Consider the following 288,358-nt stretch of genomic DNA (forward strand, 5'->3'; position numbering starts at 1 on the left):
ATAACCTGACCACAATAAGGACATCATGGCTGGTTATCAGGAGGGCACTACATGTATGAGAAGATAACCCGACCACAATAAGGACATCATGGCTGGTTATCAGGAGGACACTACATGTATGAGAAGATAACCTGACCACAATAAGGACATCATGGCTGGTTATCAAGAGGACACTACATGTATGAGAAGATAACCCGACCACAATAAGGACATCATGGCTGGTTATCAGGAGGACACTACATGTATGAGAAGATAACCCGACCACAATAAGGACATCGTGGCTGGTTATCAGGAGGACACTACATGTATGAGAAGATAACCTGACCACAATAAGGACATCATGGCTGGTTATCAGGAGAACATTACATGTATGAGAAGATAACCCGACCACAATAAGGACATCATAGTTGGATGCCTAACCATAGAAAGTTCCTACATTCATGGTCGTACCTATTGGCAATCCATCAAGACAACAGAGGTCACCACTAAAATGGTTAGAGAAAATACTTAAAACTGCGTATATTTTTAATTGAATATAATTGCAAAAATGTTTATCTTTTAATTGCCTATATATTTACATATGATAATGTTCATGGGAAAAGCTTTTACAGGGTTGTTCAATTTTTTTTTTTTTTTTAAAAAGCATGGATTTTCTACCACATATGTGTCACTCGTCTTTCACATAAAACTGGGTTTAAAAATAGGCTATTGGTGACACACTCCCCTTAAATACTAAAGTTATTGGCTAGGTCTATGGTGAGGGGCTCTCTGTGTCTATCGATCTGTATTACTGCACTGGCTGTCTGTCCTAAGCCTGTTCTCTAGGACTAACAAATATTGATAAATATTTAGATATATTTCTTTAATCCGACTATGAGGCGTTGCGTATGATGGATTCCTTGGACTTGTATCTTATACTGTTGAAGACACATCGGGCGCAGTCTATATGCAACATATGATCGGTTGTCATGGGGGGAATTATATTATTCTAGGGACTGGACCGCCATTGTCCTATTTGTCAAAAAAAATTGTACATAAGAATCATGGCAGAGTTGACCAGAGGAGTTTTTTTTTCTGTATATTGTTTCTATGAATGTATCTGTAAAGTCGCTCTTATGGAACATCATTCATTTTCGTATGATAGTAATTGTTTCAGCCTCTTTGTCCTCGGTGGTTTTATCGTACTTCTTTTGATCTATTATCCCCCGCTCCAGTTGTCTCCACTAATAATTCTTGTAAGTGTAGCACTGGTGTCAGCGACGTAGCAGTTCAGCATATATTCTTACTGCTGACAATTACGGCAATGGCAATGATTTGCTTGTTCCCCTCACCTACCCCTTTATTCATAACTGTCCACACTGGCTGGTTATCTTTACTTACAACTGGAAACTCCATCCCGTATCTACAACTATTATTTCACCGCAGAACCCACTACGACTGAAACAGAACGGTTTATTAGATATGTTTTCTATTTTAGCTGTGATCTACGTCCCCAAAGAAGTCCATGCCAAGAGTTTAGGTAATCCGTCTCCAAGTACCCTGTAGTGAAGGGTTAATGGAGGATTAACATTCATTTATATAAAGCTACTTCGGTTGGAATGATCTAACACATCTATTTTAGAGATGGGTGAACCAGTTTGGAACAAATTGGATTCATTCAAAATTTTCCAAAAAGTTGCACTGTACCTGAAATGTTTGGGTTTCGCCACCCACCAATCACTATTATACTCTGGGGTCTCTTCGAACCACAGACTATGATATGCAGAGTTTTTAAGGAGGTAATAATACATATTATAGTCTTCCCGAACCTCTTCTGGTTCCTTCAGGTCCTCTTTGGTGGTCTTCCAGCCTCTTCTGGCCTCCTGGGTGATGTCACATGTGGAGGGGCTGCACCAGTCTCAACATCATGATGCCCATGTGTCTTTTTACCTTGCCATATGGTTTCAGACAGGGGACTAAGATCCAGTTGGTAGATTCTTTTTACAGCAAAGTGAAAACACCTAAGATGAATGTGAGGAGTATTAGAATAAAACGATCTATCCTCTTCAGCAAAATAGCAAAAATAAACATAAGGATCTTAATATAGATTTTGATAAATGTGTATTTTGGACCCATTCTTCCAACTTTGGGCCAATCTCAAAGGGGTTATTTAAGCATCTTCAGCAGTTTTTACCTATTACCCCATATGGGGTTCTGGTCTTTGTTGTTGGAGAGACCCCCAGGTCGCTACTGCTCGGATTGGTTCTGATGTAGGTGGCAGCTGGTCAAAGGAATCTGATGATGTTGAAGTAAAGTTGGATTAATGAAGCTGCAAGCAGAACCTGAGTCCAGGAAAGTATAACAAGAAAAGTTCCAACAGCTCACCACTATGTAGCCATGGATGAATGCAACAAAAAGTGAACTAGATTCACCGAAAAAAACCTGGTGGGCGCACAAAACCTGGTGAAAATCACAAAATCTAGTTCACTTTTTGTTGGTCCACTTACAGCTTGTCCCCAGGAGGCAGCTGTTGTTCCCGGAGAAGGCAAACCCCATACACGACCTCAGAGCCGTAACTATATTTCTATTTCTATCAAAAAAACAGAAAGGTTCCATTGAGAGCATCTGGTTCTTTAGAGGAGAACAACCAGCCGTTACTCTCCAAATACTAGTGCTTTATTCCACTACAAAGGAAGCGCGATTGCCTTCTCTTTTTTATCCTCCTGGTTTCCAATGGATGAATGCAGGTGCATGGAGACTAAGCCATGGACCAAGGCTTGAGAGTGGCAGACATGAAGAAAACGATGGTTCCAGCCCCAAATCAAGATGAGAATCTCCTTAGAAATGAAGACATAACTTTTAATAGTGAATTAAAAACACATCATGTGTCCACAAAAAAAAGAGAAAGACAGTCTACATGTTTCGGGAGTAACCCTCCCTTACTCATGGTATATGTCTTAAAAGTTAGGTCTTAATTTATAAGAAGATTCTCATCTTGATTTGGGGCTGGAACCATTGTTTCTTCATGCCTGAGTCCAGTAAAGTTTTTCTTAGAACATGGGTTTGTCTAGTAATCGGGGTCATATGGACAGATACACTACCAGGTGCTACTTCTCAGAATGGCCTCAGAAACGTGGCGCAAAGCATTGGAAGGTTGGGCACAAATCTGGTCATATCCAGGCTGAATTTTAGGGGCAGGCAGCAAACATGCAAAGTTAAAACAATCTAGAAGGCAGCTCAGGGTCAACAGGTCAAGGACAAACAGAGGTCATGCTCAAAAAGGTCAGATCAGACTCAGAGACAAAGTGAGAGACAGAGTCAGAGACAAAGTCAACAAACAGGTGAAGGTCAATACAGGGGGAATGAAACAGGAATACAGAATCAGGAAAACTAGAAGTAATCCTTACAGGAAATGGTAGACTAATAACTAGGGTTCAGTGATCGGGATCGGAAAAGATCCTGATCGGTGATCGAGCAAATTTCATGATCGTGATCGGGATTGGCTAGAAAATGATCGGATTTTGAAATCTCAAGATTGGTTCAACCCCAAAAGTGACTTTTCCCATAGAGAAACATTGACTAAGGTTGACCAATCGTGATCGGAAAAGATCGGATTCCGATCAGCCATCAAGCAAATTTCACGATTGGGATCGGCTGGAAAATGATCGGAAATTGGATTTTTAAATCGATCCTGAAATCTCAAGATCGATTCAACCCTACTAATAACTTATGTTACTTTGATACAGTACAGAGAAATGAGCGGGTGACTGGAGGGTACTGTTATGTCAGTCCAGGTAGCTGCAACGGGGCTAAGGAATGGCAGTAGGAAATCTCGCCCTGCACTACTCCCACTAGCTATCCCGGTCCCTGCCTCACGGGTGTGGGTCGGCTGTACTCAGGCTAAGCCTGACCCCGACAGCTCCTCTCTCACTGATACCGTAGGCCTAGAGGGAAGTTTGAGAAGGAATGCCCTATAAGATCTCTGGGGACTGGAGACTAAAAGGGGGTCACCCCTAACGAACAAGTGAAGCTGCTACTGACAGGGACTGACAAGGGTGTGCGCTGACTAACAACACAAGCAGCACACAGGAAAAATGTGGGTAAGGATTCCCCCAAACCAATATGGGAAGGAACCATACACTAGGAAACAAACACAGGGAAACTGAGTAGAAATCAAAAGGATAAGACAATTCACTCACACAGTCAATAACACACTGAGGTAGGATTGGTGAACACAGAAGGGAAAACACACACACCAACTTGTTCACCCAAACCTCCCAAAAACCAACCACAGAACTTCCTACTCCTCCTGCTAAGGCCTAGCTCTGTAAAAGCGACACTCAGCAAAGAACCAAGGGAGGCATGGGTTTAAATACAGAGTAGAGACCACTCCTCCCAGGTGCAAATGGGAGGACAGCCTAATCAACCAGGAAATCAAGCTGCCTACCAGCAGTGCGCGTGTGCAAGTCAGAAGGTGTGCACCAATACCCACGACACAAAATACTCCTAACAGGATCCTCCCCTCAAGGAGAAGACTCCGGATTCTCTAGGAGCATCCTTCTTCGGGAACTCCTTGTGGAATTTCTCCACGAGTCTGGGGGCTGACATATCCGACTCCAGAACCCAAGAATTATCCTCAGGACCGTATCCCTTCCATGCCACCAGATACCGTAGCTTCCCCCGAACATATTTGCTATCCAGATCTCGGGATATCTCATACTCCCCGGACTCAGAAACTGGTGGAACCTTAACTGGAGACGTTCCCTTCTTGGCCTTCTTTAACAAGGAGACATGGAACACCCGGTTTATCTTCCACCTTTTAGGTAGTTGCAGCTGCGCCGCCACTTCATTTACCATCTTGATGATCTTAAAAGGACCCACAAACCTGGGACCCAGCTTCTTGCTAGGCACCTTCAACCTGATATTCTTGGTGGACAACCAAACCATCTCACCAGGGAAGAACTGCAACTCTCCTCTCTTCCTATCCGCCTGGACCTTAGCCTGGTGCGACGCCCGCACCAGATTCTCTCGGATACGGGACCATACCCCTTGCAGCTTTTTAGAAAATAGCTCCTCCTCCGGAACTGGGGAAGAAATGGAAGAAAATACTCCGAAAACAGGATGTCTACCACCGGAGCAAAAAAAAGGTGTGGTACCTGTGGCGTTGGAATCATGGTTGTTTAGGGAAAATTCTGCCAGGGGAAGAAAGTCAGCCCAATTATTCTGATTCTCTCGAACAAAACACCTCAAAAACTGTTCCACATCCTGATTCTTCCTCTCTGTTTGTCCGTTAGACTCTGGGTGAAACCCGGAGGAAAACGACAGTGTAACTCCCAACCTGCTGCAAAAAGCCCGCCAGAATTTAGCCACAAATTGCGGACCCCTGTCCGAAACGATCTCCTCAGGAAGACCATGCAACCTTACAATTTCTTTAATAAATGCCTCTGATAGTGTCTTGGCACATGGCAGCCTGGAAAACGGGATCAAATGGCACATTTTCGTGAAGCGGTCCACGACTACCCAAATGACCGTGAAACCCTTAGACACCGGAAGGCCCGTGATGAAATCCATAGACAGATGAGTCCAAGGTGCCTTAGGAGGTTCCAATGGATGTAGAAGACCGTGGGGACGGGTATGCGACGCCTTGGCTCTTGCACAGACCGAACAATTTTGAACAAACTGCAAGACATCCTTACTCCACCCTGGCCACCAAAAATTCCTAGACACCAATCTCATGGTCTCTGAAACCCCCGTGTGACCAGCAAGAACCGACTCGTGACACTCCCTCAGGAGACTTTGTCGGAGAGTAGTTGGGACAAACAGCTTGTTTCTAGGTATCTTGGAAGGTGCAGCGTGTTGCGCTTCGATCAAGGCCTTCTCCAATTTCGCGCCCAATACTGCTACCACCACTCCATCCCCAAGAATAGTGGCAGGCGCCTCTCGTTCCTCCTCGGTCGACATATACCGGGATAAAGCATCAGCCTTAACATTCTTCGAACCCGGCACATAAGTCACGGTAAAGTGGAACCGCGCAAAAAATAGAGCCCATCTGGCCTGCCGTGCATTTAATCTCTTCGCCGACCCAAGATAAACCAAATTCTTGTGATCAGTAAATACCTGGACTGGCCTTCTGGCCCCCTCCAGGAAATGACGCCAATGTTCGAACGCTAGTTTTATTGCCAGTAGTTCCCTATCTCCGATGTCATAATTCCGTTCAGAGGCAGAGAATTTCTTAGAAAAGAAGGCACAGGGATGCGTACCCTCCTCGAACTCCTGAGAAAGTATTGCTCCCACCCCCACCGAGGAGGCATCCACCTCCACTCGGAAGGCCAACCTCTCATCCGGCTGTCTCAAAATGGGAGCGGACGAGAATCGCTTCTTCAATTCTTCAAACGCGGCTAGCGCCTCTGGCGACCACTTAGCACAGTCAGCCCCCTTCTTAGTCAAGTCCGAGATGGGTTTCACAACCTCAGAAAATCCCTTAATAAACTGGCGATAATAGTTGGAGAATCCCAAGAACCGTTGGACCGCCTTTAGGTTCTCAGGTCGCGGCCACTCCAAGACTGCCCTGACCTTCTCAGGGTCCATCTCGAACCCCTTGTCCGATAGGATATAGCCAAGGAAACATAATTTATTGACCGCGAACACACATTTCTCCAGCTTAGCACTTAGTTGGTTAACCCTCAGGAGATCTAAAACCTCTCTCACTCTCTCCCAATGAGTCTCCAAATCCGGGGTGTAAATGAGTATATCATCCAGATAGACCACAACCCCCCTCCCTATGACGGCACTTAGTACATCATTAATAAAATTCTGAAAAAATGCGGGCGCATTGGTTAGACCAAAAGGCATCACCAGACTCTCAAAGTGTCCTAGGGGTGTGTTAAACGCTGTTTTCCACTCATCCCCCTTCTTGATTCTCAGCAAGTTATACGCCCCACGTAAATCTATTTTACTAAACCAGCGGGCTCCCGTAATCTGGCTGAATAGATCCGAGATCAACGGGATGGGATAGGGATTCCGCACCGTGATTTTATTAATCTCCCTAAAATCCAAACAAGGGCGCAACCCTCCATCTTTCTTCTTTACAAAGAAAAACCCCACTGCTACTGGGGACTTAGATGGGCGAATATGCCCCACCTCTAGACTCTCCTCAATATAATCCTTGAGCGCCTCCCTCTCCGGAATAGTGAGATTGTACAACCTTGTCTTGGGTAACACTGCATTTGGTATAAATTTAATTGAGCAATCATAGGTGCGATGTGGTGGTAATGTCTTGGCTGCCCTTTCCTCAAAGACCTCCCTGAACTCACATATCTCTTGAGGCAAATTGTCTATAGACAAAGACATAACGGATATGGGCAGACATCGACCATTACACCCCTGCCCCCAAGAAACTACTGACTCGGTCTCCCAGTTGATAATAGGGTTATGCTGCTTCAGCCAGGGCCACCCCAAAACTACTTGTGCTGGTAACTTAGACAACAAGAACAAGTCAATCTCTTCCCTGTGGCCACCCACAATAAACTCCAGACCCTCCACCTGTTTGGAGATGACAGCTTGCTGTAGAGGGGTCTTATCAATAGCCCACACCGGTATCTGAGACTCCAAGACCAAAGGACTCACCCTTAATTGCTCACAAAACTCTGAGTCAATAAGGTTGACTGCCGAACCACAATCAACCAAAATCCGGCACTTCTGCCCATTTACCCATCCTTCAAGGGTCAACCCGGCAGTCTGAGTACAGGAAATATGCACACCTCCCTCCTTAGTAGGTTTTCTCCCTTTACCCTCAATAGACCTGGGGTTATTACCCTCCTTGGCGAACCATTCTCTGGAGGGGCATACCCTTGCTACATGTCCCATCCCTCCACACACAAAACAGCGTACTGTGCGGGACCCTTCACTCTTGGGTCTAGCACTTTGCACAGTGGCCCCAATCTGCATGGGTTGGTCCCCCGGGTCCTCTCTAAAAACAGAGAATTGAGGAGGGCTAACCCCCCCAGGACTCTTGTCTCCACGCTCCCGGAGGCGCCGTCCAACTCTAATTGCCAGCTGCATGGCCTCATCTAGATCTCCCGGAACAGGGTGAGAAACTAGATGGTCTTTAACCTGGTCTGAGAGCCCTGTCTCAAACTGACTAAGTAGAGCGGGGTCATTCCAGTGTACTTCTGCTGCCCACCTACGAAACTCTGTGCAATATTTCTCTATAGCGTGATCCCCTTGCACCACACGTCGTAGGTTATACTCAGCCGTGCGTACCCTGTCTGGGTCGTCATACAGTAACCCCATTGTGGAGAAAAACGCCTCTACAGTTAGTAAGCAAGCTGAGTCGGCTGGTAACGAATGTGCCCAGATGAGGGGATCATCTCTCAATAAAGTAATAATAATCCCAACTCTCTGTACCTCAGAACCGGAGGAAAAAGGCCGTAGCCGGAAATACAAAAGACAGTCCTTTTGAAATCGGAAAAAATCTGACCTCTTACCTCGGAAGGGTTCAGGTAAGCTGACTTTTGGCTCCAGAGGATGACCCACAGGGGCGCTACTCACCTGCCTCAGTATGCCCTCCACCTGAGAGGCTGTGTGTTGAGCCAACTGCTGTAACTGAGATACGTCAGAAGCTTGGATGGCATCCATTCGTAGCTTGATCCCCTCCATCTCAGTGGAGATCTGCTGCACCGCCTGGTACAACTGTTTCAGGTCCGTCATAATGCAAACGAACCTTTCCTTTTTTTTTTTTTTTTTTTTTTTTTCCGGCTGAGTGTACTGTTATGTCAGTCCAGGTAGCTGCAACGGGGCTAAGGAATGGCAGTAGGAAATCTCGCCCTGCACTACTCCCACTAGCTATCCCGGTCCCTGCCTCACGGGTGTGGGTCGGCTGTTCTCAGGCTAAACCTGACCCCGACAGCTCCTCTCTCACTGACACCGTAGGCCTAGAGGGAAGTGGGAGAAGGAATGCCCTATAAGATCTCTGGGGACTGGAGACTAAAAGGGGGTCACCCCTAACGAACAAGTGAAGCTGCTACTGACAGGGACTGACAAGGGTGTGCGCTGACTAACAACACAAGCAGCACACAGGAAAAATGTGGGAAAGGATTCCCCCAAACCAATATGGGAAGGAACCTTACACTAGGAAACAAACACAGGGAAACTGAGTAGAAATCAAAAGGATAAGGCAATTCACTCACACAGTCAATTATACACAGAGGGAGGATTGGTGAACACAGAAGGGAAAACACACACACCAACTTGTTCACCCAAAACCTCCCAAAAACCAACCACAGAACTTCCTACTCCTCCTGCTAAGGCCTAGCTCTGTAAAAGCGACACTCAGCACAGAACCATGGGAGGCATGGGTTTAAATACAGAGTAGAGACCACTCCTCCCAGGTACAAATGGGAGGACAGCCTAATCAACCAGGAAATCAAGCTGCCTACCAGCAGTGCGCGCGTGCAAGTCAGAAGGTGTGCACCAATACCCACGACACAAAATACTCCTAACAGGTACATAGGTGGATCTAATAACGCTCAAGTTACTGAAAAATGGAGCATGTCCAACCTTTGGACTGGACCAGGATCTACTGTAGGAGCAACTACACAACAGTCAGGAACTTAATAGTATGAACTACAGGTAGGCTGGGAGAGATGGTACACTCTGTCGTCACTGGCGTTACATGGATAAGCCCAGTAGTCATGGTGGCCTCTATTTGTATAGTCTAAGAGTCTTTCTCTAACGTTTCCTCCATATAACAAGACTGCACGTTGCAATAGGGATGAAGTGTAACCAGGTCTAGGTAACCTTGACTCAATCCCAACATGCACTTATAGTGGTATTTATAGTAATGTGTTCTATAGGGACATCTCGCTACTCCGGGTAGGTTTTTCTAGTATTATTCTTCCTGTAGGTACGCCTTTCCTTGACTTCTCAGGATTTTATCTCTTCATTTTATAGCAACTTTACCTTGAATTTCCATCGATTCTGTGATTCTCAGTAAAGTAATAATGCACTTGGGATTGTTGAGTTGAACAGTGCTTAGAATAAAATGGAAAAATATAATTATTGTTGACTTAGAACGGGTCTGCCAGAGTTTTATAATGATGCAGGTAATGAAAACCAGTTACTTAGCAAACTTAAGGAGACTGAATGTGGAAGCAGAATATTTTAGAAATCTGTACATTTCCCGCAGCGTTTCCTGTGCAATTAAAGGTTTATATCAAAATATCAAAAATTGTAGATTCTTTACTTTCTTCGAGGCTCTTCATTAATACATCGTAATGTCCATATTCATAGAAGCTTGTCTATAAATATATAAGCTATAGACACCAGACTGAATATATAGAGAGCATACTAAAGCCTATAAAACTAATGAGTTATTTGCAGCTCCCGCTCCTATACAGGGCCGGTTATGGCTGAACCTCTATGAGAAAATACACGACAAATCCAATATGCAAATACTAGTTTATCAGGTAGCTGTAGCCCCAGGGGAAAGCGTTGCAAGGCTCATAAATGAATAGATCGGCTCCTAGTAGAATGTGAGTTTTGCAAACAATTTATAAAAGATGTGATACAATGTTACAATTGTCAGATCTGAAAAGACTAAAAATTGTACAATTCGTAGATCGGATTATTGGCTGACATTGGTCAGTCTGTTGTTGGATACAGTTCTAGTCGTGATGACTTTGTCTTTTAAAGGAATGATCTGCTTTTGGATGCTTCTTTTTTGGTTTGCAGGTCCACGTGAGAACAATGTTTTTGGCTTCTTCACCATTTGGAAGGACTTCCTTGGGTGACTAATTCGTGATCCAGAGGGGTACTCTGTCTCCTTAACGCCCTGAAGGCTCTGCTAGGAATTTTGGAATATGTAAATCCACCATCTGGAAAGGCAGCTCCCTATAGATCAACGTCTGGCTTTCAACGCGTCTTTGGTATATTGTGAAATTAAGATAAGATAAGATAATCCTTTAATAGTCCCACAATGGGGAAATTTCAGTGATACAGTTTCATAGATGGTACAGTAGTATATAACAGGAGAGAAAAACACATACAAGCTCATGGCAGATAGAGAAATCCTAGGAATCATAGCAACTAAAAAGAAAGAAACACAGACATACTGCAGGATCATTTAGTTCTCTGTGTGAAGTGATGTTAATTGTTAAAGGGATTGTCTGGGATAACTATAAAACCCTACAATAATCTAAACACCCCGCTCCTACTTTCTAAATGACATTGTTAATCAAAAATTTATATTTACAAATATCCATTCCCGGATACAGATCATCACTACTACTCCCCCCCCATCCACTTCATCATACTTACCTATCTTCTTCCTGTCTGGGCTTCCTTCTACAGGAAATGGCTTTTCCTCCTTCCTTGACGTTGGCATGTGCATGAGCGACAGAGCCAGAGTCCCAGAGTCCTAGCTTAGAGCTGACACCAGGAGTGCATGTCTATTGTGCAAGCTACGGGCCTGTGTATTGAAGACTATGGTACAGTGTGGTGTGTTCCCCATGGAAGGAAGGCAAGAAGAAGACAGGTAAAGTATAATAAGGTGTGGGTGGGGTGAGGGAGTTGGGAAGGGCTAGCAGTGGGAGGAGTAGCTAGAGAGACAGGGAGGGGGTATTAGAGAGGGGAATGGAGTGAGAGAGAGAGTGCGAGAGCCTACAAATACCAAAATGCATTGCAGCAGGAAACTACACCATGTAAACAAAAGCAGAAGATGCCAGAGAAACCCAGAAATCACTCAAAAACAAATAACCTCAACACCAAATCCCTCCATCCCTCCATTCCTGGCCTTGGCAATCCTAGCAGGAATGTAGGTCTTTGGTGTGATGAGAGCAATGGTGACACCCTCATTGCACCAAACAGCTCATTAGCATATGATAAAAAATGCTAATATTTCACCAATGGAGCAGATAAAAGTGAACCCCAAATATCTGACGGTGCTTATAGTCCAGCAGGGACTATTCTGGTGACTGAGCCCTATTGGCTCCCCTACATCTCTATGTACAGATACTACATCACTGTTATTTATGATGATAATTATTACAGTTAATGAGTTAATAAGGACTTTTGCAGAAATTGCTCTGTCTATTGAGTTGTGTGTGTTACATATTGAGTAGAGATGATTGAACTAATTCATCTTTAATTAACTTTATAACTCACAAATCAAACTGTTCCATCGCAGCCATTGCCGTGTTTAGAGAACTTTTTTGTTTTTAATGCGCTAAAGCAAATTAAAAGAAATTTTCAAAATTGTCAAATTGTTTCACTTTATTTGGTAATTAACTTGACATATTGTATAAAGGCAAACACGCTGGGAACAAAAGCACAGAAAAGAAACGCAATATTACATAAATTCATTAAGTGAGAAGATATTGTTCAGAGAACCTTGTAACACCCAGCGATTGTTCAGGCAGACAGCCCTATGTGGGAGCAAGTAATCCCTACTGTGTGTATCCATTACATCGAGATCATCGAGTGCTAGGAAGACGGGGAAGTAGAGGAGATCTCCTCCTGTCTTCTGCTTTCCCTGACAACCTGAAAGTCTTCTGCTAGATTGTAAAAGCTGTAAGGCCCCACGTTGCGGAAATGCAGCTTCTTGTGTTGCAGATTTTGCTGCAGTTTTTTGAGCCAAAGCCAAGAATGGCTACAAAAGGGAAATCTATAGGACGTTCTTACACTGCTCCCTTCTGCCGAATCCAATCCTGGCTTTGGCTCAAAAAAATGTTAACCCTTGCTAGATTTTACTTCCTTTTCCCGGCCCAGTCTGTATACAGCTACAGCAGTGTGATGCATAGTTGATAATGGGACATCTAAGTCCCTGAAACGCGTTGTGTGTTCGATTGGTGAAATAAAGAATTTGTGATAAATCATTCCTGGATCTGTGTAGTCCTTGTCAATTGGTCCAAGTACTTACACTATCCTTTGATACTGACTCTTGGCCATGTGACCGACCCCACTCTACTCTACGTACAAGTGGCAGTACAAGTAGCAGGAGTCAAACAAAGTTGGTCACATGATCAAAGTCACAAGGGCAGCAGGGGAGGCAGCAGAATTTTGACCTCCACCACTTCCATCCCCCCCATTCTCATGTCAGTAAGTCCCCCCTCCTCCCCCCCCCCCTCCCCCGCTGGTGGTCCCATGTCTGACTCCACTCTGTGTACAAGGAACCGGAATAGAGCAGGGTTGGTCACTTGGCCAAGCGTCAGCGCAGCAACAAGAAAGATAGAGGAACAAGACTTCTGTCTCCACTGCGCTCTGCAAACCTAAGAGTGGGGGCGAAGGGGGTTGTTATATATGTTAGTAAGTAAGTAGGCTTATCTAATGTACCGAATGCACTTAGAAAATTTTTATTTCCCCACAAAGGGGCTCTCTCATTGCCAAAACATGATTTTAGCTACTCATATGCCTGAATTGTCTTTAAAATGGCAATTCAAGTGATGTCCCCAGTTTTTCCAAAGACCCCTCCATTTTTCTTAAAAATCGGTAAAACCAATAAGCTAATGATGCTCACTAAGCACCCTGGGCATTCCCCAGCACCACCGAGCACCCCCTGCGTCATACCTCTTTCACGCCCCTCTGTGGCTTATGCCCTGTATTCCCTCCTCCATACTTGCTGTAACTGCCCCCATGCTCCATCCAGTCTCGCTCCTGCGTTTCAAAACATGTGCATGCACAGTAATGCTCCATTCTGAATGCAACTGCCCATGCCCGAGCGCCATTTTCTTGTAGCTACCTACTGCTCAGTATGCTGTTCTACAGCGAACTAAACCAAAATGGTGCTTGGGCATGTGCAGTAGCACTCAGAACGGAGCATTACTGCGCCTGTCTAGGATTTGAAGTGCAGGAGCGAGACTGGATGGAGGATGGAGGAGGTTACCGCAAGTGTGGAGGAGGGAATACAGAGCATAAGTCACAGAGGGGCGTGAAAGAGGTATGACGCAGGGGGGTGCTCGCTGGGGAACGCCCAGGGTGCTCGGTGAGCATCATTAGCATATTGGTTTTACTGATTTTTAAGAAAAATGGGAGGGTCTTTGTAAAACTGGGGGCAGCACCTGAATTTCCTTTTTAAAGGCGATTTAGGCATATGAGTAGCTCAAAACACGTTCTGGCAATGAAACCCACTCTTATTTTGTCAGTGCCGCATATTTAAAGCCTAGGACCCCGCACCATCCACTTACATTACAGTGCTTGGTCTTAAGTAATTTAATAAATCAATATTACTCTTGCCTTACGTAGCACTATTCTAATAAGTTAAATTCAATTGACGAAGATTCCTTTCCATTCGCAGCACTTAATTCCAGATCCATGTAGACTCCTCTCTATCTGTACTCAATGTATTTCCCTGGTGCCTGCAAGCAATTAAATGGTAAAATAGCTGAATATATTAATGTAGAAATGTTAGGTTTATGACAACATTGTGTAACAATTAAAAAAGTCAAAACTTGTCACGCTTGATTTCACTTCTGCAAATGTTACACCAGGCAGCGCTGGGAATTTTTAACAATTTTTTTTTTTTTTCTATTTTTCCATCAACTGTAAAGTAAAATTAAAAATCACTGTTGGTAGGAAAAGGTTCTACAGTGTAATGTTATATAGAATTGGCTTCTACAAATGGGTCTCCATTGCCTGCACCGTGGACTGGAGATACTACCGGCCCTCCAAGCTCCAGAACCTCAAACCAATGTCCACTTCTTGGGCTATAAATTGCGGTTAGGGTTGAGCCGATCTTGAGATTTCAGGATCGTTTTTAAAATCTGATTTGCAATCACTTTCCAGCCAATCCCGATCGTGCAATTTGCTCAATCGCCGAGCGGTATCCGATCTTTTCCGATCCCGATCGCTCAACCCTAATGTTAGCTTTTCCCACAATGATTGGCCAGTAGCCAATCATTGTGGGAACTAACGTGAGACCTCGATCCTGCCTAAAAAGATCGGGATCGGAATTGCAATCGTAAAATTTGCTAAATTGCCAATCGGAATCTTTTCCGATCCCGATCTCTCAAACCTAATTGCAGTGTATATAATAGTAAATATACTGTTCCCCTGCCACGCCTACATTTTGGGAAAGTAGGATTTGGGTTTTATATTACCCTTCACTTCTGGCAAATGGTGGGGGTTTCAGTGATTAGACCCCATCCAGGAACATGGTTTGATGCCCAGGTGCCTTGGGGGGCTATCAAATGCCTCTTCCCAATATGTGGAGACCATCACTGCAAACCATAAATCTAAAGTACAGATATTGCATTTGGCCCAGAAGTTTCATGTTACACCCCAATGGACCTAGTATTTATCATTTCTATCTATCCAGTGGATATTTTTGTGTACTTCTTTATAGGATCAACCTCCCCATCTTATAGACACTGTACCACCTCCCTACGGCTCAAGCATACAGTGAAATCCTGAAAGTGACACAAAGACCAAACAGTACGAGTCTCCCAAAACACGAGAGATCTCAAAGTTTTTACAAGAGCAGGGAAAGGTTAAAGACTGCTGACAGCTGCAGAAAGGGAGAGCCAAAAACAGGGTTTAAAAGGACCTTAAAAGGTTGTCCAGGAATTGGACAAATCAGAAAGAAGGTTAGGGAAAGGAAAACATAAAAAAATCATACACTGTCCACCAATTAGTGGCCTCACCGGCCGCAGATGAGGCTGTGACATCAATGGGTCCTCCCCAGCCAATGCCACTACCTGATCCATCCATACTCACCTCTCCAGGTATCCTCAGTGCCTGACTGTGGACCCACACCACTCCAACCCATGTAGACCTGACACGTTGCCTTGATCCCACCTCATCATTCATTCATGGCCTGGTTTTCCACTTTAAATATGCAGCTACTGCGGATACTTTTTAGATACTGGTAACGATATAATAAAAGTAAGCTCTTGTTAACTCTCCAGAGTGCTGTCCAAACTTCTTTGTCCCCCTTGAGATCTTGAGGTTTCAGGATTGATTTTAAAATCCGATTTCCGATCATTTTCCAGCCGATCCCGATTGTGAAATTTGCTCGATCGCCGATCGGAATCCGATCTTTCCCAATCCCGATTGCTCAACCCTAGTCAATGCTTCTCTATGGGAAAAGTCACTTTTAGGGTTGAGCCGATCTTGAGATTTCAAAATCCGATCATTTTCCTGCCAATCCCGAATTTGCTCGATCGCCGTTTGGGATTGGATCTTTCCCAATCCTGATCGCTCAACCCTACCCCCTTGGAATTGTGCAATCCTTCATTCATGCTGCCTGAGATGTTTGTAAATTTACTATGCAGGGAAAGGATGTGATGGACGTCACTGGTTACATTCCCGCCACTACTGAGGCCACAGGACTTCCAACAATGAGGCACGGTGAGTGTTAAAACAGAAATCATGGTGGTGGCTAAAAAGACGACATTGGGCAGCGAACCACGAAAATTTTCAATGCACTTGCCGCTATCTAAATGCAAATACTGCAAATCAAGCCCCACCCCTGATGCAATTACAGGGTGTTTTGCATAATTATAAAAAAGATTGCTTCCCTGGTCACAAGGGCATGGTTCTGCTCCTGCTGAAGGTCACCACAGTTATTAGTTGGGGAACATTTTGGACTCCATAGACTCGATTTAAAGTTATTCAAAGTGCTCAGAGGCTGCTGCAGTGCAATATGGTGCTATGTTTGATGCTAAATTGCTCCCAAGTGTCCCAATTACGACCTATATGTATATATATATATATATATATATATATATATATATATATATATATATATCTGGGGAATACAGATATTGACTTACGTGGACTGAACCAAGTTTCCTTTTATGTCCCAAAGTGTCTCCAAAGTAAAAGATTCATACAAGGAATTAGCACTTTGCCGCCATTAAGCATGTGCAATACTCGACATCATTAATTCAGCAGATGCCTCGGCTATGTTTAGCTGTGTGTTCGCAGGTCTTCTACTGTGAAAGTGGGATTTTTCTTACATATTGCTATGGAAACTACAAATTATTTACTGCATACTTGGCAAGACCGAGTTTGCAAAGTCAACTTATAATGTTTTTTCTCTAAAACATCTGATATTGTACGTTACGTTCCCTTACAAATAAGGAATAGCAAACTGGACGGAGTCAGGTGGGAGCTCCGGGCATTAACATGTTACCAAAAGATGCTCAAGGAATCAGGTTTAGCAAAAGATTGGCATTGCCCTTGCAGAAGATTCACAATAGATTCACAATCTATTGGTAGATTTATTGGGTTTCTTGGGAAGTGATGACTATTGGCCAAACTCAAACCAAAATTTACCAATCTTCAATCCAGAAATGGTTAGGAGATTGAGATTAGGAAACAGAGAATACCTTTCCCCCTAAAAGTATTGTCCAAGTCTCGTATTGTACCTGCAGTATGAATGGTGCAGGGGCTCAGCTGCAATACCAGACACAACCTACCAACTAGAGTGGCACTGTTTACAATCTCTTCCATTTAGAAATGAACAAACTAGTTTGGATAGAAGCAAATTTGATCTCAATTTTCCAAAAGTTTTGGAGGGATGGACATTGTGTGGTTCCACACTGCTAGGGGGACATTATACTATGTGGGACAACAGGTGGTGGGGTCAGTAAACTATGTGGGGCCACTGATGGGTGACATTAAACTATCTGAGGCCACTGGTGGGGGATAGTAATTTGTGTGGGGCCACTGCTAGGGGGACATTATACTATATGGGACAACAGGTGGTGGGGTCATTAAACTATGTGGGGTCACTGGTGGGGGATATTAAACTATCTGAGGCCGCTGGTGGGGGATATTAATTTGTGTGGGGCCACTGCTAGGGGGACATTGTACGATATGGGACAACAGGTGGTGGGGTCATTAAACTATGTGGGGCCACTGGTGGGGGATATTCATTTGTGTGGGGCCACTGCTAGGGGGACATTATACTATGTGGGGCAACAGGTGGTGGGGTCATTAAACTATCTGAGGCCACTTGGGGAGGATATTCAATTGTGTGGGGTCACTGCTGGGGGGGCATTATATTATATGGGGTCACATGTAGTGGGACATTACTGGTGGGGGACATTAAATTATGGGGGACACTTCTAAGGAGACGTTAAATTGAGGGGGCCACTGTTGGGGGACATTATAGGGGGTCTGTTGATAAACAAAAACAATGGACAAGTGGACTGAAGTTGCACATGGGTTCCAAAAGACCATAATGGAGTCCATTGGGTGTTGCATCATTAATCTGAAACTGGTGGAAAACTCAGGTATAAATGCAGTGGAGTGTAGGAGGAAACTAATGTACCCGGAGGAAACGCACGCAAACAGGGGGAGAACCTGCAAACTCCTTGAACCCAGGACTCCAGCGTTAAAGTTAGCGATAGTTTTTTGTGGTCAGGGGCTTCCGAAAAAATCTATTTTATAATAAGCAACTGATGGAAACTCATCCAAACCCATGTGATATTATTTTCTCTATTTTCTCTTGAATTTTCTGCTTTCTTCGAATTAACTAGACGCAGAGAATACAGATACACACTGATAGCGGCACAATAATGGGAGTTTATGTAAATTGCTACTAGATGTTCCTTGCAAGTTTCATCTCGGTGTACAAAGTTGTTTATAAAGAATTTAGAAGCTGAAGTTTGACGGAACGCCGGGCGCTGACATTACAATTAGAGATGAGCGAACACTAAAATGTTCGAGGTTCGAAATTCGATTCGAACAGCCGCTCAATGTTCGTGTGTTCGAACGGGTTTCGAACCCCATTATAGTCTATGGGGAACAGATACTCGTTAAGGGGGAAACCCAAATCCGTGTCTGGAGGGTCACCAAGTCCACTATGACACCCCAGGAAATGATGCCAACACCTCTGGAATGACACTGGGACAGCAGGGGAAGCATGCCTGGGGGCATCTAACACACCAAAGACCCTCTATTACCCCAACATCACTGCCTAACAACTACACACTTTCCACATTCAAAAAAACCTCTATCAAAGTGGGAAAATACCTGGAAACCTTCTTTACTCCCCAAATGGATGGACACAAACCCCAATTTAAGCTCAACAAACAGTAACAACCACCCCTTTAAATCACGTTCCCCATGACAACCACAAATGGAATAGGCAATGGGAATTCCAAAAGCCCTCACCCTTAACTGTCATTTTGAGTGTGTGTGTGTGTGTGTGTGTGTGTGTGTGTGTGTGTGTGTGTGTGTGTGTGTGTGATGTGGTAAGACCTTCCAAAATTCACTTTTCTAGCCCTTAACATGAGCCCTTCCAAACAAAGTTACATGACCTTAAGCTGAGCTACCAGCAGAGATTGAGGCCCTTGGCATGAGTAGAGCCTTGCACCAGCAGTGTTTTTGGCACTTAGGGTGAGTTGAGCCTTGTACCAGCGTGTGTCCCTTAACATCAGGCGGGCCCTAAGTTCTGCGCTTTGCACAAAAGTTCCACATTAACTAGGCTGAATGGTACAAAGATTAGTAGGCCCGAGAACCAGGAACAGGTCTTGCAATGGCTGTCGGATAACGCTTAAAGCACATTGTCCACCAGCCAGTCAGCCTCTACCTCCTCTTACCCAACAGTCTTGTCCTCCTTCCACCCAAAATTCCCAATCTTCTCAGAACAATAACCCCAACTGTCCCTGCTCCCCAGAGCTGTTCTCCCTTCCTTTGACTGTACCGCAACCTGCCCCTCCATTTCGCGATTCCACGGACCTAACAGACGAGTATCTGTGTCCAGATGCTCAAACACTAGAGTCTCCTCCATTCCATCTCCGGTCGATTTGGTGGCGGATGACCAGCAACCCACCCTCATCGACGACGATGAGACGCAGTTGCTGTCAGGGCAGCCAGTTGACATGCGCATTGTGCAGGAGGAGGAGGCGAGACAGGAGTTGGAAGAGGAGGTGGTGGACGACGAGGACACCGACCCCACCTGGACAAGGCAGATGTCAAGCTGGGAAAGTAGTGTGGATGTTGAGGCAGGTGCAGCACCAAAAAGGGTAGCTAGAGGCAGAGACATGTCCAGAGGCAGAGGTCAGCTGCTTTGCCGAAGCCAGGCCAGACCCGGAATGTCCGAAGATGTTCCCTTTTGTACCCAGCCCAGAAAAACTCCCCCATCGAGGGCACGTTTCTTGAAGGTGTAGAGTTTTTTCAAGGAATGCGCCGAGGACAGATATAGTGTCGTCTACACAATTTGCCTCTCGAAATCGAGTAGGGCCCTGAGAAGAGCAACCTGTCCACCACTTCAATGCACCGTCATTTGGAATCCAAGCAATGGAATCAGTGGCAGGCAGCAACGGCAGGACAAACGTCGCCCGCCGTTCATGCCACTGCCTCTGCTCACAGTGCTGGCGATGCACTCCAGAGGACGAGCCAGGACATCACTTCATCTGCCTCCGCCACTTTGTTGACTTCTCCCTCATCCTCCCCTGTTTCTGTCTTATCTCCTTCTCCTGCACCATCAAAGGCACCATCAGGCGCTTCTTTACAACAACCCACCATCTCTCATACATTGGAGCGCCGGCAGAAATACACCGCTAACCACCCACCCACGCAAGCCTAGAACGCCAACATCGCTAAACTGCTGGCCCAGGAGAGGTTGGCGTTCCGGCTTGTTGAAACTCCCGCCTTCCCGGACCTGATGGCAACTGTGGCACCTCACTATGCCGTCCCTAGCCGTCTCAACTTCTCCCGGTGTGGCGTCCCCGCCTTGCACCAGCACGTGTCACTCAACATCAGGTGGGCCCTTAGTTCCGCGCTTTGCTGCAAGGTCCACTTGACCACCGACACTTGGACAAGTGCCTGTGGTCAGGGATGCTGCAGTGCTTATCTTTAATGACAGGCAGGGTGAATGTGGTGGAGTCTGTTCCCCGGGTGCAAACTGGGGTGGCCTATCTCCTCTCCCAGGCCAAAATTCATGGCAGGAGTAGACTGAAACCCTACGACGCTGCAACCTCCACCACAGCTACTAGCGGCAAACGCTAAAACACTGGTGTGGGGAGACGTCAGCAGGCGGTGCTGAAGCTCATCAGCTTGGGGGACAGACAGCACAGTGCCTCCGAGGTCAGGGATGCCATCCTGGCTGAGATGGCATTTTTTTTTCCCTGCTACACCTGGGGCCTGGCATTTTTACGCCTGTGATAATGGCTGGAACCTGGTAGCGGCTCTGGAGCTTGCCAGCCTCCAACACGTTCCATGTTTGGCCCACGTCTAACCTAGTGGTGCAAAGTTTTTTAAAAACATACCCAAATGTACCGAAGCTACTGTTGAAAATGCGGCGCTTGTGCGCCCACTTTTGCAAGTGCACAGGAGTCGCTGCTAGCCTAAAAACACTCTAGCAAGGCCTACATCTGTCCAAACACAGGCTGTTGTCCGTCATTCACACACGCTGAAACCCTACAATACCATATCTTGAGCAGGGTGTGTGAGCTGCACAGACCTTTGATGGAGTTCCATCTACAAAACCCAAGGGTTCCTCAAAGTCAGCAACCAAAGTTTCTGCACCATGAGTTTCCAGGGGTGGCAGAGTTATGGCTAGGGGAAGAGGCATGGATAGGGATGATGTCTAGGGGCAAAAGCAGTGTGGATGTGGAGGCAAGCTAAGCAGGAAAAACTGGGGGTACAAGCTAAGGCATGGACTGGGGTGATGTCTAGGGGCAAAAGCAGTGTGGATGTGGAGGCAAGCTAAGCAGGAAAAACTGGGGATACAAGCTAAGGCATGGACTGGGGTGATGTCTAGGGGCAAAAGCAGTGTGGATGTGGAGGCAAGCTAAGCAGGAAAAACTGGGGGTACAAGCTAAGGCATGGACTGGGGTGATGTCTAGGGGCAAAAGCAGTGTGGATTTGGAGGCAAGCAAAGCAGGGAAAATGGTGGCTAGAGGCAAAGGGATGTCCATAGGCAGCAAGGGCAAAGATGCAAAACTCTCCCGTTTCAAGAATTTTCCTGACTTGTTTCCCCACAAAACATTCCTGGGAGGAGGGCTGAAACACCACCCTCCTCCTCCTCCGCTGTTAGATTTACCCCAGCTACGAGCTGAAAACGCTGCAACACTGGTGTGGGGAGACGTCAGCAGGCTGGGCTGAAGCTCATCAGCTTGGGAGACGGACAGCACACTGCCTCTGAGGTCAGGGATGCCATCCTGGATGAGATGGCAATTTGTTTATCCCCGCTGCCCCTGGGGCCAGGTTTTTTAGCTTGTTGGAGGGCTCTGGAGCTTGCCAGCCTCCAACACGTTCCATGCCTGGCCCACATGTTCAATGTAGTGGTGCAATGATCTTTAAAAACATACCCCAAATTAGCTGAGCTAAGGGTGAAAGTGCGGCACTTGGACACCCACTTTCCCAAGTCTACAGTACCTGGAGCTAGCCGCAATACACTCCAGCAAGGCCTACATCTGCCTGAAGCACCTACTGTTGTGCGAGGTCACCACACGCTCTAACCCTAGATACCGTATGTTCAGCAGGGTGTGTGAGCAGCAGAGACCTTTGATGGAGTACCAGCTACAAAACCCAAGGGTTCCTCAGAGTCAGCTCCCTCACTTTCTGCACCATGAGTTTCCATGGGTGGCAGACTTATGGCTAGAGGCACAGGCATGGATAGGGGTGATGTGTAGGGGCAAAAGCAGTGTGGATGTGGAGGCAAGCTAAGCAGCAAAAACTGGGGGTACAAGCAGCCGGTGACATCATCACTGACAAGCACAGCTGTCTGTCAGCTGACAGGCTGACTTTCACCAAAATGAACAGACAATGGATAGACTCATCATATACATGTCAGTTACATGACAAATTTAGTGCAATTTGCAAGTCCAAGATGGTTTGGAGATCTGCGGAGAGGAATCTCACCACCTCTTGCGGGTGCCATCATTTGGAAGGCAAGCCCTGGGCTCAGTGGGTGAGAGCAAGCGCAGGATAATCGTCGTTTGGCCTGGCGGCCACTGCCTCTTCCACTGTTGACAGGGCTGGCGCTGCAGTCCAGACCAGGAGCCAGGACACCTCCACATCTGCCTCTGACACTTTGGGGAGTTCACCCTTATCCTCACCTTTTCCTGCCATTTCTCCTTTTGCCCGCGCCATCATGCGCCTCTTCCCATCAACTCCCCATCTCCCAAGCCTTTCATTTCATGCTAAAGTACAGCGCAACCCACCCACATGCCCAAGGCTTCAACGGCCTCATCTCAAGAAATCTGGCCCAGGAGATGTTGGAATCCCGGCTGGGGGACACTCTGCCCTTTTTGAGCAGAGTGTCTACTGCGCCACCGCACTGTGCCGTCCACACCAGCACTTTCCCCCAAACATGAGGCGGTCCCTAAATTCAGCGCTTAGCCCTAAAGTTCCATGTGACCAGTTACGAATGGACAAGTGCATGCGGACAGGGACGCTACCTTTCAATTTGGGCACAGTGGTTGAATGTAGTTGAGGCGTGGACCGGGTCGCAAAATGTGGTGGCCTGACTTGTCTCCCCACACAACATTCCTGGGAGGAGGGCTGAAACACCACCCTCCTCCGCTGTTAAATTGACCCCAGCTACGAGCTGGAAACGCTGCAACACTGGTGTGGGGAGACGTCAGCGGGCCGTGCTGAAGCTCATCAGCTTGGGGGCCAGACAGCACACTGCCTACAAAGTGAGTCATGCCATCCTCGATGAGACGGCAATGTGGTTTTTGCCACTGCACCTGGGCCCAGGCATGTTGTCATGTGTGATAATGGCCGTAACCTGGGATTGGCTCTGTAGCTTGGCAGCCTGCAACATATTCCATGCCTGGGCCACGTTTTTAACTCATTGCTGCTAATCTTTTGAAAAAGGTACCCCAATGTTCCTGAGCTACTGGTGAAAGTGTGGCGCTTGTGCGGATAGTTTTTAAAGTGTATAGTTGCCGCTGCTAGCCTCTATGCACTCCTACAACGCCTGTACCTGCTGGAACAACGGCTGTTGTGCGACGTCTCCACACTGCTGGCACTAAACATATCATGTGTTGAGCAGAGTGTGTGAGCAGCACAGACCTTTGATGTAGTTCCAACTCCAAAACCCTCGGGTTCGTCAAAGTCAACTCCCTCAGTTGCTCAACCATGAGTGGCCATGGGTGGCAGACTTATGTGAAATCCCATCCCATCCATTGCACTGGACACGAAACATTAGCATGCGCTCAGCACAACTTCGGATATGGCAGATGCGTTAAGCAGGGTGCAGGGTACAACACAGACCAGGCCCGAGCACCAGGAACAGGTGTTAGAAATACTGCAGCATCTGCCATTTCCTTCCAATTTTGGGGTTTTGGACCCGCCACCGACTTGTCTGGACCTAAGTGGGGATCATGAGACACAGTTGCCATCAAGGCAAGCTGTGGTCATGTGCGGTTTGCAGTAAGGGGGCAGTGCGCAATTGGAAGAGGAGTTGGTGGATGACGAGGCCACCGACCCCACATGGACAGGGGTGATGTCTAGGGGCTAAAGCAGTGTAGATGTAGAGGGAAGCTAAATCAACAAAAAACCTGGGTAGAAGCAAAGGCATAAACTGGGGTGATGTTTAGGGGTGAAAGCAGAGTAGATGTGGAGGGAAGCTAAGCAGCAAAAACAGTGGGTAGAAGCAAAGGCATGCAAAACTCTACCCTGTTGGAAGACTTATTCCTAGGTCTGGAACACGTTAATGGCCCCCCTGGACAAATTACTGCCACTCAGGGGCCTAGTGTCACCAGGAGGGACAAGTATAGGCGCATGTTGTGGGAATACCTGGCCGACACCAGCTCTGTCCTCTCCGATCCCTCTGTGCTCTACAGCCTAAACTTATTTTCTCATCTTTTTTTCTGAACTGCACATCTCTTGCCTGCTTCCTTTGGGATCTTAGAAATGGTGGTCCACTTCCACAGATGGTAACTTCAATAGACAGTGTAACGGGAGTAGCTGAGGGATCGCTGTCTTAACCACTTTTTGGCACAAAATTAACTTCCAAAGCCAAATATGGTGCAAGTATATGATGCAAGGACACCTACACACCTATCTCTGACACATTGGGGAGTTCACCCTCATGCGCCCTTTTGGCCTGCACCATCATGCGCCTCTTCCCAGCCACTCCACATTTCCCAAGCTTTTCATTGCAGGCAGAAGTACAATACAACCCACCCCCATGCCCAAGCCTGTAACAGCCTCATCGATAAACTGCTGGCCCTGGAGATGTTGGTGTTTGTTTATGCTTCTGGAGACCCAGGCCTTCCGTCAGCAGATGGCAGCTGGGGCACCTCCCTATGCTGGGCCTAGCCGTTACTACTTCTCTTGGTGTGCTGTCTCTGCCTTGCGCCTGCATGTGTCCCATAACATCAGTCGGGCCCAGAGCTCTGCGCTTTGCTGCAAGGTCCACTTGACCACCGACACATGGACAAGCGCCTGTGGTCAGGGATGCTGCAGTGCTTATCTTTAATGACAGGCAGGGTGAATGTGGTGGAGTCTGTTCCCCGGGTGCAAACTGGGGTGGCCTATCTCCTCTCCCAGGCCAAAATTCATGGCAGGAGTAGACTGAAACCCTACGAAGCTGCAACCTCCACCCCAGCTACTAGCGGAAAACACTGTAACACTGGCATGGGGAGATGTCAGTAGGCCGTGCTGAAACTGATCAGCTTGGGGGACAGACAGCACAGTGCCTCCGAGGTCAGGGATGCCATCCTGGCTGAGATGGCATTTTTTTTTCCCTGCTACACCTGGGGCCTGGCATTTTTGCGCCTGTGATAATGGCTGGAACCTGGTAGCAGATCTGGAGCTTGCCAGACTCAAACACGGTCCACGCATGGCCCACGTTTTCCAACTTGTTGGTGCCATGTTTCTTTGAAACCTACACCATTGTGCCTGATATACAGGTCAAAGTGGGGCCATTTTCGTAAGTGAGAACTAGCCTCTGCTAGGCAGAAAACATTCAGAGCACACTCCTCTCATCTTCGCACCGTTGGCTGGCGGAGGAAGACGAGGGGGTTGGAGTGGCATCTGATGTCCCTATCCCACACGAGGCTAGAGGGTGCACTTCAGTGCATCCCATTGCTTCACCACAAATGGTGTGAAGGGGAGTGGAAAATGGAGGAAATGGAGAGTGACCCTTACAGTTGGGGCCAGCAAAGGCATGCCAAGTAACACACTGGCACACATGGCTGACTTCATCTTGGGTTGCTTTTCAACACATATTTCACATCATGAAGAACAAATAATACTGGATTTTTTCAAGCCTCGAACCCCGGTCTAGGTCTAATGTCTGTTCCTTTCTTATATTAGGGGAGAGGGAAAAAAAATTACTTCAGTGATACGTTTAGCGTACATAGACTGACTATTAATGTGTATCCCACTTAGTGTTGTTAGGGTTACACACCGTCACAACCTGGCTAAAGCTTCTATAGCTGTTAATAAAGTCAACATAACTTTACGGTATCCAAAAAGACAGCTGGTACCGACAGAGAGCAAGACAAATGTCACCCAAAGCTGTGAGCTCTGAACACCCACAGTGACTTTGGCGTCATCATCATTATAAGGGAGTGGGTGGTAATAAATAACTTGGCAGTGCCTAAAACCCAAAAAGCTTATACAACTATATTTACATTAAGATACACAAATGAAACTTTTCAGTAGCATGTCATGAGACAAGCTGATAAGCTCTTCCTTTGTGCAGTGCTATTTGAAAGTTAAACGCTGCCTTTATTTTAATTCTGGAGAAGGTGCAGACATTAGATTTAGAACATGTTGTCTTCATTGTCCAAATCCTCTATATAGGTAACGCGTTTTTCGGGCCGAGCTGTCTGGGAACGAGCTGGTGCAGCACTGACAACCTGGGTGAATATGGCAAGAGCCTGAGATGTAGGGTGAATGAATCCCCAAATTATTTGTGGAATTCCCAGTGAGACAATGGCACTGTATACCAGTATTAAAAATTGTGGGTGCACATAACCCCCATATATTCTTTGAATTCCCAGTCAGACAATGGCACTATATACCAGTATTAAAAATTGTGGGTGCACATAACCCCCATATATTCTTTGAATTCCCACTCAGACAATGGCACTGTATAGCAGTATTAAAAATTGTGGGTGCACGTAACCCCCATATATTCTTTGAATTCCCAGTCAGACAATGGCACTATATACCAGTATTAAAAATTGTGGGTGCACATAACCCCCATATATTCTTTGAATTCCCAGTCAGACAATGGCACTGTATACCAGTATTAAAAATTGTGGGTGCACATAACCCCCATATATTCTTTGAATTCCCAGTCAGACAATGGCACTGTATACCAGTATTAAAAATTGTGGGTGCACGTAACCCCCATATATTCTTTGAATTCCCAGTCAGACAATGGCACTGTATAGCAGTATTAAAAATTGTGGGTGCACGTAACCCCCATATATTCTTTGAATTCCCAGTCAGACAATGGCACTGTATACCAGTATTAAAAATTGTGGGTGCACATAACCCCCATATATTCTTTGAATTCCCAGTCAGACAATGGCACTGTATACCAGTAGTAAAAATTGTGGGTGCACATAACCCCCATATATTCTTTGAATTCCCAGTCAGACAATGGAACTGTATAGCAGTAGCAAAAATTGTGGGTGCACGTCACCCCAATATATTCTTTGAATTCCCAGTTAGACAATGGCACTGTATACCAGTAGTAAAAATTGTGGGTGCACATAACCCCCATATATTCTTTGAATTCCCAGTCAGACAATGGCACTGTATACCAGTATTAAAAATTGTGGGTGCACATAACCCCCATATATTCTTTGAATTCCCAGTCAGACAATGGCACTGTATACCAGTATTAAAAATTGTGGGTGCACGTAACCCCCATATATTCTTTGAATTCCCAGTCAGACAATGGCACTGTATACCAGTATTAAAAATTGTGGGTGCACATAACCCCCATATATTCTTTGAATTCCCAGTCAGACAATGGCACTGTATACCAGTATTAAAAATTGTGGGTGCACGTAACCCCCATATATTCTTTGAATTCCCAGTCAGACAATGGCACTGTATACCAGTATTAAAAATTGTGGGTGCACATAACCCCCATATATTCTTTGAATTCCCAGTCAGACAATGGCACTGTATACCAGTATTAAAAATTGTGGGTGCACATAACCCCCATATATTCTTTGAATTCCCAGTGAGACAATGGAACTGTATAGCAGTAGCAAAAATTGTGGGTGCACGTCACCCCAATATATTCTTTGAATTCCCAGTCAGACAATGGCACTGTATACCAGTAGTAAAAATTGTGGGTGCACATAACCCCCATATATTCTTTGAATTCCCAGTCAGACAATGGCACTGTATACCAGTATTAAAAATTGTGGGTGCACATAACCCCCATATATTCTTTGAATTCCCAGTGAGACAATGGAACTGTATAGCAGTAGCAAAAATTGTGGGTGCACGTCACCCCAATATATTCTTTGAATTCCCAGTCAGACAATGGCACTGTATACCAGTAGTAAAAATTGTGGGTGCACATAACCCCCATATATTCTTTGAATTCCCAGTCAGACAATGGCACTGTATAGCAGTATTAAAAATTGTGGGTGCACGTAACCCCCATATATTCTTTGAATTCCCAGTCAGACAATGGCACTATATACCAGTATTAAAAATTGTGGGTGCACATAACCCCCATATATTCTTTGAATTCCCAGTCAGACAATGGCACTGTATAGCAGTATTAAAAATTGTGGGTGCACATAACCCCCATATATTCTTTGAATTCCCAGTGAGACAATGGCACTGTATACCAGTAGCAAAAATTGTGGGTGTATATAGCCCCAATTCTATTGCTAGGGGACTTGCAGGGTATTTCTGAGGTGAAGGTGGGGGGGCACACCGTTGGAACGGGGATTTGGGGTGTATATATGGGGTATACGGGAATACACTGTCAGTGTGTTCCATTCAGGATCCTGGGAAAGCTGGGTTGCGGCGATTGAGCCCGTCAGTGCCACGTTACACTGACAAGCTTCTCCCTGGAATTGAAGTTATATGTAAGCCCAATATATTCTTTGAATTCCCAGTGAGACAATGGCACTATATGGCAGTAGCAAAAATAGTGGGTGTATATAGCCCCAATTCTATTGCTAGGGGACTTGCAGGGTATTTCTGGGGTGAAGGTGGGGGGGCACACCGTTGGAACGGGTATCGGGGGTATATATCGGGTATACGGGAATACACTGACAGTGTATTCCATTCAGGATCCTGGGAAAGCTGGGTTGCGGCGATTGAGCCCGTCAGTGCCACGTTACACTGACAAGCTTCTCCCTGGAATTTAGCTCTTATAAGAGCTGTTGGTTGTCTTCTCCTTCCTATCCTAGCCTGTCCCTGCCTACCCAGAATCTAAGCCCTAGCTAACTGGACGGAAACCTCCGTCCTCGGTGAATTGCAAGCTCAGAATGACGCGAAGCTGGGCGGCGCTGTTCTTTTAAATTAGAGGTCACATGTTTTCGGCAGCCAATGGGTTTTGCCTACTTTTTTCAACGTCACCGGTGTCGTAGTTCCTGTCCCACCTACCCTGCGCTGTTATTGGAGCAAAAAAGGCGCCAGGGAAGGTGGGAGGGGAATCGAGTAATGGCGCACTTTACCACGCGGTGTTCGATTCGATTCGAACATGCCGAACAGCCTAATATCCGATCGAACATGAGTTCGATAGAACACTGTTCGCTCATCTCTAATTACAATATCTCGGGATTCTGATCTATTATTTACTGTGTTAATTATAAAGAACATTGATGCCACCCTGTGGTCTCTGGTTGAAAGGAGGTCTGTGATGTGACGCCGAATACTACAACCTTGTAATTTATCCATAATTGAGATGAATTCCTCATTCCTTAGTACGGACAGATTCTTTTCTTACATTTTTGGGCAATGGCGGTTTTCTTATGTTAGTAAATAATTATCAGGCTTTTATGTTATCCTCGGATTCGGAATCAGAAGATTCCTTGATCTTAACAGATCCCCGGAGGAGATGCAACGTTTGAAGAAATTTGTGTTTTTCACCCTTGAGATGCGATTGTAGTACAAAATAAATATTCACAACTATTCTATTTCATTACACAATTTACTATTGAAAATGCCAAAAAGTGTTTTATAAGGAACTTCAGCTCCTATTTCATGGAAGTAGAGCGATCGGGTTATAGAAAAGGGTGTAATATATCACTCATTATAGCGGTAACGTGTCCCTGGGAGTGATAGGAGTATTATCAAGTGTGTCCATATTATACTAAGAACATCACATATAAAAAGTGCATGAATATCAGTAATCTACAGTAGTCTTAAAGGGATATCTGGCACCAGAACCAGCATATCACCCCAGCCCTGCAGATAGATAGGTTACTGTCACCAGACCCAGCATATCACCCCAGCCCTGCAGATAGATAGGTTACTGTCACCAGGACCAGCATATCACCCCAGCCCTGCAGATAGATAGGTTACTGTCACCAGACCCAGCAGATCACCCCCAGCCCTGCAGATAGATAGGTTACTGTCACCAGACCCAGCAGATCACCCCAGTCCTGCAGATAGATAGGTTACTGTCACCAGAACCAGCATATCACCCCAGCCCTGCAGATAGATAGGTTACTGTCAGCAGAACCACAGCATATCACCCCAGTCCTGCAGATAGATAGGTTACTGTCACCAGAACCAGCATATCACCCCAGTCCTGCAGATAGATAGGTTACTGTCACCAGGACCAGCATATCACCCCAGCCCTGCAGATAGATAGGTTACTGTCACCAGGACCAGCATATCACCCCAGCCCTGCAGATAGATAGGTTACTGTCACCAGAACCAGGATATCACCCCAGCCCTGCAGATAGATAGGTTACTGTCAGCAGACTCCAGCATATCACCCCAGTCCTGCAGATAGATAGGTTACTGTCACCAGAACCAGTATATCACCCCAGCCCTGCAGATAGATAGGTTACTGTCACCACAACCAGCATATCACCCCAGCCCTGCAGATAGATAGGTTACTGTCACCAGAGCCAGCATATCACCCCAGCCCTGCAGATAGATAGGTTACTGTCACCAGACCCCAGCATATCACCCCAGCCCTGCAGATAGATAGGTTACTGTCATCAGACCAGCATATCACCCCAGCCCTGCAGATAGATAGGTTACTGCCACCAGAACCAGCATATCACCCCAGTCCTGCAGATAGATAGGTTACTGTCACCAGAACCAGCATATCACCCCAGTCCTGCAGATAGATAGGTTACTGTCACCAGACCCAGCATATCACCCCAGTCCTGCAGATAGATAGGTTACTGTCACCAGAACCAGCATATCACCCCAGCCCTGCAGATAGATAGGTTACTGTCAGCAGACTCCAGCATATCACCCCAGTCCTGCAGATAGATAGGTTACTGTCACCAGAACCAGCATATCACCCCAGTCCTGCAGATAGATAGGTTACTGTCACCAGGACCAGCATATCACCCCAGCCCTGCAGATAGATAGGTTACTGTCACCAGGACCAGCATATCACCCCAGCCCTGCAGATAGATAGGTTACTGTCACCAGAACCAGGATATCACCCCAGCCCTGCAGATAGATAGGTTACTGTCAGCAGACTCCAGCATATCACCCCAGTCCTGCAGATAGATAGGTTACTGTCACCAGAACCAGTATATCACCCCAGCCCTGCAGATAGATAGGTTACTGTCACCACAACCAGCATATCACCCCAGCCCTGCAGATAGATAGGTTACTGTCACCAGAGCCAGCATATCACCCCAGCCCTGCAGATAGATAGGTTACTGTCACCAGACCCAGCATATCACCCCAGCCCTGCAGATAGATAGGTTACTGTCACCAGACCCAGTATATCACCCCAGCCCTGCAGATAGATAGGTTACTGTCACCAGAACCAGCATATCACCCCAGCCCTGCAGATAGATAGGTTACTGTCACCAGAACAAGCATATCACCCCAGCCTTGCAGATAGATAGGTTACTGTCACCAGAGCCAGCATATCACCCCAGCTATGCTAATTATAAGAGTGCCTTGATAGGACATTCTGATGGCTGGTTGCCAGAAATTTGTCTTAAGATCCCCTGTTTTGGGACATTTGGGACTTCTCCACCTTATCAGAGGTCTCCATAGCTTCCTCTCTTTGTTTTGTTTGTTATCTCTATCTGTGATACTTTTTTTTTGCTGTAACTTCACTTTTAGATAAACTTTTCTCAGCTTTATCCACCCGAGAGAAGGTTTATCTCTTGGTTTTCTGTAAAGTTTCCATAACACTAGGTAATGTAGCAACAATTCTAATGGAAGTATATGAGGTTATTTCTATGGTAAAGTAGTAATTCATCTGTGATAGAGATAGAAGGTAATCCACCACTAGTGAGACCGGAGGACAACTAAATAACAAGATAATATATTTAAAAAAAATACAAAAATAGTCTTCTTTACAGTAAGAGCAGTGACTATATGAAATATTCATAGAAATGTTTCCTTTTTTGGTTGAATTGGCTCAAGCAAGGTTCTAAAATTGACTCCCAACCCTTTGCATTAATCCTTGTCCAATACCTCAAACCCAAGGTGTCTTCAAATGGCTTTTTAGACTTTTTCAAAAATGTTGGTCTCAGCAGTTACGTCTACAAGAAGGCTTCATGACCATTGAGATGGAGATTGACTGAGCCAAGACATGAACTATGAATGTAACATCATCACTTCCAGCCTGGTAGGAGACCTGAAACCTTTGGGACCAGACCCATACCATTGGAAGGAGGGCATCTTTGGAAGATGACGCTGGGTTCACACCTGTGTTTGGGTTTTCATTCTTTGGGTCCACTTGGGAACTCCAGATAAAAAAAGTGGTTACCAATGGAAACCCATGAACCTCATTGACTATAATGGGGGTCTGCCTGGTTTCCAAGTTGGTTTAAGCAGATTCAGGGTTGGAAACCCCGATTGGGGACTGAGCACATGTGTGAATCTAGCCTAATCCATCTTATTTTTAAAATTTGTTTCACAGGGTGCCCTGATACCGGATATAAAGGCCGCACAACCCCTTTAATAGCACTGTATAGAGAGGTCACCTAACTTCTATCCCAATACTGTACAGTTGCTGGAGATTTTGATGGGGTGGCATGGGTACCAAGACAGGAATGGATTGGACTGGCCATCCGAGGTTATAACACAAGTGACTTCAATCTGTACAAGGTACCCGGCTTCTTAAAACAATGACATTCTAAAAGGAAACCATTAAAAGTAATGTGGATCTCTGTCAAATACGTTGCAGTAAATGGGATTTAAATTTCTAATTGCTTTTGACATTCTTAGTGTTAGTTGTCATTTTATCTGTATAATAGCCTAGCAAAAACAATTAAATGAAAAGAGGCGCCGCCATAAACCAATTATATAAATGACAATACGATCACTAAAGCAATAATTATTTTAAGGAAAGGCGATAGACATAATTTTACTGAATGCCGTCGCTTCACTACTGATTAATAAACAAGGATTACTGGGTGTAGAATCCGAGTCAATATGTCACTCGCAGGACGTCCAAAAAATGAGCAGATCCCTGTTCATGCTGATACTGGAGGTATTAAGACGTGCCTGGTATGTGGCTGTAAATGTCGCTATTGGAGCGGCTGTATATACGATTATTAAAGGCGTTATACAGAGAATAGTGACGCTTACCAGTGCGTGACCAATTCCACCTTTGTACCCTCCTGGATCCCCATTCATTATGTTTGAGGAGGGCAGCTGGAGATGCCAAAACTCTCTTTCCTGTCTCCCCTGCAATGGCTCCCATTTTTGGTCACATGACTGACTCCATTGTACTCAATGGAGCTATGACCCAAGTCTTTGGGGAATCGATGACATCGTAGACCTGGAGACAGAGGAACAACAGTCTGGCTACAGAACTGATCACTGTTTGTTTCTGCTTCTTGATTGATCGTTGCCGCCATTCCTGAGATATCAGCCATGTTTCTGATATGCTAATGAGCTATTTGGTGCAATGAGAGTGTCACCAGTGCACACACCAAGAGCTATAGTTAAAGAGGATCTTTCATGGTTTGGGGCACATGAAGTTTGATATACCGCTGGAAAGCCGATAGTGTGTTGAATTCAGCTTACTGTCGGCTTTCACGATCTGTGCCCCGGGTGAAGAGATATTGGTGCCGGTACCACAGCTCTTAACAGTCAGAAGGGCGTTCCTGACAGTCTGCCAGGAACGTCCTTCTTCACAGCAGTGTCTATAGTGCTATACTGTGAGAGCGGGGAGGAACGCCCCCTCCCCTCCTGATAGTAATGTGAGAAGAGGGAGGGGGCGTTCCTCCCTGCTCTCACTGTACAGCACTATAGGCGCTGCTGTGAAGAAGGACGTTCCTGGCAGACTGTCAGGGACGCCCTTCTGACAGTGAAGAGGAACAGTACCGGCACCGATAGCTCTTCACCCGGGGCACGGATTGTGAAAGCTAACAGTGCACTGAATTCAGCACACTATCTGCTTTCCAGTGGTATATAAAACTGCTTGTGCCCCAAACCATGAAAGGTCCTCTTTATTAGGGCCGGGCAATGTACAGGTCAATCATTACACTGCAGATTGTCGTAAAACAGTTTATTGCTGAGCCAAGACCGAACTTAACAGCATCCAGTTTGTCTGGGATGACATGAAGAGATAGAAGGATTAGACAAGCAACATCCACAGAAGATCTGGGCTTAGTTCTCCAAATTTTTGAAACAACATCCTTGCCGAGTTCCTTCAAAAGCTTCCTGCAAGTACCGAGAAGAATTGATGGTCACACCAAATATTGACTTCATTTTCTTAATTGATACAAATAAACTACAGTGTTTCCACTTCTATATCTGAAAGTATTCTTACCTTGCAGCATTTTTTTCCACTTCTGCCTAAAACTATTGCACAGCACGATCAATCTCTTGGCCTGTCTTTTCCATCACATCTGTCGGGCGCCTTGTTTTATACTGCACTCCTGCTGAGTTATTGTAATGTTGGACTGTTTATCAAGTTCCCGTAATCTGATTTATGCCTAGTTTTGTATTCCGGCATTGTACAAGTTTTCATCTTCCATAAAGTTCAGTCTTACAGTTTTTTTGCTGATGACTATAAACAATCGTATGACTTATGGCGCGCATGCAGAACGCAGCATTGATGGATTATGAACTTGCAATCCTCTGACAACTTCTAAACCATTTTAAACTAAGTGATTAAAATCATTACAGTAAACTCTTCACCATCCATTACCTTTAATATCACGAAATGACAATCTAGTTAAAGCTACTGATAGTGTCAGCTGAATGATTTGTTATATTTCACATGCAAGGACCATAAATCATCCCGGCGAATCAATGAATAGCGGCGACGCCACCATATGTTTTCATTTCCACTGACATTCAATTATAGTGTGTTTACAATGGTTTATTAATAAATACTTACATTACATAAAAGCAAATAATTCCGCACTGTGGTCCCTCTAGTTTTAATGGCTTGTTGTCATTGTGAAGAAGTCTGCCATATTTCACTAACATCTCTGTTGCAATACAAAGCAACAGTAACAAAATCCTGCCCAGCGATCCTTCCCTGTATCTCCTCCTGCTCCTTCATCCTATTTTGCATCAAATCACAATTAAAAATGAGAAATAGAATTAAAAAAATCTTCTTTATACATCCCACTAGATCATGTATTAGCCCTCTTAATCTTCTCGCAATCCCATGCCTTGTTGTAAATCTACAGTCTGCAGCAGGAGCTTCTCCCCACTGTTCTGTCTACAATAGGACACAGAGATTGTTAGAGAGGGCCTTTGGACACCACCACCAATTCAAGTTCCTAGTATCTGTTTATAGGTTCCGCTCCACTGATTCCAGCACAGTTGGAATTCTCTCTCTAGCCCCCACCATTCCTGAGTAACAAGCGCAGTTAGTTTTGGTGCCTGATGTGCTCATTAAACTCTGTAATGTCAGAAGAGCAATGTCAGGCAGGGGGTGTGATTCAGTGTGCCGATATGAGGCTGCCAGTGTCATAGCTCAGAATCATACCCCGTGTCTGCTCCTGCCTGACAGTACAGAGACTAAATAGCATATCAGGCACCAAAACTAACAGCATTGATTGCTTAGGAATGGTGGGGGCTAGAGAAAAAATTCTAACAGGGCCAGAATTATTGCAGCAGCCTCTATCAATTGATGTAAAGAGCTGGAGTTGTTTGAAAGGCTCTTTTGTCCGCTGATCAAACTTTTTGTGGGAGCCTAAAAATTAGAACATCTCCCCAAGGATATGCAGCTGACAATATGTAGACTACAGTATATTAATTATGATTTGCTTCCATCTGGCAGTATAAAAGAGTCTCTTTACATGAGTCCATGTTATTTTGTGACCAGTCATCGGTCCATGTTACTGGACCCTAAGGAGACATTCATCCAGAGAAATTTTGATCTGATTTTGAGTCCACTTTAAAATCGGCTCCAAATTCCATCCAGAGTCGGCCTCCAATTTTTTTTTCATTGGAGGCAGCGACAGACCTATCTTTTTTTCCAGACACTTCCTTTGGACTTCGCAACTAATTCAAAACCTATTGCGGAAAGTCAAACCTCTGCTTTAGGTTTCCACCATGGCTTCCACAGGGCGAGAATGTGGAGAGGAACCTCAGGTCTAAAACCACTTCAAATTCCACTCCAGATTCCTCCATGTAAACCTACCCTAACACTCCCTTTCTTTTAAGAATATTAACCCATGCAGGATTTCTACTAGACAGCTGAGTCTATATCAGGGGTGGTCTTGACAAAGAGTAGACTATTGGAGAGGTTTCATTACACAATAAAGACTGTTTGCGGTGACTACCAGAAGTTGCATTGATGGGGTTTTAGAAGGAAGGTCCTCTCCAAAAATACAGCCAATAAACATAAGAAAATCTCATCCTGAGAATCAGTTTTCTTTCTCAGAGAGTTGGCCTTTTTCAAAGTCGAGGCAAAGATATCAAGATGACATTAGATTGACAATGTGATCAAATGTCTATTGGGCAAGCAAGAATGGGAATGGCAAGAAGAGAGTCAGCCATCGCTTCTAAACCATTACAGTTCTGCACAAAAGTTTTAGGCAGGTGGAGAAAAAATGTTACAAAGTCAGAATGTTATCAGACATAGAAATCTTAATAGTTTAGTTTATGAATTAACAGACAACTAAATCACATCAATATTTGGTTTGACTGCCCTTTGGAGGAGGAATGCTCAGGTCTGGGGATTCTCCGTAGAACTGAAGGGCTCAAAGCCATGATAGATGAGTAATGACATGTTTCAGAGTACAGATCAGGACAAAGCCAACATGGCCCACACAGAGCCCTGATCTCGATATCATCCAATCTGTCTTGAATTACATAAAGAGACAGAAGGATTGGAGCAAGAAGTTCTCCAAGATTGTGGGAACAACCTCCCTGCCGAGTTCCTTCAAAAACTGTCTGCAATTATCGAGAAAAATTTATGAAAGGCAAAAGTCACCCCAAACATTGATGGAATTTACATTTCTATGTTCTTCACTTCATTTTGTTAAATAACAAAAGTAAACTAATTAATGCCTGAGAACTAAAAGTTGATTTTCTCTGCAAGAACGTTGTTCACTAGGTCACTAACCTCCTTTAACTTTGTCCATTTCTTCTTCTCCATAGACCTAATAAATTTGATCTCGCCGAGTCTCCCGTTTCTATATTATGATCGCATTCTCCAATGTGACAATTGCGCCCGTTTACAAGTAGTCAAGGAACAGTTGTTCTCATGACAGCTCTCATATGCCAGACGCATAAGGACTTTGTTTTTATTGAATATGATATTTCAGATTGCAGTTGATAAGTATGAGATCATGTCATCAAAAAAGCCATTACACAAACTCCCAAGTCATCGCTCTGGAGATTATTTTAAGTGTACCGGTCATAAGCTATCAATAGCTGTTGTGTGATTGTGTGGTTGGCTGACAGTAATTCCCTCATATAAACCCGAATACTGACACACTTGGCCGGGAATACATGTATTCTCAATGGGGACCGGGATGAGGTGTCTGGTAGTGAGTCACCGCCAGTAAAAAAGAAAGTTCTATTATAGTGTGAAATAATCTCGAGCAGGGGGAAGAGGTGAAAGGTTAAAGATTGACAAAAATGGATGCTGCGGCAAATCTAGCCATGCCCTAGTTGTACGGAACTGAACAAATCCAAAATGTATTTTCTTGTAGCGTTTGCTCTTCACAAGCAATTTTAATGGTGGTTCATATAATGTAGATGATAACCAAGCCCCCCTCGCACCAATCAATACACCAATAAATATACAATCGCTTCGTTATTTTGTTATTGAATAAGGTTGAGCGATCGGGATCAAAAGGTCGGACCCCGATCGGCGATCGAGCAAATTTCACAATCGAGATCGGCTGGAAAATGATCGGAATTTGGATTTTAAAATCGGTCCAGAAATCTCAAGATCGGCTCAACCCTATTATTGAATTTTGTATATTCGATCATTTTTGAAGTTATTGTTTGCATATTGTATAAAAAAAATGAAACCTATAAGAATCTATATAATGAATGTGCATATACAATGAAGAGTGGTAACGGAAATCCAGCGATGTTTAATTCATTCCATGCGCCATCCAAGAATCATTTATCACAGATTACGCTTCATTTCGTCAGCTCGGCATATAGTATTTCTGCTAATTCCCTCTAGCTTTACATGTATTAGCTGAAATTTCAAGGCGCACTCTGGGTAACAATTAAGGCAAAGTGTTCTGTTAAGGTAAAGTGTAGATGATGACTCTGACAGTCCTCTATGTATTCCCGTGACAAGAGTGTTCTTTTCTAACTAAATGCTACTAAATGTAGGAAATGTGATGTCATAAATCATGGGCTGGTGATTGACGGATGGCGGCACGGGCGCTGCCAGGGAAGAGCAGCGAGTGGTTTAAAAATAATTCAATCAAACCTGTGAATACTAAACATAACAGGAATTCATTGTGCTCTGGCCATCGGATGATGGATCCGAGGAGAAGCTTTTCATCCTAATGTTCCTGTCTTCATCATCGCATAGACAGAAAGTGAATTATTGATGTGTCCCTTTTTTTTATCCTTAAACACACAGGATTCCAAGATGAGCAGTGAAAGATGACCAGCTTTTAGAGAAAACATGATTATTTTTCAATACTCTGCGGGGAGAACAGATGGATACATTCAATTGTAACAAATCACATTCATTATGAATTTACTTCAACGTCAACAAAATCTTCTAAAATATTTACATGTTGGAAACATGTCAAAGCCTAAAAAATAAACTATTACTTTGCTTTATGTTGCTTCTTTTTCATCTCTATGGTAGCATCAGCCATCTTCTTCGGAGTGGCCTGCTGGGGGAGTAGCACCAGCCAAGGATAGAAATAGACTTGACAGGCGGATTAGAAGGGCCGGCTCTGTCCTGGGGAGCCCCGTGGACCCAGTACAGGTGTTGGGTGACAGAAGGACACTGTCCATGGTGAGCTCTATGCTGGAGAACAACTCCCACCCCATGTGTGAGACCGTGATAGCACTGGGCAGTACTGTCAGTGACGACTGCTGCACCCCAAGTGTGAGAAGGAGCTATCGGAGATCCTTCCCCCCAAACGCAGTCAGACTGTATAATCTACATCAGGCCGAGCAGAGATCACTCCACACAGAGAACTAAATGGTCCTGAAATCTTTCTTTTTTCTTCTTAGTTGTTATGACTCCTGGTATCTTCTATCTGCTATGAGCTTGTATGTGTTTTTCTTGTGATATATTACTGTATTATCCAGGCTGCTGTAACACACTGAATATCCCCATGGTGGGACTAGTAAAGGATTATTTTATGTTATCTGGGAAACTCGGACATGATGTTCAGGGTGCTTCCTATAGAGGGAAGCATAAAACAAGCACTGTCTCCCTATTTACATTTTGGGAGACAGATTTGCATATTCCTCTCATTTATAGGTGGTCATTTATAGGTAATCTGTCTCCAGAACCCAGGATATCAATCCCACAGATAAATTAGGCTCCTCTGAATCAGTGTTTTCCACTCGTGAATTGCAAACTCTGTGTAACATCCCTTACTGTTCGAACATCCGTGCCATACGCCGGCTGCATGTTACGACACAGAAGGCGTGGAGGACTAAGGTAATATGCTGTTTCTGGTGACAATAACCTATCTATCTGCAGGGCTGGGGTGATATGCTGGTCCTGGTGACAGTAACCTATCTATCTGCAGGGCTGGGGTGATATGCTGGTCCTGGTGACAGTAACCTATCTATCTGCAGGGCTGGGGTGATATGCTGGTTCTGGTGACCGTAACCTATCTATCTGCAGGGCTGGGGTGATATACTGGTACTGGTGACAGTAACCTATCTATCTGCAGGGCTGGGGTGATATACTGGTTCTGGTGTCAGTAACCTATCTATCTGCAGGGCTGGGGTGATATGCTGGTTCTGGTGACCGTAACCTATCTATCTGCAGGGCTGGGGTGATATACTGGTACTGGTGACAGTAACCTATCTATCTGCAGGACTGGGGTGATATGCTGGTTCTGGTTACAGTATCCTATCTATCTGCAGGACTAGGGTGATATGCTGGGTCTGGTGACAGTAACCTATCTATCTGCAGAGCTTTGGTGATATGCTGGTTCTGGTGACAGTAACCTATCTATCTGCAGGACTGGGGTGATATGCTGGTTCTGGTGACACTAACCTATCTATCTGCAGGGCTGGAGTGATATGCTGGTTCTGGTGACAGTAACCTATCTCTCTGCAGGGCTGGGGTGATATACTGGTTCTGGTGACAGTAACCTATCTATCTGCAGGGCTGGGGTGATATGCTGTGGTTCTGGTGACAGTAACCTATCTATCTGCAGAGCTGGGGTTATATGCTGATTCTGGTGACACTAACCTATCTATCTGCAGGGCTGGGGTGATATGCTGGTCTGGTGACAGTAACCTATCTATCTGCAGGGCTGGGGTGATGTGCTGGTTCTGGTGACAGTAACCTATCTATCTGCAGAGCTGGGGTTATATGCTGATTCTGGTGACACTAACCTATCTATCTGCAGGGCTGGGGTGATATACTGGTTCTGGTGACAGTAACCTATCTATCTGCAGAGCTGGAGTTATATGCTGATTCTGGTGACACTAACCTATCTATCTGCAGGGCTGGGGTGATATGCTGGTTCTGGTGACAGTAACCTATCTATCTGCAGGGCTGGGGTGATATGCTGGTTGTGGTGACACTAACCTATCTATCTGCAGGGCTGGGGTGATATGCTGGTTCTGGTGACAGTAACCTATCTATCTGCAGGGCTGGGGTGATATGCTGGGTCTGGTGACAGTAACCTATCTATCTGCAGGGCTGGGGTGATATGCTGGTTCTGGTGACAGTAACCTATCTATCTGCAGGGCTGGGGTGATATTCTGGTTCTGGTGACACTAATAAAGCTAGAAAAGTTTGTATTACTTTATTGAATACCAATAGACTTAATTGGATAGAACGAGTCTTAGATATACGCCGTGTGTAGACAGTCCAACAAAGGAACAATGCGCAGAACTCGTGACATAAAGATTGCATTTAATCACTTAGGGAACATAAAATAATGTAAGGAACAAAGTGTGATCAGACAGAACATTGAGTGCCGGCATCAGTTAAGAAGGAGAGTAAATACATTACATTCCAAGAATAGCAGCTGTTTGTTTGACTCTATTGTCGTCCAAAGTTAAATAAGCAGAAAAGTTCAGCTGCTTCTGTACGGCGCACGTTGTTGATGTGCTCTTTATAAAAGATTATGTTGCTTGTTGTTTTCTAGTGTAATAATTCATGTTGTACAGCTAAAAGTTCATTGCTCTACCCGGGAAATGTGATTTAAGGATGTGCCAGACTTTCTGCACATCGACTATTTCATACATTTATCGCACTATAATGAAGGCGAGACTCCTGGAAGACATCACTGGAGGGAGCCCCCATGTGGCACGGTCAGGGGCGTACATGGAAAGCATCAGACCTCATAGAAAAAGTCAGAATTGGGCATTTTGCTTTCTCCCAAAAAAATACAAAAATAAGATAAAGAAGAGCCATTGTAAAAATAATGTATTTTTCTTGATAATTTTAAGCAAATGTGTTTGAAGAATAAAAAATAAAAATGATAAAAAAACCCCCCTCTGCTACAATTACAATAAGGTGTGCTAATCGCTACCTACAGAGTCCAGGAGTCCTTTATTTGACTACAGTCCTATGAAAAAGTTTGGGCACCCCTAATAATCTTAATCATTTTTAGTTCTAAATATTTTGGTGTTTGCAGCAGCCATGTCAGTTTGATATATCTAATAACTGATGGACACAGTAATATTTCAGGATTGAAATGAGGTTTATTGTACTAACAGAAAATGCGCAATATGCATTAAACCAAAATTTGACCGGTGCAAAAGTATGGGCACCTCAACAGAAAAGTGACATTAATATTTAGTAGATCCTCCTTTTGCAAAGATTACAGCCTCTAGTCGCTTCCTGTAGCTTTTAATCAGTTCCTGGATCCTGGATGAAGGTATTTTGGACCATTTCTTTCTACAAAACAATTCAAGTTCAGTTAAGTTTGATGGTCGCCGAACATGGACAGCCCGCTCTCAAATGATCTGAAAACAAAGATTGTTCAACATAGTTGTTCAGGGGAAGGATACAAAACGTTGTCTCAGAGATTTAACCTGTCAGTTTCCACTGTGAGGAACATAGTAAGGAAATGGAAGAGCACAGGGACAGTTCTTGTTAAGCCCAGAAGTGGCAGGCCAAGAAAAATATCAGAAAGGCAGAGAAGAAGAATGGTGAGAACAGTCAAGGACAATCCACAGACACCTCCAAAGAGCTGCAGCATCATCTTGCTGCAGATGGTGTCACTGTGCATCGGTCAACTATACAGCGCACTTTGCACAAATAGAAGCTGTATGGGAGAGTGATGAGAAAGAAGCCGTTTCTGCACGTACGCCACAAATAGAGTTGCCTGAGGTATGAAAAAGCACATTTGGACAAGGCAGCTTCATTTTGGAAACAAAAATTGAGTTGTTTGGTTATAAAAAAAGGCGTTCTGCATGGCGTCCAAAAAGAAACAGCATTCCAAGAAAAACACATGCTACCCACTGTAAAATTTGGTGGAGGTTCCATCATGCTTTGGGGCTGTGTGGCCAATGCCGGCATCGGGAATCTTGTTAAAGTTGAGAGTCGCATGGATTCCACTCAGTATCAGCAGATTCTTCAGAATAATGTTCAAGAATCAGTGACGAAGTTGAAGTTACGCCGGGGATGGATATTTCAGCAAGACAATGATCCAAAACACCGCTCCAAATCCTCAGGCATTCATGCAGAGGAACAATTACAATGTTCTGGAATGGCCATCCCAGTCCCCAGACCTGAATATCATTGAACATCTGTGGGATGATTTGAAGCGGGCTGTCCATGCTCGGCCACCATCTAACTTAACTGAACTTGAATTGTTTGTCCAAAATACCTTTATCCAGGATCCAGGAACTGATTAAAAGCTACAGGAAGCGACTAGAGGCTGTTATCTTTGCAAAAGGAAGATCTACTAAATATTAATGTCACTTTTCTGTTGAGGTGCCCATACTTTTGCACTGGTCAAATTTTGGTTTAATGCATATTGCACATTTTCTGTTAGTACAATAAACCTCATTTCAATCCTGAAATATTACTGTGTCCATCAGTTATTAGATATATCAAACTGAAATGGCTGTTGCAAATACCAAAATATTTAGAACTAAAAATGATTAAGATTAATAGGGGTGCCCAAACTTTTTCATAGGACTGTATATAGTGACCTACTTCTACTTTTTATATAAAGGGTTAATGATCTCGTGACAGGGTAGGGGGCCATGTATGACTATCATAAGTCTAAGTAAAAAGAGCAGAGGGGAAAAGGAATTAGGATAGTTGGGATGCCCAACATTAAAATAAACCAAAGGGATGTGATTGGAACCCACAGTCCCACCCTCCATGGACCCCATAGTAATTACCTACCTGGCCCCCATAGCAGGTAAACCATTGGGCGCTGTATTATGTCTTAGAATCTATTCCTTTTGTAAATAGAATATTGATACATTGTTGGTACTTGGGAATTCCATCTTAGGGCGGGTTCATACCAGCGCCCGGTCTCCGCTTTAGGCAATCCAGATGGTTTCCGTCTCCTGTCCAGTTTCTTCTGCCCGAGAAACTGGACAGGAGACAGAAACCCGGCAGTCAGTTTTCAAACCCATTCACTTGAATGGGTTTGCAAAGTGACCGCCCGTGTGCGTCTTCTGCTCTCCGTGGCGAAACTGTTTTCTGGACTGTGTCTGATTAAAAAAAAATGGTTTCGCCGCAAAGAAGCAGAAGACAAACACGGGCAATCACTTTGCAAGCCCATTCAAGTGAACGGGTTTGAAAACTGACCGGCAGGTTTCAGTCTCCTGTACCAGCAGAAGAGGAAGATTAAGCTTACAACCCCTGCAAACACAGACCCTGCAGCCCATCAAGAACTCCAAGCCAAGACGCTCATTACTCATGCTCAGGGGGGATGAATAAGGAACTCTGATATAAATCTCTGTCCTGAGGGTAATATCATATTTTACTTAAAATATGTGACCACTGTTTACCTCGGGTTCTTCTGCCAGGTATTGTGTAACAATGAAATATTCTCCAATGTTGTCCCCATTGTGAGTCTGTATACCATAACACCCACTTATGTGATCTCCATGACGTAAAAGGATTACTGAACACAAGTGTTATGGACAAAGCATTTAATCATTAACCTGTCTTAGAGTTTTGGGGAAGTATTGTACTTCCGCTTTTCTCTTAAAAACAACCACACCCTATTGTAATAATCGCACTACACGCATTCAGACCAATTATACCCCAGACCACACGAAGAAACTCTGGATGTCCACATTGCAAAACAGAAGCTCAGAACCTGGTTAAATTCTCGGGGTCCCAAGATTGCAAGCAAATGGCAACCCACCCGTGTATAAGCTGCTGGGACGTGGTAATTTAATCTCACCATACGTATAGGTTGAGTCTTTCCTACAAGCCTCAATTCCTAATCCAGGGTTATCTGTGATTGGGAATGTTCTCAAATACCTCCAAGTATTTGTATGTGGATCTAGATAAAGCTGTATACTGCTAGGACACCTGGAGCAAGGAATTTACGATAACTCCCCTAATACCCTGTTTAATGGGTCTTCTTCACTGAACATAGAATGTCCCAAGCTATCTCCTATATCAGTATACAGTCCTTCATCTACTATCTCCTATATCACTGCTGACTTTGGGCACAACTCCTCCAGCTGTTACTTATAGAAGTCCTCCGATGACTCTGCTATAGTCTGCCTTATCACTGATGGTGACGATAGGGAATACAGAGACTTAAACCGGGACTTTGTTGAATGGTGCCAGCAGAACCAGCTCAGGATTAATGCTGGGAAGACCAAGGAGATGGTGGTGGACTTTAGTAAACGGAGAAGTGCTCCGACCCTGGGGTAGATCCAAGAGACTGGTATTGAGATAGTCAGGACTTATAAGTACCTGGGCGTGCTCCTCAATAATAAACTAGACTGGGCTGATCACCTGGAGGCGCTGCACAGAAAGGGCCACAGCAGACTCTACCTGCTCAGGAGGCTGAGGGCCTTCGGAGTCCAGGGGCCACTTCTTAGGGCCTTCGGAGTCCAGGGGCCACTTCTTAGGGCCTTCTTCAACTCTGTGGTTGCCTCAGCCATCTTTTTCGGTGTGGCCTGCTGGGGGAACAGTATATCAACCAGGGACAGAAATAGACTTGACAGGCTGATCAGGAGGGCCAGCTCTGTCCTGGGGAGCCCCTTGGACCCAGTACAGGTGGTGGGTGACAGAAGGACACTGTCTGTGGTGACCTCCATGCAGGAGAACAAATCCCACCCCATGTATGGGACCCTGATGGGACTTGGCAGCACTGTAAGTAACCGTCTGCTTCACCCCAAGTGTGAGAAGGAGCTATCGCAGGTCCTTCCTTCCAACTGCGACCAGGCTGTATAATCTACAAGCGCAGACACTCCACACAGAGAAGTAATGAGTATAACTATGGGGTCTTCCTTCTTTCTTCTTCTGTTCCTTAGCTGCTATGGACTCCTAGTATATCTTCTCTTCTCAGCATATGTGTGTCCTGTAATATATTCCTGTGTATTATCCTGTATCTCTATTACTAGGCTGCTGTAACATAATGAAATTTCCCCAATGTGGGACTATTAAAGGATTATCTTATCTTATCAATATACAATCTTTCATCTCCTATATCAGTATACAATCCTTGTTCTACTATCGACTGTAGTACTAATATTATAAATCTGAACGCTTGTATGTTTGGATGTTTGTGCATTTAGATATTTGTTACTCAATCCCACAAAAATGGCTGAATGGATTTGGGTGAAATTTGGCACATAGATAATTTGTAAGCTGGAGTAACACAGCGGCTACTTTTTATCCCGGTAAATGACACGGCTTCACAACTGTTATGGATTTAATTTAATACACTATGTTAAACTGCAGGATAATTCAGCTAATTGCAGTTGGCTGATAAAGTCCACTCTGTTATCTCTCTATGTAAACACACAGACAACACTGAGTCCATTCTGTACAAGTATCTGCATATTATCTGATCTGCATACATGTTCTGTGTCCTCTATGAAACATGCTGAGACACTGATATGGGAAAACATCTTTAATCCAAATTGGCAGTTTTCCAATTTTAAACATACCGGGAAAATGATAATCTAATGTGCCGCAAAATTTTCCAAAAACGAGAGCTATGGAGGTAACCAGAAGTCAACAGACTTCTCCTCAAGCAGAGCTTTGGAGGATTACAACCGAAACGCCCGAGTAGTCAGATCATTGACGCCAACAACACACTCAATATATGGTGTCTCAGTGAGCTGCTGAGATGCCGGAACAATCACAGGCATGGTGTTAGGAACAAGTTCAGCAGTAGGACAACTTGAGAGTTGCCAAAACACCGGAGCAGGCAGATCATCGATGCCAACAACATGCTCATTATACAGCATCCCAGCGAGCTACTGAGATGCCAGACCAATCACAGGCACAGTGCCAGGACAGCTTGAGAGCTGCTGAAACGCTAGAGCAGACAAATTTTTTTTATTACTCAAACATTTTTCTTTTTTTAAATGTAGATTGTGAGCCCCTCATAGAGCTCACAATGTACATTTTTCCCTATCAGTATGTCTTTATTGGAATATGGGATGGAAATCCATGCAAACACGGGGAGAACATACAAACTCCTTGCAGATGGTTTTTTGCCCATGGCAGGATTTGAACACCAGGACTCCAGCGCTGCAAGGCTGCAGTGCTAACTACTGAGCCACCATGTGGCCCCTACTCAAACATTTTTCATTTCTCTCTAGACCAAATTTGGAAGTCCATGCAGACGAAGTTGCGGGCAGAAGCTAGTATCAATATACAGTCCTTCTTCTACTATCTCCTCCCATCTCCTGACTATTGCTGTAGGCAGAGGAATAGAATGAAAACCCCCAGTAATGATGGTAAAGCAGCCCCACTCATCTGCTGGACAATGATAAACTATAGAACTGATTGAATTCAGATAAATCCCCTCTGTAAGGATCTTTACTAGAGATGAGCGAGTAGTACTCGATTGAGTAGGTATTTGATTGAATACTACAGTATTCAAAATACTCGTACCCGATCGAGTACTACTCGCTATTCGAATGGAAAAATTTTATGCAGAACCAGCATTGATTGGTCGAATGCTATACAGTCGGCCAATCAACGCTGGTTCTTCTCCTACCTTTAGAAGTCTTCTCCTTGCAGCATCCCCGCGGCGTCTTCTGGCTCTGAATTCACTCTGCCAGGCATCGGGCCTGGGCAGACCCGACTGCGCATGCCCGCACTACAAGAAAATGGCCGCTTTGACTGTAAGCGGCCATTTTCTTGTAGTGTGGGCATGCGCAGTTGGCTCTGCAGAGGCCCGATGTCTAGCAGAGTGAATTCAGAGCCAGAAGACGCCGCGGGGATGCTGCAAGGAGAAGACTTCTCAGAGAATCCAGCCTGACCCTCATTCGTGGACTTGGTAAGTTCTATTTGATCGAATGTTACCTACCGCTGAAACGAGCATTTTTCCCCCATAGACTATAATAGGGTTCGATATTCGATTCGAGTAGTCAAATATTGCGGGGCTACTCGAAACGAATATCGAATATTGAACATTTTACTGTTCGCTCATCTTTAATCTTTACCAGAATTACTGTACAAATACACCGCTCACAACTCATGAAGCCAAATTACCCCGATCTAACAAATACACAAATGCAAACACAACAGAGAAGAACTCGAGAATCGGAGACTCCCCTACTAACCTTTTCCATTCTGATTCAAGAAAGGGAAAAGAGCCCCGACTTACCACATGGATTTGACATTTCTCATTGGAGAACTCCTGATGTTGTCAGCATAGTAAGGATGTCGGGGATCTCAGCAGCGCCTCCAAAAACTATAAGGGTTTCTCTACTCACCCCAAATAAATTCTAGAGTCCGATCAGTATCACGGCCAGACAGCGAAGAGAAACTCACAGGTTAGGATTCAAAATGGCTCTGAGAGTTCGATCTCCGAACCAGAACTTTATTCACTCACAAAGCGGAAATATATGTAACATAAAGTGTAGAGATGAGCGAGTACTATTGGAAACTCTGTTTTGAATAGCACGCACCCATAGGAATAAATGGACGCAGCCGGCAGGCCAGCCACTTAACCCCCTGCTGCGTCCATTCATTAATATGGGTGCGTGCTATTCAAAACAGAGTTTCGAATAGTACTCGCTCATCTCTAATAAAGTGTCATCAATACAAGCCGTACTGTATATGGATACATAAGGTCTGCGGTAATTTGTCATTTATGCAAAGTGAAGTATTAGCAATAGAGATGAGTGAGTAGTATTCAATCGAATACTACGGTATTCTAAATATTCGTACTCGATCGAATACTACTAGCTATTCACAGTAAATATTCGATTCAGAACCAGCGATGATTGGCTGAATCCTATACAGTGTATAACATTCGGCAAATCAATGCTGGTTCTGCAGCGGCTCGTCCTTGCTAGTCGGGAGAGCTGGCAGCTTGCTGTTATGAGGGAGCTTACTTTTTCTCATAGGAATGCGTTGACCATCGTTGATTGGCCAGTGTACAGCATTCGGCCAATCAACACTGGTCCTGTCGGAGGCTCGTCTGTGAGGAGGCGGAGACTAAGATCGGACCACAGCAGTCTCCATTGTGGTCCAATTTTAGACTCTGCCTCCTCACAGATGAGTCTCTGGCAGAACCAGCATTGATTGGCCGAATGCTGTACACTGGCCAATCAACGCTGGTCAATTCATTCCTATGAGAAAAAGTAAGCTCCCTCATAACAGCAAGCTGCCAGCTCTCCCGACTAGCAAGGACGAGCCTGCTGCAGAACCAGAATTGATTTGCTGAATGTTATACACTGTATAGGATTCAGCCAATCATCGCTGGTTCTGAATCAAATACTTACTGCGAATAGCTAGTAGTATTCGATCGAGTACGAATATTTAGAATACTGTAGTATTCGAACCTGCTGCAGAACCAGCGTTGATTTGCCGCAGGCTCGTCTTTGCTAGTCGGTAGAGCTGGCAGCTTGCAGTTACGAGGGAGCTTACTTTTTATTAGCGCAACTGCAAACGCTGTGCAGTTAAAGCGCACAGACCCCATAGACTATAATGGGGTCCGTGAGCTTTAATTGCACAGTGCTCCTCCTAAACACTCTCCTCCTGCTACTCGTGGACTTGGTGACTCTCCTTTAGTCGAATAGTGGTTTCCCCTGAAACAAGCATTTTTTCCCATAGACTATAATGGGATTCGATATTCGATCGAGTAGTCGAATATTGAGGCTCTACTCGAAACGAATCTCGAATCTCGAATATTTCACTGTTCGCTCATCTCTAATTAGGAAGTCTATTCCTCTTTTCCAACCATAAAATATTATAATGACAGGTTGTCTCACAAATATTCCATGGACCACCAGAATCTCATCCGGTCCTTGTTTTTATAGACATTAAATTAAAAAATTAACAAACATATATTCTTAATTCCCCTGATGACTTTCCGATCATGAAGAGTTTACTCGAATAACTGTCAAAATTCACGTCTCACTGTAACAGTCCAGAATGGAAGAAGTAGTCCTGGTGGTCTAGAGCAGTCTTTCTCAAAGTGGGCGATAACGCCCCCTTGTGGGCGCTGGAGGCCTATAGGGGGGCGGTAAAGGGCACAGAGAAGATTGGGGGGTGTTGAAGCGGTTTAGGGGGGCGATGGCTAATTTAAAGGGGTGGTATCATAACAATGATCCTATCTATACTGCTTGTTAATGTGGATTTAAGACTTTTCCTAAATACACTGCTTCAGCAAAACTGCTTTGTTTGTCCACTATCTTACTTTATTCACTTCATTATGGACACTAGCACCTGGCCCCCTGCTCATTGCTGAGGGAGCCACATGACGTAGCTCCCTGCTGTGTGGGGGCTGAGTGTATGGAGCCAGCCTGTGTCTGCACCACACATACACATCACATACACATCACCTAGCTCCCTGCTGTGAGATAGAGGGGTGTGTGTGGAATAAGTGCTGCTTTCTTATATAAAGCAGTCTAAATCCTACTGGGCTAAAGGACCTGGTCTTTCTGTTCACTAGGATAAAGCTTTATTATATAGAGCAGGCTGCTAGTGGGCAGAGGAGCCAGGTCCTTTAGGAAACTCCGTACAAGGTAAATCCAAGTCTACAGGACCTTTTGATGACATCACAGGCCCTTCAGTCATCCCATAGGATCACGCTATGTGGTGGGCGGAGCTACACGCTAATTTGGGGGCAGGGCTAATTGACGCGAGCAAACAGGAAGAAAGAAGATTTTTAGGCAGCTTAGAAGGCAGATCAAGCTTCATGAGGCTACCCCTTTAAAATTGTTTTTTTGCTTTTAACACAAACTTTACCGCTCCTTTACGCTTAACGCGCGTTTCCTCGTGTAACGCCATCTAGGGGACTAGACAGTAACTATTTCCTGTCCAAAAGTTGTCAAACTGTACCATAGATGGCGGTAAGCTCCAATGCGAAGCGAGAAGTTTCTAGTCCATTCTCGAAAGTACTAGGCCCGCCCGCTGCCTCATATAAAAGCGCACGCGCCATCATGTCACAGCCAGTCATGTCATTCGACGATATTACGAAAACAAGTGAATTTAGCCGCTAAAAAAATTTGGGGGGGCGCTAGAAAAATAATTAATTCTTGAAGTGGGCGGTAGACAAAATAAGTTTGAGAACCTCTGGTCTAGAGGAAAGAGATGGGAAATGTGATTGATTACAGTCAGAGCCGGTATTCACATAAATGGTCTCTACCGCTATACGGTTACTACACTGCTCATAAAAATAATGGAACCCCTCTAATAACACCTCCTAGATCTGAATGAGTGACATTTTCTCATTGAATACTTTGTTCTGTACAGAGTTGAATGTGATGACAACAAAATCACACCAAAATCATCAATGGAAATCACATTTATTAACCAATGGAGTCGCCCCCAAAATTAAAGTGGAAAAACACACTACAGGCTGATCCAACTTTGATGTAATGTCCTTAAAACATGTCAGTATGAGGGTGAATAGTGTGTGCGGCCTCCACTTGCCTGTATGACCTCCCTACAACGCCTGGGCATGCTCCTGGTGAGATTGTGGATGGTCTCCTGAGGGATTTCCTCCCAGTCCTGGACTAAAGCATCCCCCAACTCCTGGACAGTCTGTGGTGCAACATGACATGCTGGAGGCACTACCAGGAGACAAGCCGGTACACCAGGAGACGTGGAGGGGGCCATAGGAGGGCAACAACCCAGCAGCAGGATCGCTACCTCTGCCTTTGTGCAAGGAGGAACAGGAGGAGCACTGCCAGAGCCCTGCAAAATTACCTCCAGCAGGCCATAAATGTGCATATGTCTGCGCAACCGGTTAGAAACCAACTCCATGAGGATGATATGAAGGTCCGACGTCCACAGATGGGGGTTTGCGCTCACAGCCCAACACCGTGCAGGACGCTTGGCATTTTCCACAGAACACCAGGATTGGCAACTTCACCACTGGCGCCCTGTGCTCTTCACAAATGAAAGCAGGTTCACACTGAGCACATGTGACAGATGTGACAGAGTCTGGAGACGCCATGGAGAGCAAGCTGCTGCCTGCAACATCCTTCAGCATGACCGGTTTGGCGGTGGGTCAGTAATGGTGTGGGGTGGCATTTCTTTGGAGGGCCACACAGCCCTCCATGTGCTCACCAGAGGTAGCCTGACTGCCATTAGGTACCAAGATGAGATCCTCAGAGCCATTGTGAGACCATATGCTGGTGCGGTTGGCCCTGGGTTCCTCCTCATGCAGGACAATGCCAGACCTCATATGGCCGGAGTGTGTCAGCAGTTCCTCCAAGATGAAGGCATTGAAGCAATGGACTGGCCATCCGTTCCCCAGACCTGAATCCGATTGAGCACATCTGGGACATCATGTCTCACTCCATCCACCAATGTCACGTTGCCCCACAGACTGTCCAGGAGTTGATGCTTTAGTCCAGGTCTGGGAGGAGATGCCTCAGGAGACCATCCACAACCTCATCAGGATTCAAAGCATTCAGTGAGACGCTTTCATTCATTCAGATCTAGGAGGTGTTACTTGTATTTGAGTGTTCCCTTTATGTTTTTTGAGCAGGGTATGTATATGTAATATTAGTAGACTTGGGTTGGGGGCCCACTTGGGTCTGTGTGCTCCCCCTGGGCCTGTAGCTTCGCCTCTGATTATGAGAAAACTTCCTTTTCCAACAGCTAACCTAACCCTGTGTTTACGCATATACGTGCACACTTGGCTCGGCTGAGCGGTGCCTATCTACTGATTTAGAGGAGAGAAAGCTGTGGAAGAAGAAAAGAATTGGGCACCTGAAATCCAATGATGCATCCTTACTAGAGATGAGCGAACAGTGTTCTATCGAACTCATGTTCGATCGGATATTAGGCTGTTCGGCATGTTCGAATCGAATCGAACACCGCGTGGTAAAGTGCGCCATTACTCGATTCCCCTCCCACCTTCCCTGGCGCCTTTTTTGCTCCAATAACAGCGCAGGGTAGGTGGGACAGGAACTACGACACCGGTGACGTTGAAAAAAGTAGGCAAAACCCATTGGCTGCCGAAAACATGTGACCTCTAATTTAAAAGAACAGCGACGCCCAGGTTTGCGTCATTCTGAGCTTGCAATTCACCGAGGACGGAGGTTTCCGTCCAGCTAGCTAGGGCTTAGATTCTGGGTAGGCAGGGACAGGCTAGGATAGGAAGGAGAAGACAACCAACAGCTCTTATAAGAGCTAAATTCCAGGGAGAAGCTTGTCAGTGTAACGTGGCACTGACGGGCTCAATCGCCGCAACCCAGCTTTCCCAGGATCCTGAATGGAATACACTGTCAGTGTATTCCCGTATACCCGATATATACCCCGATACCCGTTCCAACGGTGTGCCCCCCCACCTTCACCCCAGAAATACCCTGCAAGTCCCCTAGCAATAGAATTGGGGCTATATACACCCACAATTTTTACTACTGGTATACAGTGCCAGTGTCTGACTGGGAATTCAAAGAATATATTGGGAATACAAATACCCTCATTTCTTGCTACTGCCATATAGTGCCAGTTTCTGACTGGTAATTCAAAGAATATATTGGGGTTACGTGCACCCACAATTTTTACTACTGGTATACAGTGCCATTGTCTGACTGGGAATTCAAAGAATATATTGGGAATACAAATACCCTCATTTCTTGCTACTGCCATATAGTGCCAGTGTCTGACTGGGAATTCAAAGAATATATTGGGGTTACGTGCACCCACAATTTTTACTACTGGTATACAGTGCCATTGTCTGACTGGGAATTCAAAGAATATATTGGGAATACAAATACCCTCATTTCTTGCTACTGCCATATAGTGCCAGTGTCTGACTGGGAATTCAAAGAATATATTGGGGTTACGTGCACCCACAATTTTTACTACTGGTATACAGTGCCAATTTCTAACTAGGAATTCAAAATGCGCAAGGCTCCCGGAAAGGGACGTGGACGAGGCCGTGGGCGAGGTCGGGGGAATGGTTCTGGGGAGCAAGGTAGCAGTGAAGCCACAGGGCGTCCCGTGCCTACTCCTGTGGGGCAGCAAGCATTGCGCCACTCCACAGTGCCAGGGTTGCTTGCCACATTAACTAAACTGCAGGGTACAAACCTTAGTAGGCCCGAGAACCAGGAACAGGTCTTGCAATGGCTGTCAGAGAACGCTTACAGCACATTGTCCAGCAGCCAGTCAGACTCTGCCTCCTCTCCTCCTATTACCCAACAGTCTTGTCTTCCTTCCTCCCAAAATTCCGAAGCTTTACAGAACAATAACCCAAACTGTCCCTGCTCCCCAGAGCTGTTCTCCGCTCCTTTCATTGTCCCTCAACCTGCCTCTCCACGTCACGATTCCACGAACCTAACAGAGGAGCATCTGTGTCCAGATGCTCAAACACTAGAGTCTCCTCCATCTCCGTTCGATTTGGTGGTGGATGACCAGCAACCCACCCTCATCGACGATGATGTGACGCAGTTGCCGTCAGGGCATCCAGTTGACCGGCGCATTGTGCGGGAGGAGGAGATGAGACAGGAGTTGGAAGAGGAAGTGGTGGATGATGAGGACACTGACCCGACCTGGACAGGGGGGATGTCAAGCGGGGAAAGTAGTGTGGATGTTGAGGCAGGTGCAGCACCAAAAAGGGTAGCTAGAGGCAGAGGCAGAGGTCAGCAGCTTAGGCGAAGCCAGGCCACACCCGGAATCTCCCAAGATGTTCCAGTTCGTACCCAGCCCCGAAAAACTCCCACCTCGAGGGCACGTTTCTCGAAGGTGTGGAGTTTTTTCAAGGAATGCGCCAAGGACAGATATAGTGTTGTCTGCACAATTTGCCTCTCGAAATTGATTAGGGGCTCTGAGAAGAGCAACCTGTCCACCACTTCAATGCGCCATCATTTGGAATCCAAGCACTGGAATCAGTGGCAGGCAGCAACGGCAGGACAAAGGCCGCCTGCCGTTCACGCCACTGCCACTGCCTCTGCCACTGCCTCTGCCTCTGCCACTGCCACTGCTGACTGTGCTGGCGATGCACTCCAGAGGACGAGCCAGGACACCACTTCATCTGCCTCCGCCACTTTGTTGACTTCTACCTCATCCTCCCCTGGTCCTGTCTTATCTCCTTCTCCTGCACCATCAAAGGCACCATCAGGCGTTTCTTTACAACAACCCACCATCTCTCAGACATTGGAGCGGCGGCAGAAATACACTGCTAACCACCCACACGCGCAAGCCTTGAACGCCAACATCGCTAAACTGCTGGCCCAGGAGATGTTGGCGTTCCGGCTTGTTGAAACTCCCGCCTTCCTGGACCTGATGGCAACTGCGGCACTTCGCTATGCCGTCCCTAGCCGTCACTACTTCTCCCGGTGTGCCGTCCCCGCCTTGCACCAGCACGTGTCACTCAACATCAGGCGGGCCCTTAGTTCCGCGCTTTGCACAAAGGTCCACTTGACCACCGACGCGTGGACAAGTGCATGCGGACAGGGACGCTACATTTCACTGACGGCACACTGGGTGAATGTAGTTGAGGCTGGGACTGCTTCCCAAACTGGCCCGGTGTACCTCGTCTCCCCGCCTAACATTCCTGGCAGGGACACGAGAAGAACACCCCCCTCCTCCTCCTCCTCTACCGCCTCCTCCTCCGCCACCGCCTCCTCCTCCGCCACCGCCTCCTCCTCCGCTGTTAGATTGACCCCAGCTACGAGTTGGAAACGTTGCAGCACTGGCGTTGGTAGACGTCAGCAGGCTGTGCTGAAGCTGATCAGCTTGGGGGACAGACAGCACACTGCCTCCGAGGTGAGGGATGCCCTCCTCGATGAGACGGCAATATGGTTTGAGCCGCTGCACCTGGGCCCAGGCATGGTCGTTTGTGATAACGGCCGGAACCTGGTAGCAGCTCTGGAGCTTGCCGGACTCCAACATGTTCCATGCCTGGCCCACGTCTTCAACCTAGTGGTGCAACGTTTCCTAAAGAGCTACCCCAATGTTCCAGAGCTACTGGTGAAAGTGCGGCGCATGTGCGCCCACTTTCGCAAGTCGACAGTAGCCGCTGCTAGCTTAAAATCTCTCCAGCAACGCCTGCATGTGCCACAACACCGGCTTTTGTGCGACGTCCCCACACGCTGGAACTCAACGTTTCAGATGTTGAATAGAGTGGTTGAGCAGCAGAGACCTTTGATGGAATACCAGCTACAAAACCCTAGGGTGCCACAAAGTCAGCTGCCTCAGTTTCACATCCATGAGTGGCCATGGATGAGAGACCTTTGTGACATCCTACGGGTCTTTGAGGAGTCCACAAGGAGGGTGAGCTCTGAGGATGTGATGGTGAGCCTTACAATCCCGCTCTTGTGTGTTCTGAGAGAATCCCTGATTGACATCAGGGATAACTCAGATCACACAGAGGAGTTAGGGATAGCATCCGATCCGTCACAGCTGGAGAGTAGGTCCACACATCTGTCCGCTTCACTGCGTTTAATGGAGGAGGAGGAGGAGGAGGAGGAGGAGGAGGAAGAAGAGTTGTCCGATGATGTGATGGTGATACAGGAGGCTTCCGGGCAACTTCGAATCGTCCCATTGTTGCAGCGCGGATGGGTAGACATGGAGGATGAGGAGGAAATGGAGATTGAACTTTCCGGTGGGGCCAGAGGAGTCATGCCAACTAACACTGTGGCAGACATGGCTGAGTTCATGTTGGGGTGCTTTACAACCGACAAGCGTATTGTCAAAATCATGGAGGACAACCAGTACTGGATCTTTGCTATCCTTGACCCCCGGTATAAAAACAACATCTCGTCTTTTATTCCGGTAGAGGGGAGGGCCAATCGCATCAATGCTTGCCACAGGCAATTGGTGCAGAATATGATGGAGATGTTTCCAGCATGTGACGTTGGCGGCAGGGAGGGCAGTTCCTCCAGTAGGCAACCAAGTTCTCACCGGTCCACACAAACGAGGGGCACACTGTCTAAGGTCTGGGACACCTTGATGGCACCCCCTCGCCAAAGTGCCGCCACGGAGGGTCCTAGTGTCACCAGGCGTGAGAAGTATAGGCGCATGTTGCGGGAATACCTTTCCGACCACAGCCCTGTCCTCTCCGACCCCTCTGCGCCCTACACGTATTGGGTGTCGAAGTTGGACCTGTGGCTTGAACTTGCCCTATATGCCTTGGAGGTGCTGTCCTGTCCTGCCGCCAGCGTCCTATCTGAGAGGGTGTTCAGTGCAGCCGGTGGCATCATCACTGACAAGCGCACCCGTCTGTCAGCTGAGAGTGCCGACCGGCTCACTTTGATAAAAATGAACCACCACTGGATAGAGCCTTCATTTTTGTGCCCACCTGTGTAAAGCACCCCAACATGAAACTCCATGTCTGTACTCAACCTCTCCAATTCCTCCGCATCCTCATACTCATCCACCATAAGCGTTGCACAATTCTGCTAATACTAGGCTCCCTCCAACATGATTTCCCCCAACTCTGCTGGTTAGAGGCTCCCTCCACCCTGATTTCCACCAACTCTGCTGGTTAGAGGCTCCCTCCACCCTGCTTTCCCACAACTCTGCTGGTTAGAGGCTCCCTCCACCATGAATTTGCCCAAACTGGGCTGTTTAGAGGCTCCCTCCACCATGAATTGGTCCAAACTGGGCTGGTTAGAGGCTCCCTCCACCATGAATTTCCCAAAACTTGGCTGTTTAGAGGCTCCCTCCACCATTAATTGGTCCAAACTGGGCTGGTTAGAGGCTCCCTCCACCATGAATTTGCCCAAACTGGGCTGTTTAGAGGCTCCCTCTACCATGAATTTGCCCAAACTGGGCTGTTTAGAGGCTCCCTCCACCATGAATTGGACCAAACTGGGTTTTTTAGAGGCTCCCTCCACCATGAATTGGTCCAAACTGGGCTGTTTAGAGGCTCCCTCCACCATGAATTGGTCCAAACTGGGGTGGTTAGAGGCTCCCTCCACCATTAATTGGTCCAAACTGGGCTGGTTAGAGGCTCCCTCCACCATTAATTGGTCCAAACTGGGCTGGTTAGAGGCTCCCTCCACCATGAATTGGTCCAAACTGGGCTGTTTAGAGGCTCCCTCCACCATGAATTGGTCCAAACTGGGTTTTTTAGAGGCTCCCTCCACCATGAATTGGTCCAAACTTGGCTGTTTAGAGGCTCCCTCCACCATGAATTGGTCCAAACTGGGGTGGTTAGAGGCTCCCTCCACCATTAATTGGTCCAAACTGGGCTGGTTAGAGGCTCCCTCCACCATTAATTGGTCCAAACTGGGCTGGTTAGAGGCTCCCTCCACCATTAATTGGTCCAAACTGGGCTGGTTAGAGGCTCCCTCCACCATTAATTGGTCCAAACTGGGCTGGTTAGAGGCTCCCTCCACCATGAATTTGCCCAAACTGGGCTGGTTAGAGGCTCCCTCCACCATGAATTGGTCCAAACTGGGGTTTTTAGAGGCTCCCTCCACCATGAATTTGCCCAAACTGGGGTGTTTAGAGGCTCCCTCCACCATGAATTTGCCCAAACTCTGCTGGTTAGAGGCTCAATCCACCCTGATTTTCAAAACAAATGTTGGTGCCAACCTCAACTTACTACAAGGGCCAAATTCACTGCTGGTGACAAGCTCTCCTCACTGCAAGTGCCAAATACACATGTTTCAAGGTGTTTTCCTACTGTCAGAGAGGTGGTATTGAGTGTGTAAAGTGTGTAGTTGTTAGGCTGTGATGTTGGGGTAATAGAGGGTCTTTGGTGTGTTAGATGCCCCCAGACATGCTTCCCCTGCTGTCCCAGTGTCATTCCAGAGGTGTTGGCATCATTTCCTGGGGTGTCATAGTGGACTTGGTGACCCTCCAGACACGGATTTGGGTTTCCCCCTTAACGAGTATCTGTTCCCCATAGACTATAATGGGGTTCGAAACCCGTTCGAACACACGAACAGTGAGCGGCTGTTCGAATCGAATTTCGAACCTCGAACATTTTAGTGTTCGCTCATCTCTAATCCTTACCTACCCAGGCATCTGCCATTGAGTATAAATTGAGAGTGCCTCGTACAAATTACAGGGTTGTCCCATTGAAATCACTAATTTTAGCAAATACATATCTATTGTGTGTGATCATGTTTAGACTGTGGAAATATCATCATTGCAGGTGATAACAATGTATCGGTGATGATACATATCCCATGAGTGCTGCATTATAGGTTTGTGATCCATTTATGACAGTGCCCCTTTAAAAGTCACATACGAAATCCTGGAAGGGAACACAAGGACATCTGACACTCCAGATAAACAAATTGTTCGGGAATGAACAAAAAAAAAAAAAACCCTCCTATGTTTCACTAATGTCCGCGGCCTGAAGTATGCGCTTAATCTCCTCCAAGGTCATTTCGATTTTTTTTATTTTTTTTATTTTTTTTGCAATACACAGTTGTCACCAAGACTTTGGCTACTAAATAGTATTCTAGGAAATGATTTAGTTGCTCAGCACTTAGGGCTTGGCTGGCTCTGAAGGCGGACTTAACTCATTTTTTGCTGTTACAGGACACAGTGATCTCTCATTGAATGGGAAGCCCAGCGAGGTCCTGCACGGTGCACAGCCATGGGGCTCCTAAGTTACCTGTACGCCCTGGTTCTTCTCTTTCACCCCTGTTGTGGATGTCACCTTACTAGAAGCCTTTATATCTGTCAGGGACGAGACGTGGAGCATGTCCCCCCGGATATTCCCAAAAATGCTACAGAAGTGTAAGTGCCTAGGATGACATAGACGATCTATTTATAGGCAATAGATGGCATTGCTTCTGTGTAATGTATTTGCTTACAGCGATGTAGCAGAGCTGAGATTGTTCTTTAACCCTTTAGGGCTGCATTCAGTTAATCTAGTTATAAAATATGCAGCTTCACAAAAGAGTCGCTCCCAACTTTATTTACAGAACAGTTCAGACGCTCTGCGTGTTTTAGCGCCGACGTTAAACGGTACTAACATTATTATTTTATTATATGGCTGATTATTATTCTAATTACTCATATCTTTATATCTGGAGGTTTATTGCAAGAAGCAGATTCTATATAAGATATTCATCGTATTACACAGATCTCTTTAAAATTGCATGGACTTAGGAGGAAATGACTTATAAATAAATGATACGGAAAGGCAAAGGAAAGCCGAGTGTCAGCGCGGGCGTCTGCGCAACCAACACAATCCAGGCAGCACAGAATTAGGAGGTAAATAAGTTGGTGAAATATTCCGTATACTTAGGCCGAGGAAATGCTAATCCTTTTATTTGCAAAAATATATGCAAAGCACTTTAAGACTATTAACAGCAAAACATCAGAGGAAATCAAAATGGGAAACGCGTCGGCACATCAGAGCTTTTCCATAGGATTTCAAAAATCCCCTGTATTTTATGTGTGGTCTTCAAATACCCATTGCAGGTTTTAATAGTTTGTGAGTTACCGCCTGGTAATAGGAAACATTTGGTTGGTATGTACAAAGGCTGCTCGAAGGAGAAGTGACATGTGAGCTCGAGGATACAGCGGGAGGGTGGTAATCCCTATAGGTTGACTTGTGGGATGCAAATCAATGTGATGGTCGTGATGATTTGGAAGGAGTTGGAGGTGTGGGTGCACACATTGAACTCTGAGGCTTGGGTAACATCTCTGTTGAAGACTCCATTGCAAGGATCAGCGGAGGACAACGTCCTATATTATAGTCAATGGGGTCTGCCAGGTTCTGTAGGTAAGACCTGTGTTAGCGCTCCGGCTCTCCATTGTTCCTAGTGTGAACCTAAAGTAAAGACGTTGCACAGGGAAGGACTAGACCCCCTGTCGGGCCGGCTAACATAGTGAGAGCATAGTCACAAACAATCTAGTGCATCGCCATCTGGCGTAATAGAGTCCACTACTTGTGTTTAGTGTTGGGGAAACCTCATGAAATTTGTCTCATGTATGTTTACAAGGCTCATCCAGAACAACTATTATTATACTCTGGGGGAGCCTTAAGACCCCATAGTATAATAAGCAGAGGTCCCGGGACATGTATAAATATAACTTCTCTCTTGCATTTTCCATCCTCTTTGGCCTTTCCCAGCCCCCAAATCACATCAGCAGCCCCATTGAAAATGCTGAGACCTGTGATCGAGCAGGGTCATGATACTGGCCCAACCCAAGTGACCATTGAGGCCCAATTACAGGGATCAGAGGTCATTCAGATGGATGCTAATGTCATTCAGAAGGACGAGAGAGGCCCAAAATGGATGGGGATTAGTAACAGAGCCCAGGGGAGGTGAGTAGAACTTTTTGTTATGTTTACGCACCTCCTCCGAGCCTCCACTCTGGGGACAAACCCAACTTGCTAGAAATTGGTTGACTCTTACCTAGTTGTGTTATACCATGTGTTGTAATGTACCTGGGCTATGTTGCATGATGTGTCCTACATGTGTTCATGTTGATTTAGCCGGTGCAGGTCATATGGTCAGAGTTGTGGAACTTTCAGGAACTGGATCACATGATTCCTTATAGGTGAATAATTTGCACCCATAAGTTGCACACGTTGTGTTGCTCTCCTGTGGTGCAGTCTGATGTCATGTGTTGCCTTTGTTACCTAGGTCAGGAGATGTCTTCCTATTTAAGAGCCATTCATAGGATCCTAGGCCAGCTCATTGTTGTAGGGCTGCCTGTAGGAGAGAGTAACCAGCAAGGCCCGACAAGTTGGAAGAGCCAAATGATTTACTGAGCCATGTGATCTACTGTCAGCCGCTTCCCAGAATTTGTATATCTTGAGAACATCTGGTGAGCAGGAGCCTGGGACCTGTCATGGCATTGTTTGCCTCCACAGCCCGGAGGCTCCATGCATATGTCCGAGTGTGCAGCGAAGGCCAATTCTCCTCCTTCTAGGGGGCGTCTGATGGTCCATTCCATTCTGATGATAATATAGCAGGTCCCATCCTGTTCTGTGTCATCAGAATAGGATGATTCAAAATCCCACATGGAAGAAAGTGTAAATCAAAATGCATTCAGATATCGAGCGCGTCGAGTGTATTCTGCTGCAACCTCAGCCCTATATGGGATGCACACTTGGCTATGTGCAAGAATTTAAAGAGCAGCCTGCAGCATTTAACTAGACGTCCATTGTGTGTGGCCCAGATCTAATATTGTGGTTACGACGAAACACTGGAGTAAACATGGCGAATCTTTGGCGCATCTTGTTTGGCTAAAATGTTTAAAATTGCTAGATATGTGGGTGTGACTGTTCAGAGAAAGAGGCGTGGCTTAAAATGCACCAAGATGAACCACAAATGTACTATAATTGTGTCCTAAAATTCTAATTTTAGTAAGAAAACTAAAAGTTGACCTACAGGTAGTGGAAAGTTAAGGTAGTGGCCCCAGGAAGGAGTAGCAGCATCCTCTGCCCGAGTGCCTTATAGACACCCTGCCCAGGGGACCGCTGTGTTACAACATCTTCTTGCTGCTATCCCTATGCTTAAGAGTCCAGTGGGAGGTCCTCTGTAGTGATTGGCAGGTAACTGACATGTCACTGAGAAGGACGGCCCACTGGACTCTTGAGCATAGAAAGAGCAGACATTTCAGTGAAGGGAATACAAGTTAAAGTGATTTTATATAAGAGATTCTATATATAGAGATGAGCAGACAAGTCCTTTAGCCGGTGCCTTGTTCACATTCCTGCACACAGTCACTTCGAAACTTCCGTTCTAGATAGTGATCACCTGTCTGTTCTGGCTTTTCAGATAAGATAAGATAATCCTTTAATAATCCCGCCATGGGGAAATTCAGTGTGTTTCAGCAGCCTGGATAATACAGTAATATATATTTCCAGGCCCGGCAGAACATAGAGCATATACAGGGCCACGAGGTCTCCTCCAGGACTTCCATCCATGTTGTCCAAGTTCATTTTTGATCTTTGAGCTGAGCTGAAACCTCCTACTGTCTTACATTGTGTGAAAGTACAATAGACACGATGCAACCATAAAAATGTGCCGAAGCGTGAAGAAGGTGTAAAGGTGCCCATAAACCCTCCATAGCAATTGGTTAATGTTTGCTCATATGACATCTATTTCTCCCAACCTTCCCACACACATGTGCAATGTTTGGATCAAGCAGTGATACGTTCTAGAGAGAAGAAGTCATTGCCAGACATGTCTACTGGTGGTTTAAGCCTACATGCCCCTCAACATTGTTAAAAGTGACCATGACAAGCGTCCTCCATCCATGGGGCGGCCATTTTCATGGATCCCTCATGAACCTGAGTTTTTTTAAGGATCTCTGAAAACAGATAAAAGTAGGACATGGACAGTCCATTAAAACGAACTGGCAAAATGTAAGACATGTGAATGGCCCCAAGAAACTCATTTGATGGCGACATGTGCCTACACCCTAACTCTCTTGTTAACAAAGGATCGAGCCTATTGAAATTGGACATGCTCAATCCATTTCACATAGGCTGGTGCCTGGTTAGCTGGCTCTGATGGAATTGATGTATTTGATGTTTCTGCAATGTACAGGGTTACGTTAAGTTCTTAAATGTTGTAGATTTGGCAGAGAACTTTGTGAAATACTGTGCCCAACTGGCTGAAAAACCATTGCTGCATAACAAGGGCATTGACTTATGTGATATCTCGGCCTTATTTTTTCATGGCTTAGTTGGTTTGACTATGGGCTACTCCTAAGGGTGCTGTGTAAGTATTCTCCCCAATTTCCACCCTTTAATCATCATATAGGTATATAGACTTTCTTGGAGAAGCTACCAGGTTGCTACCCCATGGAGTGGTCCCGATAAAGGTGACAGCAATACCAAGGGTCAAGCCAAATGGTAGCCAGAGATGGGCCAAGGTCAGGGCTTATGGCAGAAATATAAAAGTCAAGGTCAGGGCAGGTCAGCACAGATAGTCAGACGAGATCAGGACCACAAGTTGCCATCAGATATACAGATACCTAGTTAGGAAAACAGTAACAAGAACAAGCAAACTAGAATCCTTTGCTTAGGTATTCCCTTATAGGTGTTGATGACTTTTATAACCAGGAGTCTCAGAGGATTGACGTAGGACATTTGGCTCTGACGTTTGATACCCCCGGGGTCACCACATTATAATTGTAGATACACATATTATTGGTCAACACAACCTGGTGATGTTTGTTCATCCACTGCATTTCATCAAGGGAACAGCACTCAAGGGACTCAGCCATTGTATTTTAATCCTTTCATTGTTGTTCTGTGCTGGAACATTTCTGGAATATCGAGTTATTCCGGATTATCAAATTGCAATGAATTTCGCATTCCCATTTTTTTCATAGTATGTGTATATATCTCTGGTAATGTGCCCCGGAGAGTCCATCACATGACAAGACAGATTTTAATCCATTGGGAGTAAGCAATAAATTCCTATTGAATGACGGATGCTGAAAAAGGTGCGAAATTGATACAGAAAATACGTCGGAAATTGTGCAACGGAAAATTAATAGCGTAGACTAGTGCCAGAAATTCTCTTACTGGGTGTTTTATTCCAGATAAGCCTCTGTTTCACTCCTTATCTGTCCCATGGAACCTGCACTATCCAAATACCACAGTGTCTTGTGCCCCCATTAGTCAGACTCTATGCATTGCTATGAGTCTCTGAATGTGAGGTTCATATGGGTGCGGGTCAAGTGGTAAAGCTGATGAAGAGGAAGGAGACTGAGGAATTAGATCTACAGTAACTGGTAACACAGCTATACTATTTACCGAATGTTAGTCGGACTAACTGGACATTGCTATTGGACTGAGCCTGGTTGTGTGCTTACCGCCGGCCGTGAAGGAAAGGCATGGCTGGTGCAAGGGCGGCACACGAATGTCATCTATGTGCCACCTGTACCCTGGCCATGCTATCAATGCCCCATTCATTTAATGAATAAAAGCCATAGAATCATGGTCACAAAACCAGATCGGAATAGGACCTGTTCCATATTCGCGGCCTGAATTGTCGGCCCGCACACGAGACCATGTAATTCATGGTTATGTGCATGGGCCCGTAGAAATGAATGGGACAGCATGACTTCTGGGAAAAACCTGGATAGTACACTGATCTTTCACATGGTCTTCAAGGGTCTTTAGCATACCTCCCAACTTTTGAAGAACTGAAAGAGGGACAAAATGTGCGGCGCACTCCGTGGCAAATTTAGCTCCACCCACTTTTATGTTGTCTCTGCCCATTCTCATCCATTTTCCATGTGCCCCCACACAGTATAATCCTCCTACAGTCACCCGTAAATTATATGTCTCCCCTCTATCTCTCCCCCAGTTTCATATACACCCTTCATCTGCCCACAGTGTCATGTCCCCCCATCTCTGCCCCAGTTTCATGTCCCTCCATCTCTGCCCCCAGATTCATGTCCCCCCATCTCTGCCCCCAGATTCATGTCCCCCCATCACTGCCCACAGTTTCATGTCCCCCCATATCTGCCCCCAGTTTCATGTCCCCCCATCTCTGCCCCCAGATTCATGTCCCCCCATCTCTGCCCCCAGTTTCATGTCCCCCCATCTCTGCCCCCAGATTCATGTCCCCTCCATCTCTGCCCCCAGATTCATGACTCCCATCTCTGCCCCCAGATTCATGTCCCCCCATCACTGCCCACAGTTTCATGTCCCCTATCTCTGCCCCAGTTTCATGTCCCCCCATCACTGCCCCCAGTGTCATGCCATCCTCTCCTTCATTTGCCCCCAGTTTCATGTTCCATCTCAATGTCTACACACAAAAACCACATATACTCACCTTTTCCTCGCTCCCCCGCCGCTCTCCCCGCAGTCTCGCTAACACAGTTGTAGGTGCGATTTGACGTCATCACGTCCCACCTATACAGCCACTAGCCGGAGTGCAGCGTCAAAGCAAGGAGCTGAGCTGTGACAGCTTCTTGCTTTAGTCGCGTATGTATTCAACTCAGATCTGCGTCCTCCCTCCAACCGGGACCGCGGGACACGTCACAGAAATCGTGAATGTCCCGCAGAAATCAGGACTGTTGGGAGGTATGTCTTTAGACCTTCACCTAAATATGTCTACTATAAGCACCCATTCATTTCAATATTTACATGTCAGTGGTTTGCATGCCTCTGATCCATGAAAGTCTGCGGGTTCATAAAAAACCAGAGGACTTCCATGTGTCATCCATCTTTTACAGACCCAGAGACATACACAGTATAGAAAATACAACTAAAAAGACAACTGATCTGCTTATCGTAGATGTGAAAAGTGGATCAACCACAGACAAATATGCCGAATGGGGGGCTGTCCGTGAAAACCACGACTTTGCAGATGTGTGAATGAGGCCTAAGGCAAGTTTTAGCCATGACACTTGGTCTCATACACTTACCTATGATGCTTGGAGCCGTAGGGAATGGCATTAAAAAACATCAACCCAAATCTTTGCTTTCATTGCACAAAATGGGCTGCAGCCTTCAAGTTGCAAAAGTGTGCAGAGCGTTCCTCTTCATAGGAACCTGCAGGTGATTGTTCTCCCCAATATACATATACAGCGAGAATAACCTAACCCTTCACCAGTCCCCATCCATGGACCTTTCCATATTTGTGCCCAGTTGTGCAATGAGCTGCTCCAGATCAATATGAACTTTCACATGCAAGAAATTGTATCCCACTAAATAAGACACTAGATTTTGTGCAATATCGTTCAAAGGTATGTTGATATTGGACAAGCGAGAGCTCATGGGATTATTTCCAAGAACAATGTCAGAATGTGCAATGTTTTAAATTAAAAAAAAAAATTACTTCTCTCTTATTGAAATTTTGTTTCTTAGAATCTAAGTTTGTTACATCAATTGTTTCTTAAAGTGACCTTACTTTTTGGTATTTTCTAGAGATAAGCGAACCGTTGTGGATCGAACTTGATTTAACAGAATTATCCAAAAGTTTTATGTTTTTTAGACTTTAGAGGTTTGTCACCTGCAAACTGGGATTGCGATTATTATACTCCGGGGTGTTCTGAGACCTCAGCGTATAATAGGTGGAGGACCAGGGGAGGTGTAAAAAATAACAAACCATTATCCTCACCTACCCTTACTTCTTCTAGGCCTCTATCCAGCGCTCTCTGTGACATCTTCTGGCAACTGCTGGCCTCCTGGGTGATCTCATTACTTTGTCGTGCCAATGTGACTGCTGAGGCTCCATCACGTGATGTCACCCAGGATGCCAGAAGAGGCCAGGAGTAGGGTAGAGTGATCAGGATCGGGAAAGATCGGATCCCAATCGGCGATCGAGCAAGTTTCACGATCGGGATCGGCTGGAAAATTATCGCAAATCGGATTTTAAAATCGATCCTGAAATCTCAAGATCGACTCAACCCTAGCCAGGAGAGGATCCAGAGAGAGTGCTGGATGCCACAAGAAGGCCTAGAAGAGGTGAGAGAAGGTGGGAATAACTGGTATTTTTTACACCTCCCATGGATCTATACGTGTGGCTTACTATCAGCCACACGAAAAACACAAGCACGAATTGTCCTCACCGGACTCAGGGTTACAGGACAGAACCAGCCGCCTCCTCACTTTCCAGATCTGCCCTGAAGTGCAGTCTCTGCATCTTTTCTCGGCCAGTAATGAACCTCAGGACCAACATCTGGGGCTGAAACCTATTCCAGACCCCCCCCCCCCCCCCCCCCGGACCACACATAGGTCAGGAATCTGGTGCTGATATAGCAGGACTCCTTCTCACTATCTATACGAGTATATATTACAATTAGCAATAAAATCTGTCATTTTTGCAGTCATTTTTGCAGGGCTCTTCTGTAATATTTCTGTAACTCAGTATCTTCTTGGATAGATAAGTCTGAAGAAACAAGGGCATTCTACGTGAGATTGTTTTTCCGCCCTCGTTATTTGGCAGGATATCAATAACTTGTTTACTATAGACTGTTTTCTTGCATTTTGATAGTGTTACCCAAGTAGATCTGCCAGACAGGATGATTCATTATTATCACAGGCTTATGTTATAGGCCGGATAGACATTGTGTTCCTCACTCTTTGTCATTGATTTGGGTGTAATTCACATGGGAAATAAAAATGAATCATTTAGGAAATGTAGCGTGTAATATCAGAATAATACACTCCATCGGAATGAACCATTCGCTTATTAAATGGGTATTCCTATCCATAGGATATACAATATATGCAGGTCATACCAATGGTGCCCGCAACCATCTCCAGAGCAGGGATCCAAATCACCAATAGCATCTGCAACCCCTATGATGGTGCAAGAGCACCAACCAGTCTAAAGATGACTGCCCCAGCCAATCTAACCACTGCCTCTAAATGGTTAAACTGCCATTACCGGTGGGTATCTGCTGTAAAGTATTTCCCGTACCTGTGTGTCGGATGTCTCTAAGACATCAATTTCTAGGGAACTCGAGACATTTTTGAAAGAAGTTGGAAAAAAACAAGGAATGCGATCATATTACCAATTTCAAAATGCGTTTTGTGATTTACCCCTTCTTCAGACTAAATCATGGATGCACAGATCTCCAGTTTCATCTGAAGAAGAGGCTAGACCCTAAAACGTATTCTGAAACTGTATTATCCATAAATAGGGTTGAGCGATCGGGGTCGGGAAAGATCGGATCCCGATCGGCGATCGAGCACATTTCACGATCGGGATCGGCTGGAAAATGATCGGAAATCGGCTTTTAAAATCGATCCTGAAATCTCAAGATCAGCTCAACCCCATCCATTAAGCAATATTGTAGATTTTGTAGCGCTCATGTACGGCATTTTTCTTGGCATTATCTTGGTCCACACTTTATTCTTATTGATCTTCTTTGCTACATTCATTTCCATGTGACACTTGCGGTTTCTCTTTTATTTCATTTGGCTACTTGATCTTCATATCTGTGTATGGTGTTACCCTGAGCAGTGGTTGACCCTGTGTATTTTTTCCTCTTTCTCTTGATTCTTAAAGGGATCCTATCATTTAAACACATTTTTTTTCTCCCTATCACGTAGGAATAGCCTTAAGAAAGGCTATTCTTCTCCTACCTTTAGATGTCTTCTCCGGGCCGCCGTTCACTTGAAATACCAGTATGCAAATGAGTTCTCTCGCTGCACTGGGGGCAGTCCCCAGCGCTCAAACAGCACTCCCCAATACTGCTAGAGAACTCTCCAGCACCGCCTCCATCTTCGTCAGGAGATCTTCGTCATCTTCCTGTGTCTTCTTCCGGTGCAGGCATTGAAACTTGTAGCCCTCGGGCCTTGAGCAGAGCCTACTGAAGCATGCCCGCGGCCACAAGAAAAATGGCCACTTACACAATATGTATGCGGCCATTTTCTTGTTGCCTGTGGGCATGCGCAGACGGCTCTGCCTGGAGAGTTCTCTGGCAGCATTGGGGATGCCCCCAGTGCTGTTTGAGCACTGAGACCCGCCCCCAGTGCAGTGAGAGAACTCATTTGCATACCGGTGAAAACCAGTATTTCAAGCGAAAGGCAACCCAGAGAAGACTTCTAAAGGGAGGAGACGAATAGCCTTTCTTAAGGCTATTACGACGTGGCAGGGAGAAAAAAAAGGGTTTAAATGATAGGATCCCTTTAATAAGTGAAAGTTCCATGTAACACACCTAGGCAATAACAATATGAATTCTCGGACCTTCTACGGCCACACTTCGGACCACCGGGCTTGTAGACTCAGCCTATCTGTAGAACATCAGCTGCACATTTAAGTCAAGGAAACATGATGTACTGTAACACGGCTTGGGATTTCGTTTTCCCCAAATTCCCATGCACTACATTGAGTTTGCACAATGTTCTTTTCTACAAGATAAAAGGTTCGGCAACAATCACATATGTCTGGGGCAACCGGGATTGAAGTAAAAATTATGTAACCATGTATTGTCGTTCCTTAAAATTTCTCTAAATCTCTGTTCTCCTTCTGGGAACTCCGCACAAACAACAGGTGTAGTGATAGTGCAGTTATTTCGGTAGTGATAATAAGTGTGCATGGCTGACCCAGATAGTAAGAACGAGGAGGGGGTGACGGAATAATAAACCCTATCACAAGTGTAGATGAATGTGGGCACAGGGTTATGGCGAGCAGAGAGAAGAAACATCAGAAACATCTGCAATGACATTCTGAAAAGGTAACTAAAGATAGAAAAGCAAACAAAGGGAAAGTAAAATCTTGTCTACTTGGGACCAGGCTGATTGCTTGCCTTGCTTAGTAGTCGGTGTAGAGGGAGTTTCATACAATGCAGACCCCCGAGTGAATTCATTGGGTCTTTCAGCTCATAGATATAGACATAGATAGGTTACGTTAGGTTCACACTGGAGTTCCGTCTTCCGTTCTTCAGGATCTAAAAAATGGAAAGCGAACCATTTTAAAAAGCGGTTACCTGCAAACTCCGTAGACTATAATGGAGTCAGCCGGGAATCCACAAGGTTTCTGCCCAAAAAATGTGGAAAAATGCAGAGAAAGAAGTCCTGATTGCAGGACTGATAAGCCGGTTCAGGGACGGAAACCCTGAACAGAGAGCAAGTGTGAACCCAGCCTTAGGGGCACCTAAATCAAACATTTTTTTTTCCCCTTTGGTCAATAGGCAAAAGAGCTCTTTGAAGCAACGAGGATGTTGTTGTATATCTCTTTGAGGCAATGACTTTGTTGCTCCACAGAGATTATTTGCACAAAAACAGAGATATCTCTACAAAAGAGCCAGCAATTTGCAGTGGGAAAATATTGTTTGATTTTGATGATCTAATCTATTCTTCAATGGGACTGGGGTGATATGCTGGTTCTGGTGACACTAACCTAACTGCAGGGATGGGGTGAAGTACTGGTTCTGGTGACACTATCCTATCTATCTGCAGGGCTGGGGTGATATACTGGTTCTGGTGACACTAACCTAACTGCAGGGATGGGGTGAAATACTGGTTCTGGTGACAGTAACCTATCTATCTGCAGGGCTGGGGTGATATACTGGTTCTGGTGACACTATCCTATCTATCTGCAGGGCTGGGGTGATATACTGGTTCTGGTGACACTATCCTATCTATCTGCAGGGCTGGGGTGATATGCTGGTCTGGTGACAGTAACCTATCTATCTGCAGGGCTGGGGTGATATGCTGGTTCTGGTGACAGTAACCTATCTATCTGCAGGGCTGGGGTGATATACTGGATCTGGTGACAGTAACCTATCTATCTGCAGGGCTGGGGTGATATGCTGGTCTGGTGACAGTAACCTATCTATCTGCAGGGCTGGGGTGATATGCTGGGGTCTGGTGACAGTAACCTATCTATCTGCAGGGCTGGGGTGATATGCTGGTTCTGGTGACAGTAACTTATCTATCTGCAGGGCTGGGGTGATATGCTGGGTCTGGTGACAGTAACCTATCTATCTGCAGGGCTGGGGTGATATGCTGGTTCTGGTGACAGTAACCTATCTATCAGCAGGGCTGGGGTTATATGCTGGTTCTGGTGACAGTAACCTATCTATCTGCAGGGCTGGGATGATATACTGGTTCTGGTGACAGTAACCTATCTATCTGCAGGGCTGGGGTGATATGCTGGTTCTGGTGACAGTAACCTATCTATCTGCAGGACTGGAGTGATATGCTGGTTCTGGTGATAGTAACCTATCTATCTGCAGGGCTGGGGTGATATGCTGGTTCTGGTGGCACTAACCTATCTATCTGCAGGGCTGGGGTGATATGCTGGGGTCTGGTGACAGTAACCTATCTATCTGCAGGGCTGGGGTGATATGCTGGTTCTGGTGACAGTAACCTATCTATCTGCAGGGCTGGGGTGATATGCTGGTTCTGGTGACACTAACCTATCTATCTGCAGGGCTGGGGTGATATGCTGGGTCTGGTGACAGTAACCTATCTATCTGCAGGACTGGGGTGATATGCTGGTTCTAGTGACACTAACCTATCTATCTGCAGGGCTGGGGTGATATGCTGGTTCTGGTGACAGTAACCTATCTATCTGCAGGGCTGGGGTGATATTCTGGGGTCTGGTGACAGTAACCTATCTATCTGCAGGACTGGGGTGATATGCTGGTTCTGGTGACAGTAACCTATCTATCTGCAGGACTGGGGTGATATGCTGGGTCTGGTGACAGTAACCTATCTATCTGCAGGGCTGGGGTGATATGCTGGTTCTGGTGACAGTAACCTATCTATCTGCAGGGCTGGGGTGATATGTTGGTTCTGGTGACAGTAACCTATCTATCTGCAGGGCTGGGGTGATATGCTGGTTCTGGTGACAGTAACCTATCTATCTGCAGGACTGGGGTGATATGCTGGGTCTGGTGACAGTAACCTATCTATCTGCAGGGCTGGGGTGATATGCTGGTCTGGTGACAGTAACCTATCTATCTGCAGGGCTGGGGTGATATGCTGGTTCTGGTGACAGTAACCTATCTATCTGCAGGGCTGGGGTGATATGCTGGTTCTGGTGACAGTAACCTATCTATCTGCAGGACTGGGGTGATATGCTGGGTCTGGTGACAGTAACCTATCTATCTGCAGGGCTGGGGTGATATGCTGGTTCTGGTGACAGTAACCTATATATGCAGGGCTGGGGTGATATCCTGGTTCTGGTGACAGTAACCTATCTATCTGCAGGGCTGGGGTGATATGCTGGTTCTGGTGACAGTAACCTATCTATCTGCAGGGCTGGGGTGATATGCTGGTTCTGGTGACAGTAACCTATCTATCTGCTGGGCTGGGGTGATATGCTGGTTCTGGTGACAGTAACCTATCTATCTGCAGGGCTGGGGTGATATGCTGTTTCTGATGACACTAACCTATCTATCTGCAGGGCTAGGGTGATATGCTGGTTCTGGTGACAGTAACCTATCTATCTGCAGGACTGGGGTGATATGCTGGTTCTGGTGACAGTAACCTATCTATCTGCAGGGCTGGGGTGATATCCTGGTTCTGGTGACAGTAACCTATCTATCTGCAGGACTGGGGTGATATGCTGGTTTTGGTGACAGTAACCTATCTATCTGCAGGACTGGGGTGATATGCTGGTTCTGGTGACAGTAACCTATCTATCTGCAGGGCTGGGGTGATATACTGATTCTGGTGACAGTAACCTATCTATCTGCAGGGCTGGGGTGATATGCTAGTTCTGGTGACACTAACCTATCTATCTGCAGGGCTGGGGTGATATGCTGGGTCTGGTAACAGTAACCTATCTATCTGCAGGGCTGTGGTGATATGCTGGTTCTGGTGACAGTAACCTATCTATCTGCAGAGCTGGGGTGATATGCTGGGGTCTGGTGACAGTAACCTATCTATCTGCAGGGCTGGGGTGATATACTGATTCTGGTGACAGTAACCTATCTATCTGCAGGGCTGGGGTGATATGCTAGTTCTGGTGACACTAACCTATCTATCTGCAGGGCTGGGGTGATATGCTGGGTCTGGTAACAGTAACCTATCTATCTGCAGGGCTGTGGTGATATGCTGGTTCTACTGACAGTAACCTATCTATCTGCAGAGCTGGGGTGATATGCTGGGGTCTGGTGACAGTAACCTATCTATCTGCAGGGCTGGGGTGATATGCTGGGTCTGGTGACAGTAACCTATCTATCTGCAGGGCTGGGATGATATGCTGGTTCTGGTGACAGTAACCTATCTATCTGCAGGGCTGGGGTGATATGCTGGTTCTGGTGACAGTAACCTATCTATCTGCAGGGCTGGGGTGATATGCTGGTTCTGGTGACAGTAACCTATCTATCTGCAGGGCTGGGGTGATATGCTGGGTCTGGTGACAGTAACCTATCTATCTGCAGGGCTGGGGTGATATTCTGGTCTGGTGACAGTAACCTATCTATCTGCAGTGCTGGGGTTATATGCTGGTTCTGGTGACAGTAACCTATCTATCTGCAGGGCTGGGGTTATATACTGGTTCTGGTGACAGTAACCTATCTATCTGCAGGGCTGGGGTGATATGCTGGTTCTGGTGACAGTAACCTATCTATCTGCAGTGCTGGGGTGATATGCTGGTTCTGATGACAGTAACCTATCTATCTGCAGGGCTGGGGTGATATGCTGGGTCTGGTGACAGTAACCTATCTATCTGCAGGGCTGGGGTGATATGCTGGTTCTGGTGACAGTAACCTATCTATCTGCAGGGCTGGGGTGATATGCTGGGTCTGGTGACAGTAACCTATCTATCTGCAGGACTGGGGTGATATGCTGGGTCTGGTGACACTAACCTATCTATCTGCGGGGCTGGGGTGATATGCTGGTTCTGGTGACACTCCCTTTAACTTGCACGCTTTTTTTTTGTTTTTGCTTAGAGGGGTTGGGCAGCAAACCAGATCTCTGCATTGTATGTTCAAGTACAGTAATTTGCAAAAGTTTCAGGCAGCTGAGGAAGAAATGCTGCAATGTAAGAAAGCTTTCAAAAATAGAAGAGTTAATAAAATGAATAAAGAAAAATGAAATCTAGATCTGATGACTATTTGGTGTGACAGCCGTTTGTCTTCAAAAGAGCAGCCATTCTTCACAGCAGGGAGATTGTTCCCGCCGCCATCTTGGAGAACTAAGCCTAGATCTTCTATGGGTGTTGCTTGTCCAATCCATCTGTCCATTTTTATAATCCAAGACAGACTGGATGATGTTGAGATTTGAGTTAGGTTTGGGGAACAAATCATCACTTCCAGTAATCTTCCACCAATGTGCGCTCACACCAAATATTTCTTTCTTCTTAATTTAATTTGTTGTGATAATTGACAGGAATATTCCACATTATCACTTCTAGCTCTTAAAGCATTCTTACACTGCAGGATTTTTCTGCACCCGTATACAATCTTTGCATATTACGGTTTGTGCATCGCAGGTAAAGCAGATTTACTAAAACAATATGATATCGTGGCAAGTTATCACTTAGTGATCTGCTAATTATCTCTATGTGTCTCCGTGTGATCACCCAGAGGGGGGAGGGGAGGTGCGAATCGCAGACGTTCGTGATTTTTGTTAGCAAGTCTTGACATTGTGTTGAATTGATTTCTTGAGCAATTGGAGTCTTTAACCAAATTAGAGACTAGTTAATTGTGAACACCTACTGTATAGATCTAACATTCGCCGGCGCCTATCATGACTTTATTCTGTTGTATTCTATAAGAATTCCATATGGGATAAAAACCAAAAAACTGGAGGCGTAAGTAGACACAGTAAGGCCCAGCGCACTTCTATGTATGCCCAATGATGACATCATCAATTATGGACTTGACTCGCTACATTGTTGCCTAGGACCTTCTCTGCCCAATTCCGAGCACTGTAAGGGCTAGTACACACAGGCACAGAGGGGGCGGATTATGGCACTGAATCCACATCATAATCCCTCCCCTCACAATGGAGGTCTATGTAGACCCCCAGGCTACTTTTTTCCGTGAGTGGCATGTTGCCGCTCACGGAAAAAAGAATCGACATGCCCTTTCTTGAGGCGGATTTTGCGGCTGATTCAGCCCCAGCGTCTACCTCGCAGCAGCAACCCCCGGAGTAGGCCCATTCATTTGAGCCTACTCTGGAGGGGTAAGTCGCGACTGTCTGAAGCCTCGATAGTCGTAACAGGTGCATTTGGGCCCGAGAGTGACGCGGCTACCAGCGTCACTCTCAGTGCTAAAATCCGCCCATCTGCTCCACGTGAGAAAGGGGACTAAGGCAAACACAGCCAAAGTTATAGCATAATTTTTGTATAATAGGTGGAGGCCCAGGGGGGATGTTAAAAATAAAAAAAAAAAATCATTCATACTCACCTTCCCTCACCTCATTGCTTCTTCGCGGCATCCGACAATCTTTCTTGGCCTCGTTGGTGACATCATGAGTCCAGTGTCAACCTCAACGGTGACTCTGACATGGCATCACCAGGAGAGCACCAGGAGACCCAAAAGCGGTAATGTAAGTATGAATATTTTTTAGTTTTTCCCATGCCAATTTTCTGGGAGACCAACCAACACATCTAATGTCAAACAATCCTGGACTGCTTTGGTCTTCTTTGGGAATGACCCAAAGTCATTGGGGTTTCTGTTCTTCGGGTACACTTGGTGACCCAAAAAATGGAAAACCAATCCATTAAAAAAGTGGCTACCCCTAAAAACCCACTGATTCCATAGACTATAATGGGGTCACAACTGAGTCGGGTGATCGTTCGGGGATTACATCCCCCATTCCACCCAAAAAATTGAGAGGTCCTACTTGGAGAACCTTTCTCGGCGCAGAATGGAGGACAGAATCCCGGAATGGTCACCCAAGGAAGCTGTGACCGTAGCCTTGGGTCTTACCATGGGTCCACATCCATTGGCCATAACATTTTTATCTTTCTTCACTGTTCAGGTCTTATCTTCCTGTTCCTGAGCTTGAGCATTTGTCTTCTCTCACCTGACCTGTGATGGATCTTGTACGTCCTTAAGTCATATAACGACGCATTTGTTTTCTATTCTCCTGTTTATCCCAAAGTATGTTTTATGATCTTGGTTATTCAGTTTTCTCTGGACCTTCACACAGCTGATTTATTGTTGCTATCGAAAAACAAATCAGTTTTATTATAAAATTATATAAACCAGAAGATGAGACCATTATAAATCACGTGAAGCATTTCTACAGCGGTGTTCACACGGAGTCCTAAGGCTAGAGGGTAATCGATTCAAGTGGAAGATTAGAAGAGCTGTAAATCAGGGAGCGATGATTGATAGCCCATTGTTAATGCATGGATTAAATCTGATAGGGGTTGTTTGGTCGAGTGGATGCAAATATTTAGTCTACAGCTATAGCTTGTATGCTCAGAAATGCATGGTAGACCGCAACCGTTGTAGAAACATCTACAAACAAGGTAGAAAAAGTCAAGCACCGTCCTTACCCTGGGAACGTGAAGGCTCAAAGATTTAACCTGACCATACATTTAGATAATTCAATGTATACTAAGAACCTCATGTTCAATATTAGATGTTGCCGAAAAGAGTAGCAAAGATCAATGCAGAACACTGGGGTGTGTGGCCCCAAATGGTGCTGAACTTTTTGAGATGTGCTCACATGGTTCAGTTTTGTTCCTGGGGTGGTGAGGCCCAGAGCCTGAAGGTTTATCCTGGCAGCGGAGGTATCCCTTGTTGTAGTGGTAGTGGTTGTCATGTGGAATAGGCACCCACTATATAGAGGTGTCGGGAAGTGACCTGTGAGCTTATACACAAGTCACTACAAAATGCAGCCTAAGAACCTTGCGTTCATTTTTGTACATGTTGAGAACAATAGATCTTAATAGATGTATAGTACTGACAGGTGAGCTACAGATCTGGTTTTTCTAAAATTCCGATGACCTACGTTTCTGTCCCCTCATTTTTTTTTATTTTTTTTTTGGTTTTGCCTTGGTACCAGTCATATAATAAAGTGAAATTTTTGAGATCTGGTCCAATGGTGCGCTGCTATATGGTGCTGTGATGCTATACCTTTGAGGTGGTATGGCCCAGAGCCTGGAATCCTACCTGGGTAGTAGATGTACTGTTGGGCTGCTGGGTCACTACCCTTGTGGATTCTATACAGTCACAATGTTGCGCGACACCCAACAGAGTTGGCACCCACGTATATAGAGGTTATCGTGAAGTAGCAAGTGAGCAATATATACTCATAACATCATACTCATGTTTGTAGATTTTCCTGAGAGGCAGAGATCAATTCCACTGGAACAAGCAGCGTGTTTTTGTAAAATATTGGTATAACTATTGGCTAAAGGTTCATTTGGCTAATGGCTTTCTTGTCCAAAACTTCCAGCTCAGCCAACCGGTGCATGTCCTAGGTACAAAAAAACCTAATCTAAAGTTAAAAAATTAAAATAGGTTTAGTTGTAAAAGGGTTAAAAAAATGTTGATCTATTGCATCTAAATGCATTTATAATATGTTGTAGAGCATGTCTACAAAACCTTTCCCATAGACAGGGCTGATTGTAGGTTATCTGCTGCCTGAGGCAAAAATTTAAATGGTGCCCTCCCTCCTATGGGTAGAAAAGCATCCTGCACGATCCCCATACATAGTCTGCTGCTGATCAGCAAGAGTAAGAGCCTTTCCACTGGTTAGCCCCATTCTGGTCCAGCTGTGCACTCCATGTCTGCATCTGTCCTGCTCACCACCACCCCCTCAGGGACTCTGTCATCTGCCGCCCGAGGCAAGATGCTCATCTTACTTCAAGGCAGATGCAGCCCTGCCCATAGACCTCAATGACTTGACTCTAGACTACTGCTGCCTTTGGCCATGAGTACACTTTAAAGCATATAACATATATAACGCATCCTAAGGTATCACAACCCCTTGGTACTTGTCTTAAGATCACTGGCTCTTCATTTACATACAACTTAAGATATCATTCCACCCCAAAGGACCATGGGGCCGTTCTTCATGTCAGAAGCATCTCCGCTACCTTCTCTTTATAAGATGATGTTGCACTTAAGTGCCTGTACGGCAGCAGATACCTCTTTAACACGCGGAGTCCCGAATTTCAGAATTCCTAGACATGTAAATCCTTTGACGATATGTTAAGTACAATCCTGGCATGTAACTATCTTTAAAGTTCCCAAAAGTTTTGTTAAATGGTGTGAATTATTTGCCCGTGAAAAGTAAACACTGACACCTTGATGGACCAATCCATCCTATTTACTGCACAGTCACAGATTAATAGATCTGGAAACATAAAGCCTACAGTAGTGGTATCTGGAGATGAGAGATATATACACCCGCGTTCTCTACAGGCTGCATTCTGTCGAGTTTGTGGATCTTGATGAACAAAATGTAGAAAATTTACTCCTAATGTTCTCACCCCGAACGTAGACCGAGAAGGTAAAAACTGGAGCAAATGGTTGTTACCTGCTGAGAACATCTGATTTGTTCATGGAACACGACATCCTGCTGACAATACTATTTTAAAGAGATTACAAGGCCGATCTTTACTCTTTCTGCAGAGTCGCCTTTTGTCAACTAAAGGTGATCTCTGCATAATGTTTCTTGAACGCTTCCATAAGAGATGACAGCCCAGTGTTTAAACTCCTGGCTTCAATGTGTGCGTGAGAATGAAAATATTCCGAGACGTTCCGAGTAGGAAAAAAAGAAACTTTTGACTATTTTTGTTACATTATGTATTCTAGGCTGACATGGCGATCTGATGAGTCAGGGCCAAAAACGCTAAGTCGCCCAACCCTTAAGATATCAATTGTAAACCATTTCATCTCACACATCCACATCCACCAGAAACCTCTGTCAACGGCTCATCTCCTCAAGAATAAAGGGATCGCTCATTGAAATTCATGTTGTCTATCTTCTTCAAAATTTTTTGCATTCTGTCTCCCCCTACATACAAGATAGGACATGCCATGATCAGTGCAGGTGTCAACTCACCCAATGTTCACAGGTGACTCCTGGATTTTAGGTTCCCTCACCCCAGAGATCCTCTAATCATTTAGAATTTAAGTTTTTGATATTAGATATCTTCAAGCATTTGAATCCATATATGAGGCTGTTACCCGACTGACTGAGCCACAGGTTCCTTTGGTTCCATGGTACCTTTTTTTTCTTATATGAAGCTACAACAGTATTGCATTGTTCCCACATAGTATATTGAATATATAGAATCTCTATAAGGCAGTACATTGTATACCTATAGGGGTTTCTAAGATAATCCTTTTTTATATTAGGCTGGGGAAGGTGAAAAAAATTGATAAAACATATTCAAGTGTCACTGATGCTCCAGTGTCTCCCAGCACAGCCCAGCCCTGCTTCTCCAGTGTTGTCTTCTAGCAGAAGTCCCTATGGCACATGATCACTGAACCCAATCACTGGCCTCAGCCAAGGACACGGGAGGTTACTAGCTGAGACATCTCCTTTCCTTGAGCTGCTGAGGCTACTGATTAGTCCTGGAGTTCATGTGACCACGAAAGCCAATCAGTGGCCTAAGGAAAGGGACACGGGACGTGACGATGCAGCATATACTCCCACTACAGGAGCACCAAGACTGGACCATGCAGGTAGATACTGGAATATCAGGATAGGTTTTTTTTCACCTTCCCTGACCTAATATAAAAAATAGTTTATGCTGGACAACCTCTATGACAATATATTTTTTACGCACACAATGTACAGGAATGTAGAGAGATTATCTATATCATACATATGTAGGGAAAGAAAAAAATTGGGAACAGGAAAAAATTGAAAAAAAATTAAGTGATTAAAATAAGACCTTAGCATTTTTTTGTATAAATTTATTAAAATAATAATAATAATAATAATAATAATAATAATAATTATTATTATTATTATTATTATTATTATTATTTGTATTATTATTATTATTATTATTATTATATTTTTATTATTATTATTATTATTATTATTATTATTATTATTATTATTATTATTATTATTATTTTACATTTTTATATGTTAATTATTGTGAAAAAAAATATTTAAAGTGACTCCTAAAGGAGATAAATAAAAATTGTGCAATTGTTTATTTGAATTAACTAGTAACAATCTGAGGTCTAATAATATTATCCAGGGTCTAGCTATATGTATCCATGGCCCTTTTATTAAGACCACTCCCACTTTTGCTGCAACTTGCCATTCCCCCTGCTCACCAAGACCTTGGATTACTCCCAATGCTTATGTCGATGACTTCTGGTCCCACATATTAGAACGACCATCTGCAAGCCTCATGCCTAGGGTCCTGGTTCTTTATAGGTTAAAAACAAGTCCATTATATCAGGTTACTATTAAAGCATAAAAGAAGCGAAATACTTCCTTGTTAGGGTGAATCTTGTTGAGCCGAACGACGGTGACAGCACCATTAACTAAGGGTGAATTGTGCAGATGACAATTATAAAAGTTTAATCCATTATATGTCACTTTGAGGTCACATTCCGCTACGGTTTACTTGTCTTTAAATATCAAAAGAATTTGGCACCAAAAACAGAGAATTGTTCCAAGAAGGAACGACACAAGGCCAAATTGTTCACCGTAAAGCAGCCATTCATCAGGTCCAGCTCAGAACTACAGAACATCACATGTCCCCGGAATAGTCCTGGATGGATCGTTCTGTCCGGTTGATGCAACGCACAAATACATTACAGGTTATTTTGGCTCCCACTGACCAGCTCATCTTCACATTGTGAAGCACCGATACATCCAGGAGACGGAAATTGCTTTTTTTTTTTTTTGGGACACCATTCTGTTGACAAACTATTTGCGACTCGAAGGGCTAAAAGTTATAGTAAATTGGATTTTGGTTTTGAGCTAAACTTTTGGTTTAGTCTGTAATTGTGTAAATGAGGCTGGATTTGGGGGATTTGGGATTTGGGGAATTTTGGATTTGGGGGATTTGGGATTTGGGGGATTTGGGATTTGGGCTGTTGAATAAAACTTTTGGCGTTCAGATACAGCAAACATTAAATTGACACCTTTTCCAGCCTCAATGGCTGGCAAACCTTAGCAAAGTCTTAATAAAAAGTCATTGAATAAATATCCTCAATAGGGTTGAGCTGATCTTGAGATTTCAGGATCGATTTTAAAATCCGATTTCTGATCATTTTCCAGCCGATCCCAATCGTGAAATTTGCTTGATCGCTGATCGGAATCCGATCTTTTTCAATCCCGATCGCTCAACCCTAGTCAATGCTTCTCTATGGGAAAAGTCACTTTTAAGGTTAAGCCAATCTTGAGATAACCTCCATCCTCGATCCTACTGGAAAAGATCGGGATCGGAATTCCGATCGTGATCGTGAAATTTACTTTCTAAGGAAGCTAAGAAGTTGTCTTTTCTGGATAAACCCTTCCATATATGAGAATTCATTGGTAATCGGATGACTTCCGCATGGTCTGGAACAATGAGGGGTTATGAATGGCGCCACCACTTACATGAGCTGCCCATAGACATTAGATAGTTGTTGGCCAACTCCTCATTGAGCTGATAGCTATCTCACCAACTCTCTCATATACATGCACAGTCTCACACAAATCCTGAATGGGGAGGGGAGAGAAAGTCACCACTAGACTCCTCGGGTAGCAGATTGTCTAATCTCTCTGAGAGCATAGGGATTGGACATAATGAAACACAACAGCCTGATCAATATATTCTCCAATATCTGGCCTAGGGGGGAACTGGGAGAACTCCATATACGTTAGATGGTCAGCCAATGCCCTTAAAATAGTCTGGTTGAGCCAACATACATCTAAAGTATATGCCCATCTTTATCCTGCAGTGGCCACTACAGGAGAGATGTGGTATTGCATGCTGACCAGTCAACTAAATGGGGATGAGCAATTATAGTGGGGTCACAAGCAAAATAGGGACTAATGTATGGGATCTATCAATATAAAATTTATGCAAATAGCTAAACTATGAGCCTATGCATTAACTATAGAGAGATTACATCTTATTCATTATTATTATATATGCTTTTTGTTCCATTATTGTATTAGAGCCTCTGGTCCTCTATTGGTCCAGGCTAAAATTGTTTGCGTCAATGGCTTCTTTGGATTCATTCGTCATATAACCTGAGAGCTTTTCGCTGTACACGGTAGGAACGCGGCTCCACAATTCACTTGATGACTTTTTGTTTTTACTTTCTCCCTTTTTCATCTACAAACTGGCGAACACATAGAAACACCTTCTCCTTATCCCCGAAAGAACTCCATCAATTATTACTGATTCCATCAAGCCACTCCAATAGATATATAAATTTTGGGCACATGCTATTATCTGATATATTTTTCTTGCCTTGTCTATTGTTTCGGGTTATTATGCACATATAGATTACATCAAATGAAAGAAAAAAGCCGAGTACAAGCTAATAAGTGGAAATGGCTTTACAAGGATACAAGCGAGTAGTAAAAATGATGAAGAAGAGAGATAAAATCACAAATAATATATAGAGTCTAATGGCGGCTTATACTTGTGTTTTGTTCACTGGAGATGCTGAGATAAAAGACGTAAATGGAAAATTGATTAAAAACAAGCATTAGTAAGCGCGTCTTTACACTAATGATAAAAGTGATGAATTGGCTATTTATCATATAGGTTTGCTGGAGCAGAGACACCCTTGTAATTCAGCATTCAATTAGCTGTCGCTTGGTGTCGCCTGGCAAATATTGTGGCGGATGTCTCTTTATCACAAATTATATACTAAGGTCATTATTTGGGGCCTTTATGAATTAAAGGGACCTCGCCTTGGAAACTGGAGGACTGTTTGTTTCTGGAGCTATACTGGCTAATCCGTCGGATTCTGCAAAGAGAACGTGTTAAGGAATTGCCACAGAAGTAGTTCCTAAAAAAATGCAGAAAGTTACTGATACCAGAGAGCAGTAGAACAAGCTATCTAAATCCTACACAACATTGAGAAATAGAGTCTAAGGTTGCTCAGATGACTTCACAAAGCCCGCTGCAAGGTCGGATGGTCTTCACCAAAGCCCGCTGCAAGGTCGGATGGTCTTCACCAAAGCCCGCTGCAAGGTCGGAAGGCCTTCACCAAAACCCACTGCAACTAACCTCTGCCTCAGATTCTGCAAAAGCCATCCGGCCTTTCAGCGGGTTTTGGTGAAGGCCATCCAACCTTGCAGCAGACTTTGGTGAAGTTGTCTGAGCAACCTTAGATGACTTCGTCAAAGCCCACTACAAGGTGAGATGGCCTTTACTAAAGCCCGCTGCAAGGTCGTATGGCCTTCACCACAGCCTGCTGCAAAGTCAGATGGCCTTCACCAAAGCCCACTGCAAGGTCGGATGGCCTTCACCAAAGCCCTCTGCAAGGTCGGATGGCCTTCATCAAAGCCCGCTACAAGGTGAGATGGCCTTCACCAAAGCCCTCTGCAAGGTCGGATGGCCTTCGCCAAAGCCTTCTGCAAGGTCGGATGGCTTTTGCAGAATCCGAGGCAGAGGTTATTGCCCCAAAAGCTTAAAATTATAATTAGATTTCTCTACAATCTGAAATCAAAACCAGAATCCACAACTATACTCACAATTCAGATCAAATCAGGAATCAAAAGAGTTAGAGTATCCAGGCTGAAGTCAGTCCAAGACTTCACAGTCAGTGTCATAATCGGGTGACAATGGAGTCTCCAGTAAACAAGCCGAGGTCAGTATAGCAGAAAACAAACAGCACTTGCCATTTCCATGGACGCTACTAGGCGGTGTTGCCACTAGAGCCAGAGCCTCTCTCTCAGTTTTCCTGCCTTCCTGATATAACTCCTGCCGTACTATTGCATCTACTCTACAGACTCTGATGAAGGTCCTAAATTGATGAAACATTACCCGCTCTATTAATTGATTACTCACTGGTGAATAAAGCCATGTTTGCACAGCATATATTACTGCTTCCATTGTTGTGACATCCCAGTTTTTTCAATATGCAAATGAGGTATTTGGAGCAACGAGGGCATTTCTGTTGCTCCAAAGAAGTAACCCTCTCACTGCCCGTGCCGCTGCTCCTCTCTTCATCTGATGGACAAGGCGTTATGTACCTAATCTCTCCTGACTCTGCTCTTAGTCTCTGCACAATACAGGTGGCCAGGCAGTAAGACATAGAGGGGAGACCCTGCTGCGTAATAATCCTGACACCCACAGGGGTGTGGAGAGGGCTCTTTACACTACCACAGCGACACTATGATAATGGCATATCTGTCATTAAGGAGTTAATTACTGTAACTGATTAATTACTGTTCCGAGAGGAAACCAAAGTACATGATATACACCCACACGATTACGGAGAGAACATACTGTACGAGTTCCAGGCAGAGGTTGTAACATCTGGTCAGATTTATAGTAATCCAGGATCTGATAATCTAGAAACTCTGATAATATGACACTTGCTTGAAAAATAATCAGGAGTAATACAAGACGGTATAAGGACATACCAGATAGAGATGGATATCCAAGTAACAACAGGATCAAATATCCCGAGCAATAGCTGTAGAGAGAGGGAGGAGTAGGGGGGTGGCAGAGAAAAGCCTTGAGGAGGAAGGAGAGGAGGAAGGAAGAAGCTCCCAATATTCTTTACATTCTGAAAGCTGCTCACTTGCTGTTTAAACTATAATACCAATTGAAGTCTATGGAGCGGCGCTGCAGCACCTACACTCACCACTAGAGTTTATACGGTGAGTGAGCAGCATGGCTCTCAGAATGTAAACAATACAGCATGCAACATTGTATCGATACTAGGGTTGAGCCGATCTTGACTTTTCAGGATCGATTTTGAAATCCGATTTCCGATCATTTTTCATTCTAAACTGATCTCGATCCCAATTCCGATCCCAATGCAAGTCAATGGGATTTTTTTTACTAATCGGAGATCGGATTTTAAAAGCCATTTTCACTATACAGCAAGGAATCTAACAATTGAATGCTTTAATTGTTAGAATCCACGCTGTGTAGTGAATCACTAAGTAGCCAGAGGATTTTTTTTTAATCCTCTGGCTACTTAGTCCCCCCTGGTGTCCACTTATCTGCAGAGATGGCTGCTCCTGTGCCTTGTGTTCTCCTTCTTCTTCACCTCACTGCCGCTCCACGCTGCTCTTCTCACCTTGCTGCCCCCTGCCTCCCAGATTAGGAGAGTGTGGGCGGGTTAGGAGAGTGTGGGCAGGTACTGGGATGGGAGACCGCCCTGTACCCGCCCACACTCTCCTAAGCCACAAGCCCCGCCTTCCTAGCTCTTTAAACACTAACCTGGGAGGCGGCGGCAATAAGGTGAGAAGAGCAGCGTGGAGCAGCAGTGAGGCGAAGAAGAAGAACACTGGGCACCGGAGCAGCCATCTCTGGAGGGAAGTAGCTACTAGAGATGTTAGTTTAGTCTCCCATTAGAATGAATGGAGGCAGCCGGCGCGCAGGGGGTTAAAGATGTGTGCCGGCTGCTTCCATTCATTCCTATGGAACCGCAGCGGAGCCTTCACACTGAGTATACACTCCACTCAGAATAAGTGGAGCATATTCTCAGTGTGAAGGCTAAGCAAAGCATTGTGGTAAATAGTACCAATCTCGATCCCACCTAAAAAGATCGTGTTCAGAATTCCGATTGCGATCGTGAAATTTTCTCGATCGCCGATCGGAATCCGATCTTTTCCGAACACGATTGCTCAACCCCAATTGATACAGAAGAATTTTGATCATCCCGGTCTCAGATTCCCCACGGATTGAGATAGACAATCGATTATAGAAACTGGATAACCCCTCTAATATACTTCTCCACTGTTGTGTGATATCCCAGAATATTCGATAATCCAGCCGATATCAGATCCCATTTTTGTTGGATTAATGGGATTTTACGATAAGAACTACAAGAAAATAATAATGTGAAGAGCAGTTGGTTGTTGTGATGGCGGCTCCGCTCCATCTTCAGGAGGATCAGCGGGACAGAAGGAACGAGCGCACTGGAAGACAATGTTTGTTTTCTTAGCAAATTGGAAAAAAAAAGTCCTATAACTTTGTTTGGATTATATCGAGAACAAACGACATGATTCTGCCCGTGGCAATTTCCCTTAAATTTGCTTGTTTTTTGTTTCATGGGAGACCAAGCAAGTTTAATTCACTTAGACTTTGGCAGGGCTAAACTAGCACAAACAAGGCTGTAATTGGTGTAAAGTCTATTAGTCTGCATTTGGGGAATTACACTAATCTTATATCATACGTCCTGTTAACCTGACATTAAGGAATAGTCAGAAATGGATTTAGACATTCGCTCCGTTAATAACTTGATGTGGAGGTTTAGAGAAAATGAGTGAAATGAGTAAAATGGAGCAACCAAGAGAAAATCCAGATTGCTGATTTTTATTTTGCTTCCTTAAATGTAAATTTTCAAGGTGCTTTGGACACTATAGGTCCTCAGAGATGGGCGGTATTACATACTGATAGAAAGCTGTCAGGGCACTGAACTCAATGACCAGGCACCGTCAGTTTTGCTGGTATACATCCGGGTGCTGGAGATATCGGTGCCATGAGATTCGCCACCAATATCTCTCCACTGTCAGAAGGGCAAGGACAAGGGCTGAGGAATGTTTATCCCTACCAGTGGCATAAATAGGAATGGCGGGGCCCGTGGCGAACTTTTAACATACCCCCCGACTGATGCTGAAGACCCTGACCGACCTCCTCCCCCCCGCATTCCTACATGCACTATTGTGCCCCATAGTGTCCCCTGCACACAGTATTATGTCCCATAGTGGCCCCTGCACACAGTATTATGCCCCATAGTGGCCCCTGCGTACAGTATTATCCCCCATAGTGGCCCCTGCACACAGTATTATCCCCCATAGTGGCCCCTGCACACAGTATTATGTCCCATAGTGGCCCCTGCACACAGTATTATGCCCCATAGTGGCCCCTGCACATAGTATTATGTCCCATAGTGGCCCCTGCACACAGTATTATGTCCCATAGTGGCCCATGCACACAGTATTGTGTCCCATAGTGACCCCTGCACACAGTATTATGCCCCATAGTGGCCCCTGCACATAGTATTATGTCCCATAGTGGCCCCTGCACACAGTATTATGCCCCATAGTGGCCCCTGCACACAGTATTATGTCCCATAGTGGCCCCTGCACACAGTATTATGTCCCATAGTGGCCCCTGCACACAGTATTATGTCCCATAGTGGCCCCTGCACACAGTATTATGCCCCATAGTGGCCCCTGCACACAGTATTATCCCCCATAGTGGCCCCTGCACACAGTATTATGCCCCATAGTGGCCCCTGCACACAGTATTATGTCCCATAGTGGCCCCTGCACACAGTATTATGTCCCATAGTGGCCCCTGCACACAGTATTATGTCCCATAGTGGCCCCTGCACACAGTATTATGCCCCATAGTGGCCCCTGCACACAGTATTATTTCCCATAGTGACCCCTGCACACAGTATTATGTCCCATAGTGGCCCCTGCACACAGTATTATGTCCCATAGTGGCCCCTGCACACAGTATTATGTCCCATAGTGGCCCCTGCACACAGTATTATGTCCCATAGTGGCCCCTGCACACAGTATTATGTCCCATAGTGGCCCCTACACACAGTATTATGCCCCATAGTGGACCCTGCACACAGTATTATGTCCCATAGTGGCCCCTGCACACAGTATTATGTCCCATAGTGGTCCCTGCACACAGTATTATGTCCCATAGTGGCCCCTGCACACAGTATTATGCCCCATAGTGGCCCCTGTACATAGTATTATGTCCCATAGTGGCCCCTGCACACAGTATTATGTCCCATAGTGGCCCCTGCACACAGTATTATCCCCCATAGTGGCCCCTGCACATAGTATTATGTCCCATAGTGGCCCCTGCACACAGTATTATGTCCCATAGTGGCCCCTGCACACAGTATTATGTCCCATAGTGGCCCCTGCACACAGTATTGTGTCCCATAGTGACCCCTGCACACAGTATTATGCCCCATAGTGGCCCCTGCACACAGTATTATGTCCCATAGTGGCCCCTGCACACAGTATTATGCCCCATAGTGGCTCCTGCACACAGTATTATGCCCCATAGTGGCTCCTGCACACAGTATTATGTCCCATAGTGGCCCCTGTACACAGTATTATGTCCCATAGTGGCCCCTGCACACAGTATTATGTCCCATAGTGGCCCCTGCACATAGTATTATGTCCCATAGTGGCCCCTGTACACAGTACTATGTCCCATAGTGGTCCCTGCACACAGTATTATGTCCCATAGTGGCCCCTGCACACAGTATTATGCCCCATAGTGGCCCCTGCACATAGTATTATGTCCATAGTGGCCCCTGCACACAGTATTATGTCCCATAGTGGCCCCTGCACACAGTATTATCCCCCATAGTGGCCCCTGCACACAGTATTATGTCCCATAGTGGCCCCTGCACACAGTATTATGTCCCATAGTGACCCCTGCACACAGTATTATCCCCCATAGTGGCCCCTGCACATAGTATTATTTCCCATAGTGACCCCTACACACAGTATTATGTCCCATAGTGGTCCCTGCACACAGTATTATGTCCCATAGTGGCCCCTGCACACAGTATTATGCCCCATAGTGGCCCCTGCACATAGTATTATGTCCCATAGTGGCCCCTGCACACAGTATTATGCCCCATAGTGGCCCCTGCATACAGTATTATGTCCCATAGTGGCCCCTGCACACAGTATTATGTCCCATAGTGGCCCCTGCACACAGTATTATGTCCCATAGTGACCCCTGCACACAGTATTATACCCCATAGTGACCCCCTACACACAGTATTATGTCCCATAGTGGCCCCTGCACACAGTATTATGTCCCATAGTGTCCCTGCACACAGTATTATACCCCATAGTGACCCCTACACACAGTATTATACCCCATAGTGGCCCCTGCACACAGTATTATCCCCCATAGTGGCCCCTGCACACAGTATTATCCCCCATAGTGGCCCCTACACACAGTATTTTGCCCCATAGTGGCCCCTGCACACAGTATTTTGCCCCATTGTGGACACCCATGAACAATTATTATACTCTGGGGTCTTTACATTTGGGGATACAAAGGATTTTCTTTGCAGCAGTCACTTCATTTACACCAAAAAACAAGACAGATGGGATAGAAGATAACACTTCTACAGAAAACATTTTTATGGCCATTATATAATGTCATAGCTACTAGCCTATGTGGTATAACAAATGCATAGAAAATAAAATATAAAAAAAAAAAAAAAAAAAAAAAAATTAGAGAAAAAAATAGAAAAAAAAGAGACCTTTTTCATTAACTGGTATTAACAAATAAATTAAATTGTTGAAACCTTTCCTTTAATACGTTCTATAGGGGCTCAGTCCTGAATAAATAACAACCAGACATGATGCCATGTAGCCAGGAAAAGATCATGAGAAAATTATTGTACAAGAATTTCGTTTTAACCCTCGAATGCCATTTTTTTTTTAACTTAAATAACTTTAATTTTTCACAATCTTTCTAGATACTGTCATACACCTGTTCTAGTACTCGATATAGCTCTGTTATGTCTTTCTTGTGTACTGAAGCCTATGGTATAAGATAGTAACACACAGACCGTACAACTAAAGAAAAATAAGAAGATTTTCACAGTTTTTTTCTGTTCTATTGTTTTCTTCTTTGATCTGATGTTGATTCTGTTCTATTTTTGTTTTCGGCAGGAGATTTGTGTATACGAAAATTGTGGTCATACCAAATGGAACTTTCTCTGGATTCGAAGAACTTACAAATATGTAGGTACATAAGTGATGTCGATACTGCAGCCAGTAAACTGTATTCTTAGCCAATGTTTACGGCTGGATTCTCTTCTTTGCTACACTTTACTTAACCCCTGTTCACCAAATAACATAAATGTACAAAATCATTGGGAGGTGGAGTAGTCCCGGCACGGTGGAGAACACTACATGTCCATTATCATGATTGCATTGGTACCACAGTCTCCGGCTGGAGTGTTCCTGTGATTGACTTGCACATTATTACACTTCAGCCCGGGATTGCAGAAAATGACACCTTATCCCGCACAGCGTTCAATAGTAAATCAGCTAGGACTGGGTTTCCCAAACAAGACATTTTTGGACCCCTGAGTTTCCTTGCAATAGGATTAGAGGACTGCCCCAATACAGAGACGGCAAGAACACTAGGTATGGGATAGCTGTAGGGGTTTCAAGACAGGAGACAGTACCTGGGTTTACTCTACGGTACTAATTTGTTTCAAAGATGAAGGAAAACAATGTTTCTGTGGATATGTGGCATTGCTTAGTACAAAGTATGAAACATTGATAGTGTTCATGACCGGGGTTGAGCCAATCTTGAGATTTCAGGATCAATTTTAAAATCCGATTTCCGATCATTTTCCAGCCGATTCCAATCCTGGTCGCATTCGTGAAATTTGCTCGATCACCGATCGGGATCCAATCTTATTTCTTATGGTAGAGTTGGAAGGGACCTCAAGGGCCATCGGGTCCAACCCCCTGCGAGTGCAGGTCTTCCTAAATCATCCCAGCTATATGTTTATCCAGATTCCGCTTGAAGATTTCCATTGATGGAGCGCCCACCACCTCCCGTGGCAGCCTATTCCACTCTCTCACTCCCCTCACTGTCAGAAAGTTTTTCCTAATGTCTAATCTGTATCTCTTTCCCTTTAGTTTCATCCCATTGCTTCTTGTACTTCCTTGTGCTAATGAGAATAGGGGAGATCCCTCTGCACTGTGACTACCTTTCAGATATTTGTAGACTGCTATTAAATCTCCCCTCAGCCTTCTCTTCTGCAAACTAAACAATCCCAGTTCTTTTAGCCGCTCCTCAATCTTTTCCGATCCCGATTGCTCAACCCTATTCATGTCATCCAAAAATATAGTCTGTACGTTTCAGCTTTTTAGGGAAATGAATGTCTTGATGTCAAATGGTTTGTGGTGCTGTATTTAGGCTTGTGATCTCTATCTGAGCCAGAGGTTTAGAGGATTTGGAGTAGGATTTCTGACAAAAGTCCTGGCAGGACTCCTAAAAGAGACATTAAGAGTCCTAATTAATGCACCATGTTTTTTTTGTCACCACCACAGTATAATGCTTTCCTTATTGTACCCTCTACAGTATAATACCCCCTTTCATGTAGACGCTATAGTATACTATTCCCTTCATGGAGGTTTCCATAGTATATGTGGCCCCCACTATATAATTTCAACATCCATGTGGCCTTTACATTGTAATATTCCCCTAAACAAATTCTGTGTTCTCCCTGTGCTCTGAGCACAGCACTGTCATCCCCAGTATTCCGTCTTCCGTTATGTGAAGGTATCCCCCTCCTCTTATTCTTTGCTGCATCAACAGCAGCACTCCTCAGTACAATGCATGCAAATCCCGCGCATGCGCTGTACGCTAGTACCCAAAGCAAAGGATAAAAAGAGGAGGAGGCTTTCACATGTGACAGTAAGAGGAGGCAGAATACTGGGGATGACAGTGCTGTGCTCTGTGCACAGAATTTGCAAATAAGAATAAAGACTTTTATTTAAAAACAGCATTGAAGAACACAAAACAGGAAAGGTAGGGCTAGAGTAGAATGTCTAACGGCTATTCCAACATGGTGCTAGTGAAATGGGGCTAAATCTAAGGATAGACGCCGCTAAATAAGCTAAAAGACCAAATATATATATATATATATATAGAGAGAGAGAGAGAGAGAGAGATACATTGAGACAGGTTGAGCTGTGAGGTCCTTCCTTATAACTGTGTGATGGAAACCTATCCTAAGTGATCAGAGTCTGTCACCCGCTCCCCCACTCCTGAAGCCTCATTTACATTGTTCCTAAGCAAAGGCTCCAGAAAAACAGAAGTTTTGTCGCTATCAGAATATATCGTGAAATTCATTGGCACATAATACTGAATCTAAAAACAAGGGATTTTCATTTGAAATAACATTTCCACGTTATCTTCCAATTTCCCTTTTCTTTGATGTTCCGGACTAACATGTGTCCTTATTTAGCCCGTGACCTTCCTTCTTATCTACTCTCTTATAGTAGATTGTATTTTCTTGTCTCACAAATGGGCTCTTATTGCTCCTGTAAAGCCTTGTCTGTTCTCATCCATATTAGAGAGTGATGACAGCAGGGAACGTGTTATACTAAGAACTGAAGGATTACTATCACATTATATAGGGGCGGGGGTCCCAGGATGTGAGACCACAGTAGGGACAAGAATACCGCAATACAGTCAGCAATAACAACACTCCAATAGTATAGCAGGATCGTCCTACTGTTTATATCATTATGATTATATTCATTATCAGCTGAATTCAATTCAAAACTATTGTCAAAAAGGAAAAAAAAATACAAAAATGCAGCGCTGGAGTCCGAGTGTTCAAATCCCACCAAGGGCAAAAAAACATCTGCAAGGAGTTTGTATGTTCTCCCCGTGTTTGCATGGATTTCCATCCCATATTCCAAAAAGACATACTGATAGGGAAAAATGTACATTGTGAGCTCTATGTGGGGCTCACAATCTACATTTAAAAAAAAAAAAAAAATTACCCATTTAACCCCTTCCTGTTATACCCTTTTGGGAAATTTGCAAAGTTTTCATAATTTTATATTCGAATTTTAAGGGATTTGAAAAGACAGAAAAAAAAGGTGATTTGGTTATTCATTTATGTTTTTTTCTGCTACAGTCATTACAGTCTTTGTATTTTTATGCAGTTTGGGCATTTTGGGATGCAATGACACTGTTTATTTTTATTTATTTATTTTTTATGCAAAAAGTCAGAGGCGGGGCAGAGTGATGGGAGCGACGGCACTGGAGGTGAGGGAGGGTCGGCACTGGAGGTGAGGGAGGGTCGGCACTGGAGGTGAGGGAGGGCCGGCACTGGAGGGGAGGGAGGGTCGGCACTGGAGGTGAGGGAGGGCTGGCACTGGAGGTGAGGGAGGGCTGGCACTGGAGGGGAGGGAAGGCCGGCACTGGGGGGGGGAGGGCCGTTACTGGAGGTGAGGGAGGGCCGACACTGAGTGTGAGGGGAGGGACGGCAGTGAAGGGGAGGGAGGGCCGACACTGGAGGGGAGGGAGGGTTGGCACTGGGGGTGAGGGAGGGCCGGCACTGGAGGGGAGGGAAGGCCGGCACTGAGGGCCGGCACTGGGGGGGGGGGGAGGGCCGGAACTGGAGGTGAGGGAGGGCCGACACTGAGTGTGAGGGGAGGGACGGCAGTGAAGGGGAGGGAGGGCCGACACTGGAGGGGAGGGAGGGTTGGCACTGGGGGTGAGGGAGGGCCGGCACTAAGTGTGAGGGGAGGGCTGGCACTAAGTGTGAGGGGAGGGACGGCACTAGATGTGAGGCAGGTCTGGCACTGGATGTGAGGGAGGGCTGACATTGGATGTGAGGGAGGGGGAATCAGAGTTGAAGGAAACAGTGTTTGCAGAGAGGACTTTGATCACGAGCATTATCTAGTAAATTACTGTAGAAGATGTAAACATAAAAAAAAGATATTACTCACCTCTCCCCAGGTCTCTGCTTACAGTGCTGGCAGGCTTGGTCTTAGTTTACAGGTGCCTGGGATGTTTATGTACTGCAGCAGTCTTTTGCCATTTATGAAGAGGTCACCACTGAGACCTGTTATTGACTGCAGAGGTCACCTACCACACCCAGGACATCACTGGTGACCAGAGCTGTAACGTAAAGCTCCTGGATTCCAGTGCAAAATCTAGAATGGGGAGATTTATAATAGTGGTAGAATGTGGCCCCTTCATGTAAACCCCTATGGTGGCGTCAGCTGGGGGTCCTTTATACCAAAGAATCGGTCTGCTGCCAATGGAAATGGGGTAAAAGGGAGAGGTGAATACAATTTCTTATGTTATGGCCCGTTCAGAAGGGGCCATAACATAAAAGTTATCTAAGTTAAGATGTATCCACAAAAATGGGGGTGTCCTGTGTTCTACATTAGAATGGAGCCTTAAGTCATGTAGGCACGTTGCAGCTCTTTTCAGGACTGCGAGAATCAGCCAAAGACTGTCCTCAGCTATCGAGACAAATAACGTAACCATATGCCAGTTCCATTCCATTCATAGGGGGCACTCGAGACCCCTGTTCCTATGATCGGTGGGAGCTCCAGCTGTTGGACCTCTACCGATAAACTTGCTTCAACCTTGGAGGATTCCCAACGTATTCCCATACTTGAGATACGGAGGCCCCTTTAAGAAAGTTAAGACATTATTGAACTAAATTCAGTTCATTTTAAAAGAACGTCGTCATTTTTTTCTTCGGTACAAAATTAGAAAATGAACATTTAAAAATAGCTCCGATCAATAAAAAGGAAAGTGTTTAGTTAGGAGTTTTAATTGGTGTTTCGTTCACACCACAATTTCATCATAATATAATTTCATGGTGCTGTAAACAAATGCTGAAATTGTAAATTGCATCAGAACAAAGCTTGAGCCGCATGATCCAAGCTCAGCATTAGTCTACTTGTTCTAATGAAGCCGAATAAAAACAGAACTCCTAGAATGATTTACTAAGCGCAGAATAGGTGAAGGGTATTTACTGGGAAACAAAAGCACCTACATAATCACCTTGCATAGAAATACGTGTATACTCCTAGTATACGTGAGATGCCGAGGTCCTGGAGACGTGATGGGAAGGATTTCTGCACAACTTACAACTCGATGAGTCACGTTTCTGCATTTGGTATTGCAGATATCTGTGGCGCTCTTCAGAATAGCTTTAAAGGGGTTCAGTGTTTGATAGCGATCGCGGCATCGCAACGTATTTGCTGGGCTAATGGTTTTAATGCAACAGCTCAGAGCCTAACAAGTCCCCAGGGTTGAAGTAAAAAAATTTTTATAAGACAGAACTCTAATTAATGTGCTGTGTTAGCTGAGAACCTGTGTGCTCATCACATGGACCATGGACTCTCCCTTAATTGACCATATACTGTCCATGACATGACCATGGACTCTCTATGACATGGCCATGGAATCTCTATGACATGACCATGAACTCTCTATGATATGACCATGAACTCTCTATGACATGCTCATGGACTCTCTATGACATAAACATGGACTCTCTATGACATGCCCATGGACTCTCTATGACATGACCATGGGCCCTCCATGACATGACCACGGGCTCTCCATCACATGACCATAGACTCTCTATGACATGCTAATGGACTCACTATGACATGACCATGGGCTCTCCATCACATGACCATGGACTCTCTATGACATGACCATGGGCTCTCCATGACATGACCATGGACTCTCTATGACATGACCATGGGCTCTCCATCACATGACCATGGACTCTCTATGACATGACCATGGGCTCTCCATCACATGACCATGGACTCTCTATGACATGCCCATGGACTCTCTATGACATGACCATAGACTCTCTATGACATGCTAATGGACTCACTATGACATGACCATGGGCTCTCCATCACATGACCATGGACTCTCTATGACATGACCATGGGCTCTCCATGACATGACCATGGACTCTCTATGACATGACCATGGACTCTCTATGACATGACCATGGGCTCTCTATGACATGACCATGGACTCTCTATGACATGACCATGGACTCTCTATGACAGGACCATGGGCTCTCCATCACATGACGATGGACTCTCTATGACATGACCATGGACTCTCCATCACATGACCATGGACTCTCTATGACATGAACATGGACTCTCTATGACATGACCATGGACGCTCTATGACATGACCATGGACTCTCTATGACATGACCATGGACTCTCTATGACATGACCATGGACTCTCCATCACATGACCATGGGCTCTCCATCACATGACCATGGACTCTCTATGACATGACCATGGACTCTCCATCACATGACCATGGGCTCTCCATCACATGACCATGGACTCTCTATGACATGACCATGGACTCTCTATGACATGACCATGGGCTCTTTATGACATAACCATGGGCTCTCCATCACATGGCCATGTTGCTGTTTTCTCAGAATCTAAAATTAAATGCCAAATTTAGTTATTTACCATCTGTATATTGGGTTTATCTGACTGTTTTTACAGGTGACCCTGAGTTATCTCTGCGTCGGTTTCACAATATAAGCCTCGTATCATGATGTTGCGGCGTAACTGTGAAGGATCAGAACTGGCGTCCACACCTGCATGTCCTATATATAGCTGCGGGGGTGGGGTGGGCACCAGTTATTAGATCTTGCCACATTTACTATATCGGACGGTTCTGGAGTGAACTCCTGTTCCTTTTCCGTTCACCTTAGAGTTGGAAGGTTTTTCATACAGTCAATAAAAGTTGAATTTATTGTGATCTTTTCCCATTTGTATTTTATAAGCATTTTATTCCCTTGTCTGGAGATGAGGAGTTTTATAGGGTAATATTTATTTCTTGCATGATGGTGGAGTTTGGAGAAGACGACAGCTTATTCTTTATTTGTACCTTTTGTTTAGCAGCACACGCCGTCTTTCTCATTCAATCACCTCTTTGTTTTCGTGGCAATAAGGCAAAGCTGTGGGAGAGACCTTGAAGTTTGTTTTTCAGTGCGTTTCGATACATACAGATGTACAACGGTGCTGCAAGGGGGAGACTCCGACAGCAACAAGTGAGGGCCGATACCTCGTACAAGATAAGAAGAACATGACATCACTTAGCCAAGAACAATAATTAGAGGAACCTCCTCGCTGGGTTACAAGGTGCTAAATATCAGAAGAGTGACTGCAAACCCGCGTGTTGTAACGGGATATACAGTGTTGGCCAAAAGTCTTGGCACCCCTGCAATTCTGTCAGATAATCCTCGGTGTCCCCCAGATAATGATTACAAGCACAAGCTCTTTGGTAATATCTTCATTTATTTTGCTTGCAATGAAAGAACACAAAAGAGAATGAAAAAAAAGTCACATCATTGATCATTTTACACAAAACTCCAGAACTGGTGCGGACAGAAGTATTGGCGCCCTCAGCCTAATACTTGGTCGCACAACCTTTAGACACAATAACTGCGCACAACCGCTTCCGCTAACCAGCAATGAGTTTCTTACAAGGCTCTGCTGGAATCTTAGACCCTTCTTCTTTGGCAAACTGCTTGCGGTCCCCCCTGAGATGTGAAGGGGGCCTTCTCCAAACTGCCACCAAGAGATCCCCCCCCCCTCCCCCACAGGTGTTCTATGGGATTCAGGGCTGGACTCATTGCTGCCACTTTACAAGTCTCCAGGGCTTTCTCTCACCACCATTTTCTAGTGCTGACCTGAAGTGTGTTTTGGGTCCTTGTCCTGCTGGAAGAGCCCTGACCTCTGAGGGAGACCCGGCTTTCTCACACTGGGCCCTACATGATGCTGCACAATGTGTTGGTCGTCTTCAGACTTCATAATGCCATGCACACGGTCAAGCAGTCCAGTGCCAGAGGCAGCAAAGCAACCCCAAACCATCAGGGACCTCCGCCATGTCTGACTGTAGGGGGCGTCTTCTTCTTTTTTTTCCTGTAATCTCTATGTTGAGGCCTTTTCCTACTTTTGTCTCCTCTGACCAGAGAACATTCTTCCAGAACGGTTTTGGCTTTCTCAGGTAAGTTTTGGCAAACTCCAGCCTGGCTTCTGTCTGTGGGTAAGAAGTGGGGTCTTCCTGGGTCTCCTACCATACAGTCCCTTCTCATTCAGACGCTGACACTGGATAGTACGGGGTGACACTGTTGTACCCTCGGACTGCAGGGCAGCTTGGACTTGTTTGGATGTTAGTCGAGGTTCTTTATCCGCCATCTGCACAATCTTGCGGTGAAATCTCTGGTCAATGTTTCTTCTCCGTCCACATCTAGGGAGGTTAGCCACAGGGCCATGGGCTTTACACTTCTTGATGACACTGCGCACGGTAGACACAGGAACATTCCGGTCTTTGGAGATGGACTTGTAGCCTTGAGATTGCTCAGGCTTCCTCACAATTTTGCTTCTCAAGTCCTCAGACAGTTCTTTGGTCTTCTTTCTTTTCTCCATGCTCAATGTGGTCACACAAGGACACAGGACAGAGGTGGAGGCAACTTTAATCCATTTCAACTGCCTGCAAGTGTGATTTAGTTATTTCCACCACCTGTTCGGTGCCTCAGGTAAGTAACAGGTGCTGTTAATTACACAAATTAGAGAAGCATCACATGATTTTTCAAACAGTGCCAATACTTTTGTTCACCCCCTTTTTTATGTTTGGTGTGGAATTAGATCCAATTTGGCTTTTTGACTATTCTTTTTGTGGTTTTTCATTGAAGACAAATTAAATGAAGATAATACCAAAGAATTTGTGCTTGCAATCATTTTCTGGAAGAACACGAGGATTATCTGACAGAATTGCAGGGGTGCCAATACTTTTGGCCAACCCCCATATATCACACAGCTCAGCTTCTCTCCTCCATCATATAACCCTATATATCCCAGAGCTCAGATTCTCTCCCTCTATCCTATAACCCTATATATCACACAGCTCAGCTTCTCTCCTCTATCATATAACCCTATATATCCCAGAGCTCAGATTCTCTCCCTCTATCCTATAACCCTATATATCACACAGCTCAGCTTCTCTCCTCTATCATATACCCCTATATATCACACAGCTCAGATTCTCTCCCTCTATCCTATAACCCTATATATCACACAGCTCAGCTTCTCTCCTCTATCATATAACCCTATATATCCCAGAGCTCAGATTCTCTCCCTCTATCCTATAACCCTATATATCACACAGCTCAGCTTCTCTCCTCTATCATATACCCCTATATATCACACAACTCAGCGTCTCTCCTCTATCATATAACCCTATATATCACAGAGCTCAGCTTCTCTCCTCTATCATATAACCCTATATATCACACAGCTCAGCTTCTCTCCTCTATCATATAACTTTATATATCACACAGCTCAGCTTCTCTCCTCTAATATATACCCCTATATATCACACAGCTCAGCTTCTCTCCTCTATCATATAACCCTATATATCACACAGCTCAGCTTCTCTCCTCTATCCTATAACCCTATATATCACACAGCTCAGCTTCTCTCCTCTATCCTATAACCCTATATATCACACAGCTCAGCTTCTCTCCTCTATCATATAACCTATATATCACACAGCTCAGCTTCTCTCCTCTATCCTATAACCCTATATATCACACAGCTCAGCTTCTCTCCTATCATATAACCTATATATCACACAGCTCAGCTTCTCTCCTCTATCCTATAGCCCTATATATCACACATATCACCTTCTCTCCTCTATCATATAACCCTATATATCACATAGCTCAGCTTCTCTCGCTCTATCATATAACCCTATATATCACACAGCTCAGCTTCTCTCCTCTATCCTATAGCCCTATATATCACACATATCACCTTCTCTCCTCTATCATATAACCCTATATATCCCAGAGCTCAGATTCTCTCCCTCTATCCTATAACCCTATATATCACACAGCTCAGCTTCTCTCCTCTATCATATAACCCTATATATCCCAGAGCTCAGATTCTCTCCCTCTATCCTATAACCCTATATATCACACAGCTCAGCTTCTCTCCTCTATCATATAACCCTATATATCCCAGAGCTCAGATTCTCTCCCTCTATCCTATAACCCTATATATCACACAGCTCAGCTTCTCTCCTCTATCATATACCCCTATGTATCACACAGCTCAGCTTCTCTCCTCTATCCTATAACCCTATATATCACACATCTCAGCTTCTCTCCTATCATATAACCCTATATATCCCAGAGCTCAGCTTCTCTCCTCTATCCTATAACCCTATATATCCCAGAGCTCAGCTTCTCTCCTCTATCCTATAACCCTATATATCACACAGCTCAGCTTCTCTCCTCTATCATATAACCTATATATCACACAGCTCAGCTTCTCTCCTCTATCATATACCCCTATATATCACACAGCTCAGCTTCTCTCCTCTATCATATACCCCTATATATCACACAGCTCAGCTTCTCTCCTCTATCATATAACCCTATATATCACACAGCTCAGCTTCTCTCCTCTATCATATAACTTTATATATAACACAGCTCAGCTTCTCTCCTCTATCATATAACCCTATATATCACACAGCTTAGCTTCTCTCCTCTATCCTATAACCCTATATATCACACAGCTCAGTTTCTCTCCTCTATCATATAACCTATATATCACACAGCTCAGCTTCTCTCCTCTATCCTATAACCCTATATATCCCACAGCTCAGCTTCTCTCCTATCATATAACCCTATATATGACATAGCTCAGCTTCTCTCCCTCTATCATATAACCCTATATATCACACAGCTCAGCTTCTCTCCTCTATCCTATAACCCTATATATCACACAGCTCAGCTTCTCTCCTGTATCCTATAACCCTATATATCACACAGCTCAGCTTCTCTCCTCTATCATATACCCCTATATATCACACAGCTCAGCTTCTCTCCTCTATCATATACCCCTATATATCACACAGCTCAGCTTCTCTCCTCTATCATAAACCCCTATGTATCACACAGCTCAGCTTCTCTCCTCTATCATATAACCCTATATATCACACAGCTCAGCTTCTCTCCTCTATCCTATAACCCTATATATCACACAGCTCAGCTTCTCTCCTCTATCCTATAACCCTATATATCACACAGCTCAGCTTCTCTCCTCTATCCTATAACCCTATATATCACACAGCTCAGCTTCTCTCCTATCATATAACCTATATATCACACAGCTCAGCTTCTCTCCTCTATCCTATAGCCCTATATATCACACATATCACCTTCTCTCCTCTATCATATAACCCTATATATCCCAGAGCTCAGATTCTCTCCCTCTATCCTATAACCCTATATATCACACAGCTCAGCTTCTCTCCTCTATCATATAACCCTATATATCCCAGAGCTCAGATTCTCTCCCTCTATCCTATAACCCTATATATCACACAGCTCAGCTTCTATCCTCTATCCTATACCCCTATATATCACACAGCTCAGCTTCTCTCCTCTATCCTATAACCCTATATATCACACAGCTCAGCTTCTCTCCTCTATCATATAACCCTATATATCACAGAGCTCAGCTTCTCTCCTCTATCATATAACCCTATATATCACACAGCTCAGCTTCTCTCCTCTATCATATAACTTTATATATCACACAGCTCAGCTTCTCTCCTCTAATATATACCCCTATATATCACACAGCTCAGCTTCTCTCCTCTATCATATAACCCTATATATCACACAGCTCAGCTTCTCTCCTGTATCCTATAACCCTATATATCACACAGCTCAGCTTCTCTCCTCTATCCTATAACCCTATATATCACACAGCTCAGCTTCTCTCCTCTATCCTATAACCCTATATATCACACAGCTCAGCTTCTCTCCTCTATCATATAACCTATATATCACACAGCTCAGATTCTCTCCCTCTATCCTATAACCCTATATATCACACAGCTCAGCTTCTCTCCTCTATCATATACCCCTATATATCACACAGCTCAGCTTCTCTCCTCTATCCTATAACCCTATATATCACACAACTCAGCGTCTCTCCTCTATCATATAACCCTATATATCACAGAGCTCAGCTTCTCTCCTCTATCATATAACCCTATATATCACACAGCTCAGCTTCTCTCCTCTATCATATAACTTTATATATCACACAGCTCAGCTTCACTCCTCTAATATATACCCCTATATATCACACAGCTCAGCTTCTCTCCTCTATCATATAACCCTATATATCACACAGCTCAGCTTCTCTCCTCTATCCTATAACCCTATATATCACACAGCTCAGCTTCTCTCCTCTATCCTATAACCCTATATATCACACAGCTCAGCTTCTCTCCTCTATCATATAACCTATATATCACACAGCTCAGCTTCTCTCCTCTATCCTATAACCCTATATATCACACAGCTCAGCTTCTCTCCTATCATATAACCTATATATCACACAGCTCAGCTTCTCTCCTCTATCCTATAGCCCTATATATCACACATATCACCTTCTCTCCTCTATCATATAACCCTATATATCACATAGCTCAGCTTCTCTCGCTCTATCATATAACCCTATATATCACACAGCTCAGCTTCTCTCCTCTATCCTATAGCCCTATATATCACACATATCACCTTCTCTCCTCTATCATATAACCCTATATATCCCAGAGCTCAGATTCTCTCCCTCTATCCTATAACCCTATATATCACACAGCTCAGCTTCTCTCCTCTATCATATAACCCTATATATCCCAGAGCTCAGATTCTCTCCCTCTATCCTATAACCCTATATATCACACAGCTCAGCTTCTCTCCTCTATCATATAACCCTATATATCCCAGAGCTCAGATTCTCTCCCTCTATCCTATAACCCTATATATCACACAGCTCAGCTTCTCTCCTCTATCATATACCCCTATGTATCACACAGCTCAGCTTCTCTCCTCTATCCTATAACCCTATATATCACACATCTCAGCTTCTCTCCTATCATATAACCCTATATATCCCAGAGCTCAGCTTCTCTCCTCTATCCTATAACCCTATATATCCCAGAGCTCAGCTTCTCTCCTCTATCCTATAACCCTATATATCACACAGCTCAGCTTCTCTCCTCTATCATATAACCTATATATCACACAGCTCAGCTTCTCTCCTCTATCATATACCCCTATATATCACACAGCTCAGCTTCTCTCCTCTATCATATACCCCTATATATCACACAGCTCAGCTTCTCTCCTCTATCATATAACCCTATATATCACACAGCTCAGCTTCTCTCCTCTATCATATAACTTTATATATCACACAGCTCAGCTTCTCTCCTCTATCATATAACCCTATATATCACACAGCTTAGCTTCTCTCCTCTATCCTATAACCCTATATATCACACAGCTCAGTTTCTCTCCTCTATCATATAACCTATATATCACACAGCTCAGCTTCTCTCCTCTATCCTATAACCCTATATATCCCACAGCTCAGCTTCTCTCCTATCATATAACCCTATATATGACATAGCTCAGCTTCTCTCCCTCTATCATATAACCCTATATATCACACAGCTCAGCTTCTCTCCTCTATCCTATAACCCTATATATCACACAGCTCAGCTTCTCTCCTGTATCCTATAACCCTATATATCACACAGCTCAGCTTCTCTCCTCTATCATATACCCCTATATATCACACAGCTCAGCTTCTCTCCTCTATCATATACCCCTATATATCACACAGCTCAGCTTCTCTCCTCTATCATAAACCCCTATGTATCACACAGCTCAGCTTCTCTCCTCTATCATATAACCCTATATATCACACAGCTCAGCTTCTCTCCTCTATCCTATAACCCTATATATCACACAGCTCAGCTTCGCTCCTCTATCCTATAACCCTATATATCACACAGCTCAGCTTCTCTCCTCTATCCTATAACCCTATATATCACACAGCTCAGCTTCTCTCCTATCATATAACCTATATATCACACAGCTCAGCTTCTCTCCTCTATCCTATAGCCCTATATATCACACATATCACCTTCTCTCCTCTATCATATAACCCTATATATCCCAGAGCTCAGATTCTCTCCCTCTATCCTATAACCCTATATATCACACAGCTCAGCTTCTCTCCTCTATCATATAACCCTATATATCCCAGAGCTCAGATTCTCTCCCTCTATCCTATAACCCTATATATCACACAGCTCAGCTTCTATCCTCTATCCTATACCCCTATATATCACACAGCTCAGCTTCTCTCCTCTATCCTATAACCCTATATATCACACAGCTCAGCTTCTCTCCTCTATCATATAACCCTATATATCACAGAGCTCAGCTTCTCTCCTCTATCATATAACCCTATATATCACACAGCTCAGCTTCTCTCCTCTATCATATAACTTTATATATCACACAGCTCAGCTTCTCTCCTCTAATATATACCCCTATATATCACACAGCTCAGCTTCTCTCCTCTATCATATAACCCTATATATCACACAGCTCAGCTTCTCTCCTGTATCCTATAACCCTATATATCACATAGCTCAGCTTCTCTCCTCTATCCTATAACCCTATATATCACACAGCTCAGCTTCTCTCCTCTATCCTATAACCCTATATATCACACAGCTCAGCTTCTCTCCTCTATCATATAACCTATATATCACACAGCTCAGCTTCTCTCCCTCTATCATATAATCTGTATATCACACAGCTCAGCTTCTCTCCTCTATCATATACCCCTATGTATCACACAGCTCAGCTTCTCTCCTCTATCCTATAACCCTATATATCACACATCTCAGCTTCTCTCCTATCATATAACCCTATATATCACACAGCTCAGCTTCTCTCCTCTATCATATAACCCTATATATCCCAGAGCTCAGCTTCTCTCCTCTATCCTATAACCCTATATATCACACAGCTCAGCTTCTCTCCTCTATCATATAACCTATATATCACACAGCTCAGCTTCTCTCCTCTATCATATACCCCTATATATCACACAGCTCAGCTTCTCTCCTCTATCATATACCCCTATATATCACACAGCTCAGCTTCTCTCCTCTATCATATAACCCTATATATCACACAGCTCAGCTTCTCTCCTCTATCATATAACTTTATATATCACACAGCTCAGCTTCTCTCCTCTATCATATAACCCTATATATCACACAGCTTAGCTTCTCTCCTCTATCCTATAACCCTATATATCACACAGCTCAGTTTCTCTCCTCTATCATATAACCTATATATCACACAGCTCAGCTTCTCTCCTCTATCCTATAACCCTATATATCCCACAGCTCAGCTTCTCTCCTATCATATAACCTATATATCACACAGCTCAGCTTCTCTCCTCTATCCTATAACCCTATATATCACACGTATCACCTTCTCTCCTCTATCATATAACCCTATATATGACATAGCTCAGCTTCTCTCCCTCTATCATATAACCCTATATATCACACAGCTCAGCTTCTCTCCTCTATCCTATAACCCTATATATCACACAGCTCAGCTTCTCTCCTGTATCCTATAACCCTATATATCACACAGCTCAGCTTCTCTCCTCTATCATATACCCCTATATATCACACAGCTCAGCTTCTCTCCTCTATCATATACCCCTATATATCACACAGCTCAGCTTCTCTCCTCTATCATATACCCCTATGTATCACACAGCTCAGCTTCTCTCCTCTATCCTATAACCCTATATATCACACATCTCAGCTTCTCTCCTATCATATAACCCTATATATCACACAGCTCAGCTTCTCTCCTCTATCATATAACCCTATATATCACACAGCTCAGCATCTCTCCTCTATCATATAACCCTATATATCACACAGCTCAGCTTCTCTCCTCTATCATATAAGCCTATATATCACACAGCTCAGCTTCTCTCCTCTATCATATAACCCTATATATCACACAGCTCAGCTTCGCTCCTCTATCATATAACCCTATATATCACACAGCTCAGCTTCTCTCCTCTATCCTATAACCCTATATATCACACAGCTCAGCTTCTCTCCTCTATCATATAACCTATATATCACACAGCTCAGCTTCTCTCCTCTATCATATAACCCTATATATCACACAGCTCAGCTTCTCTCCTCTATCATATAACTTTATATATCACACAGCTCAGCTTCTCTCCTCTATCATATACCCCTATATATCACACAGCTCAGCTTCTCTCCTCTATCATATAACCCTATATATCACACAGCTCAGCTTCTCTCCTCTATCATATAACCCTATATATCACACAGCTCAGCTTCTCTCCCTCTATCATATACCCCTATATATCACACAGCTCAGCTTCTCTCCTATCATATAACCCTATATATGACATAGCTCAGCTTCTCTCCCTCTATCATATAACCCTATATATCACACAGCTCAGCTTCTCTCCCTCTATCCTATAACCCTATATATCACACAGCTCAGCTTCTCTCCTCTATCATATAACCCTATATATCCCAGAGCTCAGATTCTCTCCCTCTATCCTATAACCCTATATATCACACAGCTCAGCTTCTCTCCTCTATCATATAACCCTATATATCCCAGAGCTCAGATTCTCTCCCTCTATCCTATAACCCTATATATCACACAGCTCAGCTTCTCTCCTCTATCATATACCCCTATGTATCACACAGCTCAGCTTCTCTCCTCTATCCTATAACCCTATATATCACACATCTCAGCTTCTCTCCTATCATATAACCCTATATATCCCAGAGCTCAGCTTCTCTCCTCTATCCTATAACCCTATATATCCCAGAGCTCAGCTTCTCTCCTCTATCCTATAACCCTATATATCACACAGCTCAGCTTCTCTCCTCTATCATATAACCTATATATCACACAGCTCAGCTTCTCTCCTCTATCATATACCCCTATATATCACACAGCTCAGCTTCTCTCCTCTATCATATACCCCTATATATCACACAGCTCAGCTTCTCTCCTCTATCATATAACCCTATATATCACACAGCTCAGCTTCTCTCCTCTATCATATAACTTTATATATCACACAGCTCAGCTTCTCTCCTCTATCATATAACCCTATATATCACACAGCTTAGCTTCTCTCCTCTATCCTATAACCCTATATATCACACAGCTCAGTTTCTCTCCTCTATCATATAACCTATATATCACACAGCTCAGCTTCTCTCCTCTATCCTATAACCCTATATATCCCACAGCTCAGCTTCTCTCCTATCATATAACCCTATATATGACATAGCTCAGCTTCTCTCCCTCTATCATATAACCCTATATATCACACAGCTCAGCTTCTCTCCTCTATCCTATAACCCTATATATCACACAGCTCAGCTTCTCTCCTGTATCCTATAACCCTATATATCACACAGCTCAGCTTCTCTCCTCTATCATATACCCCTATATATCACACAGCTCAGCTTCTCTCCTCTATCATATACCCCTATATATCACACAGCTCAGCTTCTCTCCTCTATCATATACCCCTATGTATCACACAGCTCAGCTTCTTTCCTCTATCATATAACCCTATATATCACACAGCTCAGCTTCTCTCCTCTATCCTATAACCCTATATATCACACAGCTCAGCTTCTCTCCTCTATCCTATAACCCTATATATCACACAGCTCAGCTTCTCTCCTCTATCCTATAACCCTATATATCACACAGCTCAGCTTCTCTCCTATCATATAACCTATATATCACACAGCTCAGCTTCTCTCCTCTATCCTATAGCCCTATATATCACACATATCACCTTCTCTCCTCTATCATATAACCCTATATATCCCAGAGCTCAGATTCTCTCCCTCTATCCTATAACCCTATATATCACACAGCTCAGCTTCTCTCCTCTATCATATAACCCTATATATCCCAGAGCTCAGATTCTCTCCCTCTATCCTATAACCCTATATATCACACAGCTCAGCTTCTCTCCTCTATCCTATACCCCTATATATCACACAGCTCAGCTTCTCTCCTCTATCCTATAACCCTATATATCACACAGCTCAGCTTCTCTCCTCTATCATATAACCCTATATATCACAGAGCTCAGCTTCTCTCCTCTATCATATAACCCTATATATCACACAGCTCAGCTTCTCTCCTCTATCATATAACTTTATATATCACACAGCTCAGCTTCTCTCCTCTAATATATACCCCTATATATCACACAGCTCAGCTTCTCTCCTCTATCATATAACCCTATATATCACACAGCTCAGCTTCTCTCCTGTATCCTATAACCCTATATATCACACAGCTCAGCTTCTCTCCTCTATCCTATAACCCTATATATCACACAGCTCAGCTTCTCTCCTCTATCCTATAACCCTATATATCACACAGCTCAGCTTCTCTCCTCTATCATATAACCTATATATCACACAGCTCAGCTTCTCTCCCTCTATCATATAATCTGTATATCACACAGCTCAGCTTCTCTCCTCTATCATATACCCCTATGTATCACACAGCTCAGCTTCTCTCCTCTATCCTATAACCCTATATATCACACATCTCAGCTTCTCTCCTATCATATAACCCTATATATCACACAGCTCAGCTTCTCTCCTCTATCATATAACCCTATATATCCCAGAGCTCAGCTTCTCTCCTCTATCCTATAACCCTATATATCACACAGCTCAGCTTCTCTCCTCTATCATATAACCTATATATCACACAGCTCAGCTTCTCTCCTCTATCATATACCCCTATATATCACACAGCTCAGCTTCTCTCCTCTATCATATACCCCTATATATCACACAGCTCAGCTTCTCTCCTCTATCATATAACCCTATATATCACACAGCTCAGCTTCTCTCCTCTATCATATAACTTTATATATCACACAGCTCAGCTTCTCTCCTCTATCATATAACCCTATATATCACACAGCTTAGCTTCTCTCCTCTATCCTATAACCCTATATATCACACAGCTCAGTTTCTCTCCTCTATCATATAACCTATATATCACACAGCTCAGCTTCTCTCCTCTATCCTATAACCCTATATATCCCACAGCTCAGCTTCTCTCCTATCATATAACCCTATATATGACATAGCTCAGCTTCTCTCCCTCTATCATATAACCCTATATATCACACAGCTCAGCTTCTCTCCTCTATCCTATAACCCTATATATCACACAGCTCAGCTTCTCTCCTGTATCCTATAACCCTATATATCACACAGCTCAGCTTCTCTCCTCTATCATATACCCCTATATATCACACAGCTCAGCTTCTCTCCTCTATCATATACCCCTATATATCACACAGCTCAGCTTCTCTCCTCTATCATATACCCCTATGTATCACACAGCTCAGCTTCTTTCCTCTATCATATAACCCTATATATCACACAGCTCAGCTTCTCTCCTCTATCCTATAACCCTATATATCACACAGCTCAGCTTCTCTCCTCTATCCTATAACCCTATATATCACACAGCTCAGCTTCTCTCCTCTATCCTATAACCCTATATATCACACAGCTCAGCTTCTCTCCTATCATATAACCTATATATCACACAGCTCAGCTTCTCTCCTCTATCCTATAGCCCTATATATCACACATATCACCTTCTCTCCTCTATCATATAACCCTATATATCCCAGAGCTCAGATTCTCTCCCTCTATCCTATAACCCTATATATCACACAGCTCAGCTTCTCTCCTCTATCATATAACCCTATATATCCCAGAGCTCAGATTCTCTCCCTCTATCCTATAACCCTATATATCACACAGCTCAGCTTCTCTCCTCTATCCTATACCCCTATATATCACACAGCTCAGCTTCTCTCCTCTATCCTATAACCCTATATATCACACAGCTCAGCTTCTCTCCTCTATCATATAACCCTATATATCACAGAGCTCAGCTTCTCTCCTCTATCATATAACCCTATATATCACACAGCTCAGCTTCTCTCCTCTATCATATAACTTTATATATCACACAGCTCAGCTTCTCTCCTCTAATATATACCCCTATATATCACACAGCTCAGCTTCTCTCCTCTATCATATAACCCTATATATCACACAGCTCAGCTTCTCTCCTGTATCCTATAACCCTATATATCACACAGCTCAGCTTCTCTCCTCTATCCTATAACCCTATATATCACACAGCTCAGCTTCTCTCCTCTATCCTATAACCCTATATATCACACAGCTCAGCTTCTCTCCTCTATCATATAACCTATATATCACACAGCTCAGCTTCTCTCCCTCTATCATATAATCTGTATATCACACAGCTCAGCTTCTCTCCTCTATCATATACCCCTATGTATCACACAGCTCAGCTTCTCTCCTCTATCCTATAACCCTATATATCACACATCTCAGCTTCTCTCCTATCATATAACCCTATATATCACACAGCTCAGCTTCTCTCCTCTATCATATAACCCTATATATCCCAGAGCTCAGCTTCTCTCCTCTATCCTATAACCCTATATATCACACAGCTCAGCTTCTCTCCTCTATCATATAACCTATATATCACACAGCTCAGCTTCTCTCCTCTATCATATACCCCTATATATCACACAGCTCAGCTTCTCTCCTCTATCATATACCCCTATATATCACACAGCTCAGCTTCTCTCCTCTATCATATAACCCTATATATCACACAGCTCAGCTTCTCTCCTCTATCATATAACTTTATATATCACACAGCTCAGCTTCTCTCCTCTATCATATAACCCTATATATCACACAGCTTAGCTTCTCTCCTCTATCCTATAACCCTATATATCACACAGCTCAGTTTCTCTCCTCTATCATATAACCTATATATCACACAGCTCAGCTTCTCTCCTCTATCCTATAACCCTATATATCCCACAGCTCAGCTTCTCTCCTATCATATAACCTATATATCACACAGCTCAGCTTCTCTCCTCTATCCTATAACCCTATATATCACACGTATCACCTTCTCTCCTCTATCATATAACCCTATATATGACATAGCTCAGCTTCTCTCCCTCTATCATATAACCCTATATATCACACAGCTCAGCTTCTCTCCTCTATCCTATAACCCTATATATCACACAGCTCAGCTTCTCTCCTGTATCCTATAACCCTATATATCACACAGCTCAGCTTCTCTCCTCTATCATATACCCCTATATATCACACAGCTCAGCTTCTCTCCTCTATCATATACCCCTATATATCACACAGCTCAGCTTCTCTCCTCTATCATATACCCCTATGTATCACACAGCTCAGCTTCTCTCCTCTATCCTATAACCCTATATATCACACATCTCAGCTTCTCTCCTATCATATAACCCTATATATCACACAGCTCAGCTTCTCTCCTCTATCATATAACCCTATATATCACACAGCTCAGCATCTCTCCTCTATCATATAACCCTATATATCACACAGCTCAGCTTCTCTCCTCTATCATATAAGCCTATATATCACACAGCTCAGCTTCTCTCCTCTATCATATAACCCTATATATCACACAGCTCAGCTTCTCTCCTCTATCATATAACCCTATATATCACACAGCTCAGCTTCTCTCCTCTATCCTATAACCCTATATATCACACAGCTCAGCTTCTCTCCTCTATCATATAACCTATATATCACACAGCTCAGCTTCTCTCCTCTATCATATAACCCTATATATCACACAGCTCAGCTTCTCTCCTCTATCATATAACTTTATATATCACACAGCTCAGCTTCTCTCCTCTATCATATACCCCTATATATCACACAGCTCAGCTTCTCTCCTCTATCATATAACCCTATATATCACACAGCTCAGCTTCTCTCCTCTATCATATAACCCTATATATCACACAGCTCAGCTTCTCTCCCTCTATCATATACCCCTATATATCACACAGCTCAGCTTCTCTCCTATCATATAACCCTATATATGACATAGCTCAGCTTCTCTCCCTCTATCATATAACCCTATATATCACACAGCTCAGCTTCTCTCCCTCTATCCTATAACCCTATATATCACACAGCTCAGCTTCTCTCCTCTATCATATAACCCTATATATCCCAGAGCTCAGATTCTCTCCCTCTATCCTATAACCCTATATATCACACAGCTCAGCTTCTCTCCTCTATCATATAACCCTATATATCCCAGAGCTCAGATTCTCTCCCTCTATCCTATAACCCTATATATCACACAGCTCAGCTTCTCTCCTCTATCATATACCCCTATGTATCACACAGCTCAGCTTCTCTCCTCTATCCTATAACCCTATATATCACACATCTCAGCTTCTCTCCTATCATATAACCCTATATATCCCAGAGCTCAGCTTCTCTCCTCTATCCTATAACCCTATATATCCCAGAGCTCAGCTTCTCTCCTCTATCCTATAACCCTATATATCACACAGCTCAGCTTCTCTCCTCTATCATATAACCTATATATCACACAGCTCAGCTTCTCTCCTCTATCATATACCCCATATATATCACACAGCTCAGCTTCTCTCCTCTATCATATACCCCTATATATCACACAGCTCAGCTTCTCTCCTCTATCATATAACCCTATATATCACACAGCTCAGCTTCTCTCCTCTATCATATAACTTTATATATCACACAGCTCAGCTTCTCTCCTCTATCATATAACCCTATATATCACACAGCTTAGCTTCTCTCCTCTATCCTATAACCCTATATATCACACAGCTCAGTTTCTCTCCTCTATCATATAACCTATATATCACACAGCTCAGCTTCTCTCCTCTATCCTATAACCCTATATATCCCACAGCTCAGCTTCTCTCCTATCATATAACCCTATATATGACATAGCTCAGCTTCTCTCCCTCTATCATATAACCCTATATATCACACAGCTCAGCTTCTCTCCTCTATCCTATAACCCTATATATCACACAGCTCAGCTTCTCTCCTGTATCCTATAACCCTATATATCACACAGCTCAGCTTCTCTCCTCTATCATATACCCCTATATATCACACAGCTCAGCTTCTCTCCTCTATCATATACCCCTATATATCACACAGCTCAGCTTCTCTCCTCTATCATATACCCCTATGTATCACACAGCTCAGCTTCTCTCCTCTATCATATAACCCTATATATCACACAGCTCAGCTTCTCTCCTCTATCCTATAGCCCTATATATCACACAGCTCAGCTTCTCTCCTCTATCCTATAACCCTATATATCACACAGCTCAGCTTCTCTCCTCTATCCTATAACCCTATATATCACACAGCTCAGCTTCTCTCCTATCATATAACCTATATATCACACAGCTCAGCTTCTCTCCTCTATCCTATAGCCCTATATATCACACATATCACCTTCTCTCCTCTATCATATAACCCTATATATCCCAGAGCTCAGATTCTCTCCCTCTATCCTATAACCCTATATATCACACAGCTCAGCTTCTCTCCTCTATCATATAACCCTATATATCCCAGAGCTCAGATTCTCTCCCTCTATCCTATAACCCTATATATCACACAGCTCAGCTTCTCTCCTCTATCCTATACCCCTATATATCACACAGCTCAGCTTCTCTCCTCTATCCTATAACCCTATATATCACACAGCTCAGCTTCTCTCCTCTATCATATAACCCTATATATCACAGAGCTCAGCTTCTCTCCTCTATCATATAACCCTATATATCACACAGCTCAGCTTCTCTCCTCTATCATATAACTTTATATATCACACAGCTCAGCTTCTCTCCTCTAATATATACCCCTATATATCACACAGCTCAGCTTCTCTCCTCTATCATATAACCCTATATATCACACAGCTCAGCTTCTCTCCTGTATCCTATAACCCTATATATCACACAGCTCAGCTTCTCTCCTCTATCCTATAACCCTATATATCACACAGCTCAGCTTCTCTCCTCTATCCTATAACCCTATATATCACACAGCTCAGCTTCTCTCCTCTATCATATAACCTATATATCACACAGCTCAGCTTCTCTCCCTCTATCATATAATCTGTATATCACACAGCTCAGCTTCTCTCCTCTATCATATACCCCTATGTATCACACAGCTCAGCTTCTCTCCTCTATCCTATAACCCTATATATCACACATCTCAGCTTCTCTCCTATCATATAACCCTATATATCACACAGCTCAGCTTCTCTCCTCTATCATATAACCCTATATATCCCAGAGCTCAGCTTCTCTCCTCTATCCTATAACCCTATATATCACACAGCTCAGCTTCTCTCCTCTATCATATAACCTATATATCACACAGCTCAGCTTCTCTCCTCTATCATATACCCCTATATATCACACAGCTCAGCTTCTCTCCTCTATCATATACCCCTATATATCACACAGCTCAGCTTCTCTCCTCTATCATATAACCCTATATATCACACAGCTCAGCTTCTCTCCTCTATCATATAACTTTATATATCACACAGCTCAGCTTCTCTCCTCTATCATATAACCCTATATATCACACAGCTTAGCTTCTCTCCTCTATCATATAACCCTATATATCACACAGCTCAGTTTCTCTCCTCTATCATATAACCTATATATCACACAGCTCAGCTTCTCTCCTCTATCCTATAACCCTATATATCCCACAGCTCAGCTTCTCTCCTATCATATAACCTATATATCACACAGCTCAGCTTCTCTCCTCTATCCTATAACCCTATATATCACACGTATCACCTTCTCTCCTCTATCATATAACCCTATATATGACATAGCTCAGCTTCTCTCCCTCTATCATATAACCCTATATATCACACAGCTCAGCTTCTCTCCTCTATCCTATAACCCTATATATCACACAGCTCAGCTTCTCTCCTGTATCCTATAACCCTATATATCACACAGCTCAGCTTCTCTCCTCTATCATATACCCCTATATATCACACAGCTCAGCTTCTCTCCTCTATCATATACCCCTATATATCACACAGCTCAGCTTCTCTCCTCTATCATATACCCCTATGTATCACACAGCTCAGCTTCTCTCCTCTATCCTATAACCCTATATATCACACATCTCAGCTTCTCTCCTATCATATAACCCTATATATCACACAGCTCAGCTTCTCTCCTCTATCATATAACCCTATATATCACACAGCTCAGCATCTCTCCTCTATCATATAACCCTATATATCACACAGCTCAGCTTCTCTCCTCTATCATATAAGCCTATATATCACACAGCTCAGCTTCTCTCCTCTATCATATAACCCTATATATCACACAGCTCAGCTTCTCTCCTCTATCATATAACCCTATATATCACACAGCTCAGCTTCTCTCCTCTATCCTATAACCCTATATATCACACAGCTCAGCTTCTCTCCTCTATCATATAACCTATATATCACACAGCTCAGCTTCTCTCCTCTATCATATAACCCTATATATCACACAGCTCAGCTTCTCTCCTCTATCATATAACTTTATATATCACACAGCTCAGCTTCTCTCCTCTATCATATACCCCTATATATCACACAGCTCAGCTTCTCTCCTCTATCATATAACCCTATATATCACACAGCTCAGCTTCTCTCCTCTATTATATAACCCTATATATCACACAGCTCAGCTTCTCTCCCTCTATCATATACCCCTATATATCACACAGCTCAGCTTCTCTCCTATCATATAACCCTATATATGACATAGCTCAGCTTCTCTCCCTCTATCATATAACCCTATATATCACACAGCTCAGCTTCTCTCCTGTATCCTATAACCCTATATATCACACAGCTCAGCTTCTCTCCTCTATCATATACCCCTATATATCACACAGCTCAGCTTCTCTCCTCTATCATATACCCCTATATATCACACAGCTCAGCTTCTCTCCTCTATCATATACCCCTATGTATCACACAGCTCAGCTTCTCTCCTCTATCCTATAACCCTATATATCACACATCTCAGCTTCTCTCCTATCATATAACCCTATATATCACACAGCTCAGCTTCTCTCCTCTATCATATAACCCTATATATCACACAGCTCAGCATCTCTCCTCTATCATATAACCCTATATATCACACAGCTCAGCTTCTCTCCTCTATCATATAAGCCTATATATCACACAGCTCAGCTTCTCTCCTCTATCATATAACCCTATATATCACACAGCTCAGCTTCTCTCCTCTATCATATAACCCTATATATCACACAGCTCAGCTTCTCTCCTCTATCCTATAACCCTATATATCACACAGCTCAGCTTCTCTCCTCTATCATATAACCTATATATCACACAGCTCAGCTTCTCTCCTCTATCATATAACCCTATATATCACACAGCTCAGCTTCTCTCCTCTATCATATAACTTTATATATCACACAGCTCAGCTTCTCTCCTCTATCATATACCCCTATATATCACACAGCTCAGCTTCTCTCCTCTATCATATAACCCTATATATCACACAGCTCAGCTTCTCTCCTCTATCATATAACCCTATATATCACACAGCTCAGCTTCTCTCCCTCTATCATATACCCCTATATATCACACAGCTCAGCTTCTCTCCTATCATATAACCCTATATATCACAGAGCTCAGCTTCTCTCCCTCTATCATATACCCCTATATATCACATAGCTCAGCTTCTCTCCTCTATCATATAACCCTATATATCACACAGCTCAGCTTCTCTCCTCTATCATATAACCCTATATATCACACAGCTCAGCTTCTCTCCTCTATCCTATAACCCTATATATCACACAGCTCAGCTTCTCTCCACTGTCATATAAACCTATATAATCCTATATATCTCCTCTATCAAATGATAGTGTGAACTGAGAGCCTTGGTGGTGAACTTTTGGCCCTGTGGGCTTTGTGGGCACTTATCTGTGGAGCAGATTATATTGTGTGAAGGCCACTGTATTGCAGATTATAATATGTGGGGGCCACAGTGTTGGAGACTGTACTGTGCTGCAGATTGTACTGTGTGGGGGCCTTTCACTATTTATGTCACGTAGTATCTGTTTTATTTCAGACATGTGATATTATTACAGACCTTAATAACATTGCAGGGTCACTTATAAAACAGATCCTGTGTGATGTAAATAGTGAACATTAATTGTTCAAAGTACCACATACAGACTTCTACCTTTTAGTACAAAGTTGTTTTGTATCATTGAAGTTCTGTAAAGCCCCATTCACATGACCGTATTTTGTGGGTCCTTTAACTGTCTGCACTTGTGGATCTGCACAGTATTAAGGTTAGATTACTGTATTGGCCCTTTGTAATAAATTATTGGGATATGGTTTGTGGTTTGGGCACTCGGTTTCTAAAAGGTTCTCCATCCCTGACCTAGAGTAACACAGAATTTTCGATCAGATTAAGTAACAATAACAAAGTGTTTTCCATGTGTGGCGTCGATGTCATCTCAGTGAGCGGCTTATGGAGATCAGAGTGTATATGCCTCTGTATGAAGCGAATGCGAGCGTTTATACGTATATACACATATCCAGCTGACTTCTCCTACAGGGCAATCATGAGACTGATGAGATGAGATTGATGAGATGAGTTATACTCGCTGTGACTTCTTACAGGTCATTTTTAGCTTTCTGCTACTTATCTGGGAAGAAATTGCAATAACTACAAACATAATAAAAATAATCAAGTGACTGTAAGAGGAAACGGATCGTAAATATCGCCATAAGAATATCATTTTGTTGTGGTTTCTTTCCCATTGTCTTTCTCGAGTGTCACTGCTATTGTCCTAAAGACACAAGTGCACAGTCAGACGACATCTCTGTGTTGTATGAATCTTTAATGTGCACTCACTGAAATCTATGACTCTATCTCTGCTTGCCTAAGTGGAGAGACCGGTCAGAAGCTCAGAATGAGAATTAATTCACATCGCCATACAATTAGAGAACAAAGTATGGACCTTCCCGTGCCAAAACATTTCTGCAATGAAGATCATAATATCACCAGTGACATGAAAATTTTGGTTTTAAGAGGGAATTTTAAATCAAGGAAAGAGCAAAAGATTTATGAGTACAAGAGCATGACCCTATTGAACACTCTGGAGAATGGAATGAATGTCTCACGTGGGTTCATGTCATTCTATAGAAATTAGTGAACTAAGACAGGGTTGAGGGGATATCGTCACTCCAAAGGGAGAGAACCACCATTTAGGTGTGTGGAGTCTTATTAAGCCATGAGCGCTCCACTGTGCAAAGGAACGTGGGAAGAATATGCAAATCTGACTTCCATGCTGTAATTAGGAAGCCAGTGCTTCAAGAATGCACACCAATAGAGGGCGCTCACTGCTAATGTGCAAGTCTATCTTCCATGATGTAATTAGGAAGACAGAGTCTCAGTCAAGCCATAAAGATAAGAACCTGGGAACTGTGAATTGTTTAAACATATACTAATAAGCCTCCCCCCCCTCCTGAAATCCTATCCCTATGTGTCCTGTTGTACATAAATATGCAGCCTTCAGAAATCGTTCTTAGTTATATCTGAAGAAGAAGCCAAAGAGCTTCGAAACGTCATATTCTGTCATCATTATGAGTTAGCCATTAAAAAAAGTATCATCTACTGAAGACTCTCAAGTTTTTTGCTTTTTATATTCCTAAGTCTTAAGGCAGATTTACTGATACCTATGAAATCCATGTAAATGTTAATATGTGGTGTGTCATCAGATGCCGTATTAGATACAGAATACTGTGCTGAATGGAATTACAAATTGCCTAATGGAACCCGCATACAGTCCTATGAAAAAGTTTGGGCACCCCTATTAATCTTAATCATTTTTAGTTCTAAATATTTTGGTGTTTATAACAGCCATTTCAGTTTGATATATCTAATAACTGATGGACACAGTAATATTTCAGGATTGAAATGAGGTTTATTGTACTAACAGAAAATGCGCAATATGCATTAAACCAAAATTTGACCGGTGCAAAAGTATGGGCACCTCAACAGAAAAGTGACATTAATATTTAGTAGATCCTCCTTTTGCAAAGATAACAGCCTCTAGTCGCTTCCTGTAGCTTTTAATCAGTTCCTGGATCCTGGATAAAGGTATTTTGGACAAACAATTCGAGTTCAGTTAAGTTAGATGGTCGCCGAGCATGGACAGCCCGCTTCCAATCATCCCACAGATGTTCAATGATATTCAGGTCTGGGGACTGGGATGGCCATTCCAGAACATTGTAATTGTTCCTCTGCATGAATGCCTGAGGATTTGGAGCGGTGTTTTGGATCATTGTCTTGCTGAAATATCCATCCCCGGCGTAACTTCAAATTCGTCACTGATTCTTGAACATTATTCTCAAGAATCTGCTGATACTGAGTGGAATCCATGCGACCCTCAACTTTACCAAGATTCCCGATGCCGGCATTGGCCACACAGCCCCAAAGCATGATGGAACCTCCACCAAATCTTACAGTGGGTAGCATGTGTTTTTCTTGGAAATCTGTTTCTTTTTGGACGCCATGCATAACGCCTTTTTTATAACCAAACAACTCAATTTTTGTTTCCAAAATGAAGCTGCCTTGTCCAAATGTGCTTTTTCATACCTCAGGCAACTCTATTTGTGGCGTACGTGCAGAAACGGCTTCTTTCTCATCACTCTCCCATACAGCTTCTATTTGTGCAAAGTGCGCTGTATAGTTGACCGATGCACAGTGACACCATCTGCAGCAAGATGATGCTGCAGCTCTTTGGAGGTGTCTGTGGATTGTCCTTGACTGTTCTCACCATTCTTCTTCTCTGCCTTTCTGATATTTTTCTTGGCCTGCCACTTCTGGGCTTAACAAGAACTGTCCCTGTGGTCTTCCATTTCCTTACTATGTTCCTCACAGTGGAAACTGACAGGTTAAATCTCTGAGACAACTTTTTGTATCCTTCCCCTGAACAACTATGTTGAACAATCTTTGTTTTCAGATCATTTGAGAGTTGTTTTGAGTAGCCCATGATGCCACTCTTCAGAGGAGATTCAAATAGGAGATCAACTTGCAATTGGCCACCTTAAATACCTTTTCTCATGATTGGATACATCTGGCTATGAAGTTCAAAGCTCACTGAGGTTACAAAACCAATTTTGTGCTTCAGTAAGTCAGTAAAAAGTAGTTAGGAGTATTCAAATCAATAAAATGATAAGAGTGCCCATACTGCACGTACGCCACAAATAGAGTCACTGCCTGAGGTATGAAAAAGCACATTTGGACAAGGCAGCTTCATTTTGGAAACAAAAATTGAGTTGTTTGGTTATAAAAAAAGGCGTTATGCATGGCGTCCAAAAAGAAACAGCATTCCAAGAAAAACACATGCTACCCACTGTAAAATTTGGTGGAGGTTCCATCATGCTTTGGGGCTGTGTGGCCAATGCCGGCATCGGGAATCTTGGTAAAGTTGAGAGTCGCATGGATTCCACTCAGTATCAGCAGATTCTTGAGAATAATGTTCAAGAATCAGTGACGAAGTTGAAGTTACGCCGGGGATGGATATTTCAGCAAGACAATGATCCAAAACACCGCTCCAAATCCTCAGGCATTCATGCAGAGGAACAATTACAATGTTCTGGAATGGCCATCCCAGTCCCCAGACCTGAATATCATTGAACATCTGTGGGATGATTTGAAGCGGGCTGTCCATGCTCGGCGACCATCTAACTTAACTGAACTTGAATTGTTTGTCCAAAATACCTTTATCCAGGATCCAGGAACTGATTAAAAGCTACAGGAAGCGACTAGAGGCTGTTATCTTTGCAAAAGGAGGATCTACTAAATATTAATGTCACTTTTCTGTTGAGGTGCCCATACTTTTGCACCGGTCAAATTTTGGTTTAATGCATATTGCACATTTTCTGTTAGTACAATAAACCTCATTTCAATCCTGAAATATTACTGTGTCCATCAGTTATTAGATATATCAAACTGAAATGGCTGTTGCAAACACCAAAATATTTAGAACAAAAAATGATTAAGATTAATAGGGGTGCCCAAACTTTTTCATAGGACTGTATAGTCAAATGGATCGAAAAATATATAAAATGCACAATGTTCTGAATATGGAGAGTTCATAGATTGCAGTGCCAGCCAAGGTCTGGAGGCCAAAAGACACCTATAACCTATAGGAGAAAATATTAGTCTGCAAACCACTGCCCATCCACTAGGTGGCAAATGTGGCATAACCATCTTCCAACAAAATAATGTTGTTTTTCAAAGCTGGTTGTTTTGGGAAGAGTAAGGGTTAATAATAAGTACACATTGGTAACTTGTCAAGATTAATAGGAGACATCTCGAGATGTCTCAAGACCCTTTTACGAAAAGAAAAAAGGCAGCTTTAGAGATGGGCAAACCGATTCAATCATTTGGCCATAAGGGCTCGTCCACACGGTGTAACAAGCCGCGTGATGTGGCACGTGTACGCCGCGTGACCCTTTGCGTGCCGTACACGCTCCCATTAATTTCAATGGGAGCGGGGATCGTATGCGCCGCGCTAGTTTGCGGCCATGAATAAATGCACGGCCGCAAACTAGCGCGGTGCATACGATCCCCGCTCCCACTGAAATGAATGGGAGCGTGTACGGCACGCAAAGGGTCACGCGGCATACACGTGCCACATCACGCGGCACGTTACACTGTGTGAACGAGCCCTAATATTCAAAATCGTTAGTTGTTTAAGGAACCCCAGACTCCAGAGTCGAGTAGGTGGAGACCATGGGAGGTAAAAAAAAAAAATTATACTCACCTTCCCTCACTTGTTTTGGGTCTCCTTGCATTGAAGCCCAGCACCATTATTCATAAATCTTCCCCATTGAGTGGAATTTCAAACAGGGGGATCTTAAAGGGGTTGTCCCATCTCAAGCATCTTATCCATACTGCTAGCTTATGTGGATTTAAGACTTTTCCTGAATACATCGCTTCTTCAAAGCTGCTTTGTTTGGTCGCTATCTGAGATTATTCACTTCATTGTTTACACTGCGTTTCCATAACCACTGACCTGAGGATGGTCTTATCTCTCCGCCCAGGACGAATGACGTAACTCCCTGCTCTCAGGAGGGGAGGGGAGCTGAGTGCTCGGGAGCTTGTATTTCTGAGCTGTTTATCTCCCTCTTCCAGATATCAGTTGAGCTGAGACAGGGAGTCTGTTACCTCTGGATGTAAACACAGACAAAAAACTGAGTTTATTGCAAACTGTCTCTTGTTCCTGTAGCTTGTAAATTTAGGATTCTCATTACCTATCAAATCCAGCTCTGCTACATCAGCTTCATATTGTGCATCTTCCAGTGATACTGTGCTAATTTATTTACAACCATCGCTCATTACTGACTGCAAACATGTCCTGCTATGAAGAGAGATAACAGAGCAAGTGAGACCCTGCCCACCAATGTACTGAGAAAACCAGGAAGTGAACATAGCACACAGCCTGCAGGTTGCTGAACCAGCCAGTTTGGAATACCCCTTTAACTTTGACTTTAAGGTATATGGACCGAGATTGTGATAGGAAAATAAAGCCCAAAATAATAATAAAAATTAGATTTAATTCTGCTAGTTACATAAACCTATAAACCGTATTTTAAATTTTTGACATCATTTTACAAACTTTTTCCGCCCCATTTTTTTTTTACAATTGTGCAGCAAAGTTTTGCCTATTTTTGCAATAATCTTTCGCCCTTCAGTAACAATAACTTCTCTAATTTATTTCGCATAATAACGGAGCAAAAAAAAAACAACTATCAAATATCCTCGAAGATTAATTTTCTAGCCCACCTGCTACATTTCTTGTTAAAATAAAGAGAATTGATTTAAAACTATTTTCTTGTTCTATTTGAAAGCTGACCTTATGGGTTGGCATCAGTCGGAAACTAATTGCTGAGCATGTTTCTATGGCAATCCTTGTTAGTGCTCAGAAATATTTAGAACTGTATAAGAAGTCGACTTTTTATTGTCACGGAAGCAGAAACAAAACAGCGATGGCGGATGAGTCTGTGTTTTTCTCCTGGTGGTTCTACAGGTTTATTATGCGAGGTTATGATTTAGCAGATGCATTTGTACTTGGCTAACAATAACCTGCGCCACGTCCATGCTAAGCAACTAGTCATTAGTCTCCTAACTTGGGATGATGTGAAGATATCTAGTGCAGACGCTCGTAAATAAGAAGTCATTTAGTGTCATGTTGTTGTTCCTACGATTATATGTTAAATGTCAAATTGTAAAGTAAAAATGTCACAAAGTCAGACATGTGCTAATTAAGATTATCCTTAAAGGGAACCTGTTACATTGTATAGGCAGCTTTACTGTATCGGGGTTATAGAGCCGGAGGAGATGAATAGATTGATATCTAGTTATTCGCATAAAGATTCAATGTAACTTGTGTTTACATAGTCACATAGTAGATGAGGTTGGATGAAGATATCAATCCATCAAATCAAATTAAATCGGCTTTATTGGGACGTCTCAATAGATATTTGGCATTGCCAAAGCTAGTAAAGTGTGGGGGGGAGTTGGAGTTGGGGGGGGGGGGTGTTGGTTTGGGGTATAACAGTCCATGGAGTCTCATCTTTCTCTTAGTTGGTGGTCGCTATATGGGGTGGTGGGGTGGAGTGGCTGATTTGGGGTATAACAGTCCATGGAGTCTCATCTTCCTCTGGTTTGGTGACAGCTGGACACGTATTGGGCAGCGATCTCCACAGTGGCCTCTTCTTCTCCCAGTAGGATGTAGAGTTTCCTCTTCTCGTCTGGGATGTGGGCAGAGAGTCTTTGGTAGTAGACGGCCCTCACAGCTGAGTATTTGGTGCAGTGTAGCAGGAAGTGGGTCTCGTCTTCTAGGGCCCTCTGGTCACAGTGCTGGCACAGTCTGTTCTCCCGTGGCTTGTATGTCTGCCTGTATCGCCCCGTCTCTCTCTAGGCTGTGGGCGCTCAGTTTGTACTGGCTCAGGGTCTGTCTGTGTTTGGGGTGGCGTATTCTCTCCAGGTAGGTGGCCATGGTATAGTCTCTTTGCAGTGACTGGTACACATTGGTGAGTTTCTTGGAGTTATTTATTGCGCTTCTCCATTCCTCCATGTACCGCTCTCTGTCTCTTTCAATGACTCCTTTTATTTGAGCCTTGTTCAGGGCATGTTGGGGGTTTTGGCTTGGCAGATGGTTGATGCTTGGTTGGGGGGTATCAGTTTTTCTCGGGGCTCTGTGGCTCAGCCAGGCTTGGTGGTGGTAAGAGCCAGTACCATCAAGTCCAACCTATTACTCTACAGTCCCCTACACTGTTGATACGGGGAAGGCATAAAAACCCCATGAGGGTCATGTCAATTGTCTCATTTCAGGGGGAAAAAATTCCTTCCAGACTCCAATTTTGGTCAGGCTTAGGAGTCCAATGGGCGGATCTACTTTGTGATGAACAGCAAAGACTGTCAATGACTGTATAGGACCGCCTACTGGACTCCTAAGCATTGAATGAATTTAAATGAATAATTATACAAGTTATACTGAATCTTTTCCCAAAAAACTATATAGATCAACTATCTCTTCTATGTCATGCTATCCATAGTTTAGACAACATGTTCAGTGTGACAAGTTATGTTAGTTGACAATTTTTTTATATCGTCCTAGTGGTTAGAGGATTATGGCCTCTGGTCTATGAATTTCTACTGTACTACAACTATTATATGACACAATAGAAGTCTATGGAGTACTACTATACTTCTATTTAGCTTCTGTTTTATATCGGGGCATACTACGGTCAGATTCTACATGAATATGACTCAAAAAATGTTGGTAAGAAGACAAATTCATTCTTGCCTAGATGAATACTTCCATAGTACAATGAAGTATAAAGGCACAAAATAACTCTGTAGTATAGAGGTTCCTTATTCCTATTATACTTGGTGGCCTTAACGCGACATCTCATAGACATTCTCTTCCATGTGCTCATTGTCTAGTAGCCAATACCTTCTGGAGCTACTATACAACCACTTTTATATGCCACAATAGAAGTCTATGGAGTCCTACTATACTGATACGTTCAGTAGTTACTGTAGGATTTTGGAATGCTCACTGGCTTTAGATACTTGTGTAGATGTGAGTTTACCTCTTCTTAAGATCGACAGTATCAAAAGAAGTATTTCCTTTAGCAATTCTGTGAGCTGACCATAAAGGATAGGTGCAAACAAGAGAGGAAGGAGGAGGCGGAGCAACCCGAGGACAAGGGCAGGTCCCGATCAGGTGATCAAGAGTCAGAACCAGTCAGAACCAGTCAGAACCAATCAGAACCAATCAGAACCAGTCAGAACCAATCAGAACCAGTCAGAACCCTCAGGTCCAGTTGCAAATGTTCAGTCCAGTTAGGTTCATTTGAAGTCCCTGGATAACCAGATGAATGCAGCGGACAGAAACATGCTGCATGCTGTGTTTTTCTATGCATCTATTTCAGGCTCCGGACGCCAGACAGCTGCACAAATATATTGTCTGTTCTATCAGTCTCAGATGTAAACAGCTTCCTAGACACAACTGATAAATGCAAATTCACAGCGTCCCACCAATGAGACAAAATCGGAAAGTCCTGGGGCACTAATGTGCTTTCACCTCAGTACAAACTTTGCTAAGCAACTCGGAGCGCATTGAAGGAAATGAATTCAGTTTGGTTTTACAAAAAAAAGTGTTTGCTGTGACAGAAAACAAGCCATCTATGTATAGCTCCGAATACCATTAGTAAGGGGAACGTGTAATATTTCACAAAGATTTTAGCACCTGTCATTTTATAAGTACAGTTTCTGCCATTTGGCAAGTGCAGGATAAGGTGGTGCTATGATAGTGCTATTTATACTGCGCGTTCTATCCACTGTACAGACACCAGCTTTGCAGATGACAGACCCTTAGGATTGCGTTTTGCTCTTTTTGATGCAGTTACCCATCGGAAATCCATTTCTAGCTTGTAGAGAAGTTAGTCATTTACAGGTTTACAGTTTTATCTTTTATAGATCTGTCTTATATCTTTCATATTTATGCACTTATGTGAGTAATCCCACACATCCCCCCCCCACACCCTCACACCCACCTTACAGATGTTCCCTAGTTTTGTACATTTAGTGTTTTTTGTATTAGTCATTGAATTTAATTAAAGGAAATTCTGTCTCATCTCTGTCTATCACAAAACTTGTGCTCTGCATTTAGCCAATGCCCTAAGACTACCATCCTCTATTAGCAGAACCTCCCACCCCTAGCTGCAAGAATTTTCCTAAGTTTCACCAAAGTTGCACCACTTCTCTGGAATGCTCTACCCAGGACAATCAGAATAACTCCCAATGTCTACAGCCTCAAGTGCATCCTAAAGACACATCTCTTCAGGCCAATTCAATAGTCTAACACTTCTGCAGTTACGCTCCCTTTTCGTGTTTTTGGCTATTCAGGTGCTGCTAATCGTTTGTAGAAAGCCCCCCCCACACACACACTTTTGTTAATTCCCATGGAAATCGATATGTGAATCAGCTCCAGGGTGCATGGTGGACGTTCCATGCACCCACTTGCATCATACCTTCTGGACACCCACCACTGCCTCCATGCCCTCCTCCTCCGGCTTATTCACCGCCTCCAGTGTCGGCAGTTTCTATTGAAGTCACGCACATGTGCAGTAGCGCTCCCTCCGGCGCGATACTGTACATGCTCCAGCGCCAGCTCACAATGTTCACTAGGGGAAAATGGAGCAAACGAGGAGCAGGGAGGAAGCGTTACTGCACACGTGCATGATTTCAATTTGAAACCGCTACTGCACATGCTCCAGTGCCATTTTCCCAAAGAGAAAATTGCGAGCTGGTGCTGGAGCATGCTCAGTAGCGCCCTGAAGGGAGCTCTACTACGCACGCACGTCACTTCAATAGAAACTGCCGACAATGGAGTCGGTGAATAAGCAGGGGGAGGAGGACTTAGAGGAAGCGATGGGTATGACGCAAGGCGGTGCACGGAACGCCCACTGTGCACCCTGGAGCTGATTTGCATATCGATTTCCACAGGAATTAATAAAAATGAGGGGGGGGACTTTCTACAAATGATTAGCAGCACCTGGATAGCCTGGATAGTCCGTATTTTAGGACAGTTTTGTACATTTTAGCAAATTATTTTATGGTCATGATTTAAGTTATTCCAAAAAAAGTTTTAGAGTCCGTGAGATGTTTATCCATCCCCGGCGATCGTACAGAGATTTTCCCATCCTATGAAGTGATAGCTCATGGTATTTATTTATATTGGTACCTGTAGATCTACAGATATCTGAACCTGCTACTGCACTGGATGGGTTCAGCAGCCGCTCCCCTTCTATTCACGTAATAGGTGCTGAACCACTATAGTGTGGGTGCAGATAGTACCTGAGAAGGTCCAGATCTGCTTCTGGTCCCATTCGGGGCAGTGGGTTCTGGATCTGTCAACCAGACTTAGCTGATCGGAGTATTGGACCACCACCAATCACATACTGATGACCTATCAATATAAAAAGCCCCCCCTGGAGTGTTGGACCACCACCAATGACCTGTCCTGTGGGGACCATAAAAGCCTTTTATTGTTGTATATTACATTTATCATGTTGAATATCTGTATTCTTGTCAATATACATTCAGCAGTAACACAATTGTTAGCATTTCACGTTTGCTCTACTGTAATTCTTTTCTTGTACAGAGAGATCTCAGAGAATTATGACCTGAAATCCATAGAGGCAAACGTGTTCTCCAACAACCCTCAACTACAAGAAATGTACGTAAGTCATTGCAAGATTTCCAAAAATTACTGACCTTTCACCAGTCTAAGAACTCTATCAGCATAACAAAGTTGAAGTGGAACTTCAAGAAACATTAAGCCTAAAGTCTATTATATCTATAGTTGTACAGTTCAATGCTATAATGTACTGCCCACAATTGCAATTTAGGGTAAGGACGAGTGACGCTTTGGTCCCTCTATTGGGATGACTAATTGGAAGTCAATCAAAATGTCTTCCCCGAGGAAGTATTATGCTCCATAGTGGCCCCTACACACAGTATTATGCTCCATAGTGACCCCTGCACACAGTATTATGCCCCATAGTGGCCCCTGCACACAGTATTATGTCCCATAGTGGCCCCTGCATACAGTATTATGTCCCATAGTGGCCCCTGCACACAGTATTATCCCCCATAGTGGCCCCTGCACACAGTATTATCCCCCATAGTGGCCCCTGCACACAGTATTATCCCCCCTAGTGGCCCCTGCAGACAGTATTATACCCCATAGTGGCCCCTGCACACAGTATTATGTCCCATAGTGGCCCCTGCACACAGTATTATGTCCCATAGTGGCCCCTGCACACAGTATTATGTCCCATAGTGGCCCCTGCACACAGTATTATGTCCCATAGTGGCCCCTGCACACAGTATTATGCCTCCATAGTGGCCCCTGCACACAGTATTATGTCCCATAGTGGCCTCTGCACACAGTATTATCCCCCATAGTGACCCCTGCACACAGTATTATGCCCCATAGTGGCCCCTGCACACAGTATTATACCCCATAGTGGCCCCTGCACACAGTATTATACCCCATAGTGGCCCCTGCACACAGTATTATGCCCCATAGTGGCCCCTGCACACAGTATTATACCCCATAGTGGCCCCTGCACACAGTATTATGTCCCATAGTGGCCCCTGCACACAGTATTATGCCCCATAGTGGCCCCTGCACACAGTATTATGTCCCATAGTGGCCCCTGCACACAGTATTATCTCCCATAGTGGCCCCTGCACACAGTATTATCCCCCATAGTGGCCCCTGCACACAGTATTATCCCCCATAGTGGCCCCTGCACACAGTATTATCCCCCCTAGTGGCCCCTGCAGACAGTATTATACCCCATAGTGGCCCCTGCACACAGTATTATGTCCCATAGTGGCCCCTGCACACAGTATTATGTCCCATAGTGGCCCCTGCACACAGTATTATGTCCCATAGTGGCCCCTGCACACAGTATTATGTCCCATAGTGGCCCCTGCACACAGTATTATGCCTCCATAGTGGCCCCTGCACACAGTATTATGTCCCATAGTGGCCTCTGCACACAGTATTATCCCCCATAGTGACCCCTGCACACAGTATTATGCCCCATAGTGGCCCCTGCACACAGTATTATACCCCATAGTGGCCCCTGCACACAGTATTATACCCCATAGTGGCCCCTGCACACAGTATTATGCCCCATAGTGGCCCCTGCACACAGTATTATACCCCATAGTGGCCCCTGCACACAGTATTATGTCCCATAGTGGCCCCTGCACACAGTATTATGCCCCATAGTGGCCCCTGCACACAGTATTATGTCCCATAGTGGCCCCTGCACACAGTATTATCTCCCATAGTGGCCCCTGCACACAGTACTATGTCCCATAGAGGCCCCTGCACACAGTATTATGCCCCATAGTGGCCCCTGCACACAGTATTATGTCCCATAGTGGCCCCTGCACACAGTATTATCTCCCATAGTGGCCCCTGCACACAGTATTATGTCCCATAGTGGCCCCTGCACACAGTATTATACCCCATAGTGGCCCCTGCACACAGTATTATGCCCCATAGAGGCCCCTGCACACAGTATAATGCTCCCCAATAACCCCTGCACACAGTATTATGCCCCATTGTGGCCCATCACCAAGAATTACGCCTGATAGTGGCCCCTGCACACAGTATTATGCTCCATTGTGGACACCTATGAACAATTATGATACTCTGGAGTCCTTCTAGACCCCAGAGTATAATAATTGGGGACCCAGGGGGATACCAACATAAAAAACACTGTTACCTACCTATTCCTGGCTTCGCTGCACTCCCTGCTGATGGCAGCCATCTTCAAAGACATCCAGGACTTCTCGTAACCCAGGGGGCCTGCATCGGATGCATAAGGAACATGTCATGTGACATAAGGAACGTCACAGAAGTAGGCCCTAAACCTGCCTGGAGAGGGAAGTAACACAGTAACTCCAACTGGTAACAGCCTATTAAACTAAAAACGCAGCGGTAGCAGCTGTCGCTGGGCCCCTAATGTCCCGGGCCTTGTTGCAGCTGCTACTTCGGTAGTGACGCCCCTGATTAAAAGTATACATAGTTCTAGACAACTAATATGTTGAACAGGTATTTGATGTACCAAGTCTACAAGAGCATATGTAGTCATATAATTGTAATAACGAAGAACCTTATCTGACACGGAGGTCAAGTCCGGGCAACTTCTGAGCTAATTGAAGCCCACTGGGATCTATTATACTCGGTTTTTCAATGATAAATGTTCCTGAGATTCAAGGAAGAGTTATACGTCTTGCATCTTGACACTTAGTCCAGTAAATGGTATCTAATACGGAACATTTCCATCAAGAAGCTACTTGTCTCCGCAGATCAGAGAAAAGTAAAATAAGAGAAGTTACTTTGTGAAGACATTTCTTTGGTTTGCCGCAAGATTGTTTTTGCTTTAAAGAATTGAGGTGTAAAGTGTCAGGAAAGTCAAAGAAAAGCCCAGAGGGTCGTGAATTTCACTTATAGAACTCTATATCTGCAATTGTATTGTCACAAATACTCAATAGCGAGGCTTTAAAGTCTTCCTCCATTAATACTGATTAATAGAAGAACATTTGTAATATGTTTTATTAAAGAAATATGTTTTCTTCTCCGGTTTTCAGACTTGTTACATATTAGTCTATGAATAGGAGAGGAGGGATAAAGAGGCTGCTAAAGAGATACTAAAAGAATTGCTGAGTCTACGCTTTTATACTTTGTTACTTTTAGTTCTTTTTACCACTACTAGGTTGTACATAAGAGGTTACCAGTGCACAGAATGAGGCAATAAATCAAATAAGTGGACATCAGTAGCCTTTTACTTCCTCCTTTCTTCTCCATAGAGCTCCATAAAGACTGTATGGACCATGCTTGTTATATCCACATGCTGTGACCCCCCTCCTCGTGTCCTACAACCAAGTCGGCTGTATTATTATTATTATAATTATTAATATTAACACCAATCTGCACAGAGAACTAAATGATCCTGCAGTGTGTCTGTTTCTTTCTTTTTTAGTTGCTCTGATTCCTAGGATTTCTCTATCTGCCATGAGCTTCTATGTGTTTCTCTCTTGTTATATACTACTGTACCATCTATGAAACGGTATCACTGAAATTTCCCCATTGTGGGACTATTAAAGGAATATCTTATCTTATCTTATCTCTTAATATAGACTTTAAGCCTTCTCACATCCTAAATGTATGGCCTGATCCATCTGTTGTGCCAACCTGTGCAATGGAGTAACCAAAACTTAAAAGGGGTCTGTCACCTCAATTAAGCATGTTAAACCAGTAACACAGTTAGATAGATCAAGCTCATGAAAATTTTCACAATATGCAAATGAGCAGTCTGGAGCATTGACGGCAGCTCTTTTTCTCCAAAGTGCTATGCTCCACACTGTTCTAGTATGTCCCCCTCTCTTCTTGGAGTGACTGGGCCATGGAGGTATGCAGATATCATGTCTGCCCTATGTTTTTGAGTGCCAGTCATCAGGTGAGTCTAATGTGCTTCACCCTGGTGACAGACTCTCTTTCAGGCTGTCTATTACAATTTCAACTTTCAAATGTAACCTGAAGACCCGCTGTTTAGAATGGAATACCAAATACACTAACCTGCTGTCACCATATCATCCTATGAGTAAGCGCCTCCCACACCAATTGTGTTCACCCACCTTCAAATATAGATTATATAGCTTGATGAGTCTATGCTTCTACACTCTGTTACTTTTGGCTCTTTTACCACAGTTAGGTTGCAGATAAGAGGCCACCAATGCACAGAATGGGGCAAGAAATGAAATACCTAGCCGGCAGTAACCTTCTATTCCCCCCTTTCTTCTCTATAGAGCTCCATAAAGACTTTTAACATATTTTAAGCCCTGTTCTCATTCCTAGTTGGGGAGAGACACAGCACAGGGAAAATGTAAAAGGTTATACTGCACAAAAACAGGGTTGCATCTCCGTGCTCTGGATCAGTTAAATTATAAGAAGGAAAAGTTCCTTTAAGATTGAAGTAGGAGATTTCACAATAGGTGGCTGGAAAAGCGTGTGGTTGACTTAAAGCATTTACAGTTGTTTTCAGAAATATTAATTGATGTCCTATTCACAAGCAACTTTACTGATGTGCAGAACTGCAGGTATGGCCCCTTTAAAGGATACCTGAGTTTTCATCAGAAGTGGAAATATCTTCAGGATCAGATATCTCATGTACAATACAAAGCAATCTGCTGCTGGTTTCTTTACATAGAATTCTGCCAGAAGTAACTGTAAAATGACAGCTCAAAAAAATCCAAGTAAACATATTATAGGAGATCCAGGGACACTGGACTGCAAATCTAAGTTATAATGCAGCTAAAAATATCCAGGAAAATAGAAATCTGGGCACATTCAGGAAAGCTGCTTATTGTCTGACTAACATCCCATCAGCAATAACACAGGCATCTAGTCAGAAGTATATAGACTCTTGTTCACTCACTTTGTGTGTAGTGTGTGGATAAACCATAATAGCAGATACAACGACATGTGCATGTATATATAAAGGTACGTGGGCCTGGAAAACCAAAGAAGGGACCCCAGAGCTTCTGCGAGCACTTTGGCACTCTTTTTGGCTGATCACATTGGATCCAGAAGTCTCAACATTCTGGATATTCTATGTATAAGCCGCTCTAGAACCTCCCCAGAAAATCCCTTTAATAATTTCAATTACTGAGAAAGTTAGAGATGTAACAAAGCCGAACGACATCTCATTGTCTCTCATTTTCTTTTTAGAAGAATTGAAAAAGCAAACAGCCTGGAATACATTGATCGAGATGCTTTCTGGAATCTCCCAATGCTCAAGTATCTGTAAGACAATTTTCTATTTGATGTACTCCTTCTTATTAGCTCATCACAGACACAAATTAAATATTTGCAATGATAATAAATGACCAGAAGCTGCAAAGAACGGAGAAGACATGAAAGGAAATCATTTCTTATAATAACAGCAGTGAGAGTTCAAACACTGGGGACATTACAGATAATGTCCATGACATTTGGCACGCATTTCAATGAGTGCACCGTAATTCCATCCACATCTCAGGATAGCTTCTCAATTCTTTATCTCTCCATGTTAAATCATTGTAATTACACTGATCTCTCACCATGCTTATTGACCTTATCCTCTATGGACCCTCAGCTCTCCAGTCAGTTCTTAGTATTGGCTTACAGAGTCTTTGGCCCACTCTGTCTTCTTTACGAATGGGTTGGATAATATCAAATCCAACATAGGAGAAAAATAAAATCTTTTTCAGCCTTCGTGAATATTGCCTTATTTGCCTTACTATTAGAATGGAAACAAGTTTTCATATTCCATTCATTACTGTAAATGTTTTTGAACTTTTTTAGATCTTTTTGAGAACTTTTTGAGAACACTTTTCTAGTGTTCTTCGGTGCAAGGTCCCCAGATAATTGTTCTTAATTACTGATTGTTTATTTACTGCAGATGTCAATATCAAAATCCTCATATTCATGTTACCCATGACTGAGATTTTAATGACAAAGTATTCTGATCACGCATTAATTTTATTTGTCGAGTATTGTTACTTTCTGAATAGCGTAGATGGATATACATGATCCCTAAGTCATTAGTATTCCTGTGCTTCTCTCTCGGTGCCTCGATCACATAATAATGGATGGCAACTAGGGTTGAGCGATCGTGTCTTTCACAGTGGGATCGAGATCGGTACGATTTCCCACAATGCTTTGCTTAGCCTTCACACTGAGCATATAGTGTATACTCAGTATGAAGGCTCCGCTGCGGTTCCATAGGAATGAATGGAAGCAGCCAGCACACAGCCTTAACCCCCTGCGCGCCGGCTGCCTCCATTCATTCTAATGGGAGACTAAACTAACATCTCTAGTAGCTACTTACCTCCAGAGATGGCTGCTCCGCTGCTCCGGTGTTCCTCTTCGCCTCGCTGCCGCTCCACGCTGCTCTTCTCGCCTCACTGCCGCCGACTCCCAGGTTAGTGTTTAAAGAGTTAGGAAGGCAGGGCTTGTGGCTTAGGAGAGTGTGGGCGGGTACAGGGAGGGGAGACATAACGTCTCCCCTCCCAGTACCCGCCCACACTCTCCTAACCTGGGAGGCAGGGGGCAGTGAGGTGAGAAGAGCAGCGTGGAGCAGCAGCAAGGCGAAGAAGAACACCGGAGCAGCCATCTCTGGAGGTAAGTGGACACCAGGAGGGACTAAGTAGCCAGAGGATTAAAAAAAAAATCCTCTGGCTACTTAGTGATTCACTACACAGCGTGGATTCTTACAATTAAAGCGTTCAATTGTTAGATTCCATGCTGTATAATGAATAGGATTGCTTTTAAAATCGAGATCGGGTTCGAATGAAAAATGATCGGAAATCGGATTTTAAAATCGATCCTGAAAAGTCAAGATCGGCTCAACCCTAATGGCAACTAGACAAGAAAAGAGTTGGCGCATAATACAGGGGAAGATGGCATAAAAGTGCTAATAATCGGCATGACTCTGAGGGATGCACTTCACGTAATGGATGTGATCTCCACTGATGCTGCCCCGTATCTGATGCTGTCTTGTAGTAGTTACGTTGGAAAAAACGAAGACAATAAGATCCAAAATCCTGGCTTTCTCTGTTCTGGCTCTGGTGGATAGAAACAGGAGCCAATTCCTAGAGAAAGACAAAAAATGACAACGCCAATCGGCACATAGAGTGATAGCGTCCCAAAAGAAGGTGTCCTAGGAAGGAAATGAAGCAAAGGAGAGAGCCCGTCACTAGTCATTTGTAGACTCAATGGACTCTCATAGAGATGAGCGAACAGTGTTCTATCGAACTCATGTTCGATCGGATATTAGGCTGTTCGGCATGTTCGAATCGAATCGAACACCGCGTGGTAAAGTGCGCCATTACTCGATTCCCCTCCCACCTTCCCTGGCGCCTTTTTTGCTCCAATAACAGCGCAGGGTAGGTGGGACAGGAACTACGACACCGGTAACGTTGAAAAAAGTAGGCAAAACCCATTGGCTGCCGAAAACATGTGACCTCTAATTTAAAAGAACAGCGCCGCCCAGGTTCGCGTCATTCTGAGCTTGCAATTCACCGGGGACGGAGGTTTCCGTCCAGCTAGCTAGGGCTTAGATTCTGGGTAGGCAGGGACAGGCTAGGATAGGAAGGAGAAGACAACCACAACAGCTCTTGTAAGAGCTAAATTCCAGGGAGAAGCTTGTCAGTGTAACGTGGCACTGACGGGCTCAATCGCCGCAACCCAGCTTTCCCAGGATCCTGAATGGAATACACTGTCAGTGTATTCCCGTATACCCGATATATACCCCGATACCCGTTCCAACGGTGTGCCCCCCCACCTTCACCCCAGAAATACCCTGCAAGTCCCCTAGCAATAGAATTGGGGCTATATACACCCACAATTTTTACTACTGGTATACAGTGCCATTGTCTGACTGGGAATTCAAAGAATATATTGGGGTTATAAATACCCTCATTTCTTGCTACTGCCATATAGTGCCAGTGTCTGACTGGGAATTCAAAGAATATATTGGGGTTACGTGCACCCACAATTTTTACTACTGGTATACAGTGCCAATTTCTAACTAGGAATTCAAAATGCGCAAGGCTCCCGGAAAGGGACGTGGACGAGGCCGTGGGCGAGGTCGGGGGAATGGTTCTGGGGAGCAAGGTAGCAGTGAAGCCACAGGGCGTCCCGTGCCTACTCCTGTGGGGCAGCAAGCATTGCGCCACTCCACAGTGCCAGGGTTGCTTGCCACATTAACTAAACTGCAGGGTACAAACCTTAGTAGGCCCGAGAACCAGGAACAGGTCTTGCAATGGCTGTCAGAGAACGCTTACAGCACATTGTCCAGCAGCCAGTTAGACTCTGCCTCCTCTCCTCCTATTACCCAACAGTCTTGTCTTCCTTCCTCCCAAAATTCCGAAGCTTTACAGAACAATAACCCCAACTGTCCCTGCTCCCCAGAGCTGTTCTCCGCTCCTTTCATTGTCCCTCAACCTGCCTCTCCACGTCACGATTCCACGAACCTAACAGAGGAGCATCTGTGTCCAGATGCTCAAACACTAGAGTCTCCTCCATCTCCATTCGATTTGGTGGTGGATGACCAGCAACCCACCCTCATCGACGATGATGTGACGCAGTTGCCGTCAGGGCATCCAGTTGACCGGCGCATTGTGCGGGAGGAGGAGATGAGACAGGAGTTGGAAGAGGAAGTGGTGGATGATGAGGACACTGACCCGACCTGGACAGGGGGGATGTCAAGCGGGGAAAGTAGTGTGGATGTTGAGGCAGGTGCAGCACCAAAAAGGGTAGCTAGAGGCAGAGGCAGAGGTCAGCAGCTTAGGCGAAGCCAGGCCACACCCGGAATCTCCCAAGATGTTCCAGTTCGTACCCAGCCCCGAAAAACTCCCACCTCGAGGGCACGTTTCTCGAAGGTGTGGAGTTTTTTCAAGGAATGCGCCGAGGACAGATATAGTGTTGTCTGCACAATTTGCCTCTCGAAATTGATTAGGGGCTCTGAGAAGAGCAACCTGTCCACCACTTCAATGCGCCGTCATTTGGAATCCAAGCACTGGAATCAGTGGCAGGCAGCAACGGCAGGACAAAGGCCGCCTGCCGTTCACGCCACTGCCACTGCCTCTGCCACTGCCTCTGCCTCTGCCACTGCCACTGCTGACTGTGCTGGCGATGCACTCCAGAGGACGAGCCAGGACACCACTTCATCTGCCTCCGCCACTTTGTTGACTTCTACCTCATCCTCCCCTGGTCCTGTCTTATCTCCTTCTCCTGCACCATCAAAGGCACCATCAGGCGTTTCTTTACAACAACCCACCATCTCTCAGACATTGGAGCGGCGGCAGAAATACACTGCTAACCACCCACACGCGCAAGCCTTGAACGCCAACATCGCTAAACTGCTGGCCCAGGAGATGTTGGCGTTCCGGCTTGTTGAAACTCCCGCCTTCCTGGACCTGATGGCAACTGCGGCACCTCGCTATGCCGTCCCTAGCCGTCACTACTTCTCCCGGTGTGCCGTCCCCGCCTTGCACCAGCACGTGTCACTCAACATCAGGCGGGCCCTTAGTTCCGCGCTTTGCACAAAGGTCCACTTGACCACCGACGCGTGGACAAGTGCATGCGGACAGGGACGCTACATTTCACTGACGGCACACTGGGTGAATGTATTTGAGGCTGGGACTGCTTCCCAAACTGGCCCGGTGTACCTCGTCTCCCCGCCTAACATTCCTGGCAGGGACACGAGAAGAACACCCACCTCCTCCTCCTCCTCTACCGCCTCCTCCTCCGCCACCGCCTCCTCCTCCGCCACCGCCTCCTCCTCCGCTGTTAGATTGACCCCAGCTACGAGTTGGAAACGTTGCAGCACTGGCGTTGGTAGACGTCAGCAGGCTGTGCTGAAGCTGATCAGCTTGGGGGACAGACAGCACACTGCCTCCGAGGTGAGGGATGCCCTCCTCGATGAGACGGCAATATGGTTTGAGCCGCTGCACCTGGGCCCAGGCATGGTCGTTTGTGATAACGGCCGGAACCTGGTAGCAGCTCTGGAGCTTGCCGGACTCCAACATGTTCCATGCCTGGCCCACGTCTTCAACCTAGTGGTGCAACGTTTCCTAAAGAGCTACCCCAATGTTCCAGAGCTACTGGTGAAAGTGCGGCGCATGTGCGCCCACTTTCGCAAGTCGACAGTAGCCGCTGCTAGCTTAAAATCTCTCCAGCAACGCCTGCATGTGCCACAACACCGGCTTTTGTGCGACGTCCCCACACGCTGGAACTCAACGTTTCAGATGTTGAATAGAGTGGTTGAGCAGCAGAGACCTTTGATGGAATACCAGCTACAAAACCCTAGGGTGCCACAAAGTCAGCTGCCTCAGTTTCACATCCATGAGTGGCCATGGATGAGAGACCTTTGTGACATCCTACGGGTCTTTGAGGAGTCCACAAGGAGGGTGAGCTCTGAGGATGCGATGGTGAGCCTTACAATCCCGCTCTTGTGTGTTCTGAGAGAATCCCTGATTGACATCAGGGATAACTCAGATCACACAGAGGAGTTAGGGATAGCATCCGATCCGTCACAGCTGGAGAGTAGGTCCACACATCTGTCCGCTTCACTGCGTTTAATGGAGGAGGAGGAGGAGGAGGAGGAGGAGGAGGAGGAAGAAGAGTTGTCCGATGATGTGATGGTGATACAGGAGGCTTCCGGGCAACTTCGAATCGTCCCATTGTTGCAGCGCGGATGGGTAGACATGGAGGATGAGGAGGAAATGGAGATTGAACTTTCCGGTGGGGCCAGAGGAGTCATGCCAACTAACACTGTGGCAGACATGGCTGAGTTCATGTTGGGGTGCTTTACAACCGACAAGCGTATTGTCAAAATCATGGAGGACAACCAGTACTGGATCTTTGCTATCCTTGACCCCCGGTATAAAAACAACATCTCGTCTTTTATTCCGGTAGAGGGGAGGGCCAATCGCATCAATGCTTGCCACAGGCAATTGGTGCAGAATATGATGGAGATGTTTCCAGCATGTGACGTTGGCGGCAGGGAGGGCAGTTCCTCCAGTAGGCAACCAAGTTCTCACCGGTCCACACAAACGAGGGGCACACTGTCTAAGGTCTGGGACACCTTGATGGCACCCCCTCGCCAAAGTGCCGCCACGGAGGGTCCTAGTGTCACCAGGCGTGAGAAGTATAGGCGCATGTTGCGGGAATACCTTTCCGACCACAGCCCTGTCCTCTCCGACCCCTCTGCGCCCTACACGTATTGGGTGTCGAAGTTGGACCTGTGGCTTGAACTTGCCCTATATGCCTTGGAGGTGCTGTCCTGTCCTGCCGCCAGCGTCCTATCTGAGAGGGTGTTCAGTGCAGCCGGTGGCATCATCACTGACAAGCGCACCCGTCTGTCAGCTGAGAGTGCCGACCGGCTCACTTTGATAAAAATGAACCACCACTGGATAGAGCCTTCATTTTTGTGCCCACCTGTGTAAAGCACCCCAACATGAAACTCCATGTCTGTACTCAACCTCTCCAATTCCTCCGCATCCTCATACTCATCCACCATAAGCGTTGCACAATTCTGCTAATACTAGGCTCCCTCCAACATGATTTCCCCCAACTCTGCTGGTTAGAGGCTCCCTCCACCCTGATTTCCACCAACTCTGCTGGTTAGAGGCTCCCTCCACCCTGCTTTCCCACAACTCTGCTGGTTAGAGGCTCCCTCCACCATGAATTTGCCCAAACTGGGCTGTTTAGAGGCTCCCTCCACCATGAATTGGTCCAAATTGGGGTTTTTAGAGGCTCCCTCCACCATGAATTTGCCCAAACTGGGCTGGTTAGAGGCTCCCTCCACCATGAATTGGTCCAAACTGGGCTGGTTAGAGGCTCCCTCCACCATGAATTGGTCCAAATTGGGGTTTTTAGAGGCTCCCTCCACCATGAATTGGTCCAAACTGGGCTGTTTAGAGGCTCCCTCCACCATGAATTGGTCCAAACTGGGGTTTTTAGAGGCTCCCTCCACCATGAATTGGTCCAAACTGGGCTGGTTAGAGGCTCCCTCCACCATGAATTGGTCCAAACTGGGTTTTTTAGAGGCTCCCTCCACCATGAATTGGTCCAAACTGGGGTTTTTAGAGGCTCCCTCCACCATGAATTGGTCCAAACTGGGGTTTTTAGAGGCTCCCTCCACCATGAATTGGTCCAAACTGGGGTTTTTAGAGGCTCCCTCCACCATGAATTTGCCCAAACTGGGCTGTTTAGAGGCTCCCTCCACCATGAATTGGTCCAAACTGGGTTTTTTAGAGGCTCCCTCCACCATGAATTGGTCCAAACTGGGGTTTTTAGAGGCTCCCTCCACCATGAATTGGTCCAAACTGGGGTTTTTAGAGGCTCCCTCCACCATGAATTTGCCCAAACTGGGCTGTTTAGAGGCTCCCTCCACCATGAATTTGCCCAAACTGGGCTGTTTAGAGGCTCCCTCCACCATGAATTTGCCCAAACTGGGCTGGTTAGAGGCTCCCTCCACCATGAATTGGTCCAAACTGGGGTTTTTAGAGGCTCCCTCCACCATGAATTGGTCCAAACTTGGCTGTTTAGAGGCTCCCTCCACCATTAATTGGTCCAAACTGGGCTGGTTAGAGGCTCCCTCCACCATGAATTGGTCCAAACTGGGTTTTTTAGAGGCTCCCTCCACCATGAATTGGTCCAAACTGGGGTTTTTAGAGGCTCCCTCCACCATGAATTGGTCCAAACTGGGCTGTTTAGCGGCTCCCTCCACCATTAATTGGTCCAAACTGGGCTGGTTAGAGGCTCCCTCCACCATGAATTTGCCCAAACTGGGCTGTTTAGAGGCTCCCTCCACCATGAATTTGCCCAAACTGGGCTGGTTAGAGGCTCCCTCCACCATGAATTGGTCCAAACTGGGGTTTTTAGAGGCTCCCTCCACCATGAATTGGTCCAAACTTGGCTGTTTAGAGGCTCCCTCCACCATTAATTGGTCCAAACTGGGCTGGTTAGAGGCTCCCTCCACCATGAATTGGTCCAAACTGGGTTTTTTAGAGGCTCCCTCCACCATGAATTTGCCCAAACTGGGCTGTTTAGAGGCTCCCTCCACCATGAATTGGTCCAAACTGGGGTTTTTAGAGGCTCCCTCCACCATGAATTGGTCCAAACTTGGCTGTTTAGAGGCTCCCTCCACCATTAATTGGTCCAAACTGGGCTGGTTAGAGGCTCCCTCCACCATGAATTGGTCCAAACTGGGTTTTTTAGAGGCTCCCTCCACCATGAATTTGCCCAAACTGGGCTGTTTAGAGGCTCCCTCCACCATGAATTGGTCCAAACTGGGTTTTTTAGAGGCTCCCTCCACCATTAATTGGTCCAAACTGGGCTGTTTAGAGGCTCCCTCCACCATGAATTTGCCCAAACTGGGCTGGTTAGAGGCTCCCTCCACCATGAATTGGTCCAAACTGGGCTGGTTAGAGGCTCCCTCCACCATGAATTTGCCCAAACTGGGCTGTTTAGAGGCTCCCTCCACCATGAATTGGTCCAAACTGGGTTTTTTAGAGGCTCCCTCCACCATGAATTGGTCCAAACTGGGCTGTTTAGAGGCTCCCTCCACCATGAATTTGCCCAAACTGGGCTGGTTAGAGGCTCCCTCCACCATTAATTGGTCCAAACTGGGCTGGTTAGAGGCTCCCTCCACCATGAATTTGCCCAAACTGGGCTGTTTAGAGGCTCCCTCCACCATGAATTTGCCCAAACTGGGCTGGTTAGAGGCTCCCTCCACCATGAATTTGCCCAAACTGGGCTGGTTAGAGGCTCCCTCCACCATGAATTGGTCCAAACTGGGTTTTTAGAGGCTCCCTCCACCATGAATTTGCCCAAACTGGGGTGTTTAGAGGCTCCCTCCACCATGAATTTGCCCAAACTCTGCTGGTTAGAGGCTCAATCCACCCTGATTTTCAAAACAAATGTTGGTGCCAACCTCAACTTACTACAAGGGCCAAATTCACTGCTGGTGACAAGCTCTCCTCACTGCAAGTGCCAAATACACATGTTTCAAGGTGTTTTCCTACTGTCAGAGAGGTGGTATTGAGTGTGTAAAGTGTGTAGTTGTTAGGCTGTGATGTTGGGGTAATAGAGGGTCTTTGGTGTGTTAGATGCCCCCAGACATGCTTCCCCTGCTGTCCCAGTGTCATTCCAGGGTGTTGGTATCATTTCCTGGGGTGTCATAGTGGACTTGGTGACCGTCCAGACACGGATTTGGGTTTCCCCCTTAACGAGTATCTGTTCCCCATAGACTATAATGGGGTTCGAAACCCATTCGAACACACGAACATTGAGCGGCTGTTCGAATCGAATTTCGAACCTCGAACATTTTAGTGTTCGCTCATCTCTAGACTCTCACCTTCTTAAGTTGTGTGGAGCCATAACAACTTATATAAACATTGACAATCAAAGTAGCAGCGGCAGCAGCGGCGTCCTCCAGTGTCATGGAACAATCCAGATCACGACTCAACAGAGGAAAATGATTTCCAAGGAAAAAATAGGGACATTTGTGCTCATCCAAAGTGGTTCTAAATAGGTCCTTTACTGTGATCCAGACTATACTGATCACACCATGTAAAAAGTCGTGATCCAAAGATATAACGCAAAGATGGAAGTTTTGACATATACCATAACGACTCGCCCAAGATAGCTATTTATATACACAACATGATTTTCTTTCCTCTGATTGGAGACATTATATTGTTGTGTGTGTGTGACGACCTAGTGGTGGTGATGGGGGTTGGTCATTACATACTACTTCATGTTTTTGTGCAATTCTCTCTCGCTTAACCACACCCTACTGCGTCAGCCAAGCCGAGTTACCTCTTTTTGGGAGAGTTTTATGATGTCACTTGGAGCTTATTTTATTTGTCGGGTGATCCAGGTGCGGGACAAGTCCTTCTTGGCTCCTCTCTGTTGTCTCCTGACCTTGACTCTGTTCCTGACCACATCGGTGCCTAGACCTTTTGATTGGCTTGCCTATTGCTTCAATGTTGACCTCAGCCTTGACAATAGCCATGCTCCTGTCTACTACCTTAGCCACCTTGTCAGTTACTACTATGTCTAACCACTAGCGTTCATTTGACGATACTTCTGGATTAACCCTTGGCCTGACATCTGCTTGTGAGCTCTGGCTTAGTTACTTATTTCCTTACAGTTGAGTGCCTGGGGATTGCCTGTGGTGAAGCCCAAATCTCTATACAGGGGCTAAAGTGTGCTAACTTAGATTTAGTGTTGAACTACAGGTTCAATACCAATGGATACAAATATTCAACAACCTCTTGTGATGAACCATCATTGAGTTAGGGCTTGGACTCACCAAAGTATCCTCTGGTATTTTGGTGTTTTGGTCCAAAACTGCTTAGTTTCCATTTGGGTCATCCAGTTGCAAGAGGCTTCAGGGTCCACTGACACGGCACACCACTATGCGAACCATGAAACTAATAATATATTGAACTTGTATTGTGAGAAATTTCTTAATAACAGTTTTGAGAAGACAAGCGTAGACGCATCTCTGAGTCTTGAGGGAGATGAAGCGATGAAAGTCTATATCATATCTTATATACATTTATTTTTATAAAAACATTTATTATATTAATACTAGGGTTGAGACAATCTTGGGATTTCAGGATCGTTTTTAAACCCGATCATAGTCCCAATTCCAATCTTAATGCAAGTCAATGGGATTTTTTAATGATCGAAAATCGGATTTTAAAAACGATCCTGTTAACTATACAGCGTGGGGTCCAAAAATTGAAGGCTTCAATTTTTGGACTCCACGCTGTGTAGTGATTAAAAAATCTGCTGGCTACTTAGTCTCCCCCACTTACCTGCACAGAACCGCTACTGCTTCCCCTCCCAGTGTGTATGCCACTCCCCGGAGCTCTAGGCGCCCCCGCCTCCCCAGACTAGTGTTATTAATGCTGGGATAAGGCGGGGCTTGCTGTGGCTTAGGAGAGTGTGGGTGGGTACAGGGCAGGGAGAAGTAAGTGCATGACTCACGTCTCCCCTCCCTGTTCCCTCCCGCACTCTCCTAAGCCACAACAAGCCCCGCCTTCTCCCAGCATCAGTAACACTAGCCTAGGGAGGTGGGGCATGCACGGCGCTTTGCCGTCATTTGAGAGAGGAAAGGACCGAGAAAAACGGCCGGGAGCTCCAGGGAGCAGCAGCGGTTCTGTGCAGGTAACAAGGGTTGAGCGATCGGGATCAGAATTCCCAGCCCAATCTTTTTAGGCAGGATCGGAAACCCGATCACGATCGTAAAATTTACTCAATCGTCAATCAGGATCCGATCTTTTCCGATCCCGATCGCTCAACCCTAATTAATACCTTGACTTTCTGCTTACTAACTACTAGTTTTCCTTGTAAATAAAATACAACTATTAGGGTGAAAAATTTGTTTTGCAAATATTCGCAAGTTTTGCCTGCCTTTTTATTTTTTTTGGTCCAAATGTTCAGCCCCAACCACCAGCGATATTATCTTACCTGGTTTATCTGCGCTTCCCCTGAGCCTCTTCTTATTATACCTCTGAAGATTCCCATGTATAACAGTGATACATGGGTGGCAAACCCCCAAAACCCTAAAATTTCTAAAAATTCATAACAAACCTGGCTTGTTAAGAACCGGTTTGCTCATCTCTACTGTACCCAATACCCCCAATTTTTTTAGCGCCAATTCAATTTTAGAAAACGTATAATATACCCGGCTTATTGTCCATCTATTTGACCATCTGTAATAACTAAGTTCATGGATACATGTATATAACGTACGAACAGAGTAAATAAGTCTTATTCCTAGTACGACTGAAGTCTTCTCTCTCTGAAATTTCACAAAGTGTCACTGACTGTGGTGGGATACGGAATTAATAGCAAAAAAATGTTTCAGCCTTCATGGGTTCCTACAATAAGTCATATTTTGGGCTTTGAAATCTTCATTTCCATAGAACTCTACTGTCACCATCATAGAGCGCTCCCATTGTCAGTGAGTCACAGACTAAAGGAAATTCACTGCCGTCTCTTCCCGCAATCTTTCCATATTTCCCAGTAAATCATATGCTAATAAAGCGATCTGGCAGGCAGGTATAAATTAAGATGTCTTGTTGGAATGTTTGCAGACAGGAGCATCACATATACAGACAAATATTGTCATACAACATTGGCTTATTCTTTGTATACATCAGCAAAAATAGCAACGGCTTCTTACATCTCTGGCAAACTGCAATTACAAAGATATCTCTTGGCATCTGCTGTATCATGCACACATTTCCTTGTGGACTCTGTCAGTGTCTATAATAAATATTTTCTTGAGGTACAGATGTAGCCCAACATTGCCTCTAGCCAAGTTTAATCTGGGCACAAGCTAAAGCATATGCTCACTTTTTGGAACGGTGTCAACAGACTTTATTGAAAAAAAAAATGTTCGGAAAGCAGAATGTTGCCACACGTGGGAGTCTCGGAACGTAAGAAGCACCTGACGGAGCGGCCATCTTATAAGTTGTATCACTAACTGAGGACTCAGATTTGGTAAAGGACAGCTCGGTGGTTTAGTGGATAGTATTATTGCCATGTAGAATGGGGGTCCAGGTTTAAATCTGCATGTGGGAACCTGTAGGCAAAGCTTAAGTAGGACCTTTCATGTTTTCATCAATGTATATTTTTATATACTGCTAGAAAGCTGACGGTGTTGGCTTTCATGGTGTGCGCCCCAGTACTGGAGATATGTATGCCGTTATTTTCAGTACTGTTATCTCTCCTCTGTCTGAAGGTCGTCATCGGCAGTACTCTTCCATAGACTTGTACTGGGCAATGCGTTCCTCACAGTTCAGCATCATCGCTGCGTGGTAAGGAATGCCCACTCCAACAATATTAGGCTATGTTAGCGTACAGACAGGGGGCGTTCCTCACAACCCAGTGATGATGCTAAGTTATGAGGAACGCCCCCCCTAACAGTACTCTTCCATAAAATTGTATTGGAAGACTACGTTCCTCACAGCTGCACGGTAAGGAACGTCCCCCTGACAGTACAAGGCTATGTTAGCATACAGACAGGGTTGTTCTTCACAGCCCAGTGATGGCGCTAAGATATGGGGAATGCCCCCCTGACGATACTCTTTCATAGACTTGTACTGGGCGATGCGTTCCTCAAAGCTCAGCATCATCCTTGGTCTATAAGGAACGTCCCCCCAACAGTACAAGGCTATGTTAGAGTATAGACAGGGGGCATTCCTCACAGCCCAGCGATGAGGCTAATTTATGAGGAACACCCTTCTGACATTGAAGAGATATTGCTACCAATATCTCCAGTAATGATTTCCTTATTGTGGTCGGATTATCTTCTGCCTGGTCCTAGACCATATTAATAGTGATCCATTGGTAACCGATCAAGGCAAGAGACTGCAACCATTAAGATGGTTAGAAACAAATTTTAAAACTTTGCAACATTTAAAATAATTTCAATTCCAAAAATGGCTACAAATCTAAATATGGTTATGTTCATGGGCAAATCCCTTTAAGAACCAATACGAAACAATAGTGTAGGTGCAGATACTTACAAGAAGCAAAAACTTACATTAAAACAATTCAGCCTGGCTATTTAATAAATGAATGCAGTTTTTGCAAAAACCCAACCGTTACCTAGCGAAGGCAATAGAGAAGGCACGCAGGCAGCATTGCATGAACTATGTAATGCCGAATACTATCATTATTGCATTTTTATCATTGTTATTGTTTGCTCATAACAGATCCATGCTCCCAATAATTCCAGCTGGAAATTCTGTGCCAGAGGTCTCAGAATGAAAAATATTAATAATAAAAAAGGATAAAATTCAAGAGACACTTTCCAGGGGTTGCAACTGTACACAGCAGATTCTTCTTCCCAGTATAAGCCGCAAGTACTTGTTTTCCAAAAATAGAACGCAACCCGAGCCAACTTGGCACAAAGATAGCAAATAATTATTAAATCAGATTAATGTTCTTGGTATTCAACATGACAGTGCTAGGAATCTAAAGCACTTTGCAATTCTTGTTAATAACAAAAGACATTTAAGGGAGAGCAGCAAAGTGCAGTGTCAGTAGATGTGATCGGTGCACTGCCACTTACTTGCAAAGGAAACCGAGAGAAATAGTTAGAAACAATAAACCAGACGGATCTGCTGCAAATGTATAAACTCAGAACTTTTGCACAATGACAATCTCGAGCCCTTACCTGGACCTGTTAGGGCTTATACACTTGGCCAACGCAGCGTGATATGAGCAATATATTTACTGCCAAGGATGGGATTGTTCCTCAGAGACTGTACACCCTTATCCAAAGACTGTCCTTGGAATCTTCTATGAACAATACTTCATACAGTCCATGTACATTGCCATTTTACTCAAGCACTACTGCAATGCAGGGAAGGGGTCAAGGGGTCACATCAAGATATATCTCTGGCATTGTAAAACACAGAACATTGCTTCTGGTGTTCTATGAAAGATAAGCTCTGTATGGCACCACAATGGCAGTTCTATCTGTAAAATGTCCATAGAAACGTTGAAACCCAGTCGGGATTGGCATTTGCTCCCAATTCCTAGTGCATTTCTCTGTAGATGATACAGGGTGAACAGCTTATATGCTTCATATGACACCAGCATTGCTTTAGGCTTTGTAATACTTGAGATATATCTGTTTATATCCATCCCCAGTTTCAGCTTCTCTGCATTACACACAGTCCCCTGCTTGTAGTGAAAGTAGCGTACAACACTCGATAGATAAGGGAAAGAATAAAGAAGTACAGGATTCTACAGAAAGGTGATTTGGTAACAATGTTTATTACAAAATGTATTGGTGACACAATTCCTGCCAGAAAATCAAAAGTTGCTTGATTGAATTGTGTTCAAATTTTTCACTGTCACATCCCAAAAGCCAAACATTTTTATTTGTTTACTGGCATAGTCATAACCCCACAAACAAGTGACTGGGGTCTATTTTGTTATCGAAGTGTGGCCTCCTCTATTTTCCCAGGACCCCTTCTATTTAGTGTACCCCATTATAGTCACACATTACTGACCTTTAAACTTTTATCTTGATTGGTCACTTATACAGGTAAGTTTCACATGGAGGGATCCCCATTATAGCAATTGGATAGAATGACTATACCGTTGATATGTGATATTGTGAGAGAGTGAAGGGTGTGGTGTAGAAGGACAGGTATATTCCAGCCAGGCAGCTAAAGGGTGTATGGTAAGACCCACACCAGGGAGGTCAGCTGTGTAATTAAGGCCTGATATAGTCTGTGTGTGATGACTAGGAGTGTGGCACCACACTGACAGAGCTCACCTGTCCAGACCAAACCTACAAAGCAGGTACTGTGCCACCCGTTGTTGTTGCCAAGGCGGGAGTCTGGTAGCCAGGCTCCTGTATAGTCAGAGAACAGTTTGCTTATGGTTAGTTAGTTAGTTCTCAGTCAATAAGGCTTTTGTTTTGGTTATTTGTGCCTTTACAAAGGCAGTTAACGCACTACAAGTGAATAAATACTGAACTTATGTGCAACCCAGTGTCTGTGTCCCTGTTTCCTGCACTGCTACTGAGCATCTACCTGAGCGATTCCCCCAATATATATATATATATATATATATATATATATATATATATATATATATTGGGGAACGTAGTTCAGTAGCAGCAAGGGTGCGGACCCAACCAGTCAGAGACAAGGACAATAAACCCTCAGTTCGGGTACGGAGTAAGCTAAATAAAATACATCCTTAACTTCAGGCAAAAAACGTCAAAGAAAACCCTGCTCGTCCGAGCACTAACTAAACAGTAAAAGCTAACCTCATGAGCAAAAAAAGTAGCACAGTACAGTCTCACCAGACTCTCAGTAATTCAAGACAGACCCAAATGTCTCCTCTCACTCCCAGGATCTGCTCTTGAAGTGCAAGCTCTGCAGCCTACTATGGCCCAGTAAGGAGCCCAGGATCCATACCTGGTCTGAGGTCTACACAAGACCCGCACTGGACCACACATATGTCAGGAACCTGGAGGAGATATATTGGGACTCCAACACTCTGCCTGTCACCTTCTCACCATATATATATATATATATATATATATATATATATATATATATATATATTAGAAGATTACTTTTGTATCTAAATCTAGAATCCATGTCACGTTCTCAAAGCAGACAACTTGAAAACTGCCCCGAATTTCAAAAAGAATTTTTTCGTGAACTGTGCTGTTGGCTAAAACAATATCCCCCCTCTACATGGCTACAAGCACCAGTAACTTTCTCTGACTTCGATTCTGAAGGTATTAAAACATCAATCTCTCAGATCACAGCTGTGCTGGTCAATGAAGAATGTAGAAAATTTATTCCCACGATGAAAGCCCTGACAGGCATCCTTCTCCCTGTATTTTATAAAAGCCCCATTTATATAATGGGTAAATGTTAGTATTTTAAGTTTAATAGTTCTGCGCCTGAAGAATGCAAACTCCACGCTGGCTACGGAAAGCTTAATTGTTTCTTAAGAAGCGGAAAAGAAAACCACGAACCACAAGGCGTCTACACTTTTCAGTCCTTAAATAATTCACACAGAGCCCGCGCTACCAAAACGAATGCAAACATATTATCATGTTGGAAATACAAAGTATAAAGTATATATTCTCATAATGGCATCATGCCGGGAATTATTTAGTCGATAGCATTGTGAATTTAACAGCCATCCCACAGATACTGTAATTATAACACCTGGGGGATTGCACAATCCAAATTTTAATACTTTTATTATGGAAGGGAATGCAGGGCCTTTCCTTGGCAGCGTCCCTGCATCTATCTCCTATAATACCGTAAGTTCAGCCACCCCATAAGACTCAATCATCGTAATACCGCTTATATGGCGTCATTGTTAGAGATGAGCGAACAGTGTTCTATCGAACTCATGTTCGATCGGATATTAGGCTGTTCGGCATGTTCGAATCGAATCGAACACCGCGTGGTAAAGTGCGCCATTACTCGATTCCCCTCCCACCTTCCCTGGCGCCTTTTTTGCTCCAATAACAGCGCTGGGTAGGTGGGACAGGAACTACGACACCGGTGACGTTGAAAAAAGTAGGCAAAACCCATTGGCTGCCGAAAACATGTGACCTCTAATTTAAAAGAACAGCGACGCCCAGCTTCGCGTCATTCTGAGCTTGCAATTCACCGAGGACGGAGGTTTCCGTCCAGCTAGCTAGGGCTTAGATTCTGGGTAGGCAGGGACAGGCTAGGATAGGAAGGAGAAGACAACCACAACAGCTCTTGTAAGAGCTAAATTCCAGGGAGAAGCTTGTCAGTGTAACGTGGCACTGACGGGCTCAATCGCCGCAACCCAGCTTTCCCAGGATCCTGAATGGAATACACTGTCAGTGTATTCCCGTATACCCGATATATACCCCGATACCCGTTCCAACGGTGTGCCCCCCCACCTTCACCCCAGAAATACCCTGCAAGTCCCCTAGCAATAGAATTGGGGCTATATACACCCACAATTTTTACTACTGGTATACAGTGCCATTGTCTGACTGGGAATTCAAAGAATATATTGGGAATACAAATACCCTCATTTCTTGCTACTGCCATATAGTGCCAGTGTCTGACTGGGAATTCAAAGAATATATTGGGGTTACGTGCACCCACAATTTTTACTACTGGTATACAGTGCCATTGTCTGACTGGGAATTCAAAGAGTATATTGGGAATACAAATACCCTCATTTCTTGCTACTGCCATATAGTGCCAGTGTCTGACTGGGAATTCAAAGAATATATTGGGGTTACGTGCACCCACAATTTTTACTACTGGTATACAGTGCCATTGTCTGACTGGGAATTCAAAGAGTATATTGGGAATACAAATACCCTCATTTCTTGCTACTGCCATATAGTGCCAGTTTCTGACTGGGAATTCAAAGAATATATTGGGGTTACGTGCACCCACAATTTTTACTACTGGTATACAGTGCCATTGTCTGACTGGGAATTCAAAGAATATATTGGGGTTATAAATACCCTCATTTCTTGCTACTGCCATATAGTGCCAGTTTCTGACTGGGAATTCAAAGAATATATTGGGGTTACGTGCACCCACAATTTTTACTACTGGTATACAGTGCCATTGTCTGACTGGGAATTCAAAGAGTATATTGGGAATACAAATACCCTCATTTCTTGCTACTGCCATATAGTGCCAGTTTCTGACTGGGAATTCAAAGAATATATTGGGGTTACGTGCACCCACAATTTTTACTACTGGTATACAGTGCCATTGTCTGACTGGGAATTCAAAGAGTATATTGGGAATACAAATACCCTCATTTCTTGCTACTGCCATATAGTGCCAGTGTCTGACTGGGAATTCAAAGAATATATTGGGGTTACGTGCACCCACAATTTTTACTACTGGTATACAGTGCCATTGTCTGACTGGGAATTCAAAGAGTATATTGGGAATACAAATACCCTCATTTCTTGCTACTGCCATATAGTGCCAGTTTCTGACTGGGAATTCAAAGAATATATTGGGGTTACGTGCACCCACAATTTTTACTACTGGTATACAGTGCCATTGTCTGACTGGGAATTCAAAGAGTATATTGGGAATACAAATACCCTCATTTCTTGCTACTGCCATATAGTGCCAGTGTCTGACTGGGAATTCAAAGAATATATTGGGGTTACGTGCACCCACAATTTTTACTACTGGTATACAGTGCCAATTTCTAACTAGGAATTCAAAATGCGCAAGGCTCCCGGAAAGGGACGTGGACGAGGCCGTGGGCGAGGTCGGGGGAATGGTTCTGGGGAGCAAGGTAGCAGTGAAGCCACAGGGCGTCCCGTGCCTACTCCTGTGGGGCAGCAAGCATTGCGCCACTCCACAGTGCCAGGGTTGCTTGCCACATTAACTAAACTGCAGGGTACAAACCTTAGTAGGCCCGAGAACCAGGAACAGGTCTTGCAATGGCTGTCAGAGAACGCTTACAGCACATTGTCCAGCAGCCAGTCAGACTCTGCCTCCTCTCCTCCTATTACCCAACAGTCTTGTCTTCCTTCCTCCCAAAATTCCGAAGCTTTACAGAACAATAACCCAAACTGTCCCTGCTCCCCAGAGCTGTTCTCCGCTCCTTTCATTGTCCCTCAACCTGCCTCTCCACGTCACGATTCCACGAACCTAACAGAGGAGCATCTGTATCCAGATGCTCAAACACTAGAGTCTCCTCCATCTCCGTTCGATTTGGTGGTGGATGACCAGCAACCCACCCTCATCGACGATGATGTGACGCAGTTGCCGTCAGGGCATCCAGTTGACCGGCGCATTGTGCGGGAGGAGGAGATGAGACAGGAGTTGGAAGAGGAAGTGGTGGATGATGAGGACACTGACCCGACCTGGACAGGGGGGATGTCAAGCGGGGAAAGTAGTGTGGATGTTGAGGCAGGTGCAGCACCAAAAAGGGTAGCTAGAGGCAGAGGCAGAGGTCAGCAGCTTAGGCGAAGCCAGGCCACACCCGGAATCTCCCAAGATGTTCCAGTTCGTACCCAGCCCCGAAAAACTCCCACCTCGAGGGCACGTTTCTCGAAGGTGTGGAGTTTTTTCAAGGAATGCGCCGAGGACAGATATAGTGTTGTCTGCACAATTTGCCTCTCGAAATTGATTAGGGGCTCTGAGAAGAGCAACCTGTCCACCACTTCAATGCGCCGTCATTTGGAATCCAAGCACTGGAATCAGTGGCAGGCAGCAACGGCAGGACAAAGGCCGACTGCCGTTCACGCCACTGCCACTGCCTCTGCCTCTGCCTCTGCCACTGCCACTGCTGACTGTGCTGGCGATGCACTCCAGAGGACGAGCCAGGACACCACTTCATCTGCCTCCGCCACTTTGTTGACTTCTACCTCATCCTCCCCTGGTCCTGTCTTATCTCCTTCTCCTGCACCATCAAAGGCACCATCAGGCGTTTCTTTACAACAACCCACCATCTCTCAGACATTGGAGCGGCGGCAGAAATACACTGCTAACCACCCACACGCGCAAGCCTTGAACGCCAACATCGCTAAACTGCTGGCCCAGGAGATGTTGGCGTTCCGGCTTGTTGAAACTCCCGCCTTCCTGGACCTGATGGCAACTGCGGCACCTCGCTATGCCGTCCCTAGCCGTCACTACTTCTCCCGGTGTGCCGTCCCCGCCTTGCACCAGCACGTGTCACTCAACATCAGGCGGGCCCTTAGTTCCGCGCTTTGCACAAAGGTCCACTTGACCACCGACGCGTGGACAAGTGCATGCGGACAGGGACGCTACATTTCACTGACGGCACACTGGGTGAATGTAGTTGAGGCTGGGACTGCTTCCCAAACTGGCCCGGTGTACCTCGTCTCCCCGCCTAACATTCCTGGCAGGGACACGAGAAGAACACCCCCCTCCTCCTCCTCCTCCTCTACCGCCTCCTCCTCCGCCACCGCCTCCTCCTCCGCCACCGCCTCCTCCTCCGCTGTTAGATTGACCCCAGCTACGAGTTGGAAACGTTGCAGCACTGGCGTTGGTAGACGTCAGCAGGCTGTGCTGAAGCTGATCAGCTTGGGGGACAGACAGCACACTGCCTCCGAGGTGAGGGATGCCCTCCTCGATGAGACGGCAATATGGTTTGAGCCGCTGCACCTGGGCCCAGGCATGGTCGTTTGTGATAACGGCCGGAACCTGGTAGCAGCTCTGGAGCTTGCCGGACTCCAACATGTTCCATGCCTGGCCCACGTCTTCAACCTAGTGGTGCAACGTTTCCTAAAGAGCTACCCCAATGTTCCAGAGCTACTGGTGAAAGTGCGGCGCATGTGCGCCCACTTTCGCAAGTCGACAGTAGCCGCTGCTAGCTTAAAATCTCTCCAGCAACGCCTGCATGTGCCACAACACCGGCTTTTGTGCGACGTCCCCACACGCTGGAACTCAACGTTTCAGATGTTGAATAGAGTGGTTGAGCAGCAGAGACCTTTGATGGAATACCAGCTACAAAACCCTAGGGTGCCACAAAGTCAGCTGCCTCAGTTTCACATCCATGAGTGGCCATGGATGAGAGACCTTTGTGACATCCTACGGGTCTTTGAGGAGTCCACAAGGAGGGTGAGCTCTGAGGATGCGATGGTGAGCCTTACAATCCCGCTCTTGTGTGTTCTGAGAGAATCCCTGATTGACATCAGGGATAACTCAGATCACACAGAGGAGTTAGGGATAGCATCCGATCCGTCACAGCTGGAGAGTAGGTCCACACATCTGTCCGCTTCACTGCGTTTAATGGAGGAGGAGGAGGAGGAGGAGGAGGAAGAAGAGTTGTCCGATGATGTGATGGTGATACAGGAGGCTTCCGGGCAACTTCGAATCGTCCCATTGTTGCAGCGCGGATGGGTAGACATGGAGGATGAGGAGGAAATGGAGATTGAACTTTCCGGTGGGGCCAGAGGAGTCATGCCAACTAACACTGTGGCAGACATGGCTGAGTTCATGTTGGGGTGCTTTACAACCGACAAGCGTATTGTCAAAATCATGGAGGACAACCAGTACTGGATCTTTGCTATCCTTGACCCCCGGTATAAAAACAACATCTCGTCTTTTATTCCGGTAGAGGGGAGGGCCAATCGCATCAATGCTTGCCACAGGCAATTGGTGCAGAATATGATGGAGATGTTTCCAGCATGTGACGTTGGCGGCAGGGAGGGCAGTTCCTCCAGTAGGCAACCAAGTTCTCACCGGTCCACACAAACGAGGGGCACACTGTCTAAGGTCTGGGACACCTTGATGGCACCCCCTCGCCAAAGTGCCGCCACGGAGGGTCCTAGTGTCACCAGGCGTGAGAAGTATAGGCGCATGTTGCGGGAATACCTTTCCGACCACAGCCCTGTCCTCTCCGACCCCTCTGCGCCCTACACGTATTGGGTGTCGAAGTTGGACCTGTGGCTTGAACTTGCCCTATATGCCTTGGAGGTGCTGTCCTGTCCTGCCGCCAGCGTCCTATCTGAGAGGGTGTTCAGTGCAGCCGGTGGCATCATCACTGACAAGCGCACCCGTCTGTCAGCTGAGAGTGCCGACCGGCTCACTTTGATAAAAATGAACCACCACTGGGTAGAGCCGTCATTTTTGTGCCCACCTGTGTAAAGCACCCCAACATGAAACTCCATGTCTGTACTCAACCTCTCCAATTCCTCCGCATCCTCATACTCATCCACCATAAGCGTTGCACAATTCTGCTAATACTAGGCTCCCTCCACCCTGATTTCCCCCAACTCTGCTGGTTAGAGGCTCCCTCCACCATGAATTTGCCCAAACTGGGCTGTTTAGAGGCTCCCTCCACCATGAATTGGTCCAAACTGGGTTTTTTAGAGGCTCCCTCCACCATGAATTTGCCCAAACTGGGCTGTTTAGAGGCTCCCTCCACCATGAATTGGTCCAAACTGGGCTGGTTAGAGGCTCCCTCCACCATGAATTTCCCAAAACTTGGCTGTTTAGAGGCTCCCTCCACCATGAATTTGCCCAAACTGGGCTGTTTAGAGGCTCCCTCCACCATTAATTGGTCCAAACTGGGCTGGTTAGAGGCTCCCTCCACCATGAATTTGCCCAAACTGGGGTGGTTAGAGGCTCCCTCCACCATTAATTGGTCCAAACTGGGCTGGTTAGAGGCTCCCTCCACCATGAATTTGCCCAAACTGGGCTGTTTAGAGGCTCCCTCCACCATGAATTGGTCCAAACTGGGCTGGTTAGAGGCTCCCTCCACCATGAATTTCCCAAAACTTGGCTGTTTAGAGGCTCCCTCCACCATGAATTTGCCCAAACTGGGCTGTTTAGAGGCTCCCTCCACCATTAATTGGTCCAAACTGGGCTGGTTAGAGGCTCCCTCCACCATGAATTTGCCCAAACTGGGGTGGTTAGAGGCTCCCTCCACCATTAATTGGTCCAAACTGGGCTGGTTAGAGGCTCCCTCCACCATGAATTTCCCAAAACTTGGCTGTTTAGAGGCTCCCTCCACCATTAATTGGTCCAAACTGGGCTGGTTAGAGGCTCCCTCCACCATGAATTTGCCCAAACTGGGCTGTTTAGAGGCTCCCTCCACCATTAATTGGTCCAAACTGGGCTGGTTAGAGGCTCCCTCCACCATGAATTTGCCCAAACTGGGCTGTTTAGAGGCTCCCTCCACCATGAATTGGTCCAAACTGGGGTGGTTAGAGGCTCCCTCCACCATGAATTGGTCCAAACTGGGGTGGTTAGAGGCTCCCTCCACCATTAATTGGTCCAAACTGGGCTGGTTAGAGGCTCCCTCCACAATTAATTGGTCCAAACTGGGCTAATTAGAGGCTCCCTCCACCATGAATTGGTCCAAACTGGGTTTTTTAGAGGCTCCCTCCACCATTAATTGGTCCAAACTGGGCTGGTTAGAGGCTCCCTCCACAATTAATTGGTCCAAACTGGGCTAATTAGAGGCTCCCTCCACCATGAATTGGTCCAAACTGGGTTTTTTAGAGGCTCCCTCCACCATGAATTTGCCCAAACTGGGCTGTTTAGAGGCTCCCTCCACCATTAATTGGTCCAAACTTGGCTGTTTAGAGGCTCCCTCCACCATGAATTTGCCCAAACTGGGCTGTTTAGAGGCTCCCTCCACCATTAATTGGTCCAAACTGGGCTGGTTAGAGGCTCCCTCCACCATGAATTTGCCCAAACTGGGGTGGTTAGAGGCTCCCTCCACCATTAATTGGTCCAAACTGGGCTGGTTAGAGGCTCCCTCCACCATTAATTGGTCCAAACTGGGCTGGTTAGAGGCTCCCTCCACCATGAATTTGCCCAAACTGGGCTGTTTAGAGGCTCCCTCCACCATGAATTGGTCCAAACTGGGCTGGTTAGAGGCTCCCTCCACCATGAATTTCCCAAAACTTGGCTGTTTAGAGGCTCCCTCCACCATTAATTGGTCCAAACTGGGCTGGTTAGAGGCTCCCTCCACCATGAATTGGTCCAAACTGGGGTTTTTAGAGGCTCCCTCCACCATGAATTGGTCCAAACTGGGGTTTTTAGAGTCTCCCTCCACCATGAATTGGTCCAAACTGGGGTTTTTAGAGTCTCCCTCCACCATGAATTGGTCCAAACTGGGGTTTTTAGAGGCTCCCTCCACCATGAATTTGCCCAAACTCTGCTGGTTAGAGGCTCAATCCACCCTGATTTTCAAAACAAATGTTGGTGCCAACCTCAACTTACTACAAGGGCCAAATTCACTGCTGGTGACAAGCTCTCCTCACTGCAAGTGCCAAATACACATGTTTCAAGGTGTTTTCCTACTGTCAGAGAGGTGGTATTGAGTGTGTAAAGTGTGTAGTTGTTAGGCTGTGATGTTGGGGTAATAGAGGGTCTTTGGTGTGTTAGATGCCCCCAGACATGCTTCCCCTGCTGTCCCAGTGTCATTCCAGAGGTGTTGGCATCATTTCCTGGGGTGTCATAGTGGACTTGGTGACCCTCCAGACACGGATTTGGGTTTCCCCCTTAACGAGTATCTGTTCCCCATAGACTATAATGGGGTTCGAAACCCGTTCGAACACACGAACATTGAGCGGCTGTTCGAATCGAATTTCGAACCTCGAACATTTTAGTGTTCGCTCATCTCTAGTCATTGTGTTCCGGCGTGAGTTCTTACTTATTAAGCTAAGAGTCGTCATTGGAAGCTTCATATTCCATTTTTTGTATTTCATGCTTCAGGTTCATCTACAACACCGGGATACATTTCATTCCTGCCGTCTCTAGGATACAGTCTCTGGAAATAGTATTTCTGTAAGTTTTTAAGACCTTTAATAAATTTTTTATCACTTTAGAATTGGGAAGGTCGCATGACAGTGTCTTAATAAGGAAGGTTGCCTGCAATGAGAAGAAAAAGTTGATGTTTAGAATTGACAGCGAGGAAGAATAGGCAGATGGGGAGACGCGATGACTGAGGGTGCGGGACCGGCGGGACTTCACAGAGAGGATTTGGGCTAGGAGGTATGGAGGAGGATTTGGGATGAAAGGAAGCAGCAAGATGTTACAGGGTTTTGATGCATTTTCCATGTTTTTTGTTGGTATTTTTCGCTACATTGTATCTTCGTTTATACGGTAAATCTGTTTTTTACGATTTTATTGTGTTGTTGTCACTTAAAGTGAAAATATCATCAGAACATGACCTAATGTGTAAATTCATTTATGTGCTACCCATCTGCGTTTAGAATTTGTGATGAGATTTCCACATTTTTAATGTCACTAATAATGAGCAGAAGGGTAACAATGTTTTGAGCCTTTGCCTTTAAGGCTCCAGATCGCACCATCCACTACAACTTCCAATAGAAGATGACCGATACTTTATAGAAAATCCTCTTGGCTATCTCACACATAAATGTGACTTATTTATGCAGATTATGTGACTGCATTGTTACTGTTTTGCTCCTAAAAGTCTAAATGTTAATTTTTATCACTTTGTAAATCCTTCTTTGGCTTTCCACACTGCTTGAATCCTCCTGGGCACGCTCTCCAGTTTCAAGCATGTCTTGACCAAAATCTGATCCCAGGTCTCCTCTACACGTTCCCATTGTTACTGTACACTGGTTGTCTCATTTGGGTACAAATACAACTCTACCCACAAGTGTACAATTGGCTTGAGATCTGGGGGCCAACACAGCACCTCTTCTTCATTGTCCTTGTAGCAGTTCTTCGCTAATCTCGACAAGGCGTTTTGCCTGGACGTTACCTCTTGGCTTTTGAACGGATAGGCCAACTTCATTTCATATTCTTCCAATTGTCCTGACAGTCACATGATGCAGTTTGACAATTTTCTTGACTGAGAGATTGCTATCGATGAGCTGGATGAGGATGTTTCTCTTTTCTTGGGAAATCTTCTTCATGGTTGATCATTGATTTGAACCAATGACCTTTTACTTGGAAATCCACCTAATAGCACACTGAGCTCCTAGGGAGTGTGAGAACAGGATGTCATTTGTAGTGTACAAGAAGATCTTTCCATCACCAGAAGCAAAACAGTGACAACATTGTTACGTGACAAGATCCAGCATTACTAATTATATGGCTAAATAGTTACAAGTCACATTTATTTATGAGATAGAAATAGAGACAGAGCAATTTGCATGAGCCTCATGGGGGGTTTTGCCTTCCCCTGGATCAACACTGTAGGGATTGTAGGGTTATAGGTTGGACTTGATGGACTGAGGTCTTCATCCAACCTCATCTACTATGTAACTATGAGACTATCTACAAAATAATGGTCGTCTCACGTTCCAAACTGTAGTGGATGGTGAGATAGGGAGACTCAAAGTCACAAGAACAAAACATTGTTACCCTTTTGCTCATCAGTGTAGGTGGTTGGGAACAGGGACCAGTCTGACACATGGGTAGGTTTGAATATTCCTTTAACACCACGGGCTCCTATGGTCCATGTGGCTGCCATAAAACATATCTCTGAATGTTAACAGTTCAGTCGAGAAGAACAGAATCTACAATCAGAACATGAAAGGATTTTATAGCAATTGTCACTATTTGGGTTATATCACTAAAATGTACCGTATGTGATAACGTCTATTATACAATATTGTTTAGTTTCTGTTGTTTATTTTCATTTTTTGTGTCTTTTGTGTTTTTGTGGCTGTAGCTCTTTTGGTTCCTTGTTAGGTTTTAAATGACTTACCCCCCCCCCCTTCACAACAAATGGGTAAATGTAACGGGTTACAAGAGTTTTCAACAATATTTTTTATGAAAGGGGCTATGCCATGAATAATATGTCATCATGGAAGACAGATTTGCATATTCTTCCTATAGTCCCTTGCAAAGTGGAGTGCTAAAGGCTTAATAAGTCTCCACACACCTATATGGTGGTCTCTCCCCAAGGAGCGACGATACCCCCCTTACCATGAATAATATGTATCCACTTTGCATTGAATAAAATGGTGATCGATGAGGTTCTGAATTCTGAGATCACGCCTAATTCTGAGAACAGGACATGTCTTACCCCCCATTGGGATTGCCGTACATCACTTGGCTATCTCCGGTGATCCCACTGAAGTCAATGGGAGTGACAGCACCCCTGTATGTAGCGGGGATTCAGACTTCACAACAAGGGTAAAACAGCCCCTGATCTCAGGATCGGTGGGATCTCGGCAGTTTATCATCTATTCTATGGACTTAAAACTTTATCAGTAGGGGACTATCATTGGAGAACCCCAATAAATAAAGGGACCATTCTAAGGAACTTCTATTAGGGCAATACTATTTTCTTCCATCTGTAGCAAGACATGAAAATTGCTGTCACAGACGCTCCATCCACTGTGGCTGAGCTTGAGCTATTTTGCAAAGAAGAATGGGCAAAAATTTCAGTCTTCTAGATGCGCAAAGCTGGTAGAGACAAACCCCAAAACACCTGCAGCTGGAATTGCAGAAAAAGGCTGCTCTACCAAATATTGCTAGGTTAGTGTTACTGATGCTGAGAGTAGGTGGGGCTTGTTGTGGCATAGGAGAGTGTGGGTGGGTACAGGGCGGGGAGATGTGAGTGACCCCGCCTCCCTAGACTAGTGTTACTGATGCTGGGAGTAGGCGGGGCTTGCCTACTAGTAACACTCACCTAGGGAGGCGGGGGCACGTATGGCGCTCTACTGGCATCTGAATGAGAGAAGAAAGGACAGAGAGCAACCACCCAGAGGAACCGGGGAGCGGCAGCGGTTCAGTGCAGGTAACTAGGGTTGAGAAATTGAGAATTCCGTTTCCGATCTTTTTTAAGTGGGATTGGAACCCGATCGCGATCATGAAATTTACTCGACCGCCGATCGGGATCCGATCTTTTCCAATCCCGATCATTCAACCCTAGACACAATGTGGGTGTGACTACTTTTGCAATCCACTGTAAATCAGTGGTTTTTCAAGTCTCCTTGTTCCTGTCTGCGCTTTTGGATGTATCTTTGGATATTAAATGTCTTTATTAACAGATTACAATAAATCCTCTGCCATTGTAGCGCTGTCTCATTCTGCTTGTTGGATCCATTCTTTATACGGTTTATTATACCTGAAACTTTTTAATTGCAGGGATATACAAGACAATATTAATATCAAGAAAGTGGAAAAAAACACGTTCAGTGGCCTCAGCCTGGAGAGCGTCAGGCTGTAAGTATAGGGGGGGGGTCTTGCTTCTATTTTTTTGAAATCATTTTTGTCAAATTTATTGCATTCCAAGAGCCAGAACATGTTTTATTTTCCTGTGAGCGGGACCGCGCTTGTGTATTAAGGGATTATTTTTGTAGAATATGTATTTTGCAGGAAATACTGTGTAATTTTCAAAAAGGATTGGAAAAAGTTTCTTGGCTGAAAGTTGGTTGTTATAGATTGGAAGGGATGTACGGAAGGTCAGGGTACGGTACGCCGGGCATACAAAGACGTTGCGGAGGGCTCGGGCTTTGGTTAGTTCATGTTTGAGATTCGGACTGATCTTCAGAGACACATAGAATCAGTTTTGCAGTATGTTCTGATAGCAATGAGATACTGTAGCAAATAAAGAGGGGTTTTAATGCTGTTTTTTCCATTGTGTTACAGTTACATGTTAAAATGTTAATTCAATTTTATAATTTGTTTTTGTATTTAATGTTTTCCTAATATAAAATTTTGCATTGAGATAAATAACAGAGGAAAAAGTAAAACTGATGAAATTCAGGTCTCAAAATGAGGAAAAGGGGTGCACAGAGTTCTCGGGGGAGCAGGACATTAATCAGGGGGTTCTCACAGATGGGACCAGGTAGAGCCCTTGGTAAAGGAGTACCACATTGCCCACATGGATCTAAATTTTGGAAAGCGTAAAGCTCTAATTTTATTACATTTTTTGATGGGAGGTGGAATGGAATTTGTGGCATTACCTCTTTTGGGCCTCCTCGCAGTGTCCGGTGCTCTGTCTCTGTCTCCTCGGTATCGTCCGGTGCTCTCCTGTGATGTCATACACCAGGGGTCTCTGATCGTGCCACAGCGGTGACATGGACATGAAACAGATCTTCAGAGGATCCCCCATCTCTAGGGGTTATTAGGACTTAATACAGAGGTGGAGAGGGATTAGTAATTCTCAAACTTTTATGGTTTTCCACTAACCGGGGGAGGGATGAAGAGTTTCCATCTGGAGGTCTTTGTAATTAATAAGAAGTATAATAAATGATAATATTACGGAGGTGACCTCCCCCTTCTTGCATTATGTGATGTAGTATTTGGTGTGGTATTAGGTGTAGATTTGCATCTATGATGTGTATGCAAGTGGTTGTCCAGTTAAGATGTCTGGGATCCCCTCTATCAACCATGTCTCTCTATCATCCTTCCTCCCAGGTTGTATAATCAACATCACTCCGCACAGAGAACTAAATGATCCTGAGTCCTTCTTTTTCATTTAGTGACTCTGACTCCTGGTATCTTCTCTATCTGCTATGAGCTTGTATGTGTCTGTCTTGCAATATATTATTGTATCACCCATGCTGCTGTAACACACTGAATTTTCACATGGTGGGACTATTAAAGGATTATCTTATCTTATATTGAGAATAAGGAGGCTATAGCACTAGTGCAGTGCCCTGATCTGTGCAGGAATCTGCATTCAAGAGAACACTCAAAGGACCATTTACTTTTAGGATGGGATGGGGGTCCTTAAAGGGGTTTTCTGAGCAAAATTAAAATTTCAAATAAGCATAAATAAAGAAAAACAAAATGATCCTTGGTCTCTCCAGTTCATAGACTGCTAATACCCTCCAGCCCTGGTAGCATGTGGACCCAAGGGAGCAAGGAATGTGGCACCCAAATCTAGAAATGGGGACAGTTGATTATTAATTATGTTTCTTTCTATTTGACCCCACTTCTCATCACCATTTTCACTTAGCCTGGACAACAACTTTAGGTTCAGACATTTATTATAATCCTAGCAAAACTGCATGCCATCACTATACTATGGTCTATATCAGGGGTAGGGAACGTACGGCTCTCCAGCTGTTGCAAAACTACAACTCCCAGCATGCATACTTGCTCTGCTGGTCTGGGAACTCCCATGGAAAGGAATGGAGCATGTTGGGAGTTGTAGTTTCACAGCAGCTGGAGAGCCAAGGTTCCCTACCCCTGGTCTAATATAATGAAGGGAGTCATCAAAACTGGTCATGGGATGGAGCAGGGGAATTGGCAGTAGAATGGAGGACACAGTTAGGTGAGTACCATGAATTAGGGGCTCCCCGGTCTGTGGCTCACCAACTTGCCACCTCCAAATACTCCGGCATGTTATTAGCACCGAAGATATCAAATCCCATCCTATGTGATGAAGCGCAGTGGATATTTTGGGCTGAACCGGTGGTTTTAGAAATAAGGTTCCTCCGCGCATTGATTTTTGAGATTCTGCTATTTCCACTTTCTCCAGACACCTGATAGACCCGGATGAGCACAAACTTATTTTCTTTCCAGGTGGCTCGTACAGAACGATATTGAAGAGATAGAAAACCACGCGTTCAACGGCACGAATTTACATGAACTGTGAGTTTATTAAAGGAGTTTATCGGCGGCTTGTTCCCATCTTATACTTTTATTCATTTCTTGATTTTTTTTTTTCGATTAGAGTCCTGAGCGGCAATCAGCGACTAACTACATTACCAGATCTTGTTTTCCATGGAGCCACTGGACCTGAAGTATTGTAAGTTATATCTCGTCTTGATGAGGTTTAAATTAAATTTCTGAAATCTTTAGTTTTGTCTACAGCTCAGATCTATGAGAAAGAACAAATCAATACTTGAGTTGCAGGAGTTTAGTTTGCAATTCCAAGCTGTCCATATACTATACGGAGATCCTCGCATCATGGCTCCCATTGGGTTGCTACATTGCATTATGATATTTGCAAATCTAAATTTGAGCTGTGTCTCTAAGGTCCGTCTCGTTGGTGGATGTAGAGTAGCCATGCTTAGACAGTGCCCATACACCGGTGGTTGTCCGGTTCAGCGAAACGAAATGTTGATTTTTATTTTGTACTTTTTCATTTGTTTCTTACCTTTTGGCTATTGCTTGTTTATTGTAGCTCATCTCTTGTAAGCCCCTGGTAATATGGATGGCGCTAGATCCAACCAATCATATCGCTAACATGTTATAAGCAATGGGGCTTTGCTTCTCTGCAACTTTTTTGTAAGGGTAACTCTTAGTTTTTAGAAACTTTGTATCAAATGTATAAAATAAAAGATGTTCTTCCAATATTTTAGAGAAGCTTTAGGCCGGGGCCACACGTGGGATAGGAAATATTTCATGGGATGAAGGAAAAAGGGAAATGGATCTAATTGGATGGGGAGTTTCAGGGAGAGCTCTGGGGAGTCATTGTGGGACATAGTTGAGAGATAGGGTATAGTTACACCAGCCCTTCTTCTGCAAGTCCCGATGAGTCCCCAACATCTCTCAGTAGGTCCAGGTAAGACCGAACTTTTTGGCCAATTTCCAGTAAACTCTTTAAACTGATTCCATACCTGAAAATTGCCAGACCTTCCATAGAGAAGGCAGGGATGATTTATTACCCTTCATGCCTTCCTGATTGCTGTGGCTGTGTGCATCATGGTGGTTCCCATACTGGCCCAACAAGCACGTGATTCACTGGGGTCCCAGATTCTAGAGGATCCAGATCAGCTCTAGACTATAACGGGGAGGTTGCATTCCTCCTTTAACTGGAAAAAATTGTAATTTTAAAATGCCCCCAAATGTTTATTATGACCTTATTGGGGTCACCACGTACTATGTCCACATCATAGGTTCAAGATGTATGTGTCAGGGTGGGTTCACACCAGAGCCCGGTCTCTGTTTTCGGGTTTCTGTTTTCTGCCTGTGAAACTGGACAGGAGATGGAAATCTGGCAGTCAGTGTCTGCCCGTGAGCGCCTGTGAGCATCTTCTGGTCTCCGCAGCAAAACCGTTTTGTTTTTTTTAACCGGACACAAAGTCCTGCATGTCCTCACTGCGGAGAGACAGAAGACGCTCACGGGCAGACACTTTGCAAACCCATTCAAATGAATGGGTTTGAAAACTGACCGCCGGGTTTCCGTCTCCTGTTCAGTTACTTGGGCAGAAGATGGAAACCTGCAAAGCAAAAACCGGGCCCATACCATGATGGAGAGGGAAAACGACTTACGGCTAAGACTCCATGTAGCAGAATGCAGCATAAAAGCATGGCAGCAACGCATTGTGGTTTTTGGGATTCACTAGAACACTGAGGCTCCATACACTTCTATGAGTTCTGTATTACAACCACATTGCTTTACTGTAGGAATGTATTTACACTTGAGTCGTTGGAGTCGTTGGAGTTGTAATTCATCTTTACCAACAAATTGTCCCCATAGAATTTCCATCTGGAAAAGAAAAAAGTCACAGACCTTCAATCTGCAATTCCACTGACTGTGGTTTATAAAGCAGATGGTTTGTAGAGTTTGTCCTTAATCTATAGATAAACTATTTAACAGTAAAATCAGAACAAAATGAAGCATAAACTGCAAAGAAAATAACATTAGAATAGATCAGGAGGAGAACAGAACCAAAAGATTGTATGTAAAATCTCAATGATAGAACTAGATTTCACATTCTGTCTTACTTTTCGTGGTATTTTGGCCTTTTCCAGACAAATTATAGGCCATATACAATCCCTTGTAAAGTACTGCCCCCCTGCCTTGGTGTTCACTTGCTTTGTTGCATTGCCCCCCGTCATTAAAATGGAACTTAGTTTAGATTTTATGTAATGAATCTAATGCAATACTACAAATTGTTACAGTGTTAACAACTATAGGGATACAAATTGTAAAGGTCTGAGTGTATATGTATCACCACCACCCCGCTGGGTCAAGCAGTTAAGGAGGTTTTCAGGGACTTATTAATTGAGGACCTATTGATGACACTTAGGACCCCACTGATCAGCTGCTTCTTCACAGGCCATGTGATGTTACGTTCATCCGTCACATGGCCTGTTTGCATCTCCGTCCTTAATAACCCCCATCCTCCACCCCCACACACAGTTCTGGACGAATCCTGCTCAGGGCTTGAGCAAAGTGCATTACTGGTTACTCCAAGCAGGATACGTAGGGAGACTGCAGAGGGAGCAGACACTTAAAGCAGATCTAACTCTAGAGACCATGTCTGTAGACCAATCCTTTCCACAAAGAGATGTCTGCAGACCACTTGGATCTTGGGATGTCCCTGGTTAAAGTGAAGCTGCACAGACTCGCACTCCCACTTTCACCAGTGTGCAGGAGAATACGAGCAGCCAACAGTGCAGGGAATTATATTATTGTCCAGTACCTGTGACTTCAGATAACCGCAGGGGAGGGATACCATGGAGTTTTCTTTATGATATCACCCCCACCATTATCCATCAGAAAGCATACTTGCCATTTAACCCCTTATATGCTGCAGTCAATGTTGACCAGTTATGTGCAAGTAATATTTACTTGAGCCATAAATTAAAAATCTGCAATAAAAAGGTTGGCATTTTTGGGAGAGATTTCACAATTATCCGGCTTCAGTTAGTCTGTTCTAGCAGAAACTGCCATTGGACTGACAGCCCGCAGAGCACCATTCCTAGTCACTGGAATCACTCCAATGCAGTGGATGAGAATCCTATTACTACAATAGCGCCCTTCTACTAACAGCTGCTAGAACAGACGATCTGTCCAGGGTCCAGGTATCGAATCCTGTCAGATCACATACTGATAAAGTATTCAATTGGTAGGTCATCGCAATGAAAATTCAGTATGGGGTCGGAAAACCCCTTTAAGGGAATGGGCAGAGAATGTACAAAAGTAAAGCGCTGTGCTTGGTAACTAGTATTGGGCGAATCAGTTCGTATAACCCCGATTCATCCTGAATATTCCATCGAATATTCCATCAAATATTTTACCGAAACGGATCAATTTCGGTTTTGTCTAAGATGAACTAAAATGGCCACCACCGGCTTAGGACTCCTCTGAGATGTCACGCGGAAGAAGCAGATTGCCAGACGCAATGGTGAGGGAAGGTGAGTATATAATCCAACATGAGCAGCAAGTAGAGTGGCCCCGGGAATGAAGGTCCAGCCCCAGTGCACAAACTAAGACACAAGAGTGCAAAACAATCTGAATAAGCAGTGCGAGATTTGGACTCTGGTTTCAACACCATTGTACATGGAGCTCTGGGCTATTATATGTGTAATGGAACGAGCTTACCAAATAGCTTACTTCTTATACAGCTTAATACAACATGTAAACTTGTGCTCAGAGGTCATTGCAGTGTCATATGCTTGAGGCCATATAAAGAATAGCATAGCGATTATATTCGATGACTATTGCAACGTTGTGCATCTAGTGCTACAGTATTGGGTTAGTTAGTCGTAGAGTTGGTAGTGGCTGCAGTCGGGTGAGGACAGGACATTGATGAAGTTCTACATTTAGGTAATTTATAGGGCAGGGAATTGATTTTCCAGGTTTGAGATTTACAGTCAATTTGATTAGAACCTTGAATCAACTCAGAAGAAGATGTGCAAATAGACTTCATATATATGACATAGGGGATCGATTTAAGTCAAATACGTGCAAAACGATGAACTGTATTCCACGGAACTCTGTAGCTTGGTTTACTTTTCTTGCAAAGTAGAGGATTCTATTTCAGTCATCTTTCTTATGCAGAACTTCAGAAGGTTTTCACTCTTCCTCTAAAATGACTTCTATCTAATGCTGGCCATGAACGTCAGATATTCCTGCAGACCCTTCCCTTCATAGATGTGTCCTCTTGAGCAAATCAGTTTTTGATCAAATGTACTGGCTTGACCTGGTTTATTGACCTTGTCTCTCTTCTCCTGGGCTCCTTTGTGGCATCCAATGGGAGGTTAGAATAGGCCAGAAGAGGATACCAAGGGGCCACCACAAGGGGCCTCCACTTATTATACCTTGGGGTCTGAAGAGACCCCAGACTATAATAATATCACTTTTGGTTTGTGCTGAACAAATTCAGCCCAAAATGAATCGGGCAGACGAATACACCCAAAGTCATTGAAATGAATCTCGTAAATTTCACCCATCTCTCGACTTGGTCAGTCATGAAGGAGACCCCAAAGTATAATTGTAGTTTATGAAGGACCCCAAAAGTTTTGCGTTGCTGTCGATCCTGAAACTTTTGAAAAATTCGACGTGAATTTGTTTCAATTTCAATTGGATTTAAAACATAAAAGTAGGGTAGAGCAATCGGGATTGGGAAAGATCGGATCCCGATCGGCAATCGAGCAAATTTCATGATCGGAATCAACTGGAAAATGATCGGAAATCGGATTTTGAAATCTCAAGATCGGCTAATAGTGACTTTTCCCATAGAATAGGGTAGAACGATCAGGATCAGGAAAGATCAGATCCCAATCGGCGATCGAGCAAATTTCACAATCGGGATTGGGATTGGTTGGAAAATGATCAGAAATTGGATTTAAAAAATCAATCCTGAAATCTCAAGATTGGCTCAACCCTACATAAAAGCAATATTAACCTCACAGATCTCCTGCCACTTTGACTCCAATGTCCCTTGAGTCCCATATTGGTTATTACTTCTTGGTGCTTCTCGACTCACAAATCTACTCAACTGATTGGTCACCATCACCAGACATTGGCCGACTGATGACTTTCTGGGTGTGACCAGTGACTAGGAAACAGGAGTGGAAGGGATCTCTGAAGTTTTGTGCTCTTTGTCAAAAAATGTTGACCCTTTTGACCCTGTGCTTGTGCAGAGATTTGTAACACTGTAGCAGAGAAAAATGAAGGTAAAAACAACATTCTACGATGGTCGTCTAAATGATACACTGTAGCAAACAACAGGAAATTCTTCCTTTTATAAAGATATCTGATTTTCTCTTTAAAGGGATATCTCGAAGACCCAGATCAGCGCTTTACCTCGCTACGGTTTGGACACCATTAAGAAACTGATAGCAAATCACGCTTACAACCTCAAAAAACTCCCCCCGTTGGAAATGTTTTCGGATCTGATCGAAGCAAATCTGACGTATCCAAGCCATTGCTGCGCTTTTGAAAACTGGAAAAAACAGAAGAGGTAGGTGACTTAGAAAAATAACCATTGACGACGATATTTTGTAAGGCTGACCAAAAACCTACGGAGTCTTTTTGGTTTTCCAGTCTTCATTAGGACACAAAGTGCTACGGCAGGGTAAGCGATAACCTCTCGTCACCTACAGAAACGTGCACGGTGCAGAATTGGAAGTTCTTGTTCTCAGGCATTCAAATTGTAATATACGTCTCCCATGTTATTAACCTAATAATGTGACATCCAGGATCCCGCTAAAGTATTGATTGGGAATGGATGGGCCCAGGAAAAGGCAATTAAAATAAATTGTGTGTGAAATAGGAACGGCGTTCACCTGAGGTCTTGTGAGTTATGTCATTGGAACTTTCATGTCATTTTTCAGTGTCTTGGCTCCACATGCTATAGATATAACGTGCAAAACCTGCCATTCAACACATTACAATGACAAACTGCTGCCCGGGCCGGAGATTGTAGGTTTTGCCATTGAAAAATGATCCCGTGCGTTATATGATCTATGAAGTTTTACTTTTGTGTACATACAATTTCCCTGAATAAATAAGTGGCTGGGATTAATGTTTTAATAAAATAAAGGACTAAATAAAACTTTACATTTTTAGTGGAGCTTTATGAACCCCCCACTGGCATTGCATCAATAGCCTGATAGACAAAGCCAAGGAGAGAAGCCACTGCCATCAATGGCCATGTAATCCTCTCACCTCTATAACCTTTCCCTCTCAATACTGGATGTCTTTCCATGTATAATGCATTGGTATATAGAGAAATACCTCAATAGGCGAGTATATTGTATGCCGAAATACATATTTATATATTACTCCATCTATATACCGCTACATTATACAGGGAGAGAAATAGTCTATTGACGGAGAAAAGTGAATGAGGTAAGAGGAAAAAATAACCATTGAAGATAATGGAGCTGGTGGCTCAGCTGGTAAAGAGATCGCTTAGTAGGGATTGTATATGTCATGGCCTTGAAGATATCTCTGTATTATATCTATTATATATATATCTCTGTATTATATCTATTATATACTGTATATCTCTGTATTATATCTATTATATACTGTATATCTCTGTATTATATCTATTATATATATATATCTGTATTATATCTTCTAAGAAATCACTGAAACACAAATATAAATAGATGAAGAAGTCTGCTCAGTAACATGCAAACAGTCGTAATTGTTAACTACATATGTATATTCTATCCATCCATTATCTATCTATCTATCTATCTATCTCCTATCTATCTATCTATCTATCTATCTATCTATCTCCTATCTATCTATCTATCTATCTATCTCCTATCTATCTATCTCCTATCTATCTATCTATCTATCTATCTATCTATCTATCCATCCATTATCTATCTATCTATCTATCTATCTATCTATCTATCTCCTATCTATCTATCTATCTATCTATCTATCTATCTATCTCCTATCTATCTATCTCCTATCTATCTATCTATCTATCTATCTATCTATCTATCTATCTATCCATCCATTATCTATCTATCTATCTATCTATCTATCTATCTATCCATCCATTATCTATCTATCTATCTATCTATCTATCTATCTATCTATCCATCCATTATCTATCTATCTATCTATCTATCTATCTATCTATCTCCTATCTATCTATCTATCTATCTATCTCCTATCTATCTATCTATCTATCTCCTATCTATCTATCTATCTATCTATCTATCTATCTCCTATCTATCTATCTATCTATCTATCTATCTATCTATCTCCTATCTATCTATCTCCTATCTATCTATCTATCTATCTATCTATCTATCTATCTATCTATCCATCCATTATCTATCTATCTATCTATCTATCTATCTATCTATCTCCTATCTATCTATCTATCTATCTATCTATCTTCTATCTATCTATCTATCTATCTATCTATCTATCTCCTATCTATCTATCTCCTATCTATCTATCTATCTATCTATCTATCTATCTATCTATCCATCCATTATCTATCTATCTATCTATCTATCTATCTATCCATCCATTATCTATCTATCTATCTATCTATCTATCTCCTATCTATCTATCTATCTATCTATCTATCTATCTATCCATCCATTATCTATCTATCTATCTATCTATCTATCTCCTATCTATCTATCTATCTATCTATCTATCTATCTATCTATCCATCCATTATCTATCTATCTATCTATCTATCTATCTATCTATCTATCTATCCATCCATTATCTATCTATCTATCTATCTATCTATCTATCTATCTCCTATCTATCTATCTATCTATCTATCTCCTATCTATCTATCTATCTATCTATCTATCTATCTATTTATCTATCTATGTCCTATCCTTCAGGGGTAGGGAACCTTCGGCTCTCCAGCTGCTGTGAAACTACAACTCCCAGCATGCTCCATTCACTTCCATGGGAGTTCCTAGAACAGCAGAGCAAATATGCATGCTGGGAGTTGTAGTTGTGCAACAGCTGGAGAGCCGTACGTTCCCTACCCCTGCTCTACCTCCTATCTATCTATCTATCTATCTATCTATCTATCTATCTTCTATCTATCTATCTATCTATCTATCTATCTCCTATCTATCTATCTATCTATCTCCTATCTATCTCCTATCTATCTATCTATCTATCTACCTCCTATCTATCTATCTATCTATCTATCTATCTTCTATCTATCTATCTATCTATCTATCTATCTATCTATCTCCTATCTATCTATCTATCTATCTATCTATCTATCTCCTATCTATCTATCTTCTATCTATCTATCTATCTATCTATCTATCTATCTATCTCCTATCTATCTATCTATTTATCTATCTATCTATCTATCTATCTATCTATCTTCTATCTATCTATCTATCTATCTATCTATCTCCTATCTATCTATTATCTATCTATCTATCTATCTATCTCCTATCTATCTATCTATCTATCTATCTATCTATCTCCTATCTATCTATCTATCATCTATCTATCTATCTATCTATCTATCTATCTATCTCCTATCTATCTATCTATCTATCTATCTATCTATCTCCTATCTATCTATCTATCTATCTCCTATCCATCTATCTATCTATCTATCTATCTATCTATCTATCTATCTATCTCCTATCTATCTATCTATCTATCTATCTGTCTATCTATCTATCTCCTATCTATCTATCTATCTATCTATCTATCTATCTATCTATCTATCTATCTCCTATCTATCTATCTATCTCCTATCTATCTATCTCCTATCTATCATCTATCTCCTATCTATCTATCTATCTATCTATCTATCTATCTCCTATCTATCTATCTATCTATCTATGTATCTCCTATCTATCTATCTATCCATCCAGGAAGTAACAGACATATTTGGTATCACTGTAACTGTAAAGAATGACACAATAAAATTAAAGCAATCACTAAATCAGGTAAATAAAAGGGTGTAATTGTATATTTAATTATTTCTACTATTATAACACAAGGGCTCGGAATATATGAAGCTCTACTTGTATAATGGCCTTGCCTTACACTCTCTGCTGTTCGGGGATCACCCTGTGGAGGGCTGAGGGCTGTCCCGGGTGAAAGTTTCTGTGTGTAGAGACACCTATATCTATAGATACACACATATATATATATCTGCAAATAGCACTGGTTGAAAGTTTTAGGCAGGTATGAAAAAAAGTCTGCAAAGAAGAATGCTTTAAAAAATAGAAGGGTTAATATTTTATTTTTGTCAATTAACAAAATAAAGGGAATGAAAAAAAGAGAAATGTAAATCCCATCAACATTCGGTGTGACCTTTGCCCTTTGCCTTCTTCTCGGTACTTGCAGACAGTTTTTGGCAGCACTGGGCAGGGAGGTTGTTCCCGCCGCCATCTTGGAGAACTAAGCCCAGATCTTCTATGATTGTGGCTTGCTCCAATCCGTCTGTCTCTTCATCTCATCCCAGACAGACTGGATGATGATGAGATCAGGGCTCTGCGGGGGCCGGATCATCACTTCCAGGACTCCTCCTCCAAAGAGCAAAGGTCACCCCAAATATTGATGGGATTTAGGTTTCTCTTTTGTTCATTCCCTTCATTTTGAAAATGGATAAAAATAAACTTTAGAAAGAACCTTTGGACATTACACAGCCCATAGCGCATAATATTGCATTAAAAAGTGGTCTTCTAGAAGGTGGTCTTCTCAAAGAAGATGGTTATCTTGGAAAAATGAGCAGTCTGGCTAAGGAATTGGTATCGTAGAGGAAACTGAGTGTAAGAACACTTGTATTATGGATTGATACAATGTAATACATTCCCACAATTGCCTGAATAAGAGATGCTGATACGGCAAGCCCAGCTCCATAATAGGGAATATGGCCGCCAGTGCCAATGCCGTAACGTTCTACTACTTCACTCCTCTCATCTTTAAGTAGAGTGCGTAGCATGAGAATCCGAATAGTGGGATAGCGTATGAAATAAAACGGCAACAGATGAAACAGACTATAGAGATGTATTGTCTATGCAGAGTGTCCATACTGCTCGCTACGATGACTTCCAATATCCCGCTGTTGCAGGTCACAGAGAGTCTCGTAGAATCTCTTTAGATATAGTGCCAGCAGTTTAAAAATAGTCCTAGATGGCCGCCTTCCCACCGTCTGATGTACAGTCGCCATGTAAACCTGCTGGAAACGCTGAGCATTAAACATAGTCCTACGTGTCAACTTTATTCACAATTTTGCAGGATAATGAGCGTATTTAATTTGTAAGCCTTAAATATGCAACAATAATGGATAATTATGTAGATTTCACAGCATGGACTGGCAACATTTACTAGTAACTAATACATCCAGGAGAGCGAAATACATTAAGTATACGGTAGTGCAATGTGCAGGCGCACGAGACATCGCACAGGACCTTGAAGGCTGCGAGACTGCAGGTAGTCATGGAAATTAGAGGTATCTTCTTAATATGCGCTTTGGTGTAAACAGCGCGGAATATATTATCCGTTATAATGTGCAGGTTGTCGTTTTTAATTAAGATTTAGAAGGGGTTTGCCCATTAATGCCATGTGTCCCCTCTCTGCAGGGTACTGGGGCGGGGGGCCTTGCAACCCAATCTGAATGGAGTGGCGGATGGGGAAAGGCGCTGCCCCTTCGTTCTCTTCTTATCTTTTAAGATCTAGCACATTATAGGGGCACTATACACACACTGACATAACTATGGGGTCACTGGGATCGGGTCCATAAGCCAAGGGGGCCACAGATTGCCCTCACCTCACTAAGGTTGATAAAACTGCTTTGATCTCCTCTGGTTTCATTTCATGGCCGACAGCCTGGTGAACGTAAATGTATAACACCTGTCCACTGGTGCACTGGAGTGAGCGGATTTATGATACACAGCCTTACACTGTCCAAAAGGAGAAAATTAACCCTTTCATGGTAAAAAAGAAAAGAAATCAGATGATCAACAGCATATAATCAATACGAGATTCTGTGGGGGAAGCTTGGGCATAAAGGGGTCATTATTACTAAGGGGAGGGGGTGACGCGGAATGATAGAAAGCTTGCGTGCACATACCATATCTTCATGGTGGTGTGAGCCCAGATATTGCAGGAAAGTGAAAGATAAATGCTGCAAAGGTAAATGTATAGCTGGGATACATCAGATAGTCTGGAGAAGTTTCACAGGGGGCCAAGTTGAGCTTTTGCACTAGGGCAGGTAAATTTTAGCTACACCCGTATGCACACCAGAAGAACAAGAACCAGAGGCCAAAGCAAAATCCTTTAAAGGCTGTATGGAGAGTGTGAATGGTTACATGGTCATCTCAGGTATCTCTGACTTTTGGCTCCTGACCAGTCATACCTATATATATTTCGAGTGGTGTATCTTAGAACTGGCTCCAACTTGTAAATCTAGTCACACATACAGTCACACTAAATTTTAATGACCAGGATTAGAGATGAGCGAACAGTGTTCTATCGAACACATGTTCGATCGGATATCAGGGTGTTCGCCATGTTCGAATCGAATCAAACACCACGTGGTAAAGTGCGCCAAAATTCGATTCCCCTCCCACCTTCCCTGGCGCCTTTTTTGCACCAATAACAGCGCAGGGGAGGTGGGACAGGAACTACGACACCGGGGGCATTGAAAAAAATTGGAAAAAGTCATTGGCTGCCGAAATCAGGTGACCTCCATTTTAGACGAATAGTGGATTTCAAATCCGGGTCATATGAGAATGTGAACTTTGTGACTATGAGACAGGGATAGCTGTACAGGCAGGGATAGCTAGGGATAACCTTTATTTAGGGGGGAATGTTATTAAAAATAACTTTTTGGGGCTCTATCGGGTGTGTAATTGTGATTTTTGTGAGATAAACTTTTTCCCATAGGGATGCATTGGCCAGCGCTGATTGGCCGAATTCCGTACTCTGGCCAATCAGTGCTGGCCAATGCATTCTATTAGCTTGATGAAGCAGAGTGTGCACAAGGGTTCAAGCGCACCCTCGGCTCTGATGTAGGAGAGCCGAGGGTGCACTTGAACCCTTGTGCACCCTCAGCTCTGCTACATCAGAGCCGAGGGTGCGCTTGAACCCTTGTGCACACTCTGCTTCATCAAGCTAATAGAATGCATTGGCCAGCGCTGATTGGCCAATGTATTCTATTAGCCTGATGAAGTAGAGCTGAATGTGTGTGCTAAGCACACACATTCAGCACTGCTTCATCACGCCAATACAATGCATTAGCCAGTGCTGATTGGCCAGAGTACGGAATTCGGCCAATCAGCGCTGGCTCTGCTGGAGGAGGCGGAGTCTAAGGTCGGACCTGAATGGAGACTGGTGTGGAGCGATCTTAGACTCCGCCTCCTCCAGCAGAGCCAGCGCTGATTGGCCGAATTCCGTACTCTGGCCAATCAGCACTGGCTAATGCATTGTATTGGCGTGATGAAGCAGTGCTGAATGTGTGTGCTTAGCACACACATTCAGCTCTACTTCATCGGGCTAATAGAATGCATTGGCCAATCAGCGCTGGCCAATGCATTCTATTAGCGTGAACTGAGTTTGCACAGGGGTTCTAGTGCACCCTCGGCTCTGCTACATCAGATTGCTACATCTGATGTAGCAGTGCCGAGTGTGCATCAGATGTGTAGTTGAGCAAAACTGACTCAGCACTGCTAAGTCTGCATTCGCATAGGAATGCATTGGCCAGCCTTCGGCCAATCAGCGCTGGCTCTGCCGGAGGAGGCGGAGTCTAAGGTCGGACCTGAATGGAGACTGGTGTGGAGCTATCTTAGACTCCGCCTCCTCCAGCAGAGCCAGCGCTGATTGGTCGAGTTCCGTACTCTGGCCAATCAGCACTGGCCAATGCATTTCTATGGGGAAAAGTTAGCTTGCGAAAATCGCAAACTGACAGGGATTTCCATGAAATAAAGTGACTTTTATGCCCCCAGACATGCTTCCCCTGCTGTCCCAGTGTCATTCCAGGGTGTTGGTATCATTTCCTGGGGTGTCATAGTGGACTTGGTGACCCTCCAGACACGAATTTGGGTTTCCCCCTTAACGAGTTTATGTTCCCCATAGACTATAATGGGGTTCGAAACCCATTCGAACACTCGAACAGTGAGCGGCTGTTCGAATCGAATTTCGAACCTCGAACATTTTAGTGTTCGCTCATCTCTAACCAGGATTAGGGGTGTTGTTGTGGATGGAACAGTCACACAGAAACCTAAATGTCCATAGTTACATAGTGGATGAGGTTGGATGAAGACATTAGTCCATCAAGTCCAACCTATAACCCTACAATCCCTACAGTGTTGATCCAGAAGAAGGCAAAAAAAACCATGAGGATTATGTCAATTGCCCAATTTCAGGGGAAAAAATTCCTTCCTGACTCCAATCTGGCAGTCAGAAGAAAAACCCTGGATCAACGTGTCCTTAAAATCTAGAATCAAGACCTATGGGCGCTGTGCCACATACTGAGAAGAACATCTAGTAGAGCTTTCAGTTTTTTCTATCTCATAGACGATGACTCGAGAGTTAGCATGCATGGGTGACCACCACTACATCATTCTGAAGCGTCCACACTTGTGAAGAGGGGGCTTCAACAACTCTTTTAGTGACCAGAAGTCCCCAAGACGTGTTACCCCAAGAAATCATATATTTGTCAGGTTCTGTCAATAGGTCATAAGTTTTTCATGGAAAATGCCCATTAAAGGATGACAAGTAGAATATCATATGGTGAATAGGAAAATCTGCATACTAGTGCTAGATTGCAGAATGTTACCCCTGTTTTAATGTCCCTTTATCTGAATGGGTCCAAGGTGAGCGTTTGCACTAGGGCACGTAAACTTTTAGCTACTTATTCCCTGTGTAAATTAGGCAATGCATGATCGCTTCACTGGAAACTGAGGCTGGCCATACGCATTAGATTCTGGATGGCCATCGTGTGACCAACTGGCCATTTGATCGATGATTCAATAATTCACATGAAAGATCCCAACCCCAACGTTTACAACTGATTCAGTTCAATCGTTAAAAACAAAGCGATGACCAAAGAATCTGGTCCGGGCAAGGTGTCTGATGATGGATCAAAGAAAACTGATCCTACTAAAGATTGACACTTTGGCCAACAGTGGACTGAAAATATCCAACATGAACAATCTGCAGACTAGAGACTGACATTGGCCGACCTAAAACAAACATTGGTGGCATTAACATGCCTGATCATTGGCCAAAACCGCCATTTTGGTTGAAAATTGAAAGTAAATGACCAGTTTTCACAGCCAAACTTGGCCAAACTTTGCAAACTCTGCGCTCCCTCTCCCAACTTTTGGAACAGGAGTTACGGAAACAACATAATGCTACATCACTGCTTATATTTCATTGCATGGAACAGATTAAGTAATGTTTATCCTGTTTATTATTGGTATCTATTAATGATTTTCTTCCATTTTCCAGCTCCAGTGTACACCCATTCTGCAATAAAAGTAATTATTTCCATCATGGAGAACTGAAGTCTATGGATACGACCTCTGGACATCTTGACTACGATCCGAGCGATGGACCAGTCTTTGACCCAGGCGACACCACGTTCGATTACTATTTTTGTGTTGACATGCAGAATGTCGCCTGTTACCCTAAGCCGGATGACTTCAACCCTTGTGAAGATATAATGGGACACAACTTCCTCCGGATCCTTATGTGGTGCATTAGCATTCTGGCCATCCTAGGAAATCTAATAGTGTTGGTCATCTTAATAACCAGCAAGTCTAAATTTACCGTTCCTAAATTTTTGATGTGCAATCTATCATTTGCAGACTTTTGCATGGGAATTTATCTTTTACTGATCGCCTCTGTGGATATAAAAACCAAAAGTCAATATTATAATTATGCAATCGATTGGCAAACCGGAGCGGGATGTCACGCCGCAGGATTTTTTACCGTATTTGCCAGCGAGCTTTCAGTGTACACCCTGACGGCCATAACTTTGGAAAGATGGCATACGATAACCTACGCAATGCAGTTGGATCGCAAAGTCCGATTCCGTCATGCCTTCGTGATTATGATTTCTGGTTGGATTTTTGCATTTGTTGTGGCTTTGTTGCCGATTGTCGGAGTTAGTAGCTACATGAAGGTTAGCATTTGCTTACCGATGGACATCGAAACTCTCCCTTCACAAGGATACATTATATTTCTATTAGTACTCAACGTATTGGCATTCGTGGCCATTTGTATCTGCTATGCCCATATCTACATCACCGTACGCAATCCCGATATCGTCTCTTCCCACACCGATACGAAGACTGCAATCCGTATGGCAATATTGATATTTACAAACTTTCTGTGCACGGCTCCCATTTCCTTCTTCGCCATTTCAGCTTCACTTAAGGTTCCCTTAATAACTGTCTCCAACTCCAAGATACTTCTAGTCCTCTTCTACCCCATTAATTCATGCGCCAATCCATTTTTGTACGCCTTTTTCACAAAAGCGTTCCGGAAAGATTTTTATGGTTTGATGAGACAATTAGGTTGTTGTAAAGCACAGGCTCATATTTTTAGGACTGAAACTTCATCTTCCAACCTCAACTCAAGAAATGGACATTATATTCCTGGTCAGAAAAACAGCACCGGATCCGTGTACACATTAGTCCCACTCAACCATCCAAGCTGAAACGGGAACTTTTATAAACTGGACCATTCTTAAAGGGATTTCTACAAAAAGAGACTTTTCTGAAACAAGGAACTAATGGAGAGGCTGCTGAAGGAATTTCATTCTGGTTCTTCTGACACGTCATCTAGTGGACTTGTATAGAAGAATAGATTTACGTGTATATATGAGCTTAGACATAGCCAAACTTATAATATTTGCCAAGGGAACCAAGATTTTTCTGCTGGGAAATTGTGTTTTGTTCCATCAATCGTGATATTACAAAGATGTCCCCTAGAGATATTACTCCTTAAAGAGAACCTTTCACCACCTTCATCAACTCCGATACGTTGTATCATTTAATAGATTTTCCTCTGATTCTGACACAATTGGAAACTTTTCTCTAGTCTCTACTATTCCCGAGCAATCAATGAAGTTAATTTCAGTACTTAATATGTAAATTAAAGAAGAACGACCATCGATGGGAAAAACACCGCGCTTACTCCGAGAATGTAGAAAAGCACACGCAACTTTATTTCGGTTACATCAATACACGGCGCTTACACCAGTGTTTCGGGGTACCCCCCCTTTATCAAGTGTAATAGAACTACACAAGGGTATCCTTAACAGGAGATGGATTGGTCTTCTGCAAGGAGGTCTCCACCGTGTAAGTGTAAGTGTTCTATTACACTTGATAAAGGGAGGGTACCCCGAAACGCTGGTGTAAGTGCCGCGTATTGTTGTAACCAAAATAATGTTGCGTGTGCTCTTATACATTTTTGGAGTAAGCACGTTGTTCTTCTCTACATTACCACCCCGTGTTGGTGTTGTGGATTCCTGCTGCTCAAATTTCTCGGTATCCAATACCTCCTGCGTTGTCTTCTACTCCCAAAGACCATTGGAGGCGACAACAGACAGTCGCTCATGGGACCACCTTGGTTTGCTAATATGTAAATTAGACTCTCTACTGTCAGGTGGGCGGTCTCATGAAGGGGCAAGATTCTTAGCTCTGACTATCAGAGGTGGACAGCGCTAGGACTGAAAATCATGCCCCCCTGGCTACTCCAGCCCAAGACCACCAACTGGACAGTAAAAAGTCTAGCTAGCACATCAGCCGCAACAGGAACGGTTGGGGCTATAGAAATATTCCAACTGCAGCAGAATCAGTATAGTACCAATTAAATGGTGCAAAAAGTCAAGTTGGTGGAATTGGTGAAAGATCTTCTTTAAGACATTGCTGAATGTGCTATTTAGAGATGGGTGAACTGACTTTCCAATATTCCGAATGGTTACGGAACCAAACAACAGGAGATTCGTAGCTATAATAGATATTCACATAACAGTTGAAGACCCAGGGGAGGAGGCAAAACATTCATACTCATTTTCTGTTACCCCTTTTGCCCTGGGTGTGCCCATGTCACCGCTGAGGCTCAATAACAGTCACATGAGGTCACAGGAGAGTACCAGACATCATTGAGGAGGTGAAGACAGAACTGGAAGCTGCAAGAAGACCCAAAAGAGGTAATGGAAGATGACCATGAATATTTTTTATATTTTAAACCTCTCCTGGGCCTCCACCTATTATATAATAATGCCACTCTCGCTCTGACATAACTTTGGCTGCGTTTACCTTAGAGAGTTAGGATAGATAGATCTCTAGGAGCCCTGAGAGTGTTCTACGGCCATGTGTGGTTTGTAACAAACTTGTTCGACCCTGAAATGAATCTTGGACTTGTTTTCTTGCAAAGTATTCAGTATACTATTATTATTCCTGCTCATTCTGGGCTTAGGAGTCCAGTGGGCTGTCCCTCACTATGAAGGACCTCCCACTGGACTCCTTAACTTGAAATAAGCAGGGGATCTTTCCCTTAGAACACAATATCCATCTGCTCACACCTTGCCTTTAAAGTGATATCTTTCATTCCCATGAATATTTCTCAGCTCACAAGTAGATCTTTCATGCAGAACTCTCTACTGTTTTGTTACATGAGCCCAGGGGCGTAACTACCATAGAAGCAGCGGAGGCCGCTGCCACAGGGCCCGGGCCATTAGGGGGCCCGGTGACAGCCGCTACCGCTGCGTTTTTTTGTTTTTTTTTCTTTTTAAATTGGCCGTTACGGGCCCTATTTACTTGCCGATCCTGGACATAATACTGTGTGCAGGGGCCACTATGGGGACATAATACTGTGTGCAGGGGCCACTATTGGTATAATACTGTGTGCAGGAGCCACTATGGGACATAATACTGTGTGCAGGGGCCACTATGGGGGATAATACTGTGTGCAGGGGTCACTATGGGACATAATACTGTGTGCAGGGGCCACTATTGGTATAATACTGTGTGCAGGAGCCACTATGGGACATAATACTGTGTGCAGGGGCCACTATGGGGTATAATACTGTGTGCAGGGGCCACTATGGGACATAATACTGTGTGCAGGGGCCACTATTGGTATAATACTGTGTGCAGGAGCCACTATGGGACATAATACTGTGTACAGGGGCCACTATGGGGGATAATACTGTGTGCAGGGCTTACTAAGGGACATAATAGAGTGCGGAGGAGGGGTCGGTCGAGGTCTTCGGTGTCGGTTGGGGGGGGCCATGTCAAAAGTTTGCCACGGGGCCCCGCCATTCCTAGTTATGCCACTGCATGAGCCCTTAGAGCCACCAAAGGGGAAAATAGTCTTGTTATACAGAATAGAGTTTATTCAGTTTATATAGACCAGATAAACAAATTAGATATAAATCTATCATTGCTTCAAGGGAGTCTGTTATCTCCCACACCGCCAGTAAGACGGCCTACTGCCATGTAGGGTATTTATGGACAAGTATAATGAGATGTATCATTTCATACCTGTGATACAGAGACTCTACTTTTTTGCAATATGTAAATGAGGTGTTTGGAGCTCCAGGCCAGGGTATGAGGATTCCTAAGTCTGAGCTCCATCACTGTCTCCCCGCCCAGCTCTAAGCCACTCAGGTACATTATCCCCTGCATAGTGAGGCAAAAGGGGCAGAGCTCAACAGGACAGGAGGACACAGTGATAGATGGTGCTCAGATCCGGGAATGTATACCCCTTGGTGCTCCAAACACTGAGCTTCCTTGAGATTCTGGGGACTCCCCCTCCAGTAATCCCCAGGACATAGACCACAGTGCACTTGATTTGAGTGTCTTGCACTAGCCCATTATTATTGCAGAGCCCAGGTCCACCAGAGGATGGTACAGTCCAATGCTGACCAGGCTTGTGTTTCAATACCCTACATGGCATATCCCTTGATAATAGAGATACTGGAGCTGACCGACCACCTTTAATGAAGTGATGTGATTGTATTGTACACTCCCCTAATATCTGTACATTTATGCAAAGTACAAGGTAAAACCTTTAGAATGTATCCATGAGATCACTCCTGATTCCTTGACATAATGGACTATAATTCCAATGTTTTTTATTTGCTAATAAATGTTTTTTGTTTTTTTTTAGCTACGTTGTATTTACTGGGCTCTTTGGATTTTTGGAGACCCATCAGAAATTTGGGCTTAGACATAGATTTAGGTTTATATCTATGTTTTATACCATATGATCTGAGTGGTTTAAACTGGGAGCCAATTCTGGTTCAGAGTGATACTTACAAACATTGATCCCCACTAGAGATGAGCGAGTAGTACTCGATCGAGTAGGCATTCGATCGAATGCTACGGTATTCAAAATACTCGTACTCGATCGAATACTACTCGCTATTCGAATGGAAAAGTTTGATGCAGAACCAGTGTTGATTGGCCGAATGCTATACAGTCGGCCAATCAACGCTGGTTCTTCTCCTACCTTTAGAAGTCTTCTCCGTGCAGCGTCCCCGCGGCGTCTTCCGGATCTGAATTCACTCTGCCAGGCATCGGGACTGGACAGAGCCGACTGCGCATGCCCTCGCTACAAGAAAATGGCCGCTTTGACTGTATTGAGGGGCTACTCGAAACGAATATCGAATATCGAACATTTTACTGTTCGCTCATCTCTAATCCCCACCATTGCCATATTGATGCTTACTGGACTCTCTACTTCATGGAAAGGATCTCCGTCATCCAATGATTGGCTGAGTAGACAGTCCCTGTGTGTCAAGCTAGAACTAAAAAGTAGAGACCAGCATGAATCCAGCAAGCACTGGAACAGTCCATTTTTTATTCCACTCTGAGCTCTTTACCAAAAAATTTCTGGTGGACAACCCCTTTAACTAAGCCAAATAATGCGCCCTATTTTTGATCGTCTATCCTCAGAGAACTGAGCATGCGGAGAATGGAGCCATATCTACTGCTTGAGGACAGCCAATGAGAAATGCAGAGACCAAACACTCCAATGACAACTTTTGCCACTTTGTTTCAAAGATCATGGGGGTGTCAGGACTAGGACCTCCACTAATCAACCCATCCAACAAGGCAGCTATTAAATAGGACCTGTCACCATGTCTGAAAAGCCTAATCATTAGGGTTGAGCCAATGTTGAGATTTTAAAATCTGATTTCGGATCGTGAAATTTGCTCAATCGCCAATTGGGATCCGATCTTTTCCGATCCCGATCGCTTAACCCTAGTCAATGCTTCTAGTGTTAAGCCGATCTTGAGATAACCTCTGACCTCAATCCTGCTGGAAAAGATCACGACCGGAATTCCGATCGCGATCGTGAAATTTACTCGATCACCAATCGGAATCCGATCTTTTCCGATCCCGATCGCTCAACCCTACTATTCATGTGATCGGCGACGTCAAAGTGAGAGCTATGCTGTTTTGTTTACCTAAATGAATGCAGCCATTCCAAAGATATAAGCTCTGTAGTTGTTGATGCTAGACAAGTGGGTGTGGACATATAGCACACACAGGCCACACCCCCAGAGAAACCACAGTGTTACCACCCACTTGGTTATTAGACCTTAATACCTCAACATTCACAGGGATTATATCTTTGGAATAGCTGAACGGATTTGGATAAACAAAACCCCAAAAAGCACCAGGTGACAGCGCCCACCAGATGGTGAATGTCATGGGACTTTTCAGACATGGCAATGGGTTTTATGTAAATTTTTTGTTAAAATATTCTCCAAAATGGATATTTATAAGCAGATTTTCCTCTGCCTTTATTCTAAGCTTTTCTTATTGGATTTGTATGGCACGTATACTGCACAGTCCCTTTGTCTTCATATGGTGTCATTCATTGCCTGGCCCCTATTTCATACTTGGCCCCTTCTCATGATGATGTTGCGTCGGTTTCTATTTTCTTGCGTTTCCTATTTACTGATGCGCAGACATAATTTGCTATTAATTGCACATTTTCGCCTCTTCCGTCTACATAGGTTTCTATGATATGTCAGGTTTGACACAATACGTTATGGAAATTCAGAGTCTCACAGCTTGATAACTACGGAGATAAGTTGTTTTCTCATTTTCAGATATTTTTTCACGAAATACCTAGAGGCAAGTTTTAATTACTTTAGGTTTCTTGGTATCTGAGTCATAATATATATTTTATAAGTGCTTATTCCTTTATTTTTTAAGCAAAGCCACCAAGGTCTTACTTAAAGGGATTCTTCCATTAAAAACTTTTTTTTTTCTCCCTAACACGTAGGAATAGCCTTAAGAAAGGCTATTTGTCTCCTACCTTTAGATGTCTTCTCCGCGCCGCCGTTCTGTTAAAATCCCATTTTCCAACGGTATGGAAATGAGTTCTCTCACAGCACTGGGAGCGGGTCCTAGTACTCAAACAGCACTGGAGGCATCCCCAATGCTGCGAGAGAACTCTCCAGCGCCGCCTCCATCAACTTCAGGAACGGGGTCTTGACACGTCTTCTTCCGGCAGTGGCTTCAAACTAGCAGGCCTCGGGCAGAGCCAACTGCGCATGCCTGCCGGCCACAAGAGAATGGCCGCTTACAATACTGTGTAAGCAGCCATTTTTTTAGTGGCCTTGGGCATGCACAGTCGGCTTTGCCCTATGCCCAAGGCCTAGAAGTTTGAAGCCACCCCCAGAAGAAGACGTATGAAGACCCCGTTCCTGAAGAAGATGGAGGCGGCGCTGGAGAGTTCTCTCGCAGCATTGGGGATGCCCCCTGTGCTGTTTCAGTGCTGGGGCCCGCCCCCAGTGCTGCGAGAGAACTCATTTGCCTACCATCGGAAAACGGCATTTTAACCGAACGGCGGCCCCGGAAGACATCTAAAGGTAGGAGGCAAATAGCCTTTCTTAAAGCTATTCCTACGTGTTAGGGAGAAAAAAAAAAGTTTTTAATGGTAGAATCCCTTTAAAAGGAGAATGATTTAAGTCAAATGAATGAAGGATAAGATGCAGCGTGGCCATGTGAGTAATAGATGCAATGTCATGGGCCTGAGAAGAGGAGGTGGAAACATTTCTGAAATAATGTAGCCATGGTTTCTAATCCTGAATAACCCCTTTAAGGAGGCTCAGTACCCCTCCTGACCCATATCAATGGCCTCTCATCAGCCAACCAGCACCCTGCTTTGTACTGATATGGGGTAATAATCATGTAACAGCTGTCTATGGAAGGCTTTCTCTTACTGTTGGAGGAAATATTCTGGTTTGGCTTTAAAGGGTTATCCGGGAAAACTGATCTTTCTAATCTAAGCTAAACACCCCCCAAAAAAACCTATATTGGCCGCCCCAGGCACATTTTCAGTTTTTTCGGTGACATTCCGTTTCCTTGTTTCTGGAAACCGAATGTCCCCAATACTGACCCTTTCTCCCCATCATACTTACCTGTCTTCCTGGTATGGGTGTCACTTGTTCTGGGCGACCACCACCTCCTATTCTTGATGTCCGCCGGTCACCCATGCCTGCACAATGAATTAGCTAGGAACGACTAGTAGTGGGTGTGCTAGCTAGGAAACAAGGCGGGGGTGAGAGTGAAAACGGGAGGAAGAGGGAGTGAGAAAGGGAGATGGTGCGACTGAAGCGCAACGCATCATGGTAGTTGTAGGAAAACAAGTACCCATGTAAACAAATGCAAAAGATGCCAGGAGCTCCAAGAGAAACCCAGAAATCACTCAAAACGCTGCTATAGGTAGTTTGTAGCACTTATTAACCTATTAATAGCACTAACAGACCTTTTAAAAAAAAAAAAAAAAAGTATATATATTTTTTTTGCCCAGAAAACGCCTTTCATCCCATATAGTGTAAACCCTTAAAGGGATCCTATCATTCAAACGCATTTTTTTGACTAACACATCGGAATAGCCTTAAGAAAGGCTATTCTTCTCCTACCGTTGTCTTCTCCACGCCACCCTTCGCCTGAAAGCCCATTTTTTATAGGTATGCAAATGAGCACTCTCGCAGCACTGGGGGCGGGCCCCAGCGCTCAAACAGCACTGAGGGCGTCCCCAATGCTGCGAGAGAACTCTCTCCAGCGTTGCCTCCATCTTCGTCAGCAACAGCCTCTTCCTCTTCTTCTTCCGGCGTGCAGTGGGTCAAAATTCAACACATGTGCAAGTCAGCTCTGCCTGTGGGCCTCGAGGAGAGCCGACTTCACATGCGGGCGGCCATTTTTTTGTGGTCGCTTACTCTTGCTTGTGTAAGCGGGGGCCCGCTGGCAGAGCCGACTTGTTCATGCATTATATTTTGACCCACCGCGAAGAAGAAGATGAAGAGGCCGTTGCTGCTGAAGATGGAGACAGCACTGGAGAGAGTTCTCTCGCAGCATCGGGGACGCCCCCAGTGCTGCGAGAGAACTCATTTGCATACCGATAAAAAACAGAATTTCAGGCGAACGGCAGCGCAGAGAAGACAACGAAAGGTAGGAGAAGAATATCCTTTCTTAAGGCTATTCCGATGTGTTAGTCATAATAAAATGTGTTAGATTGATAGAATCCCTTTAAACAGCTACATCGGTGCAAACATTTTTAAAAAGTTCTGGCTTTCTGAATTTTACCAAGAGAAATTTTCAAAATTGCCGAGTCTTAAGGCCAAAACTAGCGGCGTCCTGCGCAAATAATCCCCAGAAAATAATCCGATTGTTTTAAAGTATATATGTGTACGGTACGTGGTGTACAGTGTTTATTTATGGTCTTCTTATCATAAGATTAAGACGTGTTCCTACATCTCTTCCGTGTACTGCATTTAGCATTTCACATAGAATTAAAATCTCGAGACCGTAAAGACATTGATTATTCACTCAGCGCACGGTGCAGAGAAAGCTTTCAAGATAGTACAGTACATTACATGGCACAGGTATTACCTGCCAAGAACATTATGGCTCCTGAGGAAACGCTTAATGTCCTACTAATCAAAATGATTGAGTCTTAGAACAGAAATTACACATCACCTTTGAAAACAGGCAGCCGTCCAAAGTGAGTTCATCTTGACTAGTAGCTAGGGAATATTGACTCGTAGGTAACAAAATGTAGAAATGCATATTCCGTCTGTATTGGTGATGGCGTCAATAACGAATTAGCTGACTGTCAATACTACTTATTGCAGCTTTGAAGGAAACCAGATTGTACATGTGAGCTAAGGGCATTCAGTTCATGTAGAAATCAAGGCAAGGCAATATTACTGGAGTTATACATTGTTACATTGTGGGGAATATTGGATTAAGTTGAGATTTTTATAATCGTGAAAAGAAAAAAGTTGTCAAAAACCATTGGAAGCAGAGGAAGGATGATCATGGAGGTGAGGACCATTCCAATATATCGAGCAAGGGGTCTAACTGGGCATAAAACTATTGACCAAGTGTCATATACGATGGGGCGGTGTATCACTCTACAGCAAAGGGAAGATGGAAGCGCTTAGAGACCCCATACACAAGCCCGTACATCATCGGATCCCAAACAGAACCTGGATTAGATGTTAAAGAAAGTTACATAGTTACATAGTAGATGAGGTTGGAAGAAGACGTCAGTCCATCAAGTCCAACCTATAACCCTACAGTGTTGATCCCGGAGAAGGCAAAAAACCCCATGAGGCTCCTGCCAATTGCTCCATTTCAGGGGAAAAAATTCCTTCCCAACTCCAATCCGGCAGTCAGTATAAAACTGGGATTGAACTGATCTTCAGACCTCAGGATCAATTTTAAAATCTGATTTCTGATCATTTTCCATCGCGATCGTGAAATTTGCTCAATTGTCGATTAGAATCCGATCTTTTCCGATCCAGATCACCCAACCCTAGTCAATGCTTCTCTATGGGAAAAGTCACTTTTAGGGTTGAGCCGATCTTGAGATTTCAAAATCCGAGTTCCGATCATTTCCAGCCGATCCCGATTACGATCGTGAAATTTACTTGATCGCCGATCAGTATCCGATCTTTTCCGTTCCCGATCGCTCAACCCTATATAAGATGATACAGTTGTAGTCCGTAGCAGTCCACACATCTACGATACTATTGCAAAGCAGTTGAGCAACTGAGTACAAGGTCTTCAAGCACATTGCAGATGCAGTCACCTCTCTCCAAGAGGTACACTACCCAAAAGTAGCCTCGAAGAGCCTTTCTATAGGACAACACTTTTTTTTTTCATTTTTAGATACCTTACATACTTAAGAGACCCGGGATATTAAAGCAATGTCTCCGGTATCTGAAATAAGTCCGTTTTAGTGCAATGAGGACAATATTACATGGCGCCCGTAGGTCAGGTATAAGCCATGATATACCGTACATGCTACCGCCAGGTGCTGTGATCCTCAAGATGTTCTGAGCACGTTGACATAGTAACAGTTATTGTAATTCAGACAATATTAGTTCTCCGCCTGGAATATGAGCCAAAGCAGAAGATGACATCATTGGAAGAATACGTTATTGTTGCCTCCACCACCGACTTTTCATATTGGTTGTACATAGTTTGGAATCACTTATTTTTAATCTTCTCACTTAGCTTTTATTATGTTTTTTTGGAGTGTTCTCATTTGTGATCAATGAAGGAAACAGCTGTTGGTTTTAGTAGAAACAGTCTGCCAAAGAGGTAATTGGACTTTGCAGCTCCTCACTGAATAGACAACAAAACTTCACAAAGTGACTAAAATGTTTACAAGAATTCTGAACTTTTTGTTTCTGTTTTTTTTTAAGTCTATGTTTTATGCAAGATCTCCACCATTTCTTCGCTCTATGGGCTATGGACACATTGGTCTCGGGGTTGGTGCGGGTCTCTAGTCAATGATGGCAAGAACACAACAATATCCTGCAATTGTCTATGGTGCAAAACCCCTTTAATAGCACGTTAACAATGTCGATATTTGTGTGCATCGAACTTTGTCGCTGTAATTTAGAAAAGAGTTCTTGTATCTACCATGACACTGCTCCTGTGCAAGTCTTGTGAGTCCACACAAAAATGGCTGACACCAGGACACCTGGTCGGTCATCTGTTTGAAGAGACTGCATTGTTTGGGTGAGCTCAGTAGCCAAGTCCAGTGCTGTACATTTGAACATCAGTTCATGTGACCTATGGCAATAACATTACATAGGTTCTGATATGACGGAACACCATTACTGCTGCAAATACACAGTCCAGTCACATTAATGTGACCACTTGTCAAAATCCAGAATAACCCCCTTTGGCAGAGCGGACCGCTGCGAGGAAGAGAGGGAATGTTTTGATGATGTCACTGAGATGTTGAGCCATGCCGACTCCAGTACCGTGGCCAGCTGTGCTAGGTTACGCGGTTGAGCCTCCATGGCGCGAACAACCCAATGGAGGTGGTCCCACAGATTCTCGATCGGGTTCAAGTCCGGGGAATTTGCTGGCCAAGGGAGTATGGTAAACTCATCCTGGTGCTCCTCGAACCATGCACGTACACTGTGAGCTTTATGACACGTGGCATTGTCCTGCTGGTAGACGCCATCATCCTGAGGAAAAACAATTGGCATGTAGGGGTGAACATGGTCCACAAGGATAGATGCAGACTGGTGTTGATCCATCGTGCCTTCCACAATGATGAGTGCACCCAGATGGATGATGACACGTGCCTTCTGCCATTGGCATTAAAAGTAGGCGATGGTCACATTAATAGGACTGGACTGTGTATTTAAACCCCATTGTTGGAACCCCACAGATCTTCAATTGATGACCTATCCTAAGTGCAGGTCCTTGTAAACTTCTTTAACTACTGAGGCCAGGCTTAGGTTTTCAACAACAGCACCAATAGCGTTGAGTAGATTTGAGTTCCTACAATCATAATCGACAATTGACAGTAAACCCTTTCCAAAACAGTAAAGGTGGCCATACACAAATGTCAGCTGATCCTGCCCACTTCAGTAAGATCGGGCATCCATCTAAAGTGTGTGGGTGTGTCCCAATTTTCGCCAATTGCAGATGCTGAAGGAAAGAAGAATCAGGCATGTTGGATTTCAACATGCCTGATCTTCTGTTCTCAAGCTACCACCAGAAGTGAGTGGGAATGTATGTTGGGGTCAGAAGGAAAAGATTGGCGAAATCCACCCCCAAATCCAAAGCAAATTCCATCGTGTGAACATGCCCTAACTTATTTTTGCAGCTAGTGGAAATAATAAGCGTCATCAGTGGCGTAACTAGGAATGGCGGGGCCCCGTGGCGAACTTTTGGCATAGCCCCCCCCCCAACCGACACCGACGCCGAAGACCTCGACAAACCCCCTCCTCCGCACTCTATTATGTCCCTTAGTAAGCCATGCACACAGTATTATCCCCCATAGTGGCCCCTGCACACAGTATTATGTCCATTAGTGTCCCTGCATACAGTATTATGTCCCATAGTGGCCCCTGCACACAATATTATGTCACATAGTGGTCCCTGCACACAGTATTATGTCCCATAGTGTCCCCTGCACACAATATTATGTCCCATAGTGGCCCCTGCACACAGTATTATGTCCCATAGTGGCCCCTGCACACAGTATTATGTCCCATAGTGGCCCCTCCACACAGTATTATCCCCCATAGTGGCCCCTGCACACAGTATTATCCCCCATAGTGGCCCCTGCACACAGTATTATCCCACATAGTGGCCTCTGCACACAGTATTATGCCCCATAGTGGCCCCTGCACACAATATTATGTCCCATAGTGGCCCCTGCACACAGTATTATGTCCCATAGTGTCCCCTGCACACAATATTATGTCACATAGTGGCCCCTGCACACAGTATTATGTCCCATAGTGGCCCCTGCACACAGTATTATGCCCCATAGTGGCCCCTGCACACAGTATTATGCCCCATAGTGTCCCCTGCACACAGTATTATGTCCCATAGTGGCCCCTGCACACAGTATTATGCCCCATAGTGTCCCCTGCACACAGTATTATGTCCCATAGTGGCCCCTGCACACAGTATTATGCCCCATAGTGGCCCCTGCACACAGTATTATGCCCCATAGTGTCCCCTGCACACAGTATTATGCCCCATAGTGGCCCCTGCACACAGTATTATGCCCCATAGTGTCCCCTGCACACAGTATTATGTCACATAGTGGTCCCTGCACACAGTATTATGCCCCATAGTGGCCCCTGCACACAATATTATGTCCCATAGTGGCCCCTGCACACAGTATTATGTCCCATAGTGTCCCCTGCACACAATATTATGTCCCATAGTGGCCCCTGCACACAGTATTATGTCCCATAGTGGCCCCTGCACACAGTATTATGTCCCATAGTGGCCCCTGCACACAGTATTATGTCCCATAGTGGCCCCTGCACACAGTATTATGCCCCATAGTGGCCCCTGCACACAGTATTATGCCCCATAGTGTCCCCTGCACATAATATTATGTCCCATAGTGGCCCCTGCACACAGTATTATGTCCCATAGTGGCCCCTGCACACAGTTTTATCCCCCATAGTGGCCCCTGCACACAGTATTATCCCCCATAGTAGCCCCTGCACACAGTATTATGTCCCATAGTGGCCCCTGCACACAGTATTATCCCCCATAGTGGCCCCTGCACACAGTATTATGTCCATTAGTGTCCCTGCACACAGTATTATGTCCCATAGTGGCCCCTGCACACAATATTATGTCACATAGTGGTCCCTGCACACAGTATTATGCCCCATAGTGGCCCCTGCACACAATATTATGTCCCATAGTGGCCCCTGCACACAGTATTATGTCCCATAGTGTCCCCTGCACACAATATTATGTCCCATAGTGGCCCCTGCACACAGTATTATGTCCCATAGTGGCCCCTGCACACAATATTATGTCCCATAGTGGCCCCTGCACACAGTATTATGCCCCATAGTGGTCCCTGCACACAGTATTATGTCCCATAGTGGCCCCTGCACACAGTATTATGTCCTATAGTGGCCCCTGCACACAGTATTATGTCCCATAGTGTCCCCTGCACATAATATTATGTCCCATAGTGGCCCCTGCACACAGTATTATGTCCCATAGTGGCCCCTGCACACAGTTTTATCCCTCATAGTGGCCCCTGCACACAGTATTATCCCCCATAGTGGCCCCTGCACACAGTATTATGTCCCATAGTGGCCCCTGCACACAGTATTATGTCCCATAGTGGCCCCTGCATACAGTATTATACCCCATAGTGGCCCCTGCACACAGTATTATCCCCCATAGTGGCCCCTGCACACTCTATTATGCCTATAGTGGCCCCTGCATACAGTATTATGTCCCATAGTGGCCCCTGCACACAGTTTTATCCCCCATAGTGGCCCCTGCACACAGTATTATCCCCCATAGTGGCCCCTGCACACACTATTATGCCTATAGTGGCCCCTGCACACAGTATTATGTCCCATAGTGGCCCCTGCACACAGTATTATCCCCCATAGTGGCCCCTGCACACAGTATTATGTCCCATAGTGGCCCCTGCACACAGTATTATGTCCCATAGTGGCCCCTGCACACAGTATTATGTCCCATAGTGACCCCTGCACACAGTATTATGCCCCATAGTGGCCCCTGCACACAGTATTATACCCCATAGTGACCCCTGCACACAGTATTATACACCATAGTGGCCCCTGCACACAGTATTATGTCCCATAGTGGCCCCTGCACACAGTATTATGTCCCATAGTGGCCCCTGCACACAGTATTATACACCATAGTGGCCCCTGCACACAGTATTATGTCCCATAGTGGCCTCTGCACACAGTATTATACCCCATAGTGACCCCTGCACACAGTATTATACCCCATAGTGACCCCTGCACACAGTATTATCCCCCATAGTGGCCCCTGCACACAGTATTATACCCCATAGTGACCCCTGCACACAGTATTATACCCCATAGTGGCCCCTGCACACAGTATTATGTCCCATAGTGGCCCCTGCACATAGTATTATCCCCATAGTGACCCCTGCACACAGTATTATGTCCCATAGTGGCCCCTGCACACAGTATTATCCCCCATAGTGGCCCCTGCACACAGTATTATGTCCCATAGTGGCCCCTGCACACAGTATTATGTCCCATAGTGGCCCCTGCACACAGTATTATCCCCCATAGTGGCCCCTGCACACAGTATTATGTCCCATAGTGGCCCCTGCACACAGTATTATACACCATAGTGGCCCCTGCACACAGTATTATGTCCCATAGTGGCCCCTGCACACAGTATTATGTCCCATAGTGGCCCCTGCACACAGTATTATACACCATAGTGGCCCCTGCACACAGTATTATGTCCCATAGTGGCCTCTGCACACAGTATTATGTCCCATAGTGGCCCCTGCACACAGTATTATACCCCATAGTGACCCCTGCACACAGTATTATGCCCCATAGTGACCCCTGCACACAGTATTATCCCCCATAGTGGCCCCTGCACACAGTATTATGTCCCATAGTGACCCCTGCACACAGTATTATCCCCCATAGTGGCCCCTGCACACAGTATTATGTCCCATAGTGGCCCCTGCACACAGTATTATCCCCCATAGTGGCCCCTGCACACAGTATTATCCCCCATAGTGACCCCTGCACACAGTATTATGTCCCATAGTGGCCCCTGCACACAGTATTATCCCCCATAGTGGCCCCTGCACACAGTATTATGTCCCATAGTGACCCCTGCACACAGTATTATACCCCATAGTGACCCCTGCACACAGTATTATGTCCCATAGTGGCCCCTGCACACAGTATTATGTCCCATAGTGGCCTCTGCACACAGTATTATGTCCCATAGTGGCCCCTGCACACAGTATTATGTCCCATAGTGGCCCCTGCACACAGTATTATGTCCCATAGTGGCCCCTGCACACAGTATTATCCCCCATAGTGGCCCCTGCACACAGTATTATCCCCAATAGTGGCCCCTGTCACCGGGCCCCCTAATGGCCCGGGCCCTGTGGCAGCCGCCTCCGCTGCCTCTATGGTAGTTACGCCCCTGAGCGTCATACTCGAAGATGCTGCCACTTCAGATAGCACATCACTGTAGATTTGTATAGTGGCTGGACATGGTTTTGCTGCTCAACCCACTCACTTGAATAGGACTGAGCTGCGATGAGACCATGTGACCAATAGATGTGATGTCATATGGCTTGCTAAGCAGAAATGGGGCCCAGAGAGCGCCGCTGCTACTTCACGATCCGTGGGGATGCCTGGAGTTGGACCATGAGTCCTCCATTGATGACCTATCCTTCTAAACTGGTGGGCTGTCCATGTAAGGTAAGGACTAGAGATGAGCGAGTACTGTTGGGATCAGCCGATCCGAACAGCACGCTCCATAGAAATGAATGGATGCACCTGGTACTTCCGCTTGGACGTAGCCGGTGCGCTTAACCCCCCGCGTGTCGGCTACGTCCATTCATTTCTATGTGAGCGTGCTGTTCGGATCGGCTGATCCCAACAGTACTCGCTCATCTCTAGTAAGGACGTATCAGCTTCTCCTTATAGCCGCTCTTAACTAGTCCTAACTGAAGAATATCTTCTATTAATTCAGAATTCCTAATAAGAAGAGTAAAAGAGATTTTCAAGAAAGTTGCTGAAATTCTCGAAGCTTTGGAATGAGACAAAGGTGTTAATTGCTAAGCAGTCCATATATGAGGATACCTATATGTAGTGCAAGTTACTGGAGTATTTTGTATCCATTTCACTTGTTTCCACTCTAAACAGTCAAAACAAAACCCTGGTAAGATATTAACAAGCAGTTAAACGTTCTATATATATCGCTGGAACATTTCATGGGAACAAGTGAGAAGAGCTGGGGATTGATACAACACATGGATTCTGTCCTGCTATTTATTCAGCACATCCTGCTAGTCTGGGGTCGCGGTGACCTGCTCCTACTAGGACGGCTTATTAAGTAAATGATGTCTTCATGTCCATTTACCCATATATTATGCATGGGAGTAAACATGTCTATAACACAATAGCCGCACAGATCATTGCACATCATTGAACATTTCATTCCATGGATTCTTTGCTTTTCTTTAGTGTTGTATATTCAGTCTAGAGGTAAAAGATTATCCCTTAATGGATGTGGGAAAGATTATTCTCACGCTTTAACTACTGTACTGAACATTACCTGTAATGGAGCAACCTAGCGGAGCCGTGTGCAGAGGATGGTGCAGAGGATTGGAGCAATAGTAATTGGATTCATGGTGCTTGTAGTCTATACCGATCCCTTGGATAATGCTCAGGGGCTGGTGCAGTGTAGTGGGGGGTCCGCATTGTGGAAGATGGTGGTGATAGTAGGTTCCTCTATGGTAAAGTCTCCCGGAGTCACGTTGAGCCTAATGGTGGTTGGAGAGTCCTTAGTGTTTATGGGTACAGGATTGAATACTCAAACAAGGGTATTGCATGTATATTAGGCTAGGGAAGGTGAAAAAAGCAATAAAATAACATACTTACCAGGGCCACGGTACCTCTCAGTATGGTCCGGTCCTACTGCTCCAGTGTTTTCTTGCAGAGGAACTCCACGCCAGCTGTGACATCCTGGGTCTCTTTCCTTAGGTCGTGACATGACCTAAGGAAGGAATCCAGGGATGTCACAGGTCGCGGCATCCCATGTTCATCGCTGAGGCCACAGACGTGCGACACGGACTTCGATCAGAGGAAAACACCCTAGCAGCAGGACCGGACCGCACTGGGAGACACCGGACACATGACATGCATTGCAGTAATTTACTATACATAGTGTATTATAATATAATAGGTGGGCCTGGGGAGGTGAAAAAAAAAAATAATATTCATACTCCTCTTCCCTCACCTCTGTTGGGGCTCCTCGCGGCGTCCAGCGCTATAATGATGACATCCTGCACATGGAGTCACTGTTGTGGCCTGTGCTTGGGTCTTAGCGGCATGACATCATAACACTTGGATACCAAGAGAGATCACTGGATGTCACAAGGATACCCAAGGAAGAAAGAAGAAGGAAGATGAGTATACAAGTTTTAAAATTTTTATTCACTCACCCTGGGCCTCTGCCTATTATACTCTGGGGTCTGAAGAGTATAATAATGCTACCTCTGCTTCTAATCAAACCTGTTTGACCCAAAACAGGAGTAGATTGATATACCAGGTGAATTTCTGCAATGATTATCTACAGTTATAAAACTTCCCTGACTCACACTAACTATCAATACCATTGGTGAGTACTGTGTGCAGAATCTCCAGTGTATTTCTATGAGATGCAGCTTCAGTCTGTTCCTCCCTCCCTCTTGCTTGTAAGAGCTGACAGGGATCAAACAGGCACAGGCAACCCATATACAACAGCCGCAACATTATTGTTTCATAGTAACCCAAGGTGCACTACATAGGCAAAATGTAGAATGTTCTGGAGTGCTGCTTTGATAGAAGTGGCGGTAGATGCATAGTCCACCTTTGTGAGCACGGTGAAAGCTGTGGGGTTTACACAGCTAATAAGAAATGATTCAACAATTTAGAAGCACTGCTAAAAATTCTTCTGTAAATGCTGAGAACATTTATGTCGGTTGTGAAGTTTAGTGTGTCGATAGAAGAAAGCAATATGACCACTTAACCACATGAATATTCTCGGTGTGTGGGGTCATTATCAGATTATTCCAGTTTTTCTGCTGCGTTTCCCAGGGGAGTTTTCTATACTGAAAGAAATCGCTGTCAGCGGGAACAAACAAATCACTAGAGGAAAATATTCTGTAATGTGTTCTATTGAATATCTATAGGTTTATATTTGTAGTTATTTACAGCTAGGATTCATGTTATGTTATACCAGATCGGGAGAAAAATCTCACACAAAGCCTTCAGACATTACATACAACCTTCCGAGACTAAGGACACACATTCAGATCTCTTTGATGCAGGTTCTGAATCCAAAACCAGGAGTCTAATAAAAAAAAAAAAAAAAAAAAGTATCATTAGGGATGAGCAATCGGGATCATAAAAGATCAGATCCTGATCGGCGATCGAGTAAATTTCAAGATCGTGATCAGCTTCCGATCCCGCCTAAAAAAGATTGAGAATGGAATTCCAATCCCGATTGCTCAACTTACCTGCACAGATCCGCTGCCACTGCCACTCCCCATTCTTCTCGGTCCTCTTCTCTCTCATTCATATGCCCTCAGAGCACCATGCAAGCCCTCGCCTCACGTCTGCCCGCCCTGTACCTGCCCACACTCTCCTAAGCCATAACAAGCCCCGCCTACTCTCAGCATCTCTAACACTAGGGGGGCATGCACGGCGCTCTGAAGGCATATGAAGTAGATCTGCAGCGGATCTGTGCAGGTAAGTGGACACCAGGGGGGAATAAGTAGCCGGGGGATTTTTTTTTTTAAGCACTACACAAAGTGGAGTCCAAACATTGCAGCGTTCAATTTTTGGACTCCATGCTGTTTAGTGAATAGTATAGTTTCTAAAATCCGATCTTCGATCATTAAAAAAAATTCCATTGACTTGCATTAGGATTGGAATTGGGAATGGGATCGGGTTCAGATGGAAAATGACCGGAAATCGGATTTTAAAAACGTTCCTGAAATCTCAAGATCAACTCAACCCTAAGTATCATTTCTCTTTCATAGGTTTCTTTATTCATTTTTTTTCCAATAAGAAGTCTGAAAAGGCAAAGTCTCCTTAAAGAAGACCTTTCACCACCTTCATCAACTCCAGTGTTTCCTACCATTTGTTAATAGGGCCCACTCCACTGATTCCAGCACGGTTGGAATTTTTTCTCTAGCCGCCACTGTTCCATCAATGCTGCTAATTTTGGTGTCTGATATACTATTAAGTCTCTGTACTGTCAGGTGGGCGGTGTCAGGCAGGAACAAACAAGGGGTGTGACTCTAAACTCTGATACTGGCTCCCTCTGATTGGAGCTCTGAATCACACCCCCTGCCTGACACCGCCCACCTGACAGTACAGAGCTTAAATAACACATCAGGCACCAAAACTAACTGCATTTGTTGCTCAGGAATGGTGGGGGCTAGAGAGAAAATTCTAACTGTTCTGGAATCAGTGAAATGCTAAAAAGCAAGAAGACATCCGCTTGTCCAAACAGCTGATTCATTGGAGATCTAGGTGTCGCACCATTACTAATCTAATATGAATGACCTATCCCAAGGAGAGATCAATATTATAGTCCGGAAACCTCCTTTAAGTTGCTTACTTTCTTTGATATATTCTGGGCTTTGTACATTCTCTAGGTGGCTATGTTTGTCGGCTGCAAATATGGAAAATGGAGGAACTGTGGCCAAACCTCTTTTGACGATAGGATAATACCAGACTGGACAGGTTGCGTATCTCTAATTTTGCGATTTACACAAATTTGGAGAGTAAAACAAAAAGTTCTCAGAGTGCCTTGATATGCGGGGCCGGTCTACAGGAGATATTGCATTACATGTCATTAAACAGCGCTGGCGCCGCTTGGCAAATGTGCTGCCACAGGAGGGAGAGCCAGCTGTCACACACAGCTGGGCACCCAAAAGATTGCGGCTTACCGTATCAGCTCAGTAATAAAACAGGCTGCACGCCCCATAAGAGCCGGAGCTGCCGGATGCAAACAGACCCAGGTCAGCTCTAAATTCTAAGAATTAAGGCTGTATTCTTAAAGGCATTCAGGGAAAAGGTAAAAATAAAGTTAGGATAAGACTTAAAGGTCTCTTAGGATTGAGGAGGTAGTGTAACAAATGATGAGAAAATTAATATTAACATTAGAATAAAAAACACTAAAGGAATTAGAATTGCAAGAATTCTAAAAAAAAAAAAAAAAAAATAGGTGAATTGTAGCTGAAATGAAATGAAAAATTATTCCAAATTAATTCTGGGCAATTTTTTTTTTTTTTTTAAAAAGGTCTGTTAGTGATATGACTGGGTACAAAAGTGCACCCCTATAACTTTAGTAGTGTTTTGGGTGATTTCTGGATGTCAAATGGGAGCTCTTGGCATCATCTGCATTTGTTTACCTGGTGTAACTTCCTTCTATGTAGTTCCTTGCCTAACTTCCACATTACCTCCACCCCACTCCCCCCTTCTTCTCTCACTCCCTATCCCACCCACTACTAGCCCTTCCCAACTAACCAACTCAGCCCACCCCCCACCACATCATTCTTACCTATCTTCCTCTTTAGATCGGCTCCTCCTTTCTTTTTCTGCTGGAGGCGCCTGTGCAGTAGAGATTGCACCTTTGACGGTGTACGTGCAATCTCTTTTGTGCAAGTGTCAGCGGTAACTCCAGACTACACAAGTCCCAGCAGCGTGAAAGAAGAAGGAGGAGCTGTTTCCACATAGGAAGACACGTAAATATGATGTTGTGGAGGGGGGGAGTACTGGTGATGTTCCATTTTGGAAACAGAATGTCATCAGATTCTTAGAAAGTGTCCCTGGGGCGGTCACATGACCACCCCAGGGATATGGATAATTATAGTAAATTATAACTTAGACCGTGGAAGGGGGTTTAGTTTAGGGGTTAATTTTGATTTTATCCAGAACAACCCCTTTAAAGACGCAGCCTAGTTTGGCCCTTCAGGTTGAAACTGTATTTTTCAAATCTGGCAAATGTTTTACTGTGCATTGAGCCGGACTGACCAGGCTGAACGTGAACATGTTACTTGGTGGATGGACAAACCTGATTCCCATTCACTTCAATGGGAACACAGGAGATTGCCAAGTGCTAGACTTCAGTTATCCCATTCAGGAGTGCCATCCACCAAGGGACAGCTAAAACACCCCCCATTCTTGGTTCTTGGGATAGGCGGGGGTACCAGCCAGTGGTGAACTTAGCCTCTCTGCTGCCTGAGGTGGACGATGAAAAGATGCCCCCCCCCCCCTCTTGAATCCGGGGGGGTTGTACATCTTTTGATACTTACTACTGCTCTTCAGCCTGCCTTATGACTGGAGACCGCGTAGGAGCACAGGCACACGTCGGTGCGGGGCTGAGCTTACGTGGCCACGTCACCCGGTGTATGGGGAGGGGGAGGAGGGGGGCGGCGTTAGCAAGCAGAGAGCAAGGCAGAGAGCCCTGCTTTCTACAAAGGATAAGGGGTGGCCGCTGGAGCAGCACTGCTGCTAATAAGTGAGTGATAAATCAGCGCTGCATCCACAGGGCCTCCCCAAACCAGCGCTCTCTTCCCCTGCCGTAACGCTAAGCCAGTCCAGGACAGTTCGCACGCAGCTTGTCCTGGACTGGCTTAGGGTCAGTAAAAATGCCGCCCCCTGGCATAACGCCGCCTGAGGCACTCGCCTCACCTCATTAGAGGTGCGGCGCTGGTCCCAGCAGTCAGACCCCCACTGATCAGGTATTTATCCTCTATCCTATAGAGAAGAAATATTTTTTGTTGCATGAGCCCCTAAAACAACAATCCGTGCAGAAAAATCTCAAAAATTGGTCATTTTACTTTATTATATTATTCTGCTTGTAATATAAATAGCCAAATCCACCCAAATGAGCGAATAATTAACTTAAATAATTAATAATTTAATTATTTAACCCTTTCAGCGGCCGATGTTGGATTTCAACACAAATATTTTTTTATTATTATTATTTCAATACCATTTTTCTAACCTGTTTTTGTGGCGTCTACATGAACAAAAAAACTGTAACTTCATTATTTTGGGGGCTTTCTAGGACAGTCTGAAAAAATAAAATCATGAATGTTTTCTGCCTTGATTATTATGACGACGACACCAAATACCAGATTTTTTTTTTCTTTGGCAGCAGTAACCTTTCTATTTTCTGCTGCATGCTCCTTTATGAAGACGTTGCAAACAAATTCCTTTCACGAGAGACTTCTAGAAATGTTCTCAACTTTATTTTCAGATCAAACTTCCACATGTGACAGATTGGAGAAATATAAAGTCATATTCACCCACGGTGGGCATCAAATCCAACATGCATGACGTAGGAGCGCGCCGGCCCACTCCATGAAGCGTCTCATTAGAGCCTTGACGTCCGTGGGAACATTGAATGGACTTTCATGTTGGATTTGAGGCGCGCCGTGGGTGAATATGTCTTTATATTTCTCCTATATGTGACATGTTGGCGTTTGTTCTGACGATAAAGCTACGGCCATCGCTAACAGTAATGTGTGAAGTGAATTTTTACCTGGTTTGACTCCAGCAGACACTTATAGTCCCAGCTGATGGGCCCTTCACGGTTTGTTGGGCCGTGTGAAGGCTTCTTTTTTGCATGGCGAGTTGCTTTTTTTTTTATTGATGTCATTTTTGGGAATCCGTAACTTTTTGAGCACTTTTATTCCTCTTTTTTGGGGTAGAAGTGAGGTGACAAAAAAAAAAAAAAAAACAACAGCAAGTTCCCCTTAGAGGATGCTATACAGTGTATGAATAGTTCAGAATTTTACAAATACTTTTTGCCAATAACATTTATATTTTTCACTGTTTGTTTATTGTATTTAAGAAATGGGGGGGGGAGTGATTTTTGTGTTTTTAATAATTATTTAAATATTTTTAAAACTTTTTCTTGGTAAACGTTACGTTGGTGTTGCATTCAATGCTTGTCCATGACTGGACCTAATAGGAAGCCATACAGTCTATGACATAGTGGAGACCAGTATTAAGATTCAGGCTGCCATGGTAAGGCCCCCACACCCTTGTGATTGCGACACAGGAGGACCAAGGGGGTCAAAGAAAGAGCCCGAACCTCTTTATTTGTTTGCAGATTTTTGGCCCCATATAGGGATCACAATGCACTTTTTTTTTTTTTCCTATCAGTATGTCCTTGGAGAATGGAAGGAAATCCATGCAACCATGGGGAGAACATACAAACTCCTTGCAGATGTTGTACCTGGTGGGATTTGAACCCAGGACTCCAGCACTAACCACTGAACCACCGTGTTGCCCCAAGTCCAAACCTCTAACCACTTAGATAACACGGCTAGTATTGATCAGAGCATCTAAATAACATTCTGGTAACAGTTGCACCCCCAGTGATCCTCTTATCTTTATAGGGCCAACTCCTTTAACTCCTTAATAATCAGATACTTTTTTTATTTACTGTCCTGTATTTTTTTTTCACTATTTTTAAATAATTTTTTTATTGAATGGGTTTTCCAACCTTACATGATTGACTTATCTTCAGGTTAGGTCATCCAGCTAAGATTAGAGGAGATTCGACACATGAGACCCCCCCATCAGTTGTGTAATGTGACCGTGATGCTCTCTGAGATCCTCTTCACAAGTCACGTGACATCACATTCATCTGTCAATCATCCCATGAGCGGCTCAACCACTTTTAAGTGAATGTGGCTGAGCTGCAAGACTAAGCATGGGCAAGGTGCAGCACAGTGGTTCAGTGGTTAGCACTGCAACAATGGAGTTCTGGATTCAAGTCCTGCCAAGGACAACATCTACAAAGAGATTGTATGTTCTCCCCGTGTTTGCATGGGTTTCCTCCCATACTCCAAAGACATACTGATAGGGAAAAATGTAAATTGTGAGCTCAAGATCAGCTTCACGTAGGTTTTAGATTCCTGCTGTCATCAATGTTGTAGAGCCAGAATATGTTTTACAAAAAAAAATTATAAAAAGTTTTAGTTTTACAGGAAGTGAAAGAATTTGTAACTTTTATCTTATAGCTCTTTATTCTTTCAATTTGCAAATTTACATTACAATAAGGTGGTTATTTCTTACTCTTGTACCAACCTCAATAATAAACTAGACTGGGCTGATCACCTGCAGGCGCTGCACAGAAAGGGCCACAGCAGACTCTACCTGCTCAGGAGGCCGAGGGCCTTTGGAGTCCAGGGGCCACTTCTTAGGGCCTTCGGAGTCCAGGGGCCACTTCTTAGGGCCTTCTTCAACTCTGTGGTTGCCTCAGCCATCTTTTTCGGTGTGGCCTGCTGGGGGAGCAGTATATCAACCTGGGTCAGAAATAGACTTGACAGGCTGATCAGGAGGGCCAGCTCTGTCCTGGGGAGCCCCTTGGACCCAGTACAGGTGGTGGGTGACAGAAGGATACTGTCTGTGGTGACCTCCATGCAGGAGAACAAATCCCACCCCATGTATGGGACCCTGATGGGACTCGGCAGCACTGTAAGTGACCGTCTGCTTCACCCCATGTGTGAGAAGGAGCTATCGCAGGTCCTTCCTTCCAACCGCGACCAGGCTGTATAATCTACATCAGACCAAGCGCAGACACTCCGCACAGAGAACTAATGATTATGACTATGAAGTCTTCCTTCTTTCTTCTCTCCCTTAGCTGCTATGGACTCCTAGTATATCTTCTCTTCTCAGCTTATGTGTGTCCTGTAATATATTCCTGTGTATTATCCTGTATCTGTATTACTAGGCTGCTGTAACGTACTGAGCATCCACACTGTGGGACTATTAAAGGATTATCTTATCTTATTATCTTATCTTATTCTGCAGTGCTTTACAGACATTCTCATCACTTCCTGTTTCATACAGGACTCACAATCTAAATTCCCTACCAGTATACGATGGAATATGTGGGAAACCCATGCAAACACAGGAAACCATATAAACCCCATGCAGATATTACTGTTGCTCCAATTTGAACCCCTGCAAAGCGACAGTGCCGACTAGTGAGCCACCGGGTTAAAATGGGTTCCTTGTTTTGTTTCGGTTACTGAGATTCGTATACTTGTTGGTTGTCTCTTGGATCCTTAAAGCGTTATTCCAACATAGATATAGCTACAAGATGTTCCCCAAGTGTCCAAGGTCTCCCAGTCCTAATCCTGCCTTGTAACGTAGCCCCCTGCAGAGATGCTACAATGTCTACACTGGATAAATAAGGTTCAACACATGAGGTCTATCTTGTAGGAGCCACATACTGTGTTCTATCCTTGTATGATGTAATGTAGGTGTATTGGGGTCTTGCCACATTGACGAAACGCTACACAATTAGAAAGTGACAAGTAACGCGTCTCTAACGATCATAAAAGCTTCATTGTACATTGACCCAAAGCAGGTCAGCGCGATGCACACGCCCGGGAGTCAGGGGGGCGATCGCCTGCAGAGGACAGGGGTTGTATCTGTGTAGTTTCCATCGATTCTATTAATAGTCATCTCTCACTTGTTTATAGTTTGGTTTCAATGGCTTTTGAGGCTCTCGGAGGAGACTTCTCCCCTTCCTTTGTCCGGGGCGCACGTTCCACAGAAGCACTTCATATAATGTGAGTATTTTCCTTTTTATGCAAGGACATTTAGACTCCAAACCTTCCTTGTAGCATTTTATAGCATTGTACTCCTATACGCCAGCATTCAATTTTCTAGCTGCTGCCGAGTACAGGGGAGGAGGGAGCCTATTGTGGCTTTAATGCTTTCCCAGCAGGAAATTTTCTCTGTCTTTGTCTGGCTAGCAAAAATCGCAACGGGTATCAACGGTAACTGTTCTCTTCTGCCAAAACAGCAAACAGCGCTGAAATGTCTTGTTTTTTTATTAATAGCAGTGTCTTCCTTGATGACACCGGGCAAAGATATGTTCCCCAGCATGACATGACATGTGACAGCTATACTGCGCTATGATACATAGACGTCCTACCAAAGAAAAGGTCCTAATAACCCCGCGACGAGGGGAGGAAGAACACAAGAAACAAGGTAATGAGTAGGTGCCGCTCACGTGCACAAAGGGGTTTGATTTAGTCGGTCTGTGACAGACATTTAGAGACTTCTTATAGAAGATGCTTCTTTGTTGGACGTTGTTCAGTCTCTGAGTCGCTCGATACCAGCTTAGGGTGAATGCACACTACGTAACGCCGGGCGTGTATGAGAGCCGTACACACCGGCATTACGGCAGACTGCTGAACACTTCCCATTCACTTCAATGGGAGCGCTCGTAACAGCGGCGTTTACGAGCGCTCCCATTGAAGTGAATGGGAAGTGTTCGGCAGTCTGCTGTAACGCCGGCGTGTACGGCTCTCATACACGCCCGGCGTTACGTAGTGTGCATGCACCCTAAGAAATACAAGACGGTAAACAAAGTCAAGTGTAAGGAATAAATCTCCACTTACGGCAAAAGCTCCATAAAGGATGGGAATAAATCGCTTAACATTTACCATTCAACAGTGTAGTATAGAGTAGTATAGATATTAGACCAGATTTACTATGGCTTGTGTGGCCGTATGGTGTTTGACCGTCACTGTATAGTAGATAGGGATTCTAGTGAATCCCACTGACCGATCCCCACACTGCAGTGAAATAGGTGCAGCCGATACGTTGTGATTTCCATAACCGTTGCAATTTTCTAAATCGCAGCATGTAGATTAGCTATGGTTTCCCTGTAGCTAGAACTGAAGCAGAAAGAAAACCTCTGTGAACATTGTGAGAGAGTGAAGGGTGTGGTGTGGGAGGACAATATATTCCATCCAGGCAGCTAAAGGGTGTATAGTAAAGACCCACACCAGGGAGGTCAGCTGTGTAATCAAGGTCTGATATAGTCTGTGTGTGAGGACTAGGAGTGTGGCACCACACTGACAGAGCTGACCTGTCCAGACCGAACCTACACAACAGGTATTGTGCCACCTGTTGTTGTTGTTGTCAAGGTGGGAGTCTGGTAGCCAGGCTCCTCTATAGTCAGGGGAAAAGTTTCCTTATGTTTAGTTAGTTCTCAGCCGAGAAGGTTTTTGTTTTGTTTATTCGTGCCTTTACAAAGGAAGTTAGTGCACTGCAAGTGAATAAAGCCTGAACTTGTGTGCAACCCCGTGTCTGTATCCTTGTTTCCCTGCACTGCTACCGAGCATCTACCTGAGCAATTCCCCACAACGTCCTGAGAAAAGAGCTGCTGGAAAAAATGGAATGCCTTTTTGCCGCATTTTTTACAGCATTTTTTTGCCTATGACAGTATTCTGGCCTACAAAATGTGGTCTTGCACAAAAAAATGTAACTTTATATAATATGCACCACTTTCCCACAAAGAAGGCTTGGCAAGGTTTGCATAGGGTGTGACCACATTTACGCTAGAAATCTGACATAAATGACAGGGCTACGAGCTGGAGCACATTTCTCCCCAGGTGCATAGCCTGGCGGGGGAGGCGAGATCCTTGTGATAAATGAGGCGAGTCCTCTGTTCCAGGTCTATGAAGACTCGCAGGAGTAACAGCAGTGTCCACAAACCTGCCCCATTATAGACAGGCAGGAGTAGAGATCGGGTGTATCTTTATACTGACTAGTCTAAGGAGGGGATTTTATTAGGTTTTGGAATTCACAAACTTCTGATGTAAAAAAAAAAAAAAAAAAAGTTGTAACAGATTTTGCAAATTTTTGAACTTTCACGAGGATATTTCCAACATTCTTTAACCCCTCACTCCGGTTAGTCAGTCTACTGTACACCGAATTATCAAATGCAACTTTTTAAAAAGTCACAAAAATTGTAACACATGGCCAGGATTCCCGCACTCCACTGGCTTACAATAGGTTATTTGCAGTCTTCACTTGATTGCAAGTACAGCTAAGGACTCACGTGGCAGCAACGCTTCACGGTTCTTCCCATGGTGCTTAAGGGTCCATTTGGCGCTGATTTTGACGCTGAATCTGCGCAAGAATCCTTGCAGAAAAACAGCCTCCCATTGACTTCAATGGGTTCCTTTTTTCCGCTAGAGTTCTATTGGGAGACTTTTTTTGGAGGCTGATTTTGAGGTGGATTCTGCATCAAAATCCAGACCTGGCCTTAGACAGAATGTTTGCCGAAGTTTCCTCTGTGGACTTTGTTTCAATTATACCTATAGGGAAACCACTGGCGTTTCTGTAGGTATAATTGACATTTTTGGAATTCGGCACGTGTCCGCGGTTTTTACCCCAAAGAGGACATGTGATTCGCTAGAATCCCATCCACTTTGCCCTAACTATAAAATGCCATGATTCTTTCAGCGGCAATTCCGATGTGGGCAAATCGCGGCGTTTACACCACACCACCTGGCCTAACAGTCATAGGTTTAGATCCTTTTTGCTGCATTTATCCAGATTTTGGAGCATCTTTGGAGATTTTGGTGGAAATCCAGGAACACTTGTATTTTGATCAGTATAATATCAACTGTTGTGCAGCATTTGATAAATTTGGTGCAAATAACACAACGCAGGCAATATCAAAATTGACAAAAAATTGCAAAGTGTAATTTTGTTGCAAAGAAGACATTTTTTATATCTACAGCTGACATGTTCCATACACTTGGGGTGCAGATTCCCCTGTCAGATCATTTATATTCAAGTCCCAATGTAAGGCGACCACAGGAGAGGCCCCAACCCAGGTGACTTCATTTTGTCCTAAAATTGGCAAATTCTAAAATCAGGTTTTAATGGTGGGAAATCTATATTTCTTTACATGACTCGCCTGTTCGATCCTCCTCTCCAATGTGTGGTGGACTTCACTGATCTTTGTTTCCTTTGCTGCAGCCATTCACTGCAAGGCCAATCAATGACTTCAAGCTTTATGATAAGGTTTGGTTATAGCCCCCCTAGAGTGCCCCCTAGAGGGCTGGTAAGTACCTGAATGGTATTTCCATAGTAGCCATGTCTACTTACCCTTTCCACGCCAAGGGCATACCACATATATTCTCCCAGGCTGGCACTTCAATAGCCAAGGATGTACGAGAAACGCCCAGGTACCGACAGCTCTGTCTGGATGTATGTCACCTATAACTTGTGGCTTATTAAACTTGAGTCTCTTAGTCTATGAGTTGTAGATCCAGCTGTGTCTAGGACTCCTGCAGATCAGCTGTTTGAAGAGCTCCCTTCTGCTTCACAAGTGATGTAACATCTCATTCATCAATCGCTCAGTCTCATTCAAGAACAACCAGGACAAGGTCCAGGCCAAGGTCACACCAGGATGCTGCTGATTCTTCAAAGAGTTGGTTGACCAGGTGCCGAGATCAGATCCTTGCCAATCTTTAATCGAGGACTTATCTTGAAGATAGGTCATCAATTAATTAGTATGCAAAATACCTTTAGGTATTGTGGAAAGCAGATTTTTTTTTTTTTTTTTGCAGATTTTGTTGCGTTTTTTTTTCAGCCAAAACCTGGAGTGGATTGAGCAGAAGGGAGAAGTTCAAGAGCTGTCTTTATATTTCCCATTCCTTATGTAGCCACTCCTGGCTTTGGCTTGAAAAAAAAAAAAACACAACAAAATCTGCAACAAAAAAAGCTGTGTGTCCGCAACATGGGGCCTCCGCCATAGAATACCACTTTTCTTGGAGGCCCCACGTTGCAGAAACTCAGCTTTTATTATGCAGATTTTCATGCAGTTATTTGTGCCAAAGTCAAAAATGGAATGGGGATATATATGGGAATATATAGGCAGTAGAGATGAGCGAACACTAAAATGTTCGAGGTTCGAAATTCGATTCGAACAGCCGCTCAATGTTCGTGTGTTCGAATGGGTTTCGAACCCCATTATAGTCTATGGGGAACAGATACTCGTTAAGGGGGAAACCCAAATCCGTGTCTGGAGGGTCACCAAGTCCACTATGACACCCCAGGAAATGATGCCAACACCTCTGGAATGACACTGGGACAGCAGGGGAAGCATGTCTGGGGGCATCTAACACACCAAAGACCCTCTATTACCCCAACATCACAGCCTAACAACTACACACTTTACACACTCAATACCACCTCTCTGACAGTAGGAAAACACCTTGAAACATGTGTATTTGGCACTTGCAGTGAGGAGAGCTTGTCACCAGCAGTGAATTTGGCCCTTGTAGTAAGTTGAGGTTGGCACCAACATTTGTTTTGAAAATCAGGGTGGATTGAGCCTCTAACCAGCAGAGTTTGGGCAAATTCATGGTGGAGGGAGCCTCTAAAAACCCCAGTTTGGACCAATTCATGGTGGAGGGAGCCTCTAACCAGCCCAGTTTGGGCAAATTCATGGTGGAGGGAGCCTCTAAAAAACCCAGTTTGGACCAATTCATGGTGGAGGGAGCCTCTAACCAGCCCAGTTTGGGCAAATTCATGGTGGAGGGAGCCTCTAACCAGCCCAGTTTGGACCAATTAATGGTGGAGGGAGCCTCTAACCAGCCCAGTTTGGACCAATTAATGGTGGAGGGAGCCTCTAACCACCCCAGTTTGGACCAATTCATGGTGGAGGGAGCCTCTAAACAGCCCAGTTTGGGCAAATTCATGGTGGAGGGAGCCTCTAAAAAACCCAGTTTGGACCAATTCATGGTGGAGGGAGCCTCTAACCAGCCCAGTTTGGACCAATTAATGGTGGAGGGAGCCTCTAAACAGCCAAGTTTGGACCAATTCATGGTGGAGGGAGCCTCTAAAAACCCCAGTTTGGACCAATTCATGGTGGAGGGAGCCTCTAACCAGCCCAGTTTGGGCAAATTCATGGTGGAGGGAGCCTCTAAACAGCCCAGTTTGGGCAAATTCATGGTGGAGGGAGCCTCTAACCAGCCCAGTTTGGACCAATTAATGGTGGAGGGAGCCTCTAACCAGCCCAGTTTGGACCAATTAATGGTGGAGGGAGCCTCTAACCAGCCCAGTTTGGACCAATTAATGGTGGAGGGAGCCTCTAACCACCCCAGTTTGGACCAATTCATGGTGGAGGGAGCCTCTAACCAGCCCAGTTTGGACCAATTCATGGTGGAGGGAGCCTCTAAAAAACCCAGTTTGGACCAATTCATGGTGGAGAGAGCCTCTAAACAGCCCAGTTTGGGCAAATTCATGGTGGAGGGAGCCTCTAAAAAACCCAGTTTGGACCAATTCATGGTGGAGGGAGCCTCTAACCAGCCCAGTTTGGACCAATTAATGGTGGAGGGAGCCTCTAAACAGCCAAGTTTGGACCAATTCATGGTGGAGGGAGCCTCTAAAAACCCCAGTTTGGACCAATTCATGGTGGAGGGAGCCTCTAACCAGCCCAGTTTGGACCAATTAATGGTGGAGGGAGCCTCTAACCAGCCCAGTTTGGACCAATTAATGGTGGAGGGAGCCTCTAACCACCCCAGTTTGGACCAATTCATGGTGGAGGGAGCCTCTAAACAGCCAAGTTTGGACCAATTCATGGTGAAGGGAGCCTCTAAAAACCCGTTTGGACCAATTCATGGTGGAGGGAGCCTCTAACCAGCCCAGTTTGGGCAAATTCATGGTGGAGGGAGCCTCTAAACAGCCCAGTTTGGGCAAATTCATGGTGGAGGGAGCCTCTAACCAGCCCAGTTTGGACCAATTAATGGTGGAGGGAGCCTCTAACCAGCCCAGTTTGGACCAATTAATGGTGGAGGGAGCCTCTAACCACCCCAGTTTGGACCAATTCATGGTGGAGGGAGCCTCTAAACAGCCAAGTTTGGACCAATTCATGGTGGAGGGAGCCTCTAAAAACCCCAGTTTGGACCAATTCATGGTGGAGGGAGCCTCTAACCAGCCCAGTTTGGACCAATTCATGGTGGAGGGAGCCTCTAAACAGCCCAGTTTGGGCAAATTCATGGTGGAGGGAGCCTCTAAAAAACCCAGTTTGGACCAATTCATGGTGGAGGGAGCCTCTAACCAGCCCAGTTTGGACCAATTAATGGTGGAGGGAGCCTCTAACCAGCCCAGTTTGGACCAATTAATGGTGGAGGGAGCCTCTAACCACCCCAGTTTGGACCAATTCATGGTGGAGGGAGCCTCTAAACAGCCAAGTTTGGACCAATTCATGGTGGAGGGAGCCTCTAAAAACCCCAGTTTGGACCAATTCATGGTGGAGGGAGCCTCTAACCAGCCCAGTTTGGGCAAATTCATGGTGGAGGGAGCCTCTAAACAGCCCAGTTTGGGCAAATTCATGGTGGAGGGAGCCTCTAACCAGCCCAGTTTGGACCAATTAATGGTGGAGGGAGCCTCTAACCAGCCCAGTTTGGACCAATTAATGGTGGAGGGAGCCTCTAACCAGCCCAGTTTGGACCAATTAATGGTGGAGGGAGCCTCTAACCACCCCAGTTTGGACCAATTCATGGTGGAGGGAGCCTCTAACCAGCCCAGTTTGGACCAATTCATGGTGGAGGGAGCCTCTAAAAACCCCAGTTTGGACCAATTCATGGTGGAGGGAGCCTCTAAACAGCCCAGTTTGGGCAAATTCATGGTGGAGGGAGCCTCTAACCAGCCCAGTTTGGACCAATTAATGGTGGAGGGAGCCTCTAACCAGCCCAGTTTGGACCAATTCATGGTGGAGGGAGCCTCTAAACAGCCCAGTTTGGGCAAATTCATGGTGGAAGGAGCCTCTAACCAGCAGAGTTGTGGGAAAGCAGGGTGGAGGGAGCCTCTAACCAGCAGAGTTGGTGGAAATCAGGGTGGAGGGAGCCTCTAACCAGCAGAGTTGGGGGAAATCATGTTGGAGGGAGCCTAGTATTAGCAGAATTGTGCAACGCTTATGGTGGATGAGTATGAGGATGCGGAGGAATTGGAGAGGTTGAGTACAGACATGGAGTTTCATGTTGGGGTGCTTTACACAGGTGGGCACAAAAATGAAGGCTCTATCCAGTGGTGGTTCATTTTTATCAAAGTGAGCCGGTCGGCACTCTCAGCTGACAGACGGGTGCGCTTGTCAGTGATGATGCCACCGGCTGCACTGAACACCCTCTCAGATAGGACGCTGGCGGCAGGACAGGACAGCACCTCCAAGGCATATAGGGCAAGTTCAAGCCACAGGTCCAACTTCGACACCCAATACGTGTAGGGCGCAGAGGGGTCGGAGAGGACAGGGCTGTGGTCGGAAAGGTATTCCCGCAACATGCGCCTATACTTCTCACGCCTGGTGACACTAGGACCCTCCGTGGCGGCACTTTGGCGAGGGGGTGCCATCAAGGTGTCCCAGACCTTAGACAGTGTGCCCCTCGTTTGTGTGGACCGGTGAGAACTTGGTTGCCTACTGGAGGAACTGCCCTCCCTGCCGCCAACGTCACATGCTGGAAACATCTCCATCATATTCTGCACCAATTGCCTGTGGCAAGCATTGATGCGATTGGCCCTCCCCTCTACCGGAATAAAAGACGAGATGTTGTTTTTATACCGGGGGTCAAGGATAGCAAAGATCCAGTACTGGTTGTCCTCCATGATTTTGACAATACGCTTGTCGGTTGTAAAGCACCCCAACATGAACTCAGCCATGTCTGCCACAGTGTTAGTTGGCATGACTCCTCTGGCCCCACCGGAAAGTTCAATCTCCATTTCCTCCTCATCCTCCATGTCTACCCATCCGCGCTGCAACAATGGGACGATTCGAAGTTGCCCGGAAGCCTCCTGTATCACCATCACATCATCGGACAACTCTTCTTCCTCCTCCTCCTCCTCCTCCTCCTCCATTAAACGCAGTGAAGCGGACAGATGTGTGGACCTACTCTCCAGCTGTGACGGATCGGATGCTATCCCTAACTCCTCTGTGTGATCTGAGTTATCCCTGATGTCAATCAGGGATTCTCTCAGAACACACAAGAGCGGGATTGTAAGGCTCACCATCGCATCCTCAGAGCTCACCCTCCTTGTGGACTCCTCAAAGACCCGTAGGATGTCACAAAGGTCTCTCATCCATGGCCACTCATGGATGTGAAACTGAGGCAGCTGACTTTGTGGCACCCTAGGGTTTTGTAGCTGGTATTCCATCAAAGGTCTCTGCTGCTCAACCACTCTATTCAACATCTGAAACGTTGAGTTCCAGCGTGTGGGGACGTCGCACAAAAGCCGGTGTTGTGGCACATGCAGGCGTTGCTGGAGAGATTTTAAGCTAGCAGCGGCTACTGTCGACTTGCGAAAGTGGGCGCACATGCGCCGCACTTTCACCAGTAGCTCTGGAACATTGGGGTAGCTCTTTAGGAAACGTTGCACCACTAGGTTGAAGACGTGGGCCAGGCATGGAACATGTTGGAGTCCGGCAAGCTCCAGAGCTGCTACCAGGTTCCGGCCGTTATCACAAACGACCATGCCTGGGCCCAGGTGCAGCGGCTCAAACCATATTGCCGTCTCATCGAGGAGGGCATCCCTCACCTCGGAGGCAGTGTGCTGTCTGTCCCCCAAGCTGATCAGCTTCAGCACAGCCTGCTGACGTCTACCAACGCCAGTGCTGCAACGTTTCCAACTCGTAGCTGGGGTCAATCTAACAGCGGAGGAGGAGGCGGTGGCGGAGGAGGAGGCGGTGGCGGAGGAGGAGGCGGTAGAGGAGGAGGAGGAGGGGGGTGTTCTTCTCGTGTCCCTGCCAGGAATGTTAGGCGGGGAGACGAGGTACACCGGGCCAGTTTGGGAAGCAGTCCCAGCCTCAACTACATTCACCCAGTGTGCCGTCAGTGAAATGTAGCGTCCCTGTCCGCATGCACTTGTCCACGCGTCGGTGGTCAAGTGGACCTTTGTGCAAAGCGCGGAACTAAGGGCCCGCCTGATGTTGAGTGACACGTGCTGGTGCAAGGCGGGGACGGCACACCGGGAGAAGTAGTGACGGCTAGGGACGGCATAGCGAGGTGCCGCAGTTGCCATCAGGTCCAGGAAGGCGGGAGTTTCAACAAGCCGGAACGCCAACATCTCCTGGGCCAGCAGTTTAGCGATGTTGGCGTTCAAGGCTTGCGCGTGTGGGTGGTTAGCAGTGTATTTCTGCCGCCGCTCCAATGTCTGAGAGATGGTGGGTTGTTGTAAAGAAACGCCTGATGGTGCCTTTGATGGTGCAGGAGAAGGAGATAAGACAGGACCAGGGGAGGATGAGGTAGAAGTCAACAAAGTGGCGGAGGCAGATGAAGTGGTGTCCTGGCTCGTCCTCTGGAGTGCATCGCCAGCACAGTCAGCAGTGGCAGTGGCAGAGGCAGAGGCAGTGGCAGAGGCAGTGGCAGTGGCGTGAACGGCAGGCGGCCTTTGTCCTGCCGTTGCTGCCTGCCACTGATTCCAGTGCTTGGATTCCAAATGACGGCGCATTGAAGTGGTGGACAGGTTGCTCTTCTCAGAGCCCCTAATCAATTTCGAGAGGCAAATTGTGCAGACAACACTATATCTGTCCTCGGCGCATTCCTTGAAAAAACTCCACACCTTCGAGAAACGTGCCCTCGAGGTGGGAGTTTTTCGGGGCTGGGTACGAACTGGAACATCTTGGGAGATTCCGGGTGTGGCCTGGCTTCGCCTAAGCTGCTGACCTCTGCCTCTGCCTCTAGCTACCCTTTTTGGTGCTGCACCTGCCTCAACATCCACACTACTTTCCCCGCTTGACATCCCCCCTGTCCAGGTCGGGTCAGTGTCCTCATCATCCACCACTTCCTCTTCCAACTCCTGTCTCATCTCCTCCTCCCGCACAATGCGCCGGTCAACTGGATGCCCTGACGGCAACTGCGTCACATCATCGTCGATGAGGGTGGGTTGCTGGTCATCCACCACCAAATCGAACGGAGATGGAGGAGACTCTAGTGTTTGAGCATCTGGACACAGATGCTCCTCTGTTAGGTTCGTGGAATCGTGACGTGGAGAGGCAGGTTGAGGGACAATGAAAGGAGCGGAGAACAGCTCTGGGGAGCAGGGACAGTTTGGGTTATTGTTCTGTAAAGCTTCGGAATTTTGGGAGGAAGGAAGACAAGACTGTTGGGTAATAGGAGGAGAGGAGGCAGAGTCTGACTGGCTGCTGGACAATGTGCTGTAAGCGTTCTCTGACAGCCATTGCAAGACCTGTTCCTGGTTCTCGGGCCTACTAAGGTTTGTACCCTGCAGTTTAGTTAATGTGGCAAGCAACCCTGGCACTGTGGAGTGGCGCAATGCTTGCTGCCCCACAGGAGTAGGCACGGGACGCCCTGTGGCTTCACTGCTACCTTGCTCCCCAGAACCATTCCCCCGACCTCGCCCACGGCCTCGTCCACGTCCCTTTCCGGGAGCCTTGCGCATTTTGAATTCCTAGTTAGAAATTGGCACTGTATACCAGTAGTAAAAATTGTGGGTGCACGTAACCCCAATATATTCTTTGAATTCCCAGTCAGAAACTGGCACTATATGGCAGTAGCAAGAAATGAGGGTATTTGTATTCCCAATATACTCTTTGAATTCCCAGTCAGACAATGGCACTGTATACCAGTAGTAAAAATTGTGGGTGCACGTAACCCCAATATATTCTTTGAATTACCAGTCAGAAACTGGCACTATATGGCAGTAGCAAGAAATGAGGGTATTTGTATTCCCAATATACTCTTTGAATTCCCAGTCAGACAATGGCACTGTATACCAGTAGTAAAAATTGTGGGTGCACGTAACCCCAATATATTCTTTGAATTACCAGTCAGAAACTGGCACTATATGGCAGTAGCAAGAAATGAGGGTATTTGTAACCCCAATATATTCTTTGAATTCCCAGTCAGACAATGGCACTGTATACCAGTAGTAAAAATTGTGGGTGCACGTAACCCCAATATATTCTTTGAATTACCAGTCAGAAACTGGCACTATATGGCAGTAGCAAGAAATGAGGGTATTTATAACCCCAATATATTCTTTGAATTCCCAGTCAGACAATGGCACTGTATACCAGTAGTAAAAATTGTGGGTGCACGTAACCCCAATATATTCTTTGAATTACCAGTCAGAAACTGGCACTATATGGCAGTAGCAAGAAATGAGGGTATTTGTATTCCCAATATACTCTTTGAATTCCCAGTCAGACAATGGCACTGTATACCAGTAGTAAAAATTGTGGGTGCACGTAACCCCAATATATTCTTTGAATTACCAGTCAGAAACTGGCACTATATGGCAGTAGCAAGAAATGAGGGTATTTATAACCCCAATATATTCTTTGAATTCCCAGTCAGACAATGGCACTGTATACCAGTAGTAAAAATTGTGGGTGTATATAGCCCCAATTCTATTGCTAGGGGACTTGCAGGGTATTTCTGGGGTGAAGGTGGGGGGGCACACCGTTGGAACGGGTATCGGGGTATATATCGGGTATACGGGAATACACTGACAGTGTATTCCATTCAGGATCCTGGGAAAGCTGGGTTGCGGCGATTGAGCCCGTCAGTGCCACGTTACACTGACAAGCTTCTCCCTGGAATTTAGCTCTTATAAGAGCTGTTGGTTGTCTTCTCCTTCCTATCCTAGCCTGTCCCTGCCTACCCAGAATCTAAGCCCTAGCTAGCTGGACGGAAACCTCCGTCCTCGGTGAATTGCAAGCTCAGAATGACGCAAACCTGGGCGGCGCTGTTCTTTTAAATTAGAGGTCACATGTTTTCGGCAGCCAATGGGTTTTGCCTACTTTTTTCAACGTCACCGGTGTCGTAGTTCCTGTCCCACCTACCCTGCGCTGTTATTGGAGCAAAAAAGGCGCCAGGGAAGGTGGGAGGGGAATCGAGTAATGGCGCACTTTACCACGCGGTGTTCGATTCGATTCGAACATGCCGAACAGCCTAATATCCGATCGAACATGAGTTCGATAGAACACTGTTCGCTCATCTCTAATAGGCAGATCTTATTCCTCTCCCTTGTGTTCAATCCACTCTTGGCTTTGGCTCTAAAAACTGCAACATAATCTGCAACAAAAAAAACTTATGCCACTTGGGGTCACAGCCTAAGAAACTGTGTCAAAGAGGTGAATTCCGCCACTTTCTGATTTTTTTTCCAGTCAACCAGTATAGAATATTAAATTATGGAGAATAATTTGTCCTGCAAAGAAGAAGCCGTCATAGGCTCTGTGATCATAAAAATCAAAAAGTTGTGGCTTTTGAAAAGTGGAGAGAAAAAAACTAAAAACAAAAATAAAAGAATAGCAGATAATGTGTTAAAGGCTCGTTACATTCGATTGAAAGAGAATAGAAACATGTTACAATGCAAAAGTAGTTAGCACTGCAGATAGATAGGTTAGTGTCACCAGAACCAGCATATCACCCCAGCCCTGCAGATAGATAGGTTAGTGTCACCAGAACCAGCATATCACCCCAGCCCTGCAGATAGATAGGTTAGTGTCACCAGAACCAGCATATCACCCCAGCCCTGCAGATAGATAGGTTACTGTCACCAGAACCAGCATATCACCCCAGCCCTGCAGATAGATAGGTTAGTGTCACCAGAACCAGCATATCACCCCAGCCCTGCAGATAGATAGGTTACTGTCACCAGAACCAGCATATCACCCCAGCCCTGCAGATAGATAGGTTAGTGTCACCAGAACCAGCATATCACCCCAGCCCTGCAGATAGATAGGTTACTGTCACCAGAACCAGCATATCACCCCAGCCCTGCAGATAGATAGGTTACTGTCACCAGAACCAGCATATCACCCCAGCCTTGCAGATAGATAGGTTACTGTCACCAGAACCAGCATATCACCCCAGCCCTACAGATAGATAGGTTACTGTCACCAGAACCAGCATATCACCCCAGCCCTGCAGATAGATAGGTTAGTGTCACCAGAACCAGCATATCACCCCAGCCCTGCAGATAGATAGGTTAGTGTCACCAGAACCAGCATATCACCCCAGCCCTGCAGATAGATAGGTTACTGTCACCAGTACCAGCATATCACCCCAGCCTGCAGATAGATAGGTTACTGTCACCAGACCCAGCATATCACCCCAGCCCTGCAGATAGATAGGTTACTGTCACCAGACCAGCATATCACCCCAGTCCTGCAGATAGATAGGTTACTGTCACCAGACCCAGCATATCACCCCAGCCTGCAGATAGATAGGTTACTGTCAGCAGACCCAGCATATCACCCCAGCCCTGCAGATAGATAGGTTACTGTCACCAGAACCAGCATATCACCCCAGCCCTGCAGATAGATAGGTTACTGTCACCAGAACCAGCATATCACCCCAGCCCTGCAGATAGATAGGTTACTGTCACCAGAACCAGCATATCACCCCAGCCCTGCAGATAGATAGGTTACTGTCACCAGAACCAGCATATCACCCCAGTCCTGCAGATAGATAAGTTACTGTCACCAGAACCAGCATATCACCCCAGCCCTGCAGATAGATAGGTTACTGTCACCAGAACCAGCATATCACCCCAGCCCTGCAGATAGATAGGTTACTGTCACCAGAACCAGCATATCACCCCAGTCCTGCAGATAGATAAGTTACTGTCACCAGAACCAGCATATCACCCCAGCCCTGCAGATAGATAGGTTACTGTCACCAGAACCAGCATATCACCCCAGCCCTGCAGATAGATAGGTTACTGTCACCAGAACCAGCATATCACCCCAGCCCTGCAGATAGATAAGCTACTGTTACCAGAACCAGCATATCACCCCAGTCCTGCAGATAGATAAGTTACTGTCACCAGAACCAGCATATCACCCCAGCCCTGCAGATAGATAGGTTACTGTCACCAGAACCAGCATATCACCCCAGTCCTGCAGATAGATAGGTTACTGTCACCCGAATCAAACTGTTTTGCCCATTTGAATCGATACTTCTGTTCATAAGACATTGCCCTATTTTTCAATATGCAAATTAGCTCTTTGGAGTATCAAGGGTATAGCCATTGCTCCAACAAGGTAAGCAGTGATGTCCTTGTTGCTCTAAAGAGTTCATTTCCCCCTTACAAATCAGCAATATCACAGTAATTCAAAAGGATAACTTCTCGATCTACATATTGGTGGTTATTATCATCTCCCCCTCCTTACTAAATGTTGTGCACGTGTAAGTTTAAGGGAGCCTTTGCATGGAGTAAATGCATGTGTATTTTTTGCAAAATACATGTGTAAAAATACACATGTAAAAATACGCCTGTAAAATGTCATTGAAGTCAATGGGAGTCTAATTTTTAGACATGTATTTTTACACATGTATTTTGCAAAAAAATACACGCGCATTTACTCCATGTGAAGGCTCCTTCAATGCGCTTTTTTGGCCATGTGCCTTTCTAAAAAAAAGGTGCAAGTCATAAATACAGCGTGAAAAGGATCGCCATTTAATCCACGTCCCCTTTCCTTGCCAGTAGTTGATACATGAGCCCATTGGGTATCACCTGGACAAGGAGCCATTTGTACACCTGAGACCTGAGTATCTGACACGTCTGGCTGTCCATTATTTCAGGACTTTGTATGTAGATTTAGCTTTATTACACTGCAATAGGAAATCTGAAGATCTTCCAATGTTTTAGCTGTTCCTCATATAAAGCTCTAGAAGTGAGGACTCGTATTATTCTCTAAAAGCACAGAAAGCTGCAGCGAGGCAGAAGATTTTTCAATTTTGTGTTATAGCATGACAGATTTATAAACCATCAAAAATAATGTTTCAAAATACAATTATTCTTCAAGAGATGTTACCGCGATAACTCCATTGTCAGGGATCACAAAGTCTTCCAAATGTATCATTTTAGAGCGACTGACAATACAAAGGAATCTGAACTGTAGATGGAGGATCACATGACCTTTAAGAAAAATTTACTTCGCTTTGGAACAGCAAGATTAGCCGAGAAAGTGCCTGGTGATGGAGGAGAGTGGCTTAGCGTAAGGAAAACAACTGAAGGTAATCATCTATGTAATAGAAGTTGCTGAAGCATTTGTTAGACTTTCAAGAGATTCCAGAAGAATAGAATCCAGACAAATCTAGGTGCGACACAAATAGGAATTAACTGTATCACTGCCGGGCCAGGGATCTCGCGTTTGGCTCCAAATTGCAGGGGTGGCTTACGAAGCCTTATTAAAATTCATGGGAATATTCAGCAGCTAGCGGCCAACCCTTCCTGGCACCCGCGAGCTTTGTTATAGCAGTCATAAATCTGTTAATTGCACAATCGTCAAGCCAGAATTTCACCTGCCTAGCATTAGAATGAGCTCGGAGCAGCCAGGTACACGCCATTGACTTGTATGCCACAATCATACACAAGTTGTGATAGAAAAGGAAGACTAATATTTTGGGTAAATTGACTTAGAATCTGTTTGCAAATTATTATCTCTGTTAATATAATTGTAAACTCAGCAGCTCAACACGGCTTCATCTTCCCCTTCATATTCTATTTATTATTATTATTATTATTATTATTTATTATTATTATTTTGTATTTATTATTATTATTATTATTATTATTATTAATTATTATTATTATTTATTATTGCATTTTTTTTCTTCTGTAAAAATGGGGCTTTATTTTTATTTATTTTTTTCTTTCATTTTAAATGTTTTGGGAAAAAATTTAAAATCACAGGGTAAAAAAAATCTGCTCTTCATTTTTTTCAATTTATTTATTTTTTTTATAGCACAAAGTACTACTAAAATAATTTTTTCCTAGCGTCATATCGTATAGGACACAAAGACCCAGATTTGCTCTCTGGATTGTGATTAGAAAGTGGCCCAAAAAGCACCAACATGGGACATTATTGTTGGACAGTGGGTGGAATCTAGGAAAACTGGGACAGGGACACCCACGACAAAGTCACTATAATTCATGATAGAGAACAGGTGTGAATTATACCAGAGATTTATATCACTTCCTGACCAGCGTAGACTTCAGTTCAGTCACACCTACATGCTCAAGAATTATTAAGAGGCTGGAGACTCTTAGTAATTCTGGCACCTTTTGCGCCTGTCAAGGACTGAATTAAAGGGATTCCACCATTAAAATTGAATTTTTCGCCCATAACACATAGGAATAGTTTTAAGAAAGGCCATTCTTCCCCTACCTTTAGATGTCTTCTCCGTGCCGCCGTTCCATAGCAATCCTGGTTTTCGCCTGTATGCAAGTGCGTTCTCTCCAGTGCCGCCTCCATCTTCTTCAGCAACGGGTCTTCTTCGCGTCTTCTTCCTGGAGTGGCTTCAAACTTATAGGCCTCGGGCAGCCGACTGCGCATGCATGCCAGCCACAAGAAAATGACCACTACTATGTACTGTGTTAGTGGCCATTTTCTTGTGGCCAGTGGGCATGTGCAGTCAGCTTTGCCCTAGGCCTGAGACCTAGAAGTTTGAAGACAACCCCCGGAAGAAAACGTGAAGAAGACCCATTCCTGAAGAAGATGGAGGTGGCGCTGGAGAGTTCTCTCGCAGCATTGGGGACACTCCCAGTGCTGTTTGAGTGCTGGGGCCCACCCCCAGTGCTGCGAGAGAACTCATTTGCATACCGGTGAAAACCGGATTATATACCAAACGGCGGTGCAGAGAAGACATCTAAAGGTAGCAGAAGAATAACCTTTCTTAAGGCTATTCCTACATGTTAGTAACATAAAATTCGATTTTAATGGTAGAATCCCTTTAAGGCCGGTGTAAAAAATGCCAGTCTTAAAAAATTCTCTCCATAGTTTTGTGTGAAAGTCCCATGTTGCCGAAACACAGCTTTGTTTTTGTTGCAGATTTTGTTGCAGTTTTTTGAGCCAAATCCCAGATTGGATACAAGACGAATGAGAAATATAGAGGATAGTCTTATACTTTATACCTTCTGCTCAATCCACTCCTGGCTTTGGCCCAAAACTGCAACAAAATCTGGAACAAAAAAAAGCTGTGTTTCTGCAACGTGAGGCCTTAGCCTAAGGAAGTCCCTGATTTTCACCTTTAACCCCTGCACGTCGGTACATACTTTACTGCAAGTGTATTCTATATGTAGTCTACAGAACGGTTGCAGATTGGTAGTAAGAAACTGGTCAGGAAAGCAGCTGAGGGTCCTCACCAGGAGATCAGACAGATCTTAACATCTTTAAGGTCAGCGGTCTCTAAGCTTTTGTAAATCTCTGCTGCAGAATATTTAACATCCAAATTAATGTCTTATTGCTGACAAGATTATTCTAATCCATCAAATAACCTCCATCTATTAAATCTATATTAAAGATAGTAAAAAAAAAAATAGGACAGAATAGGTTTTTAGAATTTTGTTGAATCATAAAAAAATATTTATTTTAAATATTAAAATTGTAATAAAAGGGAAAGTGCGACCCGGCGAGTCTAAACTTTGTAGTGTCTCGGATTCATTAGTGCGCTGCTTTGCATTTAATACGCCGATACTTTCTAATAGTCCACTTCACAATCACATAAAGCAGTTTACAAAGGTTTTGATTACTGTTCGCATAAGAAAACAAGATTAGCATAATCATTTCCGAGTATTCCTGTTGATAATTAATGTAGCAGCCGTATTGTTACATTCCTTGTAGTATTTTTTATGTGTGTTTAATAAACTTGAAATGATTCAATATAGAATTTAATGGTGTCATCTCAAACCATCATCGTTATTTAGAGTAAACATCTTTAGGAAGAAAAACTTGTCAACGTACCTGGAAAGTATCCAATTGTATCAGCGGTGGGAAGTCTAAAGAGATGTCTATTGGCTGGACATGCCGGGATGTTTGTGTCATGAACTGAGCGATATGATGACACAGACTGATATACTAACTGTCCAGATAGATAGATAGATAGATAGATAGATAGATAGATAGATAGATAGATAGATAGGAGAGAGATAGATAGATAGATAGGCGATAGATAGATAGATAGATAGATAGATAGATAGATAGATAGATGAGAGATAGATAGATAGATAGATAGGCGATAGATAGATAGATAGATAGATAGGAGATAGATAGATAGATAGATAGATAGATAGATAGATAGGAGATAGATAGATAGATAGATAGATAGATAGATAGATAGATAGATAGGAGATAGATAGATAGATAGATAGATAGATAGATAGATAGATAGAAGATAGATAGATAGATAGATAGATAGATAGATAGGAGATAGATAGATAGATAGATAGATAGATAGATAGAAGATAGATAGATAGATAGATAGATAGATAGATAGATAGGAGATAGATAGATAGATAGATAGATAGATAGATAGATAGGAGATAGATAGATAGATAGATAGATAGATAGATAGATAGAAGATAGATAGATAGATAGATAGATAGATAGATAGATAGATAGGAGATAGATAGATAGGAGATAGATAGATAGATAGATAGATAGATAGATAGATAGATAGAAGATAGATAGATAGATAGATAGATATGTCCTTATAATGTTTCTCTATGAGTTCATGTATATTAGTCAAAAACACAGAACAGTGAGGGAAATGTGTGACCTTAAGAATGTACAAATGTAACAAGAACATCTCCGTCTATTACAAAGACCTACAGATGTCATTAGGAAGTGACATTAATGTTATTTTATAATTAGTGGTTTGAATTACCTGAATGTGCAAATGCATGGTAGCAGATGACGGAACATTTCATTTGTTGTACTGCCATACCACACAGTCAAACCCATTTTTAGTCTTAACACAACCAGACGTGGCTTAAAATAAATAGGTGTCTTAAAGGGGTTGTCCCATCTCAAGGATCCTATCTATACTGGTAGCTTATGTAAATGGAAGACTTTTCCTATATATATATATTGCTTTAGAAATTCTGCTTTGTTTGCCTGCTATATGACCTTATTCCTCCCATTATTTAAATAGTGTTGCTATAACCACAGACCTATAGGACAAGTGACATCACTCACTGCTCTGCCGGTAGAACAATCCATTCAGCTAATTGCACTTTGGTGATAAAGCCAAGTCTGTTATCTCTGTATGTAAACACACAGATAACACCAAGTCCATTGTGTACAAGCATCTGCATATTATCTGATCTGTGTAAGTGTTCTGTGTCCCGTTCAGCAGGAGGGAGGGGGAGGGAGAGAAATACAGGAAGTGATAAGCAGACACGGCAGGCAGCGTGCTGATACACTGAGATAGGAGAACCCCTTTAAATATGTTAGAGATAGAAATACGGTTGAGGAAGAAAGAACACAAGGAAGGGGCACAATCCGAAATAATTATTTGGGGAGGGGTTATCAAAAACAATGTCAGGAAATATTATTGCAATCAGTAGATGAGGCTTGGAACAAATTTCCAGAAGATGTTTTTGGGAACAGAGGTCTAACTTGAAGCCCCTGAGCCCCAATGCAAAATCAATGGGGCCCCTACTTAGGAAGGTCAAGTTCTTTAAGGTGCCCTAATATAAATGACTTGTCTTCGGGATCCCTTAAGAAATTGCAGTAAAAGATACAATAACAATAACGGGACTTAAGCGCTGAGGATTCCTTTCTTTCCCCTCCTCCAAATATTTATTCATAAAAAAAATGCAAGTGATTTTTCCCGAGCAGCACAATGCACCAATGAGTATAATTTAATTACCAGGGAAGTGTAATTAATTTATTCCACAAATATTAAGATGAAAGAAATAAGCAGCATGAAAGCTCAGGGTAAGAACGAGATTGCCGCTTTATTCCAAACTTAGACGAGTAACAAATTATCTTTGATTTTTTTTTCGAAAACCAAAAAAATACATATACATCTCTTCACCGGCATAATATGAATATCAGCAATACGTTTTGTCTTTTGGGACGAGTTTCTGTCCCTAAATTAATCTATGGGAAAGACAAGAAGTGAAATCCCAAGGACACATTGTATATTAATATATGCAAAAGCAATTTGATGTGACATTATTAATAGCCAATGTCTAGAAAGTGCTGATGACAAGTTAAGCGAGTCGCTGGCAAATTAGCAGGAGAGAGATTCAGTCATATTCAAAAATATTAAGGCGAGAATATACCTGATACGTAAGACCGCGTGCTCGTATGGTAGAGGATGGAGACATTCCTAGGACGATGAAGGGAATACAGGGGTAAGTCACAGAATTGCAAGTCGTCACCATCAATGGATATCGCCTACACTCTTAGAATACGTGATACATTTATTGTAATGTATGATCATTTCAGTATTAGAGAAATATTACAATTTAAAGGGGTTGTCTACTATGAACAATATGGAGATTATAGGGATTCTACCACTAAACTAACATTTTTTCTAATGACCACGTCGGAATAGTCTTAAGAAAGGCTATTCGTCTCCTACCTTTAGATGTGGCCTCTGCCGCGCCGTTCCGTAGAAATACCGGTTTTAACCGTTATGCAAATGAGCTCTCCGCAGCAATGAGGGCGGGCCCCAGCGCTGAAACGCCAGTGAGCGCGTCCCCATTGCTGCCCGAGAGCTGTTTCCAGTGCCACCTCCTTCTTGAGCAGCAACTCCGCCTCTTCTGTCTTCTGATGCGGTCCAACTTCCGACGTCTGCGCAGTAGGCTCCTGTATTGAACTACAACAGTAGAGACCACATCTAAAGGTAGGAGACGAATAGCCTTTCTTAAGGCTATTCCGACGTGGTCATTAGAAAAAATGTTAGTTTAGTGGTAGAATCCCTTTAAGGGTCAGTGTACACAGAGTTTTTGGCAGATTTTGAGGCAGATTCTGCCTCAAAATCCTGACCCAAAAACTCTGTATGATCTCAGCCTAAGGGCTAGTTCACAGAGGGGGCGGATTATGGCGTGTAATCCACATCAAAATCTGCCCCCTAACAATGGTGGTCTATGGAGACTGCCAGGCTACTTATTTCCGCTCACGGAACTAAGAAGTGGGCTGCCGTTTCTTCAGGCGGCAGCAACCTCTGGAGTCAGCCCATTCATTTGAGCCTGCTCCGAAGGGGGAAGCCGCGACAGTCGTGTCCGCTCCTAGTGTCCGTGACAGATTTTGAGCGGACACTAGGAGCGGACACTACATGTCGGACACCGACGGTAGTGTGAACGCTCCCTTAGAGAACAGATACATCATATTTGGACTTGTTGCAAATTTTCCAACACTCTTAACATCAGCGGAACCCAGAATATTTGGGCTTCACAACCCCTATTATACTCCAGGGTCTATTAAGACCCCAAAGTGTAATAAACTGAGGACCAGGGGAGGAGAAGTAAAATTAAAATCTTCACTCCCCAATAATATTCAATGTACATTTCTCAATATTTTTGGTCCTCTTCTGGCCGCTTCTGTGATGTCGCCGGCCCTGAGGGAACCTTGGACAAGCCACTTATTATACTCCAGGGTCGGAAGTGGTTTGCCAGTATAAAAATACAGTATCTTGAAATTAACAGCACTGATATCTCCACCACCCGGGCACATACTGGCAAAGCTGACAGTCCGCTGAATTCAGCGCCCATCGATGATGACATGAAGGCTCCTCTTTATTATGCTACACTGGAAAAGGGGTATACCCATCTTGGCATTTATGCTTACCTCCATCGCATATGCCATAAATACACGATATTCCACCTCCGGGAATTGCAGCCATCTTGTGTTTATAGCTACAAGTGAATGAGGAAAGGCTGCACATGCGCAAATATTCTCATTCAATAATATGGGATTTCCTATAGTTAAGGCTGCCCGCATCTACGGATATAGTCATAAAAGTCAAGGTAAAAATTCCCCTTTAACTTAAATTTGGTTAAAGGATTCAATTTATCAAGAAACAAATTCAATTCAATATTGCAACTTTGTAACTAAACCCTTCACTAATGGACTCAGAGTGTCACAAGTTGCACCAAGTTACCTGCAATTGTGGTGTGAACCATTGTCCAGTATGACAAGAACTTGTGACACTCAGTGACATCCTAGGGGTGGGAATGTTTAGGGATAATCCAGGTAACATATTTTAACATGACGAGAGTCCAGTAATGTTGCGCTTGTAGCCATCATGTGTATACATAACCCCCAGCAGCGAGCCTTCATGTTCATTTCTAAACTGCGATATTACTGACCAGACACTGATGGATTTCTCTGAATCTGTCGATACCGTCTTGGGATCATTATGGGGTTTGGTGATTAATTTCTATTGCTGGAGGTGATCAATGACATTTAATGCATAAAAGAAAGTAACAGAAAATAATAAGACGTTGTGCCGGATCATTTAGTAATTTACGATGCATCCACTTATATTCGATATCTCCATTAATCAGGAATTTGCTTTTGTTCTGTTGTTTTTGTGGTTTTTACATATTTTTTTTTTTTGCATTTCATTACACAATAGGTTAAATACAGTCACTTTAATGGCGAAATAAGGCAAAGGCACCACGTAGGGGACCACAGCAGAAAAAAAAAAACGGTGCGGGAAAAAAACCTGTAAATTTAGTTTTGGACCAGAAGAGCTATTTTTATATTATTTTTAGACGCGCATCTAATTGGAGGGAAGTACAGAAACGTATAAAACACGCGTACTCACCTTATCTCACTTCTTCTGGGCGTCCTCTGAAGTTCAATGTTCTTTTGCATCTTCTGGACTCCTGTGTGATGCAGTGGCCCTGAATACTGTTGAGGCCCGTGATTGGTCCTCAATGGTCACATGACAGGGCCTCAATACCCAGGAGTCAGAAAGGGGTCGTAAAATGCCAAGGAACGAAGACTGGAGGGAGCCCTGAAAGGTGAGTATGAGTGCCTACTATTTTTCCACACCTTCCCTGGTCCTCCAATTATTATAATATTGGATCCGAACAGTCCTGAGTATAATAATAATTCATTGGTGGTGAACCCCAATCATTTTGGGCCCAGTCAAGCTTGAAATTTTTGGAAAACTCCTAATGACCCGTTGTTAGGATTGTGCAGCAGGTGTGGCCATGATATGGAAGTTGCAGCCTGTTCCACTGCACAGTCCAGCATTGCAGGGGTTAACTTCCCTTGCAGCAGCTGGGGCGTGGCCGGCTGCCTCACTGATTGGGGTGTCGGCCAATGTACGCTCGGTGTTGGCAGCTGGCCTGTTTCCTTGGGACTGCCCATTCCCTATTTAAGGGGGCTGGTCTGGACGCCCGGCGGCTCTCTCTAAGATCATTCCTCAAACCTAAACGATGTGTGTGTGTTTGTGTGTGTGCGCACGCGCGCGTGTGCAAGGGTTCCAGCCTGAACAAATATTTAGTAGGCCCTAACTAGTAATTACCCCTGAGATAGCAATGCCATTGTTAGTTGGGCAGCATGCTGCCTTGTGCGTTGGGTGGAACTCTAGCACACAGTGTTAGGTCAGTCTCTGTCTAGTCCAGGAGTTCTGGCGAGACAGTTTAGTTGTTGTAGCGGCTGCTCTGATCTGCACAGGTTGCTCTGTGATTTAAACAAGAGCGCACCCAGTTAGTTTAGTTTTCTGGCAGTGACACTAACTGCCAGACTGTATTCACACTAGGGTGTTCAGCAGTTCAGAGTCCAGTAGGGCTCCGCAGGGTTTTGCTCATTTAGTTTTTTTAATAAACCCTGCTGACCATAACACCCATCTCATTCGAACCAGGTTGGTAATCTCTATTCTCTCTGTATGAGGAATGGTCCTGCTATTCTATTCATTCATTATAATACAAGGATTATGTCTTTCTGCAGCTGCTACTAAGGAGTTTTTTTTCTAATTTTTCACAATCTAGTCGTGGCAAAAAGAACTAAAAACTTGAATTGCTTTTTTTAGTTGATCTTTGTTTATGTTGGAGTTGTGGAGTTGAGCTAGATTTAGGTGGAGTCGTAAAATAAATGTATTGACTCCGATTCCAGCTTTGAAATAAAATCAGCTGGATTATATTATGAGGTAATTACAGAGAATTACTAATATGTATTAGTGTGAATAAAGTACCTGAAAAGTACAACTTACCGTTACCTGCAGCGGTCTCTGTCTGTGCCTTTATTTCTCATTCAGCGGCTGCTCACTCCTCCCCTCTCCATAGACTTCTATAGCTGTAATCTGACACCTCTGTGATCGTCTTGCAGGATGAAACTCAGCAGATATTTCAGAGTAAAAGTCAGTTTAGCAGAAAAAAAAACTGAAAAGAGTCAGACAAGTGGAGAAAGTAGCATATTCCTTCGATAAAACACGTTACAAAATTTCTTGCATTTGCATGTACTATTAATTTATGCAAAGTTTATTGAATAATTAGTAACCATTTAAGGACTGGGAGAATTTGTTGTTTTTTTTCTCCCTCCAGAAATGACAGCAAGTGAAACCCTGCCAACCAATTCACAGAGAAAACCAGGAAGTGAACAGAGTACAAAACCTACAAGTTGGTGAACAGGTAAGTTAGGAATACCCCTTTAAATGTCCCAATATTTTTATTGCAGGGATTGTTGGGAGTTTGGGGATACGGAAATATCAATTATTAATATATTTTTTTAAATTGTTTCTCATTATTTTTATTTTGTGTTACATTTCTTTGCTTTAAAGTGGTTCCATTAGGGGTCGTTCCTCTTCATTTACCGTCTGCCGGTGCAGGTCAATGGAGTCTCCAGCAATGGACTCCATTGCTGAATCAGGCATGGCATCCACGATTCAGCAGGGCGCTTATTTTGTCAGCACCTCGCTGAGGAAAATCTGAGCGGAATCTGCTGCTGATTTGGGGCGGAATCTGCCCCCAAATTAACAGATTGCTATTGAGACAATGTTTTAGACCAAACTATCCTGCACCGATCACATACTCTGCATCTACAATGCTAAAAATATAAATTTAACCCAGAACTATTCACTATCATCTAGTTGGCGACTTGAATATTTTTGTTTCCATCTCCTATTTTTATGGACAAGGTAAACCCATGCGCTTTCTACCAGCCTGTAAACCATTCACTGTACTATCACATCTGAGTCTCAAAGAAGCGAGAACAGATAATTAACTTAATTCCGGAAAGAGATAAAGTTGGTGTCGTCTGCAGTAAAAGTTGAGCGATGAAATTCTGGTATAATGAGGGATACATACAGTTTGCGGCACTTGTACCATAAAAAACATGTGGAAATGAAGGCTGGTTCATTAAAATACATTGGTTACTGCTAATTTACAATCATTATCTTTGATATATACAAATGACATTAAACAAATGAAGTTATGGAGATGTCTCCTGGGAACACCATGCTTCCTTTTGATCAGTGAAAGGCTGGTGGGATATCATTTGTGAATATGAAGCTCCCGGGGGAAGCAATATTTGTCAGAAGCGGCCACCATGTATGGGCAAACTCTGTTAGCGCGGCCGGATCCTACAGCTAATTTTACTATATAAGTGGATCTATGTTAATGGGGTTGATCACAATGTATTGCTGTATTTGGGTCTTATATCTTGTTTGTGTTCTTACTTATGTTACTAGATTACTACTTACTATTATTCATGACAGATGGACGAACCTCTGAAGATTCTCGTTTCAGTCAAATAAGTTCGACAAGAACTGCTAGTAACATTATTGTACTTTGGGAACTCTACAGACCCAAGAACGTAACAAGTAGAGGCCTATGGGAGCTGTGGATACATAGCAATGTATGTCCTCGCCTTCCTTTGGGTTCCTCTTTTGGCCTCTTGGATGAAGTCATGCACCCCAGGGCCACTACTAGGGTTGAGCGATCAGGATTGAAAAAGATTGGATTCCGATCGGTAGTAAAGTAAATTTCGCGAACATGATCGGAATTCTGATCCCGATTTTTTCCAGTGGGATCGATGTCGGAGGTTATCTCAAGATCGGCTCAACCCTAAAAGTGACTTTTCCCATAGAGAAGCATTGACTAGGGTTGAGTGATCGGGATCGGAAAAGCTTGGATTCCAATCGGTGATCGAGCAAATTTCACGATCGGGATCGGCTGGAAAATGATTGGAAATCAGATTTTAAAATCGATCCTGAAATCTCAAGATCAGCTCAACCCTAGCCACTACTAATGCCCAATTTGACATGCATCATGGCTTTGGTAGTCACCCAGGAGGCCAGAAGAGAACCCCATGGGAACACCATGCTCTACCTCAATGCAACCTCACTGACAGTGAAATGCAGACTGTCAGGCTTTATGGAAACAGTGTAGCTCTCTGAGCTCTGCTGTTTCGGTAACTCCCATAGAAGTAAATGATAGTGACGGAAACACAGTGAGAACAGTGAGCTACATTGTTTCCATAACCCCCATTCACTTCTATAGGATTCGCAGAAACAGAGTAGCTCAATACTGTAAAGTCCGACCATCGAGGACAGTCTGGATTTCACCGTTAGCTAGGTTACGGTGAGGTAGAGATTGGGAACATTCTCTGGTAGGGTCTATTTTAGAGATCGGTGCAGGTTCCAGAGAGACGTGGGACTCACATCTATCAGACATTTAGAGCATACTATGTGGCTATGTCATAAATGTCTTTCATTGGAAAATGCCTTTTAGATATTTTCGTAGGGCCCAGGACAAATCGAGCAGATCAGAAATATTACTTGCCGACTTCTGGCAAAGTGACATTGTGCCAAGTAACGTAACCGGGCTCTACAGCCCAATCCGCATTACTACGGGTTATCTTTCGTGATTACAAGGCGGTGTGATCGATTTTATGGGCTATGTTGGGCTTGATCTCAAGAATTAGGAGTGGGGTGCACTTACTTTTGCCCATAGATTGGACCTCCTAGAACTTCTCGTTGTTCCATCAGGTTTTTCTCATTCCACCATACTATGTAGCGTTATGTAATGTATTTTATTCTTCCGTGTCCCATATTTCTATCTTCTCTCCGCTAAGTTTTCTGGTATGAGAGAGGTCGTCGCACTTCTTCCTACTTTCACTACAGCAATTAAGGCTTCAAAGCTTGAGACTTGTGAATCATAACTTTGAGGATTGTCATGTTTTCTATGTGTTTTCTTATTTCTGCAATCGTCTTGAGTCACACTTGTTGGCCTCGGAGATGATTACTATGGGAACATCATGTGCAATGTATCTGTCGCGTTCTATACATTTCATTAATTACCAAGACTACAAGACAGACTGACACCTGTATAGACGGTCCAAATGCTCCAAATTAACTGCATAGGCAATAACTAGAATATTGTGTGGGCCTGTGAAGTAGATGCTAAACAGACGTTACATTGGAAATCTGCGTTATTATAGCGGTGGGGAATAGAAGAGATCAGCTATGGATTTCTAAGCTATGACAACTTCTTTAAAGAGGACCTTTCAACAGCTACACCAACCCCAACCCTTTGCATCTCTTAATAAACCCTGCTGCACTGATTGTGGCACAGGTGGAATTTTTCCTGCAGCCCACACCATTCCTGAGCAATCAGTGGACTTAGTCTCAGCACCTCAGTAGTCTGTTTGGTGGCCTGTATATAGGGTACAGATACTCACTGTGCTGTTTGGTGGCCTGTATATAGGGTACAGATACTCACTGTGCTGTTTGGTGGCCTGTATATAGGGTACAGATACTCACTGTGCTGTTTGGTGGCCTGTATATAGGGTACAGATACTCACTGTGCTGTTTGGTGGCCTGTATATAGGGTACAGATACTCACTGTGCTGTTTGGGGACATGGTGTGGACTACACTGAACATAGACCAGAGGAAGCCAAGAAAAGAATTGTCTCAGGAGCTTAGAAAGAAAATTCTACTGTAGACAAGCCTGTTAAAGATAAAGGTTATAAGACATCTCCAAGCATCTCGATGTTCCTGTGACTACAGTTGCACATATTATTCAGAAATGTAAGATCCCGGGGACTGTAGCCGATCTCCTTGGACGTGGCCACAGGAGTAAAACTGATGACACATCGAAGAGACGGATAATACAAATGGTAACAAAAGAGCCCAGACAAACTTCTAAAGAGATTTAAGGTAAACTTCAAGCCTAAGGAGCATCAGTGTCAGGTCGCACCATCCGTCGTTGTTTGAGCCAAAGTGGACTTCATGGGAGACGACCAAGGAGGAAAACAAATCATAAAAAAGCCAGATTTTTTATAAAATTTGCCAAACTACATGTTGAGAAGCCACAAAGCTTCTGGGAGAATGTCCTATGGACAGATGAGGCAAAAAAAACTAACTTTTTGGCAAGGCGCATCAGCTCTATGTTCCCAGATGGAAAAATGAAGCCTATCCTGAAAAGATCCCTGTCCCCACTGTGACACATGGAGGAGGCTCTGTTATGTTCTGGGGCTGCTTTGCTGCATCTGGCACAGGGTGTCTTGAATCTGTTCAGGGTACAATGAAATCTCAAGACTATCATCACAGGTCCTTGAGCCATTCTAGGATAGGATCATGCTAGGCAGTGGGCGGAGCAACACACTACTTTGTGGGTGGAGCTATATAGGATGAAGCTAAACAGTGTGAAAGCTGAAGAAAATGGAGTCTCATGGAAGATCAGGAGATTACAGAACATGGAGGCTGTGTGTGGGCAAGAGGACTATATCGGGTATAGAGTTTCAGTGAGTACAATGGGGAATGTGTTGTTCTGCCTCTGATGGGAGAGAACTTTGGCACATTTCAGCAACATCCATTCAGCCCTTTGTAATACAGAAGCTGCTCACACAGTCACATAAGAAATCCCCTGTAATCACAATTGCCCAATGTAGCAGAGTTTAGGCAGCGCTGTAGCACACCTGTATAGGCTCTCCATATGTAAACATGTACATACAGCTGGGTATCCTATGCATATGCATCGATGTAGGCTGATCGAACTGTGGCAAATTTCTACAACATCCATTCAGCCCTTTGTAACACAGAAGCTGCTCAGACACTGACATAAGAACACCCCTATAATCCAAATGGCCAGATGTAGCAGAGCTTAGGCAGCGCTGTAGCACAGCTGAGTACGCTCTCCATATGCAGAGATGTACATACCACTGAGTATGCTACGCATATGCAGTGATGTAGCAGAGCTGAGACGCAGGAGCAGGCGGATCATCCACAACAGCAATTGGCTAAATATAAGCAGCACAGATGAAGTCATGGGCAGATGCTAATATATATATATATATATATATATATATATATATATATATATATATATATACGCACACACACACACACACACACACACACACACACACACACACAAAGTGTCCTGTAAGAGCAAAACTGATTTCTTCTCCCTTGACTTTTTTTACTGATAGTATTACCTATATCCTTTATATTAATACTGTGCACTATATTGCAGGATTATTTAATTTATTTTCACAGTGTTCTCGAGATAAGATGGATTGTCTAGAAGATAATAGGTGCCACCAAACTATATCATTATGGATGACCTTAATAAAATAGGGGAGGATTAGAATCCTGTCACTTTGGACAGTGTCTGATGAATCCCGGGGTGGTGTAAATCTAATCCTTGTGTGACATTGCAATAGAGTTTGACAAAGCTGTCTGCCATCAATAATCTCAGGTACGGGCTATCTATAGTAAAAGCAGATAGATAACAAGTGTCGGCCATCCGTCAGCCAGCCATTTATTTATTTATCCTATTCTATGTCCCATATCGGAAAGCATTTGCCAGCAAAAATGTCATCATGGCAGATGAAGTGATACAATTGTGAAGGCTCCTATCTAATATATCTCTAACCTCAAAGTAGGGAGTTAGAACCAAGGAAATAGATAATGGAAAAACTAGGAGGACGATGGACTGACAAGTCACAAAGAGATGTATTGTATTGTGTAATATGGGAATCCTCTGGTACCAGATAAAGGTCTCATTGTCATAATGCTAACAATTCAAGAAATGCCACCGGAGATTAGGCCATGTTCACACTGTATACAATTACCCCATGGAAGAAATCTATAGCAGATTGGACATATTGAGATATTTTTGAGATTTTGCAAAGAATATGCATCGATGTAGCAGAGCCGAGACGCGGGAGCAGGCTGATCGAACTGTGGCAAATTTCTGCAACATCCATTCAGCTAAAGCTGCTCAGACACTGACATAAGAACACCCCTATAATCCAAATGGCCAGATGTAGCAGAGCTTAAGCGGACTGTAGCACAGCTGAGTACGCTCTCCATATGCAGAGATGTACATACAACTAAGAATGCTGCGCATATGCATCGATGTAGCAGAGCCGAGACGGGGGAGCAGGCTGATCGAACTCTGGCAAATTTCTGCATCATCCGTTCAGCTGTTTCCAACACAGAAGCTGCTCAGACACTGACATAAGAACACCCCTATAATCCAAATGGCCAGATGTAGCAGAGCTTAGGCAGCACTGTAGCACAGCTGAGTACACTCTCCATATGCAGAGATGTACATACAACTGAGTATGCTGCACATATGCTGCGATGTAGCAGAGCCGAGACGCAGGAGCAGGCGCAGCAACAATTGGCTGAATATAAGCGGCTCAGCGCCAACACCAGACGAAGTCGGGGGCAGATGCTAGTTACATATAAATGTATGAGAACTTGAGATGTGACCATTGGAGCTCCCAATAATTAGAAGTCCCATGTTACCGCTCATTGCATGACTGGGGTGATAGGCAAACTTCAAGAGGTTAATTTTGTGATTATTTTTCCTCACTTCTCCTGGGCATCCTTGAGGTGCTCTTCGGTTGTCCTTTGGCCTCTTTTGGCCTCCTGGGTGATGTCATGAGCCCTGGAAGATGTTGGGCATTTAGAAGTCATGATTACATGAAGGTGTTATGAAGTAGGCACACCTCCTGGGATTGTGGGAGGTCAACCATTACCCTGGAAGACAACCACGATGGTGCACCAGATCCCGAGAGAGTCTAAAGAGACCCCAGAGTATAATAGTGATTTGTTTGTGGCACAAAGGGATGGATGATTGCCTCCAATGTATCTTGACTGATCACCCAGTAGGGGGTCACATACTTCAGAAAACCCTTAAACTAAAGCCTATTAACATCCAACATCCAGATAATTAGTGGTGGATAGGCGGTCTATCCGACACGAGGTAAGAGGTTCTGCTTTGTGTTCGCTAATACCATCCATTATTGACATTAATGAATTCATGTCAGACCGAGAAGAATGATCACATGTATGTAAACGATGATAACTCGATTACCATGACACAATGTACATTGCACAATAAAGCGGACACTTTCATTGTATGCCACTGACTGTTTGTATTGGGGGCTATAGCAATTAGAGGCGACTTCAAGAATCTTGGAGACGCTACATGAGAATGTTCTGTTATATTTCTAGATACTTCTACAGCTAATTGGGTAGAAATCGTGGTTAATTGCCTTGTATTAATTGTTACATTATCACCCAGCGCTGCAGGATAACATAGTGACAAACAAGCCTTAACCCTAGTATCGTAGTTACCAATGGTTTCCATCAGTTTCTAAGGACTCGCATCTTAAAATGGTTTAATTAGAAAAATTTAAAGTTCTATTAAAAAAAAGAAAATTCTAAAAGTCATTAGTTTAAAAGTTATAAAAAAAAGAATGTAAAAAATTGAAACAGTTATGAAAACAAAACAGCGATTCCGATGCAAGAACTGAAATTACCCCGGGAAATTGTACGATTTTGGCGGCCGTGTAGTGTCGCCTATTCCGAGGGCTGTAATTAGAGGGTCTTAAGAGATAAACCCTCATTTACACTTGTGCTTATGGAGTGGCCGAGAGATTTTTTTCATCATAGAAGCAGCGCTAGGAAATGTGCCTAGAACCAATTCTGCAGAAAGCGCCGATTTTCTATTTGGCTGTTCATGTAATAATAGGTTGGATTCGACGAGCTCGTGTCCTTTCTCTAGTACGATGATACATCCCTACAGGTGATGGCCTCCGGCAGACATATTGTATGTGCAAACTGTGCAACTGCAGACAACGGGGTCCACAATAATATAAACAGGGTTGAGCGATCAGGAGCGGAAAAGATTGGATTCCGATTGGCGATTGAGCAAATTTCACGATCGCAATCGGAATTCCGATCCCGATCTTTTTAGGTGGGATCCAGGTCTGACGTTTGTTCCAACAAGGCTTGCCTACTGGCCAATCATTGTGGGAAAAGCTAACATGAGGCCTGAAACTCCGGCACCATGTTAGCTATGGGCAATCATCACAGCCCATTGGCAAGCTGGCAGCTCGCGCTGTGCAAAAAGTGACTTTTCCCATAGAGAAGCATTGACCTTACTCTTGCATTTTTCTGAGGCTGGCAAGGTCTCAGCACTTGGAATCTGCATGTGCAAACACACCTCGCCATTTAAGTGTCCCCTTGCTCTTTCTATGCATTTTAAGAACTTGTATGTATTTTTTGGTAACTTTTCATAGCTTTTGAAAAGGATCTTAAAAAAAAAAATCCCATTGACTTGCATTAGGATTGGAATTGGGATTGGGATCGGAAATCGGATTTTAAAATCAATCTTGAAAACTCAAGATCGGCTCAACCCCGTTATTAGATGACATGTAAAGATTAGGGATGAGAGAACCAGTCCATGATGAGATAGGTTCATTATAAGTTTTCCAAAAATTTTCGGTTCGGCCAAGCCCAAGATTTTTGGGGTTCATTATTATTACAGAGGCCAAAGTGTCATAATAGGAGGCCCTGTGCACCTCGATATCATGAAGCTTTGACACAAGTATCATGACCTTAACATGTCCCATATCATAACCTCAATGGTCCCCTGGGATGATGGAAAAGATCAAAAGTCATCAGAAAAGAACATGAGATGCTGTGATGGAGCTCAGAGGTGAGAGAAGGTGAGGATCAGCTGGTTATTATTTTTCTTCACCTCCCTGAAGTCTAAGTCTCCTTAGAACCCAAAGTATAATAGGAGCACTGGTTCGGACCAAGAAAGGTGCAAACCAAACTTATAGGCAATCCTTGAAAATATTTCCAAATTCAAACTCGCAAAGTTCGCCCGTCACTGATAAAGAGTTGAGTTACTGGACTTAATGCCAAAAATCTCAGTTTTTGTTTCATCTGACCACAGCACCTTCTCCCAAATCCCTCTCAGAATCATACAAATTGGTCAGATGAGACAAAAATTTAGCTCTTTGCAATAACGCAACTCGCCATGTCTGGAAGAAGTGAAATGCTTCCTATGACCCAAAGAACACCGTCCCCGCTGTCAAGAATGGAGGGGGAATCATAATGTTTCGGGGGTATTTCTCTGCACAGGGAACAGGACTACTTCACTGCATCAATGGGAGAATGGATGGAGCCATGTACCGTAATATCCTTCCCTCCGCCAGGACATTTATAATGGGTGATGGCTCGATCTTCCAGTAGGACAATGACCCAAAACATACAGCCAAGGCAACAAAGGAGCGGCTCAAAAAGAAGCCCATTAAGACCTTAATCCCGAATTTACTAATCAGGGCCATGTCCTGGCTTCTGGCTCTATGTACTGCCCAGATCATGGGGATGCCCAGAGTCGAAAACCCTAATGATCTAACACTGATGACCTATCGTAAGGACAGGCCACCAATATCTGGTCTTGGACGACCTTTATAAGGAGTCTGTAGATAGAGCTTGTTCCTGTTTCACATCAGTCCAATCTTACGATATATTTCTGCCATTTACCCACCCAAAAAGATAGACAAAAATATTTCCTACTTTACTGGATTTTCCATTTTGGCAAAACACAAAGGAGAACTTATAAAATGTTTCTCATTAGACGCAGCAGCAGAGAAGACGTATCAGTGTATCTGGTCTACAACAAGGAGATCTGAGCAGAACAGAGGTCTATTATATATCTACACAATTAATAATTGATCTCGTCATTAATTATCAGCAATCCTTTGATTACCAGGGATTGTTCCGCCGCCAGGATTCAGAGAAAACAGATGGAACTTGGTATAAAACCCAAAAACTAAATACTCCTGAAAATCAGTCCAAAGTATCAAAACTGCCAAAGAAAATGGTTAAGTTAGAAAGGAATGAAAGAAAAAGAATAAGAATAAGAAGTATGTAAGGAATACACTATGTAAGTAAGGAATATACTAAGTAGGGCAATTTGTGATGTGAACAATCAAAGCCAAGAACAAGTCACAGATCGAGGCAGAGACAGATCAGGGATTTACATCTGCCTGTTCCCTGTATGATGTCAAAACATTCAGAAATTGGCTAAAATCTACAGTTGAGCCGATCTTGAGATTTCAGGATCAATTTTAAAATCCGATTCCCGATCATTTTTCAGCCGATTCTGATCGTGAAATTTACTCAATCACCGATTGGGATCCGATCTTTCCTGTTCCCGATCGATCAACCTCAGTCAATGCTTCTCTATGGGAAAAGTCACTTTTAGGGTTGAGCCGATCTTGAGATTTCAGGATCAATTTTAAAATCCGATTTCCAATCATTTACCAGCCGATAACGATTGTGAAATTTGCTTGATCGCCGATCGGGATCTGATCTTTTCCGAACCCGATAGCTCAACCCTACTGAAATCACCAGAGTATGTTAGAGAAAATCTCTACAATGTAGCAAAACTATTGGGCTCACAATGGTCACAGCTGCCGGGGGGAGGGGGATCTCACAGGTTCTCCTCCCCCACACCTCAGCAGGTTGAATTGCTTTGATCTCCTTAGTCTTTCCATTGTTTGCTAGTAAACTGTGCATTGTAAGTAGATAGATTTATGATGGATACATAGCCTTCCACTGTCAGAAAGGAGAAATGGAACACATTAATGGAAAAAATAGCAGTTGGTCAGTGAGATTTGGTCAATGAGGGATCCTGTGGAAGAAACAGCGGTACAAAAGGAGGAATGGTTACTATAAAAGGGGCAATGGCAATGGACAGTAATAATGGGAAGCTTGTGTGGGCACGGACAGGTGTGAATTTGACTTCATGGCAGACTGGGCCCAGATAGAGAGGAAGAGGGAACTGCAAATTTGTCTAAAATGTATGGCTGGTATGTGGCTCATGGTTATGTGGAGAAGTTGCCCAAGCTGGACATTTGCACCGGGGCCTGTGGGCCTTTAGTTACACCCATTTCTCTACACATACTTGCTTATTCTCTCGTCACCAAGATATCGCTTTATAAGTCTCTTCACATCCTTGTTACATCTCTTTGCATCTGCTGCTTCCTCTTTTACTTTCTAAATCCTCTCCCCTCAGTAGCTGGATCCACAAAAAGTGACTATTGTATCTTCCATTCTGACAGAAACAACAAACATGAGATACATCTGATACTTTTCTCCTGTTTTATCCTTTTTTCATGTTTTTTTGGGAAATGTAAACCGACAGTTGCACTTTAAGACGTCTCAGGCAACATTGTAACTGCACCAATACAACGCCAATACCAGACCTGCCCATGTTGTCTTTCTATTGCAGGGGAATCTTGTCTGAGACATTGTCTATTCCTTTGCACGCCATTGCTCCTCGATGCTTCTGGAAAGCGGGTATTTCTAAAATAGAGCATCATTGCAAGAATGTAGCTGAAAGTGCTGACCTAATTTACATGTGACAACTCGACTTTAGATGTGTCATGTGACAGGAGCAACTTAAAATATTCATCAGTGCAGAAAATATATTTAGATCAGTTTCCCTGCAAGAGCTGAAAAGTTTTAAGCACCGTAGTAAATAATTAGCGATACTTGGAGAATAGACAGACACACGAAGAGAGGAGATAAAAGATTGTACAATGAGAGTCAACACTGCCTGACGATGTGCTCAAGGAAAGATCCAAGGATGTAGCAGGAACCTCCCGGGCCCTGATACAAATCTGTAGCAGCCCTCCTTCTCTCCAGCACTCACTTGTCACTTAGAATATCCTTCATGGACTCAGTGGGGACAATTTTCGCCTCTCCAGGTAGAGAATCAATTACAAAAACCTGAGGTCAAACATCACCGGTAACGTCTTCTATTGGAGGAATTAAGTTATAATTATTATAAGACATATTATACTTTTGCATTCCTACTTAAAGACAGACTAATGACAGAAATGTCTTACTTATAGTGGATCTTTTATCACCTCCAAAAATTCTAGTTCTTAGCATCTGTTAATAGTCTCTGCTCCACTGATTCCAGCGCAGTTGGAATTTTCTATCTAGCCCCCACCGTTCCTGAGCAACAAACGCAGGTAGTTTTGCTGCCTGATTGTAATGAGTGGTGATGGAAACTCTGCAGCGACTATGCGGGGGTTGTCGGGCTTCTCCTAACACAGATCGGGACCTCTCTTCTTCTGGTGAAGGGTTAATCTGAGCACCTGTCAGAAACTATTTATCTCACACTTTCGTTCCCTGTTCATCACTGGCTATTCGGTCTGTACAGATTGTTAGCTTTCCTCTCCTGTGTTCTGTGTGTTTTCTACCTGACTTCTTGATTTCATCCCCGGCTCTGCTCCTGTCTCTCCTACTTCAACTTTGGCTTGCCTTTAGACTCCTGCCCCTTGATTTGATCGTGGTACCGCTCTGTGCTCCTGTTACCGAGCCGGCTTGTTTGATCTCTCTCCTGGATTATCCCTCTGTACTGCACTGACCTCACTTTGACAACTAAAACTGGATGACTACTCTACTGCTGCACTGCTGCCACCTTCTGGTTACCACCATCGGCTGCTTTCTGCATCTTCAGACCTTCATTCTGTCTCTGGGTGGTTTCCGGTAAGTGATTTTAGTTTCAGGGTCTGCTGAGACTAATGGTACACTGTGCATCCTGACCTGTAACCGTCCTGCCCAACAGTAGCTTCCAAGTCCATCCCCACCATCAGGGGCTCTGGTGAACACCTCTGGAGAGTTGGATTTGGTGCTGCTCAGAGTGCGCTGGATGCCCAGTGCTATTTTTGCCATTCATTCAGTGTGTTTGGTTCTGGGACTCACTATGTAGCTCGGTGCTGCATTTGATTCCTAACACTGATGTGTTACTTAGGATTGTCAGGTGGGTGGTGTCAGGCAGGGCGTGGTGATTCAGAGCTCCAATCGGAAGCAGCCAGTATCAAAGCTCAGAATCAGACCCTCTGTCTGCACCCTCCTGACAGTACAGAGACTATATAGTGAACCAGGGGCCAAACCTAACAACATTGGTTGCTCAGGAACGGTGGGGGCTAGAGAAAAAATTCCAACTGTGCCAGAATCAGTGAAGTTTTGCCTATCAACAGATGCCAAGAACTACTGGAATTTATGGAAATGTTGATAAGTCCTTTCAAGGGATTTTCATTGGTTCCTGGCCATACATATTTTTTGTTTTTTGTCTTTTTTTGTAACATGCAGCTCTGAACGTTTTCAAATTTTTTTTCTATTTTTTGGGGTTCTTTTTATAACACAAAGGGCTACTAAAAATTACAGTTTCTACACACACACTTATGATTTATCTCTGTACCTGTGGCTGATATATTAGCCCCAGTCGGAGGAGAGATACAACCTCCCAGTGAATATATTGCACAGATTATCTGGGTTCTCTAAGACCCAGCAGCTCATGCAGTTCCCATGACCATCCATTGAACAGGGTTGCCTTCTCTGTGGGACACTGGCTGTCACTAATACTTGTCCCCTCCAGAGCCTTGTGAACATGTACAGATAGATCCTTGCAGAGTAAGGCCTCATAGACATCTGCGTCAGTAATCCATTCCACATGGGGACCCCCCCAAACAGACTACCAAACACATTTGCAAGCGGTCTGCAGTGAAAGCATATGGATCCCCATAGACTATAATGGGGTCCGTGTGCTTGCCGCGAGATCTCCGCAGGGAACATGTGGACAAGAAAGTAGTTCACATGATTCGTGCGGGCAGTACGCTGCAAGCACACGGATCCCATTACAGTCTATGGGGTCCGTGTGCTTTCACTGCACAGTGCTTGCAAATGCATTCGGTAGTCCCTTCGGGGTTCCCCATGCAAACTCCCCGAACGGATTACCAAACGCAGACGTGAACCAAGGGTAAGTCTTCATGCAAGAGTACGGCTCCATCATGCGGATAACCCCTTAATATTAGCAATATAGTCATCATTTATGCGCCTTCAGTAAGTGGGACATCCTACATAATGATGGACAACACACTGATCAAAACCATTTCCTATAAAGACTTTGTGCATTGATCTGTATCAGTCACATAATGTCATATACAACCCAATCTACACGAATTAACCTCTAATAAATAATAACATTTTGCACTTTCTCTGCCCCATAAACACGTTATTAAAATGTAACAATTAGTGATCCGGCCCCTATGACTGAGCCGATCTCTCATACACATACAATGTTACCGGATTTGTTTTTATGTTACAAATAATCAAATATTTGTAGCTATTTTTTTTTTTTTTTAATATATTTCCACAGGAGGAAAAAAAACATGAAACTGCTGGATAGATACAAAATGGGCCTCTCGTAATAGATGGTAATGTAAAGTGTTGCAATTTGCTGGAAAAATCCAATCTCAATGGAAATGTACTCTTCAATGCGTTAGAGCTGTAATATTCTATAGAAAATTGGGATACCTCTAGCTGTTTCCTTAAAATATGCAGCAACTTCTAAGGTTACAATTTTTCCACAATTTGTTGCTGGCATGCAATCATGAGGCAGTTTGGTTAAAAATAAATATGTTATTATTACCAGGGATTTTTTTATTTTTTTTTGTAAGGGGAAATTGCAGCTATTTTTGAGGTTAGAAATGACTATTGCGCGTGATTCGAAGCAATCATACAAAGAGGGATTATAGAAAAGAAACAGATCTCCCTCTGGTCCATGTAACATTGTATATAAAAATGGATTAATCCAATCATGTAAATGACAAGCTAATATCATAATATTGTAATAATTGATGCAAATCACAATATTTGGCGCATCGTCTTTCCATTCCAGTCTATGAGTTACAGTAGCAAATGGGGGTCAGAGCAAGAGCACTGTATTGGACTATCTCCATCAGTGCTGTAGGGATTATATAGGGAGATCCCATCAATCTGCTGATCAGGGGTTGGTAGTCTTATCTACCCTATAGATCAGTGATCGCCAACCTTTCGTACCTGGAGAGACCTCATTGTGAACCACATTCAATGCAACCACTGTCCTAAGTGCCAGGATCCGTGCCTGATACTTGCTGGACATTGGATGTTGACTATTATGCACTTTTATTCCACGCTCTACGTCCATTTAACATTTCATTGACCCCATATCCCTTCTGTCCAGAAAATGGCCACCGATGGACAAACAGGTTGACCCTGACATCTGTTATCCCTATTGAATGCAACACATGGCTTCAGAAACAGTCCGAATGGCACAGAACTTATAAGAAAGAAACATTTATGTTTTCAATACATTTGACATTATTATGTAATGTCCGATACCCCTGACCAATGTAGCAGAGGCCCACAAACCACATGTGACTCCTGAACCACAGCTTAGGGATCCCTGCTATAGGTAGACCATGGCCATAGCCAAACTGGCCCAGAAGATCTTAGTTGTAGTCAGGTGTCAGACTAAAACATAGTGTATGACACTGTCAGGACTCCTAGGAACCTATCTATAATACATAGTGTATGACACTGTCAGGGCTCCTAGGAACCTATCTATAATACATAGTGTATGACACTGTCAGTGCTCCGAGGAACCTATCTATAATACATAGTGTATGATACTGTCAGGACTAATAGGAACCTATCTATAAAACATAGTGTATAACACTGTCAGGGCTCCTAGGAACCTATCTATAATACATAGTGTATGACACTGTCAGGGCTCCGAGGAACCTATCTATAATACATAGTGTATGACACTGCCAGGGCTCCTAGGAACCTATCTATAATACATAGTGTATGACACTGTCAGGGCTCCTAGGAACCTATCTATAATATATAGTGTATAATACTGTCAGTGCTCCTAGGAACCTATCTATAATACATAGTGTATGACACTGTCAGTGCTCCTAGGAACCTATCTATAATACATAGTGTATGACACTGTCAGGACTAATAGGAACCTATCTATAAAACATAGTGTATAACACTGTCAGGGCTCCTAGGAACCTATCTATAATACATAGTGTATGACACTGTCAGGGCTCCGAGGAACCTATCTATAATACATAGTGTATGACACTGCCAGGGCTCCTAGGAACCTATCTATAATACATAGTGTATGACACTGTCAGGAATAATAGGAACCTATCTATAAAACATAGTGTATAACACTGTCAGGGCTCCAAGGAACCTATCTATAATACATAGTGTATGACACTGTCAGGGCTCCTAGGAACCTATCTATAATACATAGTGTATAATACTGTCAGTGCTCCGAGGAACCTATCTATAATACATAGTGTATAACACTGTCAGGGCTCCTAGGAACCTATCTATAATACATAGTGTATGACACTGTCAGGGCTCCTAGGAACCTATCTATAATACATAGTGTATGACACTGTCAGGGCTCCTAGGAACCTATCTATAATACATAGTGTATGACACTGTCAGTGCTCCGAGGAACCTATCTATAATACATAGTGTATGACACTGTCAGGGCTCCTAGGAACCTATCTATAATACATAGTGTATGACACTGTCAGGGCTCCTAGGAACCTATCTATAATACATAGTGTAGAACACTGTCAGGGCTCCTAGGAACCTATCTATAATACATAGTGTATGACACTGTCAGGGCTCCTAGGAACCTATCTATAAAACATAGTGTATGAAACTGTCAGGACTAATAGCAACCTATCTATAAAACATAGTGTATAACACTGTCAGGGCTCCTAGGGACCTATCTATAAAACATAGTGTATGACACTGTCAGGGCTCCTAGGGACCTATCTATAATACATAGTGTATGACACTGTCAGGGCTCCTAGGAACCTATCTATAATACATAGTGTATGACACTGTCAGGGCTCCTAGGAACCTATCTATAATACATAGTGTATAACACTGTCAGGGCTCCTAGGAACCTATCTATAATACATAGTGTATGACACTGTCAGGGCTCCTAGGAACCTATCTATAATACATAGTGTATGACACTGTCAGGGCTCCTAGGAACCTATCTATAATACATAGTGTAGAACACTGTCAGGGCTCCTAGGAACCTATCTATAATACATAGTGTATGACACTGTCAGGGCTCCTAGGAACCTATCTATAAAACATAGTGTATGAAACTGTCAGGACTAATAGGAACCTATCTATAAAACATAGTGTATAACACTGTCAGGGCTCCTAGGGACCTATCTATAAAACATAGTGTATGACACTGTCAGGGCTCCTAGGGACCTATCTATAAAACATAGTGTATGACACTGTCAGGGCTCCTAGGAACCTATCTATAATACATAGTGTATGACACTGTCAGGGCTCCTAGGAACCTATCTATAATACATAGTGTATGACACTGTCAGGGCTCCTAGGAACCTATCTATAATACATAGTGTATAACACTGTCAGGGCTCCTAGGAACCCATCTATAATACATAGTGTATGACACTGTCAGGACTCCTAGGAACCTATCTACAGTATAATACATAGTGTAGAACACTGTCAGGGCTCCTAGGAACCCATCTATAATACATAGTGTATGACACTGTCAGGACTCCTAGGAACCTATCTATAATACATAGTGTATAACACTGTCAGGGCTCCTAGGAACCCATCTATAATACATAGTGTATGACACTGTCAGGACTCCTAGGAACCTATCTACAGTATAATACATAGTGTAGAACACTGTCAGGGCTCCTAGGCTGTTTTTTTTTTTTTTGTTTGTTTGTTTGTTTTTTTCATTCCATTTTTGTTAAATCGACCTCAAAGTCAGGGTTGGCAGCACAGGTGCAAATGTCAAGAACAGACTGGATCAGACGGGTGTTATAGCTCAGATCATAAGGGACAAAGTGAGGCACACATAAAGATGATGCACGGACCATGCGCTGTATGCTTGGCCCGAACTCAAAGTGTCCAAGGGTACAGCGCAATGCACAGATCAGAGGCTGCAGCTAAGAGGTGAAGGAGGCATGACAAGACAAGGGGGAATTGATAGATAGATAGATAGATAGATAGATAGATAGATAGATAGATAGATAGATAGATAGATAGATAACAGATCTCACTCTGGATATTTGTGGTTTTGGGGATTCTTGTCATTCTTTAGATATCCTTCTTAAGTTCCAGACATTCTCTTGACAGAGATCAGCACAGATGAATTACCACTATACTCCAGACACTTGCAGCAGATGAAGTACAATACTTTGCATATCTCATTCATACTTTGCATAAAGGAATTAAACATGAGCCACAAATTTCAAAACATTCTGCACAAAGCCGATCAGCGTGATTCTTCTATGGAGCCGGCGCTGTCTGCACTGTACTGTAATTAGAACACATTGTGGAATATTCTGAATTAATGACCCTGACAAAACCCGAGCAGCAAAAAGTAAATACGAGGGAATGAAAGGACAAGCGAAGAGAAATGGAGGTAAATAATCACAACTAAAGAATATGTCCTAAGATGACATCACAGAGGCCAAGTAATAGTAATAATACTCAATGTAATCACCGCAGATAATAACGACTCTGCCGCTACTTGATATGCAGAATGTAAGTTTTGTTCTGTTCTAGGAATAGTTTTAGACTTTGTCAGAAAAGATGTAATTTATAATGTAATTATAATACTAGAAAAATATGGCTATTTTTTTTTTCGTTCCATTTTTGTTACATCAACCTTGTAAAGAGAACTGTATTTCCTCATGAATATGCGGTTTTATTTACCGCTAGAAAGCCGACAGGGCGCTGAATTCAGAGCAATGATAGCTTTCCAGGAATGTGTCCCGGGGCTGCAGATATTGATGCCCTTAATTTCGGCACCGATCTCTCCCCACTGTCAGAAGGGCAAGTCTCATAGCCCAGCGTCATCACTTGGCGGTAAGAAACGTTCCCTCTGACAGTACAAGGATATGGACGGGCCAGGGGAGCATTCCTTACAGCCCAAGATATAAAATCGTACATTCATAAGAACATGAAAGGTCCTTTTTACATATGGTAGCTTAGTTTTGCCAGAAAGGGGAAAAACTCTACTACTGGGTACAAGTAGAGATGAGTAAACCTTTCAGGATTGTATCAGGTTCAGGTGACTTTGGTCCAAGATTTGTTTCAGGATAAATAGGTTCAGTATGAAACACACTTAAATTGACTTAAAACACAGTATAGAATGCTGTCAGGGCTCCGAGGAACCTATCTATAATACATAGTGTATGACACTGTCAGGGCTCCGAGGAACCTATCTATAATACATAGTGTATAACACTGTCAGGACTCCTAGGAACCTATCTATAATACATAGTGTATGACACTGTCAGGGCTCCAAGGAACCTATCTATAATACATAGTGTATGACACTGTCAGGGCTCCTAGGAACCTATCTATAATACATAGTGTATGACACTGTCAGGACTCCTAGGAACCTATGTATAATACATAGTGTATGACACTGTCAGGGCTCCTAGGAACCTATCTATAATACATAGTGTATAACACTGTCAGGACTCCTAGGAACCTATCTATAATACATAGTGTATGACACTGTCAGGGCTCCTAGGAACCTATCTATAATACATAGTGTATGACACTGTCAGGGCTCCTAGGAACCTATCTATAATACATAGTGTATGACACTGTCAGGGCTCCTAGGAACCTATCTATAATACATAGTGTATGACACTGTCAGGACTAATAGGAACCTATCTATAATACATAGTGTATAACACTGTCAGGACTACTAGGAACCTATCTATAATACATAGTGTATGACACTGTCAGGGCTCCTAGGAACCTATCTATAAAACATAGTGTATGACACTGTCAGGTCTCCTAGGAACCTATCTATAATACATAGTGTATGACACTGTCAGGGCTCCTAGGAACCTATCTATAATACATAGTGTATGACACTGTCAGGGCTCCTAGGAACCTATCTATAATACATAGTGTATGACACTGTCAGGGCTCCTAGGAACCTATCTATAATACATAGTGTATGACACTGTCAGGGCTCCTAGGAACCTATCTATAATACATAGTGTATGACACTGTCAGGGCTCCTAGGAACCTATCTATAATACATAGTGTATGACACTGTCAGGACTCCTAGGAACCTATCTATAATACATAGTGTATGACACTGTCAGGACTCCTAGGAACCTCTCTATAATACATAGTGTATGACACGGTCAGGACTCCTAGGAACCTATCTATAATACATAGTGTATGACACTGTCAGGACTACTAGGAACCTATCTATAAAACACATGTCAGGAACAGACTGGATCAGACGGATGTTATAGCTCAGATCATAAGGGACAAAGTCAGGCACACACAAAGATGGTGCACGGACCATGCGCTGTATGCTTGGCCCGAAGTCAAAGTGTCTGAGGGTACAGCGCAATGCACAACGATTTGTGAACGCATCAGACGCTGCAGCTAAGAAGTGAGGGAGGCATGAGAAGACAAGAAGGGACGTTGATTTATCTAGGCAGAGGTGTTCAAATTGTGATAACGCCCCCTTGTGCTCCGTGAAGATCATTCACATATGGAGAAAAACTGGATTTTTTTTTTTTTTTTTTAAAGGGGGAAAATGAAATAAAGGTTTCCCTGGACTATAATATAACTTAAATAGTGATTTCCCCAATCACAAACTCATTTTAATGCAGGAACCAGATAAGCTAGGAACTTTGGCAGATATTGTCTGGGGAAGATTTACTGACATGTGTGCTGGCCCTTTAAGAAGTAACAAAGAAAGGCATGCGCCCCCTATGGGCTGGGCTTACAGCATCAATAGCAGATAGAGGATCAGGTGCATGGGATGTAGAGGAACAGGGAATGGATATTATGTATCAAAGGCAGCCATATCTGCTGGGAAATGGAGTACGGTGGTGAGCACAGACCGCTGGTGTTACAGTAACAATTACCCTGTGCAAAACGTTACAGAAACCAAGCCATTGTGGACAATTCGTGCTCCTGGACAGCGGTCCCATGTAACCTCACCCCTAATGATGATGGATTATGTATTTCATTACAGTCACCCAGGAACAAGATCCCTGACGGAAGGCAAAGAGTGGAGAAACAAACAAGTAGTTTTACAATCATTCCTTTCTATTGTTACCGTCTTTGTGAATGCAAACTTTTCCCTTGTAAATAAAAAACCTTCTTGAAGACCCGGCGGACTCCTTCACTCAACGTTTCTTCAGCATATCTATAATTAGTCACATCCAGCCTTTTATGTGAGAATCCATTATTAGTTTACAGAAGGTTTCAAGGCGCTGTACAAGTCTCTCCGTAACATTAGCGCCACCACCTGGCCGGCTGGGCTCGGAGAATGAAATCAGAAGAATAAGGAAGTTTGGGGAGTTCAGATTCCCATTGAATTATGTGCCTGCGAGGGTTAATTTAGGGAGAGCAGAGAATAGGAAATACCTGTGAGGGCGATAAATGCTGCAATAGTTATGGATGTGCACTTACTGCAAATATAGGAAAAAGTAAGAATGCAATGTGAACTGCGTACAAGGAATTATCTACTAGTTACATAGAATAGTACAGCACTGAGTATAAGATACACTGACATCAGTACATGGAAGAGGTCTCAGCATTTACCTTATTTACTTCCAGCACAAACAGGCTGGCCTCCAGGGGTGTAACTAAAAGCTCAGGGGTCCTGGTGCAACATCTCCCCTGCACAGCTACTTCCAACTATCAACCACCGATAATACACACAGCGATGTCACAGTACAGAGATAATACACACAGTGATGTCACAGTACAGGATAATACACACAGTGATGTCACAGTACAGGATAATACACACAGTGATGTCACAGTACAGGATAATACACACAGTGATGTCACAGTACAGGATAATACACACAGTGATGTCACAGTACAGAGATAATACACACAGTGATGTCACAGTACAGAGATAATACACACAGTGATGTCACAGTACAGGATAATACACACAGTGATGTCACAGTACAGGATAATACACACAGTGATGTCACAGTACAGAGATAATACACACAGTGATGTCACAGTACAGAGATAATACACACAGCGATGTCACAGTACAGAGATAATACACACAGTGATGTCACAGTACAGGATAATACACACAGTGATGTCACAGTACAGAGATAATACACACAGTGATGTCACAGTACAGATAATACACACAGTGATGTCACAGTACAGATAATACACACAGCGATGTCACAGTACAGATAATACACACAGCGATGTCACAGTACAGAGATAATACACACAGCGATGTCACAGTACAGAGATAATACACACAGTGATGTCACAGTACAGATAATACACACAGTGATGTCACAGTACAGATAATACACACAGTGATGTCACAGTACAGGATAATACACACAGTGATGTCACAGTACAGGATAATACACACAGTGATGTCACAGTAAAGAGATAATACACACAGTGATGTCACAGTAAAGAGATAATACACACAGTGATGTCACAGTACAGAGATAATACACACAGTGATGTCACAGTACAGGATAATACACACAGTGATGTCACAGTACAGGATAATACACACAGTGATGTCACAGTACAGAGATAATACACACAGTGATGTCACAGTACAGGGATAATACACACAGTGATGTCACAGTACAGGATAATACACACAGTGATGTCACAGTACAGGGATAATACACACACTGATGTCACAGTACAGAGATAATACACACAGTGATGTCACAGTACAGGGATAATACACACAGTGATGTCACAGTACAGGATAATACACACAGTGATGTCACAGTACAGGATAATACACACAGTGATGTCACAGTACAGAGATAATACACACAGTGATGTCACAGTACAGGGATAATACACACAGTGATGTCACAGTACAGGATAATACACACAGTGATGTCACAGTACAGAGATAATACACACAGTGATGTCACAGTACAGGATAATACACACAGTGATGTCACAGTACAGGATAATACACACAGTGATGTCACAGTACAGGATAATACACACAGTGATGTCACAGTACAGGATAATACACACAGTGATGTCACAGTACAGGATAATACACACAGTGATGTCACAGTACAGGATAATACACACAGTGATGTCACAGTACAGAGATAATACACACAGTGATGTCACAGTACAGAGATAATACACACAGTGATGTCACAGTACAGAGATAATACACACAGTGATGTCACAGTACAGAGATAATACACACAGTGATGTCACAGTACAGGATAATACACACAGTGATGTCACAATACAGAGATAATACACACAGTGATGTCACAGTACAGGATAATACACACAGTGATGTCACAGTACAGGATAATACACACAGTGATGTCACAGTACAGGATAATACACACAGTGATGTCACAGTACAGAGATAATACACACAGTGATGTCACAGTACAGGATAATACACACAGTGATGTCACAGTACAGAGATAATACACACAGTGATGTCACAGTACAGAGATAATACACACAGTGATGTCACAGTACAGGATAATACACACAGTGATGTCACAGTACAGGATAATACACACAGTGATGTCACAGTACAGGATAATACACACAGTGATGTCACAGTACAGGATAATACACACAGTGATGTCACAGTACAGAGATAATACACACAGTGATGTCACAGTACAGAGATAATACACACAGCGATGTCACAGTACAGAGATAATACACACAGTGATGTCACAGTACAGGATAATACACACAGTGATGTCACAGTACAGAGATAATACACACAGTGATGTCACAGTACAGATAATACACACAGTGATGTCACAGTACAGATAATACACACAGCGATGTCACAGTACAGATAATACACACAGCGATGTCACAGTACAGAGATAATACACACAGCGATGTCACAGTACAGAGATAATACACACAGTGATGTCACAGTACAGATAATACACACAGTGATGTCACAGTACAGATAATACACACAGTGATGTCACAGTACAGGATAATACACACAGTGATGTCACAGTACAGGATAATACACACAGTGATGTCACAGTAAAGAGATAATACACACAGTGATGTCACAGTAAAGAGATAATACACACAGTGATGTCACAGTACAGAGATAATACACACAGTGATGTCACAGTACAGGATAATACACACAGTGATGTCACAGTACAGGATAATACACACAGTGATGTCACAGTACAGAGATAATACACACAGTGATGTCACAGTACAGGGATAATACACACAGTGATGTCACAGTACAGGATAATACACACAGTGATGTCACAGTACAGGGATAATACACACACTGATGTCACAGTACAGAGATAATACACACAGTGATGTCACAGTACAGGGATAATACACACAGTGATGTCACAGTACAGGATAATACACACAGTGATGTCACAGTACAGGATAATACACACAGTGATGTCACAGTACAGAGATAATACACACAGTGATGTCACAGTACAGGGATAATACACACAGTGATGTCACAGTACAGGATAATACACACAGTGATGTCACAGTACAGAGATAATACACACAGTGATGTCACAGTACAGGATAATACACACAGTGATGTCACAGTACAGGATAATACACACAGTGATGTCACAGTACAGGATAATACACACAGTGATGTCACAGTACAGGATAATACACACAGTGATGTCACAGTACAGAGATAATACACACAGTGATGTCACAGTACAGAGATAATACACACAGTGATGTCACAGTACAGAGATAATACACACAGTGATGTCACAGTACAGAGATAATACACACAGTGATGTCACAGTACAGGATAATACACACAGTGATGTCACAATACAGAGATAATACACACAGTGATGTCACAGTACAGGATAATACACACAGTGATGTCACAGTACAGGATAATACACACAGTGATGTCACAGTACAGGATAATACACACAGTGATGTCACAGTACAGAGATAATACACACAGTGATGTCACAGTACAGGATAATACACACAGTGATGTCACAGTACAGAGATAATACACACAGTGATGTCACAGTACAGAGATAATACACACAGTGATGTCACAGTACAGGATAATACACACAGTGATGTCACAGTACAGGATAATACACACAGTGATGTCACAGTACAGGGATAATACACACAGTGATGTCACAGTACAGGATAATACACACAGTGATGTCACAGTACAGGATAATACACACAGTGATGTCACAGTACAGAGATAATACACACAGTGATGTCACAGTACAGGATAATACACACAGTGATGTCACATTATTTAGAAAGCTAGAAAGAAAAATCAAAATGAGGTGGAAATGGAAAATAAAACATTTGCAACAATTTCTTATGAATTACATTTTTGTGACATTCACTATTTGGTAAAAAGAACAAAAAAAACGTAGAGGAAATGCAATGTGGTTTTTCCTGCAGCACTTCTCACAGAGTTTTCCTTTGAAGACTTTCTTCTTCCATTACACCTATTGTATATACAGGACCTTTAGAGTAGGCAGGTTGTTTGGTCAATCAGTCGGAGACAAGGATGTCAGCTCAGAGTAGTAGGTTTATTGGAGGCAGTTCACACAGTCCAAAGAATGTAAATCAGAATCACTTTCTTCAGCAAGGTACAAAAATTAAACAACAGAAACAGTCCTGACTTCAGGATGCAAATAAAGGAAGTCCTCAGGGTTTGCTCACCAACACACAAGGTGAATTTTAAGGCTTTCTCCTCCAGACACACACAGGGCAGTGTGTACAACAGGTTTCTCCCACAAGAGACGACCTCCCCCCCCCCCTTCCCTTGGGCAGCCTCCGTTCTTTTACAGCTGATCTCTTGGGTCACCAGCAAATCAGGACTGGAGTATAGGCCTGGGTCTACAACCACTCCTAAATCCAAACTCCAGCCAGTCACCATGTGGACACCAGCCACCTCACTGGAATGTACCTGCCATCTACAACTATATGGAAACTTCTGGCATCTCCATAGATATAATTCACATGCTGCAATTTCCAAAAATGTACCGTATGTGCCCCCGCCTCCCAGGCTAGTGTTCCTGATGCTGGGGGTACAGTACCCACCCACACTCTCCTAAGCCACAAGCCCCGCCTTCTTCCTAGGTCTGTAACACTAACCTGGGAGCTAGGGGTGTGCACGGACTGAGAAGAGGTGGGAAGAGAACAGATGGGGAGCGGCAGCGGATCTGTGCAGGTAAGTGGACTTGTCTATCGACTCTTCTGCTTCGTCCCTACTTTATTGTATACTCAGCTCTGCTACATCTGAGATGTACTGTAGATCTCAGATGTAGCAGAGCTGTTGAGTATACGCTAAAGCAGGGATGAAGAAGAAGAGTCGATAGACAAGTCCATGTACAATAATGCATATGTAGTGGAGTCGAGGATACAGCACAGCAGAGAGGAAACAGAAGAGTAGATACCATCTACTCTTCTGTTTCCTCCCTGCTACGCCATAGGAATGAATGGAAGCAGCCTGCGCACAGGGGGTTAAGCAGCCGGACGCTGGCACAGGCTGTGTGCCGGTGGCATCCATTCATTCCTAACATTGTTGGCTTTTCCCACAATGCTTGGCCAGTAGCAAAGCATTGTGGGAAATAACCTCCGACCTCAATCCTGCCTAAAAAGATCGGGATCGGAATTCCAATCGCGATCGTGAAATTTTGGAATCTGATCTTTTCGGATCCCAATCGCTCAACCCTAACAACTATATGTAAAAACTACACAATATAAATTGTCCTATACAGAAACATCACTTCATGATTCACATTTATTACTGCACATCATTGAAATGAATGCGGATAACTTGCAGTACTGCACACAACCTGTGTGTACCGGTGGCGCTGTTTTTGAAATAAAGTATCTGGGTTACACCAATCCAAGACACTAGTTATCTCCAAGCCTATGTGACTCATTAAGTATATAGCTGCCCATATCTGGGATATAAATTCCGCCGATCGCCCAGGGAGAGACGAGACTATATAGATAGAGAAGGATAACAAAAATAACATCATTCTCTATGTGCCTGTCATTCGTCACCCACACGCTCCGAATCTGTAGCTCGCATGTTCACATAAACTTTGTAAGTTTGTTCATGTGTGAATTAAATAAATTATTATAATCTCGTTGACATAAATTTTATCAGTTCTAAAAATAATGGAGGAAAATAAGAACATTTTTCAATAATTATCAGCAGTTGGCTGGATGCTAAAACTAGCGCGCCATATGTTTCCCAATAACGGAGGAGAAGAATGCATGGAGAACACATGGTAAGAGCGCGTAGCCAATCTTTACTCCACGTACTTAATTAACATCATTTTCAATGGAATGTGATGTGATGGATCCAGGTTATGTAATTATGGGCCAAATAAAAGGAATGCTGAGTATTAAAGTAACAATTACAGCGCACGAGAACCTCTATAGAGGCAGAAAACCGCCAATTGTGATATCGCAAAAGCTCGTAGTGGAAGAGAGCGCGCGGGAGTGAAAAGAAAGAAAATATCCTGTTGTAGAATTTTAAGTTTAAAGGGATCCTTTCATTGGAATCCCATTTTTTCTCCCTTAAGAAAGTCTATTCTTCTCCTATCTTTAGATGTCTTCTCCACACCACCGATTGGTAGATATTCCGTTTTTCTTCGGTATGCAAATGAGTTCTCTTGCAGCACTGGAGGCGGTCCCCAGCACTCAAACAGAACTGGGGGTGTTCCCAATGCTGCGGGAGAAATCTCTGGCGAGACCTCTCTCTGCATCTTCTTCCATCTTGGGTTTCAAACTTCTAGGCATGTGCAGTTGGCTCTCCCATCGGGCCTTGGGCAGAGCCGACTGCGCAAACCCACAGCCATTTTCTTTTGGCCGCTTATACCGGCTTACTATGTAAGCATTGGGGACGCCCCCAGTGCTGTTTGAGTGCTGGGGACAGCCCTCAGTGCTGCGAGAGAACTCATTTGCATACAGAAGAAAACCAGGAATTCTACCAAATGGCGGCGCTGAGAAGACATCTAAAGGTAGGAGGAGAATAAACTTTCTTAAAGCTATTTCTACGTGTCAGGGAGAAAAAAATGGGATTACAATGATTGGATCCCTTTAAGGGGTTTTCTGGGTTATAGAAATTGATGAGCAGTTGTAGAATAGATCATCAATATCAGATTGGTGTGGGGTCCCATGCCCAGTACCTTCACCGATCAGCTAATTCCAGCAGCTGGAACCCAACAAAAAAAAGATGGAAACAAAGTTCAATTACCGATGTAGTGGCTAGGCCAAGTTACTGCAGTTCCGCTCCCATTCAAGTAAAGACATCTTGAACTGCAGTAACCCAGCACAGCCATTACATAGAGAATAGGGCTGAGCTTCTGGGTCCACTTTGGGTGAGTTCCTTTGCCTCTGGCTGCTGAGAAGAACTGATTGGTGGTGGTGCCAGGTATCAGACCCCTTCTGATCTGGTGACCTCTCTTAGGAGGCCTTTTACATGGTCTAATAACAAGTTTTCGGACCCCCAATGATCACGAATTGTGTTCACCTATAAGAATGGAATGGCAGCTCCATGATTCAGTCTTCGGATGATGATGTCTTTGGTAGGTAAGTGCAATGAGTACTGAGCCATAACCTGCAGGTCCCTGGGAACGGGGTTGGATGAGTATGTTTTTGTGTTTGTGTTTTTTTGGTGCCTTTGGGGGCAGGTGGCCTAATGTGGGACTAGTTAAGGGAAAATTAAATTTTGGATACAGAACTTACAAAAAGTTTGAGCAGCCCTGCCACTTAACCTATTTAGGAGAAGTCTCAATATAAGTAATTTTGTGACTATTCTCGATTTTACGGTCAAATTCACAACCTAATGCATGGGAGACGAGAAGAATATCTGTAATCTATAGGCTCCACTGGTGTCTATGGAGGGATGGTATCTGCCTATCCTTGCACTCTCTTCTTCTCTTCCCAGACATGATGTACTGCTATATACCGCTATGTATGAGCCCACCGGTAGATTGTCAAGAAAAAGCCGCAGATTAAAGTGAAATAAATAACACTTCAAACATTATTACAATAGATTCATTTTTAAATAGAATTGTTACAACACAATAAATAACACGGACACATTTTGTATCCTCGTAATTGGATCATCCCCTACAATGCGCTAAACGGCGTGATTTATGGTAATTGCTAAATTACGGAAATAAGAACGGTGCGATTCATTTTTTTCTGCTTTGTTACAAGGTGTCAGGATGACTTGTGTCGCTGCTAAAAACATCCCGTACCCCCAGCGCTATACGGGGTGCCTAAGGATGAGGTATATGGCGCTCACTGAGGGCCCGCATAAAGCTGGACGAACTATGACAGTCTGATACTTCTACGTGATGTCACAAGATCTTTGCCAGTAGATACAAGTACAGAGAAGACTTTTGTTACATTACAGGCTGTGAGATTTACAGAATCTGAAGTCTTTTGTACACAGCAACAGTTTGCAGACATGTCTGTGCAGACTGTGAGGAGAATCAACCCCTCCCCTCATCTGTCATTATGCAAAGAGAGAAAAGGACGGCCCTGTCTGAGATAAGCAACATGAAAGGGAATGTATCTATGGATGGATTTATATTCATCTCCTATTCACTATTTCCATAATGTCACAGCACACATAGAGTCCCAGAAGGGCTTCAATGCAAAATTGCGGAGTTTCCATGCGCAGGATCTGATGCAGAATTGGCGCCAGAATCCGGGCACCTAAACTCCGTGCGAATGGAACCTTTATGTGCCAGAAGGGTCTTTAGGACTCCTGGGGCTGCATGAAACTGCAGCCGCATACCACCCGTACCTATGCTCATAGTCATATCACTTCATTTGACATGAATTCTCTTTTTATTTTGAGGGTAGGAATGGGCCACGAGTCATTGCACAGGTCCCAGGGGTTGGGCTCCTAGGATTCAAACTTTTAGAACGTATCATGTTGATCTTTAAAATAGTATTTACTTAAAGGGAATGTGTTACTATCTTGTAAACAATGTTTTAATGCCAAAGATTTAGAAGAGAACACCTCTATAGATAACACCACTGAGCCCTCATAGCAATCACTACTGACAATAGATGATGTCAAGGCTTATCTACTGCCCCTCCCTTCACAGAGCTTGTGATGAAAATTCTAACATGGAAACTATTTATGCCTATGGCCATCACTGTGCTGTAAAGCATGACACGAAGTGCTGCTAACAGAGCAGAAGAGAAGCTCGGGCAAGATGGTCGCCCCCCATAATCATGGACAGAAAATAAAATAAAAAGATCTACAATCAGAAAATAAAAACAGATTAGAAAATAGTGATAGATTTCAATATATGGCATAATGGTAACACATGATAATGATGGCCTATATGTAAGGTAGGTCTTGAATATCAGATTGGGGGCGTTTGACACCTACTACCCAAACCAATCCATAGCTGTGACTTCTAAATCTACACAGTGTACAGAGTCAGAAGCTGTCCACTCTATATTCCTTGTAGTGGCCATGCCATTCTATTGCTGATCTCTCTTTCAATTTGAATGAGAATTGGGAAGTGGTACACCAACGTGGCCACTATACAGTGTATAAAACTCTTAGCATCTGGCTCTGTACACTGTATAGATCCAGCAACAGCTGATTGGTGGAGCTGCCAAGTATCGTCTGGCTCTGTACACTGTGTAGATCCAGCAACAGCCGATTGGTGGAGCTGCCGAGTATCGTCTGGCTCTGTACACTATGTAGATCCAGCAACAGCTGATTGGTGGAGCTGCAGGATATCATCTGGCTCTGTACACTGTGTATATCCAGCAACAGCTGATTGGTGGGGCTGCCGAGTATCGTCTGGCTCTGTACACTGTGTAGATCCAGCAACAGCCGATTGGTGGAGCTGCGAGGTATCATCTGGCACTGTACACTATGTAGATCCAGCAACAGCTGATTGGTGGAGCTGCAGGATATCATCTGGCTCTGTACACTGTGTATATCCAGCAACAGCTGATTGGTGGGGCTGCCGAGTATCGTCTGGCTCTGTACACTGTGTAGATCCAGCAACAGCCGATTGGTGGAGCTGCGAGGTATCGTCTGGCACTGTACACTATGTAGATCCAGCAACAGCTGATTGGTGGAGCTGCCAGGTATCATCTGGCTCTGTACACTGTGTAGATCCAGCAACAGCCGATTGGTGGAGCTGCGAGGTATCGTCTGGCTTTATACACTGTGTAGATCCAGCAACAGCTGATTGGTGGAGCTGCCGAGCATTGTCTGGCTCTGTACACTGTGTAGATCCAGCAACAGCCGATTGGTAGAGCTGCCAGGTATCTGGCTGTGTACACTGTGTAGATCCAGCAACAGCTGATTGGTGGAGCTGCTGGATATCGTCTGGCTCTGTACACTGTGTAGCTCCAGCAACAGCTGATTGGTGGAGCTGCCAGGTATCTGGCTGTGTACACTGTGTAGATCCAGCAACAGCTGATTGGTGGGGCTGTCGGGTATCGTCTGGCTCTGTACACTGTGTAGATCCAGCAACAGCTGATTGGTGGGACTGCCGGGTATCGTCTGGCTGTGTACACTGTGTAGATCCAGCAACAGCTGATTGGTGGGGCTGCCGGGTATCGTCTGGCTGTGTACACTGTGTAGATCCAGCAACAGCTGATTGGTGGGGCTGCCGGGTATCGTCTGGCTCTGTACACTGTGTAGATCCAGCAACAGCTGATTGGTGGGGCTGCCGGGTATCGTCTGGCTCTGTACACTGTGTAGATCCAGCAACAGCTGATTGGTGGAGCTGCCAGGTATCATCTGGCTCTGTACACTGTGTAGATCCAGCAACAGCTGATTGTTGGACTCCCACGGATCTAATATCAATGACCTATATTAAGGATAGACCATTAATATCAGCTCGTGGCCCACCCCTTTAAACAGTTCACCTCCACCTAGAGTAAGGCATTGTCTTATGAAGTGTCATCAGGGATCGGAGGACTTCTTATCACTTAGCTGCCTGGTGGAAGCCTTGTTAATAAGCGAATATTCAAGCTGTTCTATTCCGTGCTCAGCTAAAACAGAATGGGTTTGTGATTTATATATTCCTGCCTGCTTTGCATATAATAATGCGCCGGCCTAGAGGACCGGACTAACGTCATATTTCATTCTTGTGAAAACATCTACAGATTAAGACTTAGTGATTTATACCTTCAAATTTCACTGTGCTACTGATTATTTTCTTAAAGTAAATACTGCACTAGGTGTGAATTATTACCAACACTTGTGCAGATCTTCAATAAGAATTCAATTAGATCTTCTTTTCAGTTTTTTATCTACAGGTATTTATGTCGTGATTTTTTATTTTTTTTTACTTTTTCTTAAGACAGAAGAAATAAAGCAGCTGAGACTTCCAGGCAACGGCAAATTAATTTAGAGGATGATTAAAATATTCTGCGTCTTAGAAGCAGCCGTCAGTCTAATGTGTTATCCGTAAGTGTACGATAGACTAAATAAATAGGATCTGGTTCTGGCGCCGATGGGTAAATGTTCTGGTTGTTACAATGTAACTTTTATATCACTGAGTTCAATCAATGAACATCTCTGTGCTCCTTATACATGTCAGGTGCTCTTTAAAGAGAACCTTTCACCGATTTGGGCACAGGCAGTTTGATTGAACGGGCAACTAGTGTGAATCCAACCTTAGTGTCCATGCCCAAGAGGGAACAGCGCTGTCTGCTTCCTGCTCTGTTCCCTGTGTCAGAGGAATAACTTGAAGTTCCTGGGTCCCAATACAAAGTATGGCTCCCACTTACCATGTACTTTTTATAGTACTGGTGTTATCCCTCAGGCACCAGGGCCTGGTAGCAGTTGCTATCTCTGCACGCCCTATGGTCAGACTGCTTCTAGGTCCCGGTACCGTAGCTCTTTACAGTCAGAAGGGTGTTCCTGACAGTCCTCCAGGAACGTCCTTCTTCACAGCAGTGCCTATCGCGCTGTACAGTGCGAGCGGGGAGGAACGCCCCCTCCCTCTGCTCACAGTATTATCAGGAGGGGAGGGAGAGAGGCGCTGCTGTGGAGAAGGGTGTACCTGACTGACTGTCAAGAACTCCCTTCTGACTGTAAAGAGCTACGGTACCGGGACCGATAGCGCTTTACCTGGGGCACAGATCGGGAAAGCTGACAGCGCACTGTCGGCTTTCCAGCAGTATATAGAACTGCCTGTGCCCAAAGGTTGTGCAGTTTTTGAGCCAAAGTCGAGAATGACTACAAAAGAAATGGGTAATGTAGAGGCCGTTTTTGGACGTTTTTGGACTTCTACCATCTGCTCCATCCGTTATCAGCTTTGACTCAAAAAAAAAAAAAACCCAAAAAGTTGCTTTTTGGCAATGTGAGACCTCGGCCTAAAGGCGTTAAACATTCTATTAACCTATTCAGAGGATAGGTCAGATATAGATGAACCTGGCACCTCCACTGATCAGCTGGTCTAGAAGCAGTCTGGCCATAGGGGGTGCAGAGATAGCAATTGCTACCAGGCCCTGGTGTCTGAGAGGGCCCAAAGGTCTCTTGATAACACCAGTACTATAAAAAGTACATGGTAAGTGGGAGCCGTACTTTGTATTGGGCCCCAGGAACTTCCAGTTATTCCTCTGACACAGGGAATGGAGCAGGAAGCAGACAGTGCTGTTCCCTTTTGGGCATGGGCACTAAGGTTGGATTCAAACTAGTTGCCCGTTCAGTCAATCCGTCCATCGTTCCGCTCAAAAAATGCAGACTTTTTCCCCATGTTTTTCCATCTTTTCAGGTGGAAACCAGGTGGAAACTGGTGGACCCCTTTATAGCCTACTGGGTCCACAGGTCTCCATGGGTAATGGCTTCATGGGTCTTCGAATGGAAACCCAAACGTAGGTGTAAATCTAATGTTACGTTACAAGATTTGGTTCTAAGACTATTGCTGAACACCTCCTGCCTGGTCTGAAGAAGACACCCGCCCGGTGTCAGAACGCGGAGCCGTTTTAAGCTGTTGTTCATGTCCTTGGAGCAATAAACGGAGCCGATTCATCTTAACCATCCACATCGTTTATTTTTAAGCTTATTACGGATTTTGCGCCATTAGCGCTCTATCATTTCCCGTTTTTTCTATATTTCCTTTCCATTTTGCATCACCACCCACTGCGCGGGTAAGAGCGGCCTGGCGGGCTCCAGACTGGAATCTATTATTTCCACCAGACGGGGGCCAGGTCACCATTTTTAAATCTCTCTCAGCGTTACGTTACAAGGATAGTTTCTAACCAAAGGTCAACTTTTTTTGGAATTCTTGAAAAGATACATTAGGATTTGCTACAATACAACTTGTCAGATAATCAAAACTCAACTTCACCTCGGAATTGGGAATTCTAAAGAGAACAAGCGATTGCGTGAATGAGGGCGCACATGTATTGCTTGCAGGGTCTCCTCGGTTCTTTATCCATCCTACTATATTAATCACTCTGTTTATTGCCTGATCTTCCAATGAAAGTGCATTGAGAAAAAAAAAAACCACAACCAAGTATAATATTATGCAAATGTATCTTGTTTCATTCTAGTTTTAGATGAATAATCAAAAGTCCTGTAATCACATCGATGCCTGGAGGTGAAATCCTTTCATCAAGTCAATTATATGTCTTGATTTGTGTTTATTTGTTTGTTTGTTTTATTATATCAGCGTGTCTGCAGATTTGTTACCGTTTTAGCATTCAGAGCATATGCAAAGCCTCAGTTAATCCTTTAATCTTTCGAATCGAGTCTATCATCAATAAGCAGGAGAAGTAGATTGAATTAACACCCCATTCAGCTTCCACGGCAGGAAAACTACTGCAGGGAAAAATTTCGCTAAAAATTACAAAGTGTCGCTGTATCATTTCTGCTGCAAAACAAGTGGAAACGAAAGTGTAGCAAGGAAACCGATTGTATGAACAGACAAGGCTGTATACAAATGCTAACTGGATCCCTGGCGAAAAATGATTTGTAGCAATCAGTCTATTAGAGAATAGTTTAATAGTTTAAAGGGATTTTAGACCCTACACGGGTTTTTACAGGCAGGCGCCGTACAGATCAGCTGTTTAGAGGCGTCCAGGCTGTGTTCTATACAGAGGACATGGTCAGTGGGAGCAGAGGTGCAGCGCCCGGCCACTATACAGGGCACAGATCTTCTTTCTGCTCTGTACACTGTATAGAACACAGTACAATGTATCAGATACTTATGGCCTATCCTAGGGCCACAAATAAAAAAACATGAAAGACACCCCTTTAAATGAATATCATGAATGATACAATACCCTGATGATAAGCTCAGATACTCAGATTAATAGTATATACACTGCCAGATATACCTGCCTTGTATTACTCGGGTACATGATGCATATGGTGACCTGATAAATACTACACACAGTGCCCAGACTATGTGATGCAATGGCTACAAAGATATAGATATACAGTTACGGCTTGTAGAATACTTAGTGAGGATCTCCATGTGTGTTAGCAGCAGAGCTGTATCTAATGCTCCTTTATTTTGTGCACTCAGACTTGCATTTACTCATCTACTTATTCATTCACCTACTGGATGATCAACCGCTCAGTCAGGTGCTCAAGCACATAGAAGCCTATCCAAGCAGGCGCTTACAAGCTGTCGCCTGCAAAGTGGATCCTGAAAAAACAAGAGTCTCTTATCATCTGGTAGTGTTAGGTGTTGTGAGTGCAGCCATTCTGAGATCTCCTTCCTCTGGAGCAGTGCAAGGGTTAATGTGAACATTAAGATGCAGGTTTAAAGGGGTTGTCCAGGAAGTTTCTTCTACTTTTTCATAGCACAGGTAACTAAGGATGGGTTCACAATACTGTTCATCTGTCACAGGATAAGAGCAATGGACTTTAAATGACAGATGCAGAGAGTGACCCCTCTGTTAGCAGTTCATCTGCATTCACTCCAATGTAACAAACATGGTGGACACTTTCTTCTGTCGTGTTTTTACCTTTCTGTAAACAAATAAGACGGAAGATAGAACAGCGCCCATCATATTGTGTACATTAGTATCAATGGAATGGACACAGAAGAAGAGGACATCACCTATGTTACTTTGTTGCACCTGTGACAGATGACTCTTAGGACGATCTCACCATTGTAGTTGGATGTGTTTTGTTCAGCAGTTGTGATGGAGTGGCAAGCTGTCAAAAGAGACAGTCAGATAGGAGAAACCAGGGGGGATGCCAGAATGCAGACCATCCAAGAGACCCGCTCAGAACCACAGGCAAATCCAAGGCCAGAAATTAATAGGAGGTGTCTGTACAGAGTCAGGTTACAGGCACAGCTGGGTATGTGCAGGAGAAGCCTACAAACAATTGAGATCAAGTTAAGTGACTGTCATTGCTTATAAACTGGAAAGTCTCTGTGTCTATGAGCTCGTCATTTGCCTGTAAAGTGCTGATGTCTTGCAAATATAAAAACGTGTTCCTCCAGTTTCTCCTACATCTTACCCCAGAACACTTCCATGGTCCAGTTCAGATGTTCATGTTCCTAAGCTAGGTGCTTTCTGCAATGGACAGGGGTGACTCTGGCTGACCCAGATAGTCCTATTCACAGCTAGATGTTATGTCCTTTCTCTGTTCTAACTAGAGATGGGCGATCCTCACAAGATGCGTTTCATGAATACTTGTGGAGTTTGGCCCTCTGGATTGTTTTTTTCATACCGAACTTGTTCAACTGGAAGTATTATTATTATACTCTTGGATCTGACTCCGTAAGTGAGTGGAAGCCTAGGAGAAGTGAGGAAAGATAACAAACACTTATACTCACCTCGCCTCACCTCTTTGTCGTGTCCGTCAGTCCCCAGTGTCCTCTTCAGGCCTCTGTGTGGATATTATGACCCCACAGTAATTGTAGTATTTTGTAGGTGATTGACCCCAAAAGTTTTGTGTTCGCATGAACCAAAACTTTTGGAAATTTGTAAATGAATTAGTTCACCCCTCCCTAGTTGCGCACCTGTCTTTCCTATGCAGCAGTAACCTTTGGAGCAGTCTGTGCTATGTCGCTCTTCTGTGGGCTTGGACCAGAGCAGCCTTATTCCTCATGTTCATTATTGAGCCTTGGACTCCCATGATGCAGCTCATTGGTTGTGTCCATGGACTAGTTTTGGGAAGTACTAACCAGGGACACCCCACAAGACTCATTGTTTTGGGAGATGCACCAGCCTAGGTATCTAGCCATGACAATTGTTTTTTGCTAATTACACCATACCACGGGAGAACAGAATAATTGATCGACACAACCCTTGATGCACATTTGGAGCTGACTTGCTCATCTTATGGTGTATAGCACATTAGCATTCACCATCTATTCTTCTCTTTCCATCTCATAGCACAGGATAATAGGACTGGCTGAAGTACAAACCTAATGATAACCATTTTGCAATTCCTATCTCTTCATCTTGTCTTGCCCATTTTTCCTACTTCACCACCTTCAAGAACCCAACTACTCCTTGACTAGTGCCATTGTCATAAGATGAGCATGTTATTGTCGTCTCATGTCACTGAGACCTGATTTTCTGTGTCTGACACCCCAATCCCCTGTGTAGATACTGGATTCTGTCTAAATTCTGGTTTCCTGCGGCGACCTCTAGGGGGAGCTCCGGAGTTTATTGCATACTGTTTTCAGACTAAACTTAGAATAATTATCCCCATAAAACATGAGTATCATTTATCATATATTCTCTTCCCTCCAGCAACTAGAGAGTTAAACATTTTCAAGAAACTCCTGCACAGCTTGCCGAGCATTATCTTCTGAGCTCATAATCTCTGCCATGAAAATATCTTTAATTAATTCATAATGAAGACATTCCGTATCGCGTCGTTAGTAACTTTATTTGTATGCCTCCGAGTCACGGCAAGGTATGGGGACTATAAGCATGCATCTGGAATTTTCGAAAGTGATTTGTCATATTGGATCAAGTTGTATGTGACTTTTATTTTCCCTTTGAAGTCCATTATTGTTTAATACCCTGTTCATACACTGCGAGCAGCGCTGTTCCTTATTTGATGGTTTACATCTGAAGGCAGAGAACTGTAGCAGAAAGAGCATTAGCAGCCTTTAATCAGCATGCTTGTCACTGCAGAGCTGCATGCATTGCTAAATACTCGGTTTGATGATTCCTGTGATGTATCGCTCCCCGCTGCTAACTATTTTTGCTTGGTTTTTCATTAGTGTAAACTTCTTATCTTCTGAAAGCTTTCTAGGTATCTTTTGTCGTGATGGCATTCAGAGGAGGAAGCGGGGCACATAAACAGTGACGCTGTCATGTTCGTGTTTTCAAGAGATATAGTATTAGCGGCTTCTCATTATTAACCATCTTTCTGCCGGGTCTGGTGAACGCCATTATTTGGATCCTACTATAGGTTCATGTGGGGAGTAAGAATGGCGCATGCGCTGATATTGAGAAGTAGTTGGATGAAAGCAGGTAGGGGAATGGGATTTACCAAAGAATAGGGTTGAGCCGATCTTGAGATTTCAGGATCATTTTTAAAATCCAATTTTCGATACTTTTCTAGCCGATCCCGATCATGAAATTTTCTCATCGCCGTTCGGGATCCAATCTTTCCCGATCGCTCAACCCTAATGTTAGCTTTTCCCCACAATGATTGGCTAGTAGCCAAGCATTGTGGGAACTAACGTGAGGACTCGATCCCGCCTAAAACGATCGGGAACGGAATTCCGATCGTGATTGTGAAATTTGCTCAATCGCTGATGGGAATCCAATCTTTTCCGATCCCGATCGCTCAACCCTACCAAAGAGACTTCAGCACTGGTTTTACCTTTACCGTGGCTCAGTGGTTTGCACCGATCCCTTGCTGCCCTGGAGTCCTAGAATTGAATCCAGCCAAGGACAACATCTGTAAGGAGTTTGTATCTTCTCCCTATGTCGGCGTGGGTTTCCTCAGAGTACTCCAGTTTCCTCCAACACTCCAGAGACATACTGATCGATGCATTTCATTTGAGGTTTTATGTGTTTCGGGTTTGAACAAGTTTGAACAGGAAGTGAAATTTTTAACATCTGTGGTCTGAAGAGTATAGTAAGTGAGTATAGTAAAGGTCCGGGGGAGGTGTAAAAAAAAACAAAAAAACAATCATACTCACCTTCCCTCATCTCTTTTGGGCCTCCTCATGGTGTCTGGCTATTATGCACCCTGGGGGCCTCTGCGGTTACATACCATCCAGAGTCATTGATACCGTATATATTCTAGATTTCCCTACTTACATTACAAACACGTGTATATATATATAACTTCACAGTGAGTCCTACTGTCTATAGCTGCAATTGAGCTAAATGACACATTTCCTTAGAGGAGAGACATGCTTAGAATCAAAAGAAGAGTCCTGAAATCTGAGACATTTCCAGGCTCCACCAATCTTCCAATCTTCACATTTTCTTATTTTATTCTTCTGAGCTCTTGCATCTATTTTATATGTCTGACATGTCATGTATGGTATAGAGCAGGGGTCCTCAAACTTTTTAAACATGGGGACAGTTCACTGTCCCTCGGACCATTGGAGGGCCGAAATATTGTTTAAGGCCAGGGCCCCACAGGCCGGAAATGCCGCGATTTTCCCGTGGCGGAAGAATTGCGGCGTTATACGGTACTTGCAAAGTGGATGGGATTCATGCGTATCCCATCCCCACTTTGCAGAAAAGATTGCAGCGTGGACACGCTGCGATTTCCAAAGCCGCTGCAGTTTTGAAAATCGCAGCATGTCAATTATATCTATGGAAACGCCGGTGGCTTTAGATGTCTTCTCCGTTCCACCGTTTGGTAGAAATCCCGATTTCCATCTGTATGCAAATGAGTTCTCTCGCAGCACTGGGGGCAGTCCTCAGCACTCAAACAGCACTGGGGGCATTCCAATGCTGTGAGAGAACTCTCCAGCGCCGCCTCCATCTTCTTCAGGAACAGGCTCTTCATGTGTCTTCTTCCGGAGCTGGGTTCAAACTTCTAGGCCTCGTGCAGAGCCGACTGCGCATGCCCGGGACAAGATGGCTACTAAGCAGGACTGGCAGGTAGGGGTGAACCTAGCGTCTCTCCTGCCTGAGGCGAAATATAGAAAGGCATGCCACCCGCATCATAGCCCCCCCCCCCCCCCCCGGTCAGCTTTAAAACCCATTTAATTGAATGGGTTTGTAAAGGTGACCCCCAGTGTCCACCTGTGGCCTGACCGCGGGGAAACCATTTTTATATTTTAGCTGGACACAAAGTCCTGCATGTCTGACTTTGTGTCCGGTCTAAAAAAACGGTTTTCCCACAGAGAAGCCACAGGCGGACACTGGGGGTCACCTTTACAAACCCATTCAATTAAACCGGGTTTCCGTCCCCTGTCCAGTTTCGCGGGGCTTGAGATGGAAACTGGGTGGAATGCACACACCGGACACTGAGCACAAGTGTCTGCGTGGCCTGATCTGCCTCCGGTGTCCTCCTGTATCCTCCTTACATTGCATACATGCGATGAGACAGGAGGACATAAGTGGACACCGGAGGCAGAGCAGGTCGCACACACATCGGGAGCGGTGCCCTCCAATAAGTAAAGTGATGTGCGCTCCATGGCCTCCATTATAAATGGGTGCCTGTCGGCAGGGCCAGCGGGCCGGACGAATGTGCTCGGTGGGCCGTAGTTTGAGGACCTCTGGTACAGAAGCTTCTGCAGGTCTGTGCAGTCTGTATATCATACATTGTATTGACTTATATGAGATGTATTACATTATATTTGTACAAACAATGCACCTTATATATACAGTATATAGATATATTGTATACGGTATAGTGATAGAATTATACAAATATGGCCGCCTTACAGCTGCAGTAGACTTATCGACCTTGGGATTACTAACCTTAAGATGCTAGCTATATATACAGTATATAGGGACCCCCTAATGATTGTCCATTTAAAGAGATTGTCCAACCTAGTAATGGAGATCACCTTGGTAACAGCTGATTGTGATGGGACCTGCGACTGACGGACCCCGTGCATACATGTTCATTTTCCCTGCAGAGAGCATTGACATCAGTCTGATTGATTCCTGGGATCCAGCCGGATGGAGTGTTTCCTCAATGGGGCTTGTCCTTATAGGAGCTTACCCATCATGTATAGGAAGGACAATGGGATATTTAAAGCAGGCAACTCCCTCAATGGATTGTGTTATAATAAATTTCAAGAATCCCTTAATTTGGCAGCATCTGTATATGTCTAACCAAGAAGGAACCACCATATGATGTATAATATTAATCCCAAGAATAAACAAGATTGTGGCTCCAATATTCCAATTGTGTCAGATTTACACTGATGAGCAAAAGGGTAACAATGTTTTGACCTTTCCCTTTCAGATTCCATATTTCACCCTCCACTACTGTTTTGAAATCTTTTTCTTCTTGTACCACAAATTACAACCGGGGTCACATTCCCTAATAGAATTGAAGGAACTGTGAAGTTCCTTGGAGGAAGCCTCCCGATGTGGGAATGTTTCACAGCCAAAGGCGTTGGATAGCTGACGAGGATCAATGATGGGCTCAATGCTGAGCTACAGTAATATTTGGTGTTTCGTTAGACTTTCTGGTCTAGTTTAAACATCCAGATGACTTAGTTACTAACAAAAAAGAAAAAGAAACACAATGTCACATGGTAAGCCGGAACCGTTCTGACACCCTCACCAATTTTTTGATCAGCCCACTCACTTAACAGACAAGGAGCAGAAACCATCTCAAGCACTTAATAAATTGGTGTCTGGTATGTATGGACTCTTGTATCAGCACAGCTTTATTCCCCTTCTCCAGACCATAAGGAATCTCTTCTTTTTACCATTCTTCTTTCCTCCTTATATCCAGACTAAATCATTCCCTCTTTCTCCTCTCTGAATGGAGTGACAGGAAGGGCGGAGAGACAACAAAGCCAGGAGTGGTGCGAGGTCAGGAGCAGCAGGACAACCAGCAATGTGAAGGAGTTGCTCAGACTCTAAACCATCAAAATGGAAGGGGTTGTATTGAAGACTAGGGTTGAGCGATTGGGATTGGGAAAGATCGGATTCCGATCGGCGATCGAGCAAATGTCAGGATCGCGATCGGAATTCCGATCCCAATCTTTTTTAGGCGGGATTGAGGTCTGACGTTAGTTCCCACAATGCTTGGCTACTGGCCAATCATTGTGGGAATTAGCTAACATGATGCCTGAAACTGAAGGCTATAGGCGACTCGGGAACAAGCTGAGTTTTATTGACAGGATTTTCGCGGCACATGATTTATTCCAGGGCTGGAGTGTAATTGCTCCAGGGGGATGGCGCGCTGCTAAATGCTGGGTTCATAAGTAAGAGGAGGGGGCGGCAGTGCACACCAATATCACCAATGTCAGACATGGCGCTCGGCTCTTTATAGTAGCTGCTCCCTGGAGACATTGCAGGGCGCCGATCAATAACGCGGCATTCAGGTCTTCTCCTAGAGGTCCTGGAGCAGGACTTACAGCTGCAGCCAGCACAGGGGCAGGGGATCAGCATTCAGCCCGGGGGGCAATCACAAAGGACAGGGGCAGTAACATTCCAGGCAACAAGCGCTCCATTTACACCCAGGGTGCCTGCAGCCTGTGTGTGGGTGCAATCCCAGCCCATGACATAACGCCGGAGAGTGGTCATAGAGCACAATCATTCATGGGTCATGGGGGCTTGGAATGGGGGTACATGCAGAAAAACAAGAATAATAGTAAGTTAGGGGTGGGGGGCACTATTAGAAATTTTGCATTGTTGTATGTATAGAAGTTTCAAGACAAGCTTCTGGGTTCATATAAGGTGAACACAGATGCCTTATTGTTCTCATCTCAAATTTTTAAAGGATTATTTAAAAGAAACATTGAAATTGGTTTATAATACATCTTCCAAATACAGAATTTTCTAAAGGTCACTTTCTAAGTAACTTAACAATTTGCTTCTATTCTCTCCCAATTACTGTAGATGCCGATCAACATTAGGATGCCAACTATTAAGTGCTGATATTTCCAAAGGCTACAAAAATATTCTAAAAGATGAAGATCACGATGATCCCACCAGCTCATTATCTGTCTCTGAGTTCCTATAGGAGTTCTCGAAAACTAAAATTTGTGCCTCTGTTTTACACTAATTGTATCGAATGGAGAATCATCAGAATTCTCTCAGATTCGGGTTTCAATTTCGGCCGGTTCAGACTAAATGTTCAATTCGGTTTGTATGGGTTCAGTTGTCCTGCTGTTCCTGACAGCACACGAGCCCTGGCTTTGTGGTCTCTCCACTGTTCTGAGAGACAGCAGAGAGGAGCAGGGAAAGGGAGAAGGTCCTATCCAATGGGCCATAGGCTGGAGATAGGGAAAGCATCAGTCTGCGGGGATATAGATGATTGTCTATGAGATGATGGGCGTCTCACGTTCAGAGCTGTGGTGGATGGTGAGATATGGAGACTGGAAGGCAAAGGATCTAAACATTGTTACCCTTTTGCTCATCAGAGTATAATAACATACAGAATTGGGTTTTGGATTTTGGAAAAGAAATAGTCAAATTATGTCAGATATTAAAGGGATTCTACCATTAAAACCTCTTTTTTTTGTGGATAAGACGTCGGAGTAATCTTTAGAAAGTCTATTTGTCTCTTACCTTTAGATGTGATCTCCGCCGCGCCGTTCCTTAGAAATACCGTTTTTTACCGGTATGCAAATTAGTTCTCTCGCAGCGATGGGGGCGGGCCCCAGTGCTTAAAATGCTGGATCCTCCCCTTTTCTGTCATCTTCCTCCTGCGTCACCTCTGACGCCTGCGCAGTTGGCTCTGCCAATGAGACACCAGCAGAGCTGAGTGCGAATGCCGGCCGGCGACCATTTTTGGGAGGCCGCTCCTGCATTGAACTACAAGAGCAAGAGTGGCCTCCCAAAAATGGCTGCCAGCCAGCATGTGCAGTCGGCTCTACTAGTGTCTCACTGGCAGAACCAACTGTGCAGGCGTCGGAGGTGACGCAGGAGGAAGACGACAGAGAAGGGGAGTATCCAGCCGAAGATAGAGGCGTGCAGGATCGTGTTCTCGAGCAGCAGTGGGGACACCCCCATCGCATTTTCAGAGGTTGGGCCTGCCCCCATCACTGCCAGAGAACTAATTTGCATATCGGTAAAAACTGGTATTTCTAAGGAACGGCGCGGCGGAGATCACATCTAAAGGTAAGAGATGAATAGCCTTTCTAAAGACTACTCCGACGTCTTATCCACAAGAAAAGAGGTTTTAATGGTAGAATCCCTTTAAATTGGTCTTGGACACAGTACGGAGTGAATTGGAATGTTTTGACTCTCAGAATTGTCAATGATGCATCTGATACTTGGACATCACTTCTTTGACATACACAGTTTTCTGTCTCAGACCTTTAATCCCTCAGGATTGTCCCTGTGAGGGACCATGAGGTCTAGTGATCCTGCTTTCCCCCTGGTTTCCTGTGGTGGTCGCCATTTTAGCCAGTTCATGCAAATAAAATTGCAAAAAATTTGGATAATTTTTTTTAATCCAAACTTTTTGAAAGATTTGGATCTGATTTGTTACGAAGGGACTCGCTCATCTCTTGTATTCACCATAAGAATATTTCCTTCTCATCCTCTAGATAGCAGTATTTCTATGCCAGATCTAGACGAGTTACCTTTAAGCTTTCTCGGGCATTCAGACCCAGATGTCGCTGCACCCTCACCATTCCTTATAGCTCCTGACTATAAGACAATTTTCTTCCTGTCAGAGCCTAATTTCATCTAATGCTATCCAGTTAAACACAAGAAAAATCTTTAAGTAGTGAATACTGATAGACATTGTAAGCAGAGAAATTCTCAATGCAAAAGTCTGATGGCCGAGACAAATTCACAGAATTCGTAGACTCGTTTTAATTTTTAATAGGGGTGAAGGGGTCCTGAATATAATGTTTACTCGCCTCCATTTCCAGCAGTGGTAAGTCTGGTCTTCAGTTTACAGATCCCTGGGCTACTTGTGTCAGGTGACCACTGCAGCCAATCACAGGCCCCAGCAGTGACCTCTTCACTAATACACATCACAGCGGTCTCTTGCCATTTGTGAAGAGGTCACTGCTGTGGTCTGCAGCGGTCGCCGAGCACAAAGAGAATGTCACTGTAGGATCTGGAAATGAAGGTCCTGGGGAGAAGAGAGTACGGTTGTTTTATAGTCTTGGCCACTGCTGCAACCCTATAACAATAAAAAAGAGAGATTTGGCACAATCATACCCGTCTACACCTGAAAACTGTCAGAGAAGGGTTGAGAAATGACCTCCATAGTTTCTTTCCACAACGACAGTGAGGGGGTGCAGTCTGGAGCCAGAAGAGGGAGATAGGCAACTTGGCAGCTTCTATGAGGTGCATTATTAAGGTGGAGCTCAAGGGTTTTAGAGAAGGCAGAGGTTTGGAGGGCAGGGCTCCCTCAGGAGTGAATGATAGTGGCATGCCCATGATCTGGGCGAGGTGATCTTCGATTTCCTTCCAAAAGGTCTGTATAGCTTCACATGTTCACCAAAAGTGGCGCATGGTGCCCGGAGACTTGTGGCAACACCAGCATAAATTTGTGTCATTAAGATTGTGTCTATGGAACCAACCTGGCGTCCTGTACCATCTGGTTAATATCTTATAGCGGGATTCATGGAGTCTGATGCAAGTTGAAAACCTATGGGAGTGTTTTAAGATGACAGTGGTGTTTTCCTCTGAAAAGGTAGCGTTCAGTTCTTTCCTCCATGACACCAAGAAGGTTGGTTTCAAGGTTTCAGGAGTGTTAGAGAAAACTGATTTGCAGGAGGAGATCTTTCTGCAATATGGGATCTTGGAGACTAGGCTGCTCTCCAAATGTGGTAGTGGTCTAGTGGGAAGGCAATTCTTGTTGATCTGCGTTATCTGGCTTAGGAATTGAGCATAGAGTCAAAAATTGAGATGGAGACTCGGGAGAAGTTGCTGGAGACAACGTTGACTGATTGGTAGATTGTCTTTTGTAAGGTCTGTAAGTTGGAGGTGTTGTAGCTTGTGCCAGAAGGTCTCCGAAGTGTTCTCAGGGGTCTTTGAGAGAGAAGGTAGAAGTGGTGCCAAACTTGCCATCAGGATGGGGGAGGGGATGGACCGAGGTCTTCTTTGTATTGGTGCCATGAATAAGTAAGTCAAAGCTTTGTTTTTTCATTAATTTCATATCAAGAAGCCATAGGTGCTGAAGAAGAGTTAGGCCAATGTGGGCTTCTTGTAAAGAATTGATCGTGGGACACCGGACTGATGCTACATAGGCCATCTATATAGTGAGTTGTATGGATCTATAGTAGGGATACATATCTGGTAGGGCGATGCCTCCTTCTAGTCTCCTCTTTTTCATGAGCTGGTATGCTAGTCGAGGCGGTTTACGTTTCTAGAGAAAGGAGGTAAATAGTCGACAAAGGTTTTTGGGAGCTAGATGGGCAGCCTGTGGAGGAGGTATGTTATTTTGGGGACTATGTAAGGAAGTCGTAAGTTTATAGCAGGGTTCTGATTTCCAGTAAGAGGGGGAGGCAATTTTTTGTGTAAACCTCCTGTCGTTTAGTTGGCAGGTGGATGCCCAAGTATTTGATTGAGTTTTACCATACATAAGGTGACGAGCTACGGATTAAGTCTACTTGGTCAGCTGGTAGAGAATGTGAAGGACCTCCGATTTTGAGATGTTGACGTCCTAATTTGATAGATTTCCATAACGTATCATTAGTGCGGTTAGTTCAGGGAAGCCTTCTGTTAGATTTGAAATAAGGAAAGAGTCAATGGTTTGATTTGCTACCGGAAAAACCATGTATATGGGGGTGTTGTCTAACCACTTGGACGAGGATTTTGAGGGTAAGTAGGAATAAGGTTGGGGACAAAGGGCATCACTGCCTAGATCCATGATATGAAAGTACTTGGACGAGGCTCCATTTACCTTTAACTAGGCATAGGGCTGGGAACAGAGGGAAAGTATTGCCATTCTAAACTCCAAATTGTTCCAGCGTTCCTTCCATGAAGGTCCAATCGACTCTGTCGAAAACCTTTTTGACGTCGGCACCTCACAAGACTAAAGGGCGTGCTATTAAATAATAAAAGGAGCTGGACTCGTTACAGGTGGTGAAAGGTTCTCCTTAACAGGACAAGCTTATAATAATGTTCAAGTGACATCACATTAGATGTGCCTTGACTGAACTGATCAATTTCTACAGGTTCACTCAATGGTACCATTTAATATGTCCATGGGTTTCTGACTCCGACCAATGGCAGATGTCCGGGGAGATAAGGACTGAACAGCTACATTGTACCCATCCGATTCTTACATTCTCTGGGAGATCAGATGAAGCCAGCGTTAATCCGACAGCTATCTAAAGTGTATGGCAGGCTTCAGAACTAACTATAAGCCATGGCTATAAGAAAGTTCTTCTTGCAAGCTGAAATATGAAGACTAATGGTTATATCACATCAGCCAAAGCAAAATATAAAAAAGAGTCTTTATTTGACAGTTGTCACCAATTAAACAGCAATTGCAATATTGTTAAAGGTCATCTATACGGTGCTACAAAGTGTCAGACGCTGAACTTTGGTTCAGAAATATCCTTATTAAAACTTCATGCGCTATAAAAGACAGCAATATATTGCAGTATCCCGCCAAGACAGGATTATGGCTTTTAAAGCTAATAGCTTCTTCTGGTCATATAATATTGTCGGAGCTAATTATTATCTTTTAGAAACAGATTTATGGGAAAATAAGAAAAGGGAAATGATTTATGGAACATCTATATGGCTTACATTAGGATAACTGTTGGAAGCCAATAGTCGTCTTTCAAGAAAATGTTATTGCATGTGTCTGTCTTCAGTGAGGATAGCAGCTTACATTTACAGGGGAAGCATGCTCGCTTGTGCGTGAGCGGACTGTATGATTGATGACCGCGCACAGAAAAGTAAACTTTTCAGGATATGAGAAAAGATATATAGTTTGATCAAAAGCAGTGTCCGCGTTGTACGTGCTCCGTGCCAGGTCTGCAGCTCCTCCCTATCACTAAGGACAGATGTGTCCTTCCTTACGTTTTCTCTTGGCTACAGATACCTTTGAGTTGACTTGCAAATTGTCCAACTTTGACAAGACAAACTTGATACTGATAAGGGGCCACACGGTGGCTCAGTGGTTAGCACTGCAGCCTTGCAGTGTTGGAGTCCTGGTGTTCAAATCCCGCCAAGGGCAAAAAAACCCATCTGCAAGGAGTTTGTATGTTCTCCCCGTGTTTGCATGGATTTCCATCCCATATTCCAAAAAAGACATACTGATAGGGAAAAATGTACATTGTGAGCTCTATGTGGGGCTCACAATCTACATAAAAAAAACAAAAAAAAACTTGATACTGATACTCTGTCCAGAGTTGTTTGAACAGTAGAAAACATAGAAGAGTGGTTTTGATGTCATATGAAAGATGAGATTTGATATTGAAGTTTTATATCATCATTAGGGTGGAGCGATCGGGATCGGCTGGAAAATGATCAGAAATCGGATTTTGAAATCTCAAGATCGGCTCAACCCTAAAAGTGACTTTTCCCATAGAGAAGCATTGACTAGGGTTGGGAGATCGGGATCGGGAAAGATCGGATTCCAAAGGATGATCAAACAAATGTCACGATCGGGATCGGCTGGAAAATGATCGGAAATCGGATTTTAAAATCTATCTTGAAATCTCAAGACCGGCTCAACCCTAGTCATCACTGATGGGATTGGGATAGTTACTTATAGCTATTCCCAATTCCAACTGTGTTTCTATCACAAGAACAGCCATCTTGAGGACCTTCCTTTGCCTTCCATCAATTCTGTACACGTGCAGACTTGAGGCAACATTTCGGGGAGATTGTTCCCACCACCATCTTGGAGAACTAAGCACAGATCTTCTGAGGATGTAGACTTACTCCAATCCGTCTTGTCTCTTCATGTCATCCCGGACAGACTGGATGATGATGAGATCAGGGTTATATCTGTGGGGGGCCGGATCATCACTTCCAGGACTCCTCCTCCAAAGGCCAAACGTCACACCAAATATTGATGGGATTTACATTTCTCTTTTCTTCCTTTTTTTCAACTCTTTGTTCAATAACAAAGCAAATAAAAGCGAGACAAAATAGCACTGGTGAGAACAAGCGACACCATAAGCTATGGAGTCGAAAATTTTTGTACGCTTTTATGAGGGTGGGAGAGAGGGGAAGGCGGGAGGGAGCATGGAGCAGGAGGGGGGATAGGTGAGATATAGCAGGTGTCCTCTGTATAAAAAGTATTATAAGTAAGAAACAGCAAGACTAAAATACTGAGCACAATGTATAAGGTGAGTGAGATGAGTTAGGCCTCTTCCAAGAGGTTCACGCAAGACCAGGGATCAACGGCCAAAGGTCAAAGATGGGAGGGATTGTTTAAGTTTAGTAAACTGGATCCATGGAGTCCAGATCTTGAGATAGTTCTTACGCTAGCCTGAAACCCAGACAGAGAGCTCCTCGTATCTACAAATTTGGTTACCTCTGGCAACCCACTCGGAATAGGTGGGCACAGTGGTCTGTAGCCATTTTTGGCAGATGAGGAACTTCACTGCTGCAAGTAGGTGCATCGCCAAGTCACATTTAGATGGTGTCAAGTGGGAGTCAGGTAGAACCAATGCAATTTGGGACAGCGAAATCTGGAAACTTGATTTAAGTATTGTCAACCAACTTCCAGTATGAGCTCAGAGCCAAGCAGAGCCACCAAATATGGGAAAGCGAGATGACTGCCTGGTCGCATAGCCGGCACAAGTTGCTGTCTGAAAGATTATACGCGTGTAGCCTCTCTAGAATCTTGTACCAGCATATAACGCTTGTAATGGTTTCCCTGCAACCTCACACAGACAGAGAAACCATGTGACATTGGCAGGGTATGCTGAACCTGTTCGTCCTTAAGCGACAACCCAAGTTCCCGTTCCCAAGAAAGTATAAAGGTAGGTCTAGTTAGCTCACTACTCACAACATATGTGTGAAGGACATATTACGTCTAATGTAGTTGGAGTAGCGGGGTCGACAACAGCTTCTCAAAATCAGTGGCCTCCTTTCGCAACGTGAATTGGGCACGGAAAAGTGAAATTGTGTGTGAGAGATGTTTCTGGTGTAATATGTTCAAGGTGGGCTCCGAGACCTGGCTATCAGTCAACAGGTGATCTGACACGGGGATGAAAGACAGAAGTCTGTCACGAAATCTGGACCAGAGGTCTCATGGACCACTAATAGAAAGCAAATCTAGGATCAAGGAGATCGGCAACACTCGCGAGGGAAAGGGTGCAAGAGTCTCTTGGGCTTTTGACCATACCTGTATCGGGCCCACCAGCCAGCATTCTTACTCTACAGCATTTGCAAGTCCTCTACATGCTGACCCCTGGTGTGACAATTTTTTTTATATGAAAAGCGCTCCACTTCTGGTAGGGAAGCATTGTGATTTGGTTAACACCACCACCTTGTAGCACTGGGGTCTTGGGTTCAAATCCAACCAATTTGCTCTGCAAGTCTAAGAATCAGGGTGATGTGGGGTCAGTATGTATACTAGAAAGTTGAGCACAATGCAAAAAAATATATATGCTTTAAAAAAAGCATTTGCTCATCCATTCCCCTTTAAACCTCCCTTGATATTCTTACCGTTCTGGTAAACTGGCCCTGTTGATAATAGACCCAATGTCAATTTGGCAGGAAATTGGCCACCGGTCCTGTATTGTCATTGCCTTTCAAAGTGCAGAAAAAGATGTAACTTCTATTCAGAACGGTCAATACGTCTAAATTATGTTCTATCCACTCAAAGAAAATATGCCCTACTTTTTGGCTGTGCCAATATACTAAGCATGAAATACTGGCAATGAACAAAGCAATGCACCTCTGTGCCAAGCGGGGGTAACTAGAAGGGCTGATCTCTCCCTAGGTCACTACTGCACTCCATGGAAAAGGAAACGCGTTGATGTTGTTCTCCAGATAGATGAAGCCTCGAAGTTTAGAATAACTTAAACAAAACGTTGGATTTCTTCCAAATTCATTTGCCATTCCTAATTCATTTTGTAGAATGAGAAAAATGAACCTCGCTGGTAGAAAGCCCTGCCATTAACTTGCCTGTCAAACTCTAAGCTGAAATTATAGTGCACTTAGCATGCAACCCCTCACTGAATAATTTAGATTAAAATTAAAGTTCTCTTATTAGCGATGATGATAGCCGAAATCGATAGCGAATGCCCATTCTAATTTCAGACACTTTGATTTGCTTAAAAGAAGATAGTTAATTTCCTGCAGAAAAAAAAAGTACAGTCTGTGATAACGGTATTGAAGAGAAGTCGCCGCGTGCCCACGACTATTAATTAATTCCTCGCTTTGTTTTGATACCTTTCCTGGAACATTTCAGCTTTTGTATTAGGCAACGTTTGGATGTGGCGGACAATTTCCATTGTCGATTTTTCTCCAAGACGATGTTAAGAACAGAAGGAGTTGTAAGTATTCTGTAACGGACAGTGAATGAGAGGGTCTATGGCCGAAAATCTGAAACTTCAAGCACAGCAGGTAGAGATACAACTAGGGTTGAGCGATCATGTTCGGAAAAGGAATGAATGGAAGCAGCCGGCACACAGCCTTAACCCCCTCCGCACCGGCTGCCTCCATTCATTCTAATGGGAAACTAAACTAACATCTCTAGTAGCTACTTACTTCCAGAGATGGCTGCTCCGGTGTTCTCCTTCTTCTTCGCCTCACTGCCACTCCATGCTGCTCTTCTCTCTTCGCTGCCGCCGCCTCCCAGGTTAGTGTTTAAAGAGCTAGGAAGGCGGGGCTTGTGGCTTAGGAGAGTGTGGGCGGGTACAGGGTGGGGATACGTGACATCTGCCCTTCCAGTACCCGCCCACACTCTCCTAACCCGCCCACACTCTCCTAATCTGGGAGGCAGGGGGCAGCCATAGTGCCGCCTGAAGCGCTCGCTTCAGGTCGCCTCATGGGAGGTGCGGCACTGGGGGCAGCAAGGCGAGAAGAGCAGCATGGAGCGGCAGTGAGGTGAAGAAGAACACCGGGCACCGGAGCAGCCATCTCTGCAGGTAAGTGGACACCAGGGGGGACTAAGTAGCCAGAGGATTAAAAAAAAATCCTCTGGCTACTTAGTGAATCACTACACAGCGTGGATTCTAACAATTAAAGCGTTCAATTGTTAGATTGCATGCTGTATAGTGAATAGGATTGCTTTTAAAATCCGATCTCCGATTAGTAAAAAAAATCCCATTGACTTGCATTGGGATCAGAATTGGCATCGAGATCAGGTTCGAATGAAAAATGATCGGAAATCGGATTTTAAAATCAATCCTGAAAAGTCAAGATCGGATCAACCCTAGATACAACCCAATAATTCCAATCCATCTGAGTTGCCATAAAATTTGCACCTTGTTGCGCTGTCCATATAAGCCTACAATGTAGCCACTTCCAGGGAAATTTCTAACACCTTTCAACTCTTGTAGCTAACATTAGTATGATGCTTCGATATATCAGTCATAGAAGCAGCGCCTTCTATATTACTCCAGCGATGTCATACAGTCAGGACCCTGTCCTAAGTGCTGAAGTCAGAGACAACTTTGGTTCTTATACACCAAACCCTTTGATACGATCACTATGATTATAGCATCCAAGTGGCTAGCTGTTTTTAGATTACTTTGCCCCATCAAAAAATGGAATATAATCTCATATATCCCTGAAAACAGCACAAATAGCTCATCACACAAAAAAAGAGTCCCCATCAAAACAAAAAAAAACTTCTGGGTGTCAACCTATGTTGTGTCCAGGCATGTGTCTTTATTTCCCATTTTAGATACTAAAAGTGGTAAAACCTAATAAAATTCTATACAAACGGATGGAAAAATTGCTAAAAGTTGGCACGCAGGACTTGTCACCCCAATTAGGTGCTACCATTGCTCTCATCAAAGGGGTGAATCACTACACAATTAGCACAGTCAGAAGTGATTGGACAGTGACGGACTATAATGGTACATGCCTAAACTGGTAACGCCCAGCTGCCAATTTATTCCTACATTTCTAGGAGCAATAACAGAGGAACGGCACGGAGGATTGACAATTGTAGCTTCATACAGAAAACATTCATTACAGGAACCTTCAGGTCGTCTTAATAAAAAAAAAAGTATTTCTTTTATACATCCTACATTCAGACCATGATGAGACTAAATACATGCTAAATACACGCTAACTGGTTCCCGCCCAAACGTCCCTCTTTCTGCAGGACAGTCCTGGATTCTGGGTGCAGTCCCGGTCAGTAGGAGACTTCAATGTAGATGAGCTAAATATAATGTTGAAGAAGGGAAATACTGGAGGCGGACTATATACTGTGAGGGCAGCTGGAGGGGGGCATTATAATGTGGGGGCAGCTGGAGGGGGGCATTATAATGTGGGGGCAGCTGGAGGGGACATTATAATGTGGGGGCAGCTGGAGGGGGGCATTATAATGTGGGGGCAGCTGGAGGGGGGCATTATAATGTGGGAGCAGCTGGAGGGGGGCATTATAATGTGGGGGCAGCTGGAGGGGGACATTATAATGTGGGGGTGGCTGGAGGGGGGCATTATAATGTGGGGGCAGCTGGAGGGGACATTATAATGTGGGGGCAGCTGGATGGGGACATTATAATGTGGGGGCAGCTGGAGGGGACATTATAATGTGGGGGCAGCTGGAGGGGGGCATTATAATGTGGGAGCAGCTGGAGGGGGGCATTATAATGTGGGGGCAGCTGGATGGGGACATTATAATGTGGGGGCAGCTGGAGGGGGGCATTATAATGTGGGAGCAGCTGGAGGGGGGCATTATAATGTGGGGGCAGCTGGATGGGGACATTATAATGTGGGGGCAGCTGGAGGGGACATTATAATGTGGGGGCAGCTGGATGGGGACATTATAATGTGGGGGCAGCTGGAGGGGACATTATAATGTGGGGGCAGCTGGAGGGGACATTATAATGTGGGGGCAGCTGGAGGGGGACATTATAATGTGGGGGTGGCTGGAGGGGGACATTATAATGTGGGGGCAGCTGAACATAACAAAATTGACTATTTTTGTCCTTCTATAAAAAAAGAGTTGACATAACTTAGTTGAAAAACTAAATGTTTCCCACAATGGTGCCGTAGAAGTTGAACTTATTGCACACGTCGACTTTAAAATGAAAAATTCATGGCTTTGAAATGTGACAATGTAAAAAAATAATCTGTAATCCTCCCCCTTTGGCAAATGCTACAGCTCTACATATTCACCATACAAATGTATTCGGATCTTCTCTGGTAACCGGTCAGTTATAGGGTTGCTAGGGAGAATTTTAGAGCCTGTTTTTTATTACAAGGAAGTTAGATAGGTTAGTTAATTCTATTACCAAAAAATGTTACCAAACACCCCCTGATACAGTGGGAAAAAAACCCAATGGGAGTTAAGTATCAGACTAGTCCAGGTCCTTGGGGTGTTACAGTCAGGCAAGGTTAATGTGAAATATGAATCAAGTAAAATGTTGCAATAAAATTTTCTTAAAATGAGCACCAAGAATACTTTGTTTCGGAATATATGCAGAATATTGTTGTTGGTTGTATAGTATAGGTTGTGTATGTTCTCGTATGTATTATCGGTCCATAAACTGCACATGAAGCGAATATCTTTCAGTAAGACAGTCCAGTCGTTGGCTTTCAGCAAGTCTCCGAACTATCCAGACATAATTACCGTACGGCTAAGTGCTCGGAGCTGTCACTTATGTCTTAGACTTTAGGAAGTTTCAGCTGCAGATTCCAGTAGATAGATACAGAAAGTATAAGAGGAAATGTAAGAAATGTCCTAATAGTTATAATTTGGAGTAGCTCTAGAAACTTTGTCAGATTTCGAGGGGTTGGATGGGAAAATTATGATAGTGCTGATCATTATGTGTAAGAAGAGTCAAGACTGGGCAGTGTATGGGCTTATAAGGGTGTATGGCGCTCACACTGAGGATAGCAGAACCAAAGGAGCCCGGCAGGATTATTCTCAGAGTCGCTCTATACTCTGTACACTTGTAGGAGACTGCTAAGACTGGTGCGGAGCTCGAAGTCTACAGATTCTTCAGCATTAGCTCACTCCATTTGGTCGGAAGCCAAGATGTGCATTGGGAAAAGTTGGCCATACACTGGTCCAGGAGGCTTAACGTATACCTTAAAGTAGCACTCCTATTAAAAAAGTACCCTATAAGACACATCTGACCATAACCTGCACCCTAATTTGGACATGCAAACATTATGGCAAATGTAGGGATCAATGATGTCAAATAATGGATCAATGTCACTATTGTGCTAAATATTAGATATCAGTTAAGGTGCCAATACACAAAAAGCCCCATTAGTGGCCTCCACATAGTATAGTGTCCTATTGGTATCGCCACACAATAAAATGGGTATTGTACTGTATGGAGGGCATTAAGGAGCGTTATACTGTATGGGGGAACTAATGTGGCATTGTACTGTATGGGGGCACTAATGTGGCATTATACTGTATGGGGGCACTAATGTGGCATTATACTGTATGGGGGCACTAATGTGGCATTATACTGTATGGGGGCACTAATGTGGCATTGTACTGTATGGGGGCACTAATGTGGCATTATACTGTATGGGGGCACTAATGTGGCATTGTACTGTATGGGGCACTAATGTGGCATTATACTGTATGGGGGAACTAATGTGGCATTATACTGTATGGGGGCACTAATGTGGCATTGTACTGTATGGGGGCACTAATGTGGCATTATACTGTATGGGGGAACTAATGTGGCATTATACTGTATGGGGGCACTAATGTGGCATTGTACTGTATGGGGGCACTAATGTGGCATTATACTGTATGGGGGCATTAATGGGGCATTGTACTGTATGGGGGCACTAATGTGGCATTATACTGTATGGGGGCATTAATGGGGCATTATACTGTATGGGGGAACTAATGTGGCATTATACTGTATGGGGGAACTAATGTGGCATTGTACTGTATGGGGGCACTAATGTGGCATTATACTGTATGGGGGCACTAATGTGGCATTATACTGTATGGGGGCACTAATGTGGTATTGTACTGTATGGGGCACTAATGTGGCATTATACTGTATGGGGGCACTAATGTGGCATTATACTGTATGGGGGCACTAATGTGGCATTATACTGTATGGGGGCACTAATGTGGCATTGTACTGTATGGGGGCACTAATGTGGCATTATACTGTATGGGGGCACTAATGTGGCATTATACTGTATGGGGGCACTAATGTGGCATTGTACTGTATGGGGGCACTAATGTGGCATTGTACTGTATGGGGGCACTAATGTGGCATTATACATTATAGGGGGAACTAATGTGGCATTATACTGTACGGGGGCATTAATGGGGCATTATACTGTATGGGGGAACTAATGTGGCATTGTACTGTATGGGGGCACTAATGTGGCATTGTACTGTATGGGGCCACTAATGTGGCATTATACATTATAGGGGGAACTAATGTGGCATTATACTGTACAGGGGGCCCTAACATGGCATTATACATTATAGGGGGAACTAATGTGGCATTGTACTGTATGGGGGGCCCTAACATGGCTTTATATATTATGGGGGTAACTAACTTGGCATTATACTGAATGGGAGCACTAAGGAGCATGAAACTAACATTGTTTTATACTGTATGAGGGGCATTAAGGAGCATTATACTGTATAGGTAACACTAACATGGCATTATACAGTATGGAGGGCACTGATGCAAAGGACCTCTTTAAGTTAATGGCCAGAAGTGTCTGACTTCAGACTATAAGACATAAAGACTTTTGAACAATGTTTTTTCTTGCTAAAAAGTGTGTCTTGTAGTCTGAAAAATACTGAACATGATCTAAACTGTAGAGAAAGTAATCCTCCTCCTCCTCCTGCTAGTGGCTGTTTTTATAAGTTTTCCACTTTATTCTGGTCCTCAGCTCTGTCATGTGACCATCAATCAGACTCTGCAACTAAACATTGGGAGACTTCACTAACCCATATCACATCTGGCACATATGGTGGCGCCTGCAGTAAATGGAAATAAGAGAATTGTAACTTCGGTGCAACCTTTGTCCTTTGGAGGAGGAGTCCTGGTAGTGATGATCCGGCCCCCACAGAGCCCTGATCTCACCATTGTCAGTCTGATGTTTTGGATCACACTTGATGGATAACTAGGATTGTTTTCTGCAATGACATCACGTATATGAGTCTATATACACGTTTTGCACATTCTATGTAGGAATTGTGACTTTGATATTTGTGTTGTACTTAATTGATTGCTAATTGCTGTATCCTATAAATATACTGCACTGGTATACATACATGTCTGGCTGTAGGCTTACATTGCAATATAAGTGACCTTCTTACATAAACTGTTGACCTGACGGATTTGCCCCCATCTTTGTACCATTGAACCCTTTGGTTCTGCTCTCTTATAGATATAGAGGTAAGTAGATTAAATCTAAGAAAAAGATGAAATTTTCATCTTTCGTTGCCTTACAAAAATTCCTTTTTTCCCATTAATTAAACATCCGCCTTATTCCCCGATCCCTTTTCTAAAGAGAGACAATAAAGCTCGGCATACAGTAAGCGTCGTACAGGGAGAAGTCCTCTCCATCTCTATTGTTGCCACCAGACATCGTCCTTATTTTGCATAATGTTATTGCTCAATCCTTCCTTGTTTTGCTTTAGTTAATCTGTTGCTATTTTCCCCAGTAGAATTCGGTAATTTCAGTTGTAGCCATATACAGAGCCTGAGAATACCGCGCTGTATACATCGCCACCTAATATCCTAATGGAGCGTGATTTGGGTATCAATGACGCATAACTGGCCGTAATTTAGAAAAAGCATAAAATATGTATAAAGTGATTGTATTAAACATTACACATACAGAACTCAATGGATTTCCCTTAGGCCTAATGAAGATATTGACTTGTTTTCCATAATATAGTGGAAATGTTATTGCTGCCTATAGGGTATATAATCTAATTGTATCCTTTACATTAACATGGATTTGGTCCAGTAATAATCTTTTTCAATAACTTCCAATGACATCTAATTCCGTCTGTCGATAGGTAACACTGTATCATAGAAACACAACATAAATGTATCACGCTGGACTTCTAATGGGTGATACAAGGGTGCTGTAGTTTGCAGAATTCTCCAATTATTCCAATAATTGTAAGGGCTGTGGACCGATACATTGTTGGAAAAAATGATGTTTTTACATGTTATATGTTAACTTAAGAAGGTTCCAGTCTTCTGTTTTTCTCCTAGTGGAGGTGAGTGAGTCCATCCTATTAATTCATGCTGGATGTGAAAACTTACTATTAGGCCTTATGCTGTTTTTAGGACACATGGATTTCAATATGTCTACTCACAAGTCTGTTTATGATGGATCCATTGATTTCTATTGGGTCTGCTTGGCCGTCAAAACGTACAAAGAGCACATCAGGTTTTCTTGATGGCCAAATGGACCCAACAGAAATCAATGGATCTTTTCTTAATGGATGTAAAACTGATGGATGTCCATTTAACTACCATTAAAGATGGATCAAAAAACACAGACCAATGAAATTCATCCATTTTTTTTTAATGGTGACACTCAGGTATCAAAAACATCATTGTTGTGTGCATAAAGCCTTACGGTTACGGTTACATCCGACATAAATGTGGCGCATCTTAGATGCTTTCTTCCACTACAAATCCAGAGTTATGTGTGCGGTATTACACTTCATCCCTAATCATTTCCATTGATCTGGGATGCAATACCCATACACTACCAGGAGGGGTGAGTGATCGGGATCGGGAAAGATCAGATCTTGATCGGCGATCGAGCAAATTTCATGATCGCGATCGGATTTTTAAATCTGAACCCTAAAAGTGACTTTTCCCATAGAAAAGTATTGACTAGGGTTCAGCAATCAGGATCGGGAAAGATCGGATCACGATCGGCGATCAAACAAATTTCATGATTGGGATTGGCTGGAAAATGATTGGAAATCAGATTTTGAAATTTCAAGATTGTCTCAACCCTAAGAGTGACTTTTCTCATAGAGAAGCTTTGACTAGGATTGAGCGATCGGGATTGGGAAACATCGGAGTCCGATCAGCAATCAAGCAAATTTCACGATCGGGATCAGCTGTAAAACGATCGGAAATCGGATTTTAAAATCGATCCTGAAATCTCAAGATCGGCTCAACCCTAACTACCAGCAGTGGTAGCGTTTTTGTAAGAAAGCACCAATGTTCTTTAATCCTGGATAATCCATCGACATTTATTTCTAATAACGCTTCTCCAATTTTAGCAGAATCTGTCCTTCGGAAATGGAATGACCTGTGGCCACTTCCTCTTGTGAATGTGCATTTGCAGTTGGCCGGCTTATTATCTTCAAGGGGTTCCACACCATCTAAGATGATTATGTCGCTCAGATCTGTTTCTACTCTCCCATCATG

General features: G+C 44.1%; 1 protein-coding gene across 1 annotated transcript; it reads left to right on the forward strand.

The window, feature by feature from the left end:
- Nucleotides 1–59,756: 59,756 nt before the first annotated feature.
- FSHR (follicle stimulating hormone receptor) lies at nucleotides 59,757–179,168 on the forward strand. The gene is made up of 10 exons (XM_075267032.1): nucleotides 59,757–59,899; nucleotides 90,297–90,368; nucleotides 127,916–127,990; nucleotides 133,070–133,144; nucleotides 157,624–157,695; nucleotides 160,981–161,058; nucleotides 163,369–163,437; nucleotides 163,520–163,594; nucleotides 168,798–168,986; nucleotides 177,956–179,168. Exons 1-10 carry the CDS (start codon nucleotides 59,757–59,759, stop codon nucleotides 179,166–179,168), a joined length of 2,061 nt encoding a protein of 686 aa, XP_075123133.1.
- Nucleotides 179,169–288,358: the final 109,190 nt, after the last annotated feature.

Source organism: Leptodactylus fuscus, chromosome 3 (assembly GCF_031893055.1).
Source record: "Leptodactylus fuscus isolate aLepFus1 chromosome 3, aLepFus1.hap2, whole genome shotgun sequence".
Taxonomy (NCBI): Eukaryota; Metazoa; Chordata; class Amphibia; order Anura; family Leptodactylidae; genus Leptodactylus; species Leptodactylus fuscus.

Bases quoted from the DNA above. Each gene is read 5' to 3' on its own strand.
- FSHR (XM_075267032.1), top strand. From the start codon at position 59,757: ATGGGGCTCCTAAGTTACCTGTACGCCCTGGTTCTTCTCTTTCACCCC. The intron at 59,900-90,296 runs GTAAGTGCCTAG...TGTTTTCGGCAG, and splicing joins CCCAAAAATGCTACAGAAGT to GAGATTTGTGTATACGAAAA. The intron at 161,059-163,368 runs GTAAGTATAGGG...TTTTCTTTCCAG, and splicing joins AGCCTGGAGAGCGTCAGGCT to GTGGCTCGTACAGAACGATA.